Below are 288,358 nucleotides of genomic sequence, written 5' to 3'. Positions count from 1 at the left end.
GTCTGCAACATAAGACAACACAAAATTTTGGATTTTCAAGTAACACACATATTGTTGAAAGTAAAGAGACAAAGAACAGTAGGTAGCACAATCAAAACATTAAAACGGTAAGCTTAAAAATCATGACTTATGAAGAGCTATTCACCAATTACTCTGCAGATGATGCGACTGTTTTCAGGTATCAGGAATGGATCTGCTCTTTTTGTCACATTATTATTCAGTGCAAATCATGTGACTCTAAGCATCTTGTGATGTGATATTTTGGCAGTTAAAGACGGCCACTTCTTCTCTTTGTTACAGTTTGTGCTTGAGGTGTTCAGTTTTAAGGAGCTGAATACCTGCACTCTGTGCTGTGTACTAACATCGTTCAGACGTTAGTGTATGACATTGCTCGAATATTTAACTTTAATATAATGTTGTTTGGGTATAACAAAACAATCAGTGTCTAACTAGGAGCTAACCCAGCTCATTTCTGGAAAGCTACAGAAAACAAGGATGTTTCTCGATGTTTCTCTTGTAAAAGAACCAGAAATATGAAATACTTTCTTACAGATTTGCTCAGTGGAAGAATTAAAGCTCTCCATAACATAGTGATAATAATAAGCTGTATTTGTACAGCAGGTATAAATTTGCTGTATATTGTTTATGAAAAAGTAATATTTAATAAGCAGGTTATTTATATGACCGCAAAGCTTATTAAATACACAAACCACAGGGACACGCTGATTATTATCCCTCTTCACTGCCTACAAAAAGTAAGCGTGCTAATTGTAGCTGTGCAGTCGTTAGAGCTGCTGTTCTCCTCTTCTAGTGATCTGGGTTCTCTCCTTGGCCCAGTCATTCGCCATGTGTAATTTACACGTTGTCTATATTTTGAATGATTACTCTGATTAGGGTGATTGGTGACTTTAAATTGCTCTGGTATGAATAAATGGGGTGAGTATGTTTAGACCAGTGCCCAGAAGATGGATGGAGGACAGTGCTAATTGAAACTGAAGGTTGCTTTTAACCCAAAGGCAAAGTACCATACAAGAATTACAAATATTTGTTATTCACAGGATACCGATCATGTAAAAGATTGAAAGAGGATTTATTCTTTTTCTTGTAATCAGAGTTGATATTATAATAATGACAATAATAAATGTATGTACATTGTATACATTGAATGTAGGTCAATGTGCCTTACATGCAAAAATATACACATATACTGTATATATAAATGCATAGGTACAAAAACAAGATAATGATATTAATATGAAAAATATGAATATTTACCACACCTATGCATTATAGAAATGCCTTTTAAAGCTTTCCTGTGTAAATTACTGATTTATTCAACCAGGATGAACCATCAAAAAACAGTAGGGGAAAACTGGTGAATTAAATGGCATTTTTCAACACTGTATGCTATGTTTCTGCTTCAATGGCACCCTTGGGTATTATTAAATGATGGCCTGATGTAGACTTTCTCTTGCACAAGGATACAGAATAGTGATAGCAGTTTCTTTTAAATGGGTTCATCTCGAGTGATGGCAGGTTGAGGATTACCTCGCCTCTCCTGATTGCCTGCAGTGGCTTTGTGTTGTTTTTGTTTCTTCTCATAACTGCTGTACCTGGTTTGTCCACATGGGGGCAGTTCAGTTCTTTCACAGCAGCATGTTCAAATGTATCTATCAGTGCCTTTTTGTCTGGAAGATGCGTTATTGTGTAACAAGGCATAGTTGCAAAAATTCAGTAGTAAATGGTCATGTTCAATACAAGGCAGATTGGCTTAATGGTTAAAGTATTAATCTATAAATAATATCAAGGGTGCCTGCTCTGCCACCACCACCACTGCCTTAATGAATGACTGTGAGAAAGTCACGCAACCCACAAAGCTCTGAAAATTAACATACTGAGAGATATTTATTATGCCGTGCCTTTAAATGACTTGGAGTGATGTTAATTATGAACAGACGCCATTATGTTATTAAATGAATATACCCACACAAATGAAAAAAGGCATTAGGCCCTTTTCAACTTTGAATGTAAATGTGTAGCTAAATGATTCAGTTAATTTACATTTAACAAAAGATATTGTGTGTTTATGTCTAGCATTTTTGTAATTGTAGTCACTGAAAAAAGGTGCAATAATAATGACGATAAAGTCAATGTTTCATAGCTTTGCCAGCTTTGCCTCCGAGAGACAATCAAGAAAAAGCAATTCACAGTTGCAGAGTTACAGTCGAAATATAAAAATCATTTTTTCCCACTAGATTCTATTAGAATTTCTTTCTTACTGAAATTTCTTTCTTTAATCACTTCTATGATTGGTGTTCACTGATGCCAAATGAATATTTCCTTCTTCACTCATGATGTTGACTTTCTTGATTATGCATGGATTAAATGGATGGATTGCAGGCCAGAAGTCCACATGACCATCATCATCAAGTTCTTTCATGTGAACACTGAATACAATGAGGACTGATTGAGGTCATTTATGTTAGGTAGAATGCCCAGAGGGGGCTGGGTGGTCTCCTGGACCAAAGGAGTGCAAAAGGAGTGTGTTGTCGGTAGCAGAGCAGCAAATACTGAAATACCCATAACCATAAATTGAAAATTAAGAAGAAGAAGGGTCCTAATAGAATAAAGAAGAGGTCCTCAACTTCAGTCCTGGAGTGGCTACAGGCTTTTGTTTCAATCAATTGCAGGTGCTGCTGAAGCAATTTTTGTTCAAGCAACACTTTTGTTCTTTATTTTAGTTAACCCACTTGTTGTGATCCCAAACCCACAGTTGCTTCTTTAAGTCTTGAACAGCTCATTCACTGTTGGTATTTCCTTTTTTTAACTAACCTGCTATTATTTAACAATGGTAAGCAAATTACAAAAGAGCCAGAAGTCCTCCAAATGTCCTGGTCCCATTTACACCTGTGAGCATTCATCATAAAGTCCTGTCTCCGGTCCTGTTCAGCCTATATACATCAGACTTCCAATGCAACTCGGAGTCCTGCCACGTGCAAAAGTTCGCTGACGACACTGCTATTGTGGGCTGCATCAGGAGTGGGCAGGAGGAGGAGTATAGGAACCTAATCAAGGACTTTGTTAAATGGTGCGACTCAAACCACCTACAACTGAACACCAGCAAAACCAAGGAGCTGGTGGTGGATTTTAGGAGGACCAGGCCCCTCATGGACCCCGTGATCATCAGAGGTGACTGTGTGCAGAGGGTGCAGACCTATAAATACCTGGGAGTGCAGCTGGATGATAAATTGGACTGGACTGCCAATACTGATTCTCTGTGCAAGAAAGGACAGAGCCGACTATACTTCCTTAGAAGGCTGGCGTCCTTCAACATCTGCAATAAGATGCTGCAGATGTTCTATCAGACGGTTGTGGCTAGCGCCCTCTTCTACGCGGTGGTCTGCTGGGGAGGCAGCATAAAGAAGAAGGACACCTCACGCCTGGACAAACTGGTGAGGAAGGCAGGCTCTATTATAGGCACGGAGCAGGACAGTTTGACATCTGTGGCAGAGCGACGGGCACTGAGCAGGCTCCTGTCAGCCATGGAGAATCCACTGCATCCACTAAACAGTGTCATCTCCAGACAGAAGAGCAGCTTCAGCGACAGACTGCTGTCATTTTCCTGCTCCACTGACAGACTGAGGAGATTGTTCCTCCCCCAAACTATGCGACTCTTCAATTCCACCCAGGTGGGTAAACGTTAACATTATACAAAGTTATTGTCTGCTTTACCTGCATTGTTATTAATCTTTAATTTAATATTGTTTTTTTATCAGTATGCTGCTGCTGGAGTATGTGAATTTCCCCTTGGGATTAATAAAGTATCTATCTATCTATCTATCTATCTATCTATCTATCTATCTATCTATCTATCTATCTATCTATCTATCTATCTATCTATCTATCTATCTATCTATCTATCTATCTATCTATCTATCTATCTATCTATCTATCTATCTAAAGTACTTGTAAGTTTTTATAAATAAAAAGTAGAGAACAATATTAAAGGTTTGGTGATTTTCATTCCACTCAAAGCCAAAAATCATTTGGATGATATCTTTAGAAAAGAAAAATCTACAATAGAAGAATTACCTGACATGGCAGAATGAAAGCGCATTATAATTAAATACACTCTGTCATCAGTAAAGATTGCCAACTAATTTATCATTTGGTCCGGAAAGCACTATGACCCTCTTGGGACTGAACAATGAGTGACCCTGGGGTAAAACAAGAGACATGATCATAACTGATTCATTTAAAAACCTGATTAACAAAGTGCATTCTTTTGTGAGAGTTTGCTTCTCTCTTTTGATTCTTTCACATTTTTGGTTCTCGCCATTGTGCTGTGTGCCTAAAACTTCTAGGACAGGTTCCTGCCCCGAAACCTGAATTTGCTAAAGAGAGTTTAAGAATTGTATTTCACTTTCTAAAGCCACTTAATACAAATACAGGCTCAGCAGGAGCTGAAGACTATCCTACCAGCATTTAAAGATAAGTTTGGTATTTTCAAATTGAAGTTATTTCTTCACAGACACAGTACAGGTGCTGGTCATAAAATTAGAATATCATGACAAAGTTGATTTATTTCAGTAATTCCATTCAAAAAGTGAAACTTCTATATTAGATTCATTCATTACACACAGACTGATGTATTTCAAATGTTTATTTCTTTTAATGTTGATGATTATAACTGACAATACAAATAGCGAAACATATGGCAACATTCGCGTCATCTGGCGCGCCCAACAGATTGAGAACTGCTGTCATAACTGATTATCAATCACCACCCCTAAATATTGGTAGGATAGATAGATAGATAGATAGATAGATAGATAGATAGATAGATAGATAGATAGATAGATAGATAGATAGATAGATAGATAGATAGATAGATAGATAGATAGATAGATAGATAGATAGATAGATAGACAAGCAGACAGATTTATTTATTAGACAGAAATTTTAGAGTCTTAAAGCTACAGAGAAGATGGTGCTTCTATGTCTCACTTGCTGGATGCAATTTATAGGAAAATTAATAGCCAGATAATAAGTTTAGAGTTTGCCCCAAGTCCTAATAATTTGCCTGCTAATAGATGTGTCCAGGCAGTATCAAATGCACTGATAAAATCTATAAACACAATCTTATTTAAGCCTTTTTTTTGTTTTAGATGTTCAAGGACATTGTTTAGGAAAACCAACAGTGCATCTTCCACCCACCTTCCCAGAAAGCTGTTTAATACAGGTCAGTCAGGTCAGGTTGGGGGGCATGCACTGGTGCAGCGCATCGGCACATCACCTACACAATGAAACAGCTTGGCATCCCAGTTGGCAACCCCCCAGGCAGACACACAGTCCAGTCCAACCCTCTGGAAATGACCGTCTATCTGCTGCAGCCAGGTGTTATGTTGGCATCCCCTTGCCCTGGTTCAGCCGCTCAGGTCCTCAACAATGAGGATCATGTGAGCCAGATCACCCTCTGGGAATCGCGCTACATGGCTGTAGTGTCATAACTGACACTCCCTCACAATGCAGGTAATGTGCTTTATTCGGGACACTGTGTGTAACCACTCATTTGACACAAAGTCAAGCCTGCGGAACCCAAGGATTCCCCTAAGAGACACAGTACTGAAGGAGTCCAGTCTTCATCTCAAGTCACTGGATAGCGTCCAAGTCTTGCAACAATATAGCCAGACAGAAAGCACCAGGACTCTAAAGACTTGGACCTTCGTCTTTTTACAAAGATATCGGAAGCACCACACACCCCTTTCCAGCGACCTCATGAGCCCCCATGCTCACTCAATCTGGCTACTGACTCCATAGGAAGACTCACCAGAGACATGAATGTCACTGCCAAGGTAAGTAAACCTCTCAACAAGGCACTCGCAAGCCCAGACACTCAGACTCCTTGCTTTATCTCTCAAGATTCTCCATCAGAGCCTCCATTGACTCTGTAAACATCACAACATCATTGACAAAGTCAAAATCAATAAATCTCTCTTCACCAACAGATGCTCCAAAGCCATTGGACCCAATGACCCTGCCCAACACCCAACCCATACAAGAACTAAAACAGAGTAGGAACACACTCCTGACAAACCCTAGAATCAACTGGGAAAACACAGAAGTTCTGCCTCAACTCTGCACACAGTACTCACAGCAGTGTAGTGTATGCTATCAAGCAACTTTAAAGGGATTCCGCAAAGTCTCAGGATGTCCCACAGGGCAGCTCAATCAACTGAGTCGAAAGCTTTACGAAAATCGAGAAAATCGATTTAGTAACACTCCCCACTCAGCTCATAGTTCCATTTTAAAAACTATGCATTGTGGCCTAGTGGCTATGCTAGGCAGACAGTGTGGCACAGTATTTAAGGCTTTGCACTGCAAACCTTGCGGCTGTGGGTTCAAATCCCACCACTGACAAGTCACTTCAGCTGCCTGTGCTCCAACCTGAGAAAAAAAATGTAACCAGTTGTATCTCAGATGTTGCAAGTTGCTTTGGATAAGGGCTTCTTCAGTCCCAACCACCTGGCTCACTGTGTACCACTTCCCCTGACAGTATCCTCTCTACACAAAAATGGAAACCATTTGACAGCACGTTTCCAAATCTCATTAATTCTATTCAGGAGATTTTTGTGCTGATGCTAGTAATATAAAGTTCATTTATAAACAGTGAAGTTAATTCCAAAACTTGCCTAACAAAAAAAAAAAAGATAATTTTCTGCAGTGGAGGATGATAAGCTAAGTGACTTTTAGAAGTTTGGATTTCAGTTCATTCACCTCTTTTAGGGTGTTAATGGCATTTAAGGTGACATTTATAGTGTTAACTTCAAGTTTGTTTGTAGAGAGAAACCCTTTAAAGATTCACTCTGTAACCTCTTTTTGTCTTTTTCTTATTGATTTTTTTGTCTTGTAGTATTTACTGTGCACGAGTGTATACTTTGTCATTAAAATACTCTACAATTAATTGCATACAAAAATTTTTTGGGTCCATTTCTGATGAGTGGCAATGAGTTATGCTCCTTCCATTCCTTACCCAGTGCTGGATCACAATTCATGTCAACAAATCAATGCAGGCTGGGCTCACAGTAGCATCAGGCTGATCATTGGTAAATCTGTCTCAGTCAGCAGACATATTCTGTTGGTCAAGCTCAGCTCCTAAAACATGGTGTGGTGAGATGATGCTAATAGCATTGCCTATTGTAATATTAACAGTTTAACCTTCATGAAATTAACCCCGAGAATGACTCGGGCCAGGAATTCTAAGCAATCACAGTTAAACCCTAATCAGACTCGGGGTGACATGTAATGATATGGTTGATAGTGTTAAGCTTGAATAACTGTCAAGACACAATTTTATTGCAATCTAGTGAATGAAATAACACCATCCTGCAAAAACCATTAATATTTCTATGCTTTCTGCCAGTTTATGGTAACTCTAAGGTAACTCATCCATATTCATGAGTGGGGAAGAACCTTCTACGAAAAACCCAATGGCAAAGAAAAAGCTTTATATACAGTTTTAGAACAGACTGAAATGGGATCATTGCTCTAATTGAGTAATAGAAATGACGATGCGAATGGGTCATTCGACTTTGACATGGAATGTGAAACTGATCTGACCTTGTATGACTGAACCTCTGAAATGTGCCTGGGGAGCTTCACCATGATACAACAGTAGCCACCTAACAAAAATGCCAAATGATTGTGATCAAATGCATGGACAAGCAAGACGTTAGCATCCTAAGCACTGTTCACTGTCCAGCAGCTGTCATTGTTTGTGTCAGCAGAAATGTGAGAGTCACTAAGTCTTGTGCTGTGATAGCCTACACTAACACAAGGAGAGTGTCGATTGTGTGGTTCAGGCACTGATATTCTACCCTTTTATGCTCAAACAACAGATAAACTAGTTGTAGTAAAATGTGCAAAGAAGAACGCTGCAACATCAGGCTGTGCATTGGCGACTGTCTCAAAACAAATCACGCAAAGGACGTGTACTAAATCTGCATTAACAGAGTAGTGCAGTTTAGACATACTTTTTTTTGCTGTATTTTTGTTGATGTTTTGGTATTTACGTGTTTAAGTTACATGCAACAACATTCTTTCTTGTTAAAAAAAAAAATCAATATTTATAGATTGTTTTTCCTGGTGTAAACATAATGCCCTTAGCAAGCTACAGTGTTTTATAATATTAAATTCAGCAGACAAGATCCCATATTTCCTTTCTATCATTAATGTTCCTTAAAGTGTTTTGATTTGTCATAAATTTTAATTTTTATGCTATATTTTTTATCCCTTTTTGTCATAGATTAAAGTGTGTTTAAGTATGTGATTGTTCTTTTTATTGTTTTTGATTGCTTTGTATGATTTTTTTTCATATATTTAAGATATTTTTGTTGGCTTTGCTTAATATGGGTTTATTTTGTACTGCTCCTTTAAATGTTCTAATGCCCCCTGGTCTTGTGGGGTGCAGCCCCTAAGAGGTAGGACCACCCTGACATCATCAATCCTGAGCCCTCCCTCTGGCTATATAAGTCTGCTGGGTAGACTCAAGAACCAGAGATCATTCGTTTATAGTGGAGCTTCATGTAAGTACTGTATAGAGTTCTGTTTGGATTCACCATTTCTTTCTTTCACTTTGTAATGGCATTCTTCTTCTGGCTTGTGGATTAGACTTGTTTGCTGTGGACTAACTTTTAGGCAAATCCTTTTCTGTTCTCTTCTTGCTCTTTTTTTTGTTTATAAATATTTATTCATAAAGATTCTTTGTTTGCCCTTTTTATACAAGCTGAGGGTTTATGGTCATCTCTCATTTTGTAGTGGCTTTTGTTATATTTTTGGGACATTTAGGTTTATTTTTAATGGATAATCCCTTTTTTGGTCATGCAAAGCCTCAGACAGGCCAGTGGATCTGGGATGGGGTGAGGACTTTTCCGCGCTTACAAAACCAGTGAAGCCTTTTGGAGGCCACACAACTGTTTCACATTGTTTAAGATGTCACTTCATAACTTTTGCAAAATGTATGCATCTATTTAGGGTTTTTGAACATCAAAAACAGCATGGTTTTCATTTTATAGCAATTACAAAAAGTGAAAAATGCTTGCAGTTTTGTGCTGAGCCACATTTGTTTTGTTAAGGACTCTACCTTTTTATTGGATCGGCCATTACCATGACGATCTAATCCAGAACCACTTGGATTGTGGAATGTGTGATATCATCTGAGCGACAGTATGCTAATGACTGGTAACTCTGTGTGGTGGGCAATGGATTAGTGAAAATAACAATACATCAACTCACAAGACAGGAAACCAAAGCCCTGACATGATTAGGCTAGAGTTGCTAAATCAGGCCAATGCACTTGGGACCACCACCACATTTCCCCAGCAATACATTTCAACTATAAGAGTGGTCAGTTCGATGAGGAAGCTATGAAATCGGACAGCTCTCCCCAAAGAAGAAAAGGCCACTGTGAGAGAAAGAGACCGGTGCGTATTATTATACCAGAACAAAATTGACAGCCTATGTATCAAATAAAAGCATGAGCTTTGTTTTCATCACTTAGATTTCAACTCATCTTAAACGGGTAGCACAGCTAGTCAGCACTAAGCATACACAGACACTGGTTTTAGATATAAAAAGACAGGTAGGAGAAATGCAGTATAAGGAACCACATACTGTATATCCGAACACCAATATGCATACATATTTTAAAAACACTCACTGCTTTAACTAGGTAATGGAGTTTGACTTTGTCTTTGCACGCATGTTGCCAAAGAAGCAGATTAAGCCCAAAGAAGGAACGCTCTGCAGAACACATAAGTAAAACATATGGAGAATGTGGCAATTCACATTCAATTCATTAAATTTATTTTCTGGAACTCTTTAGCTGTATCCAAAATTATTAAATCATAACTGATTATCAATCACCACCCCTAAATATTGGTAGGATAGATAGATAGATAGATAGATAGATAGATAGATAGATAGATAGATAGATAGATAGATAGATAGATAGATAGATAGATAGATAGATAGATAGATAGATAGATAGATTTATTTATTAGACAGACATTTTTAGAGTCTTAAACTCTAAAGAGGAGATGGTGCTGTTATGTCTCACTTGCTGGATGCAATTTATAAGAAAATTAATAGCCAGATAATAAATTTAGAGTTCGCCCCAAATCCTATTTTCTGGAACTCTTTAGCTGTATCCAAAGTGCTTTAATTAAATCATAACTGATTATCAATCACCACCCCTAAATATTGGTAGAAAAGATAGATAGTCCTTTATATAGTCCTTCACCCAGAAGTGCTTCTGTTCTTTCTCCCATGGGACTTGCCAGCACTTCCAGGTCAGATGGAGAATCCCAATTCTTTAATCAGCCTGGAAATACTTCAGGGTTTCCGTCCTCATGACTTCCTAAGTACAGTACTTCTGGGCTGCAAGGAAAGCACGACTCCCTAGGACTTTTCACAGCTCTCCCTGGCGGCACCCACGGCACCCAACAGGGCTGAGAAACAGGACTCCAAGTCCCAGGATGCCCTGTGGGAATCCTGGGCACTGCTACACTCCAGGGAAGCTGCCATCTAGAACTTTGGGAGAGGCAGTGTTCTGGAAAAGCTGCCTACCCCCATCCTTCCATCCTTTGGGCATCCCAGCTGGGTTGAGCTGCCGGCTGTTCCTCACGATAGATAGATAGATAGATAGATAGATAGATAGATAGATAGATAGATAGATAGATAGATAGATAGATAGATAGATAGATAGATAGATAGATAGATAGATAGATAGATAGATAGATAGATAGATAGATAGATAGATAGATAGATAGATAGATAGATTTTAAAGGCACCATATGATAGAAATCTTTTTCCTGGTTCCTGAACTTGCTTTGGTATTTAGATCTTTGATTTCTGGTCAGCGTTTAAACACCCGATGACAGATCAATTAGACTTGTGGTAATGACTCAGCTTGATTTTTGGACTACATTTCCTCTCCTGGTCCTTTTCAATTAAAATTCTCACTGTATCATTCTAAGTCAGTACAAAAAAAACAAAAAGAAACAATAAAATGTCACGTATGATTTCATGCTTTTTCTGTGGAACTGAAACAAATGGTTGAGACTGGCACGTGAATCTGTATGCTTTCAACTAAATATCACAAAAACAAAATGTGAACTTATGATAGGACTGCTTTTGCATTGGCTTGATAGCTAAAAGACATACTGCATAATTGAAATGGAATTGACACCTACAATGCAAATTTGTGACAAAAATTGTTTAATTTCTAAATTTATGCTTACAAAAAAAAACATCTTGCCTGAAGAAGGGGCCTGAGTTGCCTCGAAAGCTTGCATATTGTAATCTTTTTAGTTAGCCAATAAAAGGTGTCATTTTGCTTGGCTTTTCTCTACATTCATAATGGCTAACACGGTACAACACCCTAGTACTAAAAAAAAATACTAAAATGTCTCTAACTTCTGATAAAGATCTCCCTAAACCTTCACAAATGACCCTTTCAATGGAGTTTCTGAATTAATCAGATGGCTCTGAGTTCTCCCCAGATTTCTTGTATTTCACATTGTAGTTCCTGCCTGGACCTTGTTTTTAGTGCGTTCACATATAATGCAAGAAACTCAACCTGTGATAGCCATGTCTGCCTGCCAGTCTGCCTGTCTGTCCCCATTAAACATATTAGCCACCCTGGACTGATGTCGGCATAAAATTTGACAAACTTATTGCTCAAAGATACTGTATTTGTTGGGACAGTTTAATTTCCATTGAGATCTTAAACAGACTGCACTGTACAAAGTTTAAAAATTTCCATATTTCCCACTAAAAAGCACTGATGAATCTGCAAACTCATTTATTCTTAAACAGAGAAACATTCGGTGCAACTTCAACTATGAATCAGTTTACATTACATTACCTGAATTGGAATATCAAAGCTACTGAGCCTCCACAAGCCTATTTAGGCTACATGTCTTTAACATACAATAATATTTTAAAGTGCTATTAAAAGCACATATTTAATGTAGTCTACTAACACAAGTAATTGCATTCTATCCTATAAAAATCTTCTTCTATAATACACTACCGTGGCTGTTCGTTTGTCTGTCCAGGATTTTAAATCATCTGTAGCTTGCAAACCGTTTCATCTATTGACTTGAAATTTGGTACACATATACTACGTGACCTCTACTCTCCGTTTCGGGGTGATGATTTTATTACTCTTTTTATTTTTATTTTATTTTATTGTAGAATCAACTCTCAGCAGCGCGCAGCAGAGCGGCGCATGCGTACGGGCGCCATTCTCATTCCCTAGCACCTTCGCTAATCATTCTTGAGGCAGATTGAAGACTTAAGTGCCAGATAAAGTGTGTCACAAAGGCTCTATATTGCGCCCGACCCAGCACAGACTTGACACAGGAGGCACTATCAAATACAACTATTTTATTATTCTTCAGCTGGAGGGCACGTCTTCCCCGTAAACCCCCCAGCTACAACACAGTTCCAAGCACTGTTCACCACCAGTACCGCCCAAGCACAAAACCTTCTTCTCCTTGGCACCACCACTCCTCTCTAGCAACCTTGTCCTCCTCCACCCGACTCTGGCTCTCGAGTGGTGGTCGCTGGCTCCTTTTATAGGTCACCTGGAAGTGCTCCAGGTGCTTGATTACCGAGTTCCGGCGGCACTTCCAGGTGTGACGAATCTGTTGCCCATACGGGCTCAGGAGCCCCAAACACAGCACCCCCTGGCGGTACCTGCAGGACCCAACAGGGCTGCCCCCAACTCCAATTCCCAGGGAGCCCTGTGGGAAACCCAGGCACTACTCCGGCCCAGGGGGGCTGCCATCTAACGTCCAAGGGGAGGTATTGCACTTTCCAGGGCTGCTCCCCCCGAATATAGTGTGAAAAATTAAAGAATGCGTACTAAGTAATACAACACAAAAACTAACGTAATCAGTTTTAATGCGAAGCTAGGGTGGAGTAAAGAAGAGCTGCTCAGGAAGCAGCAAGCACATCAACCTCTGAGCAAACAAATGCTAAACATACAGAGAAAGAGGATGAATACTATGAATGCTCAAGTCAAGTGTATTCACTGCACATTATCATGCAGTACGCCATTACTGGTATTTAATAAACAAAATGTGATAGCTGACTCTTGGGTGAAGAAAGTAAAAATGTGAAATGCTCTAACTTTCATATAAGTTAAGTTAGTCGATGAATGCACCTCAATGTTACACCATGTGCACATTTTCATTTTCACAACTCATTTGTTGTTGAGAAAGTCCTCCCCTCTGTAGGCCATTACAGTGGAGGTGAAGGTGTTGTATGCATGAATGTAATTTGTAAACGGCTTTACTAATACATTAGTGTCATGAATTCAACACTTCCCAAGTGCTTGCTTAGAAAAACTTGCTAAAAAAATTAACAATGGATTGCGAAAGGATTCATGTGTTGTACTCTTTTACTGCGTGTACAGTCTGTTATTTTTTATTTTCCATTTCATTTCTTAATAAATCAGCCTTATCCTGTTTTATTAAGGCAGCATTGATAGGTTCTTGATAGGCCAAAGACCCTGCAATCTGAACCAGCTTGTTTTCTTCACTGTGAGGGTCTGTTAATGTTCTCTTCGGCAGATGTTGTGAATGTGTTACTGGCCTCCTCGGCGGAGAAGGGCCCACACCAGCACTCTCTTCACGTCTTCCTTTACCACAGCAACTCATTAGCCCATTTGCTTTGAATGTTGTTGTTTAAACTCTAATTTGCTTTCATTAATTTCTGCAGCTTATGCAGTCTATATTTATAACATGCCCACCCCTCTGCCTAATAATATCAGAAGCCTCTGAACTGTAGAAGACTTAAGGCATTTTCAGTTTTATTGGCATGTGTGGCCCACATAGCCTTGCCTTTTATCAGCCTTTGCAGTTTAGTGTTGTGCAGCAGTCCGAAGAGGCTGCTTTCTGTTACACAATGGCAGGCTCGATTAAAAAAAATTAAAAAAAATAAATAAAATGTATGATGTGTGTGATAAGAGAGATGAACTCGGGGCAGCACAGATGCTTTCAATTGAGTGAATAATCTTCCAAGGAGCAGAGTTGGGTAATCGCTGAGCCTGGAATGGTGAGCAGCTGCAGAGACTCCAAACAGAATGCGCTTATCGTTCCCCACCCCTCCACTCCTCAAGTTATGTGATGCTGCTGACAGACGCTAACGTCACCCCCTGCTCCCCCACTCCATCATGGTAATGATTGCAGTGCAGCTGCAGGCCTTCCTCATTAAGACTCTGCAAAATTGTCTTCCTCCTCCTCACAGAGAGTTCTGCTTACTGCACCATCTTCTTAATTAACTGGCTTTCAAAAGTAAAAAAGGCCGTGTGTGCACTGGTGTGAATGAGCTATGGTGCACAGGCGCTGGATAAAACTGCGTCACTGCAGGTATCTGCTTGCATTGTACTGATATTACTATTGAATATTTGGATGACTTCTTTAACCAAGGCTGTGATGGTCTGGGTTGACTGCAGCTGCTATGCTCCCTTGAACCCAGGACCATTCATAGTCATGTACCAATACGGGCTTGACAATGAGGACACCTAATAAACGAGTGGTACTTGCAAACAGTCCCTGTCCTTTTTATTTAACGGTATTCAAACCAAAAACAAAGTGCTGTGCAAATCTTCATAATAAATAATCCCAATAAATAACTGTGGACACTAGAGGGCACTCCAGCTCCCCCAAACCCAACACAACAGACACATGGGCACAAATGTAAAGCACAAAGATCTGTTTATTGTGTGGGAAACTCTTTCCTCAGTGTTTCCCACCACCACAGCCATAAGTACAATACAGCACTTCTCTTTCTCGCTCTCTCTCTCTGCCTCTTGGTCTCTGCCTTCTCCACTTCTCCCAGCAAGCTTTGTTCACCTTCCATCCAACTCTGGCTCACCTCTGTGAGGCTGGCAAGACCTTTTATATTGACCAACCTAGAAGTGGTTCTGTTCTTCCACCCATATGGTCTGTAAGCACTTCAGGGTAAGGCGAAAACCCCATGCTATATGGCTCCTCAGTCTTTGCAATGCTCCCTGGTGGCACCGACTGCTGTCCAGGGGACCTGCCATCTAGTGGGTGTCCTGGCTGGGTTGGGCTGCAGGGCGTCCCTTACAAATTCATTAAAAACAATTTTCCAAATGGGCGTTAAAATCAACAATAAAGAAATTTCATAAAATTCATAACTTAAACCAAGCAGACCTTCGTTCCCCTTCTTTGTCTCCTGTCAGCCCTGCACATCTTTCTTCTTCCATCTCCCCAGGTAACCCAGTGGGTCTTGCAGCTGGCCGGAGATGCTGACAGTGGCGGTCTTTCTCTCCTGCCGGGACACTCTGAACCGAACCTCCATCTTCCTAATGCCCTCCTTGCTGTCTATGGGATCCCTGGGAGGCTAAATCATTGGTCGCTAATCCCTGTTCCTTTATACTGCTCAGCGGGGATCAATCCATGCCTTGGAATGCCGTTCCTCTCTGACCACTCTGCCTCCTCCCCATCCCACTGGCTCACACTCCCAGTTCTACCTTTGCGTTATTAGGTTTTCTTCTTTTCCTAATCTCCATCTGCTATCCTACTCTAGTTTCTTTTTATGCACATGTGGATGCGACATCCTAATTATTTTCTCTGGAGTGCCAAAGTGGGTCAGTTGACCTAACAAAATAGCCATCTTGCCTCCACAACAAACAGCTCATCCACTGTGCATGCACCTGCAGAGCCAAGTCGCACTGTTTTTAAAAATTATGCACCACCATGGACCTCAATGTTATAACAAAGGCACCTTACATTTACTTCAGGTTACAACTGTTTGCAGAATTTTTTTTAAAGTTGGAGTAGTGGCAGACAAAGTAGCTTGGTCAGGGTTACCCAACCTGGTGGTTTACATTTCAGTGCTTTAGCTGCTACAATGTACTGCCTGAAACACTTTTAAGCAACTTTGCCCTGCATTTTTTATGAAATGCAAATTCAATCAGTTCCTTGTACTTGTTCTTGTCCAGATACTTTAATAGCCTTCAGCAGAAAGTATAATTCATTCATAACATAACATTCTCACATTCTCTAGCCTGCTTAATCCAATTTGGATGGCTGAAGGCTATCACAGCAGAATCGGACACAGGTGACGAACCAACTCTCAATGGGTCATTTGCAGGTCCCCATCACACAAGGACAATCTGGAATGTCTAATCAATCTAACACACAATTTGGGGGGGATTTAGGAGGAATAGTCCAATAAAAAGAAAAAAAGGGGAGAACATGCAAACTCCACACAGATAGTGACAGGGCTAGGATTAAAATTCACAATACTGGATCTGTGAGACCAGACCAGTGCTGACCACTGTAGCACTCAAGAATCAGCCAGTCTTCATTTCATATGGCACATTTCACAAAGTACAACAAGAGGAAGAACTTTACAATGGCCACATAAATGCAACACAAAGCAACAATGCAGATGATCCTAAGATAATTTAGAATCCATTGAATCATTACAGAGGGACTTGGACAGCATACAGGCTTTGGCAGATTTGTGGAAGAAAAGTATTACACGTGGGAAGTAAATACACAGTTTGAATACACAATGGGTGTGTGTGGGGGGGTCTGCACCTTAAAATCACCCCTTATGAGAAGGATTGAGGAGTCGTAGTGAACTCAATACTATCAACATCCACAAAGTGTACAGAAGTAGTCAAGAAAGTTGATAGAATATTAGGTTATAGAGCGCCCTGATGTGTGGAGTACAAGTCACAGGAGGTTCTGCTCAAGCTTTATAACACACTGGTGAGGGCTCATCTGGAGTACTGGGTGCAGTTTTGGTCTCCAGGCTATAAAAAGGACATAGCAGCACTAGAAAAGGTCCAGAGAAGAACAGTTGGCTGATTCCAGGGCTACAGGGATGAATTATGAGGAAAGATTTAAAGTGCTGAGCCTTTTCAGTTTAAGCAAAAGAAGATTAAGAGGTGACATGATTAAAGTGTTTAAAATTCATGTCTAGCAGTGTTTAAACTATGAGGGCAACTACTGCGGTTGATCCAAGCTTTTACTTTAAAACGAATTCAACAAAAAGATGGTGAAACTGGTAAATTTCACACAAACGTTAGAAAGTTTCGCTTCACACATTGAACCATAGACAAATGAAATAAGTTACCAAGTAGTGTGGTAGGAGAATAGGGACCTTTAAAACTTGACCTGACGTTATTTTGGAGGAATGATTTGAATGGGTTTGATAAGGCTTGTTGGGCTGAATGGCCGGTTCTGATCAAACGTTTTTTCAATGTTCAAACAAGATTAAGTAAAAGCAGTTTATTGCTGCTGAAATGCTGAATGTGTCTAGCAGTAGTTAGACAAGTCACACAGTACACTCAGTATGAGAAAATTTCCAACCCAACTTTATACGTATATTGCGTTTCTATAGTTACACGGTTACAAAACATTTTAGAAATACACTGACATGCAATCCAATTGTCCATATGTGGTTTTCAACAACTGGTTGAAATGTCCTAATCCAGGACAAAGAATGAATCAGTGGGGGGGTGAATTGGCACTCTAACGGTTAAAAGTCCTAGCCTTAGCCACTAGACTAGACTGTCTCCACTATGGCTACCATAGAAGAGTCACCTGACAAACCAAACAGTGCAGGATTAGCCAATCTACAATGACTGTGTTGTTTTTCCTGGTGTATATTTATTTCTTTTCTGTTTGTTGTGTTTTTTGTTATTTTTGAATTATTATTTTTTACAAGTTTATGTCATTTCTATTAGGTTGGTTTATTATTTAATATTTATGTACTGTGTCTTTAAATGGGCCGCTGGATCTTCCCTCTGCCTTTATATTTGATCGAAGAGAGGAATCCAGTGGTGGATCATTGAACTTGTGTAGGAGTTTGTGAGTATTGCCTTCCTTGGTATTTTTTCTTTTTTTTTTTTACTTTTGGACGTATTACTTCTGTTTTGGGGTTGTGATTTACTAGATTACATATGGAGACTTGGTTGCCTTGGATTGTCTTATTGTGCATATCCTTTTTGCCTACTTTAAGCCTTGTGTGATTTTAGTGCTTTCATTTATATAATAAATACCTTTATAAAGATTTCTTTCTGGACTTGTCTGTTTGAGATGGAAATTTTAATGCTGGATACCCTTCATAAGATATTTTGTGTATTTCGAACCTTTAAAAGAATACACCACCAATAAATATTTTTTATATATGGGCATATCTGATGAAGGCTTTACAGTATTTTTTACTTTCTTTTCTTTTCAGCGTGATAATAACCTTTAATTTTTATTATATGTAACTTACTCCATATGTAGTTTGTAGTGAATGCTGAGAAAAATTGTTAACCTCATGTTCTTATGGAGAATGTTGTTGTTAGGGCAGCATGGTGGCGCAGTGGGTAGCGCTGCTGCTTTGCAGGTAGGAGACCCAGGTTCACTTAATTGAGATCTGCGTGGGTTTCCTCCGGGTACTCCGGTTTCCTCCCACAGTCCAAAGACATGCACGTTAGGTGCATTGGCGGTTCTAAATTGTTCTTGGTGTGTGTGTGTGTGTGTGTGTGTGTGTGAGAGCGCGCGCCCTGCGATTGGTTGGAGCCCTGCCCGGAGTATGTTTCCTGCCTTACGCCCTGTGTTGGCTGGGATTGGCTCCAGCAGACCACTGTTACCCTGTAGTTAGGATATAGCAGGTTGGATAATGGATGGATGGATGTTGTTGTTAAATGTACCTAACAAAATTTCGGACAGATCAGGACCCAATGATTACCAGTGCTGGAAAACAGCAAACAATATCAAAAAGTCAATGAAAAAAATCGCATGTTGCTTGTGTCATATAACCACCAAGACAGGTCTCTTAACCAATGAATGAGGGGAAGAGGTGGGCTTTTAATTCAAAAGTGTGTTCCCATATGAAGGAACGTGGACTACTTTAATGTTCCAGAGTTTTTTAGTTAACAATATTTTAGCAAAAAAAAAAAAACAAACTAGATGACTTGACATGTGGAGTATTTGACCCAAGTAATGTGAGATTTTTTTTTTCATGGATGTTTTTGATATTGTTTGCTGTTGCCTCATCTGGAGTACTGTGTGCAGTTTTGGTCTCCAGGCCACAAAAAGTGTGTTCCCATATGAAGGGGCTTTCTGTTTGTGGACAACTTTAATTTTCCAGAGTTTTTGTATTTAACAATATCTCTCTATTATTAAAAAAATCTTGGAAGGCTTAGAAGGAGACGATACGTGATCTTCTCAGAAGACAATTTGAGAGACACTATAATGTCCCGCGAGACAAGGCAGTAAGACAAAAGGACAGCTGCTGTACAGGCTGTTAAATGATCGACACGCAGTGCGACAAACAAAACAGGCAGCAAGTCAGCAGCAGTAGAAAGACAGCAGCTGATCAGACCATATCTCCACAGCGTGTGTTCGGCTCCCCCCCCCCGACCATGCCAGCGGCAGAGATGCGAAGTGGCTGGAGCATAGCACGCCTGGGGGGGATGGGAGGGGGTGGGCGAGCAAAGCGAGCAGTGGGCAAAGCCCCCTACTTTTAGAAAAAAAAAAACATGCATTTTGTACATTGAAAGTTGACATGTGGATTATGTGACTCAAGTAATGTGAGATTTTTTTATAGATGTTTTTGATATTGTTTGCTGTTGTCCAGCATTGATCACCATTGGGTCCCATTCTATCAAAAACTTTGTTATATCCATTCACCATAAAAGCATGGAATTATTTTTTTATGGCTGTCACTACAAACTACATTAGGTAAGTAACATATAAAAGGAATATCATTTTTGAGTGTAATATTTCTTTAAAGCTAGCACCCAATTTTTAGTTCTGTGTAGGCCACAGCCTGCAAGCAGTAGTTTGGGGCTGGCTGACTTGGGGTGAACATTTTCTGGATAGGCTGCTTTGAGTACTGAGAAAAGCGCTATATAAATGTAATAAATTATTATTATTGAAGTTTCTGGCCCACTTGGTGGAGAGTTTTGCAGGCCTTACACCTTTTCATCATGTTTGTGTCACTGATATACTACAGACAGAAAAAAGTGTGTTTTTTAACCACAACGAGCATTGCATAACAAGAATTTGGAGGAAGGAAATGTTTAATGTCTCAGGTGTCTGGTAGGCCAATATAATAATAAGGCTGAGGTCTCTGTAATTCACAGCCTTATAAATTGGCAGATGCATATTCAGGATAATTTGAAATTAACCAGGGAGACAGTGGAATTTGGCCAGTTCTCTGTCTGATACTTCCAAGTTGGTGCTGCTTAGGCCTTGGCAATGAAGCTGACACTTGGTTGGCCAAGTACAGTAAGTGCACCCTTGCCTCTGGCTTACATTTCAATGAAAGGCTTCTTCTTTATATGTGTCAGCTTAATTGAGATCAATTATTAAATCTTTATTTTGTTTAGCAGGTTGAAACTGTGACAGAGTCATTAGCACTACTGACTAATTAGTCAAATGTCCTGTGTCCAGACATTGTCATTGTGAAGTCTATAAGTTCTCCCCAGGCCTTTATCATCTTCAAAGATCTCTGTGTTAGGTGACTGGCTCCATGTGTATGAAACAGGGCCTTTAAGGGAAAGGTGATCCCCCAAGAGCTGCATTATGCCCAGTGGTTCAAGGATAGACTTCAGCCCCCCCCATGAGCCTGAAATGGACAGACTTGAACAGTATTAGGTTATTGTACACAGATTGTTTGATATTATGCGCCAATGAAAGAAGTTTTACTCTAAGGATAAAGTGGGCTCAGAAAATAAATCATTGAAAAGATGAAGTACTAGCTGAAATGTAGACAGCATTCGTTGAAACTAGGAGGGGCTCTGGTAAGAACCAACACTGAAAATAGAGAAAAGTGTGCAATATAAGTGAAGAATCAGTTGAACCAGGAGCTGCTGGAACATAGTGAAGCCAATGTGATCCCTTCTTTCTTTCTTTCTTTCTTTCTTTCTTTCTTTCTTTCTTTCTTTCTTTCTTTCTTTCTTTCTTTCTTTCTTTCTTTCTTTCTTGCTTTCTTTCTTGCTTTCTTCCTGTTTCCCAAGACTAGGTTATGAATATTCAGATTATATGACATATAAGACTTAGAACTGAAAAAGTACTGCTGTTACATTGTGAAACTCTAAAGACAATGAGATCAATAAAGTCAATAAATAATGCAGCCTCAGAATGAGCATTCAGGGAGCAGATCAACGTAGTACTTATTTGAAGAAAACCATGGCGGTGGACACTGTATACATTTTCTTGTGCAGTATATACTTTGGGAAGGTATTGTGAATGGGTCCAAATTTCATCTTTGAGTTTTCAATGCACTGACACTTTTTATTGAAGATTTGTTTGTTTCTTAGTATGTGGCCTGGAAATCAATCATTCACCCTGAGCAAAACTTTGCCCTGTTATTAGCATTGCAAATAGCTAAAAATGTATATTAAGTAGATTTTGTTCTACAGAGATAATGGTTTTGCATTTTACGCACAACGTTGTGCCCAAAGAGAAAGTTTACTAGGCCAGGGGATTTTTTAATGAGATATAATTCTTCTGTTACATCGCAACGTATAAAATCCTGGCCTTCAATATTTTAAGGCTCAAAATCACAACATAATGTGGTAATGGTTATGGTCTGGACATATCAGATCAGGTCAGGTTGGGGAGCATACAATGGTACAATGCATTGCTACACCCACCACATGACAATACAGCTCAGTATCCCATTTTACAATCCCTCAGTGTAGACACACAGTCCAGTCCCACCATCTATCTGCCACAGGCAGGTGTTACATGGACGTCCACTTGGTCTAGTTCAGCCACTTGGGACCTCAGCTGTGAGGATCCTGCGAGCCGGGTCACCCTTGGGGAATTGCGCCACTGATGCTCCCTCACAATGCAGGTAATGTGCCTCATTCAGGACTCCTTGAGCATCCATTCACTTGACACAAAGTCAAACCAGCGGTACCCAAGGATATAGCAAAACAGGACTCTAAAGACTTAAACCTTTGTACTTTTCCAAAGATATCGGGAGTGGCACACACCCCTTTCCAGTGATCTTATGACCGCCCCCCATGCTCTCCCAATCCATCTACTGACTTCATAGGAAGAGTCACCAGAGGCAAAAATGTTGCTTCTGAGGTAAGTAAAACCTCTCAACGAAGTTGACACTCCACAGACAGACATACTGCTGATGGCTGTGCCTAAGAGGTCATTAAAGGTTGGATCTTAGTTTTTATCCAGGACGCTTGCAAGCGCAGAGACTCAGACTCCCTGCTCAGTCTCCCGAGAAGATCACAGCATCATCGGCAAAGTCAAGATAAGTGAATCTTTCTTCACCAACAGATGCCCCACAGCCACTGGACTCCACGACCTTGCCCAATACACAGTCCATGCAAACCTTGAACAGGGTAGGAGCAAAAACACACCCCTGATAACCAGACAATCAAATGGGAAAAATGCAGAGATTCTGCCTCCACTCTGCAAAGCACTCACAGTACCAGTGTACGGGCTGGCCATGATATCCAGCAACTGCGAGGGGGTCCCTCAAAGTCTCAAGATGTCCCACAGGGCAGCTTGATCAACTGAGTTGAACACTTTATGAAAATTGTCAAAGACTGCAAAGAAACGGCTGATATTCACGTTTGTGCTCAATGAGAACTCTCAGTGCCAGGATGCAGTCAAAGGTAGACTTCTTAGGTGTAAAACCAAATTGCTCTGGTCTCTGGTAGATGAGCAAGTGATCACTGATCCTTTAAGGATGACCGTAGCAAGGACCTTACCCAGCACCAAGAGCAGTGTTATCCCCTTGTAGTTGCCCCAATCTAGGCGATCACCCTTCCCTTTCCAGATATGGACAATAAGTCCCATTTTCCAATCAGTCGGCATGACGCCTGCCTCCTAAATGGCAGCTTACATTGCTTGCAATGCTAGAAGGACACCACCAGCCTGGAGAATTTCACCGTGGATATCACTGATCCCTGCAGCCTTCCCGACCCTCAGCCAGTTCACCACCTGTGCAATCTCAGTGAGATTAGGTGCTTCACGGCTGATTGGAGAACAGTAGACCCAGAGATATCCAACATCCTAGCAGCTCAAAGTAGCTAGCTCAGCGGGTCACAACTGCACTGTTCCATCACCTGCCCTGACTGTGACTCTCCGACATGTCAATAACATTTTTTAATGCAAGTACCTGAATGTGTTTAAACATTTTTAAATTCTGATATTAGACTCATTAAACTGTTAGTTACACTGCTGTATCCCACTTCCCTTTATATCACACAGGAAGGTGGTCTCCTCTGTGATCTGTGGTCGAGTAAAGGACTCTAAGTTCCGCAAAAAAATGTTAGGGCGCCAACGCCGTCATCATCATTTAGTCTAAGTAAACAAAACAAACAAAAATAGCAGCTATGAGCACCAAATGGAACATTAAAGTCCAAAGCTAACAGAGAAGTCATCAGGCTTTGAAATTCCCAGAATGTTGGTCACCTAGTTAGGAGCTCCATGCTGTGGTGTGTTCTGTTCAAAATGGAATGCCTCCTTCTGGTAGCTGCAGGATTTATACGTTGGGGATTGGAAGGAGAGGAGTCAATTGCCCTCACTGGGCATCTTCTCAGTACTGTGGTGGAAATAGAAGAGGACAAAGTTAGTGCCAATACCCCCTCTCCATCCTGAGTGGTAGTGCATACCTCAGATGCGTGACACCTCTGTTTGTCAGGTTTACTCACTGTCATCCTCATGGAATTTAAAATGAAAACTTTTAAATGCTTGATTGTTATCTATAAGATGTATTCTGGACCTTTATTTTGTCTGTTTGTCCCCCAGTTTTTTCTGTGCATGTTCGGCGTGGCCCGTTAACCTTTTCAAACCATCTCTGGTGTGCTAAGTCACTTAACCTGCCTGTGTTACCATATTAATTAGTTTAAATGGAGACTTTGAATTATGTCTGTATGAGTCAGTATGCCCTTCCATGGACTGGTATCTTGTCCACAGTTGGTTTTTGATTAGTGTCCAGTGCTGGGGGGATGGCCAATAGACCTGGTGACTTAGAAAGCAGATATATGTAAATGACTGTATTGTAGTGGTGTGCTACAAAGTCCCGCAGAAGTGTTCATTTCAGAAAGACAGATAGGTCCATAAGTATTTGGACAGTGATAACATTTTCATAATTTTGGTTCTGTGCGCCACCACAATGGATTTGAAACGTAGCAATCAAGATGTGATTGAAGTGTAAACTTACAGTTTTAAATTCAACGGGTTTAACAAAAACATGAGCCATTTAGAAAAGACAGCCATTTTTATTCATTGTCCCCTTATTTTCAGGAGCTCAAAAGTATTTGGACAAACTAACATAATTATGAATATAATGATTGTTTTCAATACTTACTTGAAAATCCTTTACAGTCAATGACTGCTTTAAGTCTGAACCCAATGAAACCTCTACTGTATGTGCTGGCTTTCCAGTCCAGTGATACTTTACCAGGCCTTTACTGCAGCTGTCTTGTGTTGCTGTTTGTTCGTTGGACTTTCTGTCGTCAGTTTTTCCTTCAGCAAGGGAAATGCATGTCCAATTGGATTGAGGTCCAGTTGATCAAGCTGGCCATTGAAGAATATTCCACTATGTTCTGTTGAAAAGCACTTGGTTTGCTTTCTTAATATGTTTTGGCTCTTTGTCCACCTCTACTGTGAAGTGTTGTCCTGTCAGTGTTGCCGCATTTGTCTGAATCTGAGCAGATAGTGTAGCCATTTACACTTCAGAATTCATACCGCTACTTCTGCCAACTGTCATATTATCAATAAACACAAGTGACTGACTTCCATTAGTAGTCATGCATAATCATGCCATAACACCGCCTTCACCATGTTTCACAGATGATGTGGTATTCATCAGATTATGAGCCATACTCTTCTCTATCCATCATTCTGGTACATATTGTCCTTAGTTTAATTTGCCCAAAGAAAACTGCTCCAAAACTAGACTGGATGTTAAAAATGTTTTCTCGTTAAATCTAATCTGTCCTTCTTATGCTTGAGGCTTACCAGTAGTTTGCACTTTGTGGTAAACCCCTCTGTCTTTACTTTGACGATGTTTTCTCTTGATTGTAGACTTTGGCAGGTCTACCTCCTGGAGAGTGTTCTTGGTTTGGCTAAATGCTGTGAAAGGGGTTATACTTTGTCAAGAAAAGAATTCTGTGATCATCCAGCACAGTTGTCTTCCATGGTTGTCCAGGCCTTCTGGTGTTGCTGAGTTCTTCCTTTTAAGAATGTACCAGATAGTTAATTCAACCACTCCTCATGTTTCTGCTATCTCTCTAAAGGCTTTGTTTTGTTTTCTCAGCCAAAAGATGGCCAGTTTTTACTTACTTCATATGGAGAGTTCACAGTGGCAGCTTCCAAAAGCAAAGTCAACACTTGGAATCAATTGCAGACCTTCAACCTGCTTAATAATTAATGAAATAATGAGGGACCTGCACCTACATGGCAATGGAACAGCTTGTCGGTCAATTGTAAAAATACTTTTGACCCCCTGAAAATGAGGGGACCATGCATAAAAATGGATGTCATTCCTGAATGGCTCATATGATATTTTTGATAAGCCCTTTGACTTAATGCTGAAAGTCTACACTTCAATCATGTAATGATTTCTTCATTTCAAATCCAATGTGTACAAAAATTTGCACCAAAATTATGAAAATTGTGTCACTGTTCAAATACTTATGGACCTAACTGTAAATGTTATTTTACATGCTGATTTAGTTACTGTTTCATTTAACGTTAGTCCACTGCCTATATTAAAACCACTAATGTCAAAGAAAACACAACATAATTGATGATTCCTTTTCATTTCCTGTGCTTTTTCTTGAAGAAAAGTTCATGTTAGCCTCACATGGAAAATCGAGAAGGGCTACATTGGCATTAATCTGTTAAAGAAAAAAACAGATAAAGGATAGTTCACCAATTAATTAACGAACAGATAGTACTGGGCTCCATTTATCTTAATCAGATTCAAACTGCATGGTGTCTTTATGTACTCATTATGTAATTAGTAAAGTTTGCAATTGCACTTTACCTGAGAACTTGTCACGGCACTCGGCTCTTGCATTCAGTGAACAGCACTATAAAAAATAAACTGAATTGAATAAAGGATAATTCTGTACTGAAAAAAATATGGAAAGGCTAGACACATGAACATTCTGAGTATTTAACAACAACAACATTTATTTATATAGCACATTCTCATGCAAAAGTGCTTTATAGGATGAAGGAAGACAAAAAAGAAACAAAATATAAAAATAAAATTAGGCAACACAAATTAACAATGAATAAAATAAGGTCCGATGGCCAGGGAGGAAAGAAAAAAAAACTCCAGAGGGCTGTAAAAAAATAAAATAAAATCTGCAGGGGTTCCAAGGCCACAAGACCACCCAGCCCGCACTAGGCATTCTACCTAACAAAAATGATCTCAAGCAGTCCTCATGGTTTTCAGGCTTGAAGTGGAAGAATTAGATGATGATGGTCATGTGGACATCTGGCCTTCAATCCATCAGTGTAGGGACTGCACGGTGTTTTTATCAGGTGATAGTGGTGCAGATCGCCACCATAGAAAAAATGGAAAATGAACAGCAGAGAAAGTTTCTAAAGGGGAGTTTCTGATGTTTTTGAAATGGAGTAAATGGCTAAGATTTGCAGGGCAATAGAAGTTGGGAATAGAGTGAAAGGCCTGGGAGGATACAGAAGGTGGCCATTATTTTACTTCACTGCTATAATAAAATGTCATTTGCGCGGAACTTGATTTGGTAAAGCTTAAATAAATAAAATAACAATGCACACAATTCAAAATTAAAAGCCCTACAGTTTCCAATAAAAAAAACGCACCTATTCATGTTCATTAAACTAGAGTACAAGACTTTTAAAATCATGAAGGTATGTTCTTGCATCTCACAGCTCGTGGGTCACTGCTGTAATGAAATTAGGTGGTCCTGTGAACAGAGAGAAGACAAATGGAGTGATTAAACATTTAGAAAGATTGCATGATCTGAATTGCTATTGACAGGATTCTCAGTGCATGTGCAATTTCTCAAATTGAGTCTAGTTTTTTATAATCTAGTTTTCTCCATCCCACTTGATCCAATTTTACCCCAACATCAATGTGCACAAAACTGGAAACATCCTTGGACAGGCCACAAGACCATCAGAGGGTCCATGTGACCAGTTTAGCACCACCAATAAACCTAACCTTAACTTCTTTGGTATACTGGGTGGGAACCGGAGTACCTGGAGAAATCCTTACAGGGAGAACACCCTGAGTCCATAGAGATAATGACCAGGCATTTGAAACTGGGAAACTGGATCCTTGAGGTAGCGGTTCTAACCACTACACCACTAGCACACATTAACACATGTGTACCCAGAAATGCCAGGATAAGCTTCAACTCTCAGAGAGAGACAGGTTAGGAGCACATGCTGATACAGCGCATTGCCGCACCCACCACACGACAAACCAACTCAAGATCTCAGATTAGGACACGAGTGCAGCCATGCAACGGGTGACACCTCAGCACCACACTAGTTCAGATGGAGTACAACCAGTGTGAGGTTTTTTATGGCCAATTCTGCCACCAACCCCCAAGTTTTTCCCTGCAGGTTGGAAGGCATGGCCATGCAGGGATAGATACAGATTAACGTCATACCCAGGATGGAGCAATTGCAGGTTAAGAGCCTTGTTCAAGGGCCCAATACAGCAGAGTTCCTTTTGGCATTTACGGGATTCAAACCAGCAACCTTCCTATTGCCAGTGCAGATGTCTCTGAGGATGAACAGAAATAAATCAGTAAGACTTTCAGGAAATTCTGCAGTCCTGAGCATGGATGTACACAGACTCCCCCTCCTATGTCTACTTATTGATTTGAAGCCATGCTGGGTTGGCTGCTGACCCAGTGGTGTGAGCCTACTTGGCAGCCTCAGATAAATGTTATGATCCATAAATTAATGTCTATTATGTGACTGTTTTCTCTGGCCAGACAGCAAACAATAGTAGTGAATATCAAAAATAAATAAGCAACGTCATCAGTACTGTATGCATGCTGATTCTGCAGTTCACATTGCTGTTTTTTTTCTATGGAATCCAACATTCCCCTCATTTTAAAGGCAAACACATGCCCTCTGGTCGATGACTAACTCAAAAGAGTCAGTTCACAATGATAGCCCACCAGCCAAGCTCAACCGCTCTGCATGCCTGACATACCTCCTCATCAGCCCTGTGTGGACGCACTTATTCTTAGTTGTGAGCGGAGTGTCTGCTTCTGAGGTATTAGCACATCTTCTCAGTGTCCATTCAGGTTTTCTCCACTTTCTTCTCAAATCTTAAAAGCATGTGGGCCAACTCTAAATTGGGCTGTTCTCGTCAATGACCTGGCGGCCTGTTCAGCGCCGAAGCCTGCTGCTGCCATAATGGCTTCCCATGACCAGGAATTAGTATAAGTTGTGTCACACACGCATGTTTAGGAGGCAACTAAAGGGCTTGATTACATGTAATTCCACGCCGGACCAGGAAGTGGCGAAGTGCACTAATTCTCCCTCTCGATTTCTTACAGACCATTCTAGGTAAATCCCGCCCAGCTCTGAGGCAGCCAACGACATCACTTCCAGTTCCGGTCCTGATGACATCACTTCCTGTAATAGCCTTTAAAGCCACCATCTTGTTAATATTGAGTTAGTTGTGTTTTGGACTGAATAGTGTGAACATGGATCTGATTATTAAGAAGTTTTGCAGCCAGGAATAATTATACGGATGGCTGCCCCAAACCTTCGCAATGTCTTGTGATCTTTATTGTTACAGTTGTGAAGGAAAAATACAAGTAAGTAACTGGGAGTGTGTACCTTTTAGGAGACCCACTAAGGCTGATTCCTGCTTTGTAGCTGATACTCCATACTACAAATATTTTAAACGGTCTTAGCATGTTGGAAATATTAATTGGGAACTCTGCTCTGCTGGGCCCTTGAGCAAGGCCCTTAACCTGCAATTGCTGAGCGCTCTGAGTAGTGAGAAAAGCGCTATATAAATGTAAAGAATTATTATTATTATAAATGATATTAAATTATGTGGACCCACCTAGATAATGCCTGTCAAAGGGGGGGCAGAGCTCCAAAGAGGGAGACATCCATAAAATAGCCCCACATACAGTTTTTGGAGACTGTTTTAAGAGAGTGTGTGAGAGGAGCAACACAAGATTAGGAGATATGAAATAATCAGATGGAGAAGAATGAGACAAGAAGTTCCCGTGAATAGTGAAGAGTGAAGTGATTCATACGAAATTGAATTTACATCGAAACTTGATGTTTCACTTCACAACTGACACAAGAAGCAAGGCTTTTAGTACTGTTTCGAACAAGTTACATGTATTAATTCTGCATATCTCTGCTCGTAATTTAGTATACAAATAAAGATCTCCAGTGGAAAAAAAATCACCACGTGTAGTCATTTCCTTGAGCTGCCGACGTGTTTTGGTTAGTGCAATCTTCACTTTGCCAACTACGATGACAATTTTGGCAAACCCATTTCTAAAGATGGATCAAGCAGCAAAGAAACTCGGAGAGTGAATATCCTCAGTTACTCCTACTGATATCAACAAACAGCAAAGAGGATTTGTTTGGTTAAAGTCAACCAGTAGTTAGAGCAGGAGTGATTTTGAATTGAATGAATTGTTCTGCGGATAAAACAAAGTAATGTGCATTATGTGGTGTTTTGTGTGTCTTTTTGTGAAAAATGTGTACCATTTTTTTAAAAATACATTGCACTTCTCCAAGGTGATGTGAACTTCTTCTTCTAAAGCTTTCTTTGGGACTTTCATGTAAATGAGAGGCATAAATAGTATTGGTTTGAGAAGTATTCTACAGATTACATGTGGATAAGAAAACAGGTAAACACAAATAGGGAGCAATATTCCTAGCTTTCTACCACCAAAAACCTGCAATACTCCACAAAAAACGTATTAGTGAGTTTTGTATTTCTCAATTGAGAAATGACCAGCAAAACTAATTTTAGTATCGGTTTTGCAAAATTATACATGAATAGAAACTGTCCTGTTTTATTCATCTTAGGTTTTTTTTTTTTATTTTGCTATTGAAGTACTGTGTGAAACAGAGTGACTTTTAGAGTGCCAAAAATCGTTGGGTGCCAGCCAGGCCACCCCATTTAATTGCAAAATATAGCATCAAGGAAATAAATGGGCACATGGGGGTATCAAAGCACAAAATATTGCTTGCAAAAAAAGGGAAGGTTCTAACTCAGAGCTCCATTCTGCAGAGAGCTCGGGTCACAAGTGAGACGCCGCCTTCCAGGGATGGCAGGTTTTATACGCTCTGGACTGGAAGAGGCAGAGCTGACATAGAGGATGGGAAATAGACAGTCGCTTTCCTGGGACATCTTCTCAGAACTGCAGAGGAAAGAGACCAGACATTTAGCAACCGTATGCTCTGTCACTCCAGAATGGTACCACATACCTGAACAGAGCCTGCAAGGTGGTCTAGGCTTGAATCTCCATGTACAGTTTGCATGTTTTCTCCATTTCTGTACAGGTTTCTCTCTGTGGCCTCTAGTTTAACCAACCACATTGTCAACGATGTACATGTTAGTTTAATGTGTGATCCTAAAAAGGCCCCATATGAGTGAGTCCTAAGATGGCCTTGCACCCTGTTCAGGGCTGCCTTGAACCCAGTACTGCTAGCTTGAATTGGATTAAGTGGGTTTGATAATGTCTGTTTAAAAGTACAACAGCACAGGGACCTTTATTAAAGATAAGTTTGAGTGTGTGTGTGTGTGTATGGGGGGGGGGGGGGGTTACAGTGGTGGGTTTTGATTGTCCGGGTATTATAATAATAATATAATAATAATAATAAGGCAGAAGAGCATACTGGTCATATTGTTGCAGGCTGTATAACACTTGCACCTACTGAATATACACAGAGACATAATAGTTATGTACACTGGACTATGTGCAAGAATCTAGGGGTACAAGTGCCAGACAAGTATTACGAACACCTGCCAGAAAAGGTTGTGAACATCAATGAAGTCACCGTCATGTGGGATGTTCCAATAACAACAGATAGAACAATCCCAGCGAATCGTCCTGATATCGAGCTGCATAATAAAAAAGAGAGAACCTGCCTGTTGATCGATATAGCCGTCCCAGAAGACTTGAACATCATGTTAAACGAAACTGAGAAGATCAGTAAATACAAGGATTCGGAAATTGAGATTAGCAGGATGTGGAACTGTAAAACTAGAACTGCGGCAGTTATAGTTGGAGCATTAGGTACATTAAAGAAAGATCATGATGAAAACTCAAAGATGCTCCCAGACCCTCCGTCAGCTAGTGAAGTGCAAAAGATCGCACTTATGGGCACTGCACACATGCTTAGAAAGATGTTAGGGTAAATCACTTTGGCTTCTTGTTGTAGCCTGGATTTAGCAGCTAAAACCGCAAAGACATCATGCGAGAGGAAACAAACACTGAATAATAATAATAATAATAATAAAGCATGTACAAAGGTAGAATGCATACTGTGTTACCCAAGCCACCATGTTCATAGACCTTACATCCAAAAGTGATACCCCCTTTAAAAAAGATAACATAAATTTACATTAACTGCATGATAATTTTTATATAGTTCCTTTCCGACAGTTCATCCAAAGAAATGCTGTGATACGAGTAAAAGAGTAATCAGCAACATGTGAAGCAAAAGCTGAAAGAAATGCTTACTGTTGCACAGTCAGCCACATTAGAAGGCAGCAGCGAGATTGACCGCTAGCTGAATGGTATTGAATATGCAACCTCGCCGGGAATCTCAGTTAGGACAGCCGCTGGGAGAGGAAATTTCTCAACAGAAACGGAGGGATTTTTTTAAATTGTGAGATCAAAATATAAAAGCAGAGTAACACCTAATCATCCATTACTTCACATTTGTCCATCTCTGTCAGTTACAAGATTATCTTTTGATTATAGTTTAGTTGATTTATTTTGTTGCGTACATGAGTAAGGTTTCATGGTTTTCATTTCAGTATGTTATTTGTTTTAAATAACCCCCAGTTTTTTCTGTGAAAACCTTACAGAGTTTATATCTGGTCCATTCTGATATGCTTCATTTTTTAAAATGGCTAATGATATAGTGACAAAATCCATCCTTTTATAAGAAAAACAACCAATATTATTTATTTCCTGTTCTGGAGTTTTTAAAATCATTTCCTCTGCTGTTTTAAACCTTGTGCCGTCTTGGTGGTCCCCTTGACAGCACCACCTCACTGTGTTTATTTGTATGATTACAAGATTCCATGTACTGTAACACTGCACGGCTTCTAATTGAAGTGTTATTGATTACCACCAGAGAGCATACATGAGCCAAAACGGCACTGTTGCTGTTATGGCACATCTGGCAGGTGATGGCACCTTCACTGTAAATAGTGATAATGGGTGCGTGAGGTAGTGGGTGGTAAACGGAACCTGCCAGACGAGTCTTGCATCAGGACAATCTGAGGACTTAATTGTTTTTGACATGTTTGGGTTAAGAAATAGACAAAGAAAAAAAAATACAGATCTCTTTAAATATGAGATATATTCCCATCTCCACTCTGACGCTGCTGGACGCTATACTCAGCTTCTAACTGCGTAACTGCTAATTCCGAAGAAAGGAATCCACTCATCTATAAAGCGCTCGCAGCATCACACCTCCGAAACAAAACAAATGAAAAGGCGAGGATAACAGGAAGTATAGTGATGGAGAAAAGCAACATGTCACTAAGGGTGTGTCTTACAGAAAGCTTCCACATCACTCCATCCACATTAAGGTTATTGGTGCGGAGCACAGGAAACGGGGGCAGCAGTCAACTGCAAAGCCCACTCAAAAGCTCGGACGATTTAGAATCGCCAGTTCACCTCTTTAGTGAAGTGGGACGCATATCCATGTACACGTCTCCCCACAGACAACGAGAGGCCGCAGGACCCGCGAAGACGTAACGCTAAATGATGCACAGTCCTGCCACCCATTTTTGATCAGGACATCTGCAGAATACACTGTACAGCAAGCAGTTGACACTTTTTTTTCTTTATTTAATAATGCTTTTTTTTTATCAACTTTCACATTATCAGGTTTGATCATTATAGTATCTCATTACTTATCAGCCATACACAGTCTGAACCGGGAGAAAAACACAAAACCTCTGTTATCAAACAAGCTGAGTTTAAAAAATACAGCCTATCCCAATCTAGTGCCGGTTCAGTTTTATCGAGCTGTCACTGAAAGCATCCTCACTATATCCACTACAACTGTGTGATATAGCAGTTTGTCACATTTTGCCCAGGCTCCATAAGTCGACCCCTTGCCCAGGGCCACACCCGGTGGTATCCGACGGCCACGCACACTGACCAATGGAGTTTAGTAGCTGCGTTTGAAATAAGAGTGTAATCCATCTCTTCTATGGGTGGCCCCGCCCCTTCTTACAGCCCCGCCCAGATTGGGGTGGCTGCAATAAATGGAAACATATCAAGATTTCAGCTGTATAGGCGTCGCCAGACATAGAGTTACTAGATGCCGCATGGCCAGCAGTATCGTACGTCAACATCGCCGCCATATTGCGAGTGGCACTGCTGTGGAGTGAAGTAATGAATAAAGTGCTGCTTGGGATTGTACAAACCGCTGTACGCTCCAAACCAGATCCCGGGAGTTTACATTTCATAGGTAAGGCTGAACAATTGTTTTGGTTATATTTGGCCATTAGAAAATCCCGTTTTATAATCTTAGCACTCAAAGTCACCTTACAATAAAATTAAACAACATTACTAAAATTAAAACAAGAGAATGATAAATCAAAAAGCAATAATTAGCAAACAAACAAAGATAACTGGCAGTAACAGTGCAAAATTCACAATTGGTATGCCAGTTTGAAAAAATAAGTTTTGGGGGCAGTTTTAAAATGTGTTATTGAGTCTAGCTGACAGGTACGAGAGGGAAGAGAATTCCCGAGTTGAGGAGCAAAATGAGAGACGCTCGAGCTCCCATAGAACAGAGTTTGATGTGCGGTACAGAAAGTCGAGCTGCAGATGAAGATCTGAGTGAGGAAGAGTAGTGCAAGTCTGTTGGAGATCAGTGAGGTTGTGGAGAGTTTTAAATGTTAAGACCAGTATTTAGTATTGTGTTCTGTAGTTAACAGGGAGCCAGTGAAGTTGACAGAGAATAGGTGTAATATGTTCAGTGGATTTAGAACAGCAGGTTATTATCCTGGCAGCAGAATTTTGAAGAAGTTGTAAGCGATAGATACATTTTTGTGGGATGCCAGATTAAATAGCATTACAGTAATCTATACGTGAGTTGACTAGGCCATTAACCAATACTTCAGTACTGTGTTGCATAAGAACAGGACAAAGTCTAGAAATTTTTCGGAGATGGAAGAAGGCAGTCCGAGAAATGTTACTTATATGGGAGGAATTATTTAATAATAATAATTATTATTATTTAATAATTGTCATTATTAGTGTATAAATGGATATAAATAATTGCATTTAAACGATTCGCCAAAATCTGTTGTATGCAAACGATACTGTTTTAAACATTATTGTTTTTTCATCAGAAAACACGGTTTCCACGTCTACCTGTATTAGTTTAAATGGCACTTTGCCACTCGCAATATGACGGACACTCAGACATATCGTATCGACTGGGCAACACAGTGAATGCGGCGTCTATCTATATATGTCTATGGGCATCGCAATCTAAGCCTGATGCCAAGAGTGAAGGTTAAGTTTTGTTTCTCAAGAACGTGATAAAATTATTCCGTTATCTCAAGAAAACAAAGTTTGTTTTCTCGAGATCTCGATAAAATTAGTCTGTTATCTTGAGGAGCCAATTTAAAAAAATAACGATATTGCACGTCCTCTTTCGGCTTCTGTACCTTCAGTTATTACCATCACAGAAACATTACTCGTCAGTAAAAGCAAAATTCACTAGACACTGTGCATGCTGTAATGAATGGACTGGCATCCTGACTGGGACAGAGATTGATACTTTGCCTGGCCATCAAGCAATAATGGACAGGCTACATGGAGGAAGGTGCAACCCAGGCTGGGATGGTTCCTAATTCTTATTCCAGTCGAAGAGAATGGATAATGGATGGAGAGGGGAAGTCTATGTGCCAGGGACAAATCATTCCCCAGTACAATAGGAGGCCATTATCCTCTGGCATGGTCACAGTTTAGATACCCATAGGGATGCATGGAATTTGTAATCCAGAAGTGCAGCCCTGTCAGGGTCCTTGGGTGCTGTTGGAGGGCACTACCAAGAGAAGACCTCCCTTCATTATGGAACTTCTGTATGACCTAGAAGTACTCTCAGGTCTAGTATAAAACAAGCCACCTCACATCAGTCGAGGAGCTGTATTAGGGAGGAGGTGGACAATGCTTGTATGGGAGGAATTAGAATGAGAGAGAAATTAAAGAATTATATTGATTTGTATTGTGATTCTTGGAAAGAGGAACCCATGACAAGATACTTTGTAAATAAAGTTTTTTTTTGTTTTGAACCTGGGATTGTGTTGGTGCCATTGTGTCTGAGGTTTGTGCCTTGGTGGCACCCCCTAGACGTCTCAACACATAGTTTCTGACTCATGTCTATTTGCTCCTGATCTTAAAATTATTTTGACTGTGAAAAGGTTTACATGATGTATTAACAGGCATGGGTGCAATCCTGCTTCGTGCTTGTTTTATACAGTATATTTGTGTTTTTGTGTCATATATTATTATACCCTATGACTGTATATAATGTTAGGATGCTGTTGTGTATTTCATGCTGTGATGTTAATTGCATTTACTTTTGTTATGTGTATGAATGTAACACCAAGAGAAATTCCTAGCAACTGCCTGGCAATAAAATTAATTTCAATTATTTTTACTGCCCCCTCATGCCCAGTATGCCCCTTTAGCAAAATGTCTACTGAAAGCTACTACTATTTTGCCATTCATTAAAAGGAATGCAGAATTACTTAACACGGTTCAGTTTTATCTTGTATTTTACCTACTTGAATGGAACAGAAAAAAAGAAAATAGATAACTCCAAGCCCCTTTTTGAGTAAAATGTTGTAGTTTAATGCTGGGATTGGGATACAAGAAAAAAGATATACAGTAACTAAGTACTGTAGAGAAGAAAAGTAAAGAAGAAATCCCTTCATTTTAAGTACACTTTATTGTGTTGTAGATTTAACCTTAAGTTGATTAATTTGCCATTTTCTGCCATCAATCTACACTCAATAACCTTTAATGCCAAAGTGAAAATAATTTCAGGAAGCATATAATAAATTACTGAGTAGAATCCAAACTCTTTCAGCATTGCGTAATTATTGTAGTTGGACAGATGCTGCTTAACAGATCGCTGCTCCAGCTGAAAGTACAGAGCGCTTTTACCCCATGTCCATACAGCAAACTTGTGAGCAATCAGCTAACCCATTTGTCTACTAGACATGACAACCAACATAACCGGAACGCGGGTGAAAGTCAACCAGAACATAAGCACAGCTGAACTTAGACCTTGAACATTTCTGGTCACTACAATGTTCAAACTTATAATTCAGTACTTTGAAGAAGCCCCTTTGGCATCTTTGGATCTTTTTGGATAAATCTGTACAAGCTATACAGACCTCGAATTAGAGATAGATAGATAGATAGATAGATAGATAGATAGATAGATAGATAGATAGATAGATAGATAGATAGATAGATAGATAGATAGATGGGCGGCACGGTGGCGCAGTGGGTAGTGCTGCTGCCTCGCAGTTGGGAGATCTGGGGACCTGGGTTCGCTTCCCGGGTCCTCCCTGCGTGGAGTTTGCATGTTCTCCCCGTGTCTGCGTGGGTTTCCTCCGGGCGCTCCGGTTTCCTCCCACAGTCCAAAGACATGCAGGTTAGGTGGATTGGGCGATTCTAAATTGGCCCTAGTGTGTGCTTGGTGTGTGGGTGTGTTTGTGTGTGTCCTGCGGTGGGTTGGCACCCTGCCCAGGATTGGTTCCTGCCTTGTGCCCTGTGTTGGCTGGGATTGGCTCCAGCAGACCCCCGTGACCCTGTGTTCGGATTCAGCGGGTTGGAAAATGGATGGATGGATAGATATCTAGATAGATAGATAGATAGATAGATAGATAGATATCTAGATAGATAGATAGATAGGGATATTTTAATCATTCCCTCAGGGAAATTCAGGAAGACAATTTACACAGTATACCACGTTCTTCTTGGCAGATCCTGTCAAGCTACCTATGACTGGATAGGAAGTGTCTTTACACTGCCGTCTTTAGGTCTGTCCTTGTATGTTCTATGGGATTTAAATCAGGGCTTTGGGTACGCTATTCTAGGACAGTCAGAGCCTTGTCCCGAAACAACTCCAGAATTGTCTTAGCTGTATGCTTTAGGTCATTGTTGTACTGAAAGGTGAACTGTCGCCCAAATCTGAGGTCTTGTGCACTCTGGAGAAAGTTTTCCTCACAGACCTCTCAGTTTTTGTCTGCATTCGTCCTTTCCTCAATTCTGACCAGTCTCCCTGTTCTTGCTGATTAGAAGCCTCCCCATAGCATGATGTGGCCACTGTAAGGATGGTATTAGAGAGGTGATGAGCAGTGCCTGGTTTTCCTTAGACACAGTGTTTAGAGTTCTACCGCAAGAGTTCCATTTTTGTCTCATCAAACCAGAGAATCTTTCTCTTCAAGCTCTCAGAGCTGTTTAAATGCCTTTAACACAAGAGTGGCTTCCGTCTAGCCAATATTCCATAAAAACTTTATTAATGGAGTGCTGGTGAGATGGTTCTCTTTCCAAAAAGATCTCCCATCTCAGAAGATGGTGGCCAGCTCTGGGAAGAGTCCTAGTGGTTCCAAACTTCTTCAATTTCATAATTATTTAGGCCACTATACTCCAAGGAATGCCCAAGGCCTTAGAATTGGTTTTAATACATTTGCCCTGATCTATGCCTCGTCACATTTTGAGTATGGAGGTCTACAGAAACTTGCATAAACTTTATCCTGACATGCAGTGTGAATTGTGGACCTTCTATACACAGGTGTGTGTCTTTCTGAACTGTCCAATCAATTCAGTTGGTCTCTGGTGGACTCCAGTCAAATTCTAGAGACATCTCAAGGAGAGTTAAAGTAACAAGATGCACCTGACCACAATGTGGAGTGCCACAGCAAATGGTCTGAATATTTATAAGAAGAAGAGTTTTCATTTCTTGATTTTTAATAAAATTGCAAACCATTCTGAAATCATGTTGTCACTTTGTCATTATGGGTTATTGAGTGTGAACTGATGGACAAAAATGGCCTGTTTATCCTTTTAAAATTAAATCTACAACACAATACAGTGTGCAAGAAGTGAAGGGGTCTGAATACTTTCCAAATCCACTGTAAGATATAAAAAGAAGACACAACACCAAAGAACAGGGAACAATATGATAAAGATTAAAATTTTGAGTTAATTGATTTTGAGAAAATTACTTATATGAGTTCCTATTTGAATAAAAAATCAAAAAAGAGATCTCCTTAATATCTTTTTGGTATCCTCCAGACAACAATGAGATCAGAAAGAAAAAAATGGAGACATGTTCTTTTGTCTCGTGCTTCACAGATTTTTCTTCTGATAATAAACACCCCACAAGTGTCTCCTCTTGAGTTTCAGAAGAGATTTCAGCAAAGTCACACAATGGGCCCAGATATTGACATTTATTTTACAATTTGAAAGTATCTGAATTGCGTGTTTAGTAACAAATGATGAAATGTATGGATAGTTGTTTGTGGTAATAAAACACAACTACGATTACAAAACTGTAGTCTTGCTTCTGAATAAAACTATTAGTTTCCCTAACTTATGTTGCTGTGCTCTAATTATATCATGCTCATTTTTAAAGAAAAGGCAGATGGTGTGGCATAGTGGTTAGCACTTTGGACTTCAAGACCCAAGAGTTTGTGGATTCAAATCCCACTACTGACACCATGTGATCTTGAGCCAGTCACTTTTTCTGCTTGTGCTCCAATTGCAAAAACAAAAGAAATTTAACCAATAGTATCTCAGATGTTATATAAGTCACCTTAATAATAAGTAAAAAATATTAAGACTAGAAAGAAATTTCACAAAATGCAACATACATTTCAAACCAAATTCTCAGTTTTGTGTCCTTTTACCTCAATTGTATCTCATGTCTCCTATTTGTCTAAAGCTATTTCTCCATGGAATTTTAGGAGAAACATCTGTGACAAAGATGATTCTTAAATGAAACATACAGTAAATGAGAATCTTTTTAGAGTCTCAGGAGCCATAAAACATCAACCTTTGAACAGTCAAATTTTCCTATGGGTTGGGAATTCTGAATATGGATAATTATCTAGTGTAAGTGTAGGGGAGGATGAGGAATGTGACAAAGGTCAAACACAGGCCAGTCTACTGTGGAGGAAGGGTGACGTCCATCAGGCTCACTTAAGGCAAAGCTGCTATGATCTGGCGCCGCTGCTATAGAAGATTCCAAATGCTGAGTAAGGGGGAGCGATGGGATAAGATAAAGAGTCAGGGGCATCCTAAAGTGGTGTTTGCATCCATGTGTTTGAGCACAAATGAGGATTATTTAGTAGTTTTATTACAGAGAGACAGGAATTAAAGAGCTGAGATTGTCTATGGGTTTATATTTGAAATTTATAGTTACTGTGTGTGGTGTTGTTAAAATAGAAGCTGTTGCATTTATAATATTTATATTACTGTGATTTTGTATGGCATCAATGGTAAGTATTTCACAGAGCTTGGTAAGCTGCCTCTATGTTTGTCCTAATACTGAAGCATTGGTGGAATTTAACAAAATAATGGAATTGGGGGAACATTAAAGGATCTACCATGAGGTGTATTTCATGAGATCCTGCGCACACATGGCCCTACACAGGGGTGAGAGAAATAAAAATGTCACGTAACTGGAATAGTCCAAGTTTTCATCGACATTCAAAACAATGCACTAATCTACACACACATCTACCTCACTTTGACCTTTGTGATTATAAACCTGTCCAATCAGACCAAAATAAGAAGCTTTTGGTAAAAATAAATGTGATTTCTGATTGGTTGATATGGGTTGGGCCTGAACAGAGCAGATGTCTGATAGGTCACTTTTATGAGATTGTGAATATTTGTTGTGTTAACGTGCTGAAAAAAAGAAGGAAAAATTGAAAAGATAGAACTCAGAGGTGCAGCAAAAGGAAAAGTAAAATAAAAGGAGAAAAAAAGTTGGTTTGCTGAAAACTATGGCTAACATTTCAACAAAAAAATAAAGAAAAATTTGAATGAGCTATAAAAACTGCAGTAGAGACCAATGATGTGACATTACAGATAGTCAGAAGTGGGCTGATATTGCTGCTTCTAGTCCCATTCTGTGGAGTCTGCAAAACACTGACACCAACATGAACATCTCTGTGGTAGAAAGCAAGGGCACTGCAGAAAACGACACCCCAAACAATGCCAAATCTGAGTGAAAGGTCCCTTTGCCACTCTTTTATTTTGTGCAGATATGTGACTCCCAAATATTTCCTTTTGCCACAAATTGCCATAGGCCTGTTAAAGAAGTTTAACTAATGCTCTGTAACTGTGCTATCAAGAGAAAGTTGATTACCTGAAGACGTGATGTTGCACTCATCAGTTCGTTTCATTCATTGCAATACAGAAATGAACAAAAGAGGAAGTGGAAGTTGACGTTGTGACAAGAATGACACTTAGACATTATAAAGGTTTGGGGCAGCCAACTGTTTAATGTCCTTTGGTTGCAAAAAGGTATTTTAAAGGTTAGAGAGTTGTTCACTCGACTGAGTCCAAAACAGAACTGTTGAAGAAAGACAAAATGGCGGCTTTAAAGGCCAGTGTAGGAAGTGATGTCGACAGAGGTGGGACCGGAAGTGACATCGTGAGAGGTGCCAGAACTGGAAGTGACATCATGAGAGACATTGTAACCGGAAGTGATGTCATCAGGGGCGCTGGAAAAACCTTTGGGATTTCCCTAGAATGGTCTGCAAGGAATGAGAGAGACAGTTAATGCACCCCTGGTCGGATGTGGGATTGCCATTAATCAAGCCCTTTAGTTGACTCCTACTTGCACGTGTGTGACAACGTGATGTAAAGTTTTGCATTTTTTTCAACATCAATCCCCATACCTGATGTATTATTGACTTCTGTGATATTCGTAATGTGTGTGCCTAGAAGGTGTCTCCAGTAGGGGTAACGAGGTGTGGTTTTGAATTTTGACACCTTGGGGCCTGTGAATGTCCTCATAAGGGTGAGCAAACCAGACCTGTGCTGTTGCAGCCATCTTGTGAAATATCAATCAGGTTTTAAAAAAATAAAAAAGGCTTTCTTGTTACCGTGTATCTTACCAATGCTCATGTTTCTTCTACAGCCCAGATAACTAGCTTTAAAAAATATTTTGGTTACCCAGTACTGTATGAATGCCTGCTCATACATTCTGATGTAAACAGGGTTAATGTTTTATTCCACAAAGTTTTAGAAAATGGGAGCTGAGAAACAGGAATATGGAGTACCTCATGTAAGCTAATTTATGCTTTTTATTAATTAAGATGAAGTGTTGTATTTAATATGTTCTAATTTATCATTGCACTAAAAGTGGCAAAGGATGCTTGCTAAGATCCGTGGTGATTAAGCCCTGGATAAACGGTTTTAAAATAATAGATGGCGGATGGATACTCACTTTAAGATTTGAGAGTTACACATCTCAAGGCAGTCAACAAACAAAAACTAAAGCAAATGCTCGTAAACTTCTATTCTTTGTTGTGTTCCTTCTTCCCGTGTCTCTTGTGTTCTTGGTCGTGCGTTTTAACCTCCAGTGTTCAATTGTCCCGGCAGAGAGCGCAGTGTGGGCTATTGCTGCCCTCTAGTGGTGCTTCGCTTGTACTACGTGAAGGAGCGCGCTTTGATCAGCATTAGGACACCTGAGCAACCTCAACACATCAAAGTATATGCAAAAGGTAGGAGATTCAGTTTGACTGAGGAAATTTTTCAAAGTTTTACCTAAACCAGTTGTTCCCAAACTCGGTCCTTGGGACCCCCTGGGGCAGCAGGTTTTTGTTCCTAAACCTAAACTAATGAACTGCTTGCATATAAAGAGCCGGCCTCTGTTTCTCATCAGGACTGAAGCTCATTTTAAAACGTTAGCTTATATACTATATGATTGTATATTTGAACTTCTTTGTGTCATTGTTTTAAATATATATTTGTACATTTCAAAAAATACAAAAGAAATTCTCAACACAGAAAGACAGTCTTTAATGCCTAATTAATATGCTACTAGGAGGTAAAGCTAGTAGTGTGTCACTCAAAAAAATATATTCATGTAGAATAACATAACTATGCCACAACCTGTGCCATATTAGCAAGGCTTCCATTAGTTCATCACATCTTTTGTCTTAAGCAACTAAAATCTCATAGGCCACATCAGAGGTCCACAGTCTGTGCACAGTAAAAGAAAATATTGGGAAAAAAATAAGCTTTAGATCATTCTTCAGCAGCATGCCTTCAGTATACAGACCAGTTTTCCTTTTTTAAATGAGGGCAATGGCGGTGTGTGCCCATGGGCATTTTCTAAGTTTGTGTTCATTGTTGTCACATCAATTTGGTGGTTGTGCGTGGCACTGTAGTGGACAAGGCTTTGAATCCTGATGCTCCCACAATATTATGGATCATGGACTTCCTGACCAACAGAGAGCAGTTTGTGAGGCTGTGTGTCAGACATGGTGGTGTGTAATACTGGAGCCCCTCAGAGAACTATCCCGTCTCCCTTTCCGTTCACCCTCTACACAACAGATTTCCAGCACAATACCAACACTTGCCATCTACAGAAATTTTCAGATGACTTGTCCATCATTAATAATGGAGATGGGTCAGAGTATAGGAAAGTCGTGGAGGACTTTGTTTTGTGCTTCAGGGACAACAAGCAGCAACTCAGCATCAGCAAGACAAAAGAGCTGGTGTTAGACCTCTGATGTGCCGAGAAGCCTCTGAGATCATCCAGGCAGAAGACGGGCAAGAGGTGCAAAGCTACAAAGACCTGGGGTTTCACATAAAAAACAAACTGGACTGGTCTGACAACACAGTGGTGTTGTACAAGAAGGGCCAGAACACATTGTACTTGCTAAGGAGATTCAGTTATTTTGATGTGTGCAGCGAGCTGCTTGAAATGTTCTACCAGTCCATAGTAGCCAGTGTGGTGTTTAATGCTGCAGTCCTCTGGGGAAGCAACCTGAGCACAAAAGAAGCACAATGCTTGAACAAATGTATTAGGAAAGCCTGCTCCATCGCCTGCTGGACACACTGGAAGCTGTTGTGGAAAAGAGGATGTCATCATGAAAAATCCCCTCCAGGAGGAGCTGTCTAGGAGCACATTTAGCCACAGGCTCGTTCCACTGTAGTATGCAAAGAAGCGTCTTTTCAGCCTAATGCTATCAGGCAATTCAATGCTTCCACCCAATGTACTTGTTTATTTTTATTTTTTTATGTATTGATTGATTGACTGGATCTGTCCTCTGAATTTGTTTTCTATGCTTCTCCTTGAATTGTCCCATGGTACTAATTAAATTAATCTAATCTAATCTAATCTAAAATGTTGATTGTTTCTGAATAATGGACAGTTCAGTATTTTGTCACGCAAAAATCATGTCAATAACCCCGACAACCATACTCTGTAGGAGATTCTGTTACTTGATGGCTTTCTGGGATTTTTTCATACCATGCCCACCTAGTTTTAAGCTGAGGCTGACAACTGAAAGACAGATGATCTTGAACAGAACAGAAAAGCATGTAAATTTTAAAAAGAACACAAATTAATGTTCATTCAGCATACACAGTATAAAGAATAGTTTATGAAATCGTCCCTTAGGTGAGGTATTGCTACTTTAGGTAAGGCCACTGCCTCAAATCTCCAGGAGACCTGGTCATTAGCTCGAGATCTCACCCTGGTCACTAGCTTTGTAATCTTTGCATGTTGTCCTTATGGCTTTTGGTGCTCCACCTTGTACTTCTTCAATATTCTAAAGACATGCGGATTAGTTGTATTTTTTTGGGGCAAATATGATTTATTTATGTATTTATAAATAAGACTGTTTTAAAACCAATGCATATTTTATATGCTTATGTCCAGAGACATTGCTCAAAAATCACACATTTTTAACATCTCATATATATATTTTTTTCCCTTAAATTTTATTTGTTCCGCATCCATGAATTACAGAAGATGCTTTTTATTTGTGACAAACAAAAATTTTAGCAGATCAGCATTACAAGATTTTAGAAGGGCATTCAAGTGATGCCATGTAACATAAGTACAATTAAGATTTTAATCGTAAGCCACACTAAAGTATTTGTCAAATGGCTGAGAAATCTTTTGCCATGTGGATCTGTCATTGCTGATTGCTGATTTTTTTGTTAGGCCAGCTTGTATTGCTTTGATATCAATTGTTAATTGATGATTTTCAATTTTTGATTTTTTTATTTATATAGCTTTTAACTTGTGCTGGTTGACTTTTTTTAATCTGTCCTGCTTCGCTTGTTCAAAAACAGTCTCTTGATCAACCCTCGACTCGGGGTGGAATTGCCATCAGATAAGCTCTCAAGTTATCTCCTGCACACACACAAAGTGTGACAACATATACATTCTGTGCTTGTATTTGTGTGTGTTTATATACTGTACAATAGATACACAGAGAGTGAAGGGCTGTATTATCACAAGGAAAAAGTATGGAAAGTTTCTGACACACCATGAAGCATTCTTCTGAGGACTATTGGTCCTGTGATTCTTCTTGACCACTCAGGTCTGCTGCTGAACAGTGTCTGGTGATGCTGCCTCTGCATGGCATCAAATCTCAGTCCAGACTCTTTTCATGTGTGGCTCCTAGCTGGTGTAACAAGCTGCCCACCTAAATTTGAAATTCTGACTCCCTCAATGTGCTGAAGAAGTGTTTGAAGACTCTCTTGTCTGGTAAATTTCTGTCTATCTGCTGTTAGGTTTTTATAACATAGGAATGTTACCTCGCTTGTATTTTATTCTGATCTCGTCACTTCTGGTTATCAATTTTGTAACCCTGCCCAGTCCCCAGACAGATGTTTACTCAATTATGTTCATGTCCTTTGTAAGTCGTTTTGGATAAAAGTATCTGCCAAACAAATAAAACGTAAATGTAAAACCCGCACCAGCACCTAGAACAGAGGGCTAATTAGTTATAATAATAATAATAATTCATTACATTTATATAGCGCTTTTCTCAGTACTCAAAGCGCTATCCACACAGGGAGGAACCGGGAAGCGAACCCACAATCTTCCACAGTCTCCTTACTGCAAAGCAGCAGCTGAGTTCCACCACTACTTATTAATTAAAGCCATAGTAGTTTAGTAAAAACAAAAGCAGAAGCTAAGCGATCTTATTTGTAAAGCACATTAATGAAATCTTTTCAGATTCTAAGGAAGCTCTGCAAAATTCCATGCCAGGAAAAATGTTTATTTTCTAGTTTTAAATAATATAAACTATAATTTTGCCATTGAGTTATGAGGGTATGTTGGGCTTTTTCTAGCTGAGGTGAACTGGTTGATGCAGAAAATAATAAAAAATAATTACAATCATATACCACTTTTCTAGCTACTCAAAACACTTTACATAGGCTGTGGTGAGTCTTTTCAAACCCCATCAATGTGTAGCGTCCACCTGGATGATGTGACAGCAGCCATTTTTTCCTCAGTACACTTGCCACACTTTAGCTATTAGGCGGTGAAGGGGTGAGAGATAGTTAGCCACTTAAAGACAGGGGGTGATTAGGGGGACAGAATTACTTCCGGGTGTCCATGCAGCACTTCCACCACACGCAGATACTTTTGAGCCCCTGAAATGAAGGGATTGTGTTAAAAAATGCTTTAGTTGCCTCACATTTTTATGCAATCGTTTTGTTCACCCCACTGAATTAAAGCTGAAAGTCTGCACTTCAACTGCATCTGAGTTGTTTCATTTAAAATTCATTGTGGTAATGTACAGAACCAAAATTAGAAAAAAGTTGTCTCTGTCCAAATATTTATGGACCTAACTGTATTTGGTGGAAACCAAAGACAGAATTTGACCAAAAGAACCTGATACCAACTTTAAAGTATATTGATGGAAATGTTATGGTTTGGCTGCTTTGCGGCATCAGAGCCACAGAAGCTCACCATCATAGAATCCTCTATAAATTCTTCATTGTATCAGTGTACCTTACAACATGACAGTGACCCTAAACATGCCAGTCCAGTAAATACTCCAAAGAGTGGCTAAAAAGAAAGAAATAGAGGGTTCTGGAATGTCTAAGCCAGGGCTTGGATCTGAATCCCATCGAGATGCTTTGGGGGAATTTGAAATGGGCTGTGCACACGAGATATCCTTCAAATATCACAAAGATGAAAGAAAAACTTTCTCTCAGCTGATGTCAGAGACTGTTAGGCAGTTATAGGAAATGCCAACTCAAGGGGGTAATACCAGCTATCAAAGCCAAGGGTGGACTTACTTTTTCCAAAGACAAATGGCATATTTTGTGTTGTCTATTTAAATCACCTTTTTCTAAACATACAGTTTAAAATCTTTATATATTCACATGTTTATAAAAAGAAAGAAATTATGGGTTATATTTACTTTTTAAATGACTGTATATACTTTATGTATATAAACAGAAACAATTCAGCATTTGCATTATAAAATGCATTTATTATTTACCAAAATTTGAATGGCTCAGTGGGAAGCATTGCTTCCTTGTGGATTCAGTCTGCCTTACTTAGATCCTGCTCCTCATTACTGTCTATGGGACATGTGCATGTTCCTTCTATGCCTATGTGAGCTTTTCTCCAACTTTACTTTTTTTCTCCCACATCCCCAAAATGTGCATGATCAGTTAAGTAATGACTAGAAATGAGCTCCAATCAGGCCCTGCATAGGCTTTGTTCCCTGAAGAACCATGAACTGGATTCAATGCAACAGAGCAAGTTGTTTTCTAACATTATGATTTTATAGTATCTGTGCATACAGTATATCTATATTGTATTTATTTGTATAAGATAAAAAAATATTTAATGTCTCTCAGTGTGTAAGTTATAAAAATTTACATTAATAATCTTAGGAAAATATATAAAACTGTATAATATATAAAAAGGACAGAAATATTTACTACACACGTGTATATGCATATACACAGATACACACACATATACTGTATATATATATATATATATAAGTATATATATTGTCACACACATGCGCATGGGAGGCAGCTAAAGGGCGTGAAAGAGAGTAATCACAAGCCAGACCAGGGGGTGGCGGAGTGCGCTGACTCATTTTCTCACTTTCCTGCAGAACGTTCACGGGAAATTCCGCCTGGCCCTCATGACATCATTTCTGGTTCCAGGCCCTTTGATGATGTCACTTCCGGTCCTGAACCCATGCAGGAAACCCCTTACAGTTCCGTCCCTTTTGATGACGTCACGTCCGGGTCCGAGTCTATGGAGGAAGATCCTTCTGGTTCCGGGCCCCTCTGATGACATCATATCCTGTCTTGGCCTTTAAAGCCGCCATCTTACAACCAGTGAATCAGTTCTGTTTTGGACTCTTGACTTGTGCACATCAGTGGAATCCTTTCATAACCCATTTGCATCCAGGGAGAATTTACGGGTGGCTGCAACAAAACTTTTTTTATGACTACTTGGTCTAATTCTAGTGACAATATATATATTCTCTGTATGTCACGTGAATACTCACGAACCACTGTGGCTAGAACCTTGATCTTGGTCTTAATTGAAAGCTAATAACATGATACACTCTGGTAGAACCTAACATGTACCTGGTGACAGCGACCAAGAAGTTGTTGGGGTTTGTGTCTTTCAAACTGCACAGACAAATTAATCAACAAAGTCACATGGTAGAGAGAAAAAGAAGAACAATAACAGTTGCTGAGCATGAGGCAAATTGCAGAGGCCAATTATCTGATAGGAAGAAGAAAAATAAGAATGACAGTCCCATCCTTCACTCTGTGGCAACTCCCATACATTTACTATTTGTGTCAAACTGTATAGGGAGACTAATTGAGAGGGTGATACGGCGGAGAGAGAAATAACAGCATCATCTACTCAGTGTGAAGCAGCTTGCAAAGCTGAATACATAATAGAAAGAAGACTGACAGCCCTGTCTTCCACTGCTGGTACTTGTGAACTACTGGGGCTAGAACCTTGATCTTGGGAGAACGGAAGGTCTGTGTGTGCATGTTCAAGACCAATCTAGTGAAAGTTCAAACAAATTAAGAAAATATTGCTAATGAAATTGGAGTAATTCTCTCAACAAGGTCGACACTCTCTCTGCAGACAGAAACACTGCTGATGGCTGTGCCCAAGAGGTCATTAAAGGCCTGGATCTTGGTTTTTATCCAGGACACTTGCAAGCCCAGGCACTCAGACTACTCACTCAGTCTCTCAGGAGCTCTGATCAGAGCCTCCATTGACTCCGTGAAGATCACAGCATCATTGCTAAAGTCAAGGTCAATCTTTTTTTACCAACAGACACCCACAGCCACTGTACCCCACAACCTTGCCCAACACCCAGTCCATTCAAGCATTGAACAGAGTAGGACCAAGAACACACCCCTGATGAGCCCCAGAATCAACTGGGAAAAATGCACAGATTCTGCCTCTACTCTGCACTGCACTCACAGTACCAGTGTATGATGATATGATATCCAGCAACTTTAAGGGGACCCTGAAAAGTCTCAGGATGTCCCACTGGCAGCTCGATCAACTGAGCTGAACACTTTACGAAAATCGACAAAGGCTGCAAAGAAGCGCTGCTGATATTAATGTTTATGCTGCATGACAACCCTCTGTGCAAGGATACGGTCGATGGTAGACTTCTTAGGTGTAAAACCAGACTGCTCCAGTTGCAGGTAGGTGAGTAAGTGATCACGGATCCTATTGAGGATGACCCTAGCAAGAACCTTACCCGGCACTGATAGCAGTGTTATCCACTTGTAGTTGCCGCAATCCATGCAATCACTCTTCCCTTTACAGAAAGGGACGTCAAGTCCCATCTTCCAGTCAGTTGGGATAATGCTCATCTCAAAAATGGAAGCAATGATTACTTGCAATGCCAGGAGGACAGCCTTACCACCAGCCTGGAGAAGTTCACCCCAGAAACCACAGATCCCTGCAGCCTTCCCTACCCTCAGCTGGTTCACCACCTGTGCAATCTCAGTGAGACTGGGTGGTTCACAGCTTATTGGAGGATAAGCCTTTAAGAACATTGGACCCAGATATATCCAGAGTCCTAGCTGGAGGATCAGCTTTAAACAGTTGTTCAAAGTAGCCAGCACAGCAGGTCACAACTGCAGTGTCATCCGTAAGAACCGTTCCATCACCATCATCATTACTTACTTCGGCAGTGACATTCATGTCTCTGGTGACTCTGGTTTGACTTTGTGTCGAACGAGCGATTACTCATTGAGTATTAGATGAGGCACATTATCTGCATTGTGAGGTAGCGTCAGTTACAGCACTATGGCCATGTGGCGCAATTCCCAGAGGGTGGTCCCGCTCGCAGGATCCTCATTGTTGAGGACCCAAGCGGCTGGACCAGGCCAAGGGGATGCCCATGTATAACCTGGCTGCGGCAGATAGAGGGTCATTGCCAGAGTGTGGGGCTGCTTGGGTGGTTGCCAACCAGGATTTTGAGCTGTTTCGTCATGTGGTAAGGACAGGAATGCGCTGTACCAGTGCATGCTCCCCAACCTAACCTGATCTGACCTGAAGTTGGAAAAGTGTCTTCTTCAGACACAGGTTTGAGTGTGAATGCTGACTTCCACAATTTTTAATTCTTAAATGTGGAGTGAGGGTAAAAAGCGAGACTTCCGGAATTGGAACTGTGGTTCTTCCAGTAGTTCTGCTTTCACTCTACAAGTAGAAAGGAACAAGGGGCCAGTGATAATGTCTCCTCATTCACTATTCCAGATCCAGTTATTCTGAAGTTAATAAAGTCAGATGGTCCCCAATATTGTATTATTTGACAGTAAACTATGCAGCATATATATATATATATATATATAATTATATACTGCATAGGCATCCTTTCATTTTCCAAACTTAGTAGCAAGGCAAAATACACAAAAGATTTAGTCAGAGAGTCTCTGAATTAAGTTTGTTGCACTAATTTTGTATTAGCTTTTAACCTAACACACACAGTTTTGGCATGTGAGTAAAAACATATTAGAGCATCAGTAGAACTTGCACATTTCACATAGAGTTTTCAATTAATAATATTCATTATTATTTATTAATTTGCAGCTAAACTAGTAGCACATATTTGCACATAGACTGCATAGTTCAGAATGTATATGTTTTATATATATATATATATATATATATATATATATATATATATATATATATATATATATATATATATATATATTGCAGCTGGAGATCCACAAAGGGAGAAAAAATTATTCACGTATCATAAAGTAGTTTTATTCCTGAGCTTTCAACCTCTGCCAGGGGTCTTCATCAGAGGATAATGCTTAGACTTACAAGAATCAAAGGCAATATATAGCAAAACATTACGTGGAGGGGGGGGGGGGGTGGCTAAGTCAGTGTGATGGGGGGGGGGGGGGGGGGGGGGGGGGGGGGGGGGGGGGGGGGGGGGGGGGGGGGGGGGGGGGGGGGGGGGGGGGGGGGGGGGGGGGGGGGGGGGGGGGGGGGGGGGGGGGGGGGGGGGGGGGGGGGGGGGGGGGGGGGGGGGGGGGGTGGGGGGGGGGGGGGGGGGGGGGGGGGTTCGTGTACAGTTTTATTTATTATGAACATGTTCTTCTTAAGTTTGCATATACTGGATTTATGTCCAGGTGTCTGTAGATGGCGTTCTCATTTGATAGCCAAGATTCGGCCAGCTCTCTGCACTCTTTAGTACTGGCCTTAAATTTTACTTGTACATGTGTCCCAGTTAAATGTATGTCCTTTAACTGGACAATGTACAAATAAAATTTAAGGCCAGTACTAAAAGTGTATATATATAATCCTAAGCATAAAAGTGCAACGTTTTTTATGTCACGTTTTTTGTCATGCTTTAAATCGGGCTTATTTTAAACCTAACATATACAGTGGTGTGAAAAACTATTTGCCCCCTTCCTGATTTCTTATTCTTTTGCATGTTTGTCACACAAAATGTTTCTGATCATCAACACATTTAACCATTAGTCAAATATAACACAAGTAAACACAAAATGCAGTTTTTAAATGATGGTGTTTATTATTTAGGGAGAAAAAAAATCCAAACCTACATGGCCCTGTGTGAAAAAGTAATTGCCCCCTGAACCTAATAACTGGTTGGGCCACCCTTAGCAGCAATAACTGCAATCAAGCGTTTGCGATAACTTGCAATGAGTCTTTTACAGCGCTCTGGAGGAATTTTGGCCCACTCATCTTTGCAAAATTGTTGTAATTCAGCTTTATTTGAGGGTTTTCTAGCATGAACCGCCTTTTTAAAGGTCATGCCATAGCATCTCAATGGATTCAGGTCAGGACTTTGACTAGGCCACTCCAAAGTCTTCATTTTGTTTTTCCTTCAGCCATTCAGAGGTGGATTTGCTGGTGTGTTTTGGGTCATTGTCCTGTTGCAGCACCAAGATCGCTTCAGCTTGAGTTGACGAACAGATGGCCGGACATTCTCGTTCAGGATTTTTTGGTAGACAGTAGAATTCATGGTTCCATCTATCACAGCAAGCCTTCCAGGTCCTGAAGCAGCAAAAACAACCCCAGACCATCACACTACCACCACCAATATTTTACTGTTGGTATGATGTTCTTTTTCTGAAATGCTGTGTTCCTTTTACGCCAGATGTAACGGGAAATTTGCCTTCCAAAAAGTTCAACTTTTGGACTCATCAGTCCACAAGGTATTTTCCCAAAAGTCTTGGCAATCATTGAGATGTTTTCTTAGCAAAATTGAGACGAGCCCTAATGTTCTTTTTGCTTAACAGTGGTTTGCGTCTTGGAAATCTGCCATGCAGGCCGTTTTTTGCCCAGTCTCTTTCTTATGGTGGGAGTCGTGAACACTGACCTTAATTGAGGCAAGTGAGGCCTGCAGTTCTTTAGACGTTGTCCTGGGGTCTTTTGTGACCTCTCGGATGAGTCGTCTCTGCGCTCTTGGGGGTATGTTGGTCGGCCGGCCACTCCTGGGAAGGTTCACCACTGTTCCATGTTTTTGCCATTTGTGGATAATGGCTCTCACTGTGGTTCGCTGGAGTCCCAAAGCTTTAGAAATGGCTTTATAACCTTTACCAGACTGATAGATCTCAATTACTTCTGTTCTCATTTGTTCCTGAATTTCTTTGGATCTGGCATGATGTCTAGCTTTTGAGGTGCTTTTGGTCTACTTCTCTGTGTCAGGCAGCTCCTATTTAAGTGATTTCTTGATTGAAACAGGTGTGGCAGTAATCAGGCCTGGGGGTGGCTACGGAAATTGAACTCAGGTGTGATACACCACAGTTAGGTTATTTTTTAACAAGGGGGCAATTACTTTTTCACACAGGGCCATGTAGGTTTGGATTTTTTTTCTCCCTAAATAATAAAAACCACCATTTACAAACTGCATTTTGTGTTTACTTGTGTTATATTTGACTAATGGTTAAATGTGTTTGATGATCAGAAACATTTTGTGTGACAAACATGCAAAAGAATAAGAAATCAGGAAGGGGGCAAATAGTTTTTCACACCACTGTATACTTTATGTTTGGTATCATTTTTTTTAGAATTTAGCGAACTTTAATGTGATGGTGTTAGATTTTCAGATTGTTATTCCGTTTTTAAATTATAAACTAAAATATCAAGGAAGTCGTGCATCAAGCATAGTGGACCTCAGTTTAATGGGAATACTCCAATCGATTTTTACCCCGTTAAATAATAATTAATTTCTCTTTTACATATTCATAGAATTTCGTGATTTTGACTTCAATAAATAATATTTTTTGTTTTGTACATTTATAGATTTTACTAATATTCTGGCCGCAACTGGCTGTGTATATAATTGAAGTTGCAATATGACTCTGTTCTCTATGAGTTAGCACTGATAGCTTATGGTTTCCCTTTAAAAAAATATTTAACTATATAATTCTTAAAAACAAAAAGCAATATTGAGTTCTGATTTTTTTAACGAGAGCCAAAAGGACATCATACAATAAGCAGTGGCATTAAAAGTGTATTTTCCCTTGGCTTTCAGATGTCTTTCAAGTGTCTAATTTAGAAAATCTCTTACCCTGGAGCCCGCAGATAGCTGCTTGGTGTCTCCCGAGCACTCCGTAGCCCTACTGCCATAGAATGCACTCATTGAACACCTTCCCTCGAGCCAGTGTGACTAGCTGGACAGGACAGGGTTAAGCTCAGCTGGTTTCTTTTGTAAAGCACGCTAAAGGGAGAGGCGCTGCTGTGTGTGTGTGTGTGTGTGTGTGTGTGTGAGAGAGAGAGAGAGAGAGAGAGAGAGAGAGGAAGAGCGAGCGTGGGGAGGGGAGAGGTCTGAAATATTTATGGCTGGGAGTGGCTTGCATCCCAATGAGCCAACTACAGTAGCAGTGTCTTTCGGAGTGAGTCTGTAAGTGTGTGCTTTTGTGTGTGCGCGTGCGTGCGTGTGTGTGTGTGTGGAAGTGTGTGAAGCTTCCATGGGTGCGTATTTGCTGCTTAGATCGTTCCATAGGCTGAGCTGAGGCTGGAAACCTGAAGGAGCTTGCCTGCACTTAGACTGCTGCACCGCATTGGCACGGCAGGCTGGACTGGAGCAGCGCACACGAGCCGCTGTGTGCGGGAGAGAGGCACCGTTTGGTTTTTTTTTTGTTTTTTTTTGGCCTGTGTGTGTGTGTGGTTTTCTTTGAAAGCGCTGAGAAGGAACAAGACGGAATCAAAGGAGTAGATCAGGCAGGTGCCTTGAGCAGTCTGAGATGACAGGCATCTGAAACTGACTGACAGTTCCCCCCTCCCCCCATACCCCCACCCCTGACCCCCCCACCCTAATCCCCCCCCCTTCCACCCCTATCTAGCTGGGCTCCTTTCTTTGGGAAGTGTAGCCTGCCAACAACGCCTGGGTTCAAGTAGCCCACACGGCTCTCCGGCATTATGCAGGTTTCAATTGCTTGCACAGAGCACAACCTGAAGAGCCGCAACAGTGATGACCGACTGTGTAGCGTGCGACCTCCTGCAAGCACCTGTGTGAGCAGCAGTGGGCCAGGGGGCAACGGAGGTGGACACCATCCCCCCGCAAAGTGCCGGACGGTGGCAGTGGTTACCCGGAATGTATGTCACAATGCGGCCCAGGTGCCCACCTTGGTGAAGGAGTCCATCGGGCGGAACACTGGCATGAAGTACAGGTGGGTGATGTTAAGAGGAACAAGTGGCATGCTTGTGAAAAGTTTTAGATGCCAAGAGTCCTGGTTGCTGCAGGTAATAAATAGTGCATGTAGCTCCTCTGCTTTAGTTTACTGTACTGCTCAACTATTTCTACTTCAGCACAGTGAATGACATTGTGCCATAGCATAATGCACCATGCTAGATGCCTTTATGCTGTATGATACTGCAGTACACTCCACCATTCTAGGGCTAAAAGATGCTGCATTAGATAAAAAACATCAGGCAATTCTAAATAGGAGCCTGAGGTGGCTAATGCCTTGACCAGTAAGTTTAACTAACTTGATTAGTTTGCATGGCAGCCAATTGACCCCCCCCCCTCCCCCCCCCCAGTGCCAGCTGGCCAGTTCATTAACTTCGGTACTATCTAAAACACTAAATCGTTCCATGCCCTGCTCATCTTATGGTCTAGTCCCCTCAATAACATTCTTTACATCACAGAATAATCCTTTGGAATTTGGTTTCCTTTGTTCTGTACAGTACAGCACAATCTAATATGTGGAGTATGGTTTATTCTACTGAAATGACATTTCAATATTAAAGCACAGGCTGTGGCTTAAACTGTAAGCAATTGATGGCGTTGTGCTCCAAATGAAAGGTGCTATATAAAGCTCATTGAAGATCACCAAAACCAGACTGCCATTCTTATATGCGCTGTAATGTTATGTGCCTGTAATCATTTTTAATCTTGCTTTGAAATAGTGTCTGAAAGGCACTATAAAAAGTCCTTACTTACAAACACAGTTGCTCTCTCCTCTAAAGGCATTAGGCGTCTAATACTGAATGAACTTGTGTTCCCCCGAGTACTGGGCCAAGAGCAGATTTGCACATAAAGCTTGGCCGAAGCTGTGGCATTCAGTACAACAGAGCCTGCCACATTTCATGGATGTTTTCCATATCTGTGGGATAGATCTCCTCCAGGATAGCATGACATTGTTAATTCAAAAAAAAAACTTCACCCAATTAAACCTTTGCTTTCATGCAGATGGGTGGATTGTTAAGTTTTGATTGGACTTTGGACACTTTACATTGCAGTCATGTTACGGGCCCACCTGAAAAAATACAACATAATAATGCTGCAGGAGTGCGAGTTGTGATAATTATGCCACATATGTCCGGGTGCTTGCTAACAAGAACTCACATTTTGAATAGGAAAATCAATAATAGTGACACTATCATAAAGACATTTTTAAATTCAAATAATTTAAAATGCAAATCCTTCAGAAATTCAATCCATTTTAAAAGAAGCAACACACAGAAGCATTGCTGTTGACTGGAAAGAAAAGTAAAATTGAAAACTACGAGGAATGGATTACACCAGTCAGGCCATGGCGAGCCATGGCAGCTGCGAGTTTTCCTTGCATTGGTCTCTTGATCAGAGACTCATTCCCAAGTTTTATTTAACTGAGTTTGATTTCTACTTGTAAGTTGTAGATTTGAAAAGTTGGTTGAGTTGTGTTGCTCTACAGACGTACACTCAGCTTTCGTCAAAATGTCTTCTCTCATATTGTATTAGTGGGGTGTTGTACCGTGTTAGCCATAAAGGATGCAATGAGAAGTCAAGCAAAATGACACCTTTTTATTGGACAGCTGAAAAGATTACAATATGCAAGCTTTCAAGGGGCCTAAGCTCTTTTATATTGCTCACGATCTACCTTTTCATTGCTGACCCATGCACTTTATATTGAAGATATGCAGTACAGCTGTTTACATATATAGAATGCAGTAGTAGGGTGTTGTACCGTGTTAGCCATTATGGATGTAGTGAGAAGTCAAGCAAAATGACACCTTTTATTGGCCAACTAAAAATATTACAATATGTAAGCTTTTGAAAGTTTGCATATATAGAATGACATTTCTGATATTTCTAAGGGTTAACCATCTAAGATATTGTAATACTGTTTTTGAACCTTGTAGCTTATGGTCCGTCCCCTTAGCCACTATGACACTCTACCTTGTATTACATGTAAACTGCACTCACAGGATCAAGTGTAAGCATCAGTAAATAGTCGACCAAGCAGAATCTCTTATTTACTACCATGTCCGCTTGCTGAACACTCTCATTTGAAAGCTGCACCCCTACTGGATTAATTGGGTTTAGTAATTAATGCATAGCATAATCAATAGATGTCCAAAACAGGTCCATCAAGGAGATGGGCTATGCTTACGTGACCTAAAAGTCTTGTAAAGAACTTGGACTTAAAGCAAAATACACAGCAACCTCAGCTGAAATATGAGCTCTGAAACTGGGAAACAAGGAGTCCCGAATAACAGCAGGCACACAGATTAGCCACATATTAGGAGACCGGGTAAAATGAAAACCTGCAGTGCTTCTTGATCAGCCTCATAATTAAATGACTGAATTTTACTATGCTGAGAATCAGTGTGAATACAACATATCTTTAAACCTCATGCTGCAAGGTCATTTTGAAAAATAAATAAGTAAGATTAATTAAGACAAAACATCATTATTTGGATTGGGTAATTTATTAAGAGAATTCCTGCAATGAAGCCTTTAATGTCCTCCTTGGATTGTACTGAAAAGCCAATGCTGGTCTATATTGAGAAAGAGCTTGTTATAATGTGTGCTGTTGATACAGGGCAGAAAGTTAATGTAATGAAGTTGATAGTACCATGACATAACATCATTTCAAACCCAAATAATCCAATTCAGGGTAGTGAGCATTAGGTGCAAGCCGGGAAACAACTCAGGAATATTGCAGGGCCCACTCATGCGCACACATCAAAATGGGACCCATGTACAACAGTTGATTAGCCAAATCTGCGTAGGAAAAAAATGGGGTATCTGGAAAAACGAATGTGCAAAGTCAATACAGAGTCAGATGAAAGACATTATGGCAAGATTTGCATATCATGGCATTCAAAATAGACCAGTATAATGAAGTCCAATACAAAATATCAGATTTCTCATTCACTCATGCATATATAAAGTAATTGAAATAATTTGGATTCTATATGTTGTGGCTGGCAGTGAGGAAGCAGTCAGAATCATTGAGTAGTGTTGGGGTACCAACCTGGTAACCCTCTTTAAGTGCTTAACTCAACTCAAAAGACTCTGACATAAGGTCTGCAACTCTGGATTTTCTCTGTTGTTCTGCTCTCTCTTGTAAGCATCTGTGGCTCTTAGCAGACTGCGGTCCAGGTCAGCATAAAGACACCATCTGCTCTGCCTGATTTTAACTTTTGTATTTTAACTTTGTTTATAATCTGTGTTTTATCTATTGCTCGGTGTCCTTGAGTGTTTAGAAAGGCGCCTACAAATAAATTAAATGTATTATTATTATTGTTATTATTATTTAAATGGCGGATTGGCCAGAAGAGGTAGAGCTTGATCTGGATGTCATGATCGGGCAGGAGTGCCCTCACTGGGTATCTTCTCTGGGCTATTGAGAAAGAACAGGATGTTGTTAAAGGCAGCTCCCTCTATCGTCCCAGAGTGGTATTGCTGAGCTCAGTTGAGCTTGTTTGGGGACCCCCAAACATGTATGCATGACAATATCTATATATTTGGCACCCTACACTGTTTATAGCATGTGTATGTTTTTTACTTATAATAGATTGTAAAACAAAATGAAGCGTTGGTGCACTGAACCACATATAATTGTTGGAAAAAATAATAAAAGGGTTGAAAATTAGTAACAAGTCTTTTCTGGCTGGAGTCAATAGATAGACTGAGTCAAAATGGTGGCAGAACCCCTGAAGAAGAAGCCAAACCAGAAGGGGCGGGTCCAGGAAACAGTGCCCCGGAAGTGACATCACTGATTCTGCTGGTCGTCTTATAGGGTAGAGAGGAGGACAACAACAACAGCAAGCCTTAGGCAACAGCACCAACCCTTGACTCGGGTTAGATAAATGCTAATGATGTCTCCCAAGCAGAAGTGTGTGACAACGTATGCACTCTGTGTGTGCATTTATATACAAAAGATACACAGATAGTGAAGGGCTCTGTTATCACATGGAAAAAGTAGGGAAAGTTTCTTGCACAAAAAAAGCATTTTTCTGAGGCTTATGTTTCTTCTTGAGCACTCAGGTCTGCTTCTGAACTTTTGATGCTATCTCTGCATGGCATCAAATCTCAGTCCAGACTCTTTTTGTGTGTGGCTCCTAGCTGGTGGAGCGAGATGCCCACCTAAATTTGAAATTCTGAATCCCTCAATGTACTGAAGAAAAGTTTGAAGACTCCCTTGTTTGGTGAATTTCTGTCTATCTGCTGTTAGGTTTTTGTAATCAAGGAATGTTTATTTGCTTTTATTGTGTTCTGAGGTCATCATTTCTTTGTAACCTTGTACTGATACTTGTTCACAAACAGTCTGCAGAATGACATTTACTTGATTACATTGATCTCTTTTGTAAGTCGCTTTGGGTAAAAGCATCTTCTAAACAAATAAATATAAAAGCAAATGTAAATGTATACATTTGAACAGTCTTCATCTTTAAAGTGTTTGAATGGACTTACTGTATGGTATTTTTTGTTTTAATCATATATATATGTATATATATATAAACATTACTTATATTATACTGTATTTAAAATATATACTTGTCAATGAGAACTGTATGCCATAAAAGAAACTGAATTGAAATTGAACTAGTGGGTGTGAGTGCCGTCAAGGAAACAGCGGGCACATTATGGATATGAGGATTAGCGGTGAGAAGAGCTTCTACACAAGGTTAAAGAAGAGTTTTTTAAAATCCAAATGGACTAATCTGAGCATGATACTGGTAGAGCAAAGAGCAGCTTGTGAGTTGTGTTTGGTTGTTTTCTTCCTTGTGTGCGTGAAGTTTTCATCCAATAATCCAAAGACAGGCTGCCAAGCTGATTGACCCCAAACAGTGCTAAAGTGTGTGTGAGGGGCTTCTGTAATTTATTTTTATTTATGTATATACCACAATTTATACAATAGTGTAGCTCTCCTACCTTGATAGCTTTTACTACATTTCCTAAGAATGTTTTCACTCTTTACTGTTTTTATTATCTTTTCTGCAACGTATCAAACAAATGCAATCTAATGTCCATCCATCCATTTTCCAACCCGCTGAATCCGAACACAGGGTCACGGGGTTCTGCTGGAGCCAATCCCAGCCAACACAGGGCACAAGGCAGGAACCAATCCTGGGCAGGGTGCCAACCCACCGCAGTGCAATCTAATGTTTTTCCTAAAATTCCCTAAGCCACATCCCACCCCACAACCCTACATAAATGACACACCATTGTGTGAGGAGTGACTAAATCAAGATTTGTGTACAGTCAATCATAAAGGGAAAAAAAACAAAATCCAAAGTTCATGTATAAGAACTCTATAGCTGCATGGGGCGAGCAAACTCCCAGAAATCAGACAAAGCAATGCATTTATTCTCTCAACATGACTAAATAATTGAGAAAGCCACTGCAGTGCTTGCTGATAAGCCCTTCTTAAAATCTGCATGAAAACGCTTAATTTAGAAAGGAAAGTGAAGAAGACGCCCACTGACCTTTTTTGAACTTTTCAGTTCTGAATCAACCTTGATGAGAAAATTTGTAAGAACGCTTCAAAGTATTGTAACTAAGTTGGTTCATTAGGTTATATTTATCCACTGAGCAACATCCGATCATCCATTTCTTGAATGTCCCTATTGCATTACAAGATTGTGCTGGCCCAGTAACACACAAGGGCAGGAACCAGCTTGGAAGGAATGCCAGTCATAAACACTGGACCAGTTCTAACAATCACATCTTGGGAGTCCTTGGGGGGATCCGTGTTGAACTTGGGTCCCTGAGCTGTGAGGCAGCAGCTCTAATCCCCCTACTCCATATTTGAGTCGAATGTTTTTTTTAACAAGATGCAGTACTTCAAAGTCAAGTGTATCAGCCCATCTTTATTTAATCCAATGCCTTTCACAATGCAAAGCAACACCGAAGGACATTTCAATTACAAGGGAAATAAATACCACATGTATTGAGGTTAGGACTTGTAAACATTTATTTGCATTTTAAGAGTGAGCACCCCATGTATCCCTATAGCAATGTATAGTCCTCTTCATGGTATAACACCACCAGTGCCAAGCAAAAGCCACCCTCTGTGCTAGAAAACATTAAAGTGGATGACAACAGATGTTAATGGTGACATTATCTAAAACAGTCTAATGCACTGTGCTATTTGCTTTAAACTCCTCGAACTCTGTTGCGTCACAGTTTGCCCTATGCTATTCATACACAGTGTGACATCGGGTAAATCACATCATTCTGCACCCTGTGCTGTGTTAACCATAATCAGACAGACATAACAGGACATTCTGTATGATTTTGGAATGCATAATGGAAGATTACAGACACCGAGCCATTCTGCAATTTGTATTTTTTAATAGCAAAGTATCAGATCTTGTTACAAGCTTTGGCCGATGCATGCTCTTTGATGTTGCGGCACGCTTCTGTATGCTGTGTGTTAAATCTTCAATGATACTGCAGTTCAGCACAACAGCCTACCCCGATGTGAAATAACTAGTCTTTGACACCTCATATGTTGAAAAGGCAATATATGGTATCATCTTGTATGCATTCTACACACAAACACACCTCTCCAGTTTATTATAAATTCCAAAGTGCTTTGAACTGGAGTCAGGTTAATGTCGCAGTCTCTGTCAGTCTGGTTTCTTCCAATCTAACTCCTCCGCCACTCAACCGCATTTTAAGCATAATGCTGGTATTTATATTAGCCCTTGATGTTATAATATTCATTCTGTGCAACACTCAATAATCCTTGCACCACATCTTACGTAAGGCTCTACAATCCACAATATTAAGAGCATGCAGAACCCGATAAGGCATTCGATGCTCTATATGATGCTTTCCCATTTTGCTTTGCGCAACGCCACGGTATGAGTATTCTGTGACTGTGCCATCAATTGTGATAATGTTGAGCTGTCATCTCGTTTCACTGAGCTGTTCAAAGGGGGCACATGATGTGTGTGTGTGTATAGTCGGCTCTTTCCATGAACAGCACCAAAGCTTCCAGGCTCCGTTGTAACTATAATTAGTTGTGTTTTACCATTCTTAGACCTTCAGATATAATGGACGTTAAGAGTTATTAGGCATGGTTACAGTTTTTTGGTGTCATGATGTATGCTTGTCCTGATGATTGTGTCTGTTTAGTGTGGTCAGTGTAGCTTACATGCATTTTAGTCTTTTTGTGTTTATTGGTAGGAGGGAAGGCTATGTCAAAATCTGTAACAATTAACAATACACTGACAATTTAGGGTACACATTCTGCGAGCTTTCTGAGCGACTGATTTTTATCCCTTAAGAATCCTATGAGTGTTGGATCTGTTTCAAGAGATTCTAATTTGCTTATCATTTTTGCTGAAATTATAGTGGCCTTGAAGGCTTACCTTTAAGTTTTTTAGGAACACTGTTGCGGGTCCAAGATTGGCACCCTCCACGTCCTCAGGTAAAACTGACAAAGCTAGAGGACACTCGAGTCAGACGTCACTTGTAGACGCGTTTACTAGAGGTACTGCCTACGACAAAAAAAGCAAGCAGTGGATCGAGATAACCAACACCATTACAATCCATATAGCTAACATGTCAGTGGACAGAGATTGTTAACATTAACAGAAAGTGTATTTAGTTTACAAAAAATATTTACTATTTTTTCCTTTTCTAAGACATGTTCAGTGCAATGCAACTTATGACAAGCACCTCTGGATATTTTACTAAGTCTAAATGCCTGTTTGGATGGTTGAAAATATGTTGTCAAAATTATAGTTTAAGTTGTCTGCAAAATTTGTTCAATAAAAAGGCTCTATATTTTGACTGCAACTGTCACGCAATGTGATTCCTTCTCTTCATTAGTGCCACCCCCTTGAAAACTATCACTTTATGGGTCCATGCAAACCTGTAACAATACTTGTGTGCACATTAAAATGTTTTTTTTGTAAAATGTTATTCTTAGCCAGTCTTCTGCAGTAATTGCAGTGGAAAATGTGGTTAACATCCACTCACGCATGGGAAAAAATACCGTTGAATACAGTGAAACCGGTATAATTTTGAAAAATACTGTGATATAGAATTTTGGTCATACCGTCCAGCACTATGTCATGTTTGAGACAAATCAGCCCAATAGCAAAGTCATTTGTAGCTTTGTGCAAAACCACACAATGCTCTTTCGCTGTTAAAGATCTCCTATTCAAGGTTTTTGTAAAGAGCACAAGTCCATGAGCAACATACACTGTACTTATAAGCCCATTACATTTTTTGGATTAATGTACTCTATTAGTATTTAGTCAATCAATCAACATTGACTGACAGATGATATCACATTGTTTGTCTGTAACAACAGTCTTTTAGGAAGACTTAGCTGTCGCTAATCAACTTTCATAGATTGACAGATAGATATCACTGTGGTCGTTGTCTCTAACATCTTTTTATAGATGTCATTCTCTAGATTGACAGATTGATAGATCAATAAGAAATAAACTATATAAGAAATATATAGATTGATAGAGAGAGAGGAGCCACTTATATAAAAAGAAAGATCGAGAGAGGGAGAAATAATGAAGAGCTATAGGCAGCGAGACAAATAAGAATTAAACCAAATAAGAAACTAAGAAACAGACAAACAGATAGATAGATAGATAGACAGACAGACAGACAGACAGACAGACAGACAGACAGACAGACAGACAGACAGACAGACAGACAGACAGATAGATAGATAGATAGATAGATAGATAGATAGATAGATAGATAGATAGATAGATAGATAGATAGATAGATTATTTCTTTCTTTCTTTCTTTCTTTATCTATCTATTTAAGGATATTTATAGATTTATAGATAGTTAAGAGCAACTTACAGGGAAACAGAGAGTTAAATAATGCAGAAATATATATAGATAGGTAAGAAATAAACTATAAAAGAAGCTAGGAAACACATAGATATTGTAACAGATGAGTATTACTTGTTCACTACTGGGTACTGTGCTTGTTCCACGTCGAGGCTCCCTGTGTCCTTTGCACATTCCTTATCAGACAGTCCACCATGCTTTTTCTCTGCTATTTGTCACATCTTTGAGTGATTGGATAAGAGAGAGGTGAGGTAGAGATGGTGCTGCATTTGTGTATGGAGGTGTCAGACTGCCTGTGAGGCTGCAGGAGCAGGTTGCAGAGCCAATAAACGTCAACTCAGTCTACTTAGTAAATTGTCTCTAGCCTCATTTCCTCATTCTTCTTTTCACATATAATATATAATGATAAATAATATTATTATTGACAAAATATCTAAATTTATTATGTGTAGTTTGTCACTTGAGATTGGATTTACCTATTTTTAGCACTTTTAATTCAGCTTATTCTAGTATAGCACTCTTTACTAAGCACAGACTCAAGAGCACATACACATGTTTACAGTTATAAAACAATAAAAGAAATATTTAAAACACACTTCATATGTGGAATACACTGTAAAACAGAGCCATTTCATTTTGAGTAGCATAAACAAATCATCCAAATATAAGTCCATTAATATTATAAATAAAATGTCACCAACATTTACAGAGAAAATTAGCCTCTGGAGAGTCAAAAGTCAGTTAGGATAGGCAAAGTAACAGTCAGAAGTCAAACAAAGTCACAGTTCTGGTAAATCAGGCCAACTCTCTGCCCACTGTCCCAGGACACTGTTCTGTTTAATAACTGCATGTTTCGAGTGCTGGACATGAAATGAAATGCTTTCATTCTTGGATTCAAATGCTTCCAGTATCTCTGGTCCACTTACCATAGGCAGGAACAGAGCTTTGCTGTATAGCATTCTACCATGTGCCACAACAGGATAGCAAGAAGAGAAACTGAATGGGAGAGGGTCAGTAATCATTTTTATGACTGTTGCAGTTATATTTTTGTACAAATGCATATCAAAGTTGCAATACGAGCAGCTAACAAACAATTGTGGGAATGGATATGCTAAACACTAGTGAGTTTTCAGTCTGGATGTACTACATGATTATTAGTTATGTCTTGGAAATCATAAATTTCAAAGAAAATATTGTTACTTTTCACATAAATGTGTGCATAAATGATCATTTTCCTTTGTTTTTTGCTGTTTTCCGCCAGTGATATCACTGCTGCCATTTCAAGTTTCTGTTGTGCGTGACACTGTTGTTTGTTAGGGTGCTTTTACATTGGACGTCACAACGGGCACCTTCATAAAATCAAGACATGCTTCTCTGCATTTTTGTTTGTCAAAAGAAAAGACAAGTTGGTATAAGAGGACAAACATCTGGGGCAACTTCTTTTGCTTTTGGGTTTTCAGCATTATAAATTCTGCTTACCTTTTTGGTTTTTATGTTGCCATGTTGAGTTTAGTTTTAGCTTGAAATTTCCCTTTAACAAACTACTTACTGCCAAAAAACAAATTAACTAATTTGCTCTGCACAATTGATCCTCCAATGATTATTTAAACATGACATAATAACAATCTGAATATGATCGTAACACCCCATGTCAGACCTTTTTCCCAAGGTATTGGGAGATTTGATTGGGAAGTTAAGACATGTATCCTGAGGAGACTGCTCTCAGAGTGTATCATAGTGTTCAAATTGAGTTACCGTATATACTCACATATAAGTTGGGTCTTGAAACCCGAAAAAATCAATGATAAAATCACACCCCGACTTGTACGCCGGTTCAAAAATGCGACAGTTTCTCAGATGCATTGAATTTTGTTGCAGCAGTGCAGTTATCAATTTCTTTCGCTACTTCAATGACTTTTAATTTAAAACCAGATTTGTATTTTCTTCTGATCAAACGCTCCATCGTAGATAAGGGATGCTCTTATGATAAAGGTGTATGAGGGTGTGAGATATAAAAACACTAAACAGTGCAAACGTTGCTTCAGAATAGTTTGGGTATTACCGTGTGGTCATGTAGGCACAATCGAGAGAGAGAGGGGTTAGGAGTACCCGCTGATACAGCGCATTGCCACACCCACATAGAAAAAAAAGGCAGTGTGCTCCGTGGTTACTCTCTCAGGTGGGCATTAACATATCATAATCCCTTGTACCAATAGCATGAGTTTTCCACATTCGACTTATATGGCCGACATTATAAAATACCAGAAATTATACTGTAAAGTCAAGTCCTGACTTATCCACGGGAGAACTTATCCACAAGTATATACGGTATATTCACCAAACCTTGCCGTGAGAATGTTAATGTCAGTGGAAAAGTCACATAAGTGTTTGTCTAATCTGAGTAGAATGTAAGTTTTCCATAGCTACATACTGTAGATATGGAAGATTCTGTTTTATTTCCAGTTTTTTATTTCCAGTTGAGGCGGCTGTCAAAAATCAAACCTGTTTTGTCTAAACGTAACCTTGAAACAGTGATACATGCTTTTATAACCTTTCGTCTAGATTACTGCAATGCGCTTCTTGTTGGAATTAGCCAGGCCTCCATTGCTCTCCTACAGCTGGTACAAAATGCCGCAGCTCGATTTTTAAATGGTACAAGCAAGTATGAGCACATTACCCCGATTTTGGCTTCCCTTCATTGGCTTCCAGTTCATTTTCAAATCCATTTTAAGATCCTTTAATGGTTGTGCCCCGTTTTATTTGTTGGAACTGCTGCCCCCTTATGTACCGTCTCACTCTCTCAGGTCAGCAGACCAGATACTTTTACGTGTTGTTAAGATACGATGCAAACTCAGAGGTGATCGGGCTTTTTCAGTTGCAGCTCCAAAACTCTGGAACGATTTGCAGTTGAACATTAGGCAGGTCACTTCACTTGCTGTCTTTAAATCTTAAAATCTGGCCTTTAACCCAGTATGATATGTTGATTATCTGTGTACTTTATATTATGAATCTCTTCAGCTGTTATGTGTTTATATGTTTCTGTTTCTTTTGCCCTTTGGTTATTGTGTATCTGATATGTTGAGTTTTATTGTACGGCACTTTGGTCAGCCTTGATGTTGTTTTTAGTGCTTTATAAATTAATAAATAAATAAAATCTCCTATAAGCTACCCTGTTAATGGAATATTCTTAATATTCTGCCTTATTTCTGGTATAACAACATAATAATCTTGGGTTGTTAGATAGACAGATACAGCAAACAGAAGCAGGAAATGTTAGAGAGATGAACTTGTTTTCCTCTTAATGGAAAGACGTGGAAGCATATTGTTTTCTGACTGCAAGTCATAGCATTTGTGATAACTTTAAGAAACTTAAAGAAATGTAACTAACATACGAGGGACATTCAAAAAGTTTCCACACTTTTATATTTTTGTTGGAAACGGTGAAGGCAGGAGGAGTAGTAACTGGGCATTAAAAAGATGGTACGACTCTGGGAAAATTGCATCGCAAAGGAAGGTGACTATGTAGAAAAGTGATGTAATTTGTTTTTGAAATTCTTAATAAATAGAGTTAAAAAGTGCAGAAACTTTTTGAACGCCCCCCTGTACATAACCCTTAAACTGAAGTAAAAAGCTAGAAAATTTTCTTTTTTGTATGTATTATCAACCTTTTAAAATCTGTGAAGTGTTTTCCCTATGAAGTTCACTACAACTTTTAAAGCAAAGTCACTTGAATTATGGAGTTTTTATAATCGCTTCATACTTAATGCTTGAACCTTTCAAATAGCTGTACTTGAAACTATTATAGAACCCCTCAACAAAGCAGCTACACTTCTGTGTTTACTTGTAAATATTATAATACATTTTTTTTGTATTTGGATGAATCCAAACATGCTCAGATTAATGCTAGCATAATACCAAGAAAACGTCTGTTGGTCTAGGAAATATGAATGACAGAGTAATATGGCTTATTGGTATGGATGATAAAGACTGATTTTACATGAATGTTTGTAACACCAGTGAAATTCTCCTCAGTTATTAATTTTCTAAACTACATTTTAGCTTGCTTTCAGAGTGAATCCACTGAACTCTGGTGGAGGCCCTGCAGCAAGCAGGAGTTTCTTTTAAGTGCACACGTTTCAAGGCCCCATGGCCTTTACTTGCAACTGATTTGATGACCACAATTAAAATGATGTCCTCACTTTATCTAGAAGCCAAGACTTGCTTGATGTCGCTATTGCCATTTCTGTAGCCATGCTCTTAATCTGAAGGACTGTGTTAAGGTTTCTTTTCCCCTTTCCTTTCAGAGGGATATCTTGCATGACCTTGCCATGTTCTCAGTTATGTGTACCACGGTAATTTAGACAGTCTAATGCTATTCAAATTAAGTATACCTGTTCTTCCTTAGCTTTAGGTGGTATAGCTGGTATTAAAGATATTATGGGAATGGTTTAGAGATGGACCTTTGCCTCTTTCATGGAGAAAGCATTTACCTTTTATGCTTATTTGCCTGGTGACCTTCAGCATGAGAGTTCAGCCCGCTGCCCAGCCTGTGACACTGCAACAGCTCCTACTGAAAAGCAGAGCCAACTCTCATCCTCAGTAATGGGTCTGTCTGCTTCTCTAAATGACTAATTCATTGGAGAGAAGTGCATTCATGAGGAATGGCAAAGTGGCATATTAAGTAATAATGTATATCTTTACATGTACATGTGTGTTCTATAATTTGGCGAAAGGCAACTCACCATTTCTCATGTCTCTCAAACACACTTTCCTTTCTGATGAGTGGGGAGCAGCCAGAAATGGAGAGCATTTAATTGCAGAGTGACTCATGTCTAATAATATGGGCACATTTTAAGACACCTGTGAATTAACTTAACATTATAATACGTCTGACAAACAGGAGGAGACCATTCAGTCCATCAAGCTTGTTTTACTGATGAATACTTAAGTGCTGATATCATACTCAGATACTTTTTGGAAGCCGTCGAGGTTTCTGCTTCAAATCCATAACTTGGTATTTTTGTTTCTTATTCTTTTGATTCTTTGTGTAAATTTAGATGGCTTAGTCTTAATGCAACACAGTTGTGTGCTTAAATATGACATTCATATGTTTAAATTAATTTCTCTGCATTATTATTTGTGCTGCTGTTAACTTCTGTTGTTATTTTTGTGATATCATTATGTTGCCATTTTGCGTGGTGCTTTCTCATGGATGCCACTGTTTTGATTATTGATGGCCTTCATGCAATGACAGTTGTTGCTGGTCATGTGGAGTGACAGTGATAGTGCACGTGACTTCATCATGGTGCTGCTCTAAATGAAAAGGTCTCCACACCTTAGATAAGCACAAAGGAGCAAGGGAATGGCCTTGTGATAGACTAGAACGCTTGTAAAAAATATCATCTTTAGAGCTTAGTTTGGTTTCCACTTTGTTCTGAATTCAGATTTTCAATTCTGGTTTACATCTTGGTTTTGGTTATTGGTTTCTCTTGAATTCTGTGTTTCTAGCTCTCTTTTGATCACCCTTCTAGAATATCCTTTACATCTGTTGCCATTTCATTATTACATAAATCATTATCAAGGTTGTTTGGACACGTCTCAGTCTTGAACAATCTTATCTACTGCTCAAGCACATTTATATCTGACCATTTGAGTTATCATTATAATCTTAAGAGACTTAAAAAGCAAATTTCTCATTAAAGAGTCTACTTTAACTATAACTTGCATACCTATTTTATTTAAATGTTTTTATGTATTTTATGTGTTTTTATTTAAGGGGGGCTGGAGCCTGTCCCAGCTAGCACAGGGTGCAATGCAGGATCAAACCCTGGACAGGGCACCAGTCCATCGCAGGACAAACAAATGCACACATCTCAACCACACACTGGTGCCAGTTTAGAGTCGCCAATCAAACTATCCTGCATGACATTGGTCTGTAGGTGAAAACCGGAGCACCCAGAGGAAACCTACCCAGACGCAGTTAGGACATGCAGAATCCCTCCTGCGAGGTAGCAGCGCTACCACTGTTGTCACCATGCTGTCCATTATTTACACTTTTTCTTTAAACTCTTGTAAAGCACTTTGATCTTCATGACTTATATGAAAACATTCTATAGAAATACATTTTATTGTTGTTTGTTGTTGTCAAGACTAAAGAGCTTTAATTCCCCTAGCCTGTCACAGCAGGGCATGTCTTCTAGACCCAGAATGCACTTAGGTGCTTTCCTCTGTGCAGCCCAAAGGGCTGCCATGTCTTTCTTGCAGCCTGGTGACCAGAATATGATCTTTTCAGTGCCTTATACAGTCTGAGCATAACACATTTTATTTCATACAAGTCTGTTTTTCACCAGCAGTGGGATTGGAGGCATCAGTGTTCCTTTCTATAATATTTGCTGTATGAGTAATATTTACTTTATTGAACTAGGGGGAGAGTGTTTAGTCATTCATACATTTTCCAGACCTGCCTATTCCTATGCAGAGTTTTTGGGGCAGGATCCAATTCCAGAAGCTAATGTCAGACATTGTAACTGTCCAATGTGTGCTACACTCAGGCATACACCCTGGCCAATTTAATGCCTCTGGTACATTTGAGGAAAAGTAGCATACCTGGAGAAAACCCATTGGGCTATAAGGAGAATGTGGAGACCCTAAACAAGTCAAGTCAAGTGGCTTTATTGTCATACTATCAATACACTGAATTGTTTAGCATACCGTTTTTCTTGTTCTTCACAGTTTTCACTTCTATGTGGGGTCAATTTACTTGATCGACATTCTCCAAACAGGTCAGTCCTGCACCTCCTTGCCAATCAAACCCCCTTTATTCAGATCTTTTTACTTTATCCATCCACCTCTGCTTTGGCCTCCCTTGCTTTCTCCTTCTCTGTACTTCCATTCCTATCCCTTTTTTGCCAATATATGCACTGTGTCTCTTCATCACATGTCCAGACCACCAACCTACTTCCCTATATTTTCTTAGATATCTCTGCCACTTTTGGTGGACCTCTGATGGTCTCATTTCTTATTCTTTTATGTACCTCCATATATCCAACTTAACATTCTCATTTCTGCCACATTTAATTCTCCTGCGCTCCATTTTCTGTCCATGTCCCAGCTCCATATGTCATTGCTGGTCTTACCACTGTCTTAAAAACCTTACCTTTAACCTTCGCCTTAATTCCCCAATCACACAATACTCCTGATACCTTCTTCCAATTGTTTCATCCACACTGCACTCTCTGGGTTTTCTCCGCCTCTAGCTTTTCATCTTTTGCTACCACTGATTCTAGATATTTCATTTTATCAACTGTTTTCAATAGCTCTCCCTGCAGGCTAACTTCTGAATCCTGATCATCATTAAGCTTCAGTTATTCTGTCTTCTTCCTATTTATCTTCAAACCTCTGTCTTCCAAAGTGCTTCTCCACATCCTTCTTTCTGTGCTACACAGCACAATGTCATCAGCTACAGACCTCCTCTAACTGGGATCTTGTCTGTTACCCCAACAGTGCCATTAACCCGAGTCCTCACTCCCTCATACATATCCTGGACAATATTCACATACTTCTCGGGTATGGCACGAAATAACATTCTGCAGGACTGCAGTACAAAATATAAAATAACACAGAACATGTGCAAGACAGGCAAAGAACTATCATATATACAGTATAAACGTCTACGCGTGGAAGTGTGTGTGTCTGTCTGGCCCAGAAGTGAGAGGTGGAGTTGGGGTAAGGTAAGGTAACCAGAATTTTTTGGGCCAATCTGGGGACATGGGGGGGAGGGGGGGGCTAGACTCTACAGATCACGAGTAGGGACTCTAAACACTACAGAGTACAAAGCGGAAGCTTATCACGTGATTTCTCGCCAAAATTGCAGGATGTGGTAAAGCATAACCTCCGTCAAAACACCGCGCACGCACGCCGAGTTCCAATTATCGGGGTAATGAGATACATTCAAAAAAGTGAACCAGCTGAAACGGGGGACAAAATCTTAAAATGGGGACATGTTTCTGAGTGGGGACAGTTGTCCGAAAAAGGGGACTGTCCCCGGAAAACGGGGACGGATGGACACCTTAGGTAAGTGCTCCACCTCCGAGGAAACAGAAAGCTCGCTTAGTGGCTAATAACACAAGTGAGGTCAGCATGTCAGCAAAACGAAACCTCAGAAGAAAGAAAAAGCTGCTTACCCACTAACATCAGCAAAACGGTATCCCTTTTACTTTTCTTCCCACTGCTAATGCACAAACAATGCAAGCACATTGGCAAAACGAAACCTCCTAGGAGAGAGATGCTCAGAGTAGTTCCTTTCAATTACCTGACATCTCTACATTTCAATTTCTTTTCTGATGATTTCAATAATTTCTAGGACCCCGGGCTTTTTACAGCACGGACTTAAACAGCTAGTACTAAACTATATTAGATAAACAAATAATTAAAACTAAATATCATAGTAAATAAACAGAGGCCAAGCTGGGACATCAGTCTAGCAGTTTAGTGCTTTAAGACAGCAGCATTCACAACTGTTGTTCTGCCATGAGAGTGGGGTGGTGGGTGAGAATGTGGCATGTCCTTTCTTAAAGCTGAAAAATATCCAAAAAAAAAAATCCCAAACAATTTTTTTCTTGTAAGAAACACCATTTAACATATGCCATTCCAAGCACCATCTTTTATAAATGTTACATTGAATCATATTCATCAAATCAAAGTGCGCCTAACTTGGTTTATTTGCTGAGAGTTGCTCAATGAGGTAGCAGCTGTAGTAGTGAATGTGAAATTTTCTAATTGTGTATTTCAGTCAAAATTGTTCACCCAATGAATTTAGACTTAGCTGAGTTGTGAATTTTAAATCCCCATAGGAGCCGCAAGCTGCTTTTTCCATTCTACTGTACTTTAAATGATTAAGTAATGTCTTCTGATACTATTCAAGGTAAAATGTATAGAGCTATATAAAAACAATTATGCTTCTTTTCCACTAACAGCAGGAACCAAGAGTGAAGTTAACAGTAGTTTTTCCCATTGCAAGCACTCTAAAGCGGTTTTAGTTATGCATGGAGCACATCAAACATGAGTGACAAACAGTGCTGACTTTCATACTTGTTGAGGCCTGCAGCTAAATAAAGCTTGGAGGCCCCTTGATAAATGGTGGGGGGGTCCCTTTGGAGTAATCAGCGCAATCAGAGATTGGAGTGTTGAACAGTCGTGGGTGGGGGTGGATGCACACTCGCCAACTCCAGAGGCTACTCCTCATTTATAATCCTCCCCATCTTTCTCATTTTCCATGACAGGCTGAACAGATGGGGGCCTCCTGGTGACCATGGGCCCTATTCAGCTGCTTAGTTCGCTTTTGCTTTGGGTGAGACCTGGTGACAGATATTTGCTTCCTTACTCGCAAAGTAGAGGGAGAGAAAAATTTTGCGGTGCTAATTGTTCTTCTTGTTGCTTTAATAAGCTCTCCTTGAATTTTTGATTTTGCTACACTTTTTAAGTGATCAGAATAAGAATTTACCTTATTGACCTAATACACTGAACACGTTCTAGGAATTTACCTTGGTACCATTGATGCAACATACAAAGACAGCACAGAATACCAAATAAATACATATAAAAAGATAAAATATCATGAAGCATACAAGAACAATACAAAATATAAATAGGTAAAATAGAGAAGAGAAAAAATGAAGTCCAAGTAGTCCAGTGTGCAGGTATACATACAGAAGGTAGTCAGTAGAAACTCAGATCTGGTTAGTCAGAATAACTACACATGGATAAAAACTATTTAGGTGACATGCTGTTTTAGCTTTCCCTACACAAAGGTATTTTCTGGAAGGAAGACTTTGGCAACAGGTGGTGTCCTGGGTGAGTCAGATCAGCAGTGGTCTTTGCAGCACACTTCCTTACCCTGGGCTCATACACGACTTGAATGTGTGGTAAGTTACAGCCTTTAATCCTTTCTCAGGTTCTGATAATGTGCTGCAGACATATCTTAACCTGATCAGAGACAGCAACAAACCAGACATTTACAGATGACATCAGAATGGGCTTAATGATGACTTTGTACAACTAGACCAATATTGCTTGAGAGAGATTGAATTACTTCAGTTGGCACAAAGAGAACATTCTCCGATTGGCTATCTTGATAACACATGTGATGTTTCCTTCCCAGTTAATGCTTTGTGACAGCACAGTGGCCAGAAACGTACATGACTGTGAAGTCCCAATGTTTGCGCCATTTAGAGCAAGTGTTAGGTGAGTAGGTGGCTGTTTCCTGAAATCTATGATCATCTCCTAAACTTTTTTAATGTTGAGATCCAAAATATTATGGCTGCACTTCCCTGTCAGAAGTTCTACCTCTTGCATGTATATGGACTCATCATTGTTTGAAATGAGACCTACTGTATTAGTGTGATGTCATCTGCAAATTTAAGAGCATGGACAGTAAAATCAACAGAGACACAGGCATTTGTACAAAGTGAGAAGAGTAGTGGGTAAAGGACACATCCCTGCGGTGCAACAGTGCTAAGGATTAAAGGGTCACACATGTGTTTGTCCAACCAAATGTACTGTTGCACATCTGTAAGAAAGTCTCCCATATAATGGAAGACTGAATTGATGCAGATTGAACGGGCTGAGCTTCTTATCCAGGAGCTGTGGGATCATGGTACTAAAAGTAAAGCTAAAGTCCCCAAACAAGATTCTCACATGTGCCCCTGATGTGTTGGTAAATAAAGCTTAGACCCAAACTGACTACACCATCAACACACCGGTTGGCTCTACATGCAAACTGAAATGATACATGGAATGCTGCCTGCTTTGACCTTTGCTAATTTACTGCACATTGTTACAGATCCTAATTTCCATGTCTTTTTGTACATAATAAGTAAATGCTGTTCATATGCGGTCCATTAGTTCCTTTTTGCATTTGAAGATTGTATTGCCAAAGTAAACAAATAACACAATTGTTTAAAAATGGTCCTAAGGAAACTAAAGCTTTGGGTGCAAACTTGCCATATTCCTTGCAACATAGATAGATAGATAGATAGATAGATAGATAGATAGATAGATAGATAGATAGATAGATAGATAGATAGATAGATAGATAGATAGATAGATAGATAGATAGATAGATAGATAGATAGATAGATACTCTTGTTTAAGTTCTCCTGCAGATAAGTCGGGGCTAGATTTTACTGTCACATAAGTCGAATGTGGAAAACTCAGGCTATTGGTCCAAGAGAACGCACACCTGAGAGAGTAACCACGGAGCACACTGCCTTTTTTTCTGTGTATTGTGCCTACGTGACCACATGGTAATACCCAAACTATTCTGGAGCAACGTTTGAACTGTTTTGTGTTTTTTGTATCTCACACCCTCATACACCTTAATCGTAAGAGCATCCCTTATCTATGATTGAGCGTTTGATCAGAAGAAAATATGAAGCTTGTTTTAAATTAAAAGTCATTAAATGACGAAAAAAATTGGTAAATGCTCTGCTGCAACAAAATTTCGATGTGTCTGAGAAACTGGTGTGAGATTGGAGGAAGCAAGAAGATGTAAAAAAAAACATAATTATATTTTTGAATGGCCGTATACAGTCAGGGTCTGATTTTATAATCGATTATATGCGAGTATTTACGGTAGATAGATAGATAGATAGATAGATAGATAGATAGATAGATAGATAGATAGATAGATAGATAGATAGATAGATAGATAGATAGATAGATAGATAGATAGATAGATAGATAGATAGATAGATAGATCATACATCATTTGTCCCCAATTGGAAATGAAGACTTTACAGAAGGTTAAGAAAAATATAAATAAACCAGTCAGTGTCCTCAACCTCAGATAGGCCTTATTGAGGGCCTTTAAAACCAGCACAGGTTCCACACATGGAGCTTCAGCTGTTACCCTCTAATTCAGGCCTATAAAATTCAAAATGTCCTGAATACTTCAAAAAAGATCTGAGGGTCTGAAGATTTTGTGTCTTTTTCATTTATTTTGAATCTTTTAATAATTATTATTTATGTTAATATTGTTATTTATATTATTCTTTACCTAATTTCTAGCTGTGTTAGTTGACTTTGCCCAAAAATGTTTGTAAGATAATGGGCCTCTATAGTGCTGTTAATCTGATGTATCAGAAGTAGTATATAACTAACTGAGTACTTTTCTGTATATGATATCCGTTTCTTTTTTTTACCAGGAGCTAATATTATTACTTCACTGGAGCTCCTTACTGTTGAATATCATACATACAATTTGCCAGAAGTAAAACATTCATGCCATAGAACAATTTCTACTGACTGACTTTGGCTTTTGTTGATGGGTATTGGAAAACAAAATTTTAGAGGAAACTGTATTCTTTTGAATTCAAACAGGTAATTAGTAGAAATAATGGAAATATGGGGTATAAATGTAATTTTACCTTGTAACAGATTCTGTAAAAAATATAGCTCCAGTCATTTTTGAATGTATCTCTTTGATCTGTTATTTTGTACCTTTGCAAAGTTTTGGAGGAATTAGATCAAAAGCAATATACACTGAATTATAGTTTACGGTAAGTTAAGTTATTATTACATACAGCATTGATGTTTGCAGGCTACACATTTACGTGGTTCATGCAATGAATGGAACTTTTGCATTCATAATAGAACGGATGTAAAGAAATAGGACTGTGAACTGCTTGAAGTGGAACCAGATTATTGGCAGTACTCTGTTTAGTTAGTGTCTTGCACCTCCTCACCTTTTGCATGAAATATTAGATAAGCAGGTTGGGGAACTGTGGCAGAGGGAGGTCAGAGCACTGCAGTACATGCAGGGGCATTCACTGGTATGCTAAGAAACGTTGCTGGTACTCTAAGTAGAAACTTAAAGCAATGTCAGTAGTGGTCCACTAAAAAGCACTGCAATGTTGACAAATAATTATACTCAACAATCTAATCTGGCGAAAATTTGTATGAATTTTATACCGCATTGTGAGAAGTAGGAAGGACGGAATAGGGCATACTGCGAGTGGCAAGGATTCAAATTTGCTAATCACATCGTCTTTAAGCTTCACAGAGCGTTTTGCAGGATGGTGCTTCCCCTTTGATTTTGGCAGAGCCCTTCATTTTCATACAGAGGCAGAGAAGTGGGGCGGTGGCGGTGTCATCCAAAAAAATTGATATATCAAAATGTAATTGCTTAGTGGAAACCTAGTCCTTTAGCTGTACCATGCTGCAACAAAGCAGGAAATGGTGTTTTTTGTTGATGAGTGTGTGAGAGAGTCAGTCAGTCAGCTTTGCATTCTATACTGTATAAATTTTGTCAGCTTTGTTTATTACTTAGTTTCTATGTGAGATTTAGTTTTACCACATTCCTTGTTGTTTTGGGTGGTTAACCAAGAAGTGGGGTCACCTCTCCAGCTCCCTCTTGGGACCACCCCATTCCTATAAAGACTAAGGAGAGAGGCAGTTAAATGCGGTACATTGTATGCGCTTGGTGCTAGTGAGTTTCTTTGTTTGGTTTTTACCAAATGACTGGATTTATTACCTTCTTTGTTTTTTGACCACTCTATTTGAAAATTTGAGGTCTGGGACCCTGTTTGTTACTGGATTGTCTTTTGTTGGCAACTCCTTTTGTGCCTTTCTGTGAGACCTGTTCTTCAAAAAATAAAATTTTTTGAAATATGTATTTATAAAGATTCATTTGTCTGATTTGTGTTCTAACCGAGAGGTACACTCATCCCTTTTGTATTTGGCCATTTTTGATATAAGTGGGACATTTTCAGAATATATTTTTGACGTTTGATCTGGAAGCATTTTTTGACCCCAACGTACACTGAAGCCAGCCAATCTTGGTGGATTTGGGGCTGCTCTTGTGTAAACCCGGCAGACCTTTTCATGGCTAAATTGGAGCCTTTACACCACTTTCGAGCAAGTGGATCACTACACAAACTGTTTAATTCCTTGTTTTATTAATTTAATACAGAGAGAGTCCCAAAGCAAATAAATAATCAAAAATTTCAAACTTTTTATAAAATTCCAAAACTCAAATCTATAAAATAGATATCAAAATCTTATAATCTTTCCCTTAATATTGATGGCACATCAGTCTATCCCTCCCCTTAGGTTAAGAGTTTGGAGGTTATCTTTGATAGTACTCTGTCTTTTGAATTCCATATCGATAATGTTACACGGTCATCTTTTTTCATCTCCATAGCATTGCACGCCTGCGACCCTCCCTCACACTAAATAGCACCACCATCCTTACTTATGCATTGGTCACATTGATTATTGTAATTCTGTTCTCTTTGGTTTCCCACATAAGCTTCTCCATAAACTCCAGCTTGTTCAGAATTCAGCTGTCCGTATTATAACTCAGATGTCTTCCATGCAATACATTAACCCATCTCTTAAACTGCTTCATTGGCTTCCTGTAAAATTTCTCATTGATTTTAAAATTCTTCTACTTACCTTCAAAGCACTTCATAACCTTGCTCCATTATACCTCTCTGACCTCATACATGTTTATACACCTAACCGCACTCTCAGGTCCTCTACATCTGGTCTTCACATCACCCGTCCTGCATGCCTGATCACCGTGGGTTACAGGGCATTTAGTCGTAGTGCTCCTCATCTCTGGAACTCTCTACCACAAAATATTGAAGATGCAGATTCCCTACCTATTTTCAAATCTCGTTTTAAGACTTATCTATTTAGATTAGCTTACACCACATGACTTAGGCTGGATTCTTACTGCTGTATTTTCAGTTCCATAGATATACTGTAGATATATGTATATGTGTATGTGTACATGCATATTTTTTTTGGTTTTATGATTTTTATTATCTGTACGGTGTCCTTGGGTGTTTAGAAACGTGCCTTGAAATAAAATGTATTATTATTATTATTATTATTATTATTATTATTATTATTATTATTAAAAGTAAGGGTGCATTGCACGATAATGTGCAGTGAATACACTTGACTTGAGCATTCCTAGTTTTCCTTCTCTTTCTCTGTATGTTTAGCATTCATTTACTCAGAGTTTGATGCGCTTGCTGATTCCTGAGTAGCTCTTCTTTTCTCCACCCTAGTGGCCCACTTCTCTCTTCTTCCGTCAGCATCTTTTCACATTAAAACCGATTAAGTCAGTGTTTGTGTTGCAGGACCAGAATTGGGGACCCCTGGTCTATGCTAAGTTTCATCGACTAAGAATCACTCAGAGCTAACGCTCCCAGTCTGTTTCACTTGAACTCTCCACCCTGTGACAGTAGAGGTGTGATGCAAACTCACAACTTTGGGGTAAAAAGCCAACAGTTCTACCTCTGCACTAAAGAGAAATCTCCCAACTCAGGCTGACCTTTCACTGAAGTCCATCAAGTCAAAATGATTTTTTACGTTGGCAAGGATGTAATGTTCTCTAATCCTATGGTTGAACTTAACTGTTCTCTTTGAACGCTGAACCCAGGGAGGTATTTTATGATTCTTTGAACATCTATACTTTCCCATAATTCTCTCACAGACTTGAACAGACTGCTTCTTGATTATCATACTAGGGTTTCTGCTCTAATGATTTGTCAACTATCAGACGTTAAATAAAGCATAAATACATAGTAAATGTGAGAAACGAGAAGACACCATTCTGTCCATCAAGCTAGTTTGTTTAGTGAATAGCTGAGCTGTCCCAGTATCTCACCTAGAAGTATCTTAAAGGTTGTCAAGGTTCTGCTCCAGCTCCATATATTGGTAGTTTGTTGCAGATTCTCACAACTCATTGTGTAAGTAAGTGATTCCTGGCTGCAGTCCTAAATACATTCCCCCTTAATTTCCATTGGTGTCCTTGAGTATGTGATTCACCATTCAGTTGAAATTCTTCTGAATACATTTCATCCTGTTATAGAGGAAACATACTCAGTCTGAGTTTTAATGTGAGTTCACATGAGCTCAGTTTGAAATGTCATAGCAAATTGGGAAATGTTCTCAAACTTTGATATTTTGGTTTAATCTGTAATGGCATACATACTGTATGGCATCCAGAATTGTAAACTGGTTTTATTATTCCATGTAACAATGTGATGCAAAAAGCATTAAATGCATTTTAATTTAAATTATATCATAAGATAGTAAACATCCAAATTGGATACTGTCGGTAAGTCCTGTTGACTTGAATTAGACTACAGAAGGTTTATGTGTGCTAAATCCCACCAGAGCTTTGAGTGATTTGAGAGCCCAGGTTTCCTTGGTGGGTAAGGGGTTGTGTTTGCTGCTCTTTATTTTTCTCAGACATAGGTCAGTTAAAAAACAGACCTGTTCCCAAGTGCAGTGAGATTTTTATGACAATGTAATTGATTTCTATTACACAAGACTGTGAGCGTGAGAGATTGATAGATTTCTGGCTTATTTATTACTCCTCACATTTCACAATGTCAGTCTGAGCAGGCAGGATAACCAATAAGAGCAGCACAGCTAGATGGTCATGCAGAGCCACCTGCTAAAAAACACAAGCAGAAGAGAAAAGAACAGGTGGAAATACAAGAGCAGTTGGGGGAAAACATTTGGGGAAATTTGGAGGGAAGCTGGCCAGAAACACATCCTTCGGCACTTTTCCAAGATGTTCGTCTTAAATAAATTAACTGTTTTTTTCAATAAGCATTCAGTCAGAGATGTTTGCGTGCATTTCAAATCACACTTGGGCATTGTAAAAAGGCATACTGGAGTCGAGTTAATCAATTTGTGCTGGAAAGTTTCCCAAATAGAAATCATTCATAGCCATGCATCTCAACTTAGGCTCAATCAAGTGGCAAATAAAAATAAAAAATGAGAAACATCTTGCCAAAGCTACTGGATTTAAAGCTTTAAAACAAGACAGATAATACTGCTTCTGATCGTCAGTGAGTCTTCCAGCATGTAAGGGGAGCACAACATGGACTACAATCTTTACCTTCACAAGGATGCTTCTTCTCGCAGTACTAGAATGTAATTGGAGTTTTGGAATAATTGCTATTTTCACACTTTAATATGATGAGGGGCAATCCCATATGACTAATACACTCATACTAATACATACACAAGAACTATGAATAAAAAGCTCTGGGAGTTTCACAGGCACACAGCAGAAAGCAGAATGTGACTGGAATGCTTTTATTTATTATCCGAGTGGCTGAACCAGTCCAGGGTCGCTGGGAGTCGATGCCCATCCCAGTAGTACTGAGCACAAGTTGTTAACTCCTTGTGCACCGTCATGGCTTCTGTTGAATGAGAAGGAAGATGTGCAGTTAGTTGTTGATAGCTTGAACCAAGTAAGCTGGACTCATGGATGTTGCCTTAGAGGTTTACATATAAAGGGTGTAGCAATGCTTGAATCTACATGTGTCATATCTCACAAAAGATAAAAGAAGATTCAGGAGTCTGGAGGCAGCAGGAGCCTTAAATACAGCAAAGGCCTTAGACCAATATGTGTGAAAATGAAACAAACACTTGATTGCTCACAAAGGAAAAAGTCAGAATTTTCTAAACAACATGCAAATAAAATAAGAAAATGAAAACAAATAGAGATCCAGAAACCAGGAAACTGAAATAAGTCAAGGTAAAATACACAATGCATGATGCTATTCACACATGATGCTATTATCTTTATGTAAATATTGTGCATAACAAACTTATTAATCCGATTCAAGGTCCCAGTTCATCAAAAGACCTGGACTGAGTGTTCTATCTTAGAGCGCACTGATGCACACACCCACACACAGCCATTGCCCATAAACCTAACATACACATCAATAGGATGTGGGAGAAAAACCCATTGCGACATGGGGTGCTTTTGAAAACGTCACAATGATAAAAACCGTGTGCAGTACTCAAGCACAGAATCAATCAGGCATCGTGACTAACCAAAGTGCCTCAGTGCCATTGTGATGTAGAGTGTCCACGGCTTAGCACTTTGTGGTCAGTTTTTAAATAAAGAAATAATGACATAAGTAGCCGGCTCAATCTCTGTGGGTGTGCATGCTTGCGTGGCTGCAGGAGGTTGGTGGAGTGATCGAGACGGGGCACACCTGCACATGAGGTTGTGATCTGTTTTGAATGCTTCATTAGCTTCCTGTGGTTCGTAATTGTGGCACTGCACCAACAGAGGCATACAAGGGGGAGTCAGGCAAGAGAGGAGGAGAAAAAGGGGAAAAGCTGGAACAAAGAAAGAAGCCAAAAATGAAAGATGGTGAAGGCAGTTTGATCAGCCAGTAGGCTGGAGTGGAGGCAAGTGGTAAGAGCCCTGTGGAGGAACATGCGATTGACATTTGAGTGGTGGATCAGTTCCATGCTGACTAGCTGAGAGGTCTCCCTACAGATACTGAAGGTGCCAGTGTTTGGGCATGAGAAAGAGGTAAGAAGGTGGCTTGGGGAGTCACAGCAGATGCGCCAATGGAGGTAGTCATGGCTAAATCCATAGGCAGTAGGAACCATATTTGCTGACATTTCCGTTGACTGTGAGGCCTAAAATGGGGTTAGTCAGGGAGACAATTGAAGGAAGAGGTGCTGGGCTGAAGAAGAGAGGGAGATAGATGACGGAGGTAAAATGGGTGAGAGGCAGGACTGTGACTGGCAGGAAGGTGGACGCTGTGGCTGAAGGAAAGGAAGAGTGAGGTGCAGCACAGATGTCTCACGTCAAGGATTTTAGAAAAGAATCTTGACTTTGTTTTTAAACTACTTATTGTATTGTTTTTATCCTTCACCTTGGACACCATGATGATATTAATTCGATTATTTATTTATATATTTTTTTATTAATCAAGGATTGCACTGCACTGTTTATTTGGACACTGTTTCTTTTGAATTTGTTTTAATAAAAGCACTTGTACACCTATCCATTGCTGACTGTGTGTGTCCTCACTTTGCCGAGGCCCATCCTTGGTTACGTTATCGACAGTGCGGGTTTTAGAGGTTCCCAATATGGTTTCAGGAGAGTGGAGCCAACTCGCTACATCACAGCCATTCTCTTCAACATGTAGCAATGTAAATGTGATAACTGAAACACAGTATTTACAATTTGAAGTAACTGTTAGCCACAAGTTGTCTGCCTTTTCATTCATTTTGGCAAAGTGGTCTTAATACTTAGAGAATGGCTGGTTTTGAATATGGACAAAAGTTACCACCCTTGTGTTTCAGAATGCTGGACTTCAGCAAGTGTTCCATAATAACCTCTCAGCCTTGAAGACAGTGCAATGGCAGGCAGACTGACAGCACTGTTGTAGCAGATGCAACTTGTGTCATTGGCTCTATGCAAGTAAAGGATTACCTTTGTCAGGCTGATATTGAGGTCGATTTAATAGAGAGTGCCACTTGGTGAGGCTGTATAAATGTGGATTACGGATATAATTGACACCACTGCATTAACTGTTAATGTGCCCAAGCTAAAGCAGATTAATGCAAAATTTAAAGATAAAAAATGGCAGCTGGATGACTGATAACATTTAAACTGGGATGGACTGTGTTCCTGCACTGACAGTGATTTTCTGGTGTCATTATCCCAGAAAGATACTCTAGATCAGGGGAATGCAAAATCGATCCTGGAGGCTTGTAGTAGTGCAAATTTTATTCTAGCCAGTTTCATAATGAGAAATCAATGAATTTATTTACCATATGGAATTTCAATGCAAGGTATTATGTTTACACATACAATAAAATTAGCAAAAAAAGTATACAATGCAGTGTATGAAGTTTAATTTATTATTGCATATCAGTTAATCTGATAAAGTTGCACATCCTGGGTCTCTCAACCATTCAATTAGCTGTGGAGTTGGACTGCAAAAATCACGCTCGTCTCCATGATAAGATCTTACAGGGCATTTGAAGATGGCAGTGTGGTGGATTGCTTGCTGCTGTGCTCCACAGTCACTTTGAGTCGATACCCTGGTACCTCTTTTCTCCCCAGAATCTACACATTGCCCATGGTTTGTTCTAACTTAAATTAGTTGAGGCAGGTCAAAGCTGCATGGATTTGTGCCATTTTATTAAGTGCCATTGTGGAGGGGCTTTTGCTAAGCATTCATCCTTCTACCTTAGATTTAAGATCAAAGATGGTTGCCATCTCTATCAACTTTGTGGATATTGGTGAGTGTCTTGAGAGTAGTCTTAGCTACTGGGAAGGAGTTGGATTTTACCGTGCCAGTGATCTCCTTATTGTTCTATTTAATTAAGCATCAATCTTCTTGACATTTGCGCTGTTAATCCCTGTCAAAGCACAACATTCAGCTATGGAGAATAGCAGGTCTAGGCCTGCTGTGCGTAACACGCTAGAGGAAGCGCTCCCTAACGTAGCTGTTAGCTTCTATACAATGTTAATTTCACTGCTGTTCAGGTGAGGTGCTGTCAGAAGCTTAGAGAACTTTCAAGTATCACCCCCAGATATTTTGGGTACTCATTATGGGGTAGGAACTTGACATGGAAATTTATTGTCAGATTCATATTAGCTGGTTGGTTATTTAGATGGAAGCAACATGCTTTGGTCTTTGTAAGACTTGGCAATGCTCTTCATTTTTTAAAATAATCACTTAAAATTAGAGGTAAATTGGTGATGCTAAATTGGCATAGTGTGTTGTGTGCGTGTGTCTCTGTGTTTGCCATGACATGGACTGGCACCCTATCCAAGTTTAGTTCCTTCTTTGCGCCCTGTGCTAGCTAGGATAAGCTCCAGCATCCTCCATCACCCTGGTCTGTATTAAGCAGGTTAGAAAATGACTGACTTAAAATTAACGTGTCTTCTCCAAAGTATCCTCCAGTGTTAGGTGGCCAGTGTCCAGTCTCCAAATTTCTTGCAGCTGGAGGAGGTAAATCACTTTACATTAGATGTGCTAGTAAGGATCCTTGTGCTAAGCTGTTGTTTATTTTAAGCTGTTTGCTATTGAGACTATTTAATTAAACTGTGAATAATAAATAGCTAAGAAAGGAATTTAATAAATCTATGGCTTTCTTACAAGGAGGGATTTTTAATAACTTGAGAAGTCAATGATTACTGTTGAATCAGTTATTGCTCAAAGCAACATTTCTATGCTTCATTTCAGTGCCTCGCTTGTTAAGATGCCCCATCCTTAATTGCTTATTATATCTTTAACAGCTGCATTCACTGTATTTAATTGCTCCTTATTAGCAATAAGATGTAAATTACAAAGAAATCAGCAGTTCTCCATCCAACTTGTTTCCATTTCCGCCTATATCTATTCACTGTGATCTATCTAGTTCAAGAAAATATATTCAAGGAAACTGAAAAGAAGAAAACACTGAGCATTTCTCATCTGCTTCATCATTTGAATGATATTTTTGTAAAAGAAAAAAAGTTCAATATAATAATAATAATAAAAATCTTTATATATAATACGCTACCATGGCTGTTCATTTGTCTGTCCAGGATTTTATATCACCTGTAGCTCACAAACCGTTTGACCTATTGACCTGAAATGTGGTACACATATACTATGTGATGTCTACTATCCGCTTTCAGGGTGATGGTTGACCTCCAAGGTTATTCCTCTTTTTATTTTTATTTTTTTTTATTGTAGAATCAACTTTTGGCTGCGGCGCATGCGTACGGGTGCCGTTCTCATCCCTACCACCTTTGCCGTCACTTCCCCTACCTCTTCATATCTTAAATCATTTTTGAGGCAGATTGAAGACTTAAGTGCCAGCTTAAGTGAAAAATTAAGGAAAACATACTAAGCAATTGCAACACAAACACTGACTTAATCAGTTTTAACGCAAAAAGATGCAGACAAAAGAAGAGAAGAAGCGGGCCGCTAGGGTGAAGAAAAGAAGAGCTACTCAGGAATCAGCAAGCGCATCAACCTCTGAGTAAATGAATGTTAAACGTACAGAGAAAGAGGAGGAATACTAGGAATGCTCAAGTCAAGTGTATTCACTGCATGTTATCATGCAGTGCACCCTTACTTTTAATAATAATAATAATAATAATAATACATTTTATTTCAAGGCACCTTTCTAAACACCCAAGGACACCGTACAGATAATAAAAATCATAAAACCAAAAAAAACATGCATGTACACATACACATACACATATACATATATCTGTATTTATGGAACTGAAAATACAGCAGTAAGAATCCAGCCTAAGGTCATGTAGTGTAAGCTAATCTAAATAGATAAGTCTTAAAACGAGATTTGAAAATAGGTAGGGAATCTGCGTCTTCAATGTTTTGTGGTAGAGAGTTCCAGAGATGAGGAGCACTACGACTAAATGCCCTGGAACCCACGGTGATCAGGCATGCAGGAGGGGTGATGTGAAGACCAGATGTAGAGGACCTGAGAGTGCAGTTAGGTGTATAAACATGTATGAGGTCAGAGAGGTATAATGGAGCAAGGTTATGAAGTGCTTTGAAGGTAAATAGAAGAATTTTAAAATCAATGAGAAATTTTACAGGAAGCCAATGAAGCAGTTTAAGAGATGGGTTAATGTGTTGCATGGAAGACTCAGACGGGCAGCTGAGTTCTGAACAAGCTGGAGTTTATGGAGAAGCTTATGTGGGAAACCAAAGAGAACAGAATTACAATAATCAATGTGACCAATGCATGAGTAAGGATGGTGGTGCTATTTAGTGTGAGGGAGGGTCACAGGTGTGCAATGCTATGGAGATGAAAAATGATGACCGTGTAACATTATCGATATGGGATTCAAAAGACAGAGTACTATCAAATATAACCTCCAAACTTTTAACCCGAGGGGAGGGATAGACTGATGTGCCATCAATATTAAGCGAAAGATTATTAGATTTTGATAAAGCAGACCTGGAGCCAATGAGGAGAACCTCTGTCTTATGGCTACTGAGTTGGAGGAAATTAAAAGAAAACCAAGATTTTACCTCAAATAGACAGTCATTGAGGCAGGAAGGAGGAAGGACAGAGTTGGACTTTGTAGATATATAGAGCTGAGTATCATCTGCATAGCAATGAAAGTCAATTACAAATTTCTTAAAAATTCCACTAAAGGGAGTAGATATCCATCCATCCATCCATTTTCCAACCCGCTGAATCCGAACACAGGGTCACGGGGGTCTGCTGGAGCCAATCCCAGCCAACACAGGGCACAAGGCAGGGAACCAATCCTGGGCAGGGTGCCAACCCACCGCAGGACACACACAAACACACCCACACACCAAGCACACACTAGGGCCAATTTAGAATCGCCAATCCACCTAACCTGCATGTCTTTGGACTGTGGGAGGAAACCGGAGTGCCCGGAGGAAACCCACGCAGACACGGGGAGAACATGCAAACTCCACGCAGGGAGGACCCGGGAAGCGAACCCAGGTCCCCAGATCTCCCAACTGCGAGGCAGCAGCGCTACCCACTGCGCCACCGTGCCGCCCGGGAGTAGATATATTAAATAGATATATAAGAATAGATTAGCATGGCAGAATGAAACCAAAAACAAGCCATGAAGTTACATAAGATTTATTATTGGCAAGGATTGGTTTCTAATTAAGAAATCGGCCCTCCAGGACTGTCTTTGCAGACCCCTGCTCTTTTTTACTGGAATACTTTATTCCAAGTGTCAGACAAACATGATGATGTTTCACAAAATTTAATAGAGGATGTCACAAGAAAAAGGCCAATGTCGAGCTGAAGAAACCTAGAGATCGACGAGTGGACAAGACACTGGAAGGTAGGGCCTGAGAGAGACAGCAAGTGAGATTGCTGTTGGTGAAGAGGAGCAGAACAGAGTAGGAGAAGAAATATTACCAACTGTTACAATGCCTGTAGCACTCATACTTGTTGTTTTTGATGTATTCCTGTGGCTGCAGCAGTTGGGAAGTTCACACTGGAGTTTGGAGACTAGCGCACAGCCTGTTTTTAATAAAACAATAAGTATGCTAGAATTCAGAAAGGGGGTAACGTGTCAGTGCTGTGTGCTGTCCCATGTTCTCCATCTTACTGCTCGTTACAGTAATTTGTGATGGTATAATCAGAGTACAGCACAAATACCATAGATAAGTAAAAAGACACTGCAGTGTCCTTGAAACTCTGGAGCTGGACTGCTAAAATCATCCTTGTCTTTCTGTAAAGATCTTATAGAGCATTTGAAGGCTATATGGTGGATGGTTTGCTGCTCTGCTCCATAGTCACATTGAGGCTGGTACCCCATTTCACCTCGGAATCTTCACATTGCCCCTGGTTTGTTCTAGTGTGACTAAAATCACACCAGAGATGTCAAAGCAGGTCAAAGCTGCATGGATTTGTGCCCTGTTTTATTTATTGCCATTGTGGATGGGCTTTTGCTAAAGTAGTTGCCATCTCTATCAACTTTGTGGATATTGGTGGGCGTCTCGAGAGTAGTCTTAGCTGCAGGGTTTTGGAATTTTTAACATGTGTGCAAATTAGTAGAAGTTCATTATCTATTATTTTCTTAAATACTCGTACCAATGTATTTTATTTTCTAAGATGGGGAGGAGTGGTATTTCTCAATGTAGGCAGCTAATGCAGGGAGTTGGATTTTACCGTGCCAGTAATCTCCTCATTGTTCTATTTAATTAAACATCAATCTTCTTGTTAATCCATTCAAAGTGCAATATTCAGCTGCAGAGAATAGCAGGCCTAGGCGTGCTGTGCATAACATGCTAGTGGAAGCTCCCCCTGAGGTAGCTGTAAGTTTCTGTATAATTCTAATTTCACTGCTGTTCTGGTGAGGTGCTTTTGTAAGTTTTGGGGCCTATCAAGTACCACCCCAATGTTCTCCATCTTACGGCTTGCGACAGTATTTTCTGATAGTGTAAGCAGAGTACAACACAAATATCATACATAAGTAAAAAGAAACTGTAGTGTCCTTGAAGTTGTGAATTGAGGATATGACATTCATGCTCTGACTTCGATAAGTAAGCAAGGGCTTCATGTGCATGAACAGCTAGATGTGTTTAAACTCTAAAATCAAATAAAAACAAATTAATTGTCTGGATTATTCAAACATCAGTTTGCTCAAATACATTGACTGTCATCTTCTGGATCATCATGACCCAAATTGATGAACATTTTGAAACTACGCTACACACAAATCCTAGAGTGCACTTAATTTCATTATCAGACTGAATTTGGTCAAAAATGTAAAGAAATGATAAGCTTTACAAAAGGAATTTTCAGTTATTAAAGGACATCGATGGGTGAAAAATAAAAAACTACAGCTTTGGCATTCACAGGAAAACTCACATTCATTTTCTTGTTATCTTGACGTAACATCTTTGGTATGAAGCTGTTATATCTTTTTGAATATTTATATCACATTGGAATAAGTTTATACCAAAAAACGTAGACACAATAAGCAGTGTGAGGATGCAGAGAACTGGCGCAGGTTGCCTTCTATCTGGGAAATCCAGCACTTTCCTATTCCTCAAAGGTGTTTGCTTTGTGTCTTTTCATGTCAATCCTGTGCTTGTAATTCGACTCAGATAGATGAGGACAGGCAGCAAAAGAAGCGAGTTTGACAAAGATTACTATTCACAATCCGCACAGTCATTTTGCTGTTGACTTTGCTTTTTCTATGCATTTGCAATGAGCCTCTTTACTTAGCATGCAGGTCTGGACTTTAGTAGCTTTCAATGTAAGTTTAGCACTGAAGATGCAGCACTGCAGATGACAAACATATAAAAACCTCCTGCTCTCCTAAAAAATAATATATATTTTGACAGTTCACTTCTAAACTGTTTAAGAGTATGATACTACTCTTCTAATGGTTGACAATATTCACGTTATAATCATAAAATAACGAATATTCTTAAAGATGCTGTGGGCAGTCAGAAAGACTTCTTTCAACAGATTTTGGCTATCCTTCCTGTCCCCACTTCTTATGCTAAAGAGTTCCATTAGGCTTACTGCAGATACATATTTCCATTCTGGAGCAGAACGGTGGCTTCAGTTCATAAGTTTTTATCTTATTGATTGTAATGACAGGGCTGGAACTTCACACCTAGTCTTCTACATCCAGGCTATAAAAATACAAACCTTGTTATTAATGTGGATGCCTTTTTTTTTCTATGTCACTTCAAAGATTGCACTGGAAACTTTGAATTAGCTGCTGGCTTTACATTTCATTTCAAAAGAAGGATGATGAAAGGTCAAGTAACTTCTCTGAAAGGCACTTTTAAGGGTCAGCGTCCCTCAACTTTCAAAGCCTCGACTTACTGACCCTTACAAGTTTGAAATGCACAAGGAAATCAAATGACTTGGCTTGGGGTCACTTACTTGGCCACCCACGACATGACCACCTCAAAAAAGTGGTCACCTGAGAAATCAACTATGCAGAATGTGAAATATTAGGCCTACTGGACTCACAATCGCAGTGGGAAGGTCACTTATCGTTTTCTCACTTGGCTGCACAGGTTTTCATGAAGGAAACCACGAAATCAAGTGATTCAGCTCAAAGTCAAACCAGGAGGTAACATGCACAGTCAGCTATGAGAAAATTAGGTGACCTAACTAAAAGACTCTGAAGTGGGACTGGCAAGTAGATGTACTGCTCCTGCAAAGCCCTTTACTCTCCTGGCCTTCACTGAAGAACACAAGGCAGTAAAGCGACTTGTCAATTGAAGTCAATGACTCTGGGTGTCAAACCATTAACCCATCCAGACATATATTACACTCATGGTGGACACAAACAGCAGTTTAGTTTATAGTCACATTAGTGAGCAAGTAACAGAAATAGAAGTCCCAGGTACTCAGAGTTGTGCATGGCCATGTTTAACTAATGAAAGCAGGAAGTCAGGAATTGAACTAACCATTGACATGGGCCTACTAGGTCAACCAGCACCCTTATGTTGGATACAATGAGGTAAACTAACTTAGACTTTAGTCACATTGGAGATTGCTGGAGTAGACCCTAAGCCTAAGCTTTGCCCCTTTTATGAATAACCTTAGGAAATCAGGTGACTTGACTCAGGGTCATAACAAGAGTCATTCACAGAGCCACACATGCAGTCTGGCCTTACTAAAATACTAAATGGAGAATGGGTAATAACTTAACTGGTTTTGAAGATAATTGACTTCTTATTTCATCTCAGTTAGCATGAGGGCTAGATCACCCACTGGAAGGAAGACATAGTTGTGTCTTGACTTTATAGTCCTATTAAGAGGTTAGTGGCTGAACCCAAGGCCTCCCAGTTGTCCATTCCTTTGATTCTTCAGGATAAGAGACAAAATAGGTCAAGTGTGGCTGGTGGCAAGAAAGCAGGGAGACGTTTTGAGGTACCACCCCCGGTAACCCTGTTTAACCAAACAAAAAAATTTAAGAAACAAAAACGGGTGACTGAACACACAACATAGAAGATGCTGACTTAAGGTCAGTCAATTTGGCTTTCTTGTGCTCTGTTCTCTCTTGTAAGCATCTCTGGCTCTTAGTGGACTCTGGTCCAGGTCAACATAAAGATGGCACCTTTCTGTCCGTCGCTTTATATGGCAGATGAGCTGGAAGGGGCTGGGCTTGCTCCAGATGCCACAGCCAGGCTGAAGAACCCTTACTAGGCATCTTCTCTGGACTATGGAAAAAGGATAGGGTACTGTTAGTGATAGCGCCCCCTCTCACACCAGAGTGGCATTGCTTACCTCAGTTGAGCCTGTCTGGGGACCCCTGGATGTGCATATGTGACACTTTAAACAGTATTTATCTTGTGGAAGTATAGAGGGTCAATGGCTGAGATGAATGTTCTTGGTTTCAGACTGTTTACCTACTGGGCCACTCAGCATCTTCTTGGTTGATGCAAAAATGTTAGATTCACTTAATTTGGTGGGAGTGTCTGGAGGATCCAGGTGCCTTTACATGAAGTACTAGGATATCACACCACCAGAAGTCTCCTGTTTGTGAAAGTTTCCCGAAAAGGTGATATGGCTGCCTGCATATTATTTTAAAGACCTGCAAGGGTATGGACAGATTGAGGGGAGGCTGTGATAAACCAGGAACCAGCTGGTGGTTAGTTATCCAGCCCATGCGGACGTATTACTAATCAACATAAAGCAGCAGTCTCGCAATTCTGTGCTAAGCAGTAAAAAGACACTTTACAGTGTTCTCACTTTGACTGTGATGGTACAGGTGTATTCATGTTCTCTGCCAAGAGCCGAAGCCCCTCAGACCCCCTGCCATTTTATCTACTGAGAAGAGAGAATATATCTCAAAAACATCTGGTCCTATGCATTTAGTAAGCAATGAGGCCACAGGCACAATCCACTGAAAAACAAGCAAGCAAAGCTTTTTAGTGTAAAAGCACATCGCCATAACAGCAAGAGTCTTTGCAGAAGAAGGAGTAAGTGAATTGGCTGTAGGCAGAAGTGCAGGCACCTCCACTCTGTGGAGGAAGAAAATATTCAGCAGGACACCCGAGGACAGTACAACAGTAAATGATGTAAATAAAGACACCCAAGGCTATGTCTTTATATTGAGATTTATAGATCTAGGAAATTCATAGATAATGCCATCCATGTCTATTGCAACCCTTACTATTTAAATATTAAAGTAAAGACCAGTTTTTCAAGAAATTGCTGCTTTGCTAATGTACCATCAAGAGTGATAATCTGTTACATTTCATCTCAGTAGAGATGAATGTTCACTAGGAAGTTTCCATTTCAATTTGCTCTTAATAAGTGCACTTGTGGTCATTAGCTCAACACACTATACAGTAGTAACAAATATAGTATGTAAAAAGAAACTCAAGATAACCACAAAACTGGTTATTTTAAATAGCATTATGGTATACAGTGTGGGAATTTTAGTGTTATTTGGGATTTTGGGATTTTGATATCAAAGCCGAGTAGTAGAATGTGAGAATGACATCTTAGCTGTCTCTAATACTGTCTCTAATTGAAGGATGAAATATTCTACATAGATATATTTACATAGATATATTCACAGTTTATTTTTTTTCTTATTGTGGCTTTTTCGTGCTTTGCCATTAAAGTAATCTAATTTTCTTCCCCCATATGGTGCTTTTCAATCCTGGATTTGCCTTGAAAGGTCCTTTGTTTTTCATGATGGAGCCTTCATTTAGAGCCGTGCTAGCTGGCAGTAATTCACAGGTGCACTTCATTCGGTTGGTTCTCACATCTGTCCCTGTTATCTGCCTGCTTGCAAATGCCTGAACGTGCCATCACTCAAGGTTCACAGTTCCTTCGAATGACTCCTAAATGATATAACTGGTTTCTTATTGAGATTTCCCTGCTCTTCACCCTTGTGTTTTTGAATGCTTGTGGATCTTTCAAACAGAGCTTTTGTTTTGCTGATTTTGTTCATTTTTGGTCCGTATTTTGCATTTCAAGATGTTTTGCCAGCATTGACCAGATCTTCCTTGACTTCTTCTACAGGTTTGTTCATTTCATTATGCCTTTGTGTCTTAAACTATGTTGACAGTTTTATAAATCTAAAGCTACTTGGTTTGTTGTCCTACTTTATCCATCCAATTTCATATAAATGAATTTCCTACATCTGGTGTCCATGATGAAGGTTGGCAGGTGGACACAGTAATAACATGAAACAATGATCCAGTGATATAACCTCAAGAGACAGTTAGTTGCACCACAGCCCATTTTGCTCTCTTGTCCCAAGTCTGTTCTTTTGCTACTGTCATTACACTAGTTTTCAAAAAAAGAAAAGAAAAATTGCTCTTGTCGACAATTTTAGGTCTTCTAAATAGATTTGTGGATGCTGAATCCAAATCTGACAACAAAATTACTCACTCAGATGATCTCTTTTACGGTTGGCTTACCTGTTACCTGAACAATGTCACCAATATATTCACAAGTAAATAAACAAGTTAATATATTGTTTAATGAACTTCATTTCAAAACAGTTTAATGTCTTATTCGGTGAATAGGAAATGTCCAAAATTTGTGATTTGTATCCCAAGAAGGAGTTGGAACAAAAGATAGACCTTTAGATAACACCTACTGTACATCTCACAATCTGAAACAGTCCGATTAGAAATATTAACTACTGGACCCTCACTCCTCAGGACCACTTTGGAAGAAGGGACAGGCAGTCCTGAAGCACATAACCCTTTTCTTTGTGGTTGTTTTCATCCCTGACACTAAAAGTTTGCAATCCCAGAAGCACTGTTTGGTCCTTTGTGTGGCCTTCTTCTTCCTTTTCAAGATTGACCTTCTTTGGATACAGATCATGTGGTTTGGACTTTTCTTAATCACCGCCTTTTTTCTGAAAGTTAAAATAAAACACATGGAACTGAATGAAAATTAAGTTCATTGAATAATATATTTCCTTGTTTATTTAATGTTTTAATACTTCTGAACATATTGGTGAAATTGCTTATTATTTGTCATACTTTACTATTAGTATTTAAGTTTACCTCTTCTTTTTGCTATCTTTAATATTTTCTTGAGAGTTGATTTTTATGAAAAGGATTACCGGTGATTGACATTTTCTCTTATCTGGCCAAGACAATGGATGGATCAACCCCACCTTGCATATTTCTGTAAAAACCATTTAAACCATTCTACTCCAGAAAAAATATTGTTCAGTCTTGAGGACTCAGACAGCATTTCTGTTAATATATATAAACATTGTAAAGTCCCTCCCTTTCAAAGATCTAAGAGTACATTGGGAAAAGGATCTCTCACTCAACATTTCGGAATAGGAGTTGAAGGCAGCAATGCACAGAATTCATTTGAGCTCCATATGCGCAAAGCATATTATTCAACTTAAATTCATATATCAAGCACATCTGTCTTGTTTAATATTGTCCAAAATGTTTCCAGGGAAAGATCCAACCTGCGAACTATGCAATCGAGCTCCAGCCTCACTAGACCACATGTTTTGGGCTTGCACCAAATTAACATCATTCTGGACCAAAATCTTTTAATGCCTTTCAGACAGCCTTGGCATCACAATCCCTTCTAATCCACTAACAGCTGTGTTTGGTGTACTTCCAGATGAGATTAAAGTGGAGAAGGACAAACAAACAGTAATTGCCTTTCCTACAATATTGGCACGTAGACTTATCTTGCTCAACTGGAAGAATCCTAACTCACCTCTTTTAAGTCAGTGTGTAACTGATTTTATATACTATTTGAAATTGGAAAAAATTAAGTATTTGCTTAGGGGATCTGTGCAAACATTTTTTAAAACCTAGCAGGGTCCAATCAATAACATTTAAATTGAGGAAGCGGATTCTCTTCCCCTTTTTATTCTATTTATTTACTTACTTATTTTTTCAAAGTTTCACTATGTTGGCCTAGCTCTCTTTGTCATGTGTGGGGGTTGATTTGACTTGAACCTAGTCTTGTAAAATTTGACTTGTTTGTTTGGAATGTTGTTTGATTTTAATAAATTCAATAAAATTATAAAAAAAACATTTAAACAACAGCCTTCTGTCTTCTGGGCAATAAAAATAAATCTTTCTAATCATCTAAATATAAATTCCTGACTATTCTGATGGTAAATGATCAAAGAAAAAATATTGAGAGCACAAAATGCGTAGCAAAAACTTGATTTTGGGCCGTTTCCACCCCAGTTAACATTGAGGCAGACTGCTATTTTTTGGCTCAAAACTTTCTTCAAATAATATTATAAGCATGAAAAATACATATGCCGTAAAACAAAGATTTAAAAAAAAAATTAACATTACAAAATGTAATTTTTCACTGAATTCAGTGCCTCATGGAAATGGTTTGTGTGTGGTATAGAAATTAAAATTACAGAAATGTATTCAGCGGCTCCTAAATCTATAAAGTACACTGATTTTTAGCATTTTGGTGCAGACCATTGTTATGCATCCACATCCCAATGATGTTCAGACTGAGCTGTTTGGCAGCTCTGAATTGCATAGGTTTGTGAGTAAATAGTTCCTATAACATGCTGTTAAGGTCTGGACCCGGCCTTGCACCCAGACAGGCTCTGGTCCTCCACTGCCCTTCACTGTCGTAAGCGTTTCTAAGAATATTATGTTATGGTATATTATTAATTTATGGGGATCTGCTACTTCAATGTAAATTCAGCTAATGCTTAAAATATGCACCATGCCCAATGCCATGAGTGTCAGTAGTAAATTCACAGTGGCTCTCTGAGTGAAGATGTCCTGTTCTGTCTACAGTTTGCCTAATGTAACTGGGCCTAGTACAGCACCCATGTTCTAGAAGGTACAGTAGGCAGCTGGGCTTGTTTAAGTGCTTCAGGATGTAAAGCCGTGTATTCACATACCCCCCGTGTTCTGTTCAAGTACTACAGATTTAGTCTTTCAGGTCTTTCTTTGTAAAGATGTACATTTAGACCAATCTATTGACTATGGGGCACGCTCTAACTGCACTCAAACTCAGAAGAATGTCAAAAAAGCTGAAAGTCAAGCAAAATGACACTTTTTATGGCTAACTAAAAAGATTACAATATGCAAGCTTTCGAGGCAACTCATGCCCCTTCTTCAGGCAAGATGTAATGATTATTATAATGTTTACATTTTGCCTGAAGAAAGGGCCTGAGTTGCCTCGAAAGCTTGCATGTTATAATCTTTTTAGTTAGCCAATAAAAGGTGTCATTTTGCATGACTTCTCACTACATCCATAATGGCTAACACGGTACAACACCCTAGTACTACAAAAAGTAATAGAAATATTTCTTAAAAAAATAATCACAAGAGTGGAGTATATACAAATGGAATTCAGAATAGAAATCAACACATTAAATCAATGAAGTCTTCCCAGGGCTCTCCTAAATGACTATTCTTGGGCCCTCTTGCCTAAAAATGCACATTCACTCTCTTGACTCACCTCCTGTCTCTCATTCTATCTGGCATCTCTTCCACTTTGCCATTGAACTTACCTGGGCGCTGTCTGTGGGAGTGAGCCCTGGTTTCACTCCTGGCATGAGGGTAGTCTCCAGAAATCCTCAGAACCACCAACCTACAGCATCCTCTGGAGGGCCCTCCTTGTAGTTCAAGCCATTGACAGCCATTAAATGGACTAGGCATTATTTGATAATTATTTGATGGTCCAATTTTTTCTCGTCAGGAATTGTGTTCCATCTAGTGGTCATAGGTGCTGTCTTTTCCTCTGACCTTTTCTGATATCCCCAACTAATACATTTCCATGCTTCTGCTAATTCTTAATAGAAATGTTGGATGCTGTTATTCTAGTTCTAAAAATTAGTGCCCATCTCCATCTCTGTTTATCATTCTTTTATCTTTCTTTCTTTGGTTAATTTTCATGTTCAGTTCACCCCTTTCTTCTATATGACCCTTACTAATGTTTTTGTCATCAACACAACTCTTCCTGTGCAATCTCATATTTAATCCTAGTTGATTAATTGAGCAAGTTCATACAATATAATACAGGGTGAGTCAAAATTATGTTAATACTATATGTACTGCTATGTATATACTTAAATACAATTTTTGTGGACAATTTATGTGCCTCATATGTTACATGTGTTGAAAATGATGGTGAACAGGTTGAGACATTCCTGTAAATCATCTTGCACATTTGATGTACAGTATGTTTTGTGAATAAATTGTTTCCGCCATTCAAATGTTAACATAATTTTGACTCACCCTGTATTATTTATAATTTAACATGGGTCAGACCCTGAGGGATCTCCTGCATACAGCTTTCTCATTTTTGTATTTTATTTCTTTATTTTTTGAACAACAGTGTTTTATTCACAAGTATAATTGTTAAAAATGCAGCCATGAATGATAGATATATTTACATTTTTACTTTCTGTCCACTCTTCTCGTGGACTCTGTTCCCTTTCCCTCCTGAACTTGCACACACATATCCACACAATAACATGGCTGACTCTGATGAATTCAATTACAAAGCAAATAAGTGTTTAATAGGTGGAAACAGAAAAAAAGCAAAACCTCCTCCATCTCCGTCATGAACCAATAATCAATTAATAAAAGATTATAGGGATTTAGCAGTCTTCAAACAAAGGCTGATGGATGTGGTGGAAGTGTTATTGATTCTGGCAATGGAGAGCTCCAAGAGGATTAGATTATAGAAAGACAGGCGCCAGCAATGTATGTTTACTAGTTCTGGCAGCGTAACTGTTGAGGTGAGTTCAATTTTGGCAGCCCAAACTCATAGCAGGAACACTCTTAGTTTTGAAGAAATGGACAAGCCATCAGCCAGAACAGACATACTCTAAGAGTTTGTAATTATTTATTGTTGTGATATGGTACAGTGAGAATGCATTTGACTCCAGTTTAATTTTCTAGAGTATTACATATTGTGTAAATTGAATGTTACCAAATAACAAACACAGAGGCTAGAATAGTTCAAGGGGATGGAGAATTGAAGAAAATAAAGCATAAGAGTGGGTTGTGCTTAGGGGAACTTCAAAAATACCAAAAAAAACACTGGAAAACAATAAAGACAGGAGTGTCTAAAGACTCCAGTAAATGGCTGTTGAAAGCATTGCTTGTTTGGTTGGCTGACTTGTTTTCCTACCAATGCACAATTGATCCCTTGGCCCACTAATTGTCTCTCTCAAACCCTCTGTCTCTGCCATCTCTTCCACTTACCATTAAAGGGCTTATACCTAGTCCTTCCAATTGTGTGTTTGCCTTGTTAGGATATCCTTTAGTTTAGCTCCAACTTGATAATTAATTTTATTGTTATCATACTTTTTCATTCGGTGCATATTTCAATTGATGACATGTCACATGTTACCTTATTGAAGACCAGAGAACAACAGTTGTAAAAATAAGAGACATGAAGACATAAGAGTGGTGGGGATCTAAAATGAACTTAACGTTTATTAGGAAATACTGCCCATGAATAGAAGAAATGAAGCTTGTATGTTGATCACACTGGTGATACTCACGGGTCTCTTCTGATGTCATTTCACTGCATTTGTTCTTGGCAGGAAGAGCTGGAGTTGAAGACATGATGGAGGCAGCTTCAGTGTTTCTTTTCTATGTTGTAGTCTTACTGACTGTCAACAAAAAATGACAAACATGCATCTACTGGTACAACCTTAAAATTTTTTTCCTGGCGCTGCCATAAATTGTGAAAGACTCTCAGTAAAAGAATTGTAAAAATTACAGACTAAGCATTCCTCAGAATGACTTCCCATTCCCTTTTTAAGAAAATTAAGTCAATCAATCAATCCTCACTTGTCTCACAGTTTTATTTCTGTTTGGCATAGTCTCTGGAAAAAAACAAAAATATTATTAGTGATGTTTTCTTTTTATGGAATGACACACTAGCTGGTGACACATCTAGCCATTGACTGTGGGGTGGGATAGGTTTAATTCATATCCTAGGTGAATGCTGACATCACCTATCAGCTGCTATAGTCCATATCAGCTCCTATAAAACCTCAATAAACTGTGTTAGCTTTGGTGACCCCTCAGGGTGGTGCAACTTCAGGTCATTGATCTTGGATTAGATTAAGAACTTGATATCATCAGATCTTTACCTCAAACCAAGTACTACATAAAAGAGAATGAAAGAGAACATGAAACACAAAAAGTTTAAGAAAGTCATGCCCCCTTACACACTTGGTTGACAGCTCTAGCCGGCGAGGCCTCATTTGGAGTACCGTGTACAGATTTGGTCTTCAGAGTACAAAAAAGAACATAGCAGCACTGCAAAAAGTTGAGAGAAGAGTGACTAGGGTGATTCCAGGGCTGCAGGGGATGTATTATGAGGAAGTAAAAGAAGATCAAAAAATGACATGATTGAAGTGTTTAAAAGTTTGAAAGAAATTAGTCCAGTGGATCAAAACTGTTACTTTAAAATGAGTTCATCTAGAACATGGGGATACAGTTGGAAACTTGTTAAGGGTAAATTTAACACTAACGTTAGGAAATTTTTATTTACACAGAGAACCATAAGCACATGGAATAAGCTACCAAGTAGTGCTTTAGACATTATTACTTTAAAGACTTTCAAAACTAGACTTGATGATATTTTAGAAGAATTAAGTGGATCGGACTGGAGAGCTTTGTTGGACTGAATGATCGTCTCTCATCTAGATTGTTCTAATGTTCCAATGTTTTAATTAACACACAGTGCTGTGAAGCAAATTCCAAAGTTGGCCATCTCCGATGTTTACTGGGAATTGCATTTTCAGGAAGGCCAGTAATTTATACAGTTTTGGGAAAGGGCTTCCGAAAGATACGCAAAAAATCCATAACCATGGACAACTTTTTTACAGTATTTGTTTATTTTTCCATAATATTCTTGAATCATAAAGACTCATTTGTGATATAAATAATACTATGAATTGAAAATGTGAACAGTGGAGCCTAAATGAAACAGTAAGTATCGAATGACAGATGATACTCAATTGTTCATTTACAAAAAAACTGTTCAAACCTCAGTTTCTATCAGACAGGCTCTGACTGGCCCTTGTTTAACTGCTGCCTCTCTCCCATCTGTGTGTACTCCTGCCTTCACTAAGACAATACCCGTGAAATGGATATCTCACACATCTGGTGGTACAAGGCTCAATGGTTCTTTTCTTGGCTTGAATAGCGAGTATTCTTCTCATTTAAAATTCTGTTCAATTTCTAGACTCTTTTTAAACAGCTAACCTTAGAAAGAGATTTAGACAAAATGGTTAAGTTAGCTATAGAGTTTCATGTGTCTTCATCCATGTTTGTTATGGTTGGTTCACTTGCATTCATGTCAATACATTTTTTATGAGTTAATTGTGGTGTTTTGTGTGCCTGGAAACATTTTAGCTTTGTTCACATGTTTGCAACACCATAACATTCTAGTAAATTATACGTGATCAACAGCTTCTGTGTTCTCTGTTTTCTAATAGTGTATACAGAATATTCAACTACACATTAAATAATCTGGAAAGGAAAAAGAAAAGCTGATTTGTTCATAGAGTCTTTGAAATTTTCAGGTAAAGAATGGGTCACTGCTCTGGATGGGATTAGAGCACATGCAGTCCAGCCTTCAAGCACTGGATATTCTGTAAATAAGAGCAGGGCAGAACAGCACCATGTAACATCCTGGTCAGAAATACACGCCAACCAATGTAACAGACATCCTATCGTGACTAAGCCCATAATACAAAAGCGAATACAAAATGCAGACAGGAGGAAAAACACAAAGAAATCTACTATATAATAAAACACTAAGGTCTATGTGGCCAGTCCCTCAGAGTGATCTTATTGGTCAGTTTAACTTTGGTGTAGTTTGTCAGTTTGGCTTTGGTAATGTGAGACTCACAACAAAAAGTTGATAGCCGATAGAGTTGCCTTCAAAGACAGAAAATATAAAACCAGACAGGATGCAAGGAAGGGGCCTCAAAAATAATGACAGAGTCTGAGAAGCAGGCTTTATGGAAACACGCTTGAGAAAAGGAGTGCTGTTGAAGATATGTTCCGATATATATACGAATATGAAGGAAAGGCGCTGAAAGTACACATAGGGCAAATATTTTTAAATTAAATTATTCTATTACCTGTGTTCCCGGTACTAAGGCTAGTGATTGACATAATTAAGGAAAAATAATAATAATAACAATAATTCTTTATATACATTAAAGTGTGTGATTACTTTGATAATATAGAGTAGCTGGTCAAGCCATTGAGGCCCTCTGAAATTCAAGATACTATTCACTCAGTATAGTGCCAGAAAGTTGCCAGTCCACATGGAATTGTATATGAAAAGGTTTTTGGTTCAATTAGCATTGTTAATGTTATTAATGCTTAAGGAAGCTGGAAAACATATCATTCGATCAGATAAAGTACACCACATGCCATCATTGTAGTTCAAAAGAAAAGCAAAGATCTGTTTGGGTGTGCCTGCTTTAGACCAGTCTCTCTGCTGAATAATGATCTTAAGATGCTGGCTAGTATTTTATTGTGATTTGGTGTTATTTATTTGTTTTTCTCACATTTTTCTGGGATTTTTTGGTGGTTAATTTGAGGTTTCAAAGGTTGAGGAATATGATTTTCACTTTATTTTGTTCTATCTTGACCCCTGACGAAGTTTTAATTTTTAATCTTCCTGCCACGACCAGATTATGAATATTTACAAATGCCACAATTTTGTAATTTTTGCATCTGCCTTTTTAGAGGCACAACTCTCTGAATTCCTCAGGAGCATGCTCTCATCATATCAACAGTGCAACCCAACAAAATGGTAATTTATGTGCTGTTCCATTATTTGTGTTTGGATAAAACTACTGTATAACAAAAGAAACCTAACATTTGCTTCTCAATATTTTTGTTCTCGGTTTTCTGACTTTCTTCCTGATTTAAGATTCTGATTCTTACCTCTTGTTTCTGGCTTCGCAAAAGTTCGGTTGCACACAATGGTTTTTGACCCTGGCTCATACTCTGTTTTGATTCTCATTTCATCTTCCGATCCCCAAATAAAACTCATTCTGTTTCGGCAGTACAATATTTAAGCTAAAAGATTAGGAATAGTTCACCTTTCTATAATATATCAGTTTCAAAATTGGATTTGTCATCTAACACTAAATGCCTAACAATCATATAATACAATATATTTCCCTAAAGTATCTAAGTCTCTAGCGTTTCTGTTAACTTTGGACATAAAAAAAGCTATTGACAGTGCAGAATAGGAATCTTTATTGACTGTATTGTGCAAATGTGAGCTTGGTACCAGTATATAGAATGGGCACTGATTAGATTGTTATACACAGATTCAAAATCCTTGGGTCATATAAATAATGCAAATGCTGAATATTTCACATTAGAATGTGGATCCAGACAGGGGAGTCCATTACCTTCAATGATTTTTTTGTTGATTTTTTATTGAACCCTTAGCAATCTACCTCTTGAGAAAGGGGATCAAAAGGAAAGGGCTAAAACAAAAGATAATCTCTTTATGCTGATGAAGTGATGTATTGTGTTTTGGAGCCACACTCACCACAGCTATTCATATTAAATCTCTTGGGACATTTTCATAAGTTTTTTCGATACAAAATTAATTTGAATACATGCTTGCTTGTCAATGAGAATTCTCTTGTATACCAGGTTGAAGTAGGTTGCTTTTCACTAATTATCGCAAAACAATTTATATTTATAGGATTTACTGTTACAAGAAAACTTAAAAGATCTCTTTTAGGTTAATTTCTGCAATATATTGGAAAGCATCAATAAAGGTCTTAATAGATCAGCATTCTTTTGTCTTGCCATAGCTGGAGGAAATCATATTTTTAAAATATATATATTCCAAAAACATTTTTTACAGCCTCTGTACATATTGTGAATAAAACACAACAAGGGCAGATGAACGGTTCAGATCCTGAGGAGTAACCCATTTAATGTCCAGTGAATTTGATGTAACAATGTAGATAAAATTGATATGGTGACACTATCCACCAGTCTTCTAGGTTTTTCTCGAGCAAAGTAAACTTCCTCTTCATGGTGCTCTATATTCTTCAGAAGCTGATCCCATAGACATCTGGAAACAAGGCAGCGTTAGGTTAAAAGTGATGTCAGAGATCTTCCTTGGGATTCCCCTCCATTCTAAGAACAGAAAAGGAAACCATGTTAGCGACTGCATAACACCTTTAGTCTTTTGCTTCACCCGCACCCATTAAACACTCTTCATGCCCACTTATGTGACAATATATTAACACATCTTTTTTTAATCTTAGACTTAAATGCATCTTTGTTTTTCTGGTATTCAAAACACCTATTCTAAAGTTTCTAGAAAGAGTGAAAGCAGAAGGTGGTTTTGTACTTCCTAGCTCACAGTTCTACTATGGGCCATAAATATGCCTCCAAAGAGACAGTGAAAGGAGGCAGAAATGAATGAAACTTCACCTACTTGGTTAGCCATGGGAATGGCATCTTGTTCAAAATCATATTTGTATGCTTTGATTTAGATCAGTACTTACTTCCATCATTTAATTCGCCATCCACTTTTTTTTGGTGCATGCGTTGATACAGCATGTTGCCACACCTACCATATGACAAACCACCTCAGGATCCCAGGTTAGGACCCGAGTGCAGCCATGCAATGGATGACACCTCAGCACAACACTAGTTCAGATGGAATGAAACAGTGTGAGTTTTTTGTGGTTGCTGTAGTGCTAATCCTGCCACCAACCCCTGAGGTTTTTTTTTGTTCTTTATTTTGCCTTATACAATTTCTTGTATTAGGAATTTGTTAGTTTTCGCATACCCCTTGGGGTCAGAGTGCAGAGTCAGCCATTGTACAGCGCCCCTGGAGCTACAGGTTAAGGGTCTTGCTCAAGGGCCCAGCAGAATAGGATCTCTTTTGGCAGTGATGGGGATTTGAACCGGCAACCTTCTGGATACCAGCGCAGATCCTTAGCCTCAGAGCCACCCAGTGCTCCACCATTAAATCAAGATGATACTACTGTAGGACACATTTTAATACAGGGATGTTCTTATCAGCTGCCTCCTTGCTTGACAATCTTCTCCTTTAATTCTTTAATAATTTAATTCTGCTTTAATCTTCTTTAACCTTCTTTAAGAGTATTTAATTTGTGGAATACACTAAGTACCCAATTGTATGTATAGGTAAGAGCACTTTGAGTAGTGAGAAAAGCGCTATATAAATGCAAAGAATTATTATTTATTATTAAGATCTATCTATCTATCTATCTATCTATCTATCTATCTATCTATCTATCTATCTATCTATCTATCTATCTATCTATCTATCTATCTATCTATCTATCTATCTATCTTCCAGCAACATACTACTCTTTCTATATACAGTACATGCTAAAAACATTTTAAAAAGCAAGCTTGCCAGCTTTCCCTCAATATCTGTTCATTAAGCTTCTTGGACAAGGATACAGGTACTACTTCTAGAGTCTATGTTCACCCATAGATGATCTTACACAACAATAGGCGAGTAATCTTTCAGTTTGAATCTCTAAGGAATGGAATTCATCCATCCATTCAATGCATTCTTCTTCAGTCTGTGCAAAACATGCCATCAAACTGTCTAAAATGTATAATTTACAAGAAATGAATTGTGATGATAAGATCAACCTCCCTCATTACATGACAGATCATATGTTTGGAAGTGTTTTAAACACAGACTATTTTTGGTTAAAATATTTGTGTATCTCTTGTGCAGTTTTGGACATAAAGTTACTCAAAGCCCTCTAACAATAATATCAGGAGTAACATCAGAATAGATACCATAATGCAATGACAAATCTATTGTGATATCGTACACTACTCACACAGATACTCATTTTACTTATCTTCTTAACCCCATGACTCAGTGTAAAAGTTATGTCTTAATATTATCTAAAACTGGAAAAGATATATTCTCCTTTCAGAATATAGCACACATATTGCACACATAATATGAGTCTCAGCCAGATGTTTTCTGCTGTCTTAATATATATGAGGAACCACTTCAGACTTCGCTTGTCATGCAGCTCACTGAGCCTTGGGGGGTTGAGAGTTCACTTTGATTAAATTTTTATGGAACATAATGTTTGTAATACTGTATTGATTGCATCTGACTGAACTGTGCTTTACTTAATGTTTGTAATTTGTTCTCTTAATATAAAAAGTAAATAAATAAGTAATGCAGGTCAATCATGCTGAAGACAAATAAAATAGGCCGAGGTATTCAATACTGCTGGACAAAATCTTGAGCCTGATTTCCTTTGCAGGCAGGAAGGTAACCAGAAAACTAAATAAACTTTCTAAATCAAGACAATCACCAGGATAATGGCTGTAGCAAATGCAACACTGCAAGTGCTTGAGCAATGCCACTGTTCTAGACCCTGCTTTATGTACTTTCAGCCCCTCCAACACGTGAAAGCTGTATAGCAACTTAGCCAAGCAACAGACCCAGATAGGAGGATTCTGGGGCAATAGGGAGGTAAACAGAATGGCTAGGTTGGAGATTCGGCTCATTGGAGATAAAAATAGCCCTCCAGTAAAATACATAATGAAATGTGTGCCTGTAAGAATGTAGAGAGCTGAACAGCACCATCTGTTGATCTCCCATGGCACTGCACATAGCTTATTACTAAATTATATGGCTTAAAGGAATACTCCACCCAAAAATGATTTTTTAATGTTACTGGTGGTGTAGTGACTGAAAAATAATTTTAATTCCACATTTTCATGGAGAAAGAAAATAACCAATTTTCTGAAAGAACAGGACCCATTTGTAATCAAAGCTGGGCAACAGCAAACTGCCTAAAAAACATCCATGAAAAAAAATTTCACGTTACTCTTCTTGTATAATCCACACGTCAAGTCATCCAGTCATATTTACCTATTGAATTTTTTGCTAAAATATTGTTAAATAAATGACTCTTGAAAATGAAAATAGTGCTGTAACAAACAGGAAACCTATTCAAATGGGTTTATGCTTTTGAATTGAAGACATGACTCTTGACCAATCATCGAGGGAGAGGTGGGTCTTCAATTCAAATGGTTGTCCCTGTGTGAAGGGTGCTCCTGTTTGCGGACCACTTTCATTTTATGGAGTTAAGTATTTACCAATATTTTAGCAAAAAATATGTGTGTTTTGCACACTGTGAGTATACAACTAAGGGGCTTGATGTGTAGATTGTGGAATATGAGTAGAGTGAGATTTTTTTCATGAATGTTTTTTGATATTGTTTACTGTTGTCCAGTGCTGGGTACCATTGGATTCAGTTTTATCAAAAAGTGTTCCACAATCCAAGGTTATCTGAAAGGCAAACAACCATCAACTTGTGCACGAATAACATTTGTGACTGGGGTGGGCGTAAGACACACTAATTGGGTAACTTTGATGTCAGTTTTCAAAAGATTCACCTGTGGGCTTTCCAGGGAATCCAAACTGTAATAATTTATTTCCTAAAGCAGGGCCATTGTGCTATCCTTCATTTCTAAATGTTTGACAAGTGTGATGGGGGAGATGATATCCTAACTCACTTTTTGTGTGCTGCTGGAAAATGTTGTGCAGTAAAACATAAAAGGTTTGTCTTAGAGGAGACATTGCTGGCTTCCATTTTTAATGGATTTTTTCTATAATTTCCAAAAATGTTGTCAAGTGTCATATTTTATTCATTATTCAATTGCAACAGCTCTGCTGAATTAACTTCATTAAATTTTGAAGATCTATAAATTATGCTCCCTTGTTGACTTCTATATGCAGCACTCAATTCACTTAGCCCCTCAGATTAAGAGGTGTTCTTTCATCCAGGTCTACACTGGCTGTCATTTCCTCTACAGCTTGTAGTGTTGTCTGTTTTTTGAAGCATGATGACCAATAGGCGTGAGCTTACTAGCACATTAAAAGTCAGAGCAAAACATCCCTTGATTTATGTTCAATGTTTTGACAGCATAACTTCATCTTAGTACCTCCAGAAAGAGATGGTTGTTTCAATTTAGACCTCTGAATCCTTTCTACAGTTCAAATCTTCTGGGCCAGAACCTCCCATCTTATATTTCTAATTAATGGTCCTTCTGCCTGCATTAGATACTTTGTCCTGGTTTATCACTGAAGTATACTTTACAAGAGTTTGCTCAGTTTTGAAGATTGTTCTTATCTTTGTCCTGATTTTGGTACATCTTCAGTATTTGCTATCTTTCTGCTTTCAGTGTAATTTTCGATATCACCAGTACACCAATGCAATGAAAATCATCACCTTTAACTTAAAATCAAAGTATAGCCAATTTCACATTGCATGACTTCTATTCAGGATGGGATGTCGGACTTGACAACTACAATTTCTGATCTCATTGCCTGAGTATGTCATATTACAAGACTAAATACCACAGGGTATGCCTAATTAGACGACTACATGAGGACTACCCAGTGAAGTTTCACATTTCCAAAGTATCACAGGCTCTGCCTTTTTTATGTTAGACAATAACGTACTGTCTGACAAAGCTGGTGCCCGTGTGAAGGCTTCACAGGTATGATACGTTCAGCTGAAACCTCAGCCCTTTTCTTTCTTTTTTTCCATTCTGTTGTGTATTTAAAACACAGAACATCACACAGATGAGTCTCACTTCTGTTTGTCAGGTCCAAAAGACCCTTGTTCCTTATGCCTTGCTGCAGCATTATGTGCAATGCCACCCCTAGCCAAACTGGGTCCTAAACAGAATCTTCTTGGATCTGGCTTATACATAGTTGTGCCACGGATGACAACCTGTTTGTTATGATAAGATGTAAGTTTAGAAAAGCTGGTAACTGGGAAGGTCGCTACATTTTGGTGAGTATCCCACAGATTTGGACTTCAGTGGTATTTAATGATAATTATATACTAATTTATTTGTTTCCTTTATATGTGAAGGCCTAATTAATAAGTATATTAATAATTGTCCAGGATAGACAGAAGAGCAGCTTCAGCGACAGACTGCTGTCACTGTCCTGCTCCACTGACAGATTGAGGAGATCGTTTCTCCCCCAAACTATGCGACTCTTTAATTCCACCCAGAGGGGTAAACGTTAACATTCAACATTATACATAGTTATTGTCTGTTTTTCTGTTTTTCACCTGCATTGTTATCATTCTTTAATTTAATATTATTTATTGTATCAGTATGCTGCTGCTGAAGAATGTGAATTTCCCATTGGGATTAATAAAGTATCTATCTATCTATCTATCTATCTATCTAATAATGTACTGTTACTCTTTGTTACTTGATATAGTCAATAGTATCACTAATGACATTATATGACAACAACAAGAACAATTTTAATAGTACCACTACCACTACTATTACTACTACTACTGCTACAACTACTACTACTACTATTATTAATAATAATAATAATAATAATAATATAAAATACAACAACTACTGCTACTACCACTACTAAATATATATATATGATATATATACATATAAACTGATCAAAAAAAATTTAAGGAACACTTTGAAAACACATCAGATTTCACTGGGAAAAACAAAGTCCTGCTGGATATCTATACTGATATGACTGGGTGATGTGTTAGGAATGAAAGGATGCCACATTATTTGATGGAAATGAAAATTATCAACCTACAGAGGGCTAAATTGAAACACACCCCGAAAATCAAAGTGATAAAATGATGCAGCAGGTTAGTCCATTTTGCCGAAATTTCATTACAGCAACCCTAAATCACACTCAGTAGTTTGTATGGCCCCCATGTGCTTGTTTGCATGCCTGACAACATTGGGGGTGCTCCTAATGAGATGATGGATGGTGTCCTAGGGGATCTCCTCCCAGATCTGGACCAGGGCATCACTGAGCTCCTGGACAGTCTGAGGTGCAACCTGGCAGCGTCGGATAGACCGAAACATAATGTCTCAGAGGTGTTATATTGGATTTAGGTCAGGCGAGCGTGAGGACCAGTCAATGGTATCTATTCCTTCATCCTCCAGAAACTGCCTGCATACTCTCACCTCATGAGGCTGGGCATTGTCATGCACCAGGATGAACCCAGGACCCACTGCACCAGCGCAGGGTTTGACAATGGGTCCAAGGATTTCATCCCGATACCTAATGGTGGTTAAGGTGTCATTGTCTAGCCTGTAGAGGTCTGTGTGTCCCTCCATGGATATGCCTCCCCAGACCATCACTGACCCACCACCAAACTGGTTAGGCTGAATGATGTTACAGGCAGCATAATGTTCTCCATGGCTTCTCCAGATCCTTTCACATCTGTCACATGTGCTCAGGGTGAACCTGCTCTCAACTGTGAAAAGCACAGGACACCAGTGTTGGACCTGCCAACTCTGGTATTCTAGGGCAAATGCCAATCAAGCTTCCCGGTGCCAGACAGTGAGCACAGGGCCCTCTAGAGGACGTCGGGCCCTCAGGCCACCCTTGAAGTCTGTTTCTGATTGTTTGGTCAGAGACATTCACACCATTGGCCTGCTGGAGGTCATTTTGTAGGGCTCTGGCAGTGCTCATCCTGTTCCTCCTGTTGCACAAAGGAGCAGATGCCAGTCCTGCTGATGGGTTAAGGACCTTCTACTGCCCTGTCCAGCTCTCCTAGAGTAACTGCCTGTCTCTTGGAATCTCCTCCATGCCCTTGAGACTGTTCTGGGAGACACAGCAAACCTTCTGGCAATGGCACGTATTGATGTGCCATCCTGGAGAAGATGGACTACCTGTCCAACCTCTGTAGGGTCCAGGTATCACCTCATGCACCCGTAGTGACACTGACCGTAGTAAAATGCAAAACTGCTGAAAAACAGTCAGGAAAGATGAGGAGGGAAAAATGCCAGTGGCCTCCACCTGTTAAACCATTCATTCCAGTTTTGGGGGTCGTCTCATTGTTGCCCCTCTAGTGCAGCTGTTGTTAATTTCATTAACACCAAAGCAGCTGAAACTGATTAACAAACCCCTCTGCTGACCAGATCAATATCCCAGAAGTTCGATTGACTTAATGCTATACTCGGATTAAAAAGTGTTCCTTTAATTTTTTTTGATCAGTATATATAAAAACTACTAATATTAATAATAATACAACACTATTATTACTAGCACTGAACATGCTTAATAAACTAACTTATTGTAGTAAATGCTGGGTGTAAGTGTAGAAAGGGGTGAACTGGCATTCTATCTTGGTTTGAGGAAATGTCTCTACCTGGCCAGGAGGCCATAATGGAAGCAGTGCAAGAATGGAGGCACAACCCAGCCGGAAAGAGCTTACATTTTTATCCCATTCAGGAAGAACAAATAATGAATGAATAGTTAATCCCCCGGAATGAGAGGTGGCAATGCTCCCATGACCAGTTTGGACACTTGCAGGGTTGCCTGAGATTTGTAGAGTGGAAGGAAAACCCTGTCAGAATCCTTAGGTACCACCAGGGTGAGCTGTGGGGAGAGGACATCCCTGTTATGGGAAACATCCATATGACCTAGAAGTGCTTCTGCCATGCAATGCTGTGGCACCAGAAGTACTCCCGGGTCCAAGATAAAAGGAGGTGTCTCACCTCACTCAGGATGTAGAGGACAGGTCTTACCTGGAGGAGAGTAGAAGAATTATGAAGATTGTGATTTATGTTGAAAGAAGAACAAGTGGAAGATATTTAGTAAAATAAATCCATTATATTTGTACCATTGACTGTGTTTGTGCACATGTGTTTGGAGTCAGGGTCTCTGGGATGCCCCCTTTTTTGGTCACAAGGGTCAAAATGAAGCTGAATATTTAAAAATGACCATGTGATTGTATCACCTACACCTATGAATTCATCTAAACTTCATTTTATCTTTCCAATGACAGCAGATAGCAGTAAGGCATTAACTAAATCAGTAATGTTAACTGCCAATAAAGTCAACTAACAACTGAAATTCATCTGAGCTGTCTGCTGTTTTTGTATGTCAAAGTTGCTTACTAACTACTAAGAAAGAGAGTCGTCTGTGTGTTGGTGAAATTTACAAATGTGCCTTCAATGCCACAAAATTCCGTATGTTGACTAATGCTAGCAGCCTTTAACATCATGTAGAGGTCCTGAGGTCATCGTGGTGGTAATAAATAATCCTCAACCATGTGCCACTGAGATACTGTAACATCAGATAGTATCTGCTAAACACTCTATATCAAAACTATCACACATTATGCTACTCCATTGTTACTCCAGTAAATCAGCAGCTTTATTGTAGTGGTTATTGATGTAATATTATTGAGCTTACTGAAAGTTGGACAAATTTGCATTTCTAAGCACAGTTGCAAGTACAGCATGAGCTGCTTCTTTATATTTTCATTTTTTTTTCTCTTTTGTTCTCCTGACTGGTGTTGACTCAAATCCACTTCTTTGATTATTATTACAACAGGTAGCTGTCAACAATGTTAATTTGATGATTCACGATACAGCAATAAGTTATTATTATTATTTCCAATAACCCCACTTGAGTCAAGTTGTGGACCTCCAGAGCTCCACTCAGTTGACGAGGTTGTCACTTTATATTATACTGTACATCAATAATGTTATGCAACACACCCAATTATGCTATGGTAAAGATTAGGGATGAGAGAGGAGTTATCTGACTCAAGTCAAGTAAACCAAGCAACAAAACTATATAGTCCAATCGGCTGTCCAGCAGAGCAGAGGACTGCAAATCACTAACAGGGCCCCCATGTCAGCCTTTTAATCACAGGCCCCTCTCACAGTGCAAGATCTGCATATGGGAAGGGGCAGCTCTGATTATTTGCATCGTATTTCCAACTGAGCGCTCATTAGTTGTCGGATTTCCTATGCATACAAGCCAGTTCTCTATGACTTAAGGTAACATCAAACCTGTTGTCACAGCGAGTCACAGACTATTTGGACCAAGTCACTGGGTATGTCAAACTATACAACTAGCTGTCAAGGGAGCACACCATGACTGTCTCCAACGTGGTAAGATTATGTAAATGAAGTCTGTGACTAAAAATCGCTGGAACAGTTGTGTAATGTGACGTGATGTTTACAGAGATCCCTGCAGGACTTGACTGAAGGCCTCACTCCATGTGAGGTAGCATTTTTTATCTATACTCTTTGTCTACCGACAATTAATTAGCTCACAATGAACTTTTATAAGTTACTCCTGATGTCAGTAACTTTTAGCTTTATGATTTATACTCTGTATAAACCTGTACAATGGCTTTTTGGAAATCGAAGTAAACAGATCTGTGTGTTCCTTTACCAATGTGCTCTCTTGTTTAATTCTTTCCCATTGTTTTACTTTGATGCTCTCTTTATCTTATCCTTGCCTCCGTGTTTCTCTCCATCTGCCTCTCTTCATTTATCTCAACTCCTGCTTTTCTAAATCTTCCCAAGGCCTCTTATTCCTTTCTTTCATTTCTTCTCTTTTAATCCCCTTAGTCTCCGCTCAGTCTTGTCTCACCTTCTTTTTACTCTTCGATCTTTTTGTCTTTTTCATTTTCCCCACACTTTCTTTTCTTTATTATGTTTTTCACTGCTTTCTCATTCTCCCTCTCTTATCCGGCCTCTGTCATTTTCTTGCTTTCACTCCCCTCCTCCTTTATAAGCTCCCTCTCGGAGAATTGCGTTACAGCATTGCTGCATTCTGCAGCTCTGTGGCCCTCACGTTCAGATGAAAAACTAGTGGAGCGTTAGCTAAAATAGTGATTTCTTTTTATTCATGATTCCTCCCATAGAACAGCAGAATGGATGGTGGGGAGGATTGGATTAAAAGCTGCTGAATCAGGCCATGCATGTGCCTGAGGCAGGCGAAGACAGGCCACTATGGTGACACTGTGCATCAAGGACAGCTCGCTGCTTGAAAAAAATGACAAGTAGCACTCAAACCCAGTTGAGCACCATCTACTTTGTTACAGTATCTCCATGAAAAATGGGCAACTCTGTTGCTGCCTCATTTACCACAAATTTTCAGCCTACTTTCCTTATCCAGCTAGGATCACTGTAAACTCCCAAATGTTCCACCTGCATGGATTCTGCTGTGTCAGGAGAATAGGAGTACATTATTATTCTTCTCTTAAAACATCGCTTAAACTAGCACAATCCAATGTGGTCTGAGTTATTGGGGAAAATTTGCTGTAGTGAGCATTTGTTTAAAAGACTTCTCATTAATGATTTTTACATTTTGCCCCAGACTTCCAATAAATTAATCTTTATTTTGTATGGTACTTTTTATAGACACAATAGAGTAGTAATTAAAGCTGCTGCCTCTTGTCTCCAGAGTTCTGAGTTTGAATCCTGGGCTTGGGCATTACACTTTCTCCCTGTGCCTGGGGTACATTAACCTGGTCACTCTAGTTTGGTACTGAATGAGTGAGGGTTTGACTGCATTTGTGCCTTGTGTTGACCTGGCACTCCATCTGGGCTTTGCTGCCTGCCTTGTGCTGAGCATAAACACCAGCTTCTGTATTGGATATTGTTTTATTGTGCTATCAGATCAGTTGTGACTTGCGCCTAATATGAAAGATACCAACTAACCTCTTAGGTTCTTTTCTTAAAGGCAGGAAATGTCAAAAATATTACCTTTAACCTCTTACGTGTCTCACTGTTCAACCCTAGGACATCTAATGGCAGGCTGCTCCCTGACTGGGACTGTCTTTTATTTTCACATCTTTACTTCAATCCAGTTTACCACCGATAGAGGATTTCACAAAGCGTCCTCCATGCCCTTAACCCTTTAAACTTAGCCTCATTTTTGTCTGCTTCTTTGATTTAATTGGCTATAACATCGTCGTCCTTCACTCAATATTCATATTCTACCCCTCAAAATAGAGCAGAGACATTTCTCTTTCAGAATTTGTACACCTTGAGAATATAGTTATGTTGTACACATATGTTGCAGCCAAATAAGTTGCAAAATTCAGCAATATTTTTACCAAGAAATGCACTTTGAATATTATTCTAATTTCCATATATGCTAGAATAAGACTGTCAGTAAATATTTCAGGAACATCCAGAAAAAAAATGTTATAAATATCTGTAAGTAATGTATTTTTACTGTTTTGAAGCAATACAAAAAGATGATTTTTTTCTTCACTTTTACTGTCTATAACATACATAGCCATTATTGAAGTCCCATGGCATTATATGATTTTACAGAGCAGATTTTACTGTCGGGTGGCACGGTGGCGCAGTGGGTAGTGCTGCTGCCTCGCAGTAAGGAGACCTGGGTTCGTTTCCCAGGTCCTCCCTGCGTGGAGTTTGCATGTTCTCCCCGTGTCTTTGTGGGTTTCCTCCGGGTACTCCGGTTTCCTCCCACTGTCCAAAGACATGCAGGTTAGGTGCATTGGTGATCCTAAATTGTGGGTGTGAGGGTGTGAGCGCCCTGCGGTGGGCTGGTGCCCTGCCCGGGGTTTGTTTCCTGCCTTGCACCCTGTGTTAGCTGGGATTGGCACCAGCAGACCCCCGTGACCCTGTAGTTAGGATATAGCGGGTTGGAAAATGGATGGATGGATGGATGGATGGATGAATTTTACTGTCAGAATAAAATCTGACATTACCAATTATATAATTGGTAAAGAAATTATACTGTGTACCCAAATTGCAACACTAATAGCTGTAAGATTCAAGGACATCTTTACAAAGAAGAAAGTGGATTGTGGTGTTGTTTAAAATTTGCAACACCCCTCGTATTTAGTAGATAACAGTCAATCCATCAAATTGTACACATTTGAATCAAGATGTTCAAGAAAGCCATTGGGGGAGTTGAAGTCCGGTGTTACTATAATAAATAAATTAAATAAATTTGGCTATAAATAAAATAAATTTGGCCATCATTGAGGGAAAATAGAAAAACATTGCAACATGGTATCAGAGTATTTTAACTGCAAAACACTGTACGTTAATCATAACAATGTGGAAATTAATGATTTTATGCAATTTTTAAATATTTTTGCATCATTGTTCAGTCCCACTGGCCCAAAACAATGAAGCCATGTTTAAATAGTTAAGGTGATCGCAGCTAAACAAGGAATGAAGAATCACAGCACTCGGCAATGCTGGTAATCAGTAATCTGACAAATATAATCAAATATTTAGTTTCATAGTATCCAATAGCAGCAAACATAAGCAAAATAAAGAATTATACAGCATGGACAGGTTCACACAGTCTTCATTCAGTCCCAAATGATGTTTTCCATATGGCAGTTCCTTAGTAAAAGATTATATATCTAGAATTGAAAAGTGAAAAGAAAGATTTCTTGCCGGAGACTTGAAAAGTGTCTAGCAACTAAGCAGATAGCAAGGTCCATTTTAATGTCAGTGGCTTCTCTCAAACTATCAGAATGGCAACAAAATAACAACTGAACTAAAAGTAAACTAAAAAAAAAAACCTGAACTAAAAACTGAACCAAAGACAGTTGTAATCAAAGGCAGTCAGTCTCTCTTCCCTTCTCTCTCAAAATGAGCACCTGGTTTTCTTCTGCTAAAAGAGTAGGCAGGTTCTTAAAACATTATCACAGTCAAGGTTACTTTCCCTTTGGGAAAAGCTGTGCCAACCTGCAAGCAGACTGGATATACAAAGCATTTCCCAGAATACACTTCACTCCTGTTCAGTTTGTCAATTCTATCAGGTCTTGGCCCTTTACCTGAAATCGTTTAGTTGAAAAAGTTAGCGTATCCCCCATATAGATATGAAGATAAGACAATGGACGGATGGAGAAACTTTTAATAGGAAAAGAGATTCCCTGGGTTCAACACATTATGATTTTAAAGAGACTTTCAAAATAATTACTTTGTAGTACCCCCATGTATATTAATAAAGCTGATTAATTCCATTTTATATACCCCCTTTCATGATAAGAACTCTGCTAATGTGAAATACACTATTGCAATTCAAAATACTTTCAAACAGAAAAATTAACATGAACATGAAAAATCAGACTTGTTTGTATATCAGTCAGTCATAGTTTAAATGCTGCCCTTCAAGATGACATTCCTCAAGCTAAAACTCAAAGTTCCTAATTTTTGTGGTCTTATCATGGACCTTATGGCATCTTGAAAAAACAAAACCAAGTTTAAAAGAAAAAAAAATGACGCAAACTCGACAAGTACTAAATAATAATGGCCCAGCTGGCCCGTGTACATTTACTAGGCGGCTTGCCCACCAAAACCTTTGAAAGTAACCGTGCACACTCCTGCTTATCTCTAACACTCTAACCTCTCAACATACCAGCCAACAAGTTCTTGACACACTTAAGTTACACAAACTCCACTCCTGATGCAAGCCACCCTCCTTAGGCAACTAGAACTCAGGTCCTGACTCCATATAGAGAACAGAAATCAACTGTCTTAGCCAACATTTTTAGCTCAAGTGATTACCGGTAATCAGGCTTCTCTCCGAGACAGTACCTTTTCTCTACAGCTGCTTTGTTCCCCTTGAGCTCTGCTGCACTTACCTACCATCTAGGATTGCTCTGACTATTAACAACACTTTTTACACTATGCTGGTGCAACCCTACAATGACGTCTGAAATTAACACTTGCTAAACTCAGCCTAGAGGCCTTCTTAGTATGGAATATTATTGGTGCCAAACCTAAATGCAATTCATTGTGTTAACTACATTGAAATGTAATGCATATACGCATGATGCATTTAATTTTGGCAAGGCTTTATCGTGTCATAGCTAAAAATGCACAGCAAAATGATTGATTGCTTTCCAGTATGGCCTGCAATTTTCAAGTCATTGTTTGGCATCTTAATTCATGTCCATGGATTGTATGTCATAACTAAAAGAAAAGCAAACGAATTGCATTTTGCTTTGTGTCTGCTCTGAGTGTATTGCATTTCGATACCAAGACCATACATTAATCATGCCAAAATGGAACGTAATCAAATGACCAATCAGTATCAACAGGTGGGACAAAGGGCGTCAACAGTTGGGTAAGAGGTTGTCTACTTCTAAACATTCTTGTGTCCTGGTGGTGAGCAAAGGTTTCATCAATGTAGACAGTGAAATGATTAATGAAATGACGAAAAGTATCTTTTAGATCTCACTGAAAAAGTTTACTCTTATATTAAGTTGTCTAAAGTTGTCTTCTTTTAATACATATTATTTATACATACATATTTGGGATTAATAAAGTATCTATCCTGCGGTGGGTTGGCACCCTGCCTGGGATTGGTTCCCTGCCTTGTGCCCTGTGTTGGCTGGGATTGGCTCCAGCAGACCCCCGTGACCCTGTATTTGGATTCAGCGGGTTGGAAAATGGATGGATGGAAGTATCTATCTATCTATCTATCTATCTATCTATCTATCTATCTATCTATCTATCTATCTATCTATCTATCTATCTATCTATCTATCTATCTATCTATCTATTAAATTAAGCAGTGTGGTATTTTTCATCTGTTTACCTGCCCTTGATTGGTCATTTGATTACATTAAGTTTTGGCATGATTTTAATAGAAATGTAATAAACTCTGAGCATCAGCTAAGCAAAATATAGAACACTTGCTTCGCTTTTAGCCTTGCACTTTAAACTGGCACGAAAATTGCATGTCATAGTGAAAAGTAATTGATCATTTGGTTGATATGTTTTTTACTAATAACGCTGTAAAACCGTGCATAAATGAAATAGCCCACTTGCGTATGTATTGAAATGCAGTGAACATGCTGGATTGCATTTAATTTTTTGCACAAATAATCTTCGTATCTTAGTATGACCTATGAGTCATAAGTTTTACTGCCCCTCTACTTACTCTTGTATTTAACATTTTAGCCACTTATATAACAGCTAAATGGTCTGTCATAAACCTTCTGGGATCCTGATTCAACATAGGAGAAACACTGTCCCAGGTAGGCACCCATATTGGCAAAGCTGTGTTGGGCTGGTTTGATCAAATGTTCCTTTTTTATGGATTGAACAGAAAAGAGTTAATGCTTTTAAGAGGAGGGAAAGGGGGAACTTGCTACAGAATCAGACCAAGGTCAAACAATGCAATTAGGAATCACTAAATAACAAAGACCAAGAACTAAATCAATAATTGTAGTGAAAATAATTTCAAAGTATTTGCCTAGAAAAACCCTAACATTTCTTTGATTTATCCTTAGTATTTTCTGTGTCATCTTCCCTAAGATCCAAACTTAGGCTAAATGTGTCACCATTTTTTATAATGGCAATGTATTGGTGTCACACATTGCGTCACCATCAGCGCATATGTCTGGCATCACTGGCATCATCAACAATATGGAGATACTGTGTAAAATGAAAATAAAATGACAAATATTCATAACTGTGTCCATCTCATTTCTACATAAACAATCTTTAAAATTGAAAAAATGATATATAAATAAAACATTGTGTGGCTTGAGGAGTCTGAGTGACTGTGTGGCTGTTTAGAATACACAGAGTGGACTGTGTTTAATGAATCCTGTGCTGATGTTGATGAAGTGACAGATACCACAAGCCGTTATATTAAATTTTGAGAGGCTGTCATAATCCCAGTTAAATCAGACAAAATATATCCCAACAGTAAGCCGTGGATTACCAAAGATTTAAAAGAGCTGCTAAACAGAAGAAATGGGGCATTTCAACATGGGACTATAACTGGGCAGAAAGAATTACAGAAAGAGCTGAAACATGAAATCAGGTGGGCAGAGCTGAAGTATAAGGGCAGGTTTGAGAATGAACTGTAAACTGACAACCAGGGTTCATTGTGGAATGATATGAAGATGATGATGGTTGGTATTCATAGTAAAAACAATAATTGTGTGGAACTGGCAGAAGTGAATCCTGAATTTAGTAGTCTTGTGAATCCAATGAATTGTATTCAAGGTTTGAGACACAGGATTTTGCTTCAGTAATTATGCAGCAAAAGAATGTTGTTGAGTTAGCAGTCCACACTTCGTTAATGAAAGTGACTTCAAAAATGTTATTTAACAAATTAAAATCAAAAAAGCTCTGGACTGGTCAGATTAAGTAAATGTCTGATTCAGTCCTGTGCAGATCAACTCTGCCCAATATTTCCAGTTCTACTGGATTTATAACAAGTTCCCAAACTCTGGGAATAGTCTAATGTTATTCAAACAGCCAAAATTGTTTATCCAAAAGCATTGAATCACTTCTGACCAGAGGGGTCTTAACGTCTCACATAATGAGAAGCTGAGTAAGATAGATCTGCTAAACAAAACTCCGGCCTATCTGGATCCTTACTAATTTGCGTACTGAGCAAGGAATGGGGTGGAGGATGTCACAACTACACTTCTAAAATTACTGTATGAGCTCTTTGACGGATCAAAAACCAACACAAAACTGTTTTTTATTCATTTCCCATCTATTTTGATTAATTTTGAGCCCTACATTTCATTTGATAATGTGATTGACAAATTCGAATTGGCCCCAAATTTGGTGGTCTTGATTCTTGACTGTTTAACTAGTAGAACAAAAAGTGAATGTTGATTGACTTTTTTCAAATAACCTTACTTCAATCACTGGATCACCTCAAGGGTGCTGTCACCTACGGACAGGAATATCTTGAAATCTGCAGATGACTCTGTCTGTTACTTGATAAGGAGAACAGTCATGGACTTGCTGTTGATGAGCGATCCATTCTTTTTACAACTAAATATCTCTTAGACTTATGACATGGCTGTAGATATTTGATGTTCTTTTTCTCTTGCTCTCTCAACATAATAAAGGGGCAGACTGAGAGCTGGCAGAATATTACAAAAATTTAGAAACAATCATTGAGAAATGGCTTATCATTTGGTCACAATATAGCACAAATCTGCATGAAGAAACAATAATGGCTGTTCTTTCTAAGGAAACTTAATTGTTTTAAAATAGACAAAACTGTAATGGCTTTTTATTATATGTATTTTATCAAAAATATTGCCAAATTTGCTTTTAGATTTTGTGTTTGGACACCTTAGTGTTAACAACGTTATCGGCCTGAACATCATTGCCAAAGTGACTAGAAGCAGCGGTCCTCTCACAGTGCATTGTAAGTTGGAAAGAGGGCCGACCTGACGCTGTCATCAGTTTCCTATGTTTCGCTTGTTGCCATCAGCGTCAAGGGTCAATGGCAATGGATTTAAGAACTCTTTTTTTCCACAGGGCTACACGCATTTTGAATTCTAGTAGCTGTAGAGATCCTGCTGAATTCTGAATTATATTGTGCACTCTGAGAATCCATTACTCTTAATTGTAGTAATCCTGTGGGTTTGTGTAAATTGTGTAATTATAAGAATGGTTCTTATTGTTGTCTTTTGTAGCAGTCTCCTGTGTTTGTATTATGCTAGAGGAACCAGCAAAGATATTTTAATTGTAACCAGGAGAAAAGATGTTAAACGAACTGAAAGAATAGTCAAAAACCGGAAAATCTACACACTGTTACCATAGGCAAATTGAAAGTGATAAATCAAGCACGAGTCAAAAACCATGAGAAGCTTATAGAAAATTGTTTTAAGTAGCACAAGAATGATTAACAACAATTGTTTTAGGAACTCAGGTTATGACCTTTGAGGTCACACTCCTAACAATGCAGGATGTAGCCCTAACAACCAGAAAAGCAAAATGGCTAACAAAACCAAAAGTAATTAATAATAATAATAATAATAATTCATTACATTTATATAGCGCTTTTCTCAGCACTCAAAGCGCTATCCACACAGGGAGGAACCGGGAAGCGAACCCACAATCTTCCACAGTCTCCTTACTGCAAAGCAGCAGCACTACCACTACACCAAAAAAAATGTCAGATACTGATGTTAGATAGAGAATCGGGGGCTTAAAAAATTCAAATGAGTGCTCAGACTCATGAATAGATGAAGACAAATATACAAAAAAATGAAAGAAAGAATCCTTTTCATAACAGTTTGTACTTTCCCGCTGCAAACAGATTGCCTTCTGGAATAATAAAAATCTACCAAACCCAACAATGCAAAAAACAACAATAATAATTAATAATAATATGATACAAGATAATATTTATTGCACTCCTTGCACATGTCTACTATGAAATATCACATGATACTATGAATTATTATGTTTTCCTGGCCTGGATATTTTAATAAATGGGAAATAAGCTCCCTTGCCATTTCTTGCTGAATAATCAGATTAAGAAACTCTTCCATAATAACACTAGCTGTGCTACCCATCTAAGGGGGTTGAAATCTAAGTAAGTAATGTAGGCCTTAACGTTTGCAGTGTACCATGCAGTGCATACATCTTTGTTGTATACCATATGATATTGGATCTGTAACAGCAACATTAATGTTTGTGGTATGCCTTTTGTTTTTAATGACGGAGGCATAGCAACCGGATGGACAAACAGACAAACACACAAACACGTATCCTTTTATTCAGGTGTGTAGTAACTCCATGGGGTCCTTTCCATATTCCTCTTTTGGGGCAATCAACTGTATGGGACACCATTGTATCTCTCTACTCATGTTCTGCTCCAATCACAACGAACGTTTATCTAAATCTTTTTGGTGTGGGAAATTGATGATTTTGTCTTCCTGGTTAGTCAATCCATTTTTAATGTGTCAGTGTTTCATTCTGGGAGGTATTTTTACTTCTTTCCTAGTAAAAATACAGCAATTCAATTTAAAAAGATTGTTTTGAGTAATAATTTCTGCCATGCAAAATATAATCTTTCATCTATTCATCTTTTTCATGTTTATATACTTATTCAGTTAGTGGGTTTTATGTGATATTTTCTTAATTTATATCATAGCTAGGGACTGTTTTGCACATCAGTGAATCTTTCTTTGTCATTTGTGGACAGATTATTTTTTATTGTATAGAATATCATTCATAAAGACTTTAACATATACAGTTTCAAAGCCTGATTTATTCTTAATATTTAAAAAAATGTATTTGCAGACTTCAATGCCTAATCAAATTGTAAAGGTAGAGAACATATCTCAAAGACAGTGTAGACTTTTTATAGATTTTCATGATTTGAGGGGCACATACTCTAATAAGCTGTAAACATTGAGAACTTTAGAAAAAATCTAAAATGGAATTACAGTAGGACTTCCATTTAACGTTCTTCTAGGTTCAGACTAAACAACATTAAATCCAGGGAAAGTGTTAGACAAAGGCTATTGACAATTGTTTGTGAGGATCCCATTATTATAGTTTAGGTTTGCTATGTTTTTGTTTTCTTCTAGTTTTACTGTAGCTGTTTTTAGGTTAACTAGTTAGGATCCAGTGTGAGAGTCTCTTGATTTCTTCTGTTCAGTTTTGTGGAATTATTGTTGTCCTTTTTGTTATTTCAGGTTAATCTTCTTTTTCATGAGTGCCACCAATTGCAGCACAGCACATGCGAGCTTATGTTTGATTTATGAAAATGAAAAATGACTGCATTCACACTGCAGATCAATTTTCATTTTTTCACTTATATGCAACACAAAACATAAATTTCTCAGAGAAGCAGGCTCATCAAAAAACAACAAGGAATCACAACTTTTCAGAAAGGATTTATACTGCTTTTGTAACCACTGTTTTCCATCTCAAAGCTCAACATCTCACTACTACCAGTTCTGGGCTTGTGTCTCCAGGTATAAACAGGGCAGTGATAACTTGCGCTTTAAGCAGCAGCTACAATTTTTCTTCTGTTTCTCTTCCTTGTCACAACGAGCTGGCAAATGTGAAATAATATGGCAAGCAGCCTTTATCTATTAGGCCACATCTGTCTGACATCATTGTTTTTATTCACTTTGCCCACTTTGCACATTCAAGATCGATATTTGTACACACTCAGGTATCGATCACTCATGGAATTAATATGAAGAAACAAAAAAGAAAATGAGACAAAGATGAGAATAGAGTCACAAATAGTAGCAGTGTGAACAAAGCCTTTTTATCGGTAAATAAAAGCATAAAAAAAAACTAAAAATGCTAAATCTGGAAACAATAAATCAGGTTTTATGCTATAACAATAAACCAAAAATGAGCACTTACCCTCCACCAACAAATGAAGATCCCTGAATCTGCACCATCCACTGCCCTGTATGAAGTGAGTGATGGCAGTGGACTAGAAGCCAGGCTTTGAAATGGCACCATATCAGACTGTCTTCATACATTTTCTTGAACCCCACTTTGGTGTGTGAGTTCACTTGCCTATGTGCTTATGTGTCTGTATGTGAATGTGTGTGTGCATGTGTGTGTGCGTGTATCTGTGTGTGTGTGGCATGTAGCTGAGACTAATGTAATTTGCTCTGCCTTTAAGATTCATATCTTTTAGCTCCAGGACAGGTACCATGAATTATCTCTTTACTCCATGAAGAGGTGTCACCCATTGCTCGCCTGCACTCAGATCTCATTCTGGGATGGTTCATCATATGGTGGGTGCAGCAATGAGCTGTAATCGGCGTATGCTCCCAACCTCCTCCTCCTCCTCCTCCATAAAGAATGAAAGTATGCAAGAAGGTTTGACACGTTTTCCTGTGAATTAATTTTTGCAGAGTTGTTGAAGCAACAACATCAGTGTTTATTTATAATATACGTTTTCATACCAAAGTGTTGCTCAAAGTGCTTTCAAATATTAAAAGAATAACTACAATTGTAAAAAAAAATCAAAGAAAAGAAAAAAATGAAACAATTCGCTCCAGAGGTGAATGATGAAAAATTAAATTCAATTGGATTCAGGGGATTTATACGTCTCTAATATTAAAAATAGCATCTGATAGGGTCTGATCTGATGGTAAATGCTATAATCAGATTGCTAGGAAAGACGGGAAAGCAAATACTCCAACTGGTGAGGATGCTGGGAGAAATAAACCTTTGGGGTTTCTAAGCTTGTAGGCTGCCCACCCAAGTAATTCACGGTAATCCATTAATACCTACAGTATATGTAATATATAATGCTGAGGATATCATCATAGCATTAGCGTCCTTCATTCCTTCCAGCATCAAAGAAGACTGCAGTTTACTTTTTTTAGATGGCAAGATGACTGTGAAACCCCCAACAGAATGGTGGCTTCCACTGAATTTAAAGTGAACACAGAAGGCTGGGGTGCAGCATGCAGCTGCTCTTAATGTAATGTGAGTTACAGTCAAGCACACTACATTGAACACATTTTAAGTTTTACTAATCATGCAAAACTTAGCATAAATCCCATCAAAATGGAAAAAAAACACAATTCAAGGAAATTCAGATATCCTAATCATGATAGTGAGCCTTCTATGTGTGTGTGACTGCAGGAAAAGTAAAGAGAAAAATGTCCGTAGAAGCAGATTTACGGTAGAAGGCTATAGAGCCCTGGCAGACAGGGGAGTGATTTCGTGTCTTTTTAAAGTAAGCATCACACTGGACCTGTACACTTTGTACACACTTTATTGTGTTGTAAATTTCATTTTTAAATGGATAAGTTTGCCATTTTTGCCCATCAATCTGAACTCGATAACCCATAATGACAAAATGAAAATGCACTGCCTTCCATAAGGTTTAGGACAAGGACATATCTTTCCTTGATTCACCCCTCTGCTCCACAGTTTAAAATTACTAATCAAACAATTCAGATGTGATTAAAGTGCACATTGCGGACTTTCATGTAAGGTTATTTGCATACATTTTGGACCACTTTTCATACAGAGTCCCCTCATTTCAGGGCACCATAATGTCTGGGACGATTGGCGTCACAGGTGTTTGTGATTCCTCATGTGTGTGCAGGTATAAGATACCTCGGCTTGCTTCCAGCTTTTGGAGTTTGTAGTTGTTCAACATGAAGACAAGAGCTGTGCCAGTGAAAGTCAAAGAAGCCATTATGAGGCTGAAAACCAAGAACAATACCATTAGATATGGCAGTAAAATCTTAGGATTACCTAAATCAGCTGCCATTAAGAATGAAGAACACACTGGTGAGCTCAGTAATTGCAAAGGAACTGGTAGGCCAAGAAAGACCTCCACAACTGATGACATCAGAACCCTCACTATGCTAAAGAAAAAGCCCCAAATGTCTTTCTGACTCATTAAATGCAGTGTTCAGTAGGCAGAATTGTTTGTGTCCGAGACGACTATCCACAGAAGACTTCATGAGCAGAAATGCAGAGGCCACATTGCATGAGGCAAACCACTAGTTAGCTACAAAAACAGGTTAAAAATGGTGGGGATGAGTGTTTTGGATTGGGCATGCATGGCTGCCACAGGTGCTAGCACACTTATCTTCATTGATGATGGAACTGCTGATGACAGTTGCGCAATGAATTCTCAGATGCATAGAAACATCTGATCTGCTCAAGTTCCAATAACTGCTTCCAAACTCATTAGACAGTGCTTACTCCTACAACAAGATAATGCTACTGAAAATTAGCGAATGGGGTGAGCAGAGAGGTGTCCTCCCGTGGGATCTGAGGAGCGACTGTGGGTGCGCGAAGGATCGAGGGAGGAGAGCTGACCTCGGCAGTCTGGCAGTGACATCCGGAAGGGGGCCAAGACAGAGGTTAGCTGAAGGAGCTTGTGGCTGTTGGTCTCTACGCCGGCTGCGAGCAATGGGTGAGCCGGGGAGAAAGATGGAGGTGGGCCGGAGAGTAAAGGGAGTGAGAGACTGCTTTTTAACTTCTGCATTGTTACCTCGGATTTTAAAGGATGTATTTATTGAATGGTTTTTATCCCCACTGGACACTTGGTTTTATGGATTTATTTATGGAACTTTGGACACTGCACTTTTGCACTTTGTTTTGATTGTTTTAATAAAAGCACTTTTTCACCTTTGAATATATCCCCTGGCTTCATGTGAGATTTGTCAGCTCAACTCGGTGACCTTACTGACGGTGTTGGGTTCAGGGCTCCCATAAGGACGTTGGGAGCCTGAAGAGAACACGCATTGTCACAGCGCACATACTGGTACACCGCTCCTTTGCAGGGCTCAATCACACATCCAAGCAGAAAAGTGGGTGCAGTACACAATCGAGTAACAGGAACATATTAATAAAGTGCCACTTTAGTTTTAATCCATCCAGCTATTTGCTTTAGACATGTTGGAACAGTGATTTTGGGTGACACAGTGACCATCGCTCATGATTAGAGACTTAGATTTAGGATGTAAAGGGGATGGATGTTACTTTACTTCACTGAACAAAAAGAATTAAATGCATTTATAAAACACAAAAAAATCATCAGTCTCCTTGTTTTCGGCTTCATGGAGGCCAATGATGACATTTAATTCTTTTTTGCATAGTTTAGTGATTTCTGAGCATTTTACCAAAGGAGACTTCCAGAAGCATACTTCCACATGTAAATGGAGGCTAAGAAACCAGGTTCTTCTTCAATCACTGGCAAAAAAGAAGTGAAATGGTCTCTTACTAAAATAATATGTAGGAAGTAGATAGTAAGCCATGTGTAAACTCAAGTAATGGAAACCTATGCAGTGTAAAACCTGTTCATACTGAAACAAAGGGTAGCATTTAAGTGCAGACTCCATTGATCTCAACCAGTACTCACCAGCAAACATCAAGCACACCTCTTAAACTTCAAACAGTGGCAAAAACAGAGGTGAGACTCTCTCGTATCTCAACCAGTAATAATAACAAAAGTGAACATCTTTTTGACCTTTGAACAGCCTTGCAAAACGGATGAGAAGCTCTTTTACTTCAGACAGCAGTAAAAGTATCGGTAAAACTCCTTCATAAATGAAAGAGTTGCAAAATGGAAGTGCAGTCTAATGCAATGAGTGACACCAAATACACCTAACACTCCCTAGTCACTCAAGGAAAGAGAGGCAAACAATGTAACTGAAGCTCCTGTTATGTAAACTAGGGAAAACAATTTAAGTGAAGTTGCCATTTACCTCGGCCAATGAAATGACATTGATGCCACCCAGTGATTACTCAAACCGTGGTGAGTCACCTTTCAGACCCAGAATTGGATTAAGGGAGTTTGAGAATATACTGTATGTGTGTATATATGTACAGATTTAAGTGAACCCTTTCTCAGCCAGCTGTAAAACTCTACCTGTAGTTTTAAGTCCACCTCCTATCTTAACTGGAAGTAAAAACTCTAAGACTTCTTTTATGTAAGCCATGTGTATAAAATAATGGAAGACCACACCTTTCTCAGTAAGTGGTAAAATACTGTAGTAGTAAAGACTTCACTAGTCATATGCAGATGTCAGACATTCCTCTTGCCACAGCCAGTGAAAGAAATTGTAAGTGAAGCCCCTGTTTACCTTGTGAAACAAATAGCCAGACACACAACAGAGGTTTGGGGCAGCCACCCATTTAGTTTCCCTGACTGCAAAAGGCTGAAGTTTGAGTACAATGTGTACAGGTTTAAGTCCAAAAAAGAACTTATTCAAGTATGGAAGATGACGGGTTTTTAAAGTGGTTCAAGAGAAATGATATCATCGGGGCAGAACGGAGGTGACATCCTCGGAGCCGAGACAGGAAGTGACATCATCGAACCGCAATCGGATACAAGCAGAATTTCTCGTGTCTGGACTGCAGAGAGAGAAAAGAGAGAGATTTAGTGCGACCCACCGCCCCCTGGCCTGAGTCCCAAACACACGTGTGTGACAACCTCTAACAGTAAGAAGATGTAATGGTGAATAACATTTAGCATAGAAGTTAAATACATTCTTTATTAATGTCTAACAAAATCTTATTTTAAAATGTTTAAAAAGGCAGTGAAGTTAATATCTAATAATGTCTAATTTTAAAGGAAAGTAAGTTGTTGTGATTTCTTTTCCCCAAGACTTTCATTGTTAACAAGATCACTACTGGTAATGGAAAGGGAGGAAAATTAGAGTGTGGACCAGTTTACGGCTCAGTTACTTGATTATCCTTTCTTTCTTGTTTTCTGAAACTACATTTGTGAATCCATTGAATAATGGAAAAAATTCTGACGCGGTGAACTAAGAATTAGTTTGTGTTTGAGTTGTTTTATTGGTGATTTGGGGCAACAGAGTCACAATAAAAGGAGGTTTGCATGTGCAGGCTCTCTCTGCCATTTTCCATCCTGAGGAGAGAGTCCGTTTCTGCTACCCTATGTAGACAGCATGCTGGATCGAGGACCACGCCAACCCACACTGGACCAGAGACCCATAAACATTAAGACAGAGAGCTGCCTGGTAGCCTGTTATTAGGTTTTATTATTTTAAGCAACACTCATTTGGCTTTCTCTGTTAGTTTTGGCATGTCTACTGGATAATAAAATGGAAGTGTTTATATGTGTGTGTGTGTATGGTCCCTCCGTGCAATCTGATTGGTTAGTTTGGCTTTGGTCTGGACTTCATATACTTCATTAGGAGTACAAAGTTCAATTCCTGATTGTGACATTTTTTTGAATTTATTTTTTACATAAAAAAGTTCAAATGGAGCGTTTCAACGACAAAAAAGCACTAACAAGGTGCAACCTGAGTCACCCTCAAAGATGAGAAGCATTTGCGAGAATACAAATGATGTTTGTCACAGCAGGTAATGGGGGCCAGTCTACTGTTGGTGATAGTCAAAAAACAGACAGGAGGTGAGCAAGGCACATTAAAATGGCAGAGTCTGAGAAGCAAGCTTCAGGGGAATGCAGATGTTTGAGGAAGCTCCAGGCAAGAGAGGCTTAGATGCCCGCAGCTCCTGCACCATGGAAAGGTTTAAGAAAAGCACTGAAGATAAACAAAGGGCAAGAGATGTGAAATATCAAATATTTTAAAATGTATTCTATTGCTCGTCTTTGACAGGTAAGAGTTTCTAGTTATCTACAATACACGATGAACAAATGTGTAACTTTTTCTCCTGCGTATTCTGGTACTCTTTTTTGTTGTCTGCAGTCATAGAGAAAAAGGTAGTGCAACATATGAGGGCTATGGCAGGAATTGTATGATATTTTGGTCAGGTCTACATAATAAAGAGAATAAACGGGAGAATAAGGTGACCCTAGAACCCTACCTGATCAAAACAGAAGACTAGAGTGAAACTTTCTGTTAGTTAACCCAGTATAAACCTGCCCTTCATTTAAGCAGTGTTCAACAAAAATAAGCAAAACTGATTCTCCTATCATTCAAGGTTAAAATTTTAGGTAGGCATCTGTGTGTCACTGACTTATAAAAGATGGATTAGAATTCTTTCAGGTGAGCAAAACAAATCTTTTCTTTCAAGTAGTGCAACATCACAAAATATTTTCATAGACAATGATATCCTTTCTGGTATTACCCCAACTGTTACTTCTAAAGCATTAAAAGTGATTTTAGACCCAAGGCTATCCAAAAGATATAAGTGATGGTGATTTTATTTCAAATTGTGAAAAAATCAAGTTCTCTTTAAAAGGATCTGTTTAGAATTTGGAAAGAATTCATTAAATGTAGCTGTAAAGCACATTGGGCCCGTGCTGAATTCTTTTATTTTATTTGTTGTTTTATTCTATACTAACAGTGAAACAGGACAGTGAGGAGGGCCCTGCCTATTCCTGATGTCACAGTTCCACCTCCTCTCAGCCCTCAGCCTCTGTCCCGGATTAGCGTGAATATATCGCTCCTGCGAGCGAAGTATGATGAGAGAGCGTGATGAGAGAAGTCGCAAAATCAACTAGAATGTTCGAGCAAATTATAGAAAAAAACGAATCTAAATCCATTAAGTAGTTGTTTCGTTCGCTAGCTGAGAGGAGGTAAGGAACGCCCCAAGGCTGGCGTGTGAGTGAGGAGGGCCCTGCCACCCCCCTCTTGTTGGCCCACTTCGTGTCTCTCGGATTTGCGCAAACAAATCGGTACCGCAAGCGAGCTATGATACATAGTGCAAGGAGAGAAGTCACAAAATCAACCGGAATGTTCAAGCAAATTATAGAAAAAAAACAATCTAAATCCGTTAAGTAGTTCTCTCATAAAAAGACAGACAGACAGACAGACGTTGGATTTTATATATAGAGAGATGAAAAGGCACTTTGGATGAGTCTCTATTATCTTCTAATTCTCTGACTTGGTTGTGTTTCCTGAGTAATGCAACATATTATTGTACTTGATATGTATTTTTGTGTGTGATTTTTGATATTGTGTTTTGTTCCTTACATAAAATAACATTTAATTGGAATTTTAGGTATTTTTAGAAGTCAAGTCTTTTTGCTTCCCAAAACAGTAATGACAAATATAGAAGTACGTCCAACTTACCTTTACAAATGTAAAGGAGCAACTCTCTCTTAGAATTCATTCATTCATCACAAAAACCTCTTTATTCCAATTTAAGGTTGTCAAACCTTGCCTTGCCTGTCCAGGGGCCTCAAGTATAAAGCTTGAGTTTACACAAAACGAGGCTTGAAATGTCATACATCAGTTTTCATGCAAACATTGGGATTTATAAAGAAAAACTTGACAAGGGAACCTCTAATCTGTCTCTACTCAATATTTCAGAGAAACTGAGAAATGATGACACCCTTAATCAAGTAGGGAAATGCAGCCAAACCAGCTAAATGATGACTTGCACACATAATACTTCATTTTTAGCAAGTCATTATTATAATGAGTGCTGATGTGACAAACAAACCTTAAAAGTGATGAATATTATGCACTGACTGTATTTCATTTCCCTTTTAAGTGGATCATGCTGCATATTTGCACTGATTAACTTTTTTTGGTTTATCGTCAGTTTATATCGTCTACCTTCTCAAGGGACTGGGTGACAGGTCATCAATATCTCAATCAGGTTTCGCTTTGTCATACATGCTGCTCTTGAAGCCATTAACCGACTGGCAAAACGATATGTCTAGTTCTGTATTGTGTGGGTACAAATTATATAAAAACATAAAATGTTTTTGCCAATATAAATCAGCAATTGTCAGTAATGTCTGGTTCTCCTAATGTAATTGAAGCAATTTACTCCACACATATTGCAATACGGGCATCTTGTGAGAATGAAACTGCTTTTGTTATCTGTGTGCAGTTACATTCCATTAACACACAAGTCATCTGTGATGCCAAGAGGAGACTGACAAACATTGTGTCTCACTGGCCTGGGTCAACCTATGATTCATTTATTTTGAGACAAATTAGCTTTAACAGATGTAATGGTGCTGTGCGAGGTGGCTGGCTTGTTGGTAAGGTAATTAGCTGAACCCTCAGTTTTTCAGATGGCCTCTACTATTCATTGTAATGGCAATCACATCATTACATGTGCCAGGTGATAGTGGCTACCTGCTCATACTCTAATGCCTTACGCCTTTCCCTGAGACCCAGAACACAGAGCAGAGGCTGTCCATGATCTTGCACTCTCATTTGCGGAGTGCAGCAACATACTCTTGAATGCAGGCGGCGGGGCCGTGACGCAGCAGATGGGAGTCTGTTCTACCGCTCAATGAGGTTGTGCAGATTCGTAATTGTATTCGTATAAGGCTGATTAGCATGCTCCATATATGGATGTTTGATGAGTATTCACATATGCACGTTTACAAGGTGACTGTGAGTTAAAAGGGTTAACCTGCCTAGAAATGTGCACTCACCGTGTTTTGTAAAAGTGATTTTTTTTTTGGAGTATGCATTTTCCTGTTTTTTTTGGCCATATTTTCACACTCAAATCCATTCAAAGCTTTATAAATGAGGTCCAAGGACAGGCTATCAGTCCACTGCAGAACTCACTCACTCAATCATACTGGAACAATTTAGAGTTTTTAGTTAACCTAACAATCTGGATGTTTAAAGTCCAGTTTCCTGGCACTTTGATTCAAATATATATGTTTACCTCCTTCTTAACTCATCCAGTCTGGTAATAAATGTTGATGAAGCTCCCTATCACTAAAAGTAAGTAGTAGTAAAAAATAGATTTATGGTACTATTTTAACTAATCTAACACAGTCACAGATGTGGAGGACACCTTTAGCAAGTCTAAACATTGACAACATTAAATAGAAGTCTCTTTTGATTGTCTCAGGGTGTTGCATAAAATTTAATGGTAAGCAGAAGCAGTATAATTAAAGTCATCTCTTACCTCAGCTAATGGTAGATCATAATAGTGAAACCAACCTCTTATAGATGTGGTACCACATCTCACAAAACAGACATACTGTAGAAGAGTCTACTGAAAAGAACAGCAAAATGAATCCCAGGAGCGAAGGGCCTGTCTTACTCTGATAGGCTAAGGTAATTAATCCTCTTTAGTTTAAACAAAGAAGGTAGAGTTGGCGAAGGTGGATGAGTTTAAATACTTGGGATCAACAGTACAGAGTAATGGGGATTGTGGAAGAGAGGTGAAAAAGAGTGCAGGCAGGGTGGAATGGGTGGAGAAGAGTGTCAAGAGTAATTTGTGACAGACTGATATCAGCAAGAGTGAAAGGGAAGGTCTACAGGACAGTAGTGAGACCAGCTATGTTATATGGGCTGGAGATGGTGGCACTGACCAGAAAGCAGGAGACAGAGCTGGAGGTGGCAGAGTTAAATATGCTAAGATTTACACTGGGTATGACGAGGATGGACAGGATTAGAAATGAGTACATTACAGGATCAGCTCAAGTTGGATGGTTGGGAGACAAAGTCAGAGAGGCGAGATTGCGTTGGTTTGGACATGTGCAGAGGAGAGATGCTGAGTATATTGGGAGAAGGATGCTAAGGATAGAGCTGCCAGGGAAGAAGAAAAGAGGAAGGCTTAAGTGAAGGTTTATGGATGTCGTGAGAGAGGACATGCAGGTGATGGGTGTAACAGAACAAGATGCAGAGGACAGAAAGATATGGAAGAAGATGATCCGCTGTGGCAACCCCTAACGGAAGCAGCCAAAAGAAGAAGAAGAAGTTTAAACAAAGAAGGCTATGTGCCAATGTCATTTGTGTCTTCAAAATTATTAATACATTTATTAATAAAATTGACCCAGCAGCATAAGCTAAATAATGTATCATGTATTAGAGGACACCAGTGAAAATGAATGTGAAGCGTATTTAATAGTGTAACCAAGAAACACTACATTACACAAAGAGTCTTGGGAGTCTTAAAAAAATCAACAAAATCATGAAGCTGAATTGTAGACCTTGACGAATTTTAAGAATTGCCTGGATGAGAAATTAAGACTACTATTAGCTAACCAAATGGGTTTGAAAGACTGAATGGTCTCCTTTGATTTGTTAAGCTTCTTATGTCTAGAAGTATATGCCAAATTAAGAAAATACAATATACTGTAAGTAAGGTCTCCTATTACCTTACCCATTATTGAAGAGAAGCAACCTTTTCCCTCAAACATTAATACAAAAATAAATTAAATTTACTCTTACCTCAGCTACTGGTTTCAAGGAGAAGTCAAGCTCTTCTCCAGCTTTACCTTAAACTATGTTATAGAATTGAACCGGAGGTCATCTTTACTTCAGACAATGGGAAAATTATAAGATAAACCAATGGATATCTTAACCAAATGCAATAAATCCTTAATTTATCCAGATTCAACAAATGTAATAATAATTCTTTGCATTTATATAGCGCTTTTTCTCACTATTCAAAGCGCTCCGCAATTGCAGGTTAAGGGCCTTGCTCAAGGGCCTTTTGGCATTTACAGAATTCGAACCAGCAACCTTCCAATGGCCAGTGCAGATCCCTAGCCTCAGAGCCACTACTCCACCTATGTAAGTGAAACACAAAGTTAAACTACTGGTTATCAGCTAAGTGGAGACTCCAATTTTCCTCAGACAGTAGTTTTATACAATGGGTTTAGTCCATGCTAAAAAATTTAAACTTGAAAAAGTCATTTCATGGTGAAGGTTTTCAGTCTATACTGTATTTTCAGTTCATTACTCTAACTTCATCTGCTTTAAAAAATCTTTCAAATTGAGCATTGTAACAATAAGACAAAAGGATCATAAAGATTTGAAGCACCTTCCAGTGATCCCCATATAAATGGAAAACAAAACAACAAAGCAATTCACCAAAAAAACACAATGACGTCTTTCCAGATGCAAGTCAATTAAAAAATTTCAGTTTTCCCCATTCACATGACTACACGAGACCTGGTGCTTTCAAATTTACACATTTTGGAGAGTGTTTTCAAAGCCATTTTTATTTTTTTAGTGGACAAAAACGCCGTTTCAGTGTGGCTGGAGGGCCAAAAAGAAATTTTATAAAATATGCATTTTTCAGATTTATGCGTGTTAGTGTGGACTAGATCTTAGTTGAGTCCACTTTTGTCTCAAGCTACAGTAGACAAATTAAATGAAGCTTTGGCTTACTTCAGCCAAGAGCAAGCACTGAAATGAAAGCCGCCTGTGCTTACAAAATGGTGAAGCTACCCTCATACCTAAACCAAGAATTAAATTTAGGTCAATCAGGAAATGTATTGTTTATTGTGAGGTGGGGTAGAGATTGTCTTTCAGGCTTGGAAAGGCTAAAATTATAGTGGTATGTCACCAGGAACAGGAGGCATGATTTATGGGAAGAAAAAGGAGAAACATGTTAAGTTCTTACAGCAGCATTAAATGAGAGCAAAAATAAAAAAGGAACACGGTTGGGCTTCATTACTCATCAGAGGCTGGCACAATGCCCTCCAATTCAGATTGCCATGCATCAGCAAATCTGGCATCCAGGTGTGCTTGACATACGGCTGCCGGCCGCCACCAATCTGTCTATGCCAAATTAGTGCTGACCGCATGGATTAACCCTGTCCTGGATGGCAGACCTTTGTGTTTTGTATGCTAAAGTGCCTGACTGGATTACAAATGGGGGAATTTCACGTTAGCTAGAAAAAAATTAAGTCATCCCACCTCTTTACTCTGTAAAGTGGCATAGAGGACTGATGCCAGAGTGCAGTTGGAGAAAACTGCTGTTTAAGAAACAAACTGAATGAAAATGAGAAACATGAGTTTGTAAAGGTCTCTTTTGAACCTTGACAGGTGAAAGCTCTCTGGATCTTGTCTTAAATTCAAAAAAATGCAGCAAAAATAATTGTGCCCCATGAGCACCACTTGCTTAAAGTGCTAGAGGACAGGCTAATGAGGACATCTGTACACTCTACACCAAGGGGGCAGGCTAGGGGATTGATCTGTTCCCTCATATCAGCTGAAGTTTATATTTCTACCTGCTACTAGGAAAATGTAGATCAGCAGGCAGAGAACACTGAAAAGTCTTGTACAGATTAGTAGCTTTTGAAGGACAGACTATTGAGCTGAATGATACACTCTAGTCATAAAAAGACAAGCCAGTAGACACACTGTATCGGTACCCACAAATTAAGGCACTTCAGGCTGCATATCTATATACAGTACACCCACCAGCCACTTTATTAGGTACTCCTTGCCCCCTTTTGCCTTCAGAACTGTTGTAATTCTTGGTGGCATAGATACAACAAGATGCTGGAAACATTACTCAAGGATTTTAGTCCATATTGATATGATAGAATCACACAGTTGCTGCAGATTTGCCAGCTGCACATTCATGATGCAAATTTCCTGTTCCACCACATCCCAAAGGTGCTCTGTTGGATTGAGATCTGGTGACTATGGAGGCCATTTGAGTAGAGTGAACTCATTGTCACATTCAAGAAACCAGTTTGAGATTATCTGAACTTTGTGACATGGCGCATTATGCTGCTGGAAGTAACCATCAGAACACGGTTACATTGCAGTCATAAAGGCATGCACATGGCCAGCAACAATACTCCGGCAGATTGTGGCATTTAAACAATGCTCAGTTGGTACTAAGGGGTCCAAGAAAATATCCCCCACACCATTACACCACCACCTCCACCAGCCTGCACCACTGATGCAAGGCAGGATTGATCCATACTTTCATGTTGTTGATGCCAAATTCTGATCCTACCATCTGAATGTCGCAGCAGAAATCAAAACTCATCAGACCAGATGTTATCCCAGTCTTCTATTGTCCAATTTTGGTGAGCTCATGTGAATTGTAACATCAATTGCCTCTTCTTAGCTGACAGGAGTGGAACCCAGTGTGGTGTGATGCTGTTGTAGCCCATCTGCTTCAAGGTTTGACATCCTGTGTGTTCAGAGTTGATCTTCTGCAGACCTCAGTTGTAACAAGTGGTTATTTCAGTTACTGATGCCTTTCTATCAGCTCAAACCAGTCTGACCATTCTCCTCTGACTTCTGGCATCAAGGCCTTTTTTGCCCAGACTACCACTCACTGGATATTTTCCCTTTTTTGGACCATTCTCTGTAAACCCTAGAGATGTTTGTGTGTGAAAATCCCAGTAGTTCAGCAGTTTATGAAATTCTCAGACCAGGTCTGGCACCAAGAACCATAAAAACTGGCATTAACAAGTAGCTGAAAAGGTGGCTAAAGTGGCTAGTGAGTGTATATAAATCATTAAGGTCTATCCGTCTGTCCGTCTAAGTATTCGAGCTGAAACTGTCATCTGTCAATTTGACATGCTATTTACTCATGAACAAATGGGGCTGGAACTTTCACCTTGCTGTCAATGAATTATATAAAATCCTAAGGTCTGTCATTATGTCACACGATTACTCATGAACTACTGGAGCTAGAACCTTCACCTTGGTCTCAATCAAAAGCTTATGACCTATATGTTCTGGTAATACAAAAAATATGAGGTTGTGGTAAGTTCAGTCAACTGACCTGCGTTCCTGGTTTTCTTACGGCAAAGTGATAAACAAAGTGAAATGGCAGGATGAAAAAGCAAACCAGTGACATCTGCTGAGTTCCAATCAAATCACAGTGGCTGATATTGTGATAAAGAACATCATTATAGAAAGAAGAAGTAGAAGATGAACACCACCATCTGTTAAGCATCAAGTGCAGGATAAAGAATGCAAGAATGACAAAGATGGAGAAATGTGTGCAACTGGAGTTCTATTTGTAACTACTGGGGCTGGACTATGAGCATCAAGTGTGGGAGACATAATGCAAGGACGATAAAGAAAAAGAAATGCTGGGACCTGAGCCTTGATCTTGGTCCAGAAAGAAAGTTTAAAACCTGGTATTTTCTGGTAACCCAAAAAATCTGAGAGGCAGCAAACTTGACAACCTGACCTGCGCACATGGATTTCTTACAATGAACTGATATGTAAAGGAAGTGAAATGGCAGAAAGAAAAAAAAGACTGGCAACATTGGCTAAAGGTCAAGCAATGTGCAGAGGCCAGTGACACGAGGAAGAGCACCATAATAGGAAGTAGAAGAAGAACAACAACGACAACAAAAGCATCACATGCTGAGCAGCGCCATCTGCTGTGCATTAAGTGTAGGATACAACTGTATATGCAAATAAAAATGTAAAATGAATGCAACTGGGAGTGTGAGTGTAAATACTAGGGCTAGACTGATGACAGTCAAGTGTGACATACAGAATGCAAGAATGACAAAGACTGAGAAGTGGAGGTGACCAGAGGTCCGTGTGTATTACTACATGACATATCTTAACATAATGTTCTCAAGCCGGAATGATCCAATTCAAAGTCGCAGCAGACTAGAGCCTATTATAGCAGTGTCAATAAGGAAGCAGCCTAGACAGAACATCTGTCCATCACAGAGCACAGTCATTTTCACACCCACATATGGTCAATTTGAAATTGTCAACTATACTTACCTTTAAAATTGTGTGAGGAAAAACCGACAAAGACACAGGGAAAATTTGCAGACAGCAACCAAACCCAGTGTTTGAACCTGGGACACTATTTGTGTGAAGCAGCAGCACTAACCACTGCACTACGGTGGCACCTACATGAACATAGGGAGAATGTGCCAACTCTGCATGTACCAGTTTGTGGGGGCCATGGTGGTTGTAAAGTTTCATTCCTGTCACTTTCTTAATTTGTAACCAATTACTGCTGCTAATGAAAGAGATGCATTTTGCCTTAATTTTAATTGGCTTGCTTTTTAAGATTCAGAACACTTCATTGCTTCTTTTTTCCTTATCCAGCAGCCAAACAATAATGAGATGGAAACTGAGCCAACAGATGACCAGCTAACTTAGGTGTCTCAAACTCAGTACCTGGAGGGTTACCATTTTCACTCCAGTTTCTTAATTATAAGCTGTTAATAAAACAAGTTATTTAATTCAAGGCTTGTTAGTGCTCTCATTCTGTCATACACTTCCAAAACTGTTTTCCCTTTTTTAAGAACAATATCAAATGCTTTGTGGACCAAAGCAGATCAATATTTATGAGACGTTTGTTTTTCTTTTCAAGCATTGTATTGAAACAGATACTGCATGATGAAAGCTTTGGGGCAAATAATAGTTGGTTAGTTGCTCATTGATAGAAGGTGGCTGGAATGAAAACCTGCAGCTGTCACAGCCTTCCTGGATCTGAGAGAGACCCCTCTGGTAATGACAGCATTCGGACAGAGATTTGAACCCAGGACTCTGAGGATGTGAAGTAGTAATTAAATCATTTTGTTTTTATGGTAGTACTGTATACACACTAACAGAGACATTTATAAAATGCTAATAACATCTAGTACTTATGACCGGAAATGATTATTTCACAACAACCTTCTAAATAATTGTGAAGGAGTAGATTAAACTTGTGAACTCACAAAGAACAATGTAGGATAGACAGAGAGGGTGATAGTTCTGATTTGTTAAGGGACTTTAGTAATGTAATTAGTTTAAATTAAAGAATACTGAAGTTGTCAATGGGAAATTCAAGGGGAAAGAAAATGTTTTCTACATTAAAATAATATGAAATACAAATAATATCTGTATATGTAAGAAACAGGTTAAGGTTAAGGCTCGACAGTTCAAATATCTTGAGTTTATTTAGAAGTGGTTGGCCAGTATTTTCCTATAAGGGATAATTGTATAGTAATAAACAATGAACTCATATTTATGATACTATTTCCATACTTTTATAATTATTCTGCATATATTTTTGTATATACGAAACATAAATAAGATCTGGGCCTCAGGTTCATGAGATAGATCCATTAGTGAAACATGTTTTTCTTTAGGTTTTATACAAATCAACAATAAGTCAGTGAGACAATCAGGAACATGTAGTTTTATATTGGATAACAATTGACAAAGAATAATAAGGATATCCTGTCAGGGTCCATTGTTCAACACATTGCTTCTGTAAGAGCTCTGTCTTAATTGTGTGTTCTCACGTGAACATTGACTTGTGGCTTGGCCTGTATTTATATATCAGTGTAGTCAGAGGCGGCAGGATAGCTAGGCTTGAACAGGAAGTGACATCACTGTTCTTCCAGCTGTTCTTCATCAGGTCTACAGATAAAAAGAGGACACAAGTCACCAAGTGCTCATACTCTTGGTCGGGAGTATGCACACCACTCTTAGAGGAGCTCTGGAAATGCCTCCGAATAACACATGTCTGACAATACACAAAATAATTTAGAAAGAAGACAAGCACAAGATATCATATACAGTATACAAGGGGAGGGGTGACAATGCAAGATAAGCTTGGTTTCCTCACAGCCCCCGGGAACTGTCTAGGCTGAGCTTGCATGTTCTCACTTTGTTCATGTTGGTTCTTAAGGTGCTCTAATTTCCTTCCACATATCAAAGATTTGCTACCGAGGTTATCTGACTGATTCGCTTTGAATGACTGCAGATGTATGTAAGTATGCTTTAGGATAGAGTTCTTGTTCCATCCAAAACTGATCCTGCCTGCACTTTATATTTTTAGTAGAGTACAGTCTTATAAAAGAAAAAGAGAGGTCAAGAAATGAATGAGATGAACATTTGGTTAATATACATGTGTGAATTTGAATTGTCCAATACTGAGCCAGTTTCATGATTAAGGTACTATATAGGAACAATCTGAATTAGTGAAGGCAAGTGATAGCACTGCTACCTCACATCCTCATGAATTGGACCTGGTCACTGTCGCTTAGTTCTCAAGTTGGTTTCCTCTCAGTTTTTTGCATCACACACATATGTATGTAAAGGTTGATAAAAGATTTTTGATTGTTCTTAATTTGTACATCTAGTGCACCTTTTAATAGACTGAAGGCCATCCAGGGTTTGCTCCTGTCCAGAGTCTAAATCTGCTGGCATAGACACCCTGTAGTAGTGTTAAGGCCTTAGAATATTGATGGAGGAACTAAACTGAATATCTTTAAGCTACGCAGCATTTAATGGATTTGCGCATCTCTCTTCTGTAATCAGTCAGAGCAAGGAGGGTCTTTGATCATTCTAATTGGTAGAGGACAAAAGAAAAATTCAAAATTTGGGATTTAGTATAACTCCCTGCATCTGGATTTGGAACTTGCTCACTGGCAGACCTCAGCACATGCAGGTCTACATCATCACTTACTCCGTGTTGATCCTCAATACAGGCCACCCATAGGGTAGTGTGCTGAACCCCCTGTTGTATTCATTGTTCACTATAACTGAGTAACCATACATAGCTTCAGCACCATTATTTCATTTGCTGATGAAATACAGATTACAGTCTTTATCATGAACAATGATGAGATGGCTTAAAGAGAAGAGATTTGCAATCTGACACAGTGGGCAAGATAACAGTGTCACCCTTAATAATAGAAAAACCAAGGAGGTGGTCATAAACATCAGGAAGCAGGAGGCAGACTGCATGTCTATCAACATCTAAGAAGTAACAACAAATAGAGTTGTCATCTTTACAATTCTTGTGGGTGGGTGAAATGCAATTCAGCTATTGTCAAGAAGGCTCGCCAATACATTTTCTCCCTCAGATGTCTGAGGAGAGCTTGGATACTTCCATCTACATTCTGTAACTTCTGTAGGTGCACAGTGTAGTCCATCCTTTCTGGCTGCTGTGCATTATGATATATAATTCATTTATCTCAGCAACAGAAAGCACCACAGCGGGTGGTATGGAAGCAGAGAGTATCACGGGTGCACAGCTCTCTCCTGTTATTTGACCCTCACATAATGCACACACTCTGTATTAAGGGGTTTTCACCATCATAGTCCGCTTGCTTTGCTCCGAGTCTGGGGATGTTTTACTTTGTTTCAATTTCCAGTTAAGTTCAGTTGTTTTTTATATTGCAGACTTTCAAGGAAACCAGAAGTATTGATAAGCGTATCGCAGATGTATCATGGACTTCTTTCATTAGGCAGAAAAATATTTTTCGGTGGAGGAAATATCATGGAAAGTCAACAGCAGTTTGTGTTTGTTTGTTTGTGCTCTGTCACATTTTCCATAATTATTAACTGGAAGACTACTTTAACATTATTCATTAAAGGACACATTTCAAGTATCCGGTAGAAGACAAGCTCTTTTGAAATCATACACTGAGGCTCATCTCGTAATTTTCTTTAAACTGTATGCTGTCATATATTAATTTTCCAGTAGTCACAATATGAATGTAATTTCAATTTAGTTTATCTCAAATCACATGGTTCCTGGCTTAACGCTTGTTGATAATGTTTATTTTAGAATGCTTGATTAACATTAAATAAAATGTCAAAGTTAGTGTAGGCATCTCTTTAGTGGTGTAAGATTAGGACGTTTGACCATTGGTCTCACAGGACACTGCTATTTGTTTCTCCGCACCTTTGTATGTGTTTTGATCAACCCGATCACAAGTGAATTGATCCCTTTTTTAAACACGTTAAACTTACAGTATATCTGATCGTGTGTACTAGAGGCTCTAAGACTGAATCAGGTATTGATTGTTTCAGAAAACGTTTGATAAGGTGACACATGAGAGTTTGGGCAGCAGACTTAAAGAAGTGGGAGTTCAGGGTGTGGCGTGTAGATGGGTACAGAATGGGCACAGACACAGGAAGCAGAAGGTTATGGTGTGAGGAACCTCATCAGAACTGGCTGATGTTAAGAGTGGTGTTCCACAGGGGTCAGTGCTGGGGCCACTGCTAATTTTAATATATATAAATGATTTAGATAGGAATATAAATAACAAGCTGGCTACATCTGCAGATGATACCAAGATAGGTGGATTGACAAATAATCTGCAATCTGTTGAATCATTACAGAGGGACTTGGACAGCATACAGGCTTGGGTAGATTTGTGGCAAATTAAATGTAATGTCAATAAGGAAGTAAAAATGTTGATTTGAATACACAATGGGAGGTCTGACAATCAAAGTACACCTTATGAGAAGGACTTGGGAGTCACAGTGGACTCTATGCTATCAACTTCCAGACAGTGTTTAGAAGCCATTAATAAGGCTGAATGACTGAATGTCAGGTTATATAGCGCACTGATGTGTAGAGTACAAGTCCAAGGAGGTTATTCTTAAGCTTTATAACACACTGGATAGGCCTTATCTGGAGTACTGTGTGCAGTTTTGGTCCCCAGGCTACACAAAAGGACATAGCAGCACTAGAAAATATCCAGAGAAGAGTGACAAGGCTGATTCCTGGGCTACAGGGGATGAATTAAAAGGAACGATTACAAAAGTTGAGCCTTTTCAGTTTAAAAGGTGACATGACAGAAGTGCTCAAAATTATGAAGGGATTTAGTACAGCAGATTGAGACTGTTACTTTAAAATGACTTAATCAAGAACATGGGGACACAGTAGAAAACTTGTTAAGGATAACTTTTGCACAAACATTAGGAAGTTTTTCTTTACATGGAGCCATAAACAGATGGAATACCAACTACCAAGCAGTGTGGTAGACAGCGGGACTTTAAGGACTTTAAAAACTTGACTTTGAAAGAATTAAGTCGATAGGACTGAAAAGATTTGTTGGGCTGAATGGCCTGTTCTCATCTAGATTGTTCTAATGTTTTATGGCTCTGTTAGAGTAATTATGCGAGTTTTTTCATGCAAATTGTGTTACATTTGTATCTGTGTGTGTGTGTTTATGTTTTTTCCTTTTTATTCTTTTTTAATGTTCCATGTTAATTTTCTACTCATTATGCTGTAAATGAAATTCCACAATTACCGACAGCAGACCCTAAGCGGGGCTACCACAGCATACACAATTTCTTGCATAATGCATATTACTTCTAGTCTGCGGTGGGTTGGCACCCTGCCCAGGATTGGTTCCCTGCCTTGTGCCCTGTGTTGGCTGGGATTGGCTCCAGCAGACCCCCGTGACCCTGTGTTCGGATTCAGCGGGTTGGATAATGGATGGATGGATATTACTTCTAGTAGTTAGATCGGTCCTGTGTCGGATCACATTGATACCTTAAGTGAAACACTCCAGAGTTGGTTTGATTCCACACCAAGATTACCCTTTCCAAAGCATTTCAGTAAGGTTGTTTTGATCCACACCAGAGTGTGATTGACATATCCACATCTACCTAAACAAAATTAACGTTCTGGGAAATCACACCAGAGTTTGAAATAAACTGGTCCAAATGAACTAGGTGTAAAAATGCCTTTAGAAACTCAGACGTCAGCTACTCTGAACAGTCACTTTTCTCCTTCATCCATTCAGATTAATGTTTTATGACCATTAGTACTCACATATAGATTTTTTTCCTCAGATCATAAGGCTTTTCATTCTAAAAACTGTGTGATCCAGTCTTGTGTCTGCCGTCTGCAGTTGGATTTAATGGATGGTTTTGTATTCATTGTTGGTGTCTAAATTCATTGTCTGTTGTTGGTATTGCACTATAGTCACATATCTGAAAGAAACATGCAAGTAAAAATTTCATTGAAGTTTTTGTCACATGAGAATAAACTTGAACTTAAAGTTGGACTAGTTAGAAGGCAGATTGACAGCAAGGTGATTTTTCAAAAACATTTATAGTTCACCCAACCTCTATTACACAAGTAGTTTCCTTAACTATAAATACTATCTATCTATCTACAAACAGTTTTTAACATTATAACTTGACCACACAGGCGTCTAATTTTATACTTGGTCACAAGGCTTCCAACATGTTAAATATACTGTATTTATAAAAATATAACAGATCAGGTAAACAACCCTTAATTATAAGTAACACAGTCCAGAGTGTCAGCAAAGCCATAGTATCCAGGATTTGAACTTCTGACAATGAATATTCATATCATTGTCCATTGGGCCAACACGTTTCAGGACTCTACCCCTTCATCAGGGCCAAAAAAAGTGGAATCTAAAAATGAAATAATTTTCACGTCTCAAGACACTACAAAAATGCATACTCAGAAAGAGGTATTCACATAAAAAACTACCAGAAAGACAAGACTTTGGAACACTTCTCAGGTAAGGTATCTACAATTGTGGTAAAAGTGGTAAAAGTAGTGGCTCTGAGGCTAAGGATCTGCGCTGGTATCCCGAAGGTTGCCGGTTCGAATCCCCGTCACTACCAAAAGAGATCCTACTCTGCTGGGCCCCTGAGCAAGACCATTAACCTGTAATTGCTCCAGGGGTGATGTACAATGGCTGACCCTGCACTCTGACCCCAAGGGGTATGCGAAAACTAACAAATTCCTAATGCAAGAAATTGTATAAGGCGAAATAAAGAACAAAAAAAAAAATTTCAGATATCTCCACAATTTAAAGAGCACTAACTAGTTAATAGATTCTGGTGAGCCCATTAGCACAGTACATTTATTGATTTCAATTTGGTGCTTGTTTAAGATCACTTAGTCTGAGGAGCATAATACAATATAATAAATTGAAACAGCCCCCAAACTTGCACAACAGAGTATATATACTTATACTAGCTGTGTAAGCCCATGCTGTAAAAAGCCCGGGCTCCTACAAACCATGGATTCTGGCACTTCAATCAATCAATTGCATTGGTTGTGCATTAGCAGCTAAGCGAGGTTTTCTTTCCTCGGGGGTTTCGTTTTGCCGACGTGTTCGCCTCGCTTGTGTATTAGTGGCTAAGCGAGTTTCTCTTTCTCAGCAGTTTCACTTTGGCGACAGAGTCTCTTTCTTTCAGCTTCATGCTGTAGCCTCGCACTTCCAGGCCGCACAGACAGACACACACACTTCCACGTGTAAACGTTTGTATGGAAGATACTAAAAGCTGATATATATGTATTTAATCCCTCTAAATTGATCTCAAAAGGTGATGGAGGCAGTCAGAAGACTGAATAATCAATTAATTAAAAAGCCATCTGAATTATACTAAATTAGCTGCAAATTAATAAAGATACTACATATGGAATAGCAAGGTCAGTTTTCAAAAACATTTATAGTTCACCCAACCTTTATTACTCGTACACAAGTAGTTTTCTTAACTATAAATTCAAACATTTTTTAACATTATACCTTGAGCACACAGACTTTTACTTTATACTTGAGCACAAGGCTTCCAACAGGTTAAACATATTTAGAAAAATACTGTATAACAGGTCAGGTAAACAACCCTTAATTATAAGTAACACAGTCCTGACTGGTTACATTGTTATAAATATGTTAAGCATATTGGAAGCCTTGTGCTCAAGTATAAAGTTAAAAGCCTGTGTGCTCAAGGTATAATGTTAAAAAATGTTTGTATTTGTAGTTAAGAAAACTACTTGTGTAACAGAGGTTGGCTGAACTTTAAATGTTTTTGGAAAAATCACCTTGCAGTTCTTTATGTAGTATCTTTATTAAGTTGCAGCTGGTTTAGTATAATTCTGATGACTTTTTGATTAATCTCTCCAGTTAGTGTAATTGTGACATCTGTATTCCTTAGTCAAGCTATTGGTTTGCAGCAATTTTTCATTATGGACTGTTCGGTTTTTACCCCCTTCTTATAAAAGACACACTGCATTTATAACTCCAAATAAGAGAGATTAAGTTAAAAAAAAGAAAACCGTGCCACTACCCCACTTTACCTTTGGGCCTGATTGTGAAAAGTTGTCAATTTCAAGTCGCTGTCCTCAAGCACAAGCAATGATTTGCTGCCAGAGGTTTCATCAGTGTCCACTGCTATCAAATTTCACGGATGTGAAGTGTCAATTCGTGATATCAGCTTGCCAGGCTCTTACTGGAACTGCTTGCTTCTGATTGATGCAGCTGTTCACTGGCATGCTTTGCTCACATCTTAAAAGCAGCTGGCATGCTTTTTGGCTTATCCACAATACAATTGTCCACTGCTTTCTTTTAATATTTTTTTTTTACTTTTCTGATGGAGAGATTTTATGTTATGGTAGTTAATGCTGGTAGGCACCCCTCTTCCTGTACTCTTAAGTATACAAGCTGTTTGTATGTAACTGCCATACAGTATTAGCAGGGAGATTAAGGCAGCACAAACACAAATCCAAATGGATGCATTTTCCTGAAATGAGTTCCTGGCAAGAAAGGCGGTGTGATATGCGATGGTTTGAAATAGAAGCCTAGTGACAGTGACTCTCTTTGGCAGATTGTTTACATATCACTCAGAAGAGGTCACAGTTAGCTGATATGGAAACTGTCCAAAAAACAACACACGTCTGTCAGCTACAAGCACTTTTTCCTCATAAATGCAAACTTTCTAGCCATATCTGTTTCTGCAGGAGGGAAAATAACAATTAATTTAACCCATCCCTAGTGGAATACTTCTCTGAGAAAGATATACTGCCTGCACAGAAAATAAGGAGACAAATACATGGGGCAAACAAGAGAAACCATAAAACCCATCAATCTTTCTGCAATGTAGCACTCACCTTTGTCTGCAGAATTAACTGTTTCTGACTGATTACTTCTGTAGTGGAGGGGCTTACTGCAGTGTGGCCCACATTTTTATACAGGGGTATCTAATCTACCTCTCCAGGAGCACATCTCTCTACATTGGATGGTTCCACCACTTTCTGTGTGGCAAATCTTTATGTTTTATGCTTTATGCATTTCCTTTTACCACTTCATCTATCTATCTATCTATCTATCTATCTATCTATCTATCTATCTATCTATCTATCTATCTATCTATCTATCTATCTATCTATCTATCTATCTATCTATCTATAGACTTAGCAAAGATGCAGAACTGGCAAGGTGGTCTTCTCTAAAGTTTAGCCTGTACCACACATTAGTCCAGGTGCAGAAACTGAAAAGAAAGTCTCAAAAGATCAGAAGGTTTAACATACTGACTCAAATATTAGTGTAGAATAGAGGGACACTTGTTTATGGGACATCGTGATGACTTCAGTGGTGTAGCTGGGGGGGAGGCAAGGGGGGACATCTGTCCCCGGGCGCAGCATCCAGGGGGCGCCAAATTGATGCTTCTTTCCCTTCCCCATTGCATTTTGGAAAACAAAATCTTCAGTTGAAGCGCTGAAAACCCTAGCTACGCCTCTGGATGACTTTCAGAACACTTGAGAAATGTACCTTTTGGAGAGGTTACATTTGACCTGGAGGGTAGGCATTGTATTGGGGAGGCATATACTGTAAGTAAGATAGTCAACGATTTTCCATACCTTTAAGTGCAAACTTTCCTACATCTCACACCATCCTCTTCAACCACACTATATCTATTTCTTCCTCCTACGCAAGCAGCAACCTCCAAGCTCATCTGGCAGAAGAATGAAAGGCCCAATCCTGTAAGCCTTCTAGGGTCACTTCCAGTTCCTTCAGAACCACTTCTATCCCATAAAACCCCTAGGGTCCTGCCCTTGGCAGCCCCTGTTGTCTCTGAAATCCTTAAGGCTTCTTAGTATAAAAGACCTAGGGATCCCTGTATGAGTGTGAGTATAAGGAAACATACCAACCTACTGTTATCTATTGACTTGGGAACTCAAATGCCACTGTATTTGGATTTGTCCCTTGTTTTCCTTCCATTACCCAATTATCCCTTGAATCAGTGCTGCAGGGGATTGTTTAATGTTGGTATCCCTACAATGACTTATTACATTTAATGGTGCATCCAGCATGCTACCTAATACATTGTAAACCAATGCCTGAGACCCCGCTTAATATGTATAAAGTAGACTTTTTTTCTCCAGTCAGGATCCAAGATCAAATCAGGGAAGGGCCATGTAATAAGCACAATCCAATTACAGAGTAAATATAGTCTGCATTTTAAAACTCTCTGTTTTCACCCATCCACCGTGCAATGCTGAGCAGGCGTTTTCAGAAATATGCAGCTCTGGGGAGCATTTTCAAAAGTCTCCATTTTTGAGGGTTAAAAACACCGGAGATAATGTGAGTGAAAAAGGCAAAAACAGAGACTAATGCCTGTGTATTTAAATAAAACCATATGAGTGTGAATATATTTGTTTGGAATGCTAAGGAAACCTAAAGCAATGATGGTGTTTGTCTCCACATACGAGCATGGGCTGTGTGACAGAGTAATATAATTTATTTGGTTATACTTGTTATACAAAAATCATCATGTGGTTCCACTTATTTTAGTCTACAATAATTGAATTCATTTTGAAATATTTGAATTACTAGTAACAGACCCTCTGGTCCTCGAAGAAAGAGAAAGATGGCTCAGGTGCGTCTTATGAAACACAGCACCTCAGGTCACCCTGCCAGTGATACCACCACCCTTTTTTGTGCCGTAATGATGTATAGTACTGTTTTTTATGCTCGAAGTGTATAACTTGATTTGCAATGAAAATGATCAGTCGGCCTCTGCAATGCATGTCCCCACATTCCGGTGCCACTGTTCTTTTCACGCCAGCCATGTTCTGTGGCTGTTTAGCCACTCGTGATAAGTACCCAAAGCCCAATTACCTGGCAGAGGTAGCCCGCACCTTCAGTTCTTTGGTCATCTATGACTTTGTTTTGCACTCAGAGTGTATGACTTGTGTTTGCAATTAAAACAATTATGTGGCCTGTGCAACGTGCTTCACTGTCAGTAGATATTGTCATTGTTCTTTTCCTGTCAGTTATACCATGTGCCAGTGCCCATGCTGTCACACTTTTCCTGTCAGCCAAGGCACGTGGTTACACCTTCGCTTACTGTGGAAAGAACCCAATTCCAAATTACGTGACTGAGGTTACCCACACCTCCAGTTCATGGGGCACATTACATGTATGATGTCATAAGCTCTCGATTAAGAACAAGTTCACAGTTCAAGTGTGACACATGTACAACCCTTAGCATTTTATATAAATTGATTGAAGGAGATATTGAAGGTCTCTGACAGTCGTAATTTACCAATATATCGGAAATTTCTGGATATAGATAGGAGAGAGAAAGATGGGTGCACTGGTAAACATCCTCCTTTGGTTTGGCAATGTATTCTGGGGAGCACAGGCTACAGATAAACCACGAACTGAGCACAGGAAGAAGATATTAAAAACAATCAAACAATTATCATTTAAATAATGCAATCCCTGGTTGTATGCTTTATAATATATTACATTTGTTTTCACATATTTCAATAGGGATGTCATGGTGGCTCAATTTTTAAGGCAACTGCTTTGCTATAAAAGATCTTGGCTTTGCAAATCCCAGTCTGGCCATTGTCAGGGTATCCACTCCATGTCTATGTACATTTTCTCCATTTTCTTCCCACATGGAGAAGACTAGATTGGCTTGATGTGAGTGCTCTGATGCACAGTCCTAGGATAGTTCTTGCTTTGGCACCGCACTTTACTAGAAAGAGTGAATGGAGGGCTCAGGTTTCCACAGCTGGAGCCTTGGCACGTACAATGATTAATGGAGGGTCACGCTGTGGGGCATTGGTCTGGAGTGAACAAAATACTTTGTGCTTTGTAGACCAGCCTCCTAGTATTTAGGCAATACAGCCTACATCCATTAGATGGGGTTATATTGCATTTCAAATCAATCAAATGTTATCTTTTTTGATTAACTGTTTTATTTTCAAACAAAAAAATATTTGTAAAAATAAAAACGTAACTTTTACATTGAAATTAACATATCTGCGGTGGGTTGGCACCCTGCCCGGGATTGGTTCCTGCCTTGTGCCCTGTGTTGGCTGGGATTGGCTCCAGCAGACCCCCGTGACCCTGTGTTCGGATTCAGCGGGTTGGAAAATGGATGGATGGATGGAATTAACATATACATTCAGTAAATAATACATGTACTGTACAAAAAGACATAGGCATTATATATATCTTAATATAAATTTTATCTGTATCTTTATTTTTTTTCCTGTATAAATGTATAGGGAGAAGCCAGCAAATTTCAAATTTATAAAAAATATTTTTCCAAATGTTACACAAAGGTGTTTGTATTTCATTAAAGAAACTAACATATTAAGTAACAGACCACATTTCAGGTAAAATAGGTCTACAGCCCAGTGCACAATTAAGCAAAGATAACAAACAGATGCTAATGGCCAGTGATACAATGACATGGATGTAAAAGGAGCCAGACTGGGCTAAGGACAATAAGGTGTGGATGTGGCAGATATGACAGTTTATCCTACAAATCATACACCATAGCAAGAGTATACAGCAAACGTATGCCTAGCAATAAGACACAAGATGGTCAACCTGCATCAGCAAGGTCTCTCTGAAACTGAAATTTAGTGGCAGACTTCTGAAGAAGGAAACAAATAAAATGAAGGACTAGGAATGCAGTAGCTGGCCGAAGAAACAAAGTACAGCAGGTAAGAAACACTTCAAACTGACATACCTTCAAAACTGGAAAAAGTCCAGGACTGCTATTAGTTCTGATCTCACAGAAACCACTGGAACCCTAGTACACTCTACAGTCTGGAAAAGTCTTGTTAAAAGTGGTCTTTGTATAAGAGAGACTACCAACAATCCATTCCTCCAAAGCATAAATGCAGCTAAGAGACTCACCTATGAATAAGAAAAGTAATGAGTGAAAACTATATTGCATATAGTTTCACAAAATTCACCTAAAATTTGTTTTCCTTGAAACTTTGCAATTGAAAACATGAAACTCATAAAATTAGTTATTTTTGGGGTTTAAGTTGTTTCGGGTGGTTAGTGAAAAAATATTGTTCCCTAATGTTTATTCCATGGCTGAAACCTCTGCTTCCTACTTTGGCAGCCCTCCCTAATGCCTTTTATTTGGGTCCATACATTCTTATCTGCCTGGTGCACAACTTGACTTCTGCTTCACACCGCTCATTTTTAGTGATTGATAGCTCCATCTGTACTCATTTTCCTCAACTCCAATGATCCTAATCAGGACCCTTCCAGATACTTGCTGGGAGCCACATACCCAGGCCAATGGATTTTAGCAGCAGAGAAGTGCTTGTTGGTTAGTGCTCTCTGTCTGCAGTCCTCTTTCCAACTCTCCACCCCAGAATAACTTTCCAAATACTTCAGCACATGGATAGAAAGGTTACAGATGTAATTACGAAGTGAAACTTTGCTTTTCACCATGAATTCAGTTTCATGGAAATAATTTTGATCATCACTATTCTGTACTGATGATTTTGGCTCAAACAGAAGGGTGTTTTTCTGCGTAACAGCTGGAGAGTGCTGCCATACAGGGATGAGTGCCTGCAGATAACACTGAAGCATGGCGGATGTCCTCTGCGGGTTTGGGGCTGCAATTCTGCAAATGGAGTGGGTGATCTGGCCATAATTAATGCTGAAAAATACAAGCAGATTTTCATCCATCATACCAAACCAATAGGGTAGCGTCTGATAGTTCTCATCATTATTCTTTAGTACAACAATGGCCCAAAACACACAACCAAGGTCATTTAGAACTACCTTCAACAACAAGAAGAAGAAGTGTTACAAATGGTATGGCTTACACAGAGCCCTGATCTCAATTATCATTTCTCTCTATTATAAAAAAAATCTTGGAAGGTTGGAAGGAGACGAAACGTGATTTTCTCACAGAAACACTTTCACGTCCCGCAAGACAAGTCTTTGTGAAATAAAACAAAGAGTAGATGACAAGGTAGAACTCAAAAACGCTGGCACACTACACATGCAGAGCAGGTTAGAGATAATAAAAGTACGAAAATTCAAAAGTGTCAAAAAAAGGATAGTAAAGATCGCATTAGTGCAAATAAATGGAAATTATTACTCAGTGAAATAACGGAACAGCGAAAAGAGATCGAATATATTGTTCAGGTTTGAACTTTAAGTCGGATACTTGTAGATCGTCTAATTCATGTTGCCATCAGGGAAAAAAAAGTAGTGTTTCTTCCCAATGAAGAGGCGTATGCGCAAGAATTAAAATTTTTGTTGTTTGCTGAAATCCTGCGAGAGAAATCATTTCTTATTTGTGTGAATGCTATTGTCAGACACATTTCTTACAGAGAGAAAGAAATGATATTCACTCATGGGCAGATATACATTGCATTGGCACGATGTAATTCCAAACATGGAATCAAAATTCAAAGCCCCCTAGTAATTACAAAAAAAGACAGCAGTGCTAGCAAAGGTCCAAAGAAGACCAACTAGGCTGCATACAGGACAGAGAGGTATGAGTTATGAGGAGAGACTGAAGGATTTGAACCATCTTAGTTTAAACAGAGACAAAAACAGGACTGATTAAAGTATTGAAATATATTAAATAACTCAGAAGTCAGTTCTCATTTTAAAATAAATTCTGCAACAAGGACATAGACACACGGTTGTAAACTTGTTAAGATTTTGCACAAATGTTAAAAAGTTTTTCTTAACAGGAAGAACTATAGACACATGAAATAAATACGTAGTGTGGTGGACCTTCAAATCTCAACTTGATGTCAATTTTGATGTCAGTATTGTTACATGTATGAATTTCTTACTGAAATTCTTGCATAGTCGACTAACAGGTAACCAGGATGAGTAGAAGAGGGTACTGAAACTTCAACATGAGGGTTTCAAGTACATATCCTCTATCTGCTTGTCTTTCTTTCCAGATGAATAATGCTGCCAGGTAACGCTGAACAAGATACTTCCTAAATTTATTTTTATACATCATCTTTCACTTTATGTCGACTCTGAGTGCTCACATACCAGGTCTTCTTTTCTCTCACACATTATGTATGAATGTGTCCACCATTTGGCATTCTGCACCTATTCTGGTGAATTTCCCCTTTAAGCTTAGGCAAGAGGTGGGGAAGAAAAAAAAATTTGAAAAAGTAGTTGACTTGTGTTAGATTATGCTTTGGCGTTTTCTTAATCGATGAGGTCTGATCTATCATCAGGCCCATTGGGGGCTTGCAGGAAGGAAAGACAAGCCAGACCAGAGCTGAATGCTGTAATAAATAATTCTGTAAAATATTCCAGCCAGAGTTTTTACTTGTAAGTAATAATTTGAGCATCAAGTCATTGAACACTAGATGTTGTAAAAAGTGCAAAAGTAATCGGATTGTACAAAAAAGGAAGATAGCAATTGTCAGGTTCAATGGAGCACTTTAGCCCAACTCTGGGGATCATGTGGAGCATCTAATAATGCTTTTTCTCTTTCTTTTCTTTTTAAGTGATGATGTCACTTGTAATTGAGTGCAATGCATCTCTGAGCGCTCAAAGCCAAATATATCCTTCAAAGGCACTCAGATCTATTTCCTGTGGTAAATGCCATTTCCTGATGAGTTGTGCTGAAAGGGTTAATTTTGGTCCATTAGCTGCTGGCATGCTTATTGCTTCTTGTTGTCTCAGGAGAGGCTAACAGGTCATTGAACGACAACCCAGTCAATACCCACCCCCCCACTGTTAAAGTCCCATTAAGCTGACAGGGATATGCCTCACTGGAGCAAACTGTCCATCTGGGGAAATGAGCCACCACAAAGAACAGCATGAGAACTGTTAAAAAAAAATAAATATTGACTCATAAAAATCAGTCAATAAACTTTTGTATTTTAAAGCACCTTTAACTGTAAGAAATGAGGACCTAACTGATTAATAAAAATGCAATGGATGAGAAAGAGACACTCATTTTACTTTTGTCACGCTTTGTTGGCTGCAGACTTCCATTTTATGAAAGTAATTTACATGCAGGCTGAAAGAACACTAGAACCTATTTTGGCAACAACAGGTATCCATCTATCAATTTTCTGAAACCCTATTTTGTCCCATTATAGAGTTGGCGAAGGTGAATGAGTTTAAATATTTGGGATCAACAGTACAGAGTAATGGGGATTGTGGAAGAGAGGTGAAAAAGAGAGTGCAGGCAGGGTGGAATGAGTGGAGAAGAGTGTCAGGAGTAATTTGTGACAGACGGGTATCAGCAAGAATGAAAGGGAAGGTCTACAGGACGGTAGTGAGACCAGCTATGTTATATGGGTTGGAGACGGTGGCACTGACCAGAAAGCAGGAGACAGAGCTGGAGGTGGTAGTTAAAGATGCTAAGATTTGCATTGGGTGTGACGAGGATGGACGGGAATAGGAACGAATAAATTAGAGGATCAGCTCAGGTTGGATGGTTTGGAGACAAAGTCAGAGAGGCGAGATTACGTTGGTTTGGACATGTGCAGAGGAGAGACGCTGAGTATATTGGGAGAAGGGTGCTAAGGATAGAGCAGCCAGGCAAGAGAAAAAGAGGAAGGCCTTAGAGAAGGTTTATGGATGTGGTGAGAGAGGACATGCAGGTGATGGGTGTAACAGAACAAGATGTAGAGGACAGAAAGATATGGAACAAGATGATCCTCTGTGGTGACCCCTAATGGGAGCAGTAAAAAGAAGAGTGTAGGGAACTGTGTATTCAACAACTCACATATTCATGCACAAAGTGATGAGTGTCGGGATTGTGTTAACAGGAAAGGGTGGGCATCTATTGTTTTGGAGGTGGTCATTGACAACAGATTAGGAAATTTGTGTTGGGTCACGAGATAGTGCTCATGATGCTGCTGTATTCACCACATCACATTTATTTGCACAGGTATTTGAAAATCTAAATTTATGTTATGTGTATGTGACCAAAATGCAAAGAGAGTGTTTCCATTGCAAGTTTGTGAATTATTGCTTTGTCAAATCGCCTGAAAAACCACCTGAAGCTAGCATATAAACTTTCTTGCATTTTTTGAAAGTTTTTTCAAAATTCATCTGATTCCATTATGGTTTTTTTTTTTATTTTGCAATTTCAAAATGCACATTAAGGAGGTTAATGGAAATGTGGGTAGTGAGATGTTACTACACCATGTTTGGAGTTCACCTATGTTCAGCTCAATTGATTGCACATGATTAGGAAAGGCACACACCTGTCCATAGAAGGCACCTCACTTGACAATATCCATCAGAGCAAAAACCAAGCCTTGAGGTTGAAGGAATTGCCTGCAGAGCTTAGAAACAGGATTGTGCCAAGGCACAAATGTGGGAAAGGCTACAAATAATCCCTGCGGTATTGGAGGTTCCCAAGAGCACAGTTGCCTCTATAATTCTTAAATGGAAGGAGTTTGGAACAACAATAAGTCATTTTAAATCTGGCTAAAGGGCTTTGGTAGGAAAGGTGACCAAGAGCCCAATGGCCTCTCTGGCTGAGCACAAGAATCTGTGTGGAGAGGGGAAAAAATTCCAGAAGGACAACCACCACTGCAACACTCCACTAATCTGGGCCTTATGGCAGTGTGGTAAGACCTGAATCTCTTCAGAAAAAGATAACATAGATGCTTGCTTTGAGTTTGCTAAAAGGCAACTAAAGGACTCTCAGACTGTGTGAAACAAGATTCTCTGGTCTGATGAAACCAAGATTAGTGTTATTGTGAAAGAAAAATGAACTGCTTGCAAGTTGCTAAGGGTTGAAAAGCTGACAAAGCTGTTGTGCTATAATGGCAGGTTATTCATACAGGTATCTGTCATAAGACAGGGTGCAGTAAGCTGACCAAGGACAATTTCCTTTTTAGGAACTCAGGAAAGATGTCTTTTCCTTCTTTAGGGCCCCATCTGCAATGTAAGATGAAATGCTTAGATAAACATATTATGCTTATTGATAAGTAAGGGGAAGGGGGAGGGAGGAAAGATATTAAAAGCCGATTGAAAAAGGAGAATTTTGCTCTTCTGCTTTGCAAAGCATGAATCCTATGTACTCATCGGTGACTAAATAAAAGCTAATTGATTGAACTACTCCAGTCTTCCTTGGAGATCTCCTTCCACATTATCTTTGGAGGAAACAAGGCACCGCTCATCACCTAGGCAATACCACTCCAGCAGTAGCAGCATCGTGCTGTGAGGTTGTATTTCAGTGGCAGGGACTGGGAGACTTGTCATGGTTGAGGGAAAACTAACAGGAGCAAAGTATAGAGATATCCTTAATTCTCCAGGGTGCACTGGGCCTCAGACTGGGCAGAAGGTTCACCCAGGATAATGACCCTAAGCACTAAGCAAAGATAACACAGGAAAGGCTTAGGGACACTTCTGGGATATCCTTGAGTGGCCCAGCCAGAGATCACACGTGAACCCATAAACATCCCTGCAGAGACCTGAAAATAGCTGTCCATTGACTGCCTCTATTCAAACAGACTGAGCTTGACAGGATCTGCAGAGAAAAATGGCAGAAAATCCCCAAATCCAGGTGTGTGAAGTTTGTTGCATCCTACCCAAGAAATCTCTGGGTTGTACTCACTACAAAAGGTGCTTCAACAAAGCACTGATTAAAAGGTCGGAGTACTTGTGTCACTGTGAGATTTCAGTTATTTTTAATAAATTTGCAAAAATTTCTAAAATCCTGTTTTTGCTTTGTCATTTTGGGGTATTGAGCATTGCTTGATGGGGGAAAAATGAAATTAAATGATTTTAGCACAAGCCGGTAATATAGCAAAATGTGTAAAAAGTGAAGGGCTCTGAATGCTTTCTGAATCCACTGTATTATCAAATAGCCAGAGAATATTCTAGAAGGATGCAAGTGCAACTCAGACGCAGTATAGACTACTAACCATAATGTTTTAAATTTGATGCATACCATACTAGATGGTGGATGGTGGGAAGAGGGCTGTAACTTGTAATTGTGATGAAAGGTTACAGGACTGGAGACTATGGTGTCCTGAATGAGCTGGACCGGTCTGATGGCAGCTGAAAAGACCAGCTGAAATGGTATGATGGGAGTCCCCCAGAGACATCCAGTCAAGGTCTGGCTTTTGTCTCGACCTGAGAATCCAAAGAAGATAAATATAAGTGTGTGTACTTTGGGTTTCAGCAAGAGGGGTTTCTAATCACTTTCATTCAGCCTGTACTTTTTGGTAAAGGTGACTTTGCTGTTGTCATTGATGATAACACCCAGATTTTGATGGTCTTGGAATTTCATGTGTATTTTTATTCAGGGTGTTTAGGAGGTCACAGATTAGTTACTATATGGCTGGAATGTCCAGCTGTTCTGTCTTGGACAAGCTAAATTGATGTTTGATCATCCATGTAATGATGTCTGAGAAACAGATGGAAATTCAGTTGCAGATGTGCATAACAGAGAGAGAAAAAGGGAAAGAACTGAGCGTCATGAAAGTAGCTGAGATTAAACAGGTTATGAAATGAAATAAAAAGGCTGGGGAGGTATAAGGAAAAGAGGAGATATGCCAGTTAATTGCCCAAGTAGACATTAGTGATCAAACCATAAGCATTTGTAACAGTATATCTCCTTGACACTCTCTAGGTCTAAACCAAGAGCTTGTAATGATCCTGCAGGCAGTAGGAGTCAGAGTGTTGAGATGGAATCTAACAAAATTAGGAGAAGAATTACTTGAAGGGTGCAGACAGAAGGGACAGGAAGACAGGTCAGAGCTAAGTTCAAAACACACAAATTAAAACACTTATATATTCATTGTAGTGAGCAAGAGGACCCTAATGCTAAATCTTCTTTTGCTTTCTCATCTAAGCTAAAGACATTGACAAAAAGGCAAGTTTCAGCAAAACTTTGGCAAAGACAAATGATTAAAAATACCAGAGAGGACACAGAGAATTCATAGACCAAAACCAATATGTCAAAGCTAGGAAACAAAGTCAAGTAAACAAAGAAAAATTCCTAATATTAGTTTGTTTTGTTTAATGTTTCCCTAAAAATGTGTCGCTTTTATTAATAGAATCCAAAAACTAGAACAACAGCTTGGGCACAATTTCATTTTTATGGGGACGGGACGAGGACATCACAGGCCACATGTCATGTGACTACAAAACAATCTAAGAGCACCCATTCTCCTGTGTGACAAAATGGAGCCATCTAAACAACAACAAAAAGTTCCCATGATGACATCACCATCATAACATTAAAAACAAATTACACAGCAAAAATAGGAAAATTGAATTTAATGACAGAGCCAAGTTAGGGGCAATTCAGTAATTCTGTCAAAGATTATGTAATGTAGTCAGTAAGATCTGGTGGTTTCGCATATGAACTTTCACAGGCTTATCTAGAAGTATGAATGGATAATCAACAGATTGTTGTGCCTTGGTGATGCCCTTAGGAGATATCTCATTTAAACAACACATCTTGTGTTTGGATTGGCAGTCGTGAACAACATCATTCAAGGAAAGCATATTCTGATATTTTAGAAAAGTAAGGGGTCTGTAATTGTAAAAGCACAGAAGGCCAAAGACAGAGGTTTATAATAACAAATGTGACACACACTTGCATGAGGGAAAGGAAGAGAAGAGAAGAGTGGACAGGCTAAATAAGAAAATGCTGAATAAGCAATGGGGAGGTGATAGGAACTGAGGAGTAGGAGATTGAATAGTGACAGACAACGTGTAGCCTGTTATCAGCAGTGTGAGGTGGCAGTGTCACTGTCATGCTGTTACATTAAAAAAGTAGTGTGCATTTTTGGTCTTGATGCTACAAAAAAGACATTCCAACACTAGAAATATTCTAGAGCAGAGTAACAAGATTAATTCCAGCACTGCAAGGTATGAGCTATGAGGCATGATTGAAGGAGTTGAACTTTTTTTATTTAAGTAAACCGAGATTAAAACGTGACATGAATGAAGAGTTTAAGATTATTAAAAGAATTTGTACTGTTAGCAAGTTAGCAGTGTAGGGTTTCTTTGTAGGAAATCCATGAGAACCATAAGAGGCATAGTCATTGTCTGAAAAGAGCCAAAACTGAAAGATCAACCACACAGTGTCAAAGTCAACAAGAAGCAAAAATCAAAGTAAAGAATCAAAGGCAAGCAGAGAGAATAATTAATCGCAAAATTGATCATCAAAAAGGATATTTGGAAGTCATAAACTCGGATAGGGAAATAACCTCCATATGTGAGTTATTACACCTCACTTTGTTAACGCAGGTCACAACCTCTATGAGTACACCCCTAACAACATGGGAGCTGTCCTAACAATGGGAGGACAAAATAGAAGCGAGCTTAAATAATCAAACTGGCAGTGAAAATGGCACAAAATAATAACAATAAAAGTAAGTCTTAAATCAAAATATTAATGTTAGATTCAGAATCTAGGGCTCAAAAACTCCCAAAACAAATGTTCAACCTCATAAATTGATGCAGAAAAATTAATAAAAAATCAGTAATGAACCAATTAATAATAGATTCGATATGGTGGGTGCCAACCGTTGCCTTAAAATGAGTTCTTTAATGAGAATGCGGCAGCACAGATGGAGAGTCATAAATTTTGCACATATATTAAAAGTGTTTTTCTTCACACAAAGAACCACAGACACGAGGAATAAATTACCAAGTAGTGTGGTAGAACGTAGCACTTTATGGACCTACAAATCTTCACTTGATGTTATTTTGGAGAAATAAGTTGAGTATGTTTGACAAGCTTTGTTTGGCTGGATGGTCTATTCTTGTAAAAACTGTTCCAATGTATCATAAGTATAATGAGGTTCAAGATGGAACAAAAGGACCACCAAGTATGTCAGCACATGTTGGCTTGTCTATGCCAGCACATCAGGAGATGACCAGAATTGAGATCAAAAAGCATTGAAATATAAATCAGGTTCATACAGCAAGAAACTTCCCAATCCAATGCCCTCTTGCCTTGTCCTGCCCATATATATGTGCTGTGCCCATGTGTAGGGGAATGCATTTATGAGTAATAGAGGGTACCTGTGTCAAAACTCTAAATTGACACTGCAGTCCCACAGTAACATTTTACAAATGCCATATGTCTTTCTAATATTACTAGCTTACAATAGGGAAGTGCATTTTAAAATATAAAATATTTAAAATTGCACATTCAAGGTCACTGATACTCTAATTTTTGGTTTAGAATCAAACTTTCTGCAAGAATTTGTTGGATCCTATAATTTTTGAGATAGGGAAGAAGAATACTTAGGAAATACAGTCACTACTGAGCTTGCAGTTTTGGATTAGAAATGTGAGGGAACCCTGGCTGTAGACAAATGTGTGACCTGCTAGTGCTCTGATTATAGATGGGTGTAAACAATTTTTACCAAGGTGTTACACACAATAAGGTTTGTTTGTGGGTTTGCACTTGTCTGTTTAGGTAAAAGCCAGTCAGTGTCTACTGCTCTGCTCTGACAGAGTGACATCTTTGTGTCTCCGCATGTCCCTATGATTTGTACTGTGTTTGATTAATCTTACAGTGTCCTAACTTTTTGTAAATTTTATTGTATATTTTGTAAAGTATGTTGCAATTATGTTCACTGTAAAATGTGCTATATAACAACAAAAATGTATTGACCGGGGTGTGACAGTGGTGCAGCGTTCAGCACTATTATTTCACCAAGTCAGCAACCTGGGCTTGAAAGCATTCCATCTGGGAATTGCACTTATGTCAGAGCACTGTCGGGTATTAGCCTTAACCAATACATCAAAAACAATCAGGCATTCTCTCCATAAATCTACAGAGTCTTGTTTAATTACATTTGAAATATACATTCCTTAATATTTTGTAGCTTTTATGATTAAATTAAAGGGCAAGTTCCAGTGTGGTTGAGCATGTGTGCTCAGTACATGGCACTTCATGGAGACACCTTTACACAAGACATAGATAAGATATTTAGTCACTCTTGCTTATGCTAATGGACAACACCTAATATCATTTCACCACCTTTGTTTGATAACTTTCAGTAAAACTCATTTTTACATCACATCCTGCCCATCCATGCCCATTATTCATTATGCTATTGGATACAAGCTGTTGGCACTTTGCCACTATTCTCTCTTAACATTTTAGTGAAGCCCACTTCACCTCTCAATCATTTCTACTTTCCATTTGGCATTGCCCATTTTCTCCCACCCATCTTTGGTGCTGGCTTTCATATTGTTGGAGTGGTTACATGTAAGATGCAGTGCATATCAGTGCATTCCAGTGTTTTAACTATTTAAGGCTTACACAATTCATTGCTTAACAGTGCTTAGACTATATTGGTGGTGAGATTAGAATGTACTTTTAAAAAATGAAAGGTGCATAATCACAAAGCAAAATACATGCTTAATTATATTATTCACTCTGATTTCTGTGCATATTATATTCTAGATTCTGTGTTAATGATCCAGTGTGTGATATAAAAATACCCAGTGAATATATTTCCATATAGTTCCTCCCTTTGGGACTTACTAAGTCCCACACAAAATTGTGTGTAAAATGAAGTGCCTAAAATTATATATAAAATTATGTAAAATTATACAAATAAGTATGAAAATTTGTTAGTAAAAAAGTATAAAATTATAAGTAAGTATAAGTATAAAAATTACATGTAAGTATATACACTGTGGAATATGGCTGGCCGTTCACCCCGGCCAATACCCCCAAGCCGTCAGGTGGAGCCCTGCCTGCAACATAGAGGTGCCATAGAGGGCATCATGGACAGTGGAGTTTTTCATCACAGCCCTGCTGGATACCATGGGAACCTCCAGGGTACGCTGCAGGAAGGCCCAGAGACTTTTGTTTCACCTATAACCCGGAAGTGCATCTTAGTCACGGCAACAGAGCGAATGACACATTTCTGGGTTGAAGAAAAGGAGCTTTTATCTGACACGGAAGTGTTCACGGTCACATGGACAGAGAGAGGCGAAACACTTCCGGGTCAAGGACTATAAAAGGATTGTGGGAAATCCCAGACGTTGAGCTGAGCTGGGTGGAAGGGTGGCAACGTGTCTGGGAGTGGAGGATTGATTGATTATTGATTTATTATTGTGTTATTTATGAGTATAGTGGAGTGGAGTGTGCTTGGTGCACATAATTATTATAAAATAAAATCATATTGGACTTTTATCTGGTGTCAGACGTCCGATCTGAGGGTTCAAGGGGTCGACAGTGACTCTAACTGTTACAACACTCACTGGCCACTTTATTAGTTACACCCTGATAGTACCGGGTTGGACACACTTTTGCCGTAACTCTTCATGGCATAGATTCAACAAGGTGCTAGAAACATTCCTCAGGGATTTTGGTCCATATTGACATGATAGTATCAAGCAATTGCTGCAGATCTCCCATTCCACTATATCTCAAAGGTGTTCTATTGGATTGAGAGCTAGTGACTGTGAAGGTCATTTGAGCAGAGTGAACTCATTGTCATGTTCAAAAAACCTGCTTGAGATGTTTTGAGCTTTGTGACATGGTACATTATCATGCTGGAAGTAGCCAACAGAAGATGGGTACACTCAAAAATGGATGGGCATGGTCAGCAACAAGACTCAGGAAGGTTGTGGCAGTTACATGATGCTCAACAAGGGCCCCAAAGTATGCCAAGAAAATATCACCCACACCATTATACCACCACCAGAAGCCTTAACCGTTGATACAAGACAGGATGGAACTATGCTTTCATGTTGTTCATACCAAATTTTAACCCTATCATCTGAATGTTGCAGCCGAAATTGAGACTCATCAGACCAGACAACATTTTTCTAATCTTTTTTTGAATCTTCTATTTCCCAATTTTGGTCAGCCCATGCAAATTGAAGCCTCAGTTGCTTTTTCTTAGCTGACAGAAGTGGCTCTCAGTGTAATCTTCTGCTGCTGTAGCCCAGCTTCTTCCAGATTCAACATGTTGAGCATTCAGAGATGCTCTTCTGGGTACCTTGGTTGTAATAAGTGGTTATTTTCCCTTTTATTTTCCCTTTTTCAGACCATTCTCTGTAAACCCTAGAGCTGGTTGTGTGTGAAAATCCCAGTAGATCAACAATTTCTAAAATACTGAGGCCAGCCCATCTGGCACCAACAACTATGCCACATTCAGAGTCACTTAAATCACCTTTTTCCCCATTCTGATGCTCAGCTTGAACTTAAGCAGGTCATCTTGACCATGTCCACATGCCTAAATACATTAAGGTGTTGCCATGTGATTGGCTGTTTAGATATTTCCGGTTACAAGTAGTTGAACAGGTGTACCTAATAAAGTGGCCAGTGAGTGTATAATGAGGCAACTAAGTTTCACATATCTCCAATGTCATTTTTCAGAGTTAATTGTTACTTCCAGTGCTAATCATTAATATTCTTAATCATCTTAAAACTATATACAGTTAAACCTTGGAATCCAAACTTAATCCATTCCAGAACCCCGTTTGAGTTCCAAATCATTCGAGTTCCAAGACAATGTTTCCCCTTTAAAATAACAGAAAGTGGATTAATCCGCTCCTGGGTCCCACAAACTTGATTTTTCAAAATGATTTTAACAGTAAATACACTGGATTTTAAGGTAAAATATTAACAAATACTAATAATATTTTAATTACAATGTAAATTAATAAAATTAAAAATATAAAAACCTGTATTTACCTTAAAAAGGAATGATGATGGTGCATGTGGAAGCTGGAGGAGGAGAGAGGTTACTCTTATTTTCCTCACTACACTTTTTAGGACCCATGGAAAATACACTAAGTTATTATTATATAAAAAAATAACACAAACAGGTACAAAAGCATCAAATTTGTAGCGAAAATAGCAGCAAAAATCACACAAGATGCTTTCACTACAGCTTCTGACAACGAACTGAACAACAAAGCGTATGGGTGTCCTGAGTGTTGGGGAAACGTTCACACAAACACATACAAACAACATGCTGGTCGTTCGGATTCCAGGGCAAAATTTGCTCAAATTTTTCATTTGGATTCCAAGTTGTTCAAGTTCGAATTCCGGGGGCAATACTGTAGTCAAATATATCCTTAGCTTAGTCATATTATCTATATGCTTATCTTATTTTTCCATATCTGCAGCTGGATTCTACACTTCTTTGAAACAGGAGCTTTAATTTCCAGAGTGGAAGGAACACACAATGTCTTCCATTTTTTTCCTTTTTCATATTTAGAGCAGTCTACCTTAGCAGTGGGTTAAAATCAAGATGTAATGTAATGTCTTGTGAGGAATGCATTTTTGATGATGTACTTCTCTTTTTTTGTTCAATTAGTGTGGCGGTACTAGACTTTACCTATCTCTTACCTGGTGTGTGTGCTTGGCTACAACTGACAAAAGCTCAAACTGGAAGTGTAAACATACAATTAGAAGAAAAAAAGAAGAAAAACAGCAAAAGATAGTCCTTATTTTAATATTTTCAAGCCCCGTTGCTAAACTGGAATCTTCAGGTTGCACATGCATTCGCACAGCTAAGGGTATAGAGAACACTGCAGGGCCAATTGGTTCATCACCTCAGCCACAAACAGACTTGCAGAACTAAGCATTAAGACAAGTTCACATACTACAAGAAACAATGTTTTTCTAGATACCGTATATACTCGCGTTTAAGTTCTCCCATGGATAAGTCGGGGTTTGATTCTACCGTATAATGTCCAGTATTTTATAATGTCGATCATATAAATCAAATGCAGAAAACTCACGCTATTGGTCCAACAGATTATGATATGCTAACGCCCACCTGAGGGAGTAACCATGGAGCACACTGCCTCTTTTTTCCTATGTATTGTGCCTACGTGACCACACGGTAATACCTGAACTATTCCGAAGCGATATTTGCACTGTTTTGTGTCTTTTGTATCTCACAACACCGTACACCTTTATCATAAGAGCATCCCTTATCTATGATGGTGCGTTTGATCAGAAGAAAATATGAAGCTGATTTTAAATTAAAAGTCATTGAGTGGTGAAAGAAATTGGTAACTGTGCTGCTGCAACAAAATTCAATGTGTCTGAGAAACTGGTGTGAGATTGGAGACAGCAAGAAGATGTAAAAAAAAAAAGAATTAAGTGTCACATTTTTGAACGGGCGTATAAGTCAGGGTCTGATTTTATGATCGATTTTTTGGGTTTCAAGACCCGACTTATACAGGTGCTAGTCATAAAATTAGAATATCATAACAAAGTTGATTTATTTCAGTAATTCCATTCAAAAAGTGAAAACTTGTATATTAGATTCATTCATTACACACAGACTGGTGTGTTTCAAATGTTTATTTCTTTTAATGTTGATGATTATAACTGACAACTAATGAAAGTCCCAAATTCAGTATCTCGGAAAATTAGAATATTGTGAAAAGGTTCAATATTGAAGACACCTGGTGCCACACTCTAATCAGCTAATTAACTCAAAACACCTGCAAAAGCCTTTAAATGGTCTCTCAGTCTAGTTCTGTAGGCTACACAATCATGGGGAAGACTGCTGACTTGACAGTTGTCCAAAAGACGACCATTGACACCTTGCACAAGGAGGGCAAGACACAAAAGGTCATTGCTAAAGAGGCTGGTTGTTCACAGATCTCTGTGTCCAAGCACATTAATAGAGAGGTGAAGGGAAGGACAAGATGTGGTAGAAAAAAGTGTACAAGCAATAGGGATAACCGCACCCTGGAGAGGATTGTGAAACAAAACCCATTCAAAAATGTGGGGGAGATTCACAAAGAGTGGACTGTAGCTTGAGTCAGTGCTTCAAGAACCACCACGCACAGACGTATGCAAGACATGGGTTTCAGGTCTCGCATTCCTTGTGTCAAGCCACTCTTGAACAAGAGACAGCGTCAGAAGCATCTCGCCTGGGCTAAAGACGAAAAGGACTGGACTGCTGCTGAATGGTCCAAAGTTATGTTCTCTGATGAAAGTAAATTTTGCATTTCCTTTGGAAATCAAGGTCCCAGAGTCTGGAGGAAGAGAGGAGAGGCACAGAATCCACGTTGCATGAGGTCCAGTGTAAAGTTTCCACAGTCAGTGATGGTTTGGGGTACCATGTCATCTGCTGGTGTTGGTCCATTGTGTTTTCTGAGGTCCAAGGTCAACGCAGCCGTCTACCAGGAAGTTTTAGAGCACTTCATGCTTCCTGCTGCTGACGAACTTTATGGAGATGCAGATTTCATTTTCCAACAGGACCTGGCACCTGCACACATTGCCAAAGCTACCAGTACCTGGTTTAAGGACCATGGTATCCCTGTTCTTGATTGGCCAGCAAACTCGCCTGACCTTAACCCCATAGAAAATCTAATGGGTATTGTGAAGAGGAAGATGCAATACGCCAGACCCAACAATTCAGAAGAGCTGAAGGCCACTATCAGAGCAACATGGGCTCTCATAACACCTGAGCAGTGCCACAGACTGATCGACTCCATGCCACGCCGCATTACTGCAGTAATCCAGGCCAAAGGAGCCCCAACTAAATATTGAGTGCTGCACATGCTCATACTTTTCATGTTCATACCTTTCAGTTGGCCAACATTTCTAAAAATCCTTTTTTTGCATTGGTCTTAATTGATATTCTAATTTTCCGAGATACTGAATTTGGGACTTTCATTAGTTGTCAGTTATAATCATCAACATTAAAAGAAATAAACATTTGAAATACATCAGTCTGTGTGTAATGAATGAATCTAATATACAAGTTTCACTTTTTGAATGGAATTACTGAAATAAATCAACTTTGTCATGATATTCTAATTTTATGACCAGCACCTGTACATGAGTATATACAGTAAGTAATTACAGGATATGATAGAAAATTGAGCAGACATGCTTAAGGAGATGAAGGCGAGGATTGTTATAAACATTTTAATAATAAATTGATGGGATAATTTTTTAATTTATTTTGTGCAACATCTGGTGGAACTTTCATACAGAAATGTAATTGGTTATGCCATAATTGTTTCAGCATTGCTGCAAATGAAGCAATCTGATGTTGCTCCTTTCATAATACGCAAAAAATATTACAACAATGCACCATCCAGCATCCATCCTTTTTTATTTCTTAAAGTGCATTTTCGCAAATCTAGGTCAATAGACAGTAGGCATTTTCACTTTAATGCTGTGGTAATTTTTTCTCCCTACAGAGTGCACTTTTCCTAAACCTTTTAAAAGACACTTTTGGAGGGTAACCAGGCATGGGGGGCTGTTCGTATAGTCCAGTCAGGCAGAGTGTCATCCAGCTTGTCTTGATATGAAACCTGCTAAGACTAATTTATCACTCTTTCCAGCAATCACTCCAGATAATTAAACCACAGGGTGCTCCCCAGTGTATTAACCTGACATAGTGGAGATCATTACTGGGCTGTTAGCCCACGCAGGGCTGTGCTGGAGGCACAATAATGAAACACCACCCAAAAACAACTAGCATCGAAAAGCTAACTCATATGTACAGATCTACACTAGCCCCGAGACTCATCACTCACCCCTACATAAACAGCAGCCTAGACCCATAATTAAAAAAATATTAAATAATTGCCCCGCATACTTAATTACTTTAGGCATAAAATTAATTGGTAGCCCAGATCTTCAGAATTAACTGAAGTATTCATTCAGAGGTGTTTCCAAAATACTCAACACAAAATTAATTTAAGATAAGAACTCCAAACTTTATTAATGACCTGCTTTTGATATCAATATTATTTATTAACTTGGATATTCTTAATAACTCACATGGGAGAGAGATATCAATTGCCATTCCAGGCATTATTTAACATCAAAATCAAATGGTAACACCTTAATAATTAGAAATATCCATTAGTAACTCATAGACAAGTCAGCTTTAGGTCGGACAAGCTTAGCATTTAACAAGAATAATTACCCACATTAGAAAGATATATGAATTAATAACCACTGCATTAATAATTAACCACCACATGCAGGATACAAGTGCTGCACTTACAGCGTTAGTGCCGCTGCCTCACAGCTCCAAGGCAATGGCTTGAAATCCCAGCCGGGTCAATCTGTGTAAACTTGGTGACTCATAATGTTTGATGAAATCTTCATATTTTGATCTGCAACGGGGGTTTACTGGAGGCGAAATTATGCATTTGGTGCATTTTGCACCGATTCATCTGCATGTGCTGAGCTGTTGCTTCCCACTGTAGAGTCATGCGGAGTTGGGAGTTTTTCCCTGCGGCAAAGCAGAAAACAACCCTGGATGGCATGCCAGTCCGTGGCTGGGCTCAGTCGCGCATAGTCACTCATACTGGGCCCCTTGAGAGTCATTTAGCATCTTAATCTGAACATTTCTGGGAGATGAAAAAAAAAACAACTGGGAGAACATGCAAACACCATACAGATATTGACTGGAGCAGCCAGTATTTCAACCAAGTCTGCTGTAGTTTTGAGGGAACTGTGTGTGTGTGTTCTGTATTTCACCTTATACAATCTCTTGTATTAGGAACTTATAAGTTTTTGTATAACCGTTGGGGTCAGAGCACAAGGTCAGAAATTGTACAGTACCCCTGGTGCAATTGCAGGTTAAAGGCCTTGCTCAAGGGCACAGCAGATTAGGATCTCTTTTGGCAGTAATGGGGATTTACACCGGCAACCTTCCGGATACCGGTGCAGTTTAAGTGATGCAAGATGGCAATATGGAATGAGTTTATTTCACCAAGGTATGAAGGGGGAATTCTACAGATACTTCTAAATTATTAATGCATCCATACTCACGTTTTTCCATTACCAGGTTGTAGGGACTCTTTCTTGAGAGAATGGCAAGCTTTCCAGGAACAAATTTATAACTGGATTTTAGACCATCAATGGGAAGACTTATACTTATTGATTTTGTGTTGTGAATCAGTGTAATTGCATGACTTTTGACTACGGGAAGAAATAAGAAGCCTGCAAAGGAAACAATGTAAACATTTGGAGAATGTGCAGATGCTACAAAGAAGACACCTCTGTCTACATTTATAATATACACTGTAAAAAACAAAATGAATTAACTCCATAAATCCAGGCAGTCAACTACTTTTAACCCACTTAAGTTCATGATCTGGAAAACTAGTGGCTATCCAGGCAGCACTGGATACAAGGCAGGAACCTTCCGTACACAGGACACTAATCCATTGTAGGACACACTCACAACTGTACTGCACTGACCAGTTTACAATTGGCAATTAGCTTAATAAGCATGTCATCGTTATATGGGAGGAAAACCCACACAGACTATGCTTGGCTGAAACACACAAAACCTTCAGACCCTCTTGAGAACATTATCCTTAACCATGAAGAATATTGTTAGCAGCTTCCTATTATGGCGTTGCTTCCCTGCTTCTGAGCTTGTGAGGCCTGTTTGTACAAAGAGAAGCGAAATCATGTTGGGAATCTAACTGAGACTTGGGAGAAGTCCTCCAGCATTACTGACACCCAAAACACGCAGCTCACACCACAATGGTGTGGCCTAAAACCAAAACTGGCACAAAAACAGATGAGACAAAAAACTGACTCTCTGTGCTCATTAAAGATCCCCGGGCAACTTTCGAAAAGAGCAGGGTGTATCCTGAAGTTCTGGCTAAATTACCCAGTAGAGCCTCGTTCATTCTGCCCCCCCTAATCATCCACTATGTACTATGTACTATTTTTGTATTTATTATAACATAAGTTCAGTTGGCACTGAATACTTATACTGTTATAGCTGGGGATGTATTCTACAAATAATTTCACTTTAATGCTTTAAGTATGTTTAGAAGCCAAGTAATTACTTACTTTGACTTAAGTAGAAAGGTCAATGGAATACTTCAGCTTTTACTAGAGTACATTTTGCTGGTTTATTTATACTTTTACTTAAGTAAATTGTCTAAGTACCTCCTCCACCACTGCTCTGATGATAGGTCATTGCATCATGGCAGTGTCTGTTAAAAACAGCGACCCAGCTGTAATTTGAAAAGATAATGATAGAAAAAAAATCACGACATTTAAACTAAAATATAACTAGGAAATTAATGTAAATTTGAATTCTACATTATTCAAAACCATAGTAAAAATGGCTACGTTGCAGCACTAATAACACATACAGGTTTGCTTAGGAACTGAAGAATGTTGAGATACTCAGGAATCTGCCTCGAGTAACTCGCCAACAACCTGGAAATCCTGGGTATTTTCGGGTAGCCCCTTGGTACATGGCAGTTAGTTGGGCTTTAAGCTTTTACATTTTCTCTGTAAAATATTTTTGTCTCCATAGCTAGTACCAGTGTCTCTAGATGAAAGGGTAACCCTGGCTCAAGATATCTAGTTAACTGCAAAAGTCTTTGTTTTCAACCAAATGAAATTGTTTTGTTCTTTCATTGCACGTACCCTCTGTGTGATTTCTCTCGACTCTGGTCAACAAACTCTTTCCTTGCTACTGTTGCTGATTTGATAAACACTGCAGTCCAACCTAACAAGTGATTTAATTTTTTGCATCTTTTGGATTTAAGCATAGCATTCAAGGCCAGATTAAGACCCCCACAATGCCTGAAAAGTTCAAAAGGTAATCCCTCACTTCACCTCACTACCCCCACCAAAGGCACACACATTATGAACGTCACATATGGCAATAACACATCAGGTACAGGGATTGAAATAGAAAATAATTCAAAACTTCATATCATTCATTTTTTGTTCATTTATGTAATTCAATGAATATAACAAACTAATTGGTGAGTGCAACATCACATTTGTGGATTTCAACTTTATTCTGTTAGTGTAATTAACGAACAAGAAAGAAACATTTTTCAAGGCCAATGCCACTTTGTGCCAAAAAAATTACATGTAACTGAAGGTTTTGGGGTCACATAGTTGAACTAAAACAGTGAAAAGGAACTCCCTTGTTTGGGTTGATTTGTGCATCTTATCTTCTGCATTGGCCTCATTGTCTACCACAGAGATGTTTTTGATTTTGTTTGTTTTTGAAAATGTTAGCCATAGTTTCTCTTTGTACATTTTTTCTTTTCATTGCACCACTGAGCTCTCATTTGGAGTAATCACCAAATTTTTGCCCACCCATATCAACCAACCAGGATTCGTACTTTTTCTTTAAAAAGCTTTTTTATTTAAGTCTGATTGAATAAGTTTACAATCATAAGAATGAAAGTAAGGTAGGAGACTATGCAGAATAGCAGATTGCTGTGAGTGCCTGTACTGTTGGTGAAATTTTGGACTATTCCTGTTATTAGGCATTCTTTTCTCTCACATATGCGAAGACCCCGTTGCAAGCAGGGCCACAGGATGCACACCCAAATCACCCTGATGGTACATTAGGCCATGACAGCATTACACTGGTGTGAGAGATTGCTGGCAGTGTATCCTGGCCAATACCCCCACGCTGCTAGGTGGAGTCCTCCCTGCAACATGGAGGTGCCCCGAATTCCCGCAGGGCATCATGGACATTGGAGTTTTCCTTCACAGCCCTGCTGGATACCGTGAGGGCCACCAGGGGATGCTGCAGGGAGGCACAAGGATTTATATTTTCATTATAGCCCGGAAGTACTACCTCGTCACAAGAATGGAAGAAATGAAGTACTTCCGGGCTGAAGAAAAAAGAAGAGTTTTTGATCTGACCCGGAAGTGCTAGGAAGTCACGTGGACTGAGGACAAGAGTCATTTCTGGGTCAGGGACTATAAAAGGACTGTGGGAGATCCCAGTAGTGAGCCGAGTTGGGAGGAAGGGTGACTGAGCTGCTGAGAGTTGGAGGATTAGGAATTGTGTTATTGATTATTATTGATTATTGTGGAATGTGGGTGCTTTGTGCACATTATTATTATAATAATTTTAAATATTTGGACTTTTACCTGGTGTCTGATGTGTGGTCTGAGGGTTCAAGGGGATGACAGCGCCCCTATCTGTCACACTGGTTATCAGCTAACTCTGTCACATTTTTTCCTCAAAATTAAGATAAATTTAGCATGCTTCGTGTTCATTGAAGCCATCACTTCTTCCTCCAGATTTAGAACCAGGTGTCCTGTAGCTTAAAGTCAGTTGTCATATGTTCCTTGAAATGAACAATATATCATAAAGTAAGTGTGTATCAAGTGTTGCCATGCAAATGTAAATTTAACTGTGTAATAAATAAGATTGTTAAGTTTAAACTCTAAACATGAGTTAATCAAACAAAAATTATTCATTATTATTATCTATCTATCTATCTATCTATCTATCTATCTATCTATCTATCTATCTATCTATCTATCTATCTATCTATCTATTGATCAGTTATAATTATTCCTGTCTAGTGTGAAATTGTCATTATTAATGAAGGTGAAACTGATGATATTTTAGAGAGCAAGATGGTATCAATTAGAACACTTACAGTAATTAAGTGAGCTCTTTAGCCTTACATCTTAGTTAAAGTTGCATTTTTGTGGGAATTTAAAGAACCAGAAAGAAAGTAAAGCTGAAGTCGCCTCATAAATAAATAAAAAAGTGACTTACTGAATATGAGCAAAAGTTGCTTTCCTGTCTGCTATGCTCACCTACATCCTTTACTGGGCTTTCACAGCCTGGTATGCCCTAGTTGATTATGACTTAATGGACACCTGTCGGTGGCTCTCCAGGGATGAGCTAAGCTAATTTTATCAGCTTTGAGTAAAGGTTACTTTCAGAGGGACTAATCTTACTGGGCCATGTGACTTGATCATCTTTTCACCCTACCAACACAGAAAGCTAACACGTGATAATATTGTGCGCAAGCAAGAGATTCCATTTCATCTTGTTTCACCTTGACACTAGTGCTGTCTAATGTGATGTCCCACTTGGCATGCTGGCCTCTATTCAGTCCGGAACTTTATGTAAGTAATGTGCACTATAAAGCTACAACCTCAGCTCTGATTTCCAGTTGTTTTTTTCTGTGAATTTTCCAAAGCCCCCTTCTCCCATTGTATAGATTCAGCTTCATAATAGTTTAATAAGCCATGCCAGCATAATGCTCAGGGTTACTGGAATGTGAACTTGGCACATAAACAATAAGGCATCCTCAAATAGTCATTTAGGACAAAGTGATAAGCCCGGCCACATCATGACTGCTATTATACCCCAAACTAATGGTGCAGCTGGGAAAAGGGCATGGGTGGAAGTTAGGTACGGTATGGTGAGTAAATATATCTAGAATGTGTTAAATATGACAGGAAATGTCTCAGCAGACCAGTGAATTTCCTTCTTAGGCTACCTTTTGATTAGAAGAACACATAAGAACATCTGAAAATAAGAAATTTGAAAAACAAGAGAAGACCATTCAGTCCATCATGCTTGTTTGTTTAGCTAATAGCTAAGTTGTCCCAATATCTCATCCAGATCCTTCTTAATGGTTTTCAAGGTTTCTGCTTCAATTCTCGGTAGTTTGATTCCCCAATCTCATTTGTGTAAAAAAGTGCTTCCTGGTTTCAGTCTTAAATGCACTCCCCCTTAAGTTCCTTAAGCTAAATGAATTCTCCTGGATCTGCTTTATCAACGCCTTTTAGGTTTTGAAGAGCTGGATTAGGTCCCCATGTCGTCTCTCTGCTCAGACTGAACAGGTTTAATTCTCTGAGTTTGTCAAAGTACGACTTGTCCTAAAGTCCTTGGGTGCACCCGGTTGCTCTCCTCTGTACAGTTTCAAGTGCTTCTGTATCTTTCTTGTAGCTGATGCATTCTCACAAGTGCATTATATAGTCTGACAATAACATTCCTCAGTTACAATTAATTCAACAGTAAGTAAGTGTGAAACAACGTATGGCTACAGCAGGAACTTATGCATGCCCAGTCCTTGGCACTTCACATTAATCCACTCCGCTGTTGTGTTAATCAAACAACATTTATTTTCCATGTAATATAGTTCCACAGTTATAAATGAAACTCAAGACAGTCACGGTAAGAAAACCGTGTGTTTCCACAGCCCTATTAATCCACACACAAACTTACAATAACTTCCTAGTTCCCATAACTCCAGCTACCCAGCACCACTTCTTAAAGTAAGAATACCTCATTAAAACTCAATAATTATCTATCTGTATTCTTAATATATAAACTAATCTTGAACTGCAAAAATGAATTTAACATAATTTCAAATTAACTGAACATAACAATGTTAATACAGAACTTGGCTCATACATATCCTAACATTTTATTGCCTATTTAATTGCTTCTGCACATTGCCTAGATAATGAGACTGTTGAGTCAATATAAACACCCATATCCATTTCTAAGGTTGCTTCCTGTCAGTCAGTGTTTCCCATCTTGTTTTTATAATTGACTATCTGTACACTGTGGCTCCACCAGCTTAGTAGTGAAACAGGACAAATTTTAAAAATCAAAAAAAAAAAGTAATAATTTGCATTGAGAAGAATTCATATTGATAGCTTTCGTAACTGAGCTCCTCTTGATATACAATATTTTTGGTTTTGCTATCTGGGGCGAGAATGTAGCTGTGATCTCTTTGGCAAAAATGAAAAAAGTTGGCAAGGTATCTCTGGCCAAGCGGAAGGTAGGTACGCTCCAACGTCAAACGTCACCACTGTATCTGATCATGTTCAGCTTTGAAGAGAGAGTGTCCCCCGCATAAGGAGAAGAGCACGTGGCTGTTGATATCTCTGCTAATGAGCAGGTACCCTCTAAAACACATGTAGCTGTGATCTCTCTCTCAAAAATGTCAACCATTACTCTTTAAAAATCTCTAGATGATAATGTCTGCTGAGCAAACAGATATTGCTAGCTAAGTGGAGGCAAGGTACACTCCAACACGTGGCAAGAGGTAGACAGACTCGAATGGAGACTGACACGTGAGTGAGGATGGCCCTACTCCTGAGGTCTCACCTCCCCCTCCCCTCAGCCTGCAGCCTGTCTCTCAGATTCACACAAATAAATCACTGTGTCACAACCAAACTATGATACTTAGCGCGATGAGAGAGGTTGCAAAATCAACCAAAACATTCAAGCAAATTATAGAAAAAAATCCAATCTAAATCCGTTAAGTAGTTCTCTTGTGACAAACATACAGACAGGCAGGCTTTGGATTTTATATATAGAGAGATGATGCTGTTGCGCACATGTAGTACTTTGCACTTTTCTATGCTAAACTGCATTTTCCAAGTGTTCATCCAGTTCTAAAGATTGTCTTTTTGAATTGTTTTGCTGTCTCCTCAGTGTCTGCCATTCCTCCAATTTTAGTGTCATCTGTGAATTTCACAAGGTTGCTAACTACACTAGAATCAATATCATAAAATTGACTAATTTAATGTGTTTTTTCTAGGAGGTTATCCAGCAGGGCAGCTTCTCTTTTAGGTGGAAGACACCATTCTAAATATCGTTTACTGTCTCTAGGTTCACCCAATTTCCTATTATTTTTTGGCACATTTTCTGATTTGACCCTGCTGGGATAGTGTGAGAGATGAGAGTAATTTTAGTAGACTCACTGGTGCCTTAGAAGAGGACCTTATACTTTCATAGAAATTTCCACTCATTTTATAACAGCTCATTGAATTAGCAAGGTAACCTTACTGAGGATGACAAAGGAGGAATGTGATCACTTATGGACTCCAGTGGTCAGGGTTACTGTCATCACTGGTGACTGAACATATAATATAACTGAAATATAATACAATGCAGAAGTATGGAGAAAAAAGCAATAGCAGGTCCAGGAGTTAAAAACACTGAGAGTATTAGACACAAAGAGGCCATTCTGCTTAAAAGAACTCATTAATTCCTATTCATTTAGCATCTCTAAATAATTTCCAGTTGACATCTGAAGGTTCTCACAGTTCTCCTTTTCTCCACACTGCTAAAACTGTCTTCAAGAAAAATGTTTTTCCGGTATTTGTTGAAGATTTACTCTCACACATCTTGTGCAGGGCTTTATGCCTGCTTATCTTATTAGCCACATACCTTCCGATTTCTGGTGCCTCCTGCTGGTAGATCCCTCCTTTTGGGACTGGAACTTCACACTCTATTTTCTAGCTGTTGTTTACTGATATTTTTTTTCTTTTTTGGAGTCTCTTTTATAAACAAACAGAAAAGCTTAGGAAGTGTTGGGGTTCCAAATGGGAAAAATCCCATTTAGGTGCACCAAGATACTACTGCCATTGCTAAAGACACAGTGTGTATAGACAGATTTTGAGGTACCTGCCTATTAAGGCAAATAACATCATTGACTGTCATATACATGAAACCCCTTTGGGCCATCATTTACTATAAATATCACAGGACATTCACTAAGACAGTCTTCTTGAGGCCAGCAGTGAATGGGAGCTTCAGAGGGCAAAGAGGTAGATGAAGTTAGCTGGGGGTCACAGATCTTCTTTCTGACTGATGGCTAAAGAGACAAATATGAGAGTTCCCTTAGTATCCTCTGCAACCCTCTCCTGTAGTAATGTTTGCTTAGTCTTGTTATGTGAATGTGAGCAATCACACCATGGACATTCTGGTTCAGTTTTTTTTCTTTCTCCTCTGATATCTCTTGGTTTGCCTTGAATATTGAACTTATTCTTTCTTGAGTGCACCCTTATTTTTTTCTCTTTTTTACACCTCTTTAGCTTTTGTTTGTTAGTTCCTACTTAGTAATCCACAAAAATTCATTCCACAATAACTGTCACTGCATTTTCTTACACCAAGGCCCTTTTAATCCATCTCCCTCCTGAAAGATCAGCTGATAGTAAGGTATAGGTGTGCTAGAAAAGAAGGAGGTCTCTAAAATCTGGTTTTGGAAATGTCAAGTTCAGGTACATCACGACAGCTTTTCCTTTTATCCATGCCTCTTAGAGGAAAAATGTACTTCAAAGAAACACCCTCATGAGTTTGATATTTATTTAGACTGAAAATATTCAGTTCCTTTAGTCTCTCTTCAGAACTTTTCCCCTTCAGCCACTGAATCTGAACCTTTAAAACAAAAATGGGGTCAGACACAAGGAAAGTAACTTTGGTCAAAATATTTCTGGTCAGCAAAACATAAACTGCACTCCAAGAAAAAAGGGACCTTTGACTGCAGGATACCATAAATGTGATAACCTGCTGCACACTTTCCTCATCTGGTACACAACCAGCTCTTTAATGCCAGCAGTTTCAAATGCAAACTTAATTTTTGTTTTGAGCTGTGTAATGCTCACCGATTTTAGAAAACGTTTTTGCTTTGTGTCGTCCCCTCCATACCCTATTGTCTATGGGGGAGGACTGAAAGCTTTACATTGATCAAAAATTTCAATCTCTTGTTTTCAATGGATCTTGACATTTTAGGGTCCCCTGATACTGAAAACATTGATATCTCAATGACGGGTGTGTGTCTGCATGTCTGTATGTCACACTTTCTTGAGGACAGTCTAGAGCTAAAAAGACTGGACGGAATAATACCAAACTTGAAACTTAAGCCTGTTATGAGATGACAATGTGCTGATTAGTTTTTGAGCAGAAAGAGGCACTCTAGAGAAACCTCAAATTCCATAATTCTTACAATTGCTATTGTAATGACCTGTTTTATTATCAGAAAGATCATCATCAGAGCAGTAAATAATTACTGAAATGTTATAGAATAGTTCAGGTAACTTGGTTCCTAGGGCACAAAGTCTACTGACGCTCACGTCTGAATTTTTTTTCCTATGATAATAATTTAAGTCTGTTTGAACATAACAGAAACAGCACAAAAATAAGATAAGCACATAAAAAATAAAAAAGTAGACAAATGCGGCTGTATGACATGTGCCATGTGTTGTGTTTTAGCAAGGGTCCCCTATCCCCTCATCAGGGGGAATCAGGTTCATGTTTTAGATCTTTTTTATCATTATTTATTGTTTATTGATGTTCATGCTACCTTTGTTGAGTGTTTGCATTTTTCTTTGTGCTTGATTGTGTTTACTGTATGTATATGCAAGCTGGTTCTGTTTCATGTGCTTTGTGGGTGGTTCCCCAAGAGGAAGGGCCACCTGCCAATCACAGCCAGAAATTGGCTATAAATCCAGATACAATTACAACACAGTTTAATTTTTTATAGCCCAAAATCACACAACAAGTGTCACAATGGGCTTTAACAGGCCCTGCCTCTTGACAGCAAGCCCAGCCTTGACTCTCTAAGAAGACAAAGAAAAACTCCAAAAAAACGTCCTTGTAGGGATAAAATGGAAGGTAGGTTTGGCGTGCAGTGGGTGTCAAAAAGAAGGGGGTCAATACAATACAATACACAGAACAGAACAAATCCTCAATACAGTATAAAGAATAAAAAATGTACAAGTATGGAGCAGAATTTAACAGTAGATGATATCACTTAATATGATTTGGATTTGTTTAGAGTCCTGAAGGCCTCAGCCATCAAGCTGCCTCCCCCATTTGGCCATTCCACAGCTGAAACAGCGCTGGGCCACCCAATCCGATGAAAGGACCCCTCTACCCCACGATTCCTGCGATCCTCCATCAGGGATGAATTTACCTTAGGCAGGCAAAACAACTTGGCTGGTGGGCCGTGGCACCAAGTGCCACATTTGAGTACTAAGAAGAGAAACAGAATAGGTGAGGGTTAGTAACAAATTCTATCATATTACTTATGTTTTAGTGCTAATAACTAAAAACAGAGATGGCAGTCTGTACAGTTAATCAGCAGCTCTAGTCAGGATATGCTAAACAGAATTAGTGAGTCTTCAGCTGGGATTTAAAAGCTGAGACCGAAGGGGCATCTCTTATAGTAGCAGGCAGACCATTTCACAGTTTAGGGGCCCTGTAACTAAAAGCTCGACCTTCCACTGTTATTTTATTAATTCATGGAATCATAAGCAGACCGGCATCTTGAGATCTTAATTTGCACTCTGATTTGTAAGTCATGATAAGTTCAGACAAGTAAGCCGGACCTTGGTCATTTAAGGCTTTATATGTTAAAAGGAGTATTTTGAAATCTGCCCTAAACTTAACCGGGAGCCAGTGTAAGGATTTAAGAACTGGAGTTATGTGTTCGTATTTTCTTGTTCTTGTAATAATTCTTGCAGCAGCATTTTGGATTAACTGGAGGCTGAATAAAGAACAGTTTGAACATCCAGTGAACACCACATTGCAGTAGTCAATCCTACGAGAAATAAATGCATGAATTAATTTCTCAGAATCCTGTTTATTTAGAAAGCACCTTAATTTCACAACATTTTTAAGATGGAAGAAACATGAATTGGACAAATTTGTAATATGCACTTTAAATGACATGCTAGAGTCAAAGATAACTCATAGATTGCGGGCTGATTCAGTAAAATTAATGGCGATTCCAACTGTGTTAAATGATGACAAAATATTGTTGTGAACAGTGTCATTCCCTCCAATAATTAACATCTCTGTTTTATTGGTGTTTAAAGATAGGTAGTTCTCATCCATCAACTCTTTTAATTCACTAACACAACTAATTAAAGACAACATTGGAGAAATTTCATTTGATCTAAATGAAAGATATAACTGGGTATCATCTGCATACGAGTGAAAATTAACATTATGTTTCCTAATGATAGATCCCAGTGGAAGCATGCAAAGTGAAAACAGTGAAGGTCCCAGTACTGAGCCCTGCGGGACACCATATTTCACTTCCGTGTATAATGATGGAGTACTGTCAGCACATTTCTGTACATATTGGAATTGATTTGATAAATAAGTACTAAACCAAGCGAGCACAGTGCCTGTAAGCCCAACATCATTTTCTAGCCTGTACAGTAAAATAGAATGGTCAATGGTGTCAAATGCTGCACTTAAGTCAACATTTTTTGGTTTCCCATAGTTCCTGGAAGTTCATTTCAAATGTGCTAGGGAGTTTTGATGAGTACTTGTGTATTTTTTCTGTGCTTGTGCTTTTTGTTATCTCCAGATTTTTGACATCTGCGCTCTGTTTTTTGGACTTTGCTTTGGAATTTCTGTACAGGTACGGTGTTCACTTTGGATTGCCTTGTGTATTTTGGCAACTTTCTAGTGCCATTGTGATCTCCAAAACTTCACTGTGTGACAAAGCATTTTTGTAACGAAGAAAACATTTTCATTTTTATGAAGTTTCTGTGTTTGCCCATTTACCTACCTGGAGTTTAGTATCAGAAGCGACTGCTCTAAGACTACAAAAAAAGCTACGACTCCTCTAGAATGTCATGACAAAAAAATGGTCAAATATGTTCTGTCGTATTTACATTGCTATTACAAAGACGGTGCTAGAATATGTTCAACTTCATCGGTAGTTCATTCATAGTCAGCAGTAATTTCTTGCATGTTATCTAACATGATTTGTTTTCTCATACATTTCCATGGCAGCACAATCTATTAAAACCTATTGAGGTGCAGCTTCACTGCACTTCAATGGCACTTCAGAATATGCTTTGTTTTCAGTGCTGCAAAACTAGACATTTATTGGATAAATGCTTCAAAACATCATTCCCAGGGAAGCTCAGCATTTCTGGGAGTAAATGGGGCAGTGGGTTGGCCAGAACGCTGGGCTGCTGCATGATGATTAGAGGAATTGTCAAAGTGGTTGGACCTCTTTTTGATTGACAGAGTTTTGGTATTGGAGCATTTTAACTTCAGTCCCATGCAGATTTTTGGCAAGTGAAGTCATGAGACAAGCTGCTGCTTGGAGTTTGTTATTTCCTAGCAATATAGCCCACTATATTCAACTGTACATATCCTACTGTAAATAAAAACAAAATGTTTCAGTTTAGTAAAGTTTGTTGGTTTATTTCAAATCAGGACGTGGGTACTAACTAGTCAGCTAGCTAGTTGTGCATAATGGCAGACAGTGCTAATATTGTTGATCTGATTTGATAGCCTTCCTTATGAGGAGAGACTCAGAATTAAACAGCATTGCAGATCAATGTCCAAGATTAATTTGGTTCAAAAGTAAGGGAAAAATAACCAGTCATTCAACTCTCTTGGTATGACAAGGTGAGTTGGTATAACTGAAAGTGCTGTGACAAAGAGAATGCACTAGTGGCCATGCCCCTTAAAGAAGCTATCTCAGGTTGTTTGGTCAAAACTGGGTTTTGGGGATCTTTGATGGGGCATACAAAAGACATGTGAGTTCATGTGCACGGTTAAGTTGTTTTGGCAGGGTCAGAGTAGAACATGCATTTAATTATGGTGTTTGCATTCAGGTGGAAAAACACAATGAAACAGTAAAAAAAAAAAAAAAACAGGGCCTTTCTTAACCACCTAATTGACGTCACTTCACTGCTTGGCTGTCAAGAGCCGGCATTCACAGGTCATGATAAGGGTAGTGAATCTGCTAACAAGGGAAATTACAGAGAATTCACTGAAATATTACCCAAATATGACTCTCTCTTGGTCACAAACTTCCAGTCATCTTCTGTGTATAACGGCATGTCCCATACCATTCGAAATGATTTGATTTCTATCTCCTGCTTAAGACGAGTCAAGTCGTACAGCAAAAATCATTTAAGCAAAATTGCTCTGCTGGCCATTAAGAGGAAACTGGTCAAGTCTTCAGAAAAGACTGCCAGTGGATATGACAGGGTCACAGACCATTTTCTATAAAAGGAAAGGAGGGTAGAATTTATACATAAATAACATGCAATAACTGACTCATTTTATAATGTAGGCCTAAAATGTGCTTCCCCTGTTTGAAAGACGACCAGCACCTACTGTTTGGTATATCCCCCTGTAGTGTGAATTATTGGAAGGGCTTTTGCAGCTTTTCGTGACTTACATGCCTTGGGATTACTAGTCATAACACCATGTAGAATGGAATAAAAAGCCTATTAAATATCTGGGTATAAATATCTTCTCTTTCTTCCATGATATTACTTGGTTAAATTATAAACACATTTTCACAAATGCCAAGGACTCTGTCCTCCTGGTTCTCCTTCAAAGCCCACATGCTGCTCAAGTCCTTCCAAAGATGTATAAGAAAGTGAGATTGGCATATATAGACTTGCCAGATTTGTATAAGTATGGCTTATTTTATGACAGACTGGCACCAAGCTCAAGCATCTATCTATCTATCTATCTATCTATCTATCTATCTATCTATCTATCTATCTATCTATCTATCTATCTATCTATCTATCTATCTATCTATCTATCTATCTATCTATCTATCTATCTATCTATCTATCCTAAACTGGAATGACAAGAGAGATGTCAAAATTAATTATGGCTCCAAATGAAAGCCCCTACAAAAAAGAACAGAAGTTTTTCTCAAAAATAGACAGAGAGGTGCTAGGATGCTCCTTGACACCAGGTGTACATAAAAACTGTCATATGGGAATATGTCCTGCTTCAAACCTGAGTGGGAAATGCTGAGTCTATTATTCCAGTAATTCATTGGAATGTGATATGTACAGATCTATACTGTATTAGGTCCAGTACAGTGCAGACAGCCAGTGAAAAATCAGAACTGAGGAGTCTGTTTCCCATGGTTTACTCTGCTGAACTTGCAAACAAAAACAATAGTGTCTGTGGGTCACAGGGGTTCCACCCAGTGAAGAGATATTAAACATAATGATCAAATATAAATGATCCTGACTGGTAAACTGATCTGATCACCCCCATCTTGGGCTCCTCGATGATGCACATCTTCTCTTAGTTTAAAGAGTGCACTGGCTTCAGCACGGCAAGGTGTCCCTCACCCTCACAAAGGCTGCTTTATGCACATTACTGTTGTTCCCCAGACTAAGGGAGAAAAAAAGAAAAGAAAAAAAGCATCGAGAGTATGAAATGACTGGAGAAATGCACATTGGGAGAGAAGAGGGAGCTTTGGGATGCTCTTTAAAGAAAAGTAATTGCACTGCTAAAATTTTGCTGAAACCTTGCAATGTGCAAAACAATGACTTAAGTTTCATGGTGGCTAGACAAGCATGATTTTCTCCTGGTGATTTATTGCCTGGAACACTATCAGACAAATTTTTGCTATGCAATGGAAAAAAAAAATACTGAAACGAGTGCCAAGACTTATGTCTGATTTTTATTTTTTTCTGTGTTGCAGGAACCTGGGCAAGTCTGGCCTCAGAGTGTCATGTCTTGGACTCGGTAAGTACCTGATCCTCCTATCCCTTACGACTTCAATGAAAGACTGAAGGCTGGCTGCTTCTGCTGTTACCTAATGCTTGTGTCTTTATAGCATAATTTCTGGTCAAATTTCTTTTTAAATTAGCATTTCCTTAAGTGACACACTCAAGACTGACATTTGCATGTTTACAGGTTTATAGTGACTCCATAATTAGTAAGTACAACTACCTTAAAACAACAAGAACAGAAACAGCAATAACCCATAAGCCTCTGCTTTGTTCTCGATCAACTGGACAAATTCCCTTCATAATTTTAAACACTTCAATCATGTCACCTCTTAACCTTCTTTCGCTTAAACTGTAAAGGCTCAGCTCTTTTAATCTTTTCTTCATAACTCATCCTCTGTAGCCTGGAATCAGCCTAGTCGCTCTTCTCTGGACCTTTTCTAGCGCTTCTATGTCCTTTTTGTAGCCTCGAGACCAAAACTGCACACAGTACTCCAGATGAGAACACGCCAGTATGTTATAGAGCTTCAGCATAACCTTCTTGGACTTGTACTCCACACATCAGGGTGCTATATAACCTGACATTCTGTTAGCCTTCTTAATGGCTTCTGAATATTCTCTTGAAGTTGATAGAGCCAAGTCCACTATGACTGCTAAATCCTTCTCATAATGTGTCATTTAGATTTTTCAGACCCCCCATTGTGTATTCAAACCCTAACATTTTTAGTTCCTTTTAGCAATACTTTACTTTTACTTCTAATAAATTTCATCATTCTCAAATTTGCCCAAGTCTGTATGCTGTCCAAGACCCTCTGTAATGAGTTAACAGATTCTTGATTATCTGCCAAATTCACCTGTCTTGATATCATCTGCAAACTTAAGCAGCTTGTTCTTATAGCTTTGATAACTCTTTGACCTATCCAAATCATTTATATATATTAAAAATGACAGTGACCCTAGCACTGACCCCTGTGTAAACACCACGCTTTCTGATAGGGTTCCTTGTACCATAATCCTCTGCTTTGTATGCTGAGCCAATTCTGCACCCATCTACAAACATCACCCTGAACTGCCACTTCTTTTAGTTTGATGCCCAACCTCTCATGTGGCACCTTATCAAATGCTTTCTGAAAGACCAGATAAATAATATCATATGCTCCACTTTGATCATTCACTTTTGTTGCTTCCACACAGAATTCCAGCATGTTAGTAAAACACGACCTCCCTCTTCTGAACCCCAGCTGACTGTTCAGTAAAACTCTTGTTCTTGCCGCTCAGTCTTATCCTTAATAATTCTTTCCATTAATTTTCCTGTGATGCATGTGAGGCTTACTGGCCTATGGTTGCTTTGAACTGACCAGTCACCCTTTTTCATTTTATTGAATTTATTAAAAGCAAGTAACATTCCATACAAACAAGTCAAACCTAACTAAACTAAATTCAATTCAACACCCACCCATGAGAAAGAGAGGAAGGCCAAAAGCCAGATTTAAACTTTAAGAGTAGGAAAGAGGGAAGAGATTCCCTTTCCCCAATGTAAATGCTTTTTCTAAAATGTTATTGATTAGATCCTGCCAGGTTTTTAAAACGTTTTGAACAGATCCTCTAACTGAGAATTTGATTTTTTTCCAATTTCAAATAGTATATAACATTAATTACCCACTGACTTAAAAGAGGTGGGCTAGGATTTTTCCAGCAAGATAAGTGTACGTGGTAATAGTGAAGTAAAGGCAATTACAGTTTGTTAATCCTTCTCTACGTTTTACATAACAGGATCATTTTTGCTATTTTCCATCCCTTCAGAATTTCCTCAGTGTGCAGTGACTTCCTAAAAATATGTGTCAAGTGTTTATATATATACTAGCTAACCGCCTTAAGAACTCAAGGGTGAATATTATCTGGTCCTGGTGATGTGTTTGATTTCAGCCTATTTAATCTTAGCAGTATGTCTCCCTCTACAATTTCCAAATCACTCACAACATCAATTAGTAGTTCCTTTAACCACTGGGAGGTTAAGCACTTCCTCACATATGAAAACCTCAGAAAAATGCAAGTTTAGAGCATCTGCTATTTCACCTGTCTGTATCTTTTAAATCAACTTTATTATTCCTGATGCATTTCACCTCCTCCTTGACTGTTCTTTTACTACTAAAATACTGAAAAAATCTCTTTGGGTCTTCTTTTGCCTTATCGGCTCTATTACTCTCCAACTGCCTTTTAGCCTCCTTATTATCCTTGTTAATGGTTGCCCTCATGTTCTCAAAGTCCCTACAACTCACACTGGTGCTATTAATCTTATAAACCTTATGCAGCTGCTTGTACTTTACAGCTCCTTTTTCAACTCTTTATTAAACCACCACAAAGGTTTTTAAAAAATTCCTATTAATTTTAAATTTAGGTATGTATCTGTCCTGCATTACATGTAAACCATTTTTAAACCTGTTCCAATGCTCCTCGACTCTCTCCACACTTAAAAGCTTATCCCGGTCTATCCTCGTTAGACTTTGCTGCATCTGTTCAAAATTTGCCCTACCAAACTTAATAGTTTTAGTTTTAGCTACTCGTCCTAAACATCAAGAACTGTATTAAATTATGGTCACTTGACCCTAGTGGTTTAATCACCTCTATACCCTCAATTCTATCCTGATTTTTACAAAATACTATATCTAGACAGGCTTCATCCTGCGTTGGTGCTTTAACATACTGTAAAAAATCAGTCACTGACTACGTCTAAAAGCAAATACATTTGCACTTTGCTATTTGCAAGGCTATCCCAGTTAATATTCAGGTAGTTAAAGTCCCCCATGACTATAATATTCCCCTGTAAACTTGCTACTAAATAGAAATTGAAATTTCTGTCTGCATTGGGTGGTCTATAATACACTCCCAAAATAAGACCTCTTTCCCTAATGCTTTTTAAAGGCAGATGTTCTCACTAAGATGGGGATCGTCATCCAACTGAAGAGGACTTGTGTTTAAATTCTTTTAGACATAAACATCAACCCCATCTCCTTTTCTGTTCTGTCACTCCTTCCTAAAAATGTGTATCTCTCTGTTTTGTACACATCCTCATCTTTGTTATTTAGCCAGACTTTTGTTACTGCTATGATATCATAATTATGTTCCATTACATAAACTCCAATTCACTTGTTTTATTTTTGATACTTCTAGCATTAATGTGTTACTTATTTTACCTTTGCATTTAAACGCTGGGTTAGAATTTCCGTTACTATTCACTTTTATTTTTACACTATTGTTTGTTCCTTCATGTACAGTTCTCACCCTGGTCCCCCCAATTTAAACAATCCTTGACTAAACTATTCATACACCTCCCCAACACATTAATGCCCCTCTGGTTCAGATGCAACCCGTTGCACCGGAAAGATTTCAAAAGGAGTCCCAATACCTCATAAACCCATACCTTTCTACTCTACACCACGATTTGAGGCACAAGTTAAGGCTTCTAATCTCCGCAGTCTTACCTGGACTGGCGCGTGGCACAGGCAGAAACTCAGAGAAGACTACCTTGTCAGTTCTGCTCCTCAGCTTGGTACTTAACTCTTTAAATTTGAATTTCAGAATTAACAGACTTCCCTTATGTACGTCATTTGTTCCAACATGGGCAATGACAACTGGATCAGTCTCCAATGTGGCCTATCGACCCTCCCAGGTATATATAATTATATATAATATCATATTGCAAGTCTGTAAACATCAGCCAGCTTACCTCAAAACTTCTGTTTGCCATACCTGAAAAATCTCAGAACACATTTGGCATAACACAAAAGCAACTATTTATATAACAAATGCTATACTACAAAAATGTTTTTTTCTTTATTTAATCAAATCTGGGCGGCACGGTGGCGCAGTGGGTAGCGCTGCTGCCTCGCAGTTGGGAGTTCTGGGGACCCGGGTTCGCTTCCCGGGTCCTCCCTGCGTGGAGTTTGCATGTTCTCCCCGTGTCTGCGTGGGTTTCCTCCGGGCGCTCCGGTTTCCTCCCACATTCCAAAGACATGCAGGTTAGGTGGATTGGTGATTCTAAATTGGCCCTAGTGTGTGCTGGGTGTGTTTGTGTGTGTCCTGTGGTGGGTTGGCACCCTGCCCAGGATTGTTTCCTGCCTTGTGCGCTGGGATTGGCTCCAGCAGACCCCCGTGACCCTGTGTTTGGATTCAGCGGGTTGGAAAATGGATGGATGGATGGATTTAATCAAATCTTCCCACTTCTATGCTTGCTTCTCATTGGTGGTTTATTATTCATACATTTAACAAAATAAACCTTAAAACATGGAGATATTATTGTTATGCTACATGGTGATTGGATTATCGATGATTTCCTTGCTCTTTTAGGTAGCTCACTATTCTTACAAGGACAGCTTACTTTTGTCACACTAGAATTGTAATCATGCAACTGTCGTGAACTATCAGTCCCAAAGCAACAAAAAGTTCCAAACGCACTTCAAAAAATGCCATCATGATAGGTATATCACCATCAAACCCTGGCTAATAATAGCGGCAAGCACTAGATCTTTATGAAACAATAGGTTTATTCTGAAAATGCTCTTCAAGAACAAAGAAGCTCCATGGAGCACAAGAAAGCCAAGGAATTGTCCAAAAACATTAAAACAATCCAATCCAAACAAGTTCAAATGCAGAAATCCTGGAGCATAGTCAAGCACAGAGCATGAAGGTCAAAATTATAAACAAACTCTCCACTCTCAGGCACATTTGAAATGAACCGCCATGGACTGTGGAAGATCTTCTATATTTATACGGTGGAGGGCAGTTCCTTTGGATTCCTTGGCTCTGCCTCTTGGAGGACCACCCGAAATGCACATGAAACATAACACAGACAACTAATAGACAAGATCAAAAACAAAGAATAATGCACACAATCAACAAAAGCAACATTACTGTAAAGTAAATAAATGGCACAAAAATGAATAAAAAGGCATGAAACAAGACTTTGAACCCCAGCCAGATGAGGAACACTGGCTGAAACATGACAACAACTGTGGCAGGCTTGCCTTTTTTTAGGGACTCCTCTGCAGATGGTACTGAAGTGGTTCATTCATATGATGGAATGCCAGGTGATACTGCTGCTAACTCCACCCTGATGTCATCCCCAGGACGATACAAGATTTACAATCTTCTTCTTCTTCTTTCGGCTGCTCCTGTTAGGGGTCACCACAGTGGATCATCTTCCGTAGCGTCCTGTCTTCTGCATCTTGCTCTGTTACACCCATCACCTGCATGTCCTCTCTCACCACATCTATAAACCTTCTCTTAGGCCTTCCTCTTTTCCTCTTGCCTGGCAGCTCAATCCTTAACATCCTTTTCCCAATTTACACAGCATCTCTCCTCTGCACATATCCAAACCAATGTGTTTAAGTAGGAGAGTTCATCTTACAATACACCTATAGACACAAGTGTCCCAATGTGACCAAACACTTTACATTTCTAGCTACTTATTACTTGGTTAGCACTTGTTGTGCTAATATGTATGGTGTGTGCCTATTAATTGAACCATTGCACTCACACTGGCTTTGAATTTTGATGCTGCTACAGGAACTTTCTTACCAGAACCTGCACCCTCAGTTGGTTCCAGTCTGGGTGTTTTCAGTGTAAAGTCTGCATATTCTCCACTTTCTATTGTGCGTTTTCTTACACAAATTGATGGCCATGTCTCTTGGCGTGTCTCATGCTGGACTGGCATCCCAATCGGGACTTGTTCTTGTCTCACACCTATTGCTACTTATTGGTATTGCTGTGTCTGGCATGTCTGACATCTGTTCTACAGTCTGGCCTTAGTTGTACAATTAGCTGATGGACACATTGTTTTTCACTTATGTTAATTAATTTTTATTTTGTTTTTGATGTGTTTTAACAAATCTATATCCTTATTGTGTTAGTTCTAAATTTACTAAGTGATGTAATCTACTCTTGCCTTGAGAGTTATTGTCGTGCTCTGCGTTTGCACTTGGTGATGTGTGCTGCACAAGAACAAAGTAGTTTATACTATTCTATTGTATTTCTGAGGTGGCCATGATAGATTGGCCATCTAGCTCTTTGAAGGGTATTGCTTGTGTTCTTTTTTGTTTATTGTATTTACCTCATTTTTGACACCTATATGGAGGGGGGTTTCTCTCTGAGTTGCCCTTTCCAATGAGTTCTTTAATTTTTTTTATCCTACAGGGCTTTTTCTTGTCTTCTTAGAGAATTAAGGATGGGGGTATGTCAAAAAACAGGGCCTGTTAAAGCCCATTGACACATTCCTTGTGTAATTTTGGGCTATACAAGACATAAATTGTTGTTGTTGTTGTTGTTGCTGCTGCATGAGTAGACTGCTTCTCATGGCCCTGAGCAATTTAAGAAAATTAAATTGTGTCCTCATCTTCACATGCTATAACATGTGCATCTTTTTGTGACACTCTAAACTGAAACCAAAACATTATTACTAATTAACAAAAGAAGGTGAAAGGGGGAAAGATTAAGAGGTGTATGGAAGCCCGATTAACATTTAATTTAAGATATTCGGAAATGCATTTATCATAGCTTAAAATGAATTACAGATATTTGAAAATATTTTAAGATATCTTAAAATTAATTTTAGATATCTAAAACATAAATGTTTCAACATTTATGCATCAAATGGATTTCAAGATATCTTGAAATGACACACTTTTCATTTGAAGATTTTTCAAACGCATTTCAAGATATATGAAAGGTAATTCAAGAAATCTTGAAGTTATTTTGTGCAGATTGAGATATCTTAAAATATATGTTGTGATGGATGGCTGGGATGCCCCTCGAATGGAAAGATGGGGGAAGGCAGCTTTTCCAGGACACTGCTTCCCCCAAAATGCTAGATGTCAGCTCCCCTGGAGTGTAACGGTGCCATGGATTCCCACAGAGCATCTTGGGACTTGGAGTTCGGTTTCTCAGCCCTGTTGGGTGCCATGGGTGCCACCAGGAGGAGCTGTCGAAGGACCTGGGAACTCATCCTTTCCATATAGCCCGGAAGTAAGAGGTAGTCACGAGGACAGAAACCCCGAAGTACTTCCAGGCTGAAGAAAAGACAGTTCTTCATTAGACCCGGAAGTGCTAGCCAGTCACGTGGTCGGAAGGACTATTTAAAAGACTGTTGGAGACCAAGCAAGGGAGCTGGAGTTGGGAGATAGAGTACAGAGTTTGCTGGGAGGTGTAGAGGAGAGAGTTGTAATTACTATTTGCCCGTTTATTGCTTCAGGAGCACTGTACAAAAAGAAGAAATAAAAACAACTTCTTGGTGCTTTTAAAATGTGTTGTCAGTGTCTGTGTGTTGGGTTAAGATGTAATTCAAGATATTTCAAAATGACTTCCTATAAAATTACCTATTTTCTGTCTATTTTCTGAGATCTCGAAATGGTCAGGAAGTTATTTTTTGGTATCTCATGCATTTCAGATATCTCAAAATGGTCTGGGTATTATTTAAGATATCTAGAAATTTAGTCAAGAAATTTTAAAATGTATTTCAGATATAACCTGAATTACCATTTAGAAATGTCTAAAAATGCATTTTAAGATATCTTAAAATGCATTTTAGATATCTCAAATAGATATCTGAAATGCATTTTATGATTATGGCAAGCCGGTATGCAAGGCACACTAACACTTAAGAGGTCTCTCAAAATGAATTTCAGATGTCTTAAAATGCTATTTACTTTTTTAGATGTCTGAAACTCATTTTAAGATATCTTGAAATAAATTTCTTTACAAATGTTTAGCGCCTTCAACACCATCCAACCTCTGCTCCTTAGGGACAAGCTGACAGAGATGGGAGTAGATTCATACCTGGTGGCATGGATCGTGGACTATCTTACAGACAGACCTCAGTATGTGCGTCTCGGGAACTGCAGGTCTGACATTGTGGTCAGCAACACAGGAGCGCCGCAGGGGACTGTACTTTCTCCGGTCCTGTTCAGCCTATATACATTGGACTTCCAATACAACTCGGAGTCCTGCCACGTGCAAAAGTTCGCTGACGACACTGCTATCATGGGCTGCATCAGGAGTGGGAAGGAGGAGGAGTATAGAAACTTCATCAAGGACTTTGTTAAATGGTGCGACTCAAACCACCTACACCTGAACACCAGCAAAACCAAGGAGCTGGTGGTGGATTTTAGGAAGCCCAGGCCCCTCATGGACCCCATGATCATCAGAGGTGACTGTGTGCAGAGGATGCAGACCTATAAATACCTGGGAGTGCAGCTGGATGATAAATTGGACTGGACTGCCAATACTGATTCTCTGTGCAAGAGAGGACAGAGCCGGCTATACTTCCTTAGAAGACTGCAATAAGATGCTGCAGATGTTCTATCAGACGGTTGTGCCGAGCGCCCTCTTCTATGCGGTGGTGTGCTGGGGAGGCAGCATTAAGAAGAAGGACGCCTCACGCCTGGACAAACTGGTGAGGAAGGCAGGCTCTATTGTAGGCACGGAGCTGGACAGTTTGACATCTGTGGTAGAGCGACGGGCACTGAGCAGGCTCCTGTCAATCATGGAGAATCCACTGCATCCACTGAACAGTATCATCTCCAGACAGAGGAGCAGCTTCAGCGACAGACTGCTGTCACTGTCCTGCTCTATAATTCAATTTGAGATATATAAAATGCATTTCCAGATATCTTAAAATGCATTTTGAGATATCTCTAAATTTTAATTCGGCTTGCCATATTGCCATACATGCAGTTATTTTGAGATATCTGAAAATATATTTGAGATATCCTAAAATGTATACAAGATATGTCCAAATGTATTGCAGATATCTTAAAATGTAAAGGAACTTATTTTTAGATATCTCAAAGTGTTTGTTGCATTTTAATAAATCTGAAATTTGTTTTGAGATATTTCTAAATTTTACTTTGTATTAAAATATGAAATTACACGATTTTTCATTTTAAGATACTGTATCTCAAATGTAATTCATGGTATCTTGAAATAATTTCTTGTGCATGTTGAGATATCTCCAAAACATTTAGAGATATCTTAAAATAAGTGTGTAGGCATTTTAAGATGTCTGAAATACATTTCAAGACATTTCAAGTAGTACTAGGGTGTTGTACCGTGTTAGCCATTATGAATGTAGAGAAAAGCCAAGCAAAATGACACCTTTTATTGGCTAACTAAAAAGATTACAATATGCAAGCTTTCGAGGCAACTCCGGCCCCTTCTTCAGGCAAGATCTTGCCTGCAGAAGGGGCCGGAGTTGCCTCAAAAGCTTGCATATTGTAATCTTTTTAGTTAGCCAATAAAAGGTGTCATTTTGCTTGGCATTTCTCTAAAGACATTTCAACATAAACAGTAAATCCCCTTGAAAGAACAGGAAATTTTACAGAGAGAGTTCAAGACATCTCATGATGCATTTCATCCATCCATCCATCCATTTTCCAACCCGCTGAATCCGAACACAGGATCACGGGGGTCTGCTGGAGCCAATCCCAGCCAACACAGGGCACAAGGCAGGAAACAATCCCGGGCAGGGTGCCAACCCACCGCAGATGATGCATTTCAGATATCCTAAAATGTATGGAAGGTCTGTTTCAGATATCAAAATGTTTAAATGTAGTTCTACAAATGGAGCACAGGCAAGTTACTAAACCTGTTCAGGGTTTCATGGTGAGGCAGTGGTAAGGACCAAACTAGTGACTTCGAGGTCTAAGAGAACATGCAAACTCCACACAGACACTACTTGAGATGGGATGTAGGCCTCAATCCCTTTATGTTGAAGGAAACAAAATTCCAGAGTTTCCAGAAAAACACACACAAATGTATAAAGCAAGAGTCAAATCGTTAACTCCAAGAATGGCCCACGTGTTTAGAAAAGTACATAGAAAGGTAATTCAGCTGAAAGGACAAACCTCAAAGCCACAAAACAACCAGAACAACAACACAAATAATAACCACTCAGCATATGATCCATGTCTGGCTCTGCCAGAGACCCCACTAGAATTTGTCAAGAAAAATGCTGCTGCATTCTCTCATCCTGTCACTCTCCTTCCCTTTCACTCTCTTTACGTGTCACTGTTCTTCCCTTTCGCTCTCCTCCTGCCACTCTCATTCTTTTGTTTTCAGTCCGTCTCACTCTCTCTCTCTCTAATGCTTTCACTCCCCTTTCCTCTCATTGTCCTTCCTTCTTGTTCTCACTCCCTCTCTCTCTCTCTCACACACTAATGCTATCACTCCCCTTTCTCCTCTGTCTTCCTCTCACTCCCTCTAACTTTCACTTCCTCTTGTAGTCACTCCTCTCCTCTCACTCCTTCCCTCATTCTCTTTTCTCTCTCTCCCATACCTCTCTCTCTCTCTCAGCTGAGTTACTGTCACTGCTCCAGCTGTTATCTTCTCCATATGCTTTCAGAGCAGGCAGAAGTTTGGAGGGCGGTAACAAAGGGAAGCGATAAAAAACCCCAGGGTTGAGCAGGACAGCAGCTGTGGGGCTCCAACACGTCCAGGGTTCAGCTGTGTTTCTGTTTTCAAGTGCCATTGTGTGATAACACTTTTTATAACTATAACATAATATTGTTTGGTGCAATAAACCAATTAGATTTACCTAGGAGCATTGCCCTGTTTTGCTAGAAATGTCTGGATAGAAAGAACTTTCTCTGTGTTTCTCCTGGCACAGCCCAAGAAATCATCTTCTCTCATTCTGATATATCACAGTAGTGAAAACAAAAAATCAAGACGGCATAATAAAAAGAAAAAGCAAAAATTGTAATGTAATAATAACAGTGCATTGAAATAACATATGCACAGTATTATATGTGAAAGAATATATTTGATAAGCAAATTATGTATATGAGTGTAAAGCTTATTACAAAACAGGCCACAATTACTGTACATTTTTGATATTGATTGAACCTCATTGATACATACACACAAACACAGTAATCCTGCATAAGTTTGAACCCTGATCTCCAGAGCTGTGAGTCCATAATATGTATCAGTATGCCACCTTCATCTGTGCAAGTCAGCAACAAAATTCAGTGTTTAGTGTATACATTATCAGTCACTTGCGAATTGCCTAAATATAGAACCACTTCTAGAGCTGACGGCCTCATGTTCATAAATAAATGAAAATCTCATGCAGTACTAAATCTTGTACTGGGTCATTCAAGTTGACACAAGTTTTGCAAACCAAGTATCCTCTGTCCTCCACCCAGGGATTTCCTGTGGTTGGATGTCAAAAGGTTAATGATTTCCAGCCCTTAATAAACTGTCTTGTCTTATAATCGATGAGATAAACAACATCCTAATAGCATGAGAGTGATGGCCTTCACTGCTTGCTGACTGGAGCGGAAACATCTGACCTTTAGTCCTTGGGGTCCTGCACTCCATAGCCTGATGTCCAACTCAGTGTCTTATCAGTAGCAAGGAGGCTGGTAGAAGGTGGTCCAGTGTACCTCTAATGTGTTCTTTTGCATTATTTAAAAGAGGCAGGAATAGCTAAAAAGCATGCAAACAAAAATTATTTTATATAGCAAACTAATAAACACCATGCCAAAATAATTCACAAGTGCATGGCTATGGCACAATACATTTTTCACAAAAAATTTTTCAGGGTCAAACAGGCAGTCCAAAGTGTTGCTGAATTGAGATTTTAAGTCTTATGCCTTATGAGCGTGTAGCGCAAATCTGGAACGATGCATTCATCGGGGTTAACCTCCCGTTTCTAACACCATGTTCCCCTGATGAAGATTTGAAAAAGTCACAGTCTTCAGCCTTTCTACTGATCTCATTTAACCTCCATTCTTCCTGTTAAAATTCAACCCACGTGTCCTCAGAAGTCAGCACTTTTCCACCCACTATAATTGTTTAGATGCCTAAGACAACAAACAATTATTTAGCAGTTTTTGGAAATACCTGCAACTGGAAATTATGATTTTTCTTGTTCTTAGAGTTTTTAAAGCATCTTTCTCAATGTTTAAGCCTTATCCATCTTTTTCTTGATCCCTTGTCCATATGATAATATGCTTAAAATGGTGGGCCATGTAACTCATTCCCCAATCACAAAGCAGCTGCTTCTTAAGAATACCTGGCTTTCCATTAGTAACAGTGAGCCTTGTATTCTGTGTTTAGCTGATACTCTTAACCACAGTGACTTATAAATCATGAGGGCAAAGGACAACCATATCCATTTTAATACAACTGGAATGCTGGTAGATTAGATAACATGTTGAAGTTCACAGATTGAGACTGAACTGGCATTCTTATGTTATACAATCCAACAATTTAGTCACTAGGCCACAATGAATATCCTAACAAGGGACCAGGGTGAACATGCGTGTGCACCCTAGGGAGTCTTTATCAGCAGGATCATCATTGACAAAGCATTAAGGCCAGGGGCACACAAAAAGCAATCCAAGTGTGAACCCCAGAAGAAGCTCCTTGGCAGTCTGTAGCTAGTGACGCCCTAATAGCCCACATAGCGGCTATTCAGCTCAGGGTCTTCAGCCCATGTAAGGTAATTTGCAAGGAATATGTAGTGCTTGAGCAGGGCTGGGGGTATGTGACACCCTTGGTCTAAATATATTAATTTTTGTAAGTTTAAGTGTGTTCTGTCAAGAAGAGACAGCAAAGCAGGGCAGCACTGTACTTAGATGCACCACAGAGTATCTCTACCATTGCTAATTCTGAAGAAAATTAGATTCATATTTCTTTTCAAAGAATGTGACATTATGCATTTTTTTATGTTTTCATATGTATTATACATTGGATTTGAACTCCTTTGCTTTCTGTGCACTTTATTGTGTTGTAGATTTTACTTTAAATGAGTACATTTGCCAGTTTTTCCTATGTCTACACTCAATAACCCATAATGACAAAGTGAAAGCATGTTTTCAGAAAAGTTTACCAATTTATTAAAAATCAAAAACTCAAATGTCTCATTCGTTTCAGTATTCAGACTCTTAATTCAGTACTTTGCAGAGGCCCATTTATCAGCAAATACAACTGGAAGTGTTTTTGGTTAAGTCTGTCCAAGGTCTGCAAACCTGGAGTTGAACAGTTTATTCCATTCTTCTAGGAAGATCTTCTCACGCTCCGTTACATTTCACATGTTCTGTAAGCTTCAAGTCTGAGCCACTCTAGGACACTCCAAGCCTTGTCCTGAAGCCACTCCTACGTTGTCTTGGCCACATGTGTTGGGTTGTTGACATGCTGAAAGGTGAATTGTTGCCCCACTCTGGGGTTGTGTGCACTCAATAGCAGGTTTTCTTCAAGGACCTCTCTGTATTGGGCTGCATTCCTTCTTTCTTCAATTCTGACCAGTCTATTGTACCTGTCCCAGCTGCTGAGAAGCACGCTAATAGCATGAAGCTGTCACCACCATGCTTCACCATAGGGATGCTATTAAGCTGGTGATGAGCAGGGCTTGGTCTTTGCCAGGCATTGTGCTCAGAGTTCTACTCAAAGAGTTCACTTTTTGTCTCATCAAACCCAAGGATCTTTTTCCTCATGCTCTCTGCGTCCTTTAAATGCTGTTTATCAACCTCCAATAAACACCTAATGGATGGAGCACTGCTGAAATGGTCATCCTTCCAACAGGTTCTACCTTCTCAGCACAGGATTTCTGAAGCTGTCTTAGAGATTCCTTTGAGTTTTTGGTCATCTCCCTGAGCAACACCTTTCTTGCCTAGTTACTTAGTTTGGCCTAATGGCAAACTCTAGAAAGAGTCTTGGTTCTAAACTTCTTCCATTTCACAATTATTGAGACCACTGTGCTCCTGGGAACACTCAGAATTTTAGAAATGGTTTTGTACTCTTTGCTCTGATCTATGCTTCAGCACAATTTTATCAAGGAGGTCTACAGAGAGTTCCTTAGACTTCATGGCTTGGTTTTTTGTTCTGACTTTCAATGGGGATTGTGGGACCTTGTGTTTCTAAGTGATGACCAATTGATTTAGTTAGTCCAATCAAGTTCTTTAAATATGTCAAGGATAATTAAAGCAAACAGGACACACCTTAGCACAAACTGGAGTGTACCAGCAAATTAAAGGATCTGAGTATTTACATAATTGAGAGATTTCACTTTTTGATTTTTTATAAATGAGCAAACATGAGAAAACATTTTCAATTTGTCATTATGGGTTAATGAGTGTAGATTGATGAGAAAAAATGGCAACTTATTCAATTTAAAATTAGATCTGCAACACAATAAAGTGTGCTGAAAGTAAAGGGGTTTGAATATCTTCTAAATCCACTGTATGTACACAACATCCATTTCCTTCATTCAGGTATCCATTTTCTAAGCTTTACTCTCCGAGTCATAATCACACAGGGCCAGAGATGAACTCTGCAATATTGGTGATTAGATAGGAAGCAGCGTGGGAAGGGATACCACAAACACACGTTGTACAACTTAGATGTGCATGTTTTTGGGATGTGGGAAGAAGCTGAGATAGATTGAGAAGATCCATGTAATACTGTATGTGCAGAATCAAGACAAACACTGACAGGTCCAAGAACTTGAATCAGGGACCAGAGCTGAGGTTTGTATTTGCAGGAGCTTGTTCTGAAAACAATGCCCACCCATCACTGGACAGACTCACACACTCCACCTCCTTGGCCAGTGTGAAATGTGCATGACATGCAGGATAGATAGATAGATAGATAGATAGATAGATAGATAGATAGATAGATAGATAGATAGATAGATAGATAGATAGATAGATAGATAGATAGATAGATAGATAGATAGAGTGCATCCAGAAAGTATTCACAGCACATCACTTTTTCCACATTTTGTTATGTTACAGCCTTATTCCAAAATGGATTAAATTCATTTTTTTCCTCAGAATTCTACACACAACACCCCATAATGACAACGTGAAAAAAGATTGAGATTTTTGCAAATTTATTAAAAATAAAAAAATTGAGAAAGCACATGTACATAAGTATTCACAGCCTTTGCCATGAAGCTCAAAATTGAGCTCAGGTGCATTCTGTTTCCCCTGATCATCCTAGAGATGTTTCTGCAGCTTGATTGGAGTCCACCTGTGGTAAATTCAGTTGATTGGACATGATTTGGAAAGGCACACACCTGTCTATATAAGGTCCCACAGTTGACAGTTCATATCAGAGCACAAACCAAGCATGAAGTCAAAGGAATTGTCTGTAGACCTCCAAGACAGGATTGTCTTGAGGCACAAACCTGGGGAAGGTTACAGAAAAATTTGTGCTGCTTTGAAGGTCCCAATGAGCACAGTGGCCTCCATCATCCGTAAGTGGAAGAAGTTTGAAACCACCAGGACTCTTCCTAGAGCTGGCCGGCCATCTAAACTGAGCGATCGGGGGAGAAGGGCCTTAGTCAGGGAGGTGACCAAGAACCCGATGGTCACTCTGTCAGAGCTCCAGAGGTCCTCTGTGGAGAGAGGAGAACCTTCCAGAAGGACAACCATCTCTTCAGCAATCCACCAATCAGGCCTGTATGGTAGAGTGGCCAGACGGAAGCCACTCCTTAGTAACAGGCACATGGCAGCCCGCCTGGAGTTTGCCAAAAGGCACCTGAAGGACTCTCAGACCATGAGAAAGAAAATTCTCTGGTCTGATGAGACAAAGATTGAACTCTTTGGTGTGAATGCCAGGCGTCACATTTGGAGGAAACCAGGCACCGCTCATCACCAGGCCAATACCATCCCTACAGTGAAGCATGGTGGTGGCAGCATCATGCTGTGGGGATGTTTTTCAGGGGCAGGGACTGGAAGACTAGTCAGGATAAAGGGAAAGATGACTGCAGCAATGTACAGAGACATCCTGGATGAAAACCTGCTCCAGAGCGCTCTTGACCTCAGACTGGGGCGACGGTTCATCTTTCAGCAGGACAACGACCCTAAGCACACAGCCAAGATATCAAAGGAGTGGCTTCAGGACAACTCTGTGAATGTCCTTGAGTGGCCCAGCCAGAGCCCAAACTTGAATCCGATTGAACATCTCTGGAGAGATCTTAAAATGGCTGTGCACCGACGCTTCCCATCCAACCTGATGGAGCTGGGGAGGTGCTGCAAAGAGGAATGGGTGAAACTGGCCAAGGATAGGTGTGCCAAGCTTGTGGCATCATATTCAAAAAGACTTGAGGCTGTAATTGCTGCCAAAGGTGCATCGACAAAGTATTGAGCAAAGGATGTGAATACTTATGTACATGTGATTTCTCAGTTTTTTATTTTTAATAAATTTGCAAAAACCTCAAGTAAACTTTTTTCACGTTGTCATTATGGGGTGTTGTGTGCAGAATTCTGAGGAAAAAAATGAATTTAATCCATTTTGGAATAAGGCTGTAACATCACAAAAGGTGGAAAAAGTGATGCGCTGTGAATACTTTCTGGATGCACTGTAGATAGATAGATAGATTGTTCACAATGGCACTCAGTTTTATTTTAATTCACTCCTACGCCACAACCTCCAGAGAGTCCAAACTGTGTCCTATAATTGAGCCTGCCCTTTTATTTAGCCTGTTGATTCGGTGGGCCTTCCTTGAAGTGATGTTACCAGCCCAACACAACACAATGTAGAAAATCACACTGGAAATCACTGAGTGATGTGAAGGATGTCACTTCTCATATTAAAGGAACATAGTCTCCTAAGGAAAATGAGCCTACTGTGCCCTTTCTTATATTGATATTCTGTGTTACAAGACCAGTCCAGTGTGTCATTGATGTGGACCCCCAAGTATTTGCAGAGCGCACAGCCTCTACATCCATTTCTTGAATAGTGACCGCTCTTTGGTGTGGCAAAAGTCAATAACCAGTTTCTTGGTTTTGCTGAAGTTAAGATGCAGACAATTCTCTTTGCACAAAGAATCAAAGTTCTCCATCTGAGAATTCCTGCCAGTGACCTGACCTGGTCTTATATTTATAGTCTGAGGTGTACATCGTGAATAGAAAACGTGACAGAACTGTTCCTTGTGGTGGTCCAGTGTTGCATACAGTCTTAGAGTCTCACAAACTGTGGTCTGTCCAACAGATAGTCCATCAGATAGGTTAGTGGTGGGAAACTGGAGCACCTGGATAAAAGAAAAGCATATGAAGACCACACAGATAGAGTGACATAGTGGTAACTGAAGCCAGATCCCAGGAGCTGTGAGGAAACATCATTAACTACTGTGCCACAATCCAGAGGCCTTAAAAAGATTTCCTTGTTTTTGTTCAAATGCCACAGAGCATCAGTTTAACCGCCTTCAGCTTAGCTATTTCAGGACTGATGTAAAGCAGAAACTGCAATCAGTCAATTGAGTTGTAGACTTGCATTTAAGTTTCAAACTGCAGTACAGAATTAAAAGAGTTGGCTTTTAGGGGGAAAAAGTAATAATAATTTAACAGATTTCTGGCATCTGGAGAAGGACTTTTGACAAAACGTTCTCATAAAAGTCAGTAAAATTTGAAAAGGGTTTATGGATGCTGTATGATCAGGGCAATGATGAAGCTAGAGTTTGTGCCAACTACTGGGGAATTAATCTTCATTTTTTATAGCACCTTTCACAGTGATCAATATGGGAAAGGTGCTATATAAATAAAATGTATCATTATTGCTAATATTATTATTATAAGGTGTGTTACAGACTAAACAAGAATACAAAATAAAGTAACGCAAACTCATTAAGAGTGTGGAAGTGGTTACTACTTCTGCTCTCATGGATCCAATATCCCATTCTGAATCTTCTGACCTGTCGTTGTCCTTGTGTCTATGTGGGCTTTCTGTCCAGCTATTCTGGTGTTCCTCACACATCCCCAAATACATGAATTGTAGATTAATTGTCATTTCCTAATTGGTCTAATATTTAAGTGTGGGTGTGTGCATGAAAGGGCTCTCTGATGAACAGGCTGGTTCCTTCCTTTCGGATAGACTCTGGTCTTCTGCCAGATTTAAAAATGTTACGTAAGATAATTAGAATCTAATTGAGTGGAACTTCACTGCATTACAAGCAAACACTTTCACACTGGGGTCATTTAGAATCACCTATAACTTGAAAGTATGTCTTTGAATTTTTAAGGAAACCTTGTTGGAAACTTAGATAAAGATGAAAACTGCGCACAGACAGCACCTCAGCTGCAAATTCAACATGAGTCGAAACACGTTGAGGCAGCAGCTCTATGTGGTGCACCACCATAACATCCACGCATTTATGTGAACATATGCACTGCAGCCGATAACTAAACCAGGGTTCAAATACACAGGATTATTACCCATGTCAGCATGCCACCCCTATATAGGCATGAGAGCACCCCAATTTGCCAAAAACTTGTCATAGCAAGAGTGACATTCATAACTGTGTTATCCAAAAATAGTGAGATTCTTCTTAAATGTCAAATGTAAAGTACAACGTCTTGATTGTCAGATTGAAACTTCTCCCTCTTCCATATAGTGTGATATTTCTTAACATCTTGTTTCCAGTATGCCTCGTGGGGATCTTGCCTCTGTGTGTGCTTGTGGGGTGAGAGGATGCAACATTGTTATAGTCAAAATTCCGGCCAGACAGACAAACATGCAGAGAAATATCACCTTTCAAGGTATATCTGATATATCCACAAAAAGGCAGAATTGCAGAATTTCAAGCCACACACTCGGAGCAGAAGTATAAATCCGCTCTCATCAGCACTTGCCTACGGGTCAGTGCAGTTCTCTTTATAGCCGTTGCTGACAGCTTTCGGAAACCTGTTTACTGCAAGTTTGGCTAACGAGCCTCTTAATTTACGGCAGTCATTTCACTGTTGTTTACAGTGAGATGCTCATTTCAGTTGTCATATCTGCTGTGTCGCCAAGCTTTTTAAATGACAGCACCGGCCATAGCGCAGCGTGTGCAACCGTTCCTGGAGTACCCTGGTAACGGAAGGGCGCAGTAATTAAATTCCTAGCTTGACACAAAGTGTGAAGTGACACAGTAATAGGCTGCTGCTGTTCTTTGTTAATAAGCAACCTCCGAGCAACGCGCATGGCTGTGTTTATTAAGAGGCTGCTGAAGCGGAACGTGGTCTGTCATCTTATTTTTAGGTGCTAATGCTCCTCTGTTTTTTTTTTTTTTTTTCCTAGGCACGTGGGTGACTTTTGGCTCCCAGATTTCTGATGAGGTGAGAATGACTTTTGTTTTCTTTCTTTCTTCATCTAATACTGTAAGCCATCAGTAAGGATCCTCCATATTCAGAGCTAGAATACCTTATGTATCCTCATTAAAACCAGCAGGATGAGCTCAGCTCCAACTCCACTCTTCATTAGAAAGATTTTTAAGAGACGCTGAAAACCAAAGCAATTCTGCATTTGAGGGTACAATGCAGATGTCCACTCTGAGCATTCAGACTGGACCTCATCTGTTACAATTTGTCTACTTAAACTGCAGTACGGCATGCCCATTACAACTGGTGTCAGATGCTGTGTGGATGTGTCTTGATGAATCCCAAACACGACTCTTCATGAAGTGTGGTTTACACTTTGCTATTCACTCAAAGGATTTTCTTCACATGGAGTTAAAGATCAGTTCCCCAGGGTCAGTTTGCACTATAGTGGTGTGCATGAGAGCCATGCAAACTGTGCAGAAGGAAATGTTGTTCATGACTGTTCATGGTGACATGATACTTATCTTCATTGTTCCATGTTTATAGAATTTAGAACACTCTGAGTCACTTCCAGCATCACTTTTGCAGTGTCAATAGAAAGTATTCACCACTTGGAAGTTTTCACATATTGCTGTTACACAACATTGTCAAAATAAAAAGTAATGTCAAAGTAAATACAGATCTTTGAAAAGAAGCATAAATTAATTGCAATATAAAACACAAAATATTAGATCTCAAACTTTTTCACCCCCTTCTGGTCAGTATTTACCTGCTTGTTTGGCAGCCATGTGAGCCCAGGTCTGTATTTGCTTTGCACATCTGCACACTGCCATTTTTTCCTATTCTTCTTTGTAAAACTGCTCAAGCTGTGTCAGGTGTTATGGTGGTCATGAGTGAATAGCCTTTGTCAAATCCAGCTGCAAAGTCTCAATTGGATTGAAATCTGGACTCTGACTTGGCCACCCCAGGACCTTAACTTTGCTGTTTTTAAGCCATTCCTGTGTAGCTTTGGCTTTCTCCTTGGGGTCATTGTCTTGCAGGAAAGTAAATCTTCTTCAAAGATGCAAGTTCCTTACAGATTGCATCAGATTTTCCATCAGGGTTTCCCCATATTTTGTTGCATTAATTTTCTCCTCTACCCTCACAGACTTTCCAAGACCTGTTCCAGATAAGCATCCCGCTGCCTGATGCTGCCACAACTTCACAATGAGGATGGCATGTTTTGATAATGTGCAGTGTTCAAATATGATATTTAGTCTGATGGCCAAAAAAACTTAATTTTGGTCTCGATAGACCACAGAACCTTCTGCTAGTTGACTTTAGAGACTCCCATGTACTTTCTGTCAAACTCTAACCAAGATATTATGTGCACGTTTTTAAACATTGGCTTCTTTTTTGCCATTCTCTGATAAAATTGAGACTGGTGAAGCACCTGGGCAACAGTTGTTGTCTGCACAGTCTCTACAATAACATTCCAATGCAGCTTGTAACTCCTTTAGAGTTCTCATACATCTCTTGGTGACATCCCTCACTAGTCTACTTCTTTCACGATTACTCAGTATTTGTTGACGGCCTGCTCTAAGCAGATTGCAGACTTGCAGTGGTGTATCGGCAGCAAAAAATATAGGAATAAATTTTATTAGGGTTTCAAAAAAATGTTAGGGGGGCGTGATTAAAACTGTTATGAAAACTCTGGTCGCAAATACTTAAAGGTTGAGAAACACTGGTTTAGGGGAAGGCTACAAAAAGCTATCTCAGAGGTTTAAACTGTCAGTTTCAACTGTAAGGAATGTAATCAGGAAATGGAAGGCCACAGGCACAGTTGCTGTTAAACCCAGGTCTGGCAGGCCAAGAAAAATACAAGAGCAGCATATGCTCAGGATTGTGAGAATGGTTACAGACAACCAACAGATCACCTCCAAAGATCTGCAAGAACATCTTGCTGCAGATGGTGTATCTGTACATCGTTCTACAATTCAGCGCAATTTGCACAAAGAACATCTGTATGGCAGGGTGATGAGAAAGAAGCCCTTTCTGCACTCACGCCACAAAGAGAGTTGCTTGTTGTATGCAAATGCTCATTTAGACAAGCCAGATTCATTTTGGAACAAAGTGCTTTGGATTGATGAGACAAAAATTGAGTTATTTGGTCATAACAAAAAGCGATTTGCATGGCAGAAGAAGAACACCGTATTCCAAGTAAAACACCTGCTACCTACTGTCAAATTTGGTGGAGGTTCCATCATGCTGTGGGGCTGTGTGGCTAGTTCAGGGACTGGGGACCTTGTTAAAGTCGACGGTCAGATTAATTCAACCCAATATCAACAAATTCTTCAGGATAATGTTCAAGCATCAGTCACAAAGTTGAGGTTACGCAGGGGTTGGATATTCCAACAAGACAATGACCCAAAACACAGTTCAAAATCTACAAAGGCATTCGTGCAAAGGGAGAAGTACAATGTTCGGGAATGGCTGTCACAGTCCCCTGACTTGAATATCATCAAAAATCTATGGGATGATTTGAAGCAGGCTGTCCATGCTTGGCAGCCATCAAATGTAACTGAACTGGAGAGATTTTGTATGGAAGAATGGTCAAAAATACCTCCATCCAGAATCCAGACACTCATCAAAGGCTACAGGAGGTGTCTAGAGGCTGTTATATTTGCAAAAGGAGGCTCAACTAAGTATTGATGTAATATTTCTGTTGGGGTGCCCAAAATTATGCACCTGTCTAATTTTGTTATGATGCATATTGCATATTTTCTGTTAATCCAATAAACTTAATGTCACTGCTGAAATACTACTGTTTCCATAAGGCATGTCATACATTAAAAGGAAGTTGCTACTTTGAAAACTCAGCCAATGATAAACAAAAATACAAAGAATTAAGAGGGGTTCCCAAACTTTTTCATATGACTGTAGATAGCAGCACTGTGATCCATAAATCAAGTGTATCGGTTAGTATTAAGTCAAAAGCAACTGGACTTCCTGTGCATTCTTAATGACATTTCACCACTCATGGCTTCTTCACTTCAAATGAATAGTATGGAAATACTGTTGAGCTGAAGAAGATGAATGGTGAATCAGATGAGTGCTGCAACATCTTCAAGAATACACAGCAAGTCCAGTTATGTTTGACTTACTACTAATTTAAATACAGTACCACAACTTGAAAACCTTCACAGGTGAAGGTAGCATAATTGATTGTACTAAATAGTCATGTTGAAATGATCATTGTTTCATGCCCTAGAGCAGCACTACTTATCAATTCCTTTGTTGATTAGCACCATTAGCAGGACAAGAGTGTTCAATCCAGCAAGTGACAGGCCCATCCCCCGTCTACAGCAAAACCCATACATATGTCATGCCGAAGTAGTGAAGTGTTTATACAGTGCATCCGGAAAGTATTCACAGCGCATCACCTTTTCCACATTTTGTTATGTTACAGCCTTATTCCAAAATGCATTAAATTCATTTTTTTCCTCAGAATTCTACACACAACATCCCATAATGACAACGTGAAAAAAGTTTACTTGAGGTTTTTGCAAATTTATTAAAAATAAAAAAAGTGAGAAAGCACATGTACATAAGTATTCACAGCCTTTGCTATGAAGCTCAAAATTGAGCTCAGGTGCATCCTGTTTCCCCTGATCATCCTTGAGATGTTTCTGCAGCTTAATTGGAGTCCACCTGTGGTAAATTCAGTTGATTGGACATGATTTGGAAAGGCACATACCTGTCTATATAAGGTCCCACAGTTGACAGTTCATGTCAGAGCACAAACCAAGCATGAAGTCAAAGGAATTGTCTACAGACCTCCAAGACAGGATTGTCTCGAGGCACAAATCTGGGGAAGGTTACAGAAAAATTTCTGCTGCTTTGAAGGTCCCAATGAGCACAGTGGCCTCCATCATCCATAAGTGGAAGAAATTCGAAACCACCAGGACTCTTCCTAGAGCTGGCCGGCCATCTAAACTGAGTGATCAGGGGAGAAGGGCCTTAGTCAGGGAGGTGACCAAGAACCCGATGGTCACTCTGTCAGAGCTCCAGAGGTCCTCTGTGGAGAGAGGAGAACCTTCCAGAAGGATAACCATCTCTGCAGCAATCCACCAATCATGCCTGTATGGTAGAGTGGCCAGACGGAAGCCACTCCTTAGTAAAAGGCACATGGCAGCCCGCCTGGAGTTTGCCAAAAGGCACCTGAAGAACTCTCAGACCATGAGAAAGAAAATTCTCTGGTCTGATGAGACAAAGATTGAACTCTTTGAAGTGAATGCCAGGGATTACGTTTGGAGGAAACCAGACATCCACTTATCACCAGGCCAATACCATCCCTACAGTGAAGCATGGTGGTGGCATCATGCTGTGGGGATGTTTTTCAGTGGCAGGGACTGGGAGACTAGTCAGGATAAAGGGAAAGATGACTGCAGCAATGTACAGAGACATCCTGGATGAAAACCTGCTCCAGAGCGCTCTTGACCTTGGACTGGGGCGACGGTTCATCTTTCAGCAGGACAACGACCCTAAGCACACAGCCAAGATATCAAAGGAGTGGCTTCAGGACAACTCTGTGAATGTCCTTGAGTGGCCCAGCCAGAGCCCAGACTTGAATCCGATTGAACATCTCTGGAGAGATCTTGAAATGGCTGTGCACCGACGCTTCCCATCCAACCTGATGGAGCTTGAGAGGTGCTGCAAAGAGGAATGGGCGAAACTGGCCAAGGATAGGTGTGCCAAGCTTGTGGCATCATATTCAAAAAGACTTGAGGCTGTAATTGCTGCCAAAGGTGCATCGACAAAGTATTGAGCAAAGGCTGTGAATACTTATGTACATGTGATTTCTCAATTTTTTTATTTTTAATAAATTTGCAAAAACCTCAAGTAAACTTTTTTCACGTTGTCATTATGGGGTGTTGTGTGTAGAATTCTGAGGAAAAAAATGAATTTAATCCATTTTGGAATAAGGCTGTAACATAACAAAAGGTGGAAAAAGTGATACGCTGTGAATACTTTCCGGATGCAGTATACATTCACATGCTGTCACTTGGAGGATACATGTGAATGGTACAGTCTTATCAATGGTATTGTGTAGCACAGCTTTTAGACATGGCCCACTAATCACTATAATCCAACGACTTTGTACATTTGGTTGACTAGTTTATGTCAATTAAAACATCCACAGTTCCTCAGTTTAAATGAGATTTGCAAGGATATTACTTTTTATGGCCTTCGGAAGGACACTGAGAAAAACATTAAAGAGATTAATTACTCTATGTAATGTAATTGACCAATCATGAAACCTGAAGTTTAGGTTAACACTGTTACAAAAAACAGACGCAAGCGTCATTAAAAGGTTTGGGCCAGCCACCCGTATAATATCTCCTGGCTGCAAAAGGATAAACTGATATGCTCAGAACAGAGTCTGAACTGATGAGTTAGAGTAAATATGGCGGTTTTAAAGGCCAGCAAGGGAAGCGAGACCATCCAGGGCGGAAGCAGAAGGCTCTTCTTTCATAGGTTCTACACAGGAAGTGACATCATCAGGATGATTGGAACTGGAAGTGACATCATCAAAAGGGCTGGAAACAGAAGTGACGTTATTAGGGCCAGGCAGAATTTCCTGTGAACGGTCTGCAGGAAAGCAAGAAAAAAGGTCAGCGCATGCTACCACACCCTGGTCTGGCGTGAATTTACTCTTATTTAGACCCTTAGACCTTTAGACTAATATTTTGACCAATCTAGAACGATGTTTCCTGAATGAATTTTCCATGTTTGCTTCTGCAGAAATGGGCAAATTAAACAAAACGCACACTCCCCTACTTTGATTCAGATGATTTCATTATCACACCAAGGGTTATGAGAATCTGGAATAAACTGCCGAATGATGTATTTGACATGGAAACCTTAATAACAATTAACATTTGGATGTAATGTTGAGACAACTTAGCTGTTAGCTAACTAAATAACCCTGATGGACTGGATGGTCTCCTCTCATTTCTTAAACTTCTCATGTTTTTATTTTATGTATGTTGCCCCTGTGTGAAATATAATGAGCTCTAAATCTCCCATAATGTGTGTCCCACAAGAGTGCAAAGAGCAGATCACAAGTTTATTAATTTCACTCTATTTTTTTTTTCAATACTAATCTACATTTTGTAAAAACTACTCTAAAAATGTTTCTTGATTCTATCCAGCATAAGCTTATAGTGCTCCAATTGTTTACTTGAGCGACTCCTAAAAACCTTTATTTTTTGCTGAATATTATTCATATTATCCAACAACTTGACTATTAGCACTCTTTAGTCTGGAATATTTTCTGTATATTCTGTCAATCAGTGCTCCAGGCAAGGCTGAATTAAGACCCCCACAGGCCCCAGTGTGTCAAAGCTCTAAAGGCTCCTCCTCATCTCACCTCAATAACACCACTACGCACACACATATATTGACAAATTATGAACATCACATCAGTGACGTGCATTGAGGTTCATGGCTGGTGATGCACTGAGTCCTTCAGAGTCTGAATTACAAATATATGAACCCAAAAGATTTGCTTATTCACTATTCACATGGCAGCCAGCATTCACATTGACTACTGGTTATGTTTCATATCTCATCAGCATTCTTTACACACACATAGGTAAGGTACATATTGGCTAAGAAAGAACGTTACATTTATAGAGAAAGCAGAGAGAGCGCATTTGCTCAGCACGCTCCATGTGTTCTAAATTTGCCGTTGCAATTCCACAATTCACACTCATTCACTACAAATGAAAATATAGAGTGGTGTACAAAAAAGGATTTCAATTTTGACCTTAATTGAAATATTTTGTTGTTTTTAAAAGCTTTTAATTCTGATGCTTTAATCAATTTAATACAGACTGTTCAACAAAAGGATAACAAGAAAAACAAAAGAATATTTTATTTAAGGTCAAAATATAGTTTTTAAATATTGGATTGTTTTTTCTTAGTATAATCCCATTTTTATAAAATTGAAAACCGTTTATGGCCTCACCTTTATTTGCAAATGAAGTCCATGCGCCTATTCTTCTCCTTGAAAATCTCTGTCAATTTCTTGTAAAAGTCCTCCTTATTTTCCTTTAGCTTTAAAAATCTTAATCTTCCATTTTGGCAGTCAGTCGAAATAAAAAATAAAAATACCGCTGCAGTGCACTTGACTTTCTGATATCGCTAACTTATTAAAAATGATCAAAGTTATTGGAATCATACAGAAAACAAACTTATAGCACAGACTGGTGGACAAATTGATTTTATCACTTTTTAGTTTTTTTACTTTTCATGATGTCGGGTGAGGCTCTGCCTCATCTGCCTCCCCTGACCGCACGTCCCTGAATCACATATGTCATTACTAAATGAGGTACAGGAACTGAAGTGCATAAAATTCCAAAACTTTATATTGTGTGTGTATTGCAGTGAATGTAACAAACTAATTAATGAGTGCAACTTCACATCTGTAGGAATTCAACTCTCTTTTGATAAGCAGTGATAATATCCCTTTTCTGACTATCAACAAGCTTGCTGTTATTAGTCTCAACTACTGTATTTACAAGAAAAAATAACATATTTTTCCTCAGTTTTCTTTATTTTTTTTTGTTTGCTGCACCACTGGGCTCTCATTTCGAAATACCATCTATTTTCTGTTTTGCAGCATGGTAGCACATCAAATGTACCATCACCTAAAAGTGAACTTTTAGATACCAGCTCGGGTCGTCGTCTGCACATATCAACCAACCCAGGACTCATATTTTTCTTTTTAAAACTTTTACTTTAGGCCTGATTAGATAGGATTATAATTGTGGGGATTGAAGTAGGGTAGGAGTACATGCTGGATAGTGGATCGCTGCAATTGTCTGCACTCTCACTAAAAACGTCAACTTTTTCTGTTGTTAAGTATTTTTTCTCTCACATATACAAAGACCGCTTTGTGAGCAGGGTCTCAGGGTATGCACCCAAGTCACCCTGGTGGTAAATCCTGCCATGACTCCAAGTGACTTCCCAGAATCATTTTCAGGGAACTCTTGTCACTAGTTTCAGTCTTGTCAAACCCTGAACTGGGATCTAGGCCACTGCGGGATGTGGGTGGTGCTGATAGGATTGCTTCTGCAACTTCATAACCCTATGGAGCAGGGCCTGCATTTGTGTTCATCTCCATTGCAATTACAAACCCCCCCCCCTTAAAAAATAAGATGTCATCTACTTTAATTTCAGTTTCTCCTTCTATTTTTTTTTTTTTGATTTTTTCAGGAAAATAATATTTCCCTGATTTAAAAATGTGATTTGAATGCACTTCTAAAGTGAAGAGGATGTGAGGCCTTCTAAGGCCTACACTATCCAGACCAGACCTTCACAGCCAGCATAGAATTGTTCTCAATCCAGACACCAAATAAAGGCTTTGGCCTACTTAGGCCCAAATAAGGAACTGAGTTCCTAAGTTCCAAACACACTATTATAATGTCCAACAAACTATAAAATACAAAATCATGCCAATAAATGTAAAAGATCTGTAAAATGTGTTGTGAGAAAGGTGTTATGATCTTGGGACTATCCATGTATAAAGTCCCAAAAACTGTAGGAAACCCTTACTTTAGCCCTAACTTTAACCCCATATAAAGAATGGAAATGAACAAAGAATCTTTATAAATGAAATTATTCATTTTTGCAAAAATGCTCTTCTTAACAAAAAAATTCAAGGAGTGTAAAAGGCATGGATAGGAGTTACCTAAAGCAACAGAGGCAATCCCCAGCAAAATATATAAAATTAGAAAGAATGGTCAAAAACATAGCACAAAGGCCACATAATCCAGGAAATCTCAAAAGCACAATAAATCACAAGAACTCACCAACACCACAATTCAAATGAACCATATTTGACCAGTGGGTCGTCCCAGCTTTTATAGGTTTGGGGGCAGTTCCATAGTGTGACAGACAAGTGGTTCAGCCTCTTGGGAATCCAAGACAAAACAAGGGACATAACAGAACAGTTGACCACATACAGAAACTATACTACATAATAATCTATTAAAAAAAAATCAACATGATAAACATATGAAACATACTGTACTTGAAATTACACAAAGAAGACACTTGAATGGAGAACAAAGAACACAATCAAACAGAACCATGACACTTTAGCAGAATCTTTATAAATGAGACTATTTATTCTGAAAATATCAAACAGAACTAAATGGGCCAAAAGACAGAAAGGAGTTGCCTAGAAGTCTGGCATAGATGGTCAGGTCCCAAATCTAAATCGCAATAAGAACAGAAGCAAAAATTCCAATAAACCAGAAATCCAATATTCACAGATAAATGCACAAAATGAATGTCAATAGACCACTGAAGGATCCACTCTAAGCTTGAGGGAATAAAGGCTGAGGGTGGTCCTTCAGCGGTGACATCAGAGTGGCCTGCCTCTTGAGGCTCCACTCACAAAGTACAAGAGACAAAATAGAACAATTTATTACACATAGATATTAAATAATACACAACTTTAAAGGCATAGTTATACAGTAATTAATGAATAATTAACAAAACCAACAGAAATAACAGAAAAATGAAAAATAATTATTCAAAGTTAAAAAAAACAACAAAAAAATAAAAAATAAATATAAACCAGGGAATGAACCCTGGCAGTAATTTAAGAGAAAGGATGTTTGCAATAATTGTTAAACACAAACAAATGTTAGAAATGTACTGCTACAGCAGCCTGTGTTAATATTGGTTTTAGCCAGTTTGGTACATTCCTACCCCCCCCCCCCCCCCCCCTTTTTTAATTTGGTAAATATTGGTATGTCCCTAGCTCCCTGTTTGCTACTGGTGCGTCTTTAGTTATAGCTTTACCTTCTGCCATATTGTATTTTAGGTTAAAGAAATCGTCCTTTTACCTTCAAGTTGTCAATGGTTATCACATTCTGATACTTTGTATAACTTCTTGCCAGAAACCTACATTAAAGTACATGGATTATCAGCCTTGACTCTCTTGGTGAGGACAGCTATCTGTCCCTGTTCACTACAACCAGCGGGGCAACACACACTCTATACGGACTGGGTCTTCAGGAGAAGCCTCACCAGCATGGCGTTTGGGGATGGAAAAAGAAATAAAGATAAAATAATATAATTAAGGCACTGCTGTCAGGAGAAGTTGTCTCAGAGGTCCATCCCTGACTGAAGATGAGACCTTAAGTCAAATCTCCAGTTTTTTACTTAATGAAATCCATAGCCTTAGAACAAGGAAGGGTCAGACAGTTGAGCGAGCTTTCCTTTAGAAAGTAGGATGAAAAATGTAAGTCTTGCAGGTATTGTCGGAAACCTGGAATTCCCAAAGAAAAATGCCTTTCTTTTTAATTCTTAGAGTCTAATGAGAGTAAAATACAAACTGAGTCTTACTGGCCCATGTCTCTTAAAGAGGCCAGTGTCTCATAAGTCATTTACTGACAATTCTAACTGAACCACTGTAACAAGAAATCATCCTAGGAAGCTAAATGTGACAGAAAAAGCAGCATGATGTCATCAAGACAGCACACTAAAAAAAACAGAAGTAATAAATGTTAACTTTCTAGAAAAAATATCAATAATAAATGTTAACTTTCTAGAAAAAATATCAATAATATAATAATGAACAATAATTAAGAACCAAATTATAATATAATTAATAATACATATTCATTTTGAATTTAATAAATAATAGATACTAACTTTCACTGTACCAAAGAGTCTCTGTTTCTGTTCACTGTTCAGGGAGTAGATAGATAGATAGATAGATAGATAGATAGATAGATAGATAGATAGATAGATAGATAGATAGATAGATAGATAGATAGATAGATAGATAGATAGATAGGAGGAGCAGGTTAGGAGCACGCACGATAGATAGATCAAACAACAACCTCCTCTAAAATACACAAAATACTTGTTTAATGATAAGATGTAGTCCAGTGAGACATTATATTGCCATTGATATAAAGGAGCCCTGATAGCCCAAGGGGAAATTCACAAAAACACAACAAACTGCATTCTCTGTAGGTTCTACAAGTATATGGGGGTCCACTTCAGTGGCAGGTTGGACTGGTCTTCATAACACAGAAGATCTACATAAGAAAGGGCTCTTCTTTGTTAGGAGATTTTATTCTTTTAATGTGGGTAGTGATATCTTTCCTTCAACCCTGTAATGGCCACTATGATTTTCTACACTGTAGCATGCTGGGTCAGTAGCATCAACTCCAAGAGGCCCATCAAATCAACAAACTAATTGAAAGAGCAGACTCAGTTATGGGATACACTCTGGATCCCCTGGAGGTAGTAGAGGAGGAGAGAACTAAAACAAAATTGAGTGCCATTATGAACAATACTGCACATCCTCTTCATGACACACTCGCACTGTGGACTTAAAGCAAACAAATTATTCAGCAGAAGTTTGTCAAGAAACACTGCTTGGCCTTCTTTATACCCACAGCAATGCACCTGCATAATGTCACACTGGGACAGGGACTGCCAGAAAGTTTTCTTTCTTTTTGTTTTCTCCCTTTTTAGTCATTCAGGTGTGTGTTCAGACCATAGTGTGTGTGTGTGCTTATCTATCTATCTATCTATCTATCTATCTATCTATCTATCTATCTATCTATCTATCTATCTATCTATCTATCTATCTAGCTATCTATCTATCTTCTTTTTTAAAACCACCAATAATAATACATTTAACTCTTCAAGGATTACGGAATAATGAGAAGTAAATTGTATGGTTGGCAGCTTTTAAGTGGAACTCTTTCCTCAGAAACCAAACTTTTTTTTTTTTGCCAAGTAAAATAATTAATCAAACATCTGTAATCAAACGGCTATTTGGGTTTTTGACTATCAGTGCTCATTTCATTTAAGCCCCAACACACCTGAATCCACAAAAACTAACAATAGGAACGAGCAAAAGACATTTTGACATGAACTCGGGTGGTCATATTATTTAGCAGAGGAATGTAAGCGGGGAGGGGGCAGCACTACTTGCTGATGTCTCTTTCCATGTTGCTCCGCCTTGCATCTGGTTCAAAACCAACTAAACTCTGGTAGATTTCTATTACTTGATGAAAATGAATGGAGGCCTGGCTGGTGTAGCTTATTCTGTTCTCCTCGCATGTATAATACAGACAGACTGATGGACACATTAACAATTTCTTTTAAAAAGCTAAAAAAAATCAGCATATTGAAAATCTATAATATTATCATGTTACCCTACACCTATGATTCCAAACATGGGGCGTACGCCCCACTGGGGGGCAATTTGACTTTTTAGGGGGACAATTCGAGAATTTAGGTACATTAAACAATTTATAAAATGAAAAAACAGAAATTCACTGTTAAAAATGATAGAAAAAAAATAGCAAATAATTTTTATTTTTATTTTTTACAGAGATATTTATATAAAAATAGAAGGGATGGTGAAGAACCCTTTAATTTATGATTTTACAACCGGCTTGGGTTTTTCTACTTAGAAATAGTTTTTACCATTGAAATAATATGAATTGTAACAATGAATATAAAATTTTGCAATATAACAAAAATATAAAATGATCAAAATATTATAGAAAAAGCTGTCATTAAAGTTATTTTATAATTATGAATATCATATTATATATTTTCAAAACTGCATTTGCTGTATTTTCATATTACACTTCATATTATATATTTTTTAACAACTTCTTGGTGATTTCTTTGTCAGTACTTCAACTATCCTTTCCCTCTTTTGTTTCCATGTTCTTTGGAAGCTTGTTTAGACCAAATTAATGACATTATTGGCTTCCTCCACGCGAGTAGGAGTTCACTTTTTGAATAGGTAATAATAAGAATAAGGTATATGTTACAGTGGGGGACATCATGATTTTAGAAAGGCCTAGGTGGGGCATAGCTAAAAAAAAGGTTGGGAACCACTGCCCAACACTCGCAACATAAAGATAAGTTATATAAGTAAATTTGACAAATGGAGATGATTTGGCAACAGTGAAGAACTTTTTTGCAACCTTTTTAAAAATGAGTATTTAAGTTGGTGTGTTCACCCCACCTGAGGCTGATTTTGGGTCTATTCTTCAGCTCCTAATGAATTATTTTCATCCTTTGTAGCATCTCTTGCATCTTCTTTTCACCTCTTTGCTCTGTTTTCCCAACTCTGCTTTTGATTTTGTTTTTCAAACCTGCTTTTTTTAGGGTGGCTTACCCCGTAGCCTCAGGTGCAGCAGTCTAGGACAGGACACCAGTTCAAAATATGACACACTCAATCACCATGACTGAATGCTTCTGAGCTGTAGGCGATACCCAGGGGCATTGGACAAAGGCTTCTCTGTGGTATTAAGTGGAGAAGGAGTGTCTGATTGTTTTTAAAGCTTCAGTGTTTTTTGCCAATCCCTATTCTGACTCACGCCCTGTCCAGGGTTTGTTCCTGCCTTGCACCCTATGCTAGCTGAGATAAGCGCCAGCAGAACCCCTGTTCAGCACTAAGTGGGTTAGAAAGTCACTGACTGACTGACTGACTATTCTAATTCAAACTGATTTAGCTCAAGTGTCACATAACTGCTCTTTCGGCCTGGTATACTATTCAATATTTTTGATTGAAAGGAATTAAGATTTTATGCCTCATTTGTACAGGAACCTGTTTTCGCCCCTTGTGTCCTTATTAAGAAAATTGTGTGTACAGTATGTAGAAGTATGCATGTAGTAATTCAATGACATTTGGGATATCTAAGAGTATGTGACACACGGCAGTCTAGGATCTCCCTAATTTAACACTGGAGTATCCATATAGCCAAGAAACCCAGGCAGATGTGTGTAGCATTTGCATATTTTTTGGGATGATATGGAACATTTTTGTGGAATTTACCTTAGAGCTGATCATAGCTACTCAACCAGTAACCACTGTTTGTCAATGGGCTAGCCATTTCTGATTGTGAAACATTCATTTCTCCTGAAACCTGTATTTGGTATATCCCCTAATTGAGTAAGATCTGTCATTTTCATTATTTATTTACTTACTTACATATTCCTTAATTATTATCACTGAGAGGAAAACAAAAACACAAACAATAAAGTATAGCTAAGTCAAAGGTTCAACCAATACGGTAATGCAGACTTTATTTTCCAGAAAATGTCCAATGTTGTTCCTCACATATGTTAAGATGGAAAAAAAGCTTAAGCTGAGACTTAGAGTGCTTATTTTAGAACAACATAAATTCTTTAATTTATTTACTGCATGATGGATTGATGTATATTATATGTACAAAGGTTTCATGCTAACTAGTGATTTTTAGCAGCGACAACAATGCTCTCATTTGAATCTGTATGGAATGGCCCATACAGGACTTCAATGTAGATTTCACTTTAGTGATACTGCGCTAAACGGTAATCATATTAAAATGCTCTCAAGCTCAATTTACATGTCAATATGCACAAAAGCTAAATATAAGAACATAAAAGAGCATAAGACATTTTAGAAATGAGGGGAGCCCATGCAGTCCATCAAGCTCACAAAGTTAGCTAATAGTTATCTGCCCCAGCTCGCTCCTCACCGCCACCTTCAACTACATAACATAGCAGTTTGCTCCGGCAGCACAACTCTTCATTTTTCATTCACTTTAATTCTGTGTGGCACTCTAACCCAGAAGGTATCTGCCAAAAAAAGAAGTTCTTTACCAAAAATGAGTTTATTCTACAAAATAAACACAAGGAACGACAAAAAGTATTAAAATGAAAAGATAGAAAGAAAACCCTGGATGTTAGGTTTGGTATTTTTCACATTAAAGTTGCTTTTTCATAATCATGGTATTCATTTATATGAATGGGAAATTGTGTTGTTGCATGAAGTATTTTTTATTCATTTTAAAAAATAACATGCGTGCTCTTGTTGTCTAAAATAGAGTCTACGGGGCATTATGGTCCAACGTCTGGGGGTAAGAATAGAAATAGTCTTAAAACTTACCAAATACATTCACTTTGAATCAGCAGAAGGCTTTGAGTTCAATGAACAGGCCTTCCATATTTCTGACATATCATTATGACAACAAAAGAAAGTTGAAAGTAATACATTTGATCGCATGTTCTTGGCACTATTTGTCCTGAGCTAAGAAGACATTCATGTCCACTTATCTGTTCATAGTGACTGTCACTGATGGAATTAAGTAATAAGGAAGTAAAACAACATGTGAAACACCACACATATGCCTTAAGCTGCTTTCTGCAACATTGTCTTTATAATAAAATGGTTAAAAATATGTATATAAAATGGAACAATTAAATGTTTGCAGTTTCCATTAATCCATGGACAGTAATCACAGTAGAATGATGGTACCTTATCAGTTGTACAGAGCCTCATCGTAGCTTCTGTTTCTTCCTTTTTTCTCTCATCTTCATTCTGTTGGAGCTCCCCGTCTGTATATTGTGACTCACAGAGTAAAGTGTTATGATCACAGGGAAACTGAAGGATGGAGATGTCACCAAAGGGACAGATGACAACCAAAGTCAAAAAGGCAGGAGACAAAAGCACATAAGTAAATAATCTAGAAACATGCACCAATGTCCTCTTAAATGAAACAGCTAAGGGTCCTGGCACTAATGTCTTCTAGAAACTGCCTTTTAGTTTTAGTCCTCACAGGTGGCACAGTGGTAGTGCTGCTGCTTTGCAGTAAGGAGACCGTGGAAAATTGTGGGTTCGCTTCCCGGTTCCTCCCTGTGTGGATAGCGCTTTGAGTACTGAGAAAAGCGCTATATAAATGTAATGAATTATTATTAGTTTCATCTAAAGATAAAGGAGATGCCAAAAAGCAGAAGATAGCAGAAATCAGGATCAGATAAGAAAAGGTGTCGGAATACCATGGACACATCAAAAGTACCAATTGCTAAAAGCCCAATACTCTGAAATGAGAATCGTAGTTGAAAGAGGGCAAACACAAAGGGTCATTATGCTATCTAGATTTACTTTCTCCTAACTAAACTGCAAAAGATGTTTGTTTTGTTGTCCAGGTCCTCTCATTCTTAAACGGGGGGGGGTTTTGGGGGGGGGCTTAAGTCAGGTGTAATCACATCTAATTAAGCAACAAGATAGATAAAAATAAAATTAATGGATAGCGAAAAATAAAATTCAGCCACAGATTAAGAAACTACTGCAATTTAAAAAAAATCACCCACTGTAGTCCTGCATGGGAAGAGTAACCATGGTGCATACTGTATTATGATGAAAGGGATGACAAATAAGACTGATTTGAGGATCACAAAAAAGTTGCAACTGCCGCAGTAGTCTGCATCAAGTCAAAATGCTGGTTAATTACTCCGCTTTTTTCTGCAGATGGCTGAGAGTCTGATGACGATTGCATATGAAAATGGAATAAACCTCTTTGATACAGCTGAAGTTTATGCATCTGGGAAGTAAGTAGTGCATCTCTAGCTTTATTTAGAAGAAGCTGCTCAGGCTCCTGTGTCATCTGACGGTCAGGATTCTCCTTATCTTGAGATGCAGCAAGGGAGCTGCAAGATCCTGTTCTCACTGGGTGAGAAGCAGGTGCGATGGCAGCTGCATTTAGAGGTGTGCTGACACCACTGGATTGGTGGCTCGGTTCCCTTGAAGCAGATGGAGTATAAATTGCTTTTTTGGTACAAAATCTAACGTCAGCAGCCTTAACTTGTCATTGTCAGAAGCTTGCTGCCTTGAAACCCATGTTGTAGGGAACATTTGCCCATTAAGGCTGCAGCAGGCATTTTTCACACTTGCTGTGCCAGAGACAGTAGCAATAGGCAGTGACTCAGCATGAGCCGGCATCTCGGGGGAGCGGCCTGACTCATCACAAAGAAGTGGAGTGCCTGCCTTTACTTAGAAAATGATGGCCCTGGAACGTGACCTGTTAGCAGCATTTCATTGAGCAGAATGACTTTCAGGGGACACCGGTGCTGATGACTAACAGCTCAGCTTGCTTAACGTGGCTTCTCTGAATTTCATTTTCACAGGGCAGAGGTCACCTTGGGGAACATCATTAAGAAGAAAGGGTGGAGGTGACTATTTTTAAACTCTCTGCAATGTTTGCGTGCCTATCTATCTATCTATCTATCTATCTATCTATCTATCTATCTATCTATCTATCTATCTATCTATCTATCTATCTTACATAGTGCCCTTTATATCTATCATCCTGTCTATCTGTTTTCCATAGCATTTTCCTGTCTATCTATTGATCTATGTATCTATTGGCCAACACTGACTGACACAAATGGTCTTTTACTTAATAAATTCATTCCTCATGATGATTGATAAGCCTGGAACAGCTTATGCTATTTCCTGGTATGGGAGCTCTTGTATGTCTTTTTCCTTGTTAACCACAGTTTGCAGTGCTAGATGTCCAAAAAACTAATCAAAATGAGTACTAAATCTTCAGACAAAGTGATGTTTTGTCTGAGAGATCATATTTGCTGATCTTTTTTTTTCATAAATAGTGTGCCCCAGGCTCAAGTGTAGCTTTCCTGTCTCATCATGTGCCAGTGCTCATCGCAGTGTTATGAACCCCTACAGGCCCGGTACTATGAGTTTATGAAAGGAGATTTGTCCTTAGTCTTTTCTTACAGTATATGGTATGGTTTTCCAGCCACATTCCATGATTTAGTCTCCCAAGGATATATGGTTCCTACTGTCCTTACTTGTTTTAAAAAGTTGACTTAGACTGAGGAATGAGATGAGATTTGTGATGTAAGGTATATTCAGATTGCAAGAAACCTCTTTACAGATGAATAAATCTGTTTAGACTAAATCTCACATCAGTTTCTGAACTTTCCAGAGTATTCCTCAAAATGGAGCACCATTATGAGTTGATGCTGGCCATACTGTGTCATACCTATACCTGAGTGGGCCATGAATTACTCGACATTTTTAGAAAATGCAATCAATGTATTTGTGCATGAAGGGGGAAAGGAGGTCAAGCAGGAATGAGTGTCAGAAATAATACCAATTGCTCTTTGTCCACACAGGAGGTCCAGTTTTGTGGTCACAACTAAGATTTACTGGGGTGGACAGTAAGTACATGCAAATTATATTGTGTGTGTCTGTGCACGTGTTTCTCTGTATTTTTTTCTCATTGCATGCAAATGTGAGTGTCTGAGTAAATAGCAACTTACGTACATTTTAAGAATACTTTCCTTAAAAAGATTTCTTCTGCAAAATAAATCAAGCCTGTGAGAATGTCCACCCTTTGCTAGCTTTCTCAGAATTGCTTAATACAACTTAAGGTCACAGGGGAGCAGAGCCTATCCTAGCAGCATCAAAAGCCTTGGATGGGATGCAAGTTCATCTCATGGCACACAAACACACACATACACATGCACACACACATGCACACACACACATACACTTAATCGCGCACATCAGCGTAATTTAGAGATGCCTTTTAACCTATGTGAGCGAGTGAGGACTTGAGTTTAGAGTTGGGATAACAGACAACAGCCTAGTTAGAGCAGGTCTGCACTTGGGTTCTTCTTTAAGTCCTTAGCTCTTTTATCTGGTTATGGATGTGCTCACTTGTTGGATGAAAGGGTGGGCTTTTTGCCGATGACATTGTGTTGTATAGCACCAGAAAGGAGAAAGTGGAGAGGAAGTTGAAAGAATGTAGAAGGGATTTGGAAGATAGAGAAATGAAGATAAATAGGAAGAAGATTTGAGGTTTAATGATAATCAGGATCCAGGAGTTAATCTGCAGGGAGAGCTATTGAAAAGAGTGGATAAATTTAAATGTCTAGAATCAGTGGTAGACAAAGATGGAAAATCAAATGGAGATAGAACCCATAGAGTACAGTGTGGATGAAACAAAGGGAAGGAAGGTATCAGGAGTATTGAATGATTGAAGAATTTAGACGAAGGTTGAAAATAAGGTTTTAAAAATCATGGTAAGACTAGCAATGATGTGTGGAGGTGAGATATGGGAAGTAAAGGGAGCATAGGAGAAGAAGCTGGATGTAGCAGAAATGAGAATGTTCAGACGGATGTGTGGACTTACAAAAAACTGCAGAATAAGAAATGAGACAATAAGAGGTACAACAGAAGTGGCAGAGATATGTAAGGATGTACAGGAAAGTAGATTAAGATGGTATGGACATGTGAGGAGTAGAGACAATAAATATTTGGGCAAAAGAGTGATGGAAGTGAAAGTACAGGGGAAGAGAAAGCAATGGAGGCCGAAGTGGAGGTGGATGGATAAAGCAAAAGAAGGTTTGAAGGAAAAGAGTCAGACTGGGTGTGGGGGTACAGAACCAAATTATTTGGACTAGGTTGATTCCCCACATAGAAGTGGGAAACGATGAGGAGGAGGAAGAAGAAAAAGAAGAAGATTTTACCTAACTTGTATGCCTTCAGGATCTGGAAGAAAAAATGGAGCAAACACAGAAAAACCTATTTAGACACAAAAAGAACATGCAAATGCTACACAGCCAGTAAGCCGTTCCAGGATCTAGAATCAGCCTTCTTGAGACAAAAGCCTATAACAATGCCACCTTCTCGCTTTAGGTCTTAAAATATGGATGATTTTTAAAATGACATTTAACTGTTTGTTAAAAGCACTTTGCTATTGGAATAAATGTACAGGTACTTCTTAATGAAACGGCCTGCTGCAAACTCCCTTCCACCACACCACAGAATCTTGGTAAGAAAATGTCTCCTTTCCTGACAGGTGATCAGTTACCTAAAAATGAGCTGAATCCATTTCTGATCCTATTTATTTTTATGCTGTCTCACTGTTTAAAATTGTATACAGGAAGGCTTTGTAATGAATCACAACAATGGCAATCAACCCCCTGCCACACATCTATTTCATTTGGCTAAAACAAAGTGACATTCCACCACCAGGAATCAATTGGCAAAAAATGTCAGATTTGAAAGTGCAATGTGAGCTGACATTTGACCTCTGCTCTCTTTTCACTCAGTCGATGAAACACACATTAAAAAGTCTGCCTTATAAAAGGGCAAGCAAACTTTCAAGTGCCTCGAGATTTGTTGTCCCCTTGTAATTGATAGTTGCACCCCTACATAATTACAGGCACAATTCTAAACCTTGGGTGTTTTTTTTCTTTGCCTGCGTGTTTTTGTGTAGTGTCCTTGAGTGTGTGTCTGTATTAAAGCGTGATATGAATGCAAACGAGGATCTGCTTGTATACAGTGTGTGATTACAAGTGAGTATCAGCATGTGGACTGCCAGATGAATTTTCTGGATGTGTGACAGTTTGTTTCACTGTGTTTGCACAAAAGCCATTTTACAGAAAATGAAGGCACAGTTTATTATACACAAAGCAGCATGAATGCAGCCATTGCCATCTTTCTGTAATGTAGAATATTCATCAAGAATACCTTTGTCCACCGGACCGAACAGGCATTTTCAAGGTTATCTACACAAATGCAGAATTGACCCACCTCTACTGTTGCATCATCACCATGGCAACATCAAACTGGACTAGCAGTATTGCCGTCGGAAGCCCAGAGACACTTCGTTCCACTTGCTAATTTTTATGTTTGCACAGCCGGCGTGGGTTTAAGGGTTTCAATGTATGATGAATTTTCAGCTCATTTCTTTAGGAAAAGATCCGACACATTGGTGTGAAAAGCTTTGTGTAGTCTTACTATGAATGACAAAATGAAAGCTATTAGTGAGATTCAGTCAGCCCACCTTCATCAGGACTGAAAAGCACATTGGCAGCTTTCACTCCTACAGCTTGATTCTACATCCGTCCATTTGCTAACCTGCTTATCCGTTTGAGGGTCATGGGGAGCCACACATTGTCCTGTCAATCATCCTGGGAGGAAGAATGGAGAAACACTCAGACATGATGAGAATGTGCAGTGCAGGGCCAAAACAAGAAATTCAAAGCAACTAAAGTTCCTTCTGCTGAGTCAGAGGTCTGAAAACAACAATGGTGTCAAAAGCCATGAGACAGAAAACATTAAGTGGGGCTGAAGGAATGATGTTTAAGTGATTCAACAGGGTTATGTGACGAAAGACAGGAAATGAGCACCATAGTGGGACAAGCAGACTTTATCTGTCACCACAACCTGGATGTCTGTCTTCAGCCCAACCCTGAATGGACATCTAAGAAGGTTTCAGCAGGTGCAGTTTCACATGATGTGACATAAGGCTCGTGACAGACAGCATAGAGACCCAGAATGGGAATTAAAGTCTCACAGAACCTGCAACCTTGTGCCATCCAGTCCAAATACTAATTGACATTATTCATTTTGTGTAGCAACTTTCAGAGTGATGAACACACAGTGTTCCATTACATTACTCTTCAAAATGAATCCATCCATTTATTGAAAGTGCTGAATCTAATTCTGTGGAACACAGTAAGGCAGAGTTATTGACTCAAGTCAGAAAGCCAACCTGGACAGACTTCCATGCCCACTGCAGGGCAAACTCGCCATCACACCAGGGCAATTTTAAGTCACCATTTAATGGCCAGAAGTAGGAAAACTACAGCAAAATCACATCATGTGTAGGGACAGACACCACATTTCAGTGGGGGATTCTTGATTTTAGGCCTCTCTTATAACATATTATTCCATATAAGCCCTCAAGTGGTGGTCCTTGAACTAAGTCACTTTGATGAGATCCAAAGGCATGTAGCCATGTTTTAAATGTTGCCCCACAGAAAGGTCGCAGTGATCTCAGCATCCACCTGTAAAGCCCCTCTTCTGGCTCATAGTATGCCACTTTTAACCCTCTTAAGATAGTTAACTTCATTATCCCCAAGAGGGAAATTTCATTTTGTAATGTGGCTACTCAATTAACATAACACAAAATTACATCTACAAACAAATTTACGAGCATGTTGCTTTAATATAAATTTCCAAGGCCATATTGTTTGCTCAGTGGATTTAGTTGACTTTGGTGATAGAGAATGCATTTGGATATTCAAGCTTTGAGGCAGCTACACTAACCATTCACCCACCTTTCTCTCACATGGTTATTCTATTTGCTTAAATTCAAGCTTTAGTATTTTATATAGCAACTTTTCAGAGCTCCATAATCTTTGGTTCAAATCCTGTGCTTCTCAATGCTTTCCCTGTGTTCATCTGATTTTTCTCCTGTTTCCCTCTAATCCTACATTTGAACATACCAAAGGTGTGTAAGTTAGGCTGATCAGTGAGGAGTCTCTGGTCACCCTGTCATAAAGTGACACATTGTCCAAGGCTGGGTCTTGCCTTGCATTCAGTATTGCTGGGATAGCCATTCATCAGCTTGTTTTTAAATAAGCATGTTTAGAAAATGAATGAATGAAATAACATCCAACATGAATACATGTCCAGGGTTTGCCTCCCAGGTCCTCTCTGCGTGTTGTCGCCATGTCTGCGTGGTGCTCTTGTTTTCTTCCACTGTCCAAAGACATTCAGGTTAGGTGAATTGATGATGCTTGATGGTGTGTGTGTGTTTGCCTTGTGATGGATTGGCTCCCTGTCCAGGGTTTGCTCCTACTTTGCACCATGGTCTGGATGAGCAACTTAGAAAATGACATTACATGAATACACATCTGAGAAACTGCACAAACTCTGTTAGGTCACTCAAAGAAACAGCACAGGAATTTGAACAAATATTACCTTGTGGTCCAAACTCTTTTGCTGCACTTTCTTTCCAGGTCATTTTCTTTGTGAAATTTACATATTCTACCAGTGGTTGTGTCAGGTTTCTCCCTGTGCTCAGGTTTCATTTTTCAGTGAGTGTTCCTGGCAACAGTCTGGCATGTTAACCACATGGCCTGAAATGGAAACACAGGATAGATACATAGATCAATAGACAGACAGGAGGATGCTATGGGAAACAGATAGACAGGATGATAGATATAAAGGGCATTATGTAAGATAGATAGATAGATAGATAGATAGATAGATAGATAGATAGATAGATAGATAGATAGATAGATAGATAGATAGATAGATAGATAGATAGATAGATAGATAGATAGATAGATAGATAGATAGATAGATAGATAGATAGGAGGAGGAGCAGGTTAGGAGCATGCACAATAGATCAAACAACAACCTCCTCTAAAATACATAAAATACTTGTTTAATGATAAGATGTAGTCCAGTGAGGCATTATAAAGGCATATTGCCACTGATATAAAGGAGCCCTGATAGCCTTTATTGACACACTTCTGCTGAATAATTTTTATTTAAAAGTACTTATAATGACGGTGTGGCAGAGAAAGGATGTGCAGCAATTTAAATCCAACTTGTTAGTCACAAGGCCACAGACATACCATAACATTCTCATACCCACTTAATACAATGCAGGAGGAACAAAGCCTATCCTGGGAGCACTGCGCATACATTAGAAGGCATTCTTGGACTGGGCACTTGTCCATCCATTTAGACGAACACCCAAGCTCACAGCTGCACTCAGTTGTAATCTGGAATTGCCAGTTATCCTAATGTGCTCGTCTTTGGGGATGGGCTCCCTTGTGTGCAGGCATGTTGAAACATCGAGTCAGAGTAAATTCAGAAAAACAGTGCCATCTAGAGGACAAAGTTGGAATTTCTAATTGACTGTTTACGGCAGTGTTTCCCAAACTCGGTCCTGGTGAAGCCCTGTGGCTGCAGGTTTTTGTTCCAACCAGCTTCTGTTTTTAATTGGACTCCAGGGCTAATTAAGTGATGTGTTATTTCCCAAGTTCTGTGTTTAGGGAACAATATAGAAATTAGAAAACTAAGCTTGCTAAAAAAAATATTAAAATGTACCAAGCAGTTATATAGGAATAATGTATTTTTTTTTCTTTTAAACATTATTTTCATCTTGATTTTCATTCTACTTTTCTAGGTGTTCTAATTGTTTAATTGATCCATTATTTACTAATTTGTGCGTCTGACTCTAAAGTAGTTGCAGCCTTTGATTATTCAGTGTTGTTTGCCTGGGTGTCTGATCGGCTCGTTTTAAATTGTCATTATTAAGATACAATGAAGAGGGAAACACTGCACAGAGAAAGGGCAAAGTATAATGAAATCAACAAAAGAGAGTTAAGCATTTAAATCTATAGCAAAAGCAGAAATATTTCTAAATGTCTTATAAATGTAAAAACCATGCTGCTGTGCTTTTCTGAATGTCAAATAAAAGAAAAAAAAAAACAGCTAATTAAATGAGATCCGTGTTATCAGGTGTTGTCACTGATTAGGAATCTGGTTGGAACAAAAACCTGCATCCACAGGGGGTCCACCAGGACCGAGTTTGGGAAACACTGGTTTACAGCTAAACCAAGGCTCTCAATTTCAATCCTATACACCTCTGTTGCTGATCTTCCTTTTTACTTTTTCTATGCCTGGTTTTTCAGAGGGCTGCAGACCATCCCAGCAGTTGCTTTTCAACAGATAGATAGATAGATAGATAGATAGATAGATAGATAGATAGATAGATAGATAGATAGATAGATAGATAGATAGATAGAACTTTATTTGTCCTCAGGGGAAAATTGGCTTTTTTACATAATCTCAATAAATAAATAAATAAATATTGTTACAGTATACCAAACAACAACACCCCTCTCTGATGCACACCAGAATAACTAAAAGGAATGAAAACAAAAGAAGAAATAAAACTTCTGATACGGCTAAAGCTGAAAAGAGCAGCCGGTAATGCATTATACTTATGTATTGCTGTTGGAATAAAGGAGCCCCACTAGCATTTCTTGACACACTTGTACTGTAGAATTTGTTTTCTCACAGTCCTTAAAGTTAACGTGTCACAGAGAGCATGAGCAGTATTATTCATATTGGCACTCGGTTTTGTTTTAATTCACTCCTCTGCTACTGCCTCCAGGGGGTCCAGAGTCTGTCTAATTGCCGATCCTGCCCTTTAAATTAGCTTGTTAATTCGGTGGTCCTCTCTTGACATGATGTTACCAGTCTCTGAAAAAAAAGAGCATACTCTGCCTTTTCCTACATAGTTCCTCTGTGTTACGAGACCAAACCAGCCTGTCATTGATGTTGACCCCCAGATACTTGTAGCAGCACATTACCTCTGCATCCACTCCCAGAATAGTGACCAGGCCTACAAGCTCTTTGGTGCAGTGAAGGTCAATGCTTAGTTGCAGACAGTTCTCAAAGTTCTCCATCTGACTCCTATCATCTATCTCAACTCCCTTATCAATAAACCCCCTGGGAAATTTATCTAAAGAGTTTAATTCTGCTCCTAGTTTGTAATGTTATCCTTAATCCTTATCCTTTCCTATCCTTTTGTAATTATATTTATTTATATTTCATTGTATTTGTTACATTTACAATAAAGATATTCTGATTCTGATGCTAGGAATTAGATAAAAAAATGAATCATTGAATTTAAGACTTATTTTATGAACTGGTGATTTAAAATATTAATGAATTTAAGAATTTTCAATGATGCAGTAACTGAAGCCTATCACAACAACATTTGGTGCATGGTCTGGAACTGAATCTAAATGGGGACCTAGTCTGTTGCAGGGTACACTCATGCACATGTTAATTTAGAGATTCCATGTGGGACAAAACCCACATAGACACATAGAATATGCAGACTTCAAAACAAAGAACCTCTGGATGAAATTTGAAACCAGGTCATTGGATCCATAAGGTGGCAGTGCCCTTTATTTAAAGACAAAGTATTGCTGTCATTAAATTAATTTAGGAATTAAGGAATATTTTAGGAGCGTAATAACTTCATTTAGTATAAATTGGATATAGCAGATGCCACCTCACATCCTTTGGACCCCATATCTGGGGTGCCTTCTCCATGGTTCGGGTTTCCACTAACAGTCCTTGCACTATTGGCATGTTAACCAAATATTCTAAACTGACAATTTATGAATGAGTGCGTGACATCCACTCCAGGTTTTGGTTTCTGCAGAGGTTCCATCTCTCAAGTGTTAATTAATTGGATATAGTAGATTCTGAAAAATGGACAGATGGACATTTTATTGATTTATTCCTAAACTGAACAACTATTTTATTAATTCATTTATTTTACAAAACTATTTTCTCTAATGGGTTATGGGATGTCAGAGCCAATCCTTGAAGCACTTAGTTCCTTTCAAGAACCAATCATGGGCAGGTTGTCAGTCCATCACAGGGCACAACATTGGGGAAACTGGAGAAGAACCAAGCAGACACATGGAAAACATGCCAACTTCAAACAGACAGTGACTCAATGGTGTGTTCAACCTGGACATAGCAGTATTCCATTCAGAATTGTTTTATAGTTTGGTAAAGAAGACTTCACAGAAAAATAAAGAAAAAGAAGAAGAAAAGGGTCAGTCAGCAACAGGACAAATAGTTTAATAGTGAATCAGATAATGCAGTGACTGACAGGCAGCAGAGGTGCAAATTATCACAAACACTTTTCACTCTCTGTGTCGAAGCAATAAGGAGAGTGGGAAATCCTAAAGGAGGGCGTCTTGATTGGAGGATAAACATTGTGATCATGCAGATTTGCAGATGACAGAGCAGTGCTTGCTAAAGCAGATGAAGGGTTACAAGTTTTAGTCACCAAGCTAAAAGAAGCAGCAAAAGATTTTGAGGCAAAAATAAACCTGAACAAGTTAGAAAATGTACGCATGGTGTAACATTCGGTTGCGTTCGAGGCCTATGCAGGCGCTGTACTTGCCATTGCTGCTGCATTTGTAATTGTAATAGAGCTGCTTCAGAATTAAACTTCTTTTTTGTGTATTTGTTCTGTTGCTTTGTCCACCCCTGTAACTTGGAAAGAAAGGAAAACAAATGAAGAAGTAATGTATCAGGTTGGAGACAAGCTCATCCTGTTATTTGAGAAAAAATATGGAAACTGGATTGGGAATGTTGTAAGAGAGAAGAACAAAATTAACAAGCCAATCAAAGATAGGTTCCTGGAGAGAAGACAAAGAGGAGATAAACAAAATAAAATGCTAGATGATACTCAGAACAGAATGACATATGCATTGATGAAAGTAGTAGCTGAAGTGGAGCCAAGAGGAGAAAAGTACTATGTTGATGAATTATTCTGAAATGCAATTTATGGTGGTTTCCTCCCTTGTGGCCAATTCAGCTATGATAGAGTCTGAATCTAAACTTCCATTCTCTATATTAGAATTGTGGGGTTTTTGCCAGCAGCATCAGGTGCACAGCAGGACCCAGCTTTTTATGAGCTAGTCTTGCTCACAAATTAGCATTCACTTACACTAAGCCAGTTAAGGCTGTCAGTTAACCTAATGTGTTGGTTCCTATCGTTACTCTGCAAAGTATAAATTTGGCAAGGGCTTAAAATGTGAAAATGTTTGCAAAACATGTTTGCTGTTTGAGGACTTTACAAGTATGATTGATGTAAAAACTGGCTCTGTTGCTCCAAGTGAATGTTATCCTTCCATTTTGTTTCAAAGCTACTTGTGTTAGTCATCTCAGGGTTGAGGAAAGGGAGCACAGCCAGTGCAAGCAGTATGGCCAAGGTCTCCTCTTAAAACACACAGGCCTCCATCACCACCCCCCGAGAAAGAGCAACCCCAGAGTGGTGCAGTTGACACACTTAGCAGTAATTAATTATTTATGGGCAGCTCTTATGGTTTAGTGGCTAAAACTTTGGAGCTGAAGGTTCAGCCAACACCAGTGGAACACATTTGTCAATCCATAGTAAATAATATTCACTTCAAATCCTAAAAGTTTTATTTGTTCATATGAGGAGTTTTCAAATGTTTTTTGACTATTCTATTGGAATGTCTCTGTGTTTGCTTTTTGGATTGTGAAGCACCTTAAGATTACTTGTTTTAGTGAAGTACATAAATCTATCCATCTTCCTAACCCACATGTTCAGGGCAGGGTCATGGGGAAGATGGAGCCTATCCCAGCAAACATAGGGCATGTAATGAAGATGAAAGCTTTTTTCAGCTTATTAAATAAGTAGTATTTAATTTGAGTGTTTAATTTTAGGAAGATGTAGCTTATAAATTAATAAACTGTGAGACCAAGACTATATATTATACAGCTCAAAGGAAAACTCTCATTACTTTTAATTAAGAGTGTTTAAACAGGAGTTTAGCAAAAATGTCCTGACAGGCAGGCAATTACATCATTCTGTCAACAGCTGCAGTGTCTGACTCTTTACATGAGACAAAAGATGGGCTTACAAAGGTTTAAAAATAAATGTTTAGAAGACATTGCAAGCCAAGTTTGAGACCCCTCTAGAAGTGGAGTAACAGGGATAAAATGACAGGGATAACAGCATTGTAAATGTGGGGTTTTTCAGGGACCTCTAGAAATGCACTAATTCTAACTGAAAGCCAAGTGCAGGAGTCATAGTCAGATGACTGAAGACAAGAGACTGTTGAATTCCAATATTTTATATTTTATTTAACATAATAAATAACTGAAAACAATAAACAAACATAAATAATGTAGGTAAACCAATATGGCAGAAAGAAAAGTCTCTCGTGAACAGGCAACCACTTCTGGTCGAGGGCGTGACCTTATTAAACTTACAGACATGTATGACCAGAATGTTGAATTATGGGATGCAAATGAGGCAAGAATTCTGGGAAGGATATGCAAATATAAAGCAAAAGTTAGGAAAATATTTTAATTTTTGTTCAAATGGTTAACCTCAGATAAACTAACCAGTGTGCATATGGTTATAATATCATATGAAAGAGGAGTTTTTGAGGAATGTGTTGTTTAACTTGTATTTTTTAATTAGTTTAAAATAGTTTCATATTAACATGTAACAAAAGCCAAGGGAACTTATCACTTGTCTGATTTTGATTGATATACCTTACTAAAAATAGCCATCACAGTATAAAAGAAAGCGCCTGTATTGGTCTGACGCAGATATTATACAGCATTTGGGAGAGTCAAATGACATACTGTTTTTAAAAAGAATGGATGACACACAGCCTTTATTATAAGAATGCAGAATTGGTTTGAGAGAGAGATAGGCCATAGGCAGTTCTGAAGCAATACTAAAATAAAATGCATCCCAAAGACAAAAGCAGAGCACAATCTACAAAATGAAAATTAGATCCATCGAAGGCAAGGAAGTCTGCACCATGGAGGCACATACTTTGAAAGAAAGCACTAGTTGGATTAAGAATAATAAACTAAAATACTAAAACGCACACAAGGTTACATTGAAGTGAAACTCGCTTTTATGGATATTGATTTGAAAAGTTTAGGCTGTATGATTTTTTGACTTTTGACTTCAAGTATTCAATGCCTGGTTTCTCTGCAAATAAACATAAACATTGATTGAATTAATGTCTGAATATTACCTCAGTGAAACATGCCCTGTTTATTGATATCATTTGCCTCAATATGTTTGTTCGAGTGATTAGGTATTTGTAGAGCTCTTTTAATGGTAGTGACCAGGAAAAGCAAAGGATAAAGGTAGCCTGGCAGGAGAACCTCCTGGCCTTTTTGGAGTATGCCTTGCATCAGAGCCGGCCCTAGACAATTTCGGGCACAAAGCAAACTGATACCGAGGGCCCCGTAAGGGGCCCGACCCCTGCAGCTAGGGGGTCCGGGGCAGAGCTCCGGTAGCCAAGAGATTTCCTGCATTCTGAGCTGCAAAAATGCATTTTCCCGGCATCTACAACCATCACTTTTTGACAATTTCCGTTTGACACTGACAACCGTAACCGTAACACACTGACATTGTATTGTATTATACAATAATTTCAAACTGTGGAAATTCGGCAAGGCCTAACTACTATCTACAAGACGTTCTTTCTAACACAATGGAAATATATTGATATGAAGGAAAGTGATGTCTTTACGAAGAGAAGGGCCCCTTTTATGCTCTGTCGAGAATGCAGTGCGGCGGAGTGGCCCTGACTGAAGCGTAAGTGGCGCCTACTGAGGACAGAGGCACAGATGAGCCATGGAGGCGGCAACAGGCGCACGGGCCTGAGTGAAGCGCAATGAAGATTGAAGTGCCGAGTGGAGATGTCCACGTGGAGTAATTAGGTGATGGAATATGTTGCCCATGAATTATATATATAAAAAAATTAGTAATAGAGGTTGGAGTGAAGGAGTCTCTTGCTCCATTGGTCCCTCCGCAGCAGCGTCGCATCACAGGAAAAAAAAAAACCTTGGGCGCAGTGGGCCCCCTCCAGCTGTGGGCCCGAAGCGGTCGCTTCATTCGCTTCGCCCTAAGGCCGGCTCTGCTTGCATGTTTTGTCAGGTATGAGCTGTGCTCATTCTGCTAGATTTGTGCAGCCCTTTCTAAGGTGACTTCTTGGGAAGTCCCAGTAGGAGTATAGCTCTTGAAGAGGCTCTTGGCCTTTGCTAAGACAGTTTAAAATGTATCTCTTTCATGGTAGAAATTTGGCCATTCCAACAGGGGTGTGGTTTATGAGTGACTTCTGGCTCTTACTATGATTTTGACATTTAGCTAGCAAGCCTCTGCCCTTGCTGAGCTGTATTGACACTAAGTTAGCCACACTTTGTAGCCAGCTTCAGCTACTGCTGAGATGTATTAATACTGAGGTATCTAGATTAGGTTGTTGCAAAAATATTCATGCTGATGTAGCTAGCCTCAGGCTTTGTTGAGATGTATTGACCCTAATGTAGCCAGCTGTCATAGAGATATTGATGCTGAGTAAGGCAGCGTTGACTTATGCTGAGATGTATTGATGCTGTGGTAGCCAGCCTCAGCCATCACAGAGATACTGACACTGAGGTAGCCAGCCTCAGCCCTTGCTGAGATATGTTGATGGTGAGGTAGTCAGTCTTAGCCATATTGGCACTGAAGTAGCTAGCCTCATCCCTTGCCGAGGTGTACTGATACTGTGGTAGCCAGTGTCACCCATCACAGAGATGTTGACACTGAGGTTGCCAGCTTTGGCCATTGCTGAGATCTATTGACGCTGATGTAGCCAGGCTAGGCTGTTGCAGAGATATTGATACTGAGGTAGTGGGCTTCAGAAATTGCTGACATGTATTAATTTTGAGGTAGCCAGCCTCGGCCATCACAGAGATATTGACACTGAGGTAGTCAGTTTCGGCCATTGCTGTCTGTGATGACAATGAGTGATGAGCGAATGTCAAACAGGTAAATATTATAGGGTGTACATATAAATCAAGGGTAGCAATTCAGACATTTCCAGAATTAATTTGTCCACCAATTTAAAAAGAACATTAGAGACTGAAGTGCTTTTCATTAACACTTTCACACAGGAAAACAGGGCATACATGAGGTATATAAATATTATTATTTTTGCGTGAAGCCCAGACAGACATTGTCTATACCAGGGGTCTCCAACTCCAGTCCTGGAGAGCTACTGTGGCTGCAAGTTTTCATTCTAACTCTTTTCTTAATTAGTGACCAGTTTTTGCTGCTAATTAACTATTTCCCTTTATTTTAATTGACTTTTCTGGAGACTCTGACCGCTGAATTGATTCTTTTTTCTTTAAACAGCACCTAAACATAAATCTGATGTGAAGTGAGCCAACAGATGACTAACTAAGTTGTGGCCTCAAACTCCAACCAACTTCACTTCATTCAGTTTCTTAATTTGAAGCCAATTCTTGTTGCCAACTAAACCCGTTATTTAATTCCATGGTGCTCATTCTGCCATGGCAGACATTTCCAAAACTGTTGATTTTTTTTAAAGAGCACTGTCAAAATGTTTTGTGGACCTGAGCAGATCAACATTACTGAGGCCTTCACCTTTCTTTATATTCGGTTATTGTGTGATGGACGCAGGTTGTTGTTTATGTATTGGTTCATTTTGTGTTTTAATATTGTTTGGTTGCTAATTAAGTACAAAAGAAATAATTAAGGGGCCTGAGTCTTAAGATGTGCATCAATTAAAATTAAGGCAAAGTGGTAACTAGCATCAAAACCTGGTCACTAATTAAGAAAAGGGTTAGAATGAAAACCTGCAGCCACAGTAACTCTCCAGGACTGGATTTGGAGACCCCTGGTCTATAGTAAAGAACCTTTATGCAAAGCACCTTACGATAGAGTTTACACAGTAAGATATTACAGTATATAATATTAATATGTATGCTTGAGAAATGTATATGGTGGTCTTAGTTTACAATATTTAACTAGTATGGTAAAGTTTATTTTATATGACACCTTTACTCCACAAACATCATCATAAAAAAGCATGTTTAGGAAATGGATGGACAGCTACCATCCTTTAAAACAAACTCCAACAAAAGTTATTTTTATAGCTACTGCATATATAAAAGAAATATAATAATATTAATGCTTTTGCTTTAACCTGTCCTTAACAGAATTAGCATGCCCTAGATGCATGAATGTGCTCTTTGTGTGCAACCTTTCTTATCTATAATATGTATGTATTCATAGTATTGGTGGATAGGGTGGTACTGCACATAAAACATCTGCTTCTTGTGTTCTAGGGCTGAAACAGAGAGGGGTCTGTCCAGGAAGCACATCATTGAAGGTAGGCCGGAGTGTTACCTCAGTGGCAAGAACCTCAAAAGGTTCTTCCATCCAGGAATTACTTGTCGAAAGAGTGGGGCATGTTAGATGGGCTCCACATCAGTTAGGCTACACAGGCCTTGTAGGAAATCCTAATTGTCGTCTGGCCACAGATTATGTAGAGTGTTTGTCTGGGCTTTAAGGTACTCTGCAGGATGCCGTTGGGTAGTCTGTCAAAGTCTGTTATCTGCGACCTGATGCGGTTACTTTTCTACACAGGTCTGAAAGGGTCGCTGGAGAGACTTCAGCTGGAATATGTGGACCTTGTATTTGCTAACCGTACAGATGTCAACAGCCCCATGGAAGGTAAGGGCCATGAATAGCAGAGTGTACAGCAAACTTTGCATGTTTTACTTATTGCTTCATTGCAGCTCACAAAGAACTGGTCCCTGCTCATTTGTTCAATGATAAATGCCTAGCAAAAAAAAAATTTTAAAAATGTTTAGAATAATTTTAAATTGAGCCCAACAAGTCAGTCACTCAATACCAGGGAAATCAGTCAAGTCTGGGAGGGCCATAGTGGCTTTGGACTTTTATTCCAGATAATTCCATGTCAAATACTTTTGACATTTGAACTTCTGGTAATGTAGTATATATTCCGCGAATAACATTAGACGCCAAAGGAGATCTTGATATGCCATTTGTATTAAATGTTTACAGTTTCCCGTTAGAATAGCTTTTGCTATGACAATTAACAAATCACAGGGACAAACATTCGAAAAAGTCGGTTTATTTATTAAAGAGAAAGAAATGATATTCACTCATGGGCAGATATACGTTGCATTGTCACAATGTAAATCCAAACACGGAATCAAAATTCGGTGCGATTTTGAAGAAAAGTTAATTCCAAATATTGTTTTAACTGAAGTTTTAAAGTAAAAGTGAAAATAATGCTTATGTAACAATTCCCATGAAAATAACAATCTCCTTAAATTGTATATCCAGTTAACCAAACCCAAGGGTTGGTGAGCAAAGTGAGCTGGGGGCAAAGCCCCCTATTACACAATATAAAAAATTCCATATGGCTACCATTTGCTCATGTTAAACCTTCATACCGTGAGTGTCATTTCATCAAATTGTATTAGTCATCATGAGCTGAAAGACAATTTCTTGTAGTGTTTAATTTCTACTTATTTTTTGGTGTTTATGTAACTTTAGCATATTTTTATTTGTACGGCTCCAAAGATCCATAAACAAATGTATCATTTTACTTATACCAACTGATTTTGTTTTAGTCCGCTTTGTCACAGTGGCATCAATTTCACTCTTAACCCACTCTCAATCCATTTACCTACTGTTCTCCTAGTATTGATATATTACAGTAATTAGAGTTTTGGTTAAGGTCATTATCATATGTAACTTTAGAAGTTCATGTAACTTAATCATGTCCTCAAAGCTGATGGATTATTATTGATCGCTGAAAACACGAAACATTGAAACACAAGGACTGTGAAAATTAAAACACAAATCCAATGCGGTGTATAGGCTGTAGGTGCCAAATGAAGGATGGGTGTTCCTTACCCAGTTGGGAGGCCATAGGGGAGGATATAGATGGACAGGCATCCCAGCCAGGAAAGGTACCTACTATCTCTGTCCTGCCATGTAGTCCCCCAGTACGCCAGATGCCAGCATCCCTTGGGTAGAGCTCTCATGTGTACACCTCACAGGGCTCCTTGGGAATTGTAGCCCTGATGGACAGCCCTGTTGGAGAATGTGGGTGCCACCGGAGGGAGCTGTAGGGTGAGGTCCCACACATTTTAAGGTGGTACCGCCTGACCCAGAAGTGCTTCCAGGGTGCGATCATGTGACCCCAGAAGTACTCCCGGGTCTAGCATAAAAACAGCCATTCGATCTCATCCAAACAAGTTAGAGTCGGGAGGTAGAGGACAAGGCTTGCCTGGAGGAAAATAGAGGTGAATTATTGTTGGAATCGTGCTTGTGAGTACCTTTTTGTACCTGAAAAAGGCATTTTGTGTGATAAAGTTCACTTTATTTGAACCCTTGACTGTGTACATTCCCTTGTGTCTTGAGTCGTGGATGCCCCCTTTTTGGTCAGAAAGTGAAAATGAAAGTGAAGCAATTTGTGAATCACACCAACATCGCCATTATTCTCATTCCAGCACCAGTGTAATAATAATAATAATAATAATAATAATTCATTACATTTATATAGCGCCTCCTAAGAGTAGTGCATTGGAAGATTTTTGTAAAGTGATACACAATAGGAGGATTGTGCATTTTTTTTGTTTTGGCAGTGGAAATGCTACATCTTCAAAGGGTATTCCAGTTTGTGAAAAGGGCTATAAGAGACCATTCAGAGCAGATAGTTTAATCAAGCCTGCTGCAAAAGTAATTCCAAATATCATGAAAGGGAAAGGTCTCAAAATACAGTTAATAAGGTACCCTTGTGTCAAGCAGCATCATGGCTAAAATGTGGAAAGTGAGTGTTCTTGACCTGCTGGTGGATGATGCTAACATTCAGACATTTGCCTGGTAAGAATATTTAAATGTTGTACCTAGTGACCTTCATTTATATAAATCACTGCCAATGAACACAACTGCAGAAGACATTGTCAGGCTGCTATAAATTACATGTTGAATAGCGAAGTGGGCTGGTTGCAATGTTTTGATGTTAGTACTGATGGCACTAATCAATAACAAGTGACATTTGAAGCTTGACGGTTATATTTATTGTGAAACAACTTGCACTTAAAAAACTTTCAAACAGTTCTCAGTGAAGCAATATAAACTGAACACATTTCTATGGCTTTATCTGAGGAGACGAGAGGAGAACACAGCTGTTGTGACAGCATAGACTAGATGGAAGATTTCTACACACAGATTTTAATTTTTTGACAGGCAAATGTCTATGGGAATGTTTTTCTTAGAGGCAAGGAAGAAGAGCTTAAATCACAAAGATGAAAATGAGAGCAGGCAACACCAGAGGATTTTCCCAAAGTCTTCTGAAGTTTAGATAAGAATTCTAGCTTCCTTTGGAAACAATGATGGCATTTGGTGTTTACATTTAAACAATGCATCCTAATGTTTCTAAGATCCAGCAAGGTTGCTCACTTTTAGGTTTCTGAGGTCTGGAATGACCACAATATTAGAATTGTAGTAGCAGTTGTAGTGGTACTGCCTACTGTATATAAAATGCATAACGCCATTCTCATGAATAGTAAGCATAATTCATCTTACCTGTTGTGTCATTGCTCACATTAGGCCTACCTGAAACTGTAGAGGTGTTGGGTCACACTATCATTCTTAGTTTATTTTGCCTATTAAGTGTATGTTTTCTGTTCACTGTTTCCACGTGCAGCACTCTGACCCAACTCCTGACAGGCATTAGATGTGTAATGTTCTTTCTGTTGTGTTTCATGCAGAGGTTGTGCGTGCCATGACTTTTGTCATTAACCAGGGCATGGCCATGTACTGGGGGACATCTCGCTGGAGTGCAATGGAGATTATGGTGAGTCTGAACCCTACTTTCAAATCTGAATCGCTAAGACATATGATAAGGCCCTAAAAGTTTTGCTACCTATAACTTCAGCATGAAATTTGTTTCAGTTACCAGCAGACTGGTGAATTTATTGAATGAGGCAGGTTTACACTCACAGGAATTTGTGTTTTAGTAATTTATTACCTTTCATAATTACCACAATGAAAAACCAAGGACACTGTCAAATGGAAGGAGCCGCAATGACATTTCATATCTGCGGTTTGGCTGCATGTCTTTCCAAGATTTTACTGGCATTTATTTTCAACAACATTCATCCGTCCACTTGCTTTAATCCAGTTTAGGGTAAAGCACACCAAAGCCTATCCTGTCTATGGACATTCTTACAATACAGGTGGTCTTCCTCATCAGCTAATTCAAGCATCTGCTGTTAATCTCCCAGCAGAGCACAATAAAGAACAATATGAGAGCCTTTAGGGACTGGTAGAACATCCCTAGCCCTAGGGTTAGGGTTAGGGTTACGCATTAAAAGATTTGAGACTCCTCGAAAAGAAAAGCTTGCTCTGACTTTTTTGTACAGCAGATCTTTGTCGTTCACCAGTTTCAATATTTTGCACATGTCCACCTCTTCTCTTAGGATGGTAACTGATTTCATGGGCTTCATGACATACCAGAAGTCCACCACCACAGATGCTCCGTAAAGCAGTGGAAAATAGTTTCAAATGAAAATAAAACACCCAAAAGCCAACATAGCATGTCTTTTGATGTCAGGCTTTCCTGGACATGCCATTAGTCTCTGGTTACAGTATATATTACCTCCTCCTTCTCCATGCTTATCTGGAGATGTCATCAGTCTCTAGTTACAGTTGTGACAAGGAGTACCCCAAATCACATACACAACTTCACTATCACAAGTCCCAGTTTAAATAAAAGTTTTATTTGCACAAATACCTTACAAAAAGACTTCAAAAGTGACATAAACACAAGTTCTCTTCTACTTTCTTCTTTTCCCTCTCCTTCCACTCCTCCAGGCGAGCCTTGTCCCTCTTCCTCCTGACTCCAAATCACCCGGAGGAGATCAAGCATCTTCTTTTATGTTGGACCTGGGAAATATTCCTGGTGCCATAGCACTGAATGGCAGAAGCACCTCCAGGTCACAGCCCCACAAAACAGGGAGTTCTTCTCCCTGCAGCACACTCTGGTGGTACCCAAGAACCCTGACAGGATTGTCCCTCAGGATTACGAAGAACTACTGTTGACAGACAACCTCCCCCAATTCCTTCCATTAATCTATTTTCTTTTTTTTTTTTCTTTTTCATTTACTGTAATGGCAGTGCCTATGGACGCAGTGGCTTACATTACGGATGCTTTCATTTTTGTTTTGCGCAGTATGTTGGTTTAGCACGTTTGCGTACAGTTGAGGAAATTGCTGCTATAGCAGCCAAGATTTACTGGATATTGGTTTATGGCTAAAACTTCCCATTACAGATGATTTTCACTGCATTCACAACATTCCAACTGAGGTAGCGAGAAATGATTGTTATTAGGCTTGGCAGATGCCGCAGACCTCAGAAAAAGAGGAAACAGAAGAGGGCATGCTGGTTTGGGCCTACCAGTGAAACTCAGGAAATAAGGACTTGCTTATTAGTCGCCCTCACATAGTGAAACTTGGCCCTCACTTTCCCCAACTCGCTCGCTCACTCAACAACTGGTTCTCAACAAGGTTGGATGCTAAATTCATTGCTCTTTGCCCTCTACACCCATGACTGCAGTCCAGGCCACCCTAATAACACCATCATAAAATTTGCAAATGACATTACAGCGGCTGGACTTATCTCAGTGGAGAACGAGTCTGCCTACAGAGAGGAAATCCTGAAATTGTCAGCTAGCACCTCAGCAAATAACCTGACACCAAACACCATGAAAACAGAGGAAATCATCTTTGATTTCAGGAAAAGCAGTATAGACTTGGTCTCCCCTCGATATCACTGATGATTGTGTGGAGAGGGTCCCAGCCTTCAAATTCTTAGGTACCTTCATCTCTGCTGACCTGTCTTAGACTGCAAACACCAAAGCAGGCAATAAAAAGGTACAGCAAAGCAACAACTTCACTTCCCGAGAATTCTTAGGAAGAATAATCTGGATCAAAAACTGCTGGTAAACTTTTATTGTTCCTCCTTAGAGAACGCGCTGACATACAGCATTGCAATGTGGTACAGAAGCTGCACTGCAGCAGACAGGAGAGGGCTTCAGCATGTCACCAATGCAGCTCGGAAGATTGTCGGCTGCTCTCTGCCTTCCCTACAAGTCTTATATACTTCTGGCTGGCAAATACATTTTGAAGGACCCCTCACATCCTGGTTGACCTGTTGCCCTGTGGTAGGTGCTACAAGTCCAGCAAATCAAGGACAAACAGACTCAAGGACCGTTTCTTTCCCAGAGTCATAACTACATTGAATCTCAACATGCACTGACCATCTCAGTGTGTGTCTCTGTCTCTATCTAACTCTCTTTTCTCACTCCTTCTCACCCCCCCCCCTTTACGCCCACCTCTTATTTGTATGTGCAATAATCCTTTGTGTAATAATCACAGTCCAGTGCAATATTGATCCATTTTATGTCATTAGGATTCTTTATGTAATATTCGCATTATTGGTAATTCATTGTGCAATACTTGCATGATTAGTAATATTTCTTGTTTAGTAATACATTGTTACCTATTAATTAATGTTTTTATATCCTTTTTATTTATCAGTTTTATACGAGTGTTTAGTATTTTTTAGTTACTGTATAAATTGATTCATTTTTTTTTTGTTGCATTTGAAGCAGTAGCTGTTCTGTAATTTCATCATACCTGGTAGTACTAGGGTGTTGTACCGTGTTAGCCATTATGAATGTAGAGAAAAGCCAAGCAAAATGACACCTTTTATTGGCTAACTAAAAAGATTACAATATGCAAGCTTTCGAGGCAACTCAGGCCCCTTCTTCAGGCAAGATGTAATACAAGAGATAAGTTCCCTATGTTTATATACACACTCTAGGACAAGAAACAACATTGGTAAATCTTTAAATGAGAAATTTTAAATGTAAAAAATTAATAGATTCATTCAGGCTAGGGTTAATTTAACAAGAGAGAAAAGAACAATGTATTGTCAAAATCTCTGGATCAGATAACTGTCCAAGAAAGTCTTTTGAAGTTTGTAATGAGTTTTTTCAAAACAATGTGGGTCTGTAGACAGGTTGTCTGTCATTCAGAGAGATGTATTACATCATACCTGGTACAAAGTCTTCTAATTTTAATTCTAATTCTAGTTAATCTTCCATCCTGACTGGGATAATATTCAAGCACCATCCCAGCCAGTTTATACCTCCATATATTGTGTCCTTCTGTTATGGCTTACTATCCGGGCCAGGAATCATCCTTCATTCCAGTTGGGATGCCAATCCATTCCTTAGGGCCCTTACACAGTATATAGCACCTTCTCCTCCTCCTCCAGGCTTATCTGGTGATGCCATCAGTCTCAAGTCACAGTACATGACACTTCCTTCTCCTCCTTCTTCCTCTTTGAAAGGAAGAATACTCTGAGGATCATTGTTGGAAAGAAGAGTCAGGAAATGACTTTTAAGGCAAGAAATGAGGGCAGGCAGAGAAGAGGGTCTAAGCCGGGAAGGCAAATCAAATGAAGTAAACATGAATCAAAAGTGTAAGACAAATATCATAGTTCAAAGTCAAAAACAGGTGGTGACAAAAATTCAACCAAAACCCTACCACAAGGGCCTACTTGAAAACAAAACTGTCACTATGAAGTTCAAAAGACTGAAGTCTCCACCGAGGGATACAAATAAGTGTTTAGGTCCCCCTGTTTATTCATCAGATTCCATGACGTCATTGCCGTGATGAATACCATCATGTGAAAACTTCAAAATGGCATAGCGTTAAACAAAAAATAGAACAGTAGCAAGGATCAGTTTTTTATTTTCTAAATAAATCATGAAACTAACTTCAGAATTCAATTATACACATACAGTATAGGAAAAAATGTATGCATAAACACCAACCATATTACAATTTTTTTCTTAATGTGTGCATCAGTAGGTGTTAAGCGCCATTGCAATGAGGTGCTCACCGAGCCAACAGTGAACTCTGAGTCTCCGATCTTCTGTTGTATAGTCCACTTCTATAGACACTCCAGCATGCCACCATAATTTTGTCCCTGTTAACTTTTTTAAAGTTACGAAACATCAATTAATAGTGTTTTGTCTTTATCTGCCTGTAGGAGGCGTACTCTGTTGCCCGCCAGTTCAACCTGATCCCCCCAGTATGTGAGCAGGCTGAATACCATTTCTTCCAGAGGGACAAAGTGGAAGTCCAGCTTCCAGAGCTCTATCATAAGATTGGTGAGTCCCTTTCCTGCTACAACCTTTCTTCAGTATATTAGGGTCAAAGATCAATTATCTTTTTTATCTAGTGCCTTTGGTACTTTTAATAACCAATTTCAATGTGTCAGCTGAGCTGCTCATTTGGCGTGTGTCAGTAAGGTAACTGTATAACCCAGTGACTCCTGTTGTCATTATGTTATTTGCCAGGGGTGGGAGCTATGACATGGTCACCCCTTGCCTGTGGATTGATCACCGGGAAATACAATGATGGCATTCCAGACACCTCTAGAGCTGCCATGAAGGTGAGAAGGCCCAGTTTTTCTTGTCAGACTGCCTGCAGGAAATGTACTTTATGCTGCTTTTGTAGTTTATCTCTCCCTCAGGCCACCTCCGTCTTACATTTTTTTTGATTTGTCTTTATTCTTGCAAGTTTCTCTCACCATCTTCTTCCTCTCAACCTAGTCCCACTGCTACAATAAGGGGGTCAAAATGCCGGAACAATTTTCTCCATACAGTTCAGTCCTGCACCTCTTGCCCGCTCAAACCCTTTTCCTTTAAATCTTCTTTTACTTTACCTCTCCTTTTTCTTCTGTTGTACTTCAATTTCCATCACTCTTTTGCCCAAATATTCCTTGTCTCATCACATATCATTACCAAGTCAACCTACTTTCCTGTACTTTCTTATGCAATGAGAAGTGAAGCAAAATGTTACCTTTAATTGGCCGACTGAACAGATCACAATATGCAAGCTTCGTAGGCTGTTCTCTATTACACCTTGTCTTAATTTTGCTTTACTTCTCATTGTGTCCATAAATAGATAAACCAGCACCTCACTCTACTACTACTACTATTGTATTTTCTTTGGTATCTTTTACACTTTTGTTTTACCTCTGATTGTCTCATTTCTTATTTTGTTCTTTAATGTAACTCCACACATCATCTCAACATTCTCATTTTCCTGTCACATCCAGCTTCTTCTACTGCTTTCCGTTTATTGCCCATATCTTAGTTCAATACATTCTTGGTGATCTCACCATGGTCTTAAAAACCTCACTTTTAACCTTTGCCTTAATGTTTTGATCAAATAATGCTTCCATCAATCTTCAGTCCTCTATCTTCCAAAGCCCTTCCTCAGTCTTCCAACTTCCTCTCCACTTCCTTCCTTCTTTCTTGTGTTACACAACACAATGTCTTCAGCAAAAAAAGTCTTTAGTCCCACGAGTCAACACATCCATAACCAGATCAAAGAGGTAAGGTCTTATAGAAGATCCCAGGTGCAGACCTACTCTAACAAGGATGTTCTCTGTTCCCCCAACCCTGCTTTTAACCCGAGTCCTCACTCCCTCATACATCTCCTAGACAATCCTAACATATTTCTCTGGTACTTATTTCCCTCTCATTCACCTCCAGACCTCTTAGTGTGGCACTCTATTAGTTTTTAAAACCATCATTTTTCTGAAAATCACATTTATCCAAGTATGCAGAGTTATACCGTGGGCAGTCACCCCATGTCATAATGCCTGAATGCCTCCAACTGATTGTTGTTTTTTTAAGTTATCAAAATTTCTATTTCATGTGTGTGACTTTCTAGTTTTTTGTTCAGTTTCCTCCACAAATTTTGTGTAAAAATACTTAATGGATTATTTCTTAAATGATCTTCCCCTTAGTCTCCACTAGGTGTCTCCAGTACAAGATTCACCATTTAAATAAAATAATCCTACTAAATCAATCTTATGGGTATCTTTACATTTTTAAGACCTGGATGTGGTGGTCCCAACCTGATCCTCTCTACTCAAGGTTAAGAAGGTTTTAGTGTGGGCATTTTACTTCTCTTTTTAATTCTTTCTGTACATGCTCTATAACTTCTTTTAAAACATACACATTTTATTTTATATGACTTGTCTATTTTTAACTTGTAATCTTTTTTTAAGCTTTATTGGATCTAGGCTGAGTGACTTGTTTTTCTCGTCATACACATTTCATTGTATGTTGACCCTGTGTTAACCTATATATGACAAATAGACCTAAACCTAAACCATTCCTTGCATGTAGCAACATAAAACCCTTAGTTAATATAAATGTCTGCTTTCCTGGAGTCCAGCTTTTATTTCTAATTAATTTTTATTTTGCACTTGTCTTCATTACACTGCATTTTCCTAGTGTTTGGCCAGCTGTGGAGGACATCCAGGTTGTTTTAAATTTTTTTTTGCTCTGCCCTCAGTATGGTTTCTCCTGATGTCACTTCCTGGATAGACTGTGTAATTATTTCTGGTGTTGTGGGGTAAAATGACACCATGAAAGAGCTCCTCATAGTTGCCACTATGCACTGACCCCTTGAGTTCTTCATAGTGCTCAAAGGCCTCTATTTCTTGGTCATCCTTTCCGTTATCTGTTTTCTTAAAGGGGCATTATGACTTTACTCCTTCCAGTAAAAAGCTCTGAGCTGTCATCTAGCAAATTGGATGGAAGAGTGCTTGTTTCCTGTCACATCTTCCTGACCTTTCCTCTAAATAAGAAATAAGACCCAAGCTAGAAATCATTTACTGGCTGTGGTGAGCCAAAAAGACTTGTGGCCTCTTACCAGCTTTCGATGGGCTTTGTGGTCAGAAATGGTCTCTGTTGTTGGTTTATAGTTTGATGGTCAATCTGAGTAGAGGTTTGGGCATTCCTGGCATTTTCTCTGTCATTTGCCCTGTAGTGTACTAAAAGAATTTCCTCAGATATCTCAAAGAGTACCAATTACTCTCAAGCTTCCTCTGGTGAACCACATGGTGTCTTCCTGCACTTGAACAAAAAGGAAGTCTGCTACAGTCAGTATGATTGTTTCTTGTTTAATTTTTGAGCTTTTTTTTTGCATCTTTTACATATTTTTAATAAATTCCTGTTCATCTCCTATCGATATACACATGGATTATAAGGTTTTGAGACTCAAAGAATTTGAATCTGGAGTTTAATTTTGTCTAGAATCTATTCTGAAGAAGTTCAGCAGCTGTTTTGTTTCCCATTTGGGTGCCGCTGTGTTGGGTCGTGTTTCTATTGTCTCCATGGAGCTCTTTCCCAGAATTCCCTGTGGTGCACTCATTTAAACTTTATGCTGATGCAAAGATCATTCTGGATGTTTCTAGGATATCCAGGCTTGATGGATAAACTGTGTTTTCTCTCCATCAAAAGACCGTTCCTTAGTCCTTCCTGAAAGTTTGAATCCCCATATTTTTTAATACATTTATTTTTTTTTTTGCATTCTGTCTTTGACTAAATTTTTTCTTGTCTTCCAGTGTTGACCTTTAGGTTGTTCTTTGACTTTCGATTCTGCAGGTCATTTACATTTCCTTTTTACTGTCTCTAGCAAGTTAGTATACTTAGAAGTAGTGACCATTGAATATGTGTAGCCAGAAACAACTAATATTTGCTGACTGCAAACCAAGTGTCACCATTTTTGAATTGTTAACCAGAAATCAGAAATGTTCACGGGGACAGAGATCAAAACGATCGGGCAAACTTTTCCCAACTAGAATAAGTTAAAACTTGGTCATGAACAAAGTATGAAATGTTAAGATGATCATAATCTCTTGTTCATAATTAAAGGCACCAATTGTTCCATACTTGCTGGAAGCCTCACAATAGGAGGGTAGTCTTAGAAACCAGTGACACTAGAACTAAATATGAAAATAAATAAAAATTAATTTCAGTTAAAGAATGAAAAACTATTCAAGACACACTAAAACAGGCTTAAAGACCTGCATATCCTGAAGGTAGTGTCCTTGACATGGCAACCTTTTGTATCCTTTCATGGATGGTTTCCACTTTGTATGGCTTCATTGTTGACCTGATTTATTTAGCCAATTTCTCCTTATTGGCCTCCTTGTGGCCAATTTGTCAACCCAAACCCCATTGATTATTACTTCTAGCCACATCTTCCTCACGCTCTGCCTCTGTTTCTTGGTTCCTTTTATAGTTTATCTGTTCTGATTCTATTTTTTCCCCAGGCTTCTGCATTTCCTTTCCTGCAGTCTTCTTTATCTTTAACCCATTTTCCAAGGTTACCCCCCCCAGCCGCCAACCCCCCCAACGCTGTATTGTATAAAGGAAAATTTTAGACATAAATAAATGAAGTGTGACCACGACAAGTTTTTGGTTTGTCTCTAACTGACCCCTTTGTCTCACTAAGCCACGTGCATTCAAAATCTTTGTAATTTGGTCTTATGCTGCATTATCTTTATAATAAATAAATAAGTAAGTGATATATGAGCTTAAATAATAAAATTGTTAGGATATGTATGTAATTTTTTGCTTATTTCTTTATGTATTTGTAACACCCAGCCCTCATTTTCTTTAACCTTGTAGTCTATGCCTCACAAGGGCAGGGCTCTAGGTTCTTATTTTTTTGTTGCCATCTCCACCACAGTAACTCAACTGCACTCGCTCCTATTCCTTTATCTAACAGACAACACTATTAAATAAATCTCTCTTTATCCCTGTGGTGCTTTCATTAGTAGAAGTATTACAAGCAGAAAGCAGCTTTTCTCTTCTAAAGCAAAACACAAAACTCATCTTGTTTTTCTTGTGGTTCCTCTACTAGAATCGTGACAGATTGGCACAAAAAGGAACTTCACAACTATCCTGTATCAAGTGGTGTCATAAGAAACCAAGAACCATGAAATTTTCACATTCAATCTTAGAATTAGCTTATTATCCAAAAGTAGAAATTTGGCTTCATCCTGTCAGCAACTTACAAGAACACATCACTGTGTGACATATACGTAGACATATATAGATAGACGCCGCATTCTCTGTGTTGCCCAGTCGACACGATACGTCTGTGCGTCAGCCTTATTGCGAGTGGCAAAAGTGCCATTTAAACTAATACAGGTAGACGTGGAAACCAGGTTTTCTGATGAAAAAACAATAACGTTTAAAACAGTATCGTTTACATACAACAGATTTTGGCGAATCGTTTAAATGCAATTATTTATATCCATTTATACACTAATAATGGCAATTATTAAATAATAATAATTATAATTATTATTATTAAATAATTCCTCCCATATAAGTAACATTTCGGGGACTGTCTTCTTCTATCTTCGAAACATTTCTAGACTTCATCCTGTTCTTATGCAACACAGTACTGAAGTATTGGTTAATGCCCGAGTCACCTCACGTATAGATTACTGTAATGCTATTCTATCTGGCATCCCACAAAAACTTATCCATCGCTTACAGCTTCTTCAAAATTCTGCTGCCAGGATAATAACCTGCTGTTCTAAATCCACTGAACATATACATATTACACATATTCTCTCTCAACTTCACTGGCTCCCTGTTAACTACTGAATACAATACAAAATACTGGTCTTAACATTCAAAGCTCTCCACAACCTCACTGATCTCCTCCAGACTTACACTCCTCTCCCTCACTCAGATCCTGTAATTTGAGAGTATTCAGTCTGGCAATATGGTGCAGCCTTAGTTTGTGGAAGACAGACACAACTAAAGACGAGCATAAAATGATGGTTGTCAATTTCAAACTGTGTTTCCTCAATGTGCTCCTTGAGAAAAAACATCAAGTTTGAGAAATGTTAACAACTAACAACAATCTACATAGGTAGTGACTAAATACGTTTACCCAAAACGTTGTTTGGAGCCTCACTTGAGCACATAAATGCATAGCTTTGCTATCTTAGCCTGGCTTAGCTAAAGTAAAGATTATAAAACAGGATTTCCTAATGGCCAAATATAACCAAAACAATTGTGAGCATACAGCGCGGTTTGTACAATCCCAAGCAGCACATTATTCATTACTTCACTCCACAGCAGTGCCACTCACAATATGGTGGCGACATTGACATACGATTCTGCTGGTCATGAGGCGTCTAGCTATTCTATATCTATGTTTAAATATGTCACCATGGCAACTTGTTGGCGTGCACACTTTACCTCAAGTTTAGTTTGCAGGTTGTGTTGTGTTGTTTGGGCGCCACCTACTGACTCTGGAAAGCCACTGGGTTTGACTCTGGGGCACTGAGGCGCTGTGTGAGTGCGCGTGCGCTTCGGCGCGGGTTGCGTCTGGCATCCGTGCATATATACAACCTTCGTAAACATTACTAAACGAAGGTTGTATATGCGGTGGTGTGCGCCTTCGCGTTCGGGCGGCGGTTGTATTGTGACCTGAAGTTTAGTTTACAGGTTGTGTTGTGTTGTTTGGGCACCACCTACTGAGTCTGGGAAGCCACTGGGTTTGACTCTGGGGCGCTGAGGCACAGTGCGTGTGCGCTTCGGTGCGTCTGGCCTCTGGCATCCGTGCATATATACAACCTTCGTTTAGTAATATAGATGGTTTCCAAGGTACTTAGAACTACTAACTCTCTCAGTTTGTTCTCCATTGTGCTCCAGTGGTTTACTGGTTCAGCATTCCTCCAAAAATCAATGAGCAGTTCACATTTTGTTGGTGGTCCTGCTTCTGACACAACATCTGTATCCTCTTGGCCCCTTCCTCAAAATGTGTCCTCATTGTTGGAGGTGTCAATCAATGATGTATCATCTGCAGACTTGACAGACAAACAACTGTTGTTAAATCTTCTCAAGCTATTAGTTGAGATAGAGAAGATTATGGGGATGATGGCCTATTCCTTGTGGAGCTCCTGTCAATGTGTAATGGACTGTAGAAATATAATTATTAACCCTACCAAACTGCTCCCTGCTAAGAAGAAAGTCCATAATCCATAGGGTGAGGTAGGGGTCAACCTGTAACTTCTGTAATTTATTGCAAAGGGTATCAAGCTTCATGCAGTTAAAAGCTGAAGTGAAGTAAATAAACAGTAAACAAGTGTGGTTCCTGTTGACGTGTATAATGACCTCATCCTCCACCGAACGGTTTTGGCTGCATGAAGACTGCAATGAATCTAAAAAGGAGTGGACCAGTAAAGTATGGCAATCTAAATAACATTGAAATAATAAAAATAACATTTGGAGAAAATAAAATACTGATCTGACAACACAGCATCATACTCTGGCAATCTGGCCATTATTTAAAGAAATATATTAGTTGTCTTCTGCTATTCTATATTCCTGACACTCAAAGTAAAAAATGTGTTTTTTATGTTTTTGTTCCATTTTTAATCAGTTTTTTAAATTCAACTTTTCTGTTTTATGACCACAAATGTATGCCAAGAAATTCTTCCTGTAGAAGGAAAAATCTGTTGTCACATGAAAGCAAAGTTCTTGGGTAAGCTTAGTGCCAAAGCCTTAAACAGAAGTGTGGATTATTAGTATAAGTGAAGGCACACACATCCAGACATGGCAGATGAATGTTTATCCAGGATGTGTGTGCCCACCACAGATGAAGGGACAACAGGCAAATGCTCCAAACCCACAAGAGGACACATATCCTCTGTTACTCAAGGTTATCATTATGACCAGAAGCTCTTCTTTATTCTTTGTATTTGTTCATATCTCTATTGTTGTCTAGTGCTCAGTTAATGCAGACTCCAAACTAACTGTTTTGACTTGACATTCATTTTATGCTTCTGAATAATGAATAATTCAACAAACAAAAATGAATACAGATACATTAATAACAATAAAAAGATATTAAAATGATAACAAATTTAATAATTCACACATCACTTTTAGCTGTCAATAAAGACTAGAGCATCTCCCCATACCAGTAGTGGTGATGCCATCATGACATTTCCTCACAGAATACTCACACAAGAAAACTGAACTACAATCAGGCAATCAGGAAATCTCATGTGAGGGTTGCTGTTGCACTTTTTTAACCAGAATAGAAGTGTTTATATTTCAAGAAATGTCCTCAGAGATGTAGACGCCCAGGAGTTTGAAGATGGAAACACATTCCTCCACATCTCCATTTATATAGATGGGAACGTGTCTGCTGCCTTTTGTTTCTGGTAATCCACACTGAGCTCTTTGATCTTCTTGGTGTTGAGGGTGAGGTTATTGTCAGCCCACCATGTTGCTAGGTGCTGAACCTCCTCTCTGTAGGCTGACTCATCATTGTCACTTATCAGTCCTATTACTGTGGTGTCCTCTGCAAAATATATGATGGAGTTGATAGCCATATCAAGGGATGCAGTCTAGTCTGAAGAGGTAGTAGAGGAGTGGGCTGAGTACTGTACACAGTCCTGTGGAATGCCAATATTCAGGATCAGGGCAGAGGATGTGTGGTTGTTTAACCTGACAACCTGGGGTCTGTTGGTTAGAAAGTTCAGTATCCAATTACAAAGAGAGGTGCTGATGCCGAAGTTGCTGAGTTTATTTACCAGATTGGAGAGGATGATGGTGTTAAATGCTAAACTAAAATGAACAAATAATTCTAACGTAGGAGTTATTGTTATCCAGGTGTGTCAGGGCAGAGTGAAGAGCTGAGGATATGGCATCCTCCGTTGACCTATTGGGATGTTAGGCAAACAGGTAGGGATCTAGTGTCAGAACTGGACAGATTTGAGGTGGACCAGAGCCAGTCTCACAAAGCATTATGGGAGTGAGTGCAACATGGCAGTAGTCATTCAGCCTCCCAGGAGCATGGACCATTAATCAGACTCCAATTTATTGCCTTTGGTGTAAAAGACCAATTTTATCCTTCTCATATAAATTAGTTATTTTGAAATACTATCATTTGCTCAGCTTTGGTTCATATACCCCTAGCAAACAATATGAGTATGGTTGTCACTTTGTACTTCAAGGGTTACAAGGGTTAAGGCTGCTTAATAATAATAATAAAGTGACTTGTAACTTCAAGGGTTAAGGCTGTTTAATAATTTATTATAAAGTGACTTGTAACTTCAGGTCCACATGACCGTCATCATCAAGTTCTTCCATGTGAACCCTGAATACCATGAGGACTGACTGAGGTCATTTATGTTAGGTAGAATGCCTAGAGGGGGCTGGGTGGTCTTGTGGCCTCAGAACCCCTGCAGATTTTGTTTTTTCTCCAGAAGTCTGGAGTTTTTTATTGTTTTTTCTGTCCTCCCTGGCCATCAGACCTTACTTTTATTCTATGTTAATTAGTGTTCCCTTATTTTAATTCATACAGTGGTGTGAAAAACTATTTTCCCCCTTCCTGATTTCTTATTCTTTTGCATGTTTGTCACACAAAATGTTTCTGATCATCAAACACATTTAACCATTAGTCAAATATAACACAAGTAAACACAAAATGCAGTTTGTAAATGGTGGTTTTTATTATTTAGGGAGAAAAAAAAATCCAAACCTACATGGCCCTGTGTGAAAAAGTAATTGCCCCCTGAACCTAATAACTGGTTGGGCCACCCTTAGCAGCAATAACTGCAATTATGCGTTTGCGATAACTTGCAATGAGTCTTTTACAGCGCTCTGGAGGAATTTTGGCCCACTCATCTTTGCAAAATTGTTGTAATTCAGCTTTATTTGAAGGTTTTCTAGCATGAACCGCCTTTTTAAGGTCATGCCATAGCATCTCAATTGGATTCAGGTCAGGACTTTGACTAGGCCACTCCAAAGTCTTCATTTTGTTTTTCTTCAGCCATTCAGAGGTGGATTTGCTGGTGTGTTTTGGGTCATTGTCCTGTTGCAGCACCCAAGATCGCTTCAGCTTGAGTTGACGAACAGATGGCCGGACATTCTCCTTCAGGATTTTTTGATAGACAGTAGAATTCATGGTTCCATCTATCACAGCAAGCCTTCCAGGTCCTGAAGCAGCAAAACAACCCCAGACCATCACACTACCACCACCATATTTTACTGTTGGTATGATGTTCTTTTTCTGAAATGCTGTGTTCCTTTTACGCAGGATGTGACGGGACATTTGCCTTCCAAAAAGTTCAACTTTTGTCTCATCAGTCCACAAGGTATTTTCCCAAAAGTCTTGGCAATCATTGAGATGTTTCTTAGCAAAATTGAGACGAGCCCTAATGTTCTTTTTGCTTAACAGTGGTTTGCGTCTTGGAAATCTGCCATGCAGGCCGTTTTTGCCCAGTCTCTTTCTTATTGTGGAGTCATGAACACTGACCTTAATTGAGGCAAGTGAGGCCTGCAGTTCTTTAGACGTTGTCCTGAGGTCTTTTGTGACCTCTCGGATGAGTCGTCTCTGCGCTCTTGGGGTAATTTTGGTCGGCCGGCCACTCCTGGGAAGGTTCACCACTGTTCCATGTTTTTGCCATTTGTGGATAATGGCTCTCACTGTGGTTCGCTGGAGTCCCAAAGCTTTAGAAATGGCTTTATAACCTTTACCAGACTGATAGATCTCAATTACTTCTGTTCTCATTTGTTCCTGAATTTCTTTGGATCTTGGCATGATGTCTAGCTTTTGAGGTGCTTTTGGTCTACTTCTCTGTGTCAGGCAGCTCCTATTTAAGTGATTTCTTGATTGAAACAGGTGTGGCAGTAATCAGGTCTGGGGGTGGCTACGGAAATTGAACTCAGGTGTGATACACCACACTTAGGTTATTTTTTAACAAGGGGGCAATTACTTTTTCACACAGGGCCATGTAGGTTTGGATTTTTTTTCTCCCTAAATAATAAAAACCATCATTTAAAAACTGCATTTTGTGTTTACTTATGTTATATTTGACTAATGGTTAAATGTGTTTGATGATCAGAAACATTTTGTGTGACAAACATGCAAAAGAATAAGAAATCAGGAAGGGGGCAAATAGTTTTTCACACCACTGTATTTATTTTGTCTTTTTTTCTCTTTCTTCATCATGTAAAGCACTTTGAGCTACATCATTTGTATGAAAATGTGCTATAGAAATAAATGTTGTTGTTGTTCAAGGGTTAAGGCTATTTAATAATAATAATAATAATTATTATTATTATTATCATTATTTACATTTATATAGTATTTTTCACACTACTCAAAGTGTTCTCCATGCAAGGAAGACCTGGGAAGTGAACCCACAACCTCCTTACTGCAGCACTACCACTACTAGTATGTTCTCCATAATAGAACCTCAGGGGCTAAGTAGCTATCTTACCGTGTGTTACATAAATAATATTTTATATGCAACCTTTGAGGCAAAGTGTGGCTACTTAGTGTATGTTTCAGAATAAAACGTCTGAGGCTAAGCAGCCTAACTTAATGTATGTCACATTTAAAACTATTCAATGTTCAGTCTGCAAACCTCAGAGTTCCAAAGTGTGTCCACAGTAACAGGGGCTACACCTTTTCAGCCTTAATTACTTATAATTAGCTTATACTACCAGTAAAATAATTTACAGTTTATTAATAGCAAACTCAAAATTAAATATAGTAACAAAAAAGGAATACATTTATAAAAATGGCAAAATAAGAAATATTAGAAAGGAACAACATGTATTCCAAAAGACAGAGATGCTAATCTCCCCTTTTGTATTGGAAAACTTATCCTTATAGATCCTGAAAAGCTAAAGTTAGCCTGAGATCAAAGCTCATTCAATGGGACAATTCGTGGCCGTAAAGTCTTCAAAAGAGTTAACGCCAGTTCCAAAGCGATACAAACAAAAGAAGGAAGAGGCTGACATTTCAAAATTGTCATAAAACCCACAGTTTTAAACCGGGAAAACATTCCTAAGATTAATATTCATAATTATAGAAAGAATTTGCAGAGCTATAAGAGGAGAAACATATTCCTCTGAAAAAAGCCCAAAAAGATTCGCCATAACATTTGCATTAATTTAAGAGCAGACATGCCTATGAAGATATTATACATGCCATAGAAATTGTTAAATTAATTCCAATAATCTAAGAAGATTAGAGGAGGGAACACCTTGAGTTGGCAAGTGTGGCTGGAGAAAAGAACGTATGGGCCTCACTGCTGAGACTGTTGCCCCCATGATCCTGTTTCAGATAAGCGATGGAAAATGAATGAATGACTGAATGAAAAGATATAACATTGGTTGGCGGTCCATTTGTTGCAGTGATGGAAGACTTTCAATGGCTGTGATCTTCAGAAGAAGGTCCATCTTTATATAAAATAGTTCTCACAAGATATAAAGGAACTCTTACTTTCCCATAGACAAACCTCACTTTATTGCTTATGCAGGTATGATGTTCTTATGCCATATGCGCCAAATGTCCTACAGGCCCCACCACAAAATTTAATATTCAGGGTACACCCAGAGCACTACAGGGTTATGAGAGCCTAGCAGGCTCTGGCACAAAGACAGTTTCACATACTAAAATGAGCAACATTGTTCTAAATAAGAAATTGCATTTAACAAACAATGGGAAATTGGAACCATTTGATTCAGAAAACAGAGCTGAGTTTGTTATAGACATTTTAATTAGTTAAATCATTAAGGGAAACTAATTTTTTTATTTTGCCAAACAGCACCATCTGGAGATGCTGCGCCCCAACAGCCTTTATTTCTGCCCTGTGTCTGTCAGTATAATACAAGCTCAAATATCTTGGGCAGCTAGTTAAGCACCATTTAGCCAGATAATATTTAAAATTTTTCTCTTCTTCTCTTCTTTCCTGTTTATTTTACTTTTTTCTAAGTCCTCTTTATTTGCTCCTCTAGTTTCACCTGCTCTTTCCTCCTTACTGCCCCATAAACCAGACTGCTGTCATTACTAGATAAATAAAACCTATTTATCTGCAATTAAAGCACATTTGATAGTTAAACCACTACCCGCTGTCTCTGCCTGACTCTACACAGGGATACCAGTGGCTGAAAGAAAAGCTCCAGAGCGAGGATGGCCGCAAGCAGCAAGCCAAGGTTAAGGAGCTCAGTGTAATGGCTGAAAGACTGAGTTGCACCATTGCCCAACTGGCCATTGGTAAGTGTGATGCTGCTTTGCAAACACAGTGACCTATGACAGCGACCATATCCATGAAGAGAATGTCCACAGCTCAGTGACCAACCCTTTTGCTAAAGTGGATGTGCTTTATAGGTGACAATCAGATAATCAGTTTATTTGGCATAGACACTCAATAGTGAAGACCACTGTATCGTGTTCACCCTACAGGGGATTCAGAAAGTATTCAGACCCCTGAACACTTTATTGTGTTGCACATTTAATTTTAAATGAATAAATTTGCCATTTTCCCCATCAATCTACACTTAATAATCCATAATGACAACGTGAAAACATCTTTTAAAAAAGGTTTGCAAATTTTTCAAAGATCAAAAACTGAAATTTCTCATTTACTGTGTGTTACGAGTATTCAGAGCCTTTGCTGTGACACTCCAAATAGTGCGCGGGTGTTTCCTGTTTGCTTTAATTCTCCTTGAGATGTGTCTAGAACTTCATTGGAGTCCACGTGTGGCAAATTGAAATGAATGGACGTCATTAAGAGAGGCACACACCTATGTATTGAAGGTCCCAAAATTCACACTGCTTATCAGGACTTAAACCAATCCATGAGGCACAAGGAACGCTCTGTAGACTTCCACAATCAAATTGTGGTGCAGCAATAATCAGGGCAAGGGAATGCAATCATCTCTAGAGCTTTGAGCGTCCCCAGGAGCACAGCAACCTCAATAACTGTGAAATGAAAGAAATTTGGAACCACCAGGACTCTTCCTAGAGTTTGCCATCTGCCCATACTGAATAACTGGGCAAGAAAGGCCTTGGTAAGGATGGTGACTAAGAAGTCACTCTAACAGAGCTTCAGAAGTCCTTTGTTGAGAGTGGAGAACCTGTCATAAGGATGGTCATCTCAGCAGCACTAAATCAATCAGATATTTATTGTAGAGTGGCCAGACAGAAGCCACTCTTTGGTAAAAGGCATATAACAGCTGAGAGAATTCTGAGAGTTTGAGGGATAAGATTACCTGGTCTGATAAGACCAAATGTAATTATTTGAGCAGATGTTCAAGCACTGTGTCTAGCAAAGACCAGGCACTGCTCATCACCTGTCTAATGGTGAATTGTGGTGGTGGCAGCATCATGCTATGGAGATGCTTCTCAGGGCAATGGACAGGGAGACTGATAAGAACTGAAGGAAGAATGAATGCAGCCAAATACAGAGAGGTCCTTGAAGAAAACCTTCTCTGGAGTGCACACAACCTTAGACTGAGGCAACAGTTCACCTTTCGGCACAACAATGTCCTAAAGCAGACACCAAGACAACGCTGGAGTCTCAAGTCTTTGACTATCCAGCCATAGCCCAGTTTTTAACATGTAGAAAAGCTGTGCAGAAACCTGAAGATGACAACTAACAGAAGCTTCCCTTTCAGTCTAACAGAGCTTGAGAGGACCTCCCAAAGAAGAATGTGATAAACTTCCCAAAATTCAGGTGTACAAAGCTTATAGAGACTTAACATGGAAGACTGGAAACTGTAATTGCTTCCAAACGGGCTTCTGCAAAGTACTGAATTAAGGGTCTTAAAACTTACATGAATGAGAGTTTTCAGTTTTTTATTTCTAATAAATTTGCAAACCTTTCTGAAAACATGTCTTCATTTTGTTATTGTGGACTTTTGAGTGTAGATTGATGAGCAAAAATAGAAAATTCACCCATTTAATATTAAATCTACAATACAATAAAGCGTATGTAAAGTGAAGGGGACTTAATACTTTCTGAATCCACTGTATACGCTAATCATATTGCTGCAGAAAATGTAAATTATGTAAGTGAAAAGTTTTTATATTAAGCCATTAAATATTGCTTCCTGACTGTAAGATTCATTGATTTATAATGACTGTTAGATTATTTACCTTATTTTAAGAAATCTCATCAGGATTTTTTTTGCAAACAAAGAAAGCCACACAACTGCTGTGTCAAGTTTTTTATTCCTTTTCTAGTTTTAGCATATGTTTTTTGTGGTGTAAAGAGTGACTCAGAAGTAGGGCAGTTAGTGGCAAAGGCAGCAGTGACTACAATTTTATATTTTTTTTTTATATTTTGTGTGTTATTATTGGTGTTACAATCAATGATCTCTGCTTTTTTTATATTTAAAACATACAGACGAAACAAAAGAAAAATTACAGCTGTCTCAAAGTGCTGTCCATTCACATACATTTTCCTTAATGAAGACAAATAATGTGCTTGTATACCAGTTATAGTACTCCAAAGCTCTGAAATTTAAAAAAAATTAAAGAATTAAGTATCAAAATTAAAAATACATACAATCACAGCCCTACGACTTTGGAGTCACCATGTAGTCTACCTGTTCCCATATTTAAAGTCCTGACATGTTAGGCGACTTCCTCAGAGTCAAAGAATAACTCTGTGCTGGGGACTGAACTACCATAACCAGCAGTCCACACCGCCTGCAATAAAGATTTATTTATTTAATGTTTTTAACACAACTACTACAAGTGCCCAGAGCAGCTACTTCCATATTTCTGCATTTGGACTACCAACATGAGAAGTGATTATTTCAGGGTCTGATGCTGGACTGAAATGAGTTTTTTGCTTTTGCACCACAAAGCTTTAACCAAACCTGACAATACAATGCGTTTATCTTTTTTCTCTCTCTACCCTTAGCCTGGTGCCTGAGAAATGAAGGAGTCAGTTCAGTGTTGCTTGGTGTTTCCAGCCCTGAGCAGCTTATCGAAAACCTTGGAGCCATTCGGGTAAGGTGGTCTGTTCTAGAATCCCACTGTGCTTTTTTACACAAAGACTCAGACATGTGCTGTAGTTTAAGCAGAAGCCTTGACAACCTTAAAGAAGTATCTGGATGAGCTAATAGCTAAATAAGCGATCTTGAAGTCTGAATGGTCTCCTCTTGTTTGTCAAATCTCTTCTGTTTTTATGTTAATGGTAGGGTAGCCAGGGGACAGGCAAAGAAGATGAACCACAAAGACAAGTTTGTTTCCGATTCAGATTCCTTTTATTGTCATTGCACTTAGTACAATAAAATTGCAGCAGTCCTAAAGGTGCATTCACATATAATGGACATAATTAAATTATGATACAATACAAAATATTACAATAATATACAATTCAATAATTAAATATTGCACTTAGGGATAATGCACATATGAATTGAGTGCAATAATAGAAAAAGATAAATAATATAACTTGCAAAGAATGTAAACATGTGCTTGTAGTTCTAGTGTGACTGTTGTTATATTGGCCATTATCAGTCACTGTAAGTGTTTAGTAGTATTCAGTTTCTCGGATGGCTCTGGGGTAGAAACTGTTCTTGCATCAGTTTGTCCGTGACTGGATGGAACAGAGGGCAGCAGCTCAACCAGGTGATGTCCAGGGTGGGAAGGGTCTTTCATGATGTTGGCTATTCTGTTGAGGCAGCGGGAGCTGAAGAGTTCCTCCAAAGAGGGCAGTGTGGAGCCAATATCTTTCTGGGCAGAGTTTTTAACCCTCTGAAGGTCTCTCTTGAATGCCAGTGAGCTGCTGGCATGCCACCTAGAATTGGAGTATGACAGCACACTCTCAAAGAAGCAGAGGTAAAAGGACACCAGCAGCTTCTCCTTCAGGTTGTTTCTTCTAAGGATCCTCAGGGAGTAGAGTCTCTGCTGTGCCTTTTTGACTGCCACTGTGGTTTTTATGGACCAGGAGAGATCTTCTGCAGCATGCATACCCAGAACCCTGAAGGCAGGAACTCTTTCCACACAATCTCCATTGATGTATATTGGGTTGTGGTTTGTGTTGTGTTTTCGTAAGTCTGTTATAAGTTCTTTTGTACTGGTAGAGTTAAGGGCGAGGCTGTTCTCAGTGCACCATGGACCTCATCCCTATAGGCTGTCACTTCTCCCCCTGAAATGAGCCCAATCACAGCGGTGTCATTCGCCAGCTTAATGATGGTGTTGGTGGAATGAGAGATCACCCAGACGTAGGTATAGAATGCATATAGTAGAGGGTTTGTGTTTGCAGTGAATAGCACTGATGAGGGTAACTGAAACACCGTTGGGTCCAGTGAATGTTACTGCTGATGAAGAAATAAGAACATAAGTAACATTTCAACAACAACGGGCTTTTCAATCCATTCTAGCTTATTCCCTTAACACTTTGAAAATATCACCAAGATATAATGACATGAATGTCTCCAAAATCCTACTGTCTAACAAACTCCCTTGTAACTTATTATGTCTGCCTGTTGTTCTCTGTGTAAAGATACCTGATAATGGGTGTAAGTGGAAACACAAAGATGTTTCAGGATGGCTTCTTTTCACAGTCACAAAAGAGTGAAGATCAAGTTATTGATCTTCGATAGTCTTTATTGAACGCTCATGCAGCATTCAAAATGAAAATTCCAAACATACAGAACTCATCATCTCATTGTCTTATCCATTTCGGTGTAATTAGGAAGCCGGCGATATTTGTGACTCCAACGCGAAACACATAATGCTACTTATAACTGTCAGTCTGTAAAGGCAACTTTAAATTGTAAAACTTAACTGTAACTTGTGTTATTTATATCATATGCAATGCAGAAGGTGATGGAGATAATGCACACCGGTCTCTGTACTTGTGCTGTGTGAGGTGATGGTTACTGCTCTGGACAAAGGAGCAATAGCAGAGGAATCAAGAGGTAGTGTGGGTAACTCGTCAGCCCTAACCAACCCTGATTTTCTCAACTAATAATAATAATAATTCATTACATTTATATAGCACTTTTCTCAGTACTCAAAGCGCTATCCACACAGGGAAGCAAACCCACAAACTTCCACAGTCTCCTTACTGCAAAGCAGCAGCACTACCACTGCGTCACCTGTGAGGACAGGTCACCATATCACCATATGACACCTGGAACAATGTCTACTTTGTAGGACAAGGGCCCAATTTGCTCCTTGACTAGAGCAGAAACTCATTACTGGTCTGCGTTGCATCTACTGGGAAGAATTGATTGTCCAATAGCAAAGCAGCATGTAATCTTGTCAGTAGTTTAATGACCTTGTTTGATTTGTCTGTCTTGCACAGTCTGCTTAAGATTTGGTTGCAGCAGGCCTACTCTAGAGTGAAGCAGACGTCCCAAGAACAACATAGCTGGAGCCTGGTTAGTTGTAGCATGGGTGGAATTCCAATATGCAAGCAAGAAGTTGGCCAATTTTTGTTGAAGAGTCAGCTTCTCATTTGACAAAACTTGAAGTGTTCATTTCAAGCTTTGTACAAACCCCTTTTCCAGGCCATTTTTGGCTGGATACCATCGGGCAGATGTGATATGCTAGATGCCATTTCTGCAAACGAATATCTGGAAATCTGTTGCTGTGAATTGGGGTTCATTGTCGCTCACTAATTGTTGTGGAACTCCAGTTCTAACAAATTAATACCTCAGTACTTTAATGATGTGAAAAGAGGTGGTGGAGCTCATAGTGAAGATCTCTGGCCATTTAGAGCATGCATCAACTACCACCAGGAAGGTTGTCCATATGAATACTCATGCAAAGTCAATATGAAGTTGCTACCAAGGTGATGTAGGCCATTCCCATGGATGATTATTCTGAACCATCAGGAAACTATTGCATTGTCTCACTATTTTCTCGATGTTTTCATAAATACCTGGACACCACACAAAACTTCTGGCCACACCTAGATGGCCCTTATGAAGCTCACCTAACACTCTGTTTCTTAGATTAATGGGTATGATGGTCCTTAACCCCCACATCACATATCTAGCATTTAAGGAAAGTTAAGTATATCTTGAGTAATACGCATCCAAAAGGGGTTTGTGCTGGGCTGTCCAACCTTTCAGTGTGGCAGCATACACCTGAAACAGGATCTTGTCAAGTTTTGTTTCTGCTTTTGCCATGTCTGACTTTCAATCTGGCTGATATAGAGCATATCTTTCGCTCCTTCATCTCCAAGCTCATCTTTTTCAGCCTCCAGTGGCAGTCATGATAGCCCATCTACATTTGCATGGCATGCAGTACATTTGTACTCAATTTTGTATCTGTGTCCACCTAAACACAAAGCCCAGCACTGCATCCGGGCAGCTGTGGCAGGAACTCCTTTCTGCGGGCTGAAAATTGAGGTTAGTGGTTAGTGGTCTGTAGCAAAAGGTGAATGTCCTACCAAACAAATACAGGCTGAACTCTTTGACACCCCACACTAGACTCAATGCCTCCCTATCAATTTGGGCATAAATATTCTCAGCTGCAGACAATGAGCGTGATGCAAGAGCTATAGGCCTCTCGCTGCCATCTTCCATGACATGAGCCATTACTGCTCTGATGCCATATACAGAAGCACCACAAGCCATCTTGATTGGAAGGGATTAACGCACATGAGGACTATGTCAGACGTGACCATTTACCTTGCCTCTTGAAATGACTACTCGCATTTCCACCATTTGCCAGCTTGCTATAGCTCATTGAGTGGATGTAGCACAGTTGCAAGGTTCGTAAGAAACTTATTATAATAATTCACAAACCCCAGAAAACTATAAAACATTGTAAGGTTGTAGGGCCTTCAACACAGCCTGAATCTTGTCCTGACATTTGTGCAACACTTGGGCATCTATAGTGTGACCACTGTAGCTGACACTGGACTTCAGTAACTCACATTTGAGTCGTCTGGCTCTTAGTCCATACTCTCCTAATGTTTTCAGGACTGTTTTGAGGTTTTCTAAATGCTCTTCATCTCTCGCTCCAGTGTCAATAATGTCATCTAGGTAGAACTGGATGCCTGGCACTGCCTGCAGGATCTGATCCATTGCTCTTTGCCAAATAGATGGGGCAGAGGCTACGCCAAACACCAGCATGTTGTAACAGTAAAGGCCTTTTATTATATTGATGGTCAGGAACATTTTAGAGTCTTCTTCTACTACTATCTGGAGGTAAACATCCACTAAATCCAACTTTGTAGAATATTGTCCATCTGACAAACTAGCAAATATGTCTACACTTCTCAGTACAGGATTTTGTTCAGCCTGCAGTGCAGGGTTAACGGAAACCTTAAAATCCCAGCAGAGCCTGGCTTTGCCATTTTGCTTTACTATTGGGACAACTGGGGTTGCCCATGGACTCCAGTCTACTTTAGAAAGTATGCTATCTGCCTCTAACTTATCCAATTATTTTTCCACCTGTGGTCATAAGAGCATATTGTACTGGATGCACCTTGTGGAACCATGGGGTCTCAATATTCTATGTGCGATTTTAGCCTTAATGTGCTGGAGAGTCCCAATGCCACGCTTAAATACAGGGGCAGCATTTCTTAGTATCAGCTTCAATTTCTTTTCTGTGGTCTGTTGCACAACAGGAAAAGCACAAAAGCTTTTAATCTCTTTCCAATCAGCTCTCAGCTTTCTAAACTACTCACGGCCCCATAATGGTGCGCCTCCATTCTGTATTATGTGTAAATTAAGTGCCTCTCGCTGTCCATTATTTTCTACCGTCACAGGCAGTACTCCAATAGGCCTGATCTTTTCACCAGTGTATGTTGTGAGAAGAATAGAAGATGGGTTCAGATTCTGCTTCTTAAAAAGCACCTTGTAATCATTCAGTGATATTACTGAGACAGCTGAGCCCGTGTCCAATTACATCTTTACCATCTGACCATTTACTGTATCTTTGGTGTGAGCCACATTGTCTGCTTGTCCTTTTCACTAAGAATAAATAATTCCAGACTGGCTTATGTTTCTTCATTGTCAATGCCAGAGACTTCTGCAACATTATGCACATTTTTCTTTTCACTGTGATGCATTTTGTTTTCTGCACTCCACTTTGCCTTTCCATTATGACAGACTCTTTAAGTATGGCCCGTTTTTTGGCAATGTCTGCACTCTTCATTTTTAAATCAGCACTGTGAGGGAAGATGGGACTCGCATCCACAGCAATAGCAGGGTCTTTTATTTATTTTGTTTATCTTGGCTGTAGGCATTTTATTCATGCTGTACATGTTCATTCCACTTTGTAGTTTAAGTGCATCTTTAGCTGCAGCTTCTATTGAAATGGCAATCTCTACTGCCCGTTTAAATGTCAAGTCTGCCTCAGTTAACAGCCTCTTCTGGATTCCCTCTTGGAAGATCCCAAATACTAAATGATCACGCAATTCGTCATTTAGCCCATCACCAAACTGACAGTGTTCTGACAACTTTTTCAGTTCTGCCACATAAGTCGCAATCGTCTCTCCCACTTTCTGATTACACTTATGGAATCTGAAATGTCTAAGTTGTTAAATCTTTTCTTGGCGGGTCTGTCTGAGGCAGTTAAATAACAGAGGAGGTTGTATGCTTTCCCTCCCATGGCACTCAGTAGCAAAGGAATGTATTTTTCGACCAGTATATCATTTGCACAAAATGTTGTTATAGTCTTTCAACATACATGTTCTAGTCTTTGTGGAACTATCTAAAAAATTCCCAATGTACAGTATGTCATGTGTGCAACATGTATCGTATTCACATTTCACTACTGCATTGGGGCCTTTTGCTTTTCTGCTTTCTTAGTGCGGTTCTCGCCACAGCTATTCAGTGTCAAAGTGCTTAAAGTTTTCATCTTGTCTCATCATCACTCTCATGTATTTGTAATGCTGTACACTATCATACTTATTGATAAGAACTGGTGAGCAGACAGTGTATGCCTTTTTTTGCTCTTTATTGAACAGCACCAGCTAATAAAATGCGCAAGGCATTACCAATCATATTACTATGCATCAACCTACAATCAGGCATCAATAGCTGAACCCAAATGCACTTATAATGATATATAACAAAAACTGCCATTTTCACCCATCAAAGTTAAGAGGGTGAACTCCAGCAAGTCTTGTTCTGTCATTAGTTAATTGTTGATGCTTAAAATTGTCATGGTGCACGTCTGCAGTGGATGAGTGCAAGAAAAAATTGCCCAGAATTATTGCACAAAGTGTTTATTTTAATTCAAGATGTTCTGAATTCAACATCAGGTGCCTGCATCTGAAGTATTCTTGATGGCTGAAGATTTACATCCACTCTACCTAAGATTTGCCAATCAAAACCGAGAACTCGCTAGGGCCCACCTCTGAACTTTCATGGGTGAAAGGTATATTTTATGTTGCCTGCAGTGTCACTGAAATAAATAAATGACAAAATAATTACATAAATGTGTAAAGACCAAAAATCATATTTTATGAAACATTTAATTATTTATGTGTATATATCATTGTGTTTTTATTTATTTATTTACCAGTAACAGCGTACTGAATGATAACGTGCAGTGAATACACTTGACTTGACCATACTCTGTTGACCTTTGACCTTGACCTTCGTTGACCATATATGTGTACCAAATTTCAGGTCAGTAGGTTAAATGGTTTTGGAGCTGCAGGTGACTTGCACACAACCGTGCAGTGGACACACTTGATTTGACTTTACTCAGTTGACCTTTGACATTGGAGGTCAATCACCCCGAAAGTAGAGGTCACGTACCAAATTTCAGGTCAATAGGTCAAACGGTTTGCGAGCTACAGGTGATTTAATATCCTGGACAGACAAACGAACAGCCATGGTAGTGTATTATACTGTATAAGAAGATTGTCACATTTCACTGTTTTTGCATATTGATTCATTTATTTACTTTTGTCTGAAATGTACCTCCATAGTAAATGAAAATAAACTTTAAAATTACAAAGCAAAATGTGATAATAACAAAAATAAAATTCTAATGAAAGACCACCAGCCTTCTGATGACCCACCAATATAATAGAAGTTCCATTTTTCAGTATTTGGGCTGCATAATCCATTGGTCCACAATGCAGAGAGTTCAAGGAATAATAGGCTCTCAGGAAGGTTAATTGATTTAAATTCTGAGAAGTCCTCCTTCTGCCTTTGGTTCTCTATTTCTACCAAAGGAAATTTCACAACACGGAGGAATCTTTTTTGTAACATGGACATGAAAACTGCCCACAACATGGGATCTTGTGGGCTATTTATCAGATTATACCGATTACGCAAATATTAGAAAAGGAGCCCACAATACCCCATAAATGGTCAGTCACATCCTTATGCCACGATTGCATATTTCATTTGCAACATTTCAAACTAGCGCCATTCCCGCTTCATCTCACAAGTTTGTCTGAGTCATATCCTCCACTCCCTGCCTTTCTTATCTGTGTCTTTGGTTGTCAGTCATCTCTGTTTGATTGTGTCACATGTTGTGAGAGGGATGAGGAATGAATGAGGAATATCTCTCTATTATAAAAAAAATCATGGAAGGAGACGAGACGTGATTTTCTTAGAGAGACACTTTCACTTACCGCAAGATATTGTCAGACACATTTCTTGTAGAGAGAAAGAAACGATATTCACTCACGGGCAGTTATACATTACGTTGTCACGATGTAATTCCAAACACGGAATCAAAATTCAATGTGATATTGACGAAAAGGCAAAAGCGAAAAGAGATTGAATATAAGGATATAGGTCATATGACAGAAGAGAGGAATTTGTTTCCCATTGTATCACCATTTAAGAGGGGGTTTGGGAGGAGCGACCGCATCTCCTTGGGGTGCGTTCAGCCCCCCTCTTCACAACGCGAGCGGCAGAGACGCAAAGTGTCTGGCGCATAGCGCAGGCTGCTAGGGGGGTTAGCAAGCGAAGCAGGCAGGGGAAAAGCCCCCTTTGTTTCTTATATTTTCATACCATAGAAGCTCCTAGTGATGCATCAACAATGTTTTCTGTGAGGAGATATTCTAATGAGTGGGGGCCCGAGTTATGATGTGTTACGTAATAATGAACCTTGACAGATGTATAAATGATCCAATCACATTCGGTGTTGGAAATGGTCGCCTTCATCTTGCAAACTCAGATCGACACGGTGCTCCATATTGGCAGTGGTATCCACAGGGATTGTAGGGGTGATGGCAGCAATTTCCTGTTCAGTGTTTCACTGTAATTGTTCCAGTATACGAGGCATGTTCTTGTACACTTTTCCTTACAGCACTCCCCAAAGGAAGAAATCCAGAGGTGACAGGTCCAGGAAACGAGGTGGCCATAGTCCTTTGAAATGACTCGATTGCCAAAAAAAATGATTCAATTTGTGCCATGCTGCGAGCGGACATGTGACAGGTTGCCCCCATCTTGCTGAAAATAACATTCACTGACCTCACGGTCATCCAGTTCATTCACAAATAAGTCAAAAATGTTTGTACCTTTATCCAGGAATACTGTGACCTTTATTTCATTTGGATTGCTTCATTATTAAGACTGTAATACATCATAACCCAGGGTCCCACCCATTAGAATCACCCAATATTTTCCACTGTTACAAATTAGACATTTTTAATGATGACTATTCTTTTGTGATAAAAGTGCACACTTGGACTAAAACAGCCAAGAATATATCTCTGCAGCCTGGTGTCTCCACATTGGAGCTCCAAGTGGGTTGAGTTGTCTTTTATGGGTGACTATAGAGCCCACCTGCAGACCTCCAGAGCTCCATCTGGTTACACTGTGGTTAAGGTTAGTGTTATGGGAGAGTGCCAAGTTCTGTCCAGTAAGCTAACTCCACATACTTGGAGCTACAGAGTGGCCGCAGAGATACCTGATGGGAAGTAGACAGCCTTTCTCCTGTATACCAAAAGCAGCAGTAGAGAGATGAGCTTCAGTCTTATTCGTGTTTTAACAAACTTTTTCCTTTTCTCTCCCCTTTTTGTCTCTTCTCTTCAAGGTCCTAAGTCAGCTGACGCCCCAGCTAACTGCTGAGATTGACAGCCTTTTGGGTAATAAACCTCATACCAAGAAAGAATCCCGAGCATAAGGATGGAGAAAACTGAGAAAAAGGAGTTCCCAGCCTATAATTAAGCATGTTTTTAACATAGAGCTTCTGGAAAAACTGCAGCAGCCTTCACTAAATAGCTTTTTCTCTTCCTTTTTGAAGATGGACTAGGAGATGGGGGAACCCCAGCAGCTTTCTAGTATTTAAAACACAATCTTTGATTTCCGATATGGGCTGCAGGTACAAAGCCTCTCGCTCTTCCGCTGCCTCATCAAAATGCTCTGTTTGTGAGGGAGAAGCAGCTAGGAGTCTGATTCAGAGAGGCTTCACCCATCCATCATGTTGGGCAAAAGAGCCTTTAAGGTCAAGGGGTAAGCCAAACACAATTCAACTGTGAAATCAAATGCAATTTTTCAGATCACTGTGATTAATTTATTTAAATCAGCAGCAGTAGTGGCGGATCGAGTAATCTCATGGAAAAGAAGGGTTCAAGTCGGCCTTTTGTATACTTCGTGAGGCGAAGGGATGGTGGCATTGACGTGGGCCCGTGGCATGATTTGTGGGCGCATGTGTGTGAAAATCTCATTGCCTTCTTTTCCTATTCTAAGTAAAAAAGTTTCTTTCTTTCCCTCTGGTTTATCGAAACACCTGTTCTAATTTCAAAGCATATTCTTGGCACTTTTTTTTCTTCTTGTTATTGTCATGATACAGTGTGAAAGATTGTGTTATTTATGTGAAATAATACCACACAATCTGTTCTTCTTGCAGTGCAATTCTACAATGACATGTTAGTGCAGACTCTTTTGCTGGGGTGATAACATCAATATTGTTCCCAATTTTCTTTTATTTTCCAAGTCTCTATTGGCTAGGCATGAGGGAGTGTGTGTAACTGTCTTCTATGATGGTGTGACACCCTGTCTACAGCAATTTTGCTGCAGCCTAGTGGATAGTCAGGAGACCTTTGAATAGGCAACCACACCCTAGGATTCCTGGCTACTGACCATGTACGACCCTCCTGTCTGCCAGAAGGTCCTAAAATGGTTAGGCATCCCTGCTATTTGCTGGATAATCTTAGCTCTGGCATCCTAGGAGACGATGGCCTACTTCTATCCAGATATATTTCTGTCCCTCCTGTGCTGGTGCCCCTGCCTCTTGCAGATAGTGGGTCTTCTGCACTTCCACACTTCCATTTACAGAAACTTCCCCTGCTAGCTTAATTCTCTTTTCCATTGTGAATACTGTGGGAATTTCCATCCTGCTGGTATTCCCTTTCTTTTCTGCTTATACAGCTAGAAGGCATACTTGCTTGTTATAAGATGTAGCCCGACTAAAAATGTTGAAATTGAATTCTTTAGGAAAACAAAAGTTCTTATAGTAAGTCTTGATTATTTTTGCATCCTTGGTTACTTGCCCTTTTGAGGCTTACAAGCTTAAATTGATTGTTTTTAAGTCAAGGTTTCTTTTCTTCCATAAATCCATTCTTTAACTTATCAAATGCAGTACACTTTACCCACATTGCACCTAACATCCATGGCATACTTCTATTAATTTTTCTAAATCTGGCATAAAAGAGTAAGAGAGAGAATAAGTAAGTGAAATTGAAAAGAAGAACTATATAAATTGAGTCATTGGGATTTCCTCCGCTTTTGGAGTTTTTTATTAATGCTTTTTCTTTATATATGGTGTGAGCCCCCCTAAAGTAATCTCATCATGTTTGTGTTCAGCAGGAGTGTAAAAGATTCAATACTGAGAAACTGACATGTACTGACACAAAACCACAACAATGACAAAATAACCACAACAATAAAAACCAATCATTACATAAATAATAATTTTATACTTTTTTATGTAAAAGAATCATTCAGTGTATAATGCACTACAGGGTCTACCGGGAGACATGTATTGAAAGCCCAGGGTGAAGGTTGCTTAGCAGAAAGGATTCTCTCCACCTTTCTCTCTCTCTTTGCTCACTGAGGTACTCCTGGTGCTCTGGCCATTATCTTCTCTAAGCGCCGTCAAAGTGTGCAGATGTTTGGATTGTGGAAGGTTGTGGAAGGCTGCAATTCAGAAGTCCCAGGTTTGAATAAGTCAGCACTCGTGGTGTTCCGTAATGTTTCAGGTTCAGCAATTGTGGGGATCTTTCGAATGGCAGGGGTCCTAAATGTTTTGTATAACTTTAAGATAATGTTTTCGTTCAATGAACGAATCATTGTTTAGGAGTATTTTATCGCAGGAGGTTCCTAGAGTAACCCTGTTTTCACTTTCAATCTCTTTATTAAGTAAGGCTGAAGAGAGGGTCCCAAATCCTCATTATAGTCCTCATAAATTTACAATCACCAGACTTACTTACAATCCGAAGTGCCACTTATAGTCACTGTTAGGGCTGACTGCTACTTTGGCTCAATATGTCCCCCTTTCTTGTAAAGGCAACAAGACAGGGCACCAAAACAAGCAGAAGAGAAGGTTTACAGTTTTGTTTATATATTATAGATTTGATTAAGATTCCTAAACATACCCAAAGCAGAGTAATATGAGTATGACAACCAATGTGATACCAATGCAACCTGGATGGTGTGACAGATAGGGGGCGCTATTGCTCCCTTGAACCCTCAGATCAGACACCAGATAAAAGTCCAATAATTAAAGTTATTTGGACAATAATGTGCACAAAGCACCTCCACCTCCACTATACTTCAATAAACTATTAATGATCAATACAAAATCACAATACACTAATACAATAATCAATCCTCCACTCCCAGACGCGTTGTCACCCTTCCTCCTAACTCAGCTCAACGCTCTGGTGTTTCCCACAGTCTTTTATAGTCCTTGACCCGGAAGTGCTTCTGATCCTTCAGTTCATGTGATTACCCAGCACTTCTGGGTCCGGTGAAAACTCTTCTTCTTCATCCTGGAAGTACGTCATTTTCTCTGTCGCCGTGACTAGGATGTACTTCCGGGTTATAGGGAAAATACAAGTCTTTGGGCCTCCCTGCGGCGTCCTCTGGCGGCCCCCACGGTATCCAGCAGGGCTGTGAATAAAGACTCCAATGTCCATGATGCCCTACTGGCATTCAGGGCACCTACATATTGCAGGGAGGGCTCCATCTGGCAGCTTGGGGGTATTGGCCAGGAGAAACTGCCGGCCATATTCCACAATGGGTAGCAGTTTGTCTTGTTAGTAGTCTGGGCATCCAATATGCTTATATAACTAGGTAGATCTTTGTCTTAGTAACTTGATTGGTCATTGATCTGGCATGATGATGGAATGAGAGAGAGAGACAAAGACCCAGTCTCTGATCCGGCATGGTCTTACAGATATTACAACCGAGACTCTGGGCTTCTCAGTTAGCCTCAATTTATGCCAGTCTTGTGCTTTCTTGATGTACCTGTAGGGCCAAAGAGATGTTAGAGTATAAGGCCAACTCTCCTGTCATGTTCAAGCATTGCCCTTTGATCAATGCTGTTTAGGCATGGCAGTGGTTTTGATCTGGTATGTACTGAGTAGAGCAAGTTTTTCTTACTGTCAGAAAGTTTCTTCTTTCTTTTAAGCCACCAAATCAAACACATCCTTAGAAGACATTATACAGACAGTGATCACAAAATGCTAGATGTTACACAGAAACAAACTGAAGGAATAGCAACAAAGCAAGCCATAGAAAACAAATGCCTTTTGTGCAATTCTTGACTCGGTTCGTGTTTCTTCCTTACTGAGCATAATTTTTATTATCCCTTACAAGGAGATTGACCACCTCCCCCATATTTTTGCTTGAAATTTCTGGAAACAGAGAATGTTCTCAATATTCCTGGCAAAGTCTAAGAACCACTGTTTGTACTTTACTCATAAACAAATAAAAGTGTAATACTCAAAGCAAAAAGTAAGAATGTAAAATAAATGGAAAAGGAAGCAACATAATCATAATAATTACAAATAACAAATCTAAAGTATATTATATATGAAACAATAATCTGTCATAAGCAGGTTGTGCATATGAGTTTAACGCTTATTAAATACACAGTCCACAGTGTTGTTCTGAATTAAAGGCTGACTATGGTGCTTTATAGCAAGATATATCTATACATATTTATACATATGGCAACCAGGGTGCTTAGAGTATATGATTTGTTCAAGGATAAACAATAAGCCAGTGGTGTGGATTAAGCCTCCTGCCTTGCAGTTTCAGTCCAGCTCCTTAATATTTAGGTCACACTGCCTCATGCCATTTTAATATACACGAGATATATATTTAATGTATATGGAGCAGTAGCCAACAGACAGCTGTATCAGATATGTGAAGGCCTCCTTCTGCTATGTGCTAATAAACATTTATACCTGAAGATCTGTAGCTGAGAGCCAGGCTCTTGTCAGAATATTTTTAGAAGCTTTGTCAGTTCCCACAGCAAGAGGTGTTATTTGTACGACTATCGCCTTCTGATGAGTTGCTGCATGTTCTCTCAGCGGGTTGAGCTCTGACTCTGTGCTTATTTTTGATTAAAAAAAAAAACTACAAAGGCAGTGCTAGAGTGAGACTTACCCTGCGCCCCTCTCTTCTCCTGTTCAAGGATCACTTCAGTCAAATAACAATGTACTGAAGACCTTTATTTCCCATGCATAAAAATCAATCTCTTTATTTGATATAGTGCTTTTAAGTTCAGAGCACTCAACGATGAAGGTAAAAGCAATTTTATAAAATAAAACGAAGGCAACATATAAATCTGAAGGCTACTAAAGGAACAAAATTATATAGATAGCTCAGCGAGGCATTTGGATTTGCAGGATTTAGTAAACGGATGGATGAATCATTTAAAATCCCACATCCTAGAATGTGCATATTAGATGACTGGGCGACCCTAAATCAGCTTTAAGTGAGTGATTGGAGGTGTAAATGTGTCAGAGTGTCCCCGAAAATAGGGTGGTGTCCCAATGCTGCAATTCAGAGTTGGACAAATAGAGCACATATAATGGATGATAAATAAATAGCTAGAAGGGGTAGGCAAACATTATGTATCACAGAAAGTTCTCTGTCCACTTTGTCTTACTTGTTTAGCATAAGAACTAGTTTATCAGAGAGCTGAATGGTGACAAGAGAGAGAAGTTAGGAGCACACGCTGATACAGCGCACCCACCACATGGCCTTAGATTAGGACAGTGCAGCCATGCAACGGGTGACACCTCAGCACCACACTAGTTCAGATGGAGTGGAACCAGTGGGAGGTTTTTTACGGTGGCTGGTATGCCAATTTTGCCACCAACCCCCAAGTTTTTCCCTACAGGTTGGAGGGTCTACACGAAAGGCTGGATGCAGATTAACGTCATACCCAGGATGGAGCAATTGCAGGCTAAGGGCCTTGCTCAAGGGTCCAACGAAGTTGAGTCAATTTTGCCGTTTACGGGATTCAAACCGGCAACCTTACAATTGCCAGTGCAAATCCCTAGCCTCAGAGCCACCACTCCACCCACAATGGTGACAAGGCCAGTTTTAAAACAACAAAAAGGCAGGCATATGTTTGTAACACTAAAGTATGTAAAAATGCTTATAGTTCAAGATGCTGAAATGACTAAACTTCTGACATAAAGTTTTACTGATAAAGCTTTAGTCAGCTGCTTCCAGCAAACCAGTCACGATATGAGTATAATTACCAAATGTGCTCGTCATAGCGGGGGCTTGACTCAGACACGGAACTGGTTACTGCTTCAGCCTCCACCACTTAGTCATGGAGCGAAACATTTTTAAAAACACATGACATCCATTGTATTATGTCTCTGTAGGATGGCGTTGACATTACTGTATCAAGGCACTATATAAAATAGAGAGTATCAGCATTTTATGCCGATTCAGATTTCTCTTAAATGTTATCAGGGTTTCCACTTCAATTAAATGACAAAGTATTTTGTTGCAGGCTCTCGTGACTGTTGATGTAAACAAAGTGCTTCTCCTTGACTTCCAACAGTGAGCGGCTGGTGACAAACCCCCTTAGTAAACTGGTTATGCGGACCGTGGTAGTCCAGCCAGGATCTACTTTGACTTTTGCTGAGATCTTTCAGTAAAGACACACAGATATTGCACTAACAGTCTGTTCTAATTAGATTTTTGTTTCTAGCTTGAGCAGAAGACATGAACACCAACGTATGTGTTAATCATCTGACGTTCATACCTTTTTAAACTGCAAGGAAACAGTACATTCTCATAGGCATAGACATCATTTAAATGAGTGGAATATAATTAAGCAAGCTGCACTAATGAATGAGTTAATATAGGAGTGGTACAAATGAGAGCAAGGAAATTGTGTGTAGTTAGGGAGTTGCTCGTTTCATCTCAGACAGTCCCTGTGGAGGAGAGTGCAAGAGTTTAAACTTGTGAAAGGCTACAACAATGACAAAAAGGTTCCCCTGCATGTCAAAATGTTATTAGCTTTAAGTTTTATGCCACATGATTAGATGACGTGCTCACTGCTTTTCCTTCCAGGTCCTCCAAATCGAGACATGTCTATCTTAATCACTGTCTGTAGCAGTTAACTCTGACAGATAGATGAGTGCTGCTTTTAGACATTGCATGAGGGATTGCACGTAATGTCATGTCATTTTATAACCCGCTTAATCCAGGCCAGGGTTGTGGGGGGCTAGAGCCTAACCCAACTAGCATAGGGCGCCAGTCCATTGCAGGGCAAACACACAAACCCACACACCACACACACACACTATGGCCAGTTTAGCATCACCCATTCACTTAACCTGCATGTCTTTGGACAGTGGGAGCACCAAGATGGAACCCATGCAGACATGGGGAGAACAGGCAAAGTCTACGCAGTGGACTCCTTACTGTGAGGCAGGGGCACCCTGGACATAACGTGGTGTTATAAACTTTTTGACATGGGTTTGTGTTTTTTTTTTCAATTGTGTTTCTCATTGCATAAATGTATTATTTTGCCAGTTTTAAAATCACAATTCACAAGAGGCTTATACATAATAATTGAAATTATATTGACATGTATACTGCCCTGAGATGTACTGGCACCCTGTCCAGGGTCTGCTCCTGCCTTATACCCTATGATAGCTGGGATAGGCCCAGGAGACCGCCACAAAAATGACTGATATGTATACCGTATATGTAACTGTGGATTGTGGAATCAAGAGGAGGAACTTTTGGCTTAATGCATTCTGTGTGGTGTGTTTTACATTTTACAACCTGTGGAGTAAGATTCGCGGTGCACAAAGTAGCACACGTTACATGTTGGTCAGGTATACAAATAAGTCCATTGTACTCTGCACATGTGGCAGTAGTTCTGCATTAATTTTTTTTCCAAGTGAAAACCTTGGCCACCTATTAATACATTCACAATACCAATCAGCACTTAACATCACAAGCTTTCTGTGTGGCATGTTATAATACAATAAAAGTTAGTATAAAAATACTAAGAAAATGAAAACATGCTGTCCATACAATATATCTAAGCCATAAGGGAACAGAAAGAAGGGTGTAAAACAAATACCTTTTTTTTAGGAGTGCATGCTGAGTCACTCTTTATCATAATATGGTAGTGACAAAGAGAACAACTGAGCACGGCGTATTTGAGCAAGCCTAAGTAAAAAGCAAGTTTTACTCTTTCTTGGCGGTAGACATTTATTCAAGTCTGTGATATAATGAGACAATTCGGCTTTTAGGCTTTGATATCAATGCAGAGTTGTGCATTATACCAATTTTATAAATCATTTGAATGATTTTCTACCTTTTACCGGTGCCATCCCCAGTAGTAAAGACTCCTGCAGCAATCTCTGTGTACTTCCCAAGGGTGATTATGCTGCAAGTTGTTCCTAGACCACGCGTGTAGTGGGGAAATTATTACCAAGGGGCATTTGGCACATGGTACAAAACTTAAAACTTAGTAACATTGTTATAAACAGGCAAATTTTTTCATCATTTTTATAAATATCCACTAAATAAAATTCCACAGGTAGACGAAGCAACCCAGTAGCTGCGCAAATTATTCTTTCGTGCATTTGTGACTGCGTGCTTTTGTCTGTACACCTTTGTCAAGTACTCTTCTGTCATGTCACCAGCTGCTATTCTCTACTTCTGGAGAAGTATGACATGGTATAAATAAAAGGACCACTGCTATCCACATTCACAGACACACACATATATATATATGTATATGTAATTACATCTTGCCTGAAGAAGGGGCCAGAGTTGCCTCGAAAGCTTGCATATTGTAATCTTTTTAGTTAGCCAATAAAAGGTGTCATTTTGCTTGGCTTTTCTCTACATTCATAATAGCTAACATAGTACAACACCCTAGTACTAGTAAAATCTGTAAATGTACAAAAGAAAAATTATTACTTATAGTCAAAATCTTGAAATTCTATAAATATCCCATCCATCCATCCATTTTCCAACTCGCTGAATCCGAAAACAGGGTCACGGGGGTCTGCTGGAGCCAATCCCAGTCAACACAGGGTGCAAGGCAGGAACCAATCCCAGGCAGTGCGCCAACCCACCGCAGGACACATACACATACACCCACACACCAAGGCCAGTTTAGGATCGCCAATGCACCTAACCTGCATGTCTTTGGACTGTGAGAGGAAACCCACGCAGACACAGGGAGAACATGCAAACTCCACGCAGGGAGGACCCAGGAAGCGAACCCAGGTCTCCTTACTGCAAGGCAGCAGCGCTACCCACTGTGCCACTGTGCCGCCCCTTCCATAAATATGTAAAAGAAAAATTGATTATTATTTAACGGAGTAAAAATCATGAAATGAGAATAAAATATTTACTCTCTTACCAATTGGAGTTTTCCCGTTAAACTGAGGTCCACTATGCTCAAGTATTTATAAGAGACTAAATAAACGATCCATTTGTTTTAACTGACATTCTTATACAGTAGATAAAAAAAAACTTTTTTTAAAAAATAACACATTTAAATAACAGGAAAAATCATCTGAAAACTAAAGTGGTATGCAATGGGTTATCATAACTCTACCTTCTGCTAACTAAATCATCTAAATACAAACATTGGTGTTATGAATAGATCATTTTTTGTTAATAGTTTGTTCCTGTGAAAGAAAGTTTACTCGATCAAAAATAAAAACCACAACTTTCTTGATATTTTATTTTATAATTTAAAAACAGAATAAGAATCTGAAAATCTAACATCACATTAAAGTTCGATACATTCTGAAAAGAATGATACTAAACATATATATGTAGGTTTTAAAATAAGCCCGATTTAAAGAGTGACAAAAAATGTGACATAAAAACGTCACATAAAATTGTTGCACAAAATCGTTGCACTTTTAGGCTTAGGATTTTATATATAGAGAGTAGATAAAGCAACATATACATATATAAAACAAAAACGTGCAGCTTCTTTATTATATCTTTGTCCATTATTGAAGGCATTTCTAAGTCAGCTGTCAGCCAGACAATGTGGCCTATCAGCTAAGGTGTTATACTGTAAGACATAAGGCTTTGGATTCGATCCTCACAACTAAATTACTTGTGACTGTCTAAGCTGTGTCAGACAGCTATCAAACTTTGTATGTAGACCATTAGTTTCAAACGGGTCAATCACTTGTGTTTTTTTATTTGTCAGTGGTCTTAATGCAGTAAATTGGGGGGTTCAGAGGCTAGAGAAATGCATTTCCGGAGCATTACTCCATTGGGATCCTTCTAAATCACTCACCCATCCATTCTATGGTGTCCCTAATTTCCCCTTTATGCTCTTTTTTGGTTAGACTTTAATAAAATGTGTAAAATCCCATACACTGACCACTCAGGTACTTTAGCACTTCCTCACCCTTTCCCTTCTAGATAGATAGATAGATAGATAGATAGATACTTTATTAATCCCAATGGGAAATTCACATTCTTCAGCAGCAGCAGGCAGTTAGACAGAGTAATGGATCAGGCAGGAGTTAAGTTATACATTTATTATGCATTTTAGACAAAAATGCCCAAAACATTAAGGAAGCAGAGTATTATGTAAATAATGGCAAACCATACCCTTACAGCCTAAGTAGCAATGCATCAAGTGTCCCTAGGCAGCTGTCAGCTTTTCTTCATTCTAGGTTGCTTTGCTACCACATGGCTATTTTATGCAGTATTGAAACAGGCCTGTCTCAATATGGCTGCCAAATTGTCTTCATCATGGTCTTCTCTTCATGGCCAAATGTTGAGATAGAGAGGTAAAGGCAAGGTGACAAACTTTATATCATTTTTACCACAAAACACAAACCAATGGGGCATCGTAGTACAGAATGGCTTCTGTTTTAAAACCAATCCTAAACAGCCATACTTTAGACCAATAGAATTCATTTTCCAGTCCCTTGCTGACTAGTTACCAATGAAAGCGCTCAGGTACAACTCATCCCCCAGTTGCCTTGTTTAGTCAGTTTATGGCCTTCCTGCGGTGGATGGCTTATAGGCTCTAAGCCTAAACACAGTCACCCTTGCCAAGCTGGTCTGATGTTCTGGGGGGTTTAGTTTTATGGGGGCTTGGAGTTGATTAGGTAAACATCAAAGCACCTCTCTTCTCATCAGTGAAGTAAAACATGCCTCCTAAAACACTAATATTACAGTTGCTTTGTCTAGTTTACAAATAAAGATATGTAAAATATTTATCAAATTATATGCTAAAAATCAGTCCACCACACCAGCACATGATGCTGTTTTGTCGGCATTAGGTTCTAGACTGGAACCAACTTTGGATGAGTTGTCAGTCCATCACAAGAAATACTCACGCACTCCAAACCAGCTTTAGTGTACCGATCACCCTTAGAGCATGTCTTTGAGAAGGACAGAACATGTAGACACCACGCAAAGGAGAGAAGTGAAACCAGGGGCCAAGAACTGTGAAGACAGCAATAAAGTCTGCTGTACTCTTATTAGCCCGGCCTCCTATGAAAATTCAACTGCACATAATGACTTGACTCATCACATTCACTCCAGGATGACCAGCGTTTGGAGAGAAACAGAAAAAAAATGATTACAGATTTGTAAATTCATTACAATGTTTTAATTAAAACAGAAGTAATAAACAGTTCTGGCAATAGTGTGATTTGTAGTGTTATTCATGCCTATTAGTTTCTCAAAGCTGTGAGGGACGTCTATGCTTAAGATAGTCATCCATTTCAGTCTTGCATATTCTGTGATCTCTGCGGAAATAAGGGGGCTGCTGCAAATTTTTAGCAATGTTTAACTTTTTAAACACATCACATTTCATACTGCACATCTTTAAATGTATAGTTGGCAATCCTTCTGTCCTTTGCAGGTCATGGGGAGTTAAGGTATTGTCCTGGGCTTAACATTTCTTTGACTCTGTCTAGCCTAGTGATTGATGCAACTGGATGAGTGATTTCTGATTCATCATTGCTTTCTAATTAGTAAACTTTATGATTTAAATGGTATATGAAAGCTTAGGAATAATGTTGTGTTTAAAGACCATATCTCTGTTGATCAAATTGTGGCAATACAGTGGGAAGAGAAGACAAGTGTCAAGCAGCTCTTTTATTTAGAGGTGATGTGAGGGGTGTTCATCATTAATTGTTTTCCCTTGTGTTTTTGTTACATTTGGCTGTCATTTGCCTTAGAAAATGGCAATTGTTTCTGTTTATGTCACTATTTCCTGACTCATCTATTTGAGCGTACCACACAATCACAGACTGGATTTCCAGGACTGAAATGAACACATGTGGCCACGGTTAAGAATCTTAAGTGCATTTTTGACAACCAAGTGCTCAGTATTGGAGGACAAGTAGAGTAAGGTACTTGGTAGCACGGATGTTTTTGTAATACATGAGAATGACAAGAGGTGGCACTCTGACTGTGGCAATGCCATGCTCTACCCTTAAGTTTAAAAAATATAGAAATGCTAATTGGATGGTCAGAGCACCAGCCAAGTGTTTCCAAAAATTCATCCGTCTACTTATTTACCAAGTGGCATCAGCACAATGTAAATAAGATTAGTGCTTCGTAACATCTGACAGGGACAGCAAACAGTCTTTCATCTGCTCTGAGCTGGGAGAATTTTTAATATGAACGGAATAAAAAAATGCATAGAGCATGTATAAATAAAGTATGCTATAAATTATTAGTGGAGAATCTAACATGTGTTTACTTTTTTGAAAATACTTACAGTTCTAGAATTTTTGGGTATGTACTTTTTGATTTATATATTTGCCACTAGTGGAGCTAGCAGCTATTAACTAATAACAATGGCACCCACCACTGAGAAAGCACAATGTGTGGTTTGGTTGTGGAAACAAAATCTCCTGAATAGAACATTAGAACATGACAAGAACTGGCCATGCAACCCAACAAACTTGATAATCCTATCGATTCTCCAAAATAGCATCAAGCCACGATTTGAAGGTCCCTAAAATTCTGGTCTCTACATTACTACTTGGTTAATTTTTTTATGTGTCTATGGTCCTTTGTGTGAAGAAAAACATTCTGATTGTTCAGAACAAAAAATGCATTTACCTGATATGAAGTTAAAGATGTCATGAAATACTAAAACCTTTTATATTTTACTCTTTTTGTGTAACTCTGTTTGTGACTCCCAGTGTTAATTACAACATTATTGCTAACTGTAACTGGGTATTCACTTACAGACGCCCTGTATAGTGATGATAAATTAGTGGTGAAACAGGAAATGATGATCCTTAGAAACTTGTCAAATTCAAATGTTCATTGTTTCATACTTTCTCTCCCTTCTTCATGTTTGTGTCAATGTCATTCTTCTTATTCTGCTGGGCTGGGTTTCCTCACTCCAGATGTGTCCCATTTGAGTTTTCTTCTCAGTCTACAAAGACATTTTCTCATTTGTCGATTTATCTTGTTGGCTCAGGGTGTACTGCAGTGCCCCCTCCATGTTGTTTCTCTTCAGTGTTCAAGGAGACATGAAAATGAGACGTCACGCATTTATTTGATTTTGTTTCCCCAATTACAATCCAGGTGTTTCAAAGAGTACAGTGGTCCTCAGATTCTGGCTGAGAAGCTCTACTCTTGAATATGTCAGATATCGGTGCAAAGGTGAAAAGCAGATTTGCTGCGCATCTTGATGATGTACGTGTAAATATTTTAATATTGTACATATGGAACAGAGACTAAGATTTCCTAGAACAGCTGATGTCTTCCATTTGTAGTTTTGAAATGGTATGCACTATGTAGAACTGTAGAAGTCTTGCAGGTTTTTGGATTGACCTGTTAATGAGGAGTAATGATGGAGTCTGATTCAGCATGCAACTATAAGTACCTCTTTTAAACACTGTTTAAAAATAAATGAATTAATTAATGTAATTTCTGGTTTTGGACTCCCAGACTTGACCTCAACACATGTGGCCACAGCTGAGAATCTTGTATGTATTTTCTGTAACAGTGTGGGAAGACAAATAAGAGTATCGCACTTTGTAGGAACTACATATTTACAATGCATGGGGATGTGGCATTCTAACTCTGGTTGTTCTAGCTCTGCCTATGACCGAGTTCAGCTCTCTTGCTGGCGTCCTTTGAAAGCGGAATCTCAGCTGGCAGCCACATAGGTGTCAGATTGGCCTAGATGGCGAGCCATCACCGTGTAGAAGCCATAGAAGAATGGGAGCGAAGGCAGTGCTTGCCGGAATCTACCTTTACTTGTTTTGCTTTTTTTTGTATTGATTTTGGAAAGAGATGAAATGAAGTTTTAAAGGGATATACTGTTTATAGAAATTTGGAATTTTTAGCCTTGGGCATAGAGGACTCATATGTGCAGCAACAGAAGTGACCTTGCAATGAGATATGTTTGAATTGATGAACTGTGTTGTATATAACGTATCCTATAAACTGCATCTACTGTTATGAGAATGTTTAAAAGCTCCAGCTGCTGCATAGAAAATAAAAAACTATGTAAATAGATACAAATTGCCCACTCTTGGAAAACAAAAAGTTTGAAAGGGAACCTGGTCGTTTGTTAAAGTATGGCCACCAAGAGGTAGGAGTGACACCATAAATAATATGCTGAACCATGACACTGCAATAATTGGAATGTTGCTCTGTTCATAACAAGAGTCTGCAGCCTTTCTGGTTCAATGTGTCTCCTTTCCAAACCAGCCAAGCAACATGATGAAACGATGACAGCATCTCTTCTTAAAGCTTTTTGTGCATGTGGAGAAGATGCTGGCACTTGTTTCTGTTGTTGAATGAAAAGTCTTCAATGAAAATGATTATAGTTGTAAGGATATAATTCATTACAAGAGACACAACTCTATTACAGATGAACAAGGCCATCAAAAAAGGCAAGCACAAAACAATTCAAGATAAAATAAATAAAGCATCATTTTTGTATGTTACTTGTATTATACTAATGTCACTAGTCTGAGGAAGACATGAAAATAAGAACCTCATTGTACTATGAACATTCACAAGAAACGTGAATATTAATGTTGGAAATGCTATTACAAGCAGCTATTATGAAAGGGGACAAACTTCGGTTTTATATGAATAGACACAGTATGTAAGAGAAAACTCGTTTTTTGTGCTAGTCAAGTGGAATTTCTTAAAGATTTCAACTTGGAGATGTATTTTGGACACTCTTCCATGTGGAGACTTTGGCCTGCTGGACACCGAGTATGTTTAATGAGAAATGCCATGAAATAAAACTTAAACGAATTCTTCACACGAAAAATGATATGTTACTTACCCCATGTTTGTAGTGATGACCACAAAAAAATAATCTCATGTTTTTTTAAAGTGGAACAGAGGTAACAAATCTTTTGATATACTGTAATAGACATCTATGTTGACCAAAGGCAAACAATATAGAAATGTCCAAGAAGAAATCTCACGTTGCTTATTTTGCATGATCTTCAAGTAACGTTGCCAGCTGTATGCTTACAACATCCTAAACACATGTATTTTTAAGAGAATATTACTCAAAACTATAATAAAATTGTTAAATAAACCACCTCCAAAAATGGAGACAAGAATTTGAATTGTAGACTCACCTTAATTGTTACATTTGTATTCCTATCCACAACTGGAGTACCTCGGGATTATTTATCAGCTGTCTCTGAAACGTGAGGAGTAAATTGACCTTCTTCTTGTTGAAGCATCTTGAAAAGTCTGAGGTATATTCTCTTCTGGATAATGTGTTCTTTAATTTAATTTTCAATCTTTAGTTGTACTCGTCTTTCAGTGAACATGTTGAGTTGATATCACATGAAGCACAATGCTAGCCAATGAATAAGCCGTTACTGAGCTGGACTGCTGACCAATGAATGGGGCAGGGAGGCGGGTCTTCAATTCAAATACTTCTTCCCCTCTGAGCACATTCTACTGTATTTTCATTCAAAAAGAGTGTTTTCTTAAAGTGGCTTATTTTAAAATTGACTTGACATGTGGATTATGCATTATGCCTAATGTGAGATTTTTCATGGACTTTTTGATGGGGTTTGCTATTGTCCAACATTTGTCACTACAGACTCCAATTATACAAGAAACTTTATTATTTCCATTATTCATGAAAACATGAGATTAACATTTTTTCTCAGCCATCACTACAAACTACAAGGAGTGAGTAATAAATTAAAACAATCCTTCTCGATTGGAGTAGTTCAATGTTCCTTTGTTTTTATTAAAACAAGCATTTCTAAACAGCTCATTTTTCCCCCTTCACATGTCTGTCCTTCCAACACCAAAAATGTATATAAAAAATGTGCAGAACATTCATATCAGTTCTTGTAATCCCGATCTTGGTTTACATGTTCTTATTTCATATCATAACTGGACTGGACTCAGAAGGAGAAGATTTAAGATGTCTCTGTTGGCCTAGTGCCACAGTCAGATTAATGACAGTTCATCATGCCTAATCCAAAATCTGGAGCTCTTTTTAACCAGTAAGGATGCAGACCACCCGAGTGCTTTGCTCTTCCAAGCTTGCAGACTTGGCTTATTTCAGAATTGTCACAAATATCAATGTCCTTTTAAGGAAAGGGTTGGAAACTAAAAATATGGCCTTATGTAATAAAAGTACAGTACATGAAATAAAATCAAATCAAATGGCTACCTCTGGTCCCGTGTCTTTGTCTACTTGTATGTCTTCTTTCTGTGGTTTCAGATCAGGTTTATATTTAATACAATACCATGCATTCTCCTAGGGTGATCTCATTCATGGCATTGTGAAAATGTGAAAACATTGTGCACATCAATGTAACAAACTTGTGTTTTAATTAAGGTCAGGTCAGATCAGGTTGGGGTGCATGCACTGGTACAGCGTGTTTCTGCACCTACCATCCCGGTTGGCAACCCCCAGCCAGACAAGCGGTCCAGTCCCACCCTCCGGAAATGACCATCTATCTGCCGCAGCCTGGTGTTACGTGGGTGTCCTCTTGGCCTGGTCCAGCTGCTCGGGTCCTCAGCAACGAGGACTTTGAACTCTGTAGTTGTGGGTTCAAATCCTACTGGCACTGTGTGGCCACAAGCAAGTCACTTTACCTGCTTGTGCTCCAATTGGCAAACCAAAAGAATCATAACCAATTGTATCTCAAATAGTGTAAGTCACCTTGGATAAAAGCATCAGTCAAAAATTTGAAGCCTAGAAAGAGACTTCAGTTCAGTATCTTGTCTCCTTTTCGTCCAATGCTATTTTTTCCTAAGGAATTTTAGAAGAAACATTTGTGACAAAACTGATTCTTAAATGAAACATAAATAAGAAAATCTTTAAAGTCTTACGAACCATCAAAGATCAACTTCTGAACAGTAGAATTTTCCTATGGTACGTTAAGGTAAGAAAGCAAATATCTATGTGTTTTTTAAATGTTGACTATTTTGTCATGCAAGCGTCTTATCTATATGTATGCTACCTCTCAGATAACACTGGCCTGCAAAAATATTCAATCCTGTTGAAAGTTTTGTGCATCTCAAAAGATTTTTACACATATTTATTTTAATATGAACTCTTATGTTGTAACAATACATTTCCAAAGTCAAAATAAATTGATATTTAACTGAAGAAGAAAACCTCCAAAGTTTTTCTGCAATCCACTAACAGGATCCATCTGTTAAATGTACAGTGGCCGTATTCGTGTGTGTGTCTCAGTGACCCTTAACCGCATAGGTAAGGCAGAAAATGGAACAACGGATGGACTAAATGAATAATGTGGAAAAGAGAGGGGAAATGTGGTTGTAAGAGAAAGTTCAGAGGGACCGGAATGGTGGAAGAGGACCTCCCAAAACTACATTTCAATAAGTAAAGGGGAGTTGGAGGCAGGGATCTACATTTGTTGTCAGATGAGCATTTCCAGACTTGGCCAGACAATTATTAGCAAAGCATTGCTCAAGCTTTTCACTGTATCTGAATTTCGGACCCTTCACTGCTCTGTCCAGCAGATAGTTGGCAATTCCGTGCTCAGATTTATCTCCACTTTTATAAACCTCCAAATGTTTTCAGTTCTTTGATAAGCCATGTGTTGTTGCTATTATTGTTTTTGTTGGAATGCTGTTTTACTTAAGAAGCCAACATAAGATGTCACGGTGACCATACAGGCTTCACACTACACATTTCAAAGTGCTGAGAATAGGCCAGTTCTGCAGAGTTTTACCATTTCACTTCTCACACTGTTTTGATTTCTGGTTTGATGACTTTAATAAATGTCAGTAAGAAGCCTCCAGAAAAAATGATACTCAAAGTATACAGACTATATGTATCAGTATCAGATTTTAATTCGAATTGGAATAAGAAGATGAATTGTAAACCAAAATAACAAACTGTGAGTCATAATGGAATGTCGACAAACAGGTAACCAATGTGTAATAAAAAACATAGTTAAGTAGTGGGGGCGAAACTTAAAAAAAAAAAAAACAGTAAATACTGTACACTAACCAGAACCAAAAAATTGTTAAATCGTAGTCAAGAAATAGAGCTGTAATTCGTAAATGGAACCTTTTCAAAACAAAAAAGAAATAATCACTTTAAGGTTTGGGGAAAATCCAATTCTGGACATCCAGGAAGTGCACAACGCTGACCATTATGCCTCCAACACAGTGATATCACACAGTGCACATGTCCGAATGGCCTTGTCTAGCAATGGCATAGCATCCCTTAACAAATAACTCTTACTATAGCGGCACCCATAGCAAAAACAACATGTTGTTGCAGGAGATTGTTACTTATTCTTAGTGTAGTTAAAAATGTATCAGGCAAAAAAACAAATGTGACTACTAGATTCCTTGAAATCTAAAACTTATTAAACAGTCTCAATAATTTTCAGAGGCCAAGGAGAAACTACAAAAAACAAAGCAATAGCCTGATTATAACATAAGGGAGCCAGGCAAATGACATGGTTAGCATCATTTCTGACCAGTTGATTGTATTTAAGGATTTCACATGTCAAGGTGACTGACTTTACCCAACAATGATGGTACAGTCCAGGGATGACTTTTATAAAACTTTGTGTTATTCTGAATGTGAAAATACACGTTGCCATAAAAAAGGAAAATGCAAACACAACAAAACTGTAGATTTATTAAACCTGGCATCCACACATTTCTAGAGATGTAACGACCTTTACAGCCGTAGCATCATATGTCACCGCAGGTCAATGCCAGCAATTTTAGGGCGAAAGTGATATCACCGCATGTCTAGACCAGCACTTTGGTAATAAAAGTTTATATGTCACAACAAATCAAATTGATTGACATGCTAACCATACCAAACCCTATCATTAACAAAACTAACCCTTAACATCAACTAACCCCTAACCTTAACCATTTATTCTGCACGCTAACCATACTAACCCCTAACCTTAACTTCGGTTCTGTAACTTCTGTAACAACCATACATGAACCATCCTAATCGGCCTCTTAAGTCTCATGCAACCACATGCCTTAGATCTTCATTGGCTGGTAGTGTAACAACATGATGCATCCAGTAGTGCGAGACAGAAGTTATCGTGTCCAAATTAGAGGCATGGAAAGAACTTTTACTTAGTGGTCTGTTCGCAGGTGTCACAAACAAGCGCAAATGTGTTGTATGGCAAAATGTTACTGCTGCTGTAAATGTCATGAGCTCCAGCCACACCATGTCCAGCATAACAGAAAAAAAAGTTCAGATTTTCAGCAATGAATAATAATTATTTTCTTTGCATTTATATAGCGCTTTTCTCACTACTCAAAGCACTCAGCAATTGCAGGTTAAGGGCCTTGCTCAAGGGCCCGAGCAGAGTCCCTATTGGCATTTTACGGGATTTGAACCAGCAACCTTCCGATTGCCAGTGCAGATAGTCACCGGCAAGGTTTGCGTGTAACAGAAGGAGGAAAAAACACACAAGCACACGCACACATATACACACAAACATATATCTATGCTCTCTTATGTTGATGTGCTAAAGGCAGGTCACGCTAAACAACAACAAGGATAAATTTCAAAAAGATTGTGTTTATAGATTTTATGTGTTTATAGATTTTTCTTACACCTGATTGGCTGAATGAGCTATTGATCAAGTTCGAAATTCATTTCAAATTAATTATTATTATTATTTTTTTTTTTTTTGTGAATCACGGTCATGTAAAGAGACTTAATTCTCCTGTCATTGTTAAAAACCATTAATACTGAAGCCGTGTAATGTTGTGCTTACTCCTCTGCATTTGCATAAAAATGAGAGCAGAGCCATATAGCATTCCCACACTAGTGGAGTTTTTAAAATCTGACTGCTGTTAGGCATATGTGGAGGCACTGAGTTAGTTGGTTCTGAATCCCAAACACTTAAAAAACAAACGAAATCATAGAGGAATAATTGAGAAAAGTCACACTGGTCAAATTGAGTTTAAAAATCCACACTAGATACACCTGAATTTATATATTGCTGCAGAAAATAACATTCACACAACCAAGTCGAATTTATACAACAAAATTAAGTCATAGTCAAACTAGAAAAAAATGAAGAAGAAAAAAACATCAGAAAGTTAAAAAAGAAAAGACAGAATGGAACTCCCACCTGAAAGAAACAGAAGCGAGCCAAGAGTATGGACAAAAATTGGAAAAAAAGAAGGGAAGACATCTTTTCTCCCAATGCAAATGCTTATTCTAAAATTTTTTTAATTAGATCTTGCCATATTTTAAAGTTTTGAACAGATCCTCTAAGCCAGTGATTCTTAACCTTTTTTGAGTCACAGAACCCTTTAAGAATCTGATGAAATCTGTGGACCCCCTTCCCCAGAAATATACATATAAACACAGCTTTGCATGCAATGAATATAATGTACTTTATTTATCCAGATTTCATTGTCTGATACATATATGACATACACAAAGTATTATTAAATTCTAAAGTAAACAATCTAAAAAAACACTCCTTTTTATGCAAAAATGAATGGCCACTCATTATAATTATGAAATACAATCTTACAATCCAAAACTACTACTACATCTACACTAAATCAACAGTACCAGGCTGTATAGTGAATATAAATGTTAATTTTTAACTGACCCTCATGGACCCCCAGAAATCCATCCACAGACTTTTTCCAGTTTCAAATAGTATAGAGCATCAGTTACCCACTGACTTGTAAAAGGTGCCCTGGGTTTCTTTCAGTTAAGCAGGATACGTCTATGTGCTGGTAGGGTGGTTATCTGCAACTGCAATCAGTTTGTCCTTCTCTACTTTAAGCCCATCTGGGAGTCCACCAAACACAGCTGTGAATGGGTGAGGAGCAATTGTGACACCAATAGGCTGTCTAATACGTTTTTGAAGATTTTTGTGTAAAAATGTTAATTTGGTGCACACCAAAAACATGTGACCCAGTGAGGCTGGAGTTCGATTGCAATGCTCACAGGCTGGATCTTGCCCTGGCTACATTTTGGACAATTTTAAACAAGATAAATGTGATTGATTAAAGATTTAAAGGTGAATAGTTGAATGCTCTGCGGTGGGTTGGCACCCTGCCCGGGATTGGTTCCTGCCTTGTGCCCTGTGTTGGCTGGGATTGGCTCCAGCAGACCCCCGTGACCCTGTGTTCAGATTCAACGGGTTGGAAAATGGATGGATGGATAATTGAATGCTTTGCATATATGCAGCTAGAGTGTACTCTGTGAGTGGCTGCCTTCCACTCCTTTTCCCACTGTACCCTAGGATCTTTAAAAGGGAGACACTCTTAAGACAGGGGTGTTGAACTCCGGGCCTGGGGGCCGCAGTGGCTGCAGGTTTTTATTCTAACCCTTTTCCTAATCAGTGACAAGTTTTCACTGCTAATTACTGTAACTCCTTTTCCCTTCATTTTAATAGCCCTGTTTTTAAGGATTCAGTCCTCTGAATTGATCTGTTTCTTCATTAAATGACAACCAAACAGAAATGAGATGCGAGACAAGTCAACAGATGACCAGCTAAATTGGAACATCAAACTCCAACCAATTTCACTCCAGCCAATCTCTTAATGAGAAGACAATTCTTGCTGTTAATTAAACCCATTATTTAATTCCATGGCTTGTTGCTGCTCTCATTCTGCCACAGCAGACATTTCCAAAACTCTTGATTTTTGTGTATTTTTCTAAGAACACCATTCAAATGTTTAGGTGACCTGAGAGATCAACCTTACTGAGACCACCTTCACCTTTCTTTATTTTCAGATATTGTGTGATGGGCACAGGTCAGCTGGTCATGTGGCAGCTCGTATTGTGTCTCATTAACGTTTGCCTGCTAATTAAGGAAAAAGAAATAACTAAGGGGCCTGAGTCACATTAATTAAAACTAAGGGAAAATAAGTTAATTAGCAGCAAAAACTGGTCACTAATGAAAAAGATGGTTAGAATGAAAACCTGCAGCCACTGCGGCCCTCCAGGACCGGAGTTCGACACCCATGCTAAAATGTTTTATATATTGTTGAGATGCTATCTGAGTCTTCAAGACTGATCAGTGTTACTTCTGGACTAGAAATGGGTGGGAGGTGTGGAAAGTTGGGTAGGCTTCTTTTTGCAAAATTTCTGATTTGAAAGTAGTGGAAAAATTGTATTGCTGAGAAGTGAACCTTGAAGTGTAACTGTTCATAAGATGCAAGATGTGGGTCACTTTTAAAGGAAGATCTGCATTTGACCCATTAGCTTAACTGGTAGCCTGTGGTAACAATGATTGTGGCTGCAAAATCATAAAGCCCATAAAACATAAATATAAATTTAATTTAGGTTCCAGAAATAAACTGACTAGCCCAAAATAATCACAAAAGTTGACTCAATTGAATATAAAGTATAATATTCATCTTTAAGCATTGACAGACAATTCCATTTTACAGTGTCCACACCAGCATATGCAGAGAACGCAATATCACCATCACCTCAATGCACAATGTCAGCAAGTTTTTCAAATGAATAAGGACATTTTAGTGAGCCAGGAGGGGACGAAATCAGTCAATTCACAGATGACAGCAA

General features: G+C 39.1%; 1 protein-coding gene and 1 long non-coding RNA gene across 2 annotated transcripts; one reads left to right on the top strand and one right to left on the bottom strand.

Annotated features, from left to right (window-relative positions):
* The first annotated feature begins 53,619 nt into the window (after positions 1–53,619).
* On the top strand, positions 53,620–266,588 carry LOC114648921 (voltage-gated potassium channel subunit beta-1-like). Its single transcript, XM_028798266.2, has 14 exons — positions 53,620–54,463; positions 182,053–182,096; positions 201,137–201,174; positions 217,490–217,569; positions 218,146–218,190; positions 219,157–219,201; positions 233,522–233,565; positions 233,823–233,909; positions 236,987–237,072; positions 241,338–241,458; positions 241,648–241,742; positions 254,080–254,200; positions 256,857–256,945; positions 265,913–266,588. The coding sequence occupies exons 1-14, from the start codon at positions 54,213–54,215 to the stop codon at positions 266,000–266,002; spliced, it is 1,236 nt and encodes a 411-aa protein (XP_028654099.1). The 5' UTR covers positions 53,620–54,212; the 3' UTR covers positions 266,003–266,588.
* Positions 266,589–275,506: 8,918 nt separating this feature from the next.
* LOC127527209 (uncharacterized) lies at positions 275,507–276,715 on the bottom strand. The gene is made up of 3 exons (XR_007934517.1): positions 276,480–276,715; positions 275,830–276,381; positions 275,507–275,771 (listed from the first exon to the last, which is right to left on the bottom strand). It is a non-coding gene; the product is annotated as an uncharacterized LOC127527209 (long non-coding RNA).
* Between the last annotated feature and the right edge of the window lie 11,643 nt (positions 276,716–288,358).

This window comes from Erpetoichthys calabaricus, chromosome 3 (genome assembly GCF_900747795.2).
Source record: "Erpetoichthys calabaricus chromosome 3, fErpCal1.3, whole genome shotgun sequence".
Lineage (NCBI taxonomy): Eukaryota > Metazoa > Chordata > Cladistia > Polypteriformes > Polypteridae > Erpetoichthys > Erpetoichthys calabaricus.
Note: the sequence above shows the minus strand (reverse complement) of the source record. Positions and strands in the feature narration are given on the sequence as shown.

Excerpts from the sequence above, each read along its gene's own strand:
- LOC114648921 (XM_028798266.2), top strand. The coding sequence starts at position 54,213 with ATGCAGGTTTCAATTGCTTGCACAGAGCACAACCTGAAGAGCCGCAAC. Across the intron at positions 237,073-241,337 it reads GGAGTGCAATGGAGATTATG|GAGGCGTACTCTGTTGCCCG; the intron begins GTGAGTCTGAAC and ends ATCTGCCTGTAG. Across the intron at positions 256,946-265,912 it reads AAAACCTTGGAGCCATTCGG|GTCCTAAGTCAGCTGACGCC; the intron begins GTAAGGTGGTCT and ends CTTCTCTTCAAG.